The following is a 233,871-nucleotide window of genomic DNA, read 5'->3' on the forward strand; positions in this document are numbered from 1 at the left end:
AGAATTTATGTAACTGTAACCCATTACATTACTGGGAGAAAATGTGTAATTCATTTACAGTTGCTTGTTTGCTACTGTTTCAGTTAAAGTGATGTTGTTGGGATGTATTTTTTATTTGAGTCATATTATTCTAAAAGTAACATTACTCTTAATTGAGTAGAATTTGTGGCTACTCTACCCACCTCTGTGTAGAGCAAATACTTCATTTCTGTACTTAAATAGATTTCGTCACGTATCCGTACTTGTATTTTTTTTCTGATTACTTTTTTAATTTTACTCCCTATATTTAAAAGTTATCTGTACTTTCTGCGTTTCGTTTTTTTAAAGGTTTTCAACCAGTCTTAAACACAAATCTAAAAATAATACTCACAATAAAAAGAGAAGATATTGGCGTTCATTACAAAACTATTTGAGTTATTCATGATTTGGCATCGTACGTTCAAAGCCAGAATCTTCTTTTTGGTGCGATTTGTTTATTATTGCATGTGGTGAGGCGCAATTGTCTTTCATGTTTGTGATTGTCGTGTTTCATTTGCATGTGGTAAGTTATAAAAGACTGAAGGGCAAATGTATCTTCAGAACACCGAAACAAACTTCATAAACTACACATTTTCTTTCGAATGTATTTATTCCTAATAAAGTACAATTATTTTGCATAAATACTTTCTAACACCTAATGGTGACCATACACACCACAAAATAAAATGTACACATTTTTTGACTACAAATGTACTATTTACTTAACAAGTCTCATCTTTTCGGTAACAGTCTATTCTTGTCTACCAGTCTGAATAAAGCAATATTGGCTAATGGTTGATAAGAAATATAAGTTTAGCTGATCATTAAAAGCACATTTACATTTTTGCTGAACATTTTTTTGCTCAGATCTACGGCTGGTCAATAGAGGGCGCTTGGGTGCCGACCAACCACTGACGGTGGTCACCACGTTGCTTTCCTTGAAGACAAAAAAATAATAATAAATAAAATATAAATAGTACATCGGTAATGAAACGTAAAGTTGACTTCATTCATCTTTGTTGTCTGTTTTCGTAATGTACATTCGCTTTGGCCGTAAAACAAAATCTTTACCCATTGATAAAAATTCGGAGCAGTCGCTCCTCTTCAACACTTTCAAAGAGCTCTCTCGTTCCCTCTCTCACATGGAGGCCTCCACACCACCAGTCAGCACGGTGCCTAATATAAATGTCTGTATTCTGTTTATCGAACGTAAAATATTCCTGTGAGCAAAATATCTCCACCATCATAAGTGACTTTTAAGTCCGAACACAACCTGTAAGTATTATTTTCAGAGGACTTGTATCCCTTGTATAAAAGTCAGGATACGTTTTAGTCTTACCAGACAAATGTGGCCAAGTGGGAATGTTCTTGCGTATGTATAAAACAGTCTTTGTAAGAGATTCAGAGAATGAAACTGATCTTTCGGTAGTGTCCGCACGAACTCAAATCCTCTGCAGCCTTATTCACCGATTCCAGGATCCATATGATCGTGAAAACATTCTCTGAGAAGAAACGTCTCCGTCGACAAGCTTCCATTGTTCACTTTGAGGAACTCACATGTACATGCACATGTATGTGTCTGTGGCGGCGCGACTGCGGCCCAATGTTGTTCGGTCACAAGCAGAAGGTCTGTTCTGGTTTTTACTGTGCCGTGTGCCGTTGGCGAATAAGAACAATAATGAATCAGGCCATGGCATCAGGTGAAACACAACAGCCAATCAGCAAGTCAAGTTGCAGGTCATCCCTACTCTTAGTGGTTTGTGTTGTCTAACATTGCACAACTACAACAAAAATCTCTCTCTCTCACACACACACACACACACAAACCTCTCTCACAGGTCAAAAACGTTCATGTTATTTTTCGCCCATGCGGCACATGCTATAAAGCAAACATTCTGGTAACCACCACAACAGCGTGCTGCTTCCCTACTTCACGAGTGCCGATAAAAAGAGGAATTGTTGAATCTTCCATTTAGTAGACGCTGTTGATTCTAATAGTCATAAGTAAAGGTTTTACTGCTATTCAAAAGCACTGCTTTGACACGACGACATAAATACTTTCACATCAACCCCCCCCCCCCCCCCCTCCCCACTCTGACGTGCCGCAGCACGTACTGTAATTACTTAACGAGACCATTAAAAGAAAAAGATGTCAATTTTACACTGCTGCTTGATGGTATTCTTTCACCCTTTGTGCTTGATTGAGAAGACACCCACTGATCCATTTTTCTCACGCGCACTACTACTATGGAGTTCAATTTGCAGCTTAAACGCAGACATTTTAGTCACAAGATTTTTGTGTGTAAAGAGTGGAACAACTGCATAAAATCCTCAAAATGAGGTTAAAAATGTGTGGTTAATTGCCTACACTTGAAAAATGTACCATTTTATATCCGAATCTTGGATTGCATTAAACTCAATACATGCCTTGATGCTTTATGACATTTTAAAGTTGCAAGTGCATGAATTGAAGTACAAAGTGATTCAGTAATATAACCTCTTTCAGCTTGATGAGTTATTTTCTTTGGGATCGTTTCGTAACGTTAGCATATCGTTTCTGTTTATATTTAAGGCAGATGAGATACACGGTCAAGAGAAAAAGGAGACTTAACTTTTATGAAGTCATTTAACCAACAATGTTACAATTGCTGAATTCCACGAGATTTGCTGTCAAAACCAAACTTTTGAAACAAGGTCAGTATACTTTATTGTTAACTAATGTTTCTGCCACGATGGTATTAAAAAGCAAAAACAAAAACGATTACTTTTTGCTACTTCTGCATAAAAGGCCTCCAACATAAATTCAGTCCAATATCTCGAGCTGACGTCATTGTGGATGCAGAAACCTTTGGGACCACTAAGAGGCGCTGTAGTACACAATTTTTCGGAGCAGTGTCAGATCAACTGCGTGAAAAACTAAGCTGCTCCTTTGCACTCCAGAAATTGTTTGTTGAGTCAGTGGGACAATTAAATCCAGTTTCAACAAGTTTAATTAGATCAATCAGAATAATTGTTTTGAAAAAGCACTGCAGAGCCCGTCATCGTTGTAAATCCTGGATTAGCAGGCCTTCTTTTGATTTGCATACTCTTAACGCCTTTCTAATTTAGCAGGAAACCTTGGATCAGGTCTGCACGTTCATTTATTAGTCTACTTTTAATTAAAACATTTTTGTGCATAATAACGTGTGAATGCTCTTCCTGCTTATCCAATAATGAATAATATTTTTTTTTTAAAAACACATTACAATGAATGGAGATACACATTTGTTCCAAATTCAACTCATATTCTCATAGTTCATATATTGAGAACTTTTGCTATGTTTCATTATTCCACATTTGTCCTGACTACATTCGGAAATGAATGCAGACCTTTTACATATTGGCTTCCTCCTTCCACATACTTGAGTGATTACATCCATTCCAACTTTAAACTGTTCAGCGCATTCAGAAGATATATGCAACTATTCATCACATTTCCCAAATTCTTACATTTTCAATAATACAATTCCCAAAGTAAGAGATTTTTATTTTTATTTTTTATTTTTTTTTACCTCCGCCGTCCACATTTCTTAACCGATTCAAACCTTTTCAACTTCGAAATGTTCCGCTCATTCAGGACTATTTATCACATTCCAAAAATGATCATATATTCACAGCGGAATGCGCAATATTAGGAGACATTTTACAATCTTGTGTACACCTACTTCTTCCACATTTCTTGACCGATTCAAACCATCCCAACGTCAAAATGTTCAGTTATTCAGGACTTATCAACTTCCCCAAATTCCCACATAAAAACAAAATTGCCAAATGAAAGCATATTTTACATATTGATCTCCTTCCACATTCCCAATTCAAACCATTCCAACTTCAAACTGTTCAGCACATTAAGGAAATCCTAAAAATGAAGAGATATTTTACATACCGGTTCAAACCATTGTATTTCCAAAACTGCTGAGCTCATTCAGGGCATATATGGAGCTATTCATCACATTCCCAAAATTCCCATATTTCTGAAATGAATTTCCTAAATTCAGATATATTTTACATAATTACCTCCTCTTTCCACATTTCTCAACTGATTGAAACCATTTGTCAAAGACCCAAAATACCACACTTCAATAATTCAATTAATCCCACAGTAAAATCAAGAGATATCATAAGTAAAACCAACTTCTGAGTAAAACAAATTCACAATCCGCAGCTGTAACACATTTCAGTTGACAGGTCGGCCAATCTTTTTTTTTTCCTTTTTTTTTTTTTCTCGCACAGCTACACGCACGATAATGTGAAGGTCAACAGCATTCTCATCATACATGGTAAAATGTTGCACTTGAAAGCACCGCCGATCCATCATTATCAGCCTGGTGTATGCAGTAAAACGGTGATCACCCAAATCTAAATCTACTCAAGGCTAACAGAGCAAGAGGTGAAGGAGAATCGGAGAGCGAAAGGGATAAATATAGGAGGGCGACGCCGCAAATTAATTGCTGACCAAAAAAAAAAAAAGACGCGTGACCTAGACAAACGAGGAAGTACAAGGTCTATGGAGTAGGGGAGGAGGCTGCTCAGCCCAATTGCAGGGCTACAGGCCAGTACCATTCACCCTCTCCCTCCCCCTGCCTCCTTCAGACACATGATTGTGCACACTGCTGTGTGAACACAGACAACAAGCTTCCACCCCCCCCACCCATTCCCAGTGCCGCTGATAGGATGATAATGGAGCATTCCTCAGAACTGTTTCTCATCCATGCTAGCTGTGACAAGGGAGGAACATGCTTGTTTTTCCACTGAAGGCAGCTCAAAGTCTTCCAGGCCAGGCCGCCGCAGCTCATGCGCATGTAACCTGAGATGTGCACACAATATCCTCCTTTTGCTCCACTCCTTTTTTTTTTTTTTTATGTGCCTTGGATATGAGATGGATACTTACCGGGTATCTCTCTCTGAGGCATTGATCATTTATCACCAGTGGATGGGAAGGCATGCTTCATGGCATTCTATGTAGCTGCTGAATAATTGTGAATAGGGGATGCATTTTCGATATCCATCCTTCCATTGTCTGTACCGCTTATCCTCACCAGGGTCCGAATCAGAATGAGAACCATCATTATTGGCTAAGTATGGTAAAACAAATAAGGAATTTATCTCCGGTAGTTGCAAAAAAAAAAAAAAAAAAGACACTACAATGACCCTGCCACAAATAATGAAAATGTACAAGTAATTTACGTCCCCCTAAAAGGTTTATAAGTGCCTACTGATGCCAGAAGATGGAGTCAAAGGCCTACTTTTGTCTGAGTGAAGCTACTCAACTCACTTCAACATCGTTCTTCAACACAAAGATGCCACGAGATGCGGCAAAGCCCTACCTTTCTCGAAATGAAGCTCCTCACCTCTCATCAACATAGCTCCTTTGCGCCAAGATTTTACAAAATGGTGGATAATTACTACTTTTGCCTGAATGAAGCGCCTTAACTCTCTTCAACATAGTTCCTTGACACCAAGATGCCTCAAGATGGCGCCAAAGCAATATATTGATTCTACATTTATATATACATGTATTCGAACAAAGTACAGATAGTGATTAATCAGTGTAAGGTGTCAAGTTGTGTGGTAATACTGATCAACACCAAATTTTGCAAATAATGTAAAGCGACAGTGTTATTAGGATGAATACAGTAAAAATGCAAAGTTTCACTATGTAGATATGCATCAACTGTTTAAGAAGTTAATGGCAAGGTGATAGAAACCGTTGGAATGTCTGCTGATTTTGCTGTAAATAAGTAAATACGCAAAGCACACTCTTTTGAACTACTTGTGCAATTAAGAAAATGATAACAAAAAACATGCCCACAGTGTGGATTTTGCTCCAGCCTTAAGACGCAAAATAACTTGAAGAATGTCTGGATTTGTCCAGCAGTGTGTAATCACGAAGGAATGTCCTGAGACATTTCTGCTTTTCCTCTGCAAGACCTCTCTTTTCCCACGGCTTGTCCAGGTCTTGAGAATCTGTTTCCGCTCCCTCCCTCGCTTGCTCACTTTCCCTCTCCCACCATGTTAGCGGAGACTCACGGACACCACAAAGGCCGGTTCATAGGAGAGTGATAATACTAAGCTCGGTGTCTTCAAGAGCACAAAGAGCAAAGGCGCCTGCCATGCTCTGCGAGGAGAAAGCGCTCGGAAGCAACATGAGGGTAAAAGGTTCTGAGATATTTCGAGTGCAAATCCAAAGGAAGATTCAAGTAAGAACTCAAAACATGGCACAGTTGAATGGATTTAAAAAAACATATTTTACCAGAAAGAAAGTCGAAGACAGCGATCCCCCACATATTTGCGCTTCATCATTTGCAAATTCACTTTTTTTAAACCCATACTCCTTCGTTGCTCGCTAACAATCTCACTATTTGCTGTTTTTGTGCTCAAGCCAAAGCAATAAAAGTAGTGTTTTGCCACCATCTTGTGGCATCTTGATGCCAATGAACTACATTGGAGTGAGTAGAGGAGCTTAATTTTGGCAAATGTAGTGCATTGCTGCCATCTTGTGGCATCTTGATGCCATGGAACTATGTTGAAGAGAGTTGAGGAGCTTCACAAAGACAAAGTTACTGCTTTGACGCCATCTTGAGGCACCTTAGTGCCATGGAACTATGTTACAGTGAGCTGAGGAACTTCATTTAGGCAAAAGTAGTGCTTTGCTGCTATCTTGTGGCATCTTGGTCGCAAGAAACTATGTTGAAGTGAGTGGAAGAGCTTCACTTAGACAAAAGTAGCACTTTACTGCCATCTTATGGCATCTTGGTGCTCAGGAGCTATGTTGGAGTGAGTTGAGGAGCTTCATTTAGGCAAAAGTAGTGCTTTGCTGCCATTCTGCTACCAAGGACCGAAGTCGAAGTGAGTTGAGGAGCTCCATTTAGCAAAGCAAAGCGAAGCAAAGGAAAGCAAATTTATATATATAGCGCATTTCATACACAAGGTAACTCAATGGGCTTTACATGATTAAAAGCACAGAAAAACAAAGAAACAAAAAACAGCTTATAAACATTTAAAACATCCATCCATTTTCTTTACCACTTATCCTCACTAGGTTCGCGGGCTGCTGGAGCCTATCCCAGCTATCTAAAGAGAAAAAATAAAAGTACAATTAAAACAACGTACAGTGAAAGAAATATCATTTAAAAGTGGAAATGCTCTAAAAAGCATGGGGGGAAAAAAGAAGAATTTTTAACCTCGACTTAAAAACATGCCCACTTGGGGTTGACGTCACTTCTGTTGGCAACTTCTTCCATTTGTGTGCAGCATAATAGCTAAATGCTGCTTCACCATGTTTGCTGTGGACTCTTGTGCTCCACTATTTGACCTGAGACTGTCGATCTCAGAGCCCTACTGGGTTTATATTCCATTCGCATTCCTCTCCTGTATTCAGGACCAAAACCATTTAGTGATTTATAGACAAGTCGCAGAACTTTAAAATCTAATCTAAAGCTGACTGGAAGCCAGTGTAAAGACTTTAGAATTGGGGTAATATGCTCTGACCGCTTTGTTCTGGTCAGAACCCGAGCCACAGCATTCTGAATGAGCTGCAGCTGTTTAATGCTCTTTTGGGGGAGTCCAGTCAGAAGACCATTACAATAGTCAAGTCTACTTGAGATAAAAGCATGGATGAGCTTCTCCTGGTCTGCTTGGCACATGCAAGCCTTCACTCTGAATTGACACCTTTCCTGAGGCACTATTCAAAAAGTAGCAGTAGACAAAAGTAGTGCATTGTTTCTTACTGCCATCTTGTGACATTTTGGTGTCAAATAACTATGTTGAAGTGAGTTGAGGAGCTTCATTTTGACAAAGGTACTGCTTGGCTGCCATCTTGTGGTATCTTGGTGCCAGGGAGCTATGTTGGAGTGAGTTAAGCAGCTTGATTTAGACAAAAGTAGTGCTTTGGCACAGTCTTCTGGCATCTGTAGGCAATTGTAAACCTTTTTTGGGGGTTGTCAATTACTCGAAGATTTTCACTATCATTGTATATTGTGCTTTAAGAAACTCGCACCTGGAGATATTGTTCCTTTGTAGTGGTGTTGATGTTCTCAGCCATCTGTTAATGGAGAGGAAATGTTTTGAAGGTTTTTTTTTTTTCTTATTCGCTGATGGTTTTTGGTCCCTGTAGATATCATTTGCAATTGGAAACACATCAGGTAAATGAAAATGGTAACTATGCAAAGGCCACATGTGGCAACACTTTCACTCTCATGTCTAGGGCCGACATCTAACATGCTTGTAAGCTATTTAGGGACGTTGTTGACTCCAGTAAATATACATCCTGTTGATCTGACTGTTTTATTTAATTCGTGTTGTGGAGGGTAATGACAAAGTTAAATGTTGGAGCCGTTTATTTTCAATTAGGGAGGTTTTGGAAGCAGCGTCTACTCTAACTCAACGCAACCACTAAAAGGCTTCCCCCAAAACACTCAGCAAACATTTGTTGGTCTTAATGTTCCCCAGACACAAAGTGACATCTGCCTCCCTCCCTCCATGCCCACTGCTCTTTGTTTAGAGGAGCACTGAGGGGAGCCTCTGCACATTGAAGGCAAAGATGATGTCACCATTGTGATCATTTCTGTGCTGTGTGGTGCCCTATTTTTGACCAAGCGTCACTGAGGGAAGGCCACAATGTCTCCTCGCACACCGCCAGGAGCAACACAGGCCTGCCACTATTAATTAACACAAGGGCTGTTATTTTTTTTTTTTAATTTTTTGGGACCACCCCCGCAGACACACCAACATCTATCTACAAGTGATCCCTAGCAAATATTTTGAGCAACGTCAACATTCAGTGCAATTTAATGGAAAAGGTCTTTAAAGGTATTTGAATTTTTTCAATGGACCAATGATTGCAATGCTATTTAACATATTGTAAAGCGTAATCGAAGTCAGAACATTAATGATGTACTGATTTCTGCTGAGCATAATCATCAATCAGATCCACTTTACACACACAAAATAGTGCATATTTTGTCTACATACGTACATGTACAGGAGATGTTTTTCGACATCAATTAAATATACTCATTTGGTTGTTAAAGGTTGTCATTTTATGCAAATAAAGCAAATAATAAAGCTACCAACTGAATTAGGGATCATAATCAAGTTAATAGACCAGTGATTCTCAAAGTGTGGTACATGTACAACTAGTGGTACGAGGGCAGCCTCTTGCTGTATGTGAAAGAATCACTGAATTAAATGTTTGATCTGTACATAATGTTACAGTAGCATAAACATTATTATTATTTTTTTTTAATCCAGGACGGTACAGTTGTTAAGTATAGTTCATTTGTATTTAACTTTTCAGTGCAATACATTTGCATTTAATCTTTTAGAACTATTTGTTTTCAAACATTTGAAAAAAAATTTTTTTACGGTCTATACATTTCCATTGAATCCTCATTTAAGTGTAGTGTTTTATTTTACTATAGTAAAGCGCAGAGTTTTATGTTCAAACTGTGTGTAATGTTTCAGTCTTTTTATTGTTTCAGTATATATTATACTGTATTTCAAATTATGAAATGACAAACGGCATCATGTTTACAGGTTCAGTTTCTGACGACAGATATCTGACATTACTACTTTGGTATTCCAGGTCTTTCTCACTATTCATATGCATGACGTCTTGTCATAAAAAATAATGGAAATACCCGTAACTCCCACAAATTGTCAAAATGCCTTCTAGCACACAATTTCCAAACATGTCGTCTGTGAAGCTGAAGCCGATTGAGGCTCTCCAGAGCACTAGAGAGATGTGTCTCTTTAAAAAAAATAAAGTAAAATAAAAAAAATAATGCGTTATAGGTTCTTGATGAAACACTCTAAAAACTTCAATCAGGCTTTGGGCCAAATGTCAGCTCATGATGAAGACAAAGCAAGCTGTTACCCTGAGGGAGGAGATTGCACAGGAATTATCCAAAAGCTTCTTGCAATCGCCCTGAAAATTCATCGAAACTGTAGGAATTAAAAAAAAAAAAAAAAGAAGCTTATTTATTATGCCGTATGTCAATGAAACAGGATGACAACTGGATAAACTGCTAGACAGATACAATTCAATAACAAACATTTTCAATTTGGATTCTAAAAGTCACAAGCATTATTTAGAATTTAAACAAATGCAAAGAAAATATTTCCCAACTTACTACAGTGTTGCACATTTTTCTTGTACATATACCGTTTATTTTGTCAAAATAACTTTGTCTTAATTACTCATTGCCTTTGAAGCACCACTGCAACCAATATTTAACAACAACAACATGTTTGTGGACATAATGGCTTCTTCTTTATACATATAATAATAGCTCTTGTGGTTTATATTCGACAGTATGAGCATGAGTTTTTTGATGCTCTCAACAGACTTAAAATAGCTCATGTGATATGTATGGACATTTTTTTTTTATTACATTCAAATAACTTTGAAGTCTATAATTGGACCACACATGGAATTTGGGTACTGTTATTTATGTATGTCAAATTATGTTGTCTGCTTTTCATTTTATTAAATATGTGAAAAAAAAATACCAAAGAAAGACTAATGCATCCATATCATAAATATATGAACAAAATCATGTGTTATGCTATCAAAATAAAGACTCAAGCACTTTGTGTTGAATTACATGTGTGTTCAAATGTGGGGGAAAAAAATCTGTAATATTTTTAATAAGGTGCAGACACCATGTGGATGAATCAGAATGGTAAACTATGTGTATGCATTTGCTGCTCAAAACACGATATGTAAAACAGCTGTAGAATTGTTTTCACGTGCATGCACTCCACATAGAATGTCTTTGTGCAGTGGTGCCTTGAGATCCAATTCTAAAAACATAAAACAAAAATAAATAAAAGCTAAATAAACTGTTTTTTTTTAAAAAAAAGCATAATTATTGCACATTGGGACAAGCCAGAAGTCAAACCAAATCAAACTTGTATAGCACCCAAATGCAACAGAAAATGCTTCACAAAAAATACATCTCAGCAATAGAAAAGATGCGAAAAGAACCGCCTCGCCTACCCCCACACAAAGACCCTCCCCACCCATACACACGCACACATACATTCTAACTGTACATAGTGACATGGCTGAGCCCCAGGACAGCGTCCACACAGACGGACCATCCACATCTCCCAGTGTGGAGGTCCCCGAGAAAAAAAAAAACACAGGAGCTAAAAAGAAATGGTGCTAAAATAATACAAGAAATCAGTTAAAAGCCAAACTCAAAAGGTGAGTCTCAAGCCTCCTCTTGATAACATCGACAGTCTCTGCAGTCCTGATGTTCTCTGGCAGGCTGTTCCATAACTTAGGGCCATAATAGCTGAATTTAGCCTCCCCATGGGTTTTTTTTCTCGCTCTTGGAAGGATTAAAAGGCGGTTGCCAGAGGACCTCAGGATAACCAAGGGCTGATATGATAAAAGCAGGTCAGATAAATACTGTAAGATGGCCCAAGACCATTGGTACATTTAAAAACTAGCAAAAGAACCTTAAAGTCAATCCTGAAACGCACAGGAAAACCAATGCCGTGATTTTAAAACTGGTGCAACGTCCACCCGCCCTTTGGTCCTCGTCAGCAGACGTGCAGCAGAGTTTTGCAGTAACTGCAGATTAGCACTTGTCACAACAACAATTGCGCACCTGAGCTGTGTGCCTTTAAGGGGTTGTGTGTGTGTGTCCATGCCCTTTGTGAAAGTTCCCATTTTGACTGTTTATACTGTTCAATAAATGGCTGAAAGAGCATCTATGACTGTGGCTCTCCTTTTTGTTTGTTTGTTGTGTCATAAATAATCTTGAGCACACACATGATGTGGAGATCAGTTATATTTTAAATGTACCTAAAGAGCCTTTTCAATGCTCGGAAGGCAAATGCCAAAACAACCTTGTCACTGTTTGAAAAGAAGCAGAGAACATTTCTGATGACTGACTTTGGCAACAACAATTGCTGTCAATAGGAGCTGAGAGCCTCATGTGGATTTTCTTTGTGTGAAAGCCCATGAAAGGTTTGACTTTGCATTACAAGTCATTGCTGGGTGACTTAATAGAAAGTCAACCTGCGGAATCACAATATTGTGTCAAGTATTATTCAGGCAACGTGTGTTAATGTACTATTTTGGAAGGAAATTAACCGTAACCTAAATCAAAATAGAACAAGCCTTTGAGCAAACAGTATAGTCAATAACCTTGATATCCATCTTAAGGTCTCATATACTTTTGTCCTAATTTATAAAACAATTCGTCCCACTAGTATAAGAAATGTGTCTTATTAGTAATGTAAGTAAGACTCACATTTAGTTTCACATCAGCTTTGACAAATGAAATCCCCTCAGCTGCAGGTGTCACAAATGCAGAATGAGATCAACTGTTCAGGCAATAAATGAAAGATCATTTTGAGTAAGAATCTTTTTTCTTTCATGCAAGGGAAAACGCCATGTTGCTTTATTTTCCATTGATCTAATTGTAAAAAGAAAGTGCACAGCTCAGTGTATTCAACTGCTGTTTTTTTTTTTTGTTTGTTTTTCTTCCCTGGGATGATGTTCATGTGAAGGAAATACAGATTTGATTGCCTCAGCGAAAGCCCTGCACTTAGCTGCAAGATGCCAAAAATGGAAAATGTCTTTGGCGTGTGCATAAAATGACATGAGTATGAATGTCTTTTTATTGGATTAAGGTTATTCGGCCTGGCTATGGAGACATTTGTTTGTGAGCTCATGCTTTTGCGGAGAGATGCATCATTGAAGGGCCTCGGCCTTGCTTCTGCACTTTTCCTGGCAGAAGTGACTCCTCGTTCCCAGAAAATCAACACACTAATACATTCTCGCTCTGTCTTTCTCCCTCCCGCTCTATCGGTCACATACTGACACCATGTGCACGCATCTCATCACAGAATGACACTGTGAATACACCTCATCAACAAATGAGTCACTCCACTACTCTGCTATTATGATGATTTCTGCCTTCTGTGTATTACATCATGCAGAGGGGGCTCTGCGCAGTTATATTCATGATAAACACTGTTGAAAGTGCTCGTTTGGACTGTGTCCGGTTTATTAGTCAACCTGGCAGGAAAAAAAAATAAAATAAACACTTTATAGATCTCTGCCATTATTCTTTATCCAGAGGTGGGTGAAATACTCACATTATCATCCGTACTTAAGTAGAAGTACAGATACGTGTAAAAAAAGAAGGAAAGAAAAAGAAAAAAGACGTACGGACTTCTCTCTTTTACTTAAATAAAAGTGAACTGAAAACTGAAATGTACAGTAAGAACGAAAGTACAAATGAATTGTCACTGCCGATTAAATACAGCGATGCCTTGCGAAACGGGTGACCCGACTTACGGGTTTTTTGATATACGTGCTATATGTGTATATGTATGTATATGCGTGTATAAATACTGACTTACAAGCAACAATTTTAGATCTGAGCACTGTCTGTAGAGTGGCAGTGAACTCGTCTCCACAACAAGAAGCAGTTTGGCTGATGGTAAACAATTCTTCAACCACAAAACTTTGTATTAAAGTCCACCAACTTAATGTTAACGCATAAGGGGAAACGCCATAGATGGGCAAATGAATAACATCTACAGGTGCATCTCAATGAGTTAGAGAACTTCATGTATTTCTGAGGCGGCACGGTGGGCGACTGGTTAGCACATCTGCCTCACAGTTCTGAGGACCCGAGTTCAAACCAGGCCTCGCCTGTGTGGAGTTTGCATGTTCTCCCCGTGCCTGCGTGGGTTTTCTCCAGGTACTCCGGTTTCCTCCCACATCCCAAAAAACATGCATTAATTGAAGACTCTAAATTGCCCGTAGGTGTGAATGATTGTTTGTTTATGTGTCCTGCGATTGTCTGGCGACCAGTTCAGGGTGTACCCTGCCTCTGGGATAGGCTCCAGCACGCCCGCGACCCCAGTGAGGATAAGCGGCATGGAAAATGAATGAATGAATGTATTTCTGTAGTTCAATTCAAAAACTCAAATATTATATAGATTCACTCTAGAGGGTAAACTATTTTATGATTTCATTTGTTATTATTTTGATGATTTTAGCTAACAGCTAACGAAAACCCCATATTTTACCATCTCCAAGAAATTACAATGTTACGTATAAGAAACAGTCAACAAGATTTTAACATGGAAATGAGGTTGGAATTGGTCTTCTCAAAAGTAGTTTCTTGTGTTTGACTTTTGGAATTACAATGTTGAAATACAATGAACGCTCCTACAGTGTCATTATTATTATTGTTATTATTAATATTATTGAGAACCACTTGTATGTCGCAGTGTTATAACGTTTTAAGGAACAGCTACTTAAACACAAACAGTGCCACAACACAACAGTAGACAAACATCAAAAGTACTCAAGGCTCCTATCGAAACCTAATCCCTAAATGTAAAAAATAAATTGTAATAATTTTTTAAAAAGCAAAAAAATAATAATAATAAACATCACTTCTAGCTTATGTGCGCAATGTTACTATGTTGGTATATCTTGTTTATCTCGATGATGGTTGCTGGAACAAAGTAATTTTCATACTGCTTGGTTTTACACTTTGGGACTGTAAACTTTCGCCCTGAAGGAGGGAGCTGACATTCACTGTGCAAAGGGTGCGAGTCATCAAAAGTGCATGTTCCTATACCTTTGCTAAGATTGTCAACTGACTAACTAATTAAATAGAATTAAACAGTTTTTGTCACACTGCATCTATTGAATGGCCATTGTGCTGCTCTTTCTGCTGTGCCCGCCTTTGCCACCTGGGAGAAGTGTAAAACAGACATTTATTGCGACATCTCCACTCATCTCTCAGCTTATCAGTACAACACTTATATTAGTCATTATTTGCAGAGGATAAAAAATATGAGTACTGTTATATTGTCTTTCTAATTTTTGCTGCTCCGTCTCTGTTCGATCCATTGCTTAAAGGGTCACAGCACCGCAACATAGCTAATTAGCCTCAGTGACTTTATTTGTGTTTGTTTTTTATTTATTTGGAATGCATTTAGTGAAAATAACAATGTGGTTGCTTGCTATCACTGAGGGCTAACTTTAGAACAGTGTGCCGCAAATGTCAAAGTGCTTCCTTTCCACGTCCCTGGGGTTAAAGGTAAAGAATGATGGGCCCTTTTTCACACTCACAGTGATTTCAATACGGCATTTTAGGGAAAGATCTGCAATTGGCTCCGCACGCTCAAAGCCATTACATCAATGGCAAAACCTTCGTCATTGACAGATGGTTGCACTCTAATCAATAAGAGTGTTCATGTAGCATAACCGCAGAATTTCATGTCAGTGAGAGAGCGTGACTGTTACGTGAGGCACAGCAATATTACATACACCAGTTGCAAATTGGTCCTCCGTGCTTGAATCACACCGGCAGTTCAAATCATTGACTTTGCATAGCATCATATTGTGTACTGGTATATTGTGTTCAACGCCTGGATGTATTGAAATTATGCTGCAAAAAAAAGAACCTGATGTGGGGAGATTAATTGCAGTTCACTTGCGAGGTTCTTATGTTATTACAAAGCAAAATTAATCCAATTAAATTACTGTACTGATGTAAGATGTTAGCGCTTCAATGATGCTTAACACAGCAGAACATTGTCTTCATTTAATTTATTGGTTGTTTAATTGTTATTATGTACTTGTATGGTTCAACGGTAAGCAAGGTGTAATTCAGCCGCATAAAAGGATGCTTTCCTTAGGCCACTCGTGTGAGCATTATTTTAAGATCACTTTATGTCGTTCAAATTAAGCATCTCGGAGTTGCTGGAAGCTTGTCGTGTTAATGGCATCATCCCACATTGAGGATTGTGCGGTGCGGAGGGCAGATTCATCTGTATTCCCTGAATGTGTCTGTGCAAAAAAATCAATAAATGCAAGCGCAGCTCCTCGTTTCTGACGGTTGTCCCTGTCTTTGCGGGGTGGGTTGATAGAAAAATAATAATTAAATCCGAATCACCAGATTAATTTGTTTTCCATCAGTCTCAGGAGAGATTTCTTCTCCTTGTTTCTTTAGAGCTCATTATACTTTCTAATCAACACACACACACAAAACTCTTTTCGACAGACATGCGGTCTCCCCCCCCCCTTCTTCTCTTCCCTGTGGTGCTCTTTCTCGCGTTGCAGTCATTGTGCTGGCACTTATTATGTTACAAATGACTGAGGTACGGCAGCCATTCTCAGTGTGCATGCAAAGAGGGCCCACCCTTCTTTGCGGCTAGTGCCTTCTCCTAATGATGATGCTCAGAGTGCCCCCTCCCTCCCAAAATAAAAAGACACACACACACACACACGCTCAGACTCCTCATGCTGCCCACTCCTCTCATCCCTCTCGCCGCCCCCACGCGCTCTCCATAATGAAGATTCTCCAGTGCAATTAAAAAATCCTTTGCTTCTCACTGCTACTGTATGACAAACCCTGTCATTCCTCATGGCCTGTCAGCGCTGCGACGAGAGGAGATGGAGAAATACAGCAGGGGGGCCAGAGGCTACACAGGCAGATGGGGAAGATTTTGTTTGAAGAACAGCAGCCTCCCCCCCATCTCAACAGGTAATGGAAAAAGGAGCACGGAGAGAGAAATCAATGACCTCGGAACATGGAGAACATGCCTGTAAGGGTCATTCCAGAAATGGAGGACATTCAACTCGAACAATAAAATAAAATACAGAAAGGTCCACTGCACATGTGTAAATGAGTTGTCCTTTCACAAAATATCTAGTAAAGTGATTCTTAAATACAGTATTAGTTAAAATAGTGAATAGCTCTTGAGCACCCCTCAAAATGCCTTTTTTATCCTGACACTTTGCATGCTGTAACAACTCAGAAAAGGGCGGGCAAAATTCGGTTGAACACACCCAACTCCGGACACCATCTTTCCCAGTTTTTCTTCTGGTCTGCGCTATGGAATAATGCACACCAATACCGGCAGATATTCCAATAATCGATTTTCCCTTGACATGATCTCCTTAAACCAGTCCTTCTCAAACTTTTTACATCAAGTATAACCTCAGAAAAGACTTACCTCTGCAAGTACCATCATCAAGGAGACAGATGTTGTATTCCTAAAAATTATTTTTAATGTTAACCGACCAACATTAACCCAACACTATGTCTAAAAATAGTCAAATGAAAAACTGTACTTAAGAATTGATTTAATTATAATTCAGCCTTTTTCACATCAAAATGAATTAATAACTGTACCCAAAGGTTAGTTTAAATACATAGTTCATGAAGTTTATATGTATTGAAATTAAAAGTTAAATACAACTGAACTGCAATTAGGCGGTGATTATTTTGCAAACCACTAAAGCACACTGTGTTTAAAGAATTGACTCGTAATTTCACAGTGACACTTTTACCAATCCGCACATCTCTGCAGTGCATTTTTACTGTATTCATAGTTGTAGCTCGGTCACTCTGCATCATTTGCACAATTCAGTTTGATCAGTATTACTGCACTGTTGCACACTTTATATTCTTATTGACTCTGTGTATTTTGTACATATGCGTTTACGGCCTACATGTACAGTATCTAGTGGTGCCTTGACTTACAAGTGCCGCCATCTTACGATTTTTTCAAGTTACGGGCCGTCGCATGGTCGACTTTTTTGCTTTAGCTTGCGAGTTGTAAGTGAGCTTGAGATACGCTTCCGCTCGAGTGAAGTGAAAAGAAAAAAGCAGCGCTATAGTTGCAGATGCACTTTCGGGACAGTCAAACACACAAATACAAAATGAGCTACAGTACGCCAGAACTCACGTTCAGACGCTCACAGACTAACCTGCCATGTTCCTGATGGCACTCACCAGGCCACGCCCCCTTGGAGGCACACAGGTCAGACGCACGGCGAAGTCTAAGAAAAGGAAGGCAAGCTAAGTGACTATTTCCAAAATTGACCATAATATGTAAGACCGGGGTTCAAATCCCGGCCCCGCCTGTGTGGAGTTTGCATGTTCTCCCCGTGCCTGGGTGGGTTTTCTCCGGGCACTCCGGTTTCCTCCCACATCCCAAAAACATGCGTGGTAGGTTGATTGAAAACTTTGAATCGCCCTTAGGTGTGAATGTGAGCACAAATGGTTGTTTGTTTCTATGTGCCCTGCGATTGGCTGGCGACCAGTTCAGGGTGTACCCTGCCTCCTGCCCGATGATAGCTGGGATAGGCTCCAGCACGCCCGCGACCCTAGTGAGGAGAAGCGGCTTAGAAAATGGATGGATGGATGGACAGTACAGTTCTATTTTCTTCATTAAAACATTTTTTAAAAATGTGTTGTGGGGGAAGCAGGAATGGATTAATGACATTTCAATTTGTTTATTATTACGTTGATGTACCAGTAAAAAAACAACAACCTTTTAAGACAAAATACTATTATGTTTTGTTCCAGTACATTTTTATGACAGTACGAGAGTGATTCCAACTAGCGGAGACAAATTCCTTGAGTGCTTTTAACATACTTGACCAATGAAGATAATTCTGACTCATTCAAAGAGGAACATATTTATCTGGAATTAGCGTAAAAAAGATAGCAGAGAGGAGAAAAAGCATCTAACATTAACAGCCATTTTCCATGTTTATGAAGCGTTAACATGAATGCTTCTGTAAACCAACACTCTGTGGAGCTACTAACAATAACTAGAGTTGATTTATGGGGCATCTATAATGTAAGAGTGAGTAGTTTGTTAATTGAGTGTAATACTAGTTAAAAATAGATACAGCCCACTTGTGATGTGACATGGAAAGATGCACCAGTTGTTTCTGACCCATGCTCATCAGGATGGGGCATTTAGGAGCAGTTGCCCACTCCATCTGCATTGGGAGAGAAAAAAAAAAAACAAAAAAAAAAGAATCCCCCATTGCCCCACCCCCTTGTTGTTTTCCAGTTGAATGAAATAATCTTCCCCCGTCTGGAAACCCAGTCTGGGTCAGAGGGCCTGTGCTCAGCCTGTTGCTTATTGTGTGTTCAGAAGAGGAGGTAAAGCATACAATTAGGCACAGATGGCTGTCTTTGCCAGGCAATGTATTGATCCTACCCAGAGGAAGATCTATCCTGTTTCTGTTTTTTTGTTCTGACAAATGCCTTCTCATGTTGAGCCAGTGTGCAACTGATTTGTATTTGTTTGATCACGTATCACTGCCTCAAAGCTCATCAACTGGTCAGTTAGTGAGACGGTGTGCAAATTTCGCAGCGGAATGACTGTATGCATGAACAAGACCGCTAGAGTAAAAGATGCTGAGGTAGTTGCTGCACTCAAAAATATAATCTCATGCTTTTCAGAATGGGTACATGGCTGCATGTTGACAGATCCCGAGGGAGATGCACTTAATAATAAAATGGGTGGGAGGGGGTTTCATACTTTTCATCCCCCCCCAAAAAAAACGTACATGCATGAAACAAACAGCTGTTGTTTGTTGACTTAATAAAATACAAATGTCATCCTGAAATAAAAAGGACTGCATGCCTGAAACAAATGTCTTTGCAGTTAGTTCAGTGTTAGCGTAAGCTCCATGCTGCTTGCGAGTGTTTTCATTTTGTATTTATGTGCATTTCAATAAACGGCTAAAAGTGCATCTTTGACTTTTGTTCAACATCACTGTGGAGCAGTGGTGTTTACCTGAAGCTGGCTCCTAATATAAAGTTTGGCTCGCAACACAATGGAGATAAATAAATAAATGCCAACCCAGCGATGGCTCGTAACTCAAACACTCATAAATTGGGGCACTCTTAAGTATATATATATATAAAAAAAGTACCACTATACTTATGTTGTGTGAGTTTCCATATTTTTCACTGCACTTAGAAATATACAGTGGGTCATGCGTGAGAAAGGAACAGCGCTCGACCATAAACGAAAATCCGCAAATAATTGACACTCCCCTAAAAATGATGATAATTGCCTATATTAATAGTTTAAACCATAAATATACTGCAAACTATGATGACAAGACACTTGGGAAGATACTTGTGGCATTTCAAATGCTTGCAAACCTATTGTTGACAGTATTTTGCCACGCTAAAAAAATGGAACTTGGCAAGTTTTTCCGCGTATAACAGAGTATAGCCCCCCCCTAAACTTTTTAAAATAGAATATCATTTTTCAGCATCAGAATGGTTGCAAGCAATAATTCTATAGGGTCTGTCATTTAACATTAAAGAAAGCTGAATGTGAATGGTCAAAGTGCATGACTTTCAAACATATCCAATTTCCCTCACAGGATGAATAAAATCTATCTTATCCATCCATCCTTAAATCCTGACAATCTTGTCTTTTTGAAATCTCAACACTTTTCAACATGAGGAACTGGATGCATCTTAACAGTCACTTTTGTAATCACATGAAATATGGATTTCATACATCAAAATATGACTTCCATGGATTAAACTAACAGTTTTTGAGGCAGTTCACCGCACTTTGAAATTGTGTATATTCTCTCTTTTTTATGTTTGAAATGACTGGGTGCATGGCAATTTTGTGACGAGATCATCCTCTACACCGCACGCTTGAAAGCTTAGGATATCATCTTTCGGCATTAAAATTGATGCCATCAATATTTCCATAGGGTCTGTAACTTAACATTTGAAAAGCTCGATACGAAAAGCAGGGTTTGCCTGTGAATAGTCAAAATGCATGCATGTCAAGCTGACAATGTTTGTCCTTTTAATGGCTTGATTTTAAGCAGAGTTTATCGTCATAAAGGGAGTTGCACCTCTTTTGTTTTTATTTATTATTTAATTTTTTTTTTTTTTTTTTTTTTTTTTTAAAGGGACCGCGACGTATGTTGAACGTCTTTAATGTCATGTCGCATTTCAAAGTAACAACGGTCAGCGACTGCATTCTTGTTTGGTTGCCAAGGGGCCGCAGCACAAATAAGAACTTTTTTTTTTTTTTTCCTCTCTCTCTCTTTGTGTGGCAGCAGAGAGCCAACGACGTCAGGTCGATTCCTTGAAGTGGAGCCTGAATAAACCTTTGCGAAGAGACTCTCCTTCAATCTGCTTACACACACACACACACACACACACACAGCGAGACTCAATTACTGCCCGATTCCCCTTCTTTATCATTCGTCATCGACCTCTTTCATAACCAAAAGCGACCTAGAGAGGAGGAGGAGGGGGGGGAAAAAGAAGCAAGACCCACGAGCAAAGCGGAGTGTTAGCAGAGCATTTTAATCCACGTTGGAAATAAGTAAAGTGCAAAGTAAAACACGGTAAGTGGTGTTGTTTTATTTCACTGCTGATTGACTCTCGCCGTGTTTTCGCTCACATCACATTCAGCTGGCATCGCCACTTTGTTTCATTCGCTTTATTTTTTGTTTGTTTGTTTTTGTGGCTAACACTACTCTTGATCGGTAAATGAGTTATAATCGGCGAAGTTTTGTAGCTGTTAAATAGAAAAAGCAAGTGTTTTTCTGCACTCCTCGGCGTGGTGACCTGCTGGTGGGATAGATCGTCTTTTGTGTTCCCTTGCTTCTCTTCTCACGCATCGCCTCCACTCAACTCATTTGCTTTCCATTTGATCCGAACTTGTACATTTAAAGGAAAAATGATTCAACTTTACGGCGGCTTCGTGGTGCTTGTGCGTTTAGTCAAAAGTACGCCTATCGCCATGGTGGCTGTTGTAATGTTGTTTTAAAATGAAAGTGGACCTTTTAAACGACGACCAAACAAATGAACCACGAATATAACATGTCACCCCCGCCACCCCTCGGTTGGTTCCGGTGTAGTTCCCCAATATTTGCTTCTTTCCCTACCTCACCATCACGTTAAGTGTGGTCGGTGCCCCCCCCCGGGTTCCGTTTTTAGGCTGGTCAAGACACCAATGTGAGTGGGGGGGAGAAGAGCTCCCTTCGAGGTTGCTTCCGCAAACGGAGAAGCTGAAAAATATCCCTTTTTTTTGTATGTGTATATTCATAATATCGTCCATTCTTCTGCCCCCTTCCAAAAACAACAAGCCCTTCGCCATCTTGGCTATCTTTAATGTGCCCCCTCCCTCCCCTCCAACACACAAACAACACTACTCACCTTCACATGCATCCACGTTGTAAGTTTTATAACAAAAGTTTTCGACAAAAAAGAAAAGGGGGTGGTGGGTGTCGAGAGAGCACACGGGGGTAAATTGACTAGTTTGTCTATGACGTGTTTGGTCGCAAATGTAATGAGCGCTTCAGTTAGCCGTGAGTGGACAAGACGTCGGTGCTCATAAAAAAAAACCGTCATTTTCGATAGGCAGGTGGATATATATATATATATATATGTGTGTGTGTGTGTACAGTTTCTACTGGCATACAAACGTATGTCTTTTAACCTCTGTTCTTTCAAAATGTCATTTCAAGTTTAACCAGTAGGTAGTGTTTTGTTTATCTTTGAATGTAACAGAAGGGACCCGAGAGAGATGGGGTGGGGGTGTGTGTGTGTGTGGGGGGGGGGGGGGGGGGGGGGGGGGGGTCTTAATTACTAAGAATCTTATTAAAGGGAGACTCGTCAGTGTTAATTCTGCCAAAATGGCTCGAATTAATTTGAAATGAAATAATGAATGTAAGCTTGTTAACATAAAAGTGCATTGATTGGGAAGACAGTATCTCTCGTCTGTTGTAATCCACGCTGAGCTATACTTAAGATTCTATAGAGAGACTCCATTAATCATCATAGCATCCTCTTATTTTAGTTATTGTTGCGCACGTTGAGTCAGTGGAGCTAAACATGAGCTCACAGCTTATGTCCGAAGAGACAGGAATTACCTCTTATCTCTCATATTTGAGTTATTGTTGCACACATCGAGTCAGTGGAGCCAAACTTAAACCTACATCTTATGTACAAAGAAACAGGAATTGCCTCTTATGTATCTGTATAATATTTGAGTTATTTCATGTTGTTGCACACATCGAGTCAGTGGAGCTCTAGCTCAATGTCCAAAGGGGACAGGAAAGGAAACTCAAACCAAACAAGCAAATGCTTTGAAATGGAAAATGTGATCATTTCACCTCCCACCTCTTTTGTTTGGCCATTTATTGCTGCAAAGCCGAGTGCCGAGAAGCAGATGTTTAGGCAAACATGAAGACGCAGAACCCCCTGTCCTTATGGGGATACGGTGCTCCCTACTCACGCCGCTGATGCATCGACAGGACAGCTGCTTGATTTTATGGAGCTGCATAGAAGCCATTAGTGGTATCACTGGATTGAAACACGGCAGTGTATCGCAGCTTTTCAAGAATCTCAAGTCATTGTCACCTGTGTTCACAATGTGCTGCAGCTGAACATACAACTAGTCATGTAGAGTGTTTTTATTTATTTTTAAAAAGGGGCACGTGGAACCAACCCTCGAAACCACTTACAACGGGTCCGGCCCACTCCCGATCTCCCACGAATAGCGAAGGTCCATGTAAAACAAATCAATTCTCCCCATTGAAATGAATTGAAATAACATCATTCCGTTCCAGCCCCCCCCCCCCCCACCCCCCCAAAAAAAAAACAACACCACAATTTATGTTAAGGTTTATAATAAAGAGAAGTGGCACTCTATCATGTATTTATGTGTGTTTGAAAAATATAATAAGGGAATGTAAAGAAATAAACTGGTTTCATAAAATATAATTAAGCGAGGGTCACATCCGTAGTATTTGTCTATTGACGTGTGCTGTGAAGGGGCGCGTGACCGACCGAGTGAGTGAGTTCATCAGCAGCTCTGACTCCAGTTCAGTTTGGCTGTTCACCACAAGGTTTGTTAAGTGTGAGTGTCTGGCTCATTGCTCCTTGTGAGTGTTTTCATTTTGTGTTTTTATCTGTTTGACCCGTTCAGTAAACGGCTGAAAGTGCACTGGACCATTTATTTCAATTATTAAGCAGTTGCTCGCTGGTAATCCAAACTTTGGCCCGCAAAACAGAAAATCGACCCAGAAACTTGCTCGTAACTTGAAAAACACGTAAGTCGGGGCACTCGTAAGTCAATGTACCACTGTACTTGTTTTATTTTTAAGAATAGGCAGGAGCCAAAGTGAAAAAGGTTAACAAATCTGTCGGGGGGTGTTTGCTTTGTGGCCTTGAAATGAAAGGACACAGTGCTAAACTGAGGCACACACAAATCAGTTTTATACTCAACCTGCTTGGCATTCTCTTAATATTGGAACTGTTGTTTTTGAAGCGATAGAGGACTTCCGCACAACATGAACATTGAGGAATTAAGGATAGACATAGTTAAGCCCTATTTGCATGTCTACCAAAGTCACAGCAAATGGTTGCTATTGACTAAGCTGATTAGGTGAAATTAGGTTCACGAGCTCTGTGTCTTGGGGTGCTGAATCTGACAGAACTTGGACAGCTTTGGAGAATACAATCCCGTGTGTACACAAAGCTATACGCACTCTAATCCTTTATAACTAAATATCTTTTGGGACACATGAGACACAAACCTTTGCATTATTCAGTAGCTTTTTGTCTCGAAATCAAATTGGTTGGTCTGTTGAGTTACTGACTGTACGTGCAGCATGTTGAATGATTCCACTGTTGATGGCCAGCTTCATAGCACGCTGCCAGGATGTTCTAATCGGACAATTGTTCTGCCAATTTGCAGTGATGATTGTTGATGATGTTTATTTACTTTGTCTTTTTAAAGGCTGTTGAAAAAGTGAGCTTGAAATAAAGTGGATTTGGCTGAATGTAGAAACTCGGGTGTATAGTTTTGTGTCTCAAGTCAGTTTCAAACTGTCCTTAAAAGAATCATCTGACTGACGGATGCATTTGAATATCTGTGTTGTTACTGTATTGGTGTAAATACCTTCACCGTGTTTTGCCTTAACATTGTATCATATCCCAGCACCCACATACTGGTCAAAGGAGACTCGGCTAATAACAGTTAAGGGTTGAGTTGTGTTTTGTTGTGTGTACAATTTGTGTCTGTGTACAAGTTGTTGTACATGTCTTATTTATATTTGCTTTTATTTTGCCTTGTGCTCTGCTGTCTGCAGCCAGGTCGGCATTGCAAATGAGAATCTGTTGTCCATGGCCTTACCTGGATAAAAAAAGGTTAAATAAATTACACTGTACTGTGTTCTCTATAAGTGGTGACATGAAAACGGTACAAGTATAATTTGTTGTTAGACTGACATTTGGGTGGAGAAATATGGCCCAATCTTGAAACAATGTTGATTTTTGAACTGCCCTTCATACGTGACATCAGCATATCTACAGCATATCACACAAGTCATCAGTCCACCTTAGTACAGCTGGGTTGTGTATTCTGCTGTTGTCATTTGATGTGTGCTACACCTAAGGTGGCTACGGGTAGTATTCAGACCCCCTTCAATTTTTCACTCTTTGTTATATTGCAGCCATTTGCTAAAATATTTTTTTTAATTTTGTTTCCTCATTAATGTACACACAGCACCCCATATTGACAGAAAAAAAATGGAATTGTTGACATTTTTGCAGATATATTAAAAAAAAGAAAAACTGAACTATCACATGGGCCCTAAGTATTCAGACCCTTTGCTGTGACACTCATATTTAACTCTGGTGCTGTCCATTTCTTCTGATCATCCTTGAGATGGTTCTACACCTCCATTGGAGTCCAGCTGTGTTTGATTATACTGATTGGACTTGATTAGGAAAGTGGCTGAACTCCAGCGATGCAGTCGGGAGATGGCAGAAAGTTCTAGAAAGTCAACCATCACTGCAGATGGTGAAAAATAAGATTCTCTGGTCTGCTGTGACCCAAATTAAACTTTTTGGCCTTAATTCTAAGCGGTATGTGTGGAGAAAACCAGGGACTGCTCATCACCTGTCCAATACAGTCTCAACAGTGAAGCATGGCGGTGGCAGCATCATGCTGTGGGGGAGTTTTCAGCTACAGGGACAGGACGACTGATTGCAATCGACGGAAAGATGAATGCGGCCAAGTACAGGGATATCCTGGACGAAAACCTTCTCCAGAGCGCGCAGGACCTCAGACTGGGCCGAAGGTTCACCTTCCAACAAGACAATGCTCTAAGCACACAGTTAAAATAACAAAGGAGTGGCTTCAGAACAACTCCGTGACTGTTCTGGAATGGCCCAGCCAGCCAGAGCCCTGACTTAAACCCAATTGAGCATCTCTGGAGAGACCTGAAAATGGCTGTCCACCAAAGTTCACCATCCAACCTGACAGAACTGGAGAGGATCTGCAAGGAGGAACGGCAGAGGAGCCCCTAAATCCAGATGTGAAAAACTTGATGCATCACTCCCAAAAAGACTCGTGGCTATATTAGCTCAAATGCGTGCTTCTACTACATACTGAGCAAAGGGTCTGAATACTTAGCTGTGTGGTTTTTCTTTTTTAATAAATCTGCAAAAATGTCAACAATTCAATTTTCTCTGTCAATATGGGGTGTTGTGTGTACACAAGTGAACACTTCCTTTGGCCTTTTGCAACATTTTTCTGAAAGGAAGACCAACAGAAGACTATCCGCCAGTTACTTTACCATCGAGTTACCATGAAGTAACCAGACTCATATTCTGAGCAGAAAAGACAGGTGGTGTCCAAGTAACAGTGCACAATTGTTGAATGTACACTTGATCATCAGGAAGTGTCCAAAGTTAGGCACGCAGGCTATTTCTGGCATCAAATTTACTCGTGTATATAAAATGAGCGGTCACCATTGAAATGAATAGAAACGCCATTAATTAGTTTCAGCCCTTAAAACAAATTTATTTTTACGTTTAACTGATTGTACCATTCAGTAAATGGCTGAAAGTTCATTGGCATCCGTAACTCTTCTTTTTATTTAGACCCCCCCCCCACCCCCCCAAACTTGTGCGGCGGCATATCTGAAGCTCGCTTATAATTCAGACGTGCTCGCAACACAAAGCAACAAAATCAACCAAGCGACAGCTCGTCACTCTAAAAATTCGTAAGACCATGATATTGGTACTAATGATGTAATTAATTCAGTTCCGTTTAACAAAGGGTGACAAACATTTGTCATTTTTTTTCCCTTTTTGTGGCTGAATTTAACAACAATAAAATTAATTGTAAAGCTACATAATTCGTGCCATTTTTCTGCTCCTTGTCAAGGTTTGATTTATGAAACATATCGCACTAATGATCTTCAAGTAAACACTCTTTTAAAGATCAGTCATCTTGGTGCTGTTGGCTCTTGTTTTGGTTTTAAATACTGTGCCGGGCGGGGACAAAACTATTCTAGTGGTTTTCAGGGCCACTGGCTACGACACAATCCAGAAAAATCCTAAACTTTCTCTTATCACCGATGATAGAAAGCTTTGATGTTGGGAGTTACAAAAAAATAATAAACATATCATTGCGTCGCATAATCTTTGCATACGCTGATGGATTGGATATTGCATGTTTGATCAACAAATGGTGAAGAATGTCAAAGTTGCCCCTCCTGCAGCTTTCCATTTTTCTGTATTTGGTTAGTAGACAAAAGTTTTCATCCAAATAATAAATAAAACGAAATTAAATTGACTGAAACCATGCATGTAAATTCTTTAATCTGACAGTGTTGAGCTCTTTAAAAATTGGATCAAAACACACAAAATGTTAAATTGGAACCCAAATTCCTCTTGCTTGTATACAAAATAAATGCATTCTCCTATACATATTTTAATAATTGGGGGGAAAAAAAAAAAAGAAAAAGTAGTCTGTATTGTCTTAGTCCATGACAATAAAAGATACCGATAAACCAACAATTGTACAATAGACACTGACACGTTGCACTGATAATAAAGTTAATGATTTCTCTGTAACAAATTATTCCAAATATAATTGATCTAAACGGGACATTGTGTTTTGATAGTCCACCAAATTGATGTTTGATGAGTGCCACTGAACGGTTTGTGGGCAAATTTAGAGCCACCAGTGTAAGTGATTCGCAAAATCATACGGGGGTCCCTCGTGGTATGTGAAAGAATCACTGAATGAAATGTAAAAACTGCATGTTACTTGTACCTAGACATATTTAGTACATTTGTTAGGAACAGTTATATTTCACTTTTAAGTTCAATTTAACTAACTTGGAGAGCTTATTTTTTTTTACATGGTACTTGGTGTAAAAAGTTTAAGAACCACTGTTCCATGTGACAGTTTACCAGAGTTTACAATATGTCTTCTGTTACCCGCTAACCTAAATCTTTCCTATGTGTAGTAGCAGGATTTTTTTAACAATTAATTGGAGCCACAAACATTATCTATTGACGATAATGACCATCTGGGAGCCCTGTCAAATCTCTGCATGTGAGTGCTGACACACAACTGTGAATTCTAGAGAGGCTGCCGAGTTCTGCTCTGTGCTGTTGAGCAAACCTTTGTACAAGTCATAACGCTTGGTCATATTTTCCCTCGTCGTTCTTCTACATATGAATGTGCACACCCAGAAAACAATAATTGCTAATGAAAAATACCAAGCAATGGGAACCGTAACAGTTTAGTAGGAGACATTAATCCTGGAAGGGCTAATGGTCCTTTGAGAGGAAGATGCATTTTAGTGGAAAGCTCTGGGCATCTAATTGATAATGCCTCTTATTGTTACAAATCCAGTTGGGGATTCTCTGTGTTGGCCTCAAACTGATTTGAGCTGTTTTACAGGCAGCTTACTTATTGATACGCATTTACATGACCTCACCAGGTTAATGTCCTCTTAGTTGGAAAGTTGGTTTGGCTTTCATTCAGATGAGCCACCTAACCTCATGTCGCCTCGCTATTTTTGTCCAGGAGGTCCTGATAATCATCAGGCTGCACAAAATGACTCTTAAAAAGTGCCAAGTGACAACCACCTTTAAATGTGAGTCGCTACTTTAATAGGTAATGCATCTGCAGTTTAAGAAGTCTAATAAACCAATGGACCCGGGACATGTTTGCTTTTGTAGAGACAAGTGAACAAATTGAACTGTTCATTAGGAGTAAACAAATCAAGCCTCATGTTGGTTTTCCTAGTATAGCCTAATGTGCGATGCACATGGTGGCTTAATGACCAAACAATAGGCGGCATAACGTAGAAATGGGTCACCCCGTGTTGACTTTCAGGAGACAGAAGACAGAGCGGCCAAATTTGGGAGGGAATGGCGATAAGCTGCTTCTTTTCTCCCCCCTGGGAATTTATTTATCATTCAATGTGGAGAATTTCCTTGATGAAAGTCAAGGTTGTTTGTGCATGCTCTGCCTTGTTCGAATGCCTGTTTTCCACAAAGGAGGAAAAAAGGGTGATTTATTTTTTCTCCCCCCTCCTTCTTAAGCAGATGCCTTGTGAAATTCATGGGAAGTTTCTCTTTTAAATAGTCTCCAACGGTCTGGGGCATTTTTCTTTTCTACTTCAGGGCTGTTTTCCTTGTGTTTGTACATTAGTGAGGAAGTGAAAATATTGATGTACCACCTCCATTTTTTTTTTTTTTTTTTTTGCTTTACGTGAGCAAAAAGCATCAATTTGTCACTTTGTCTTTAAAAAGGGCATGTTAACCCTTTTGAAAGACAAAGTGACAGGAAAAACAGTGACATTGGGGAAGTTATTTGTTGTGTTGAAAAAGTCTCATAAGTGTTGCTTTGGTTAGATATTCCGAAAGTCTTTTTGTTTCAGGATGAACTTGATTATGAAAATGCCAACATGATTAGAAACTTTGTTTTCCTTTGACGTTTACAACACCGAAACACACTCCATCTGCAGCAGGGGGGGCTGGTATTTATAATTTTCACCAGAATTCCCCCCACACTGGCTGCGCTTTGATTGGGGCGGGGATTCTGGTAATGGGCAAAATCAGAGGAGGGCTTTAAGGGAATGGGAATGATAGTAGTTTCTCTGTTGGGGTCCCTCCTGGGTCAGATGATGATACTATAGAGAAGCTTGTTGTAGGCAGGGGAGGCTGCGGGTCTTGGTTGGTGCTAAGAAATATGCATGAACACACACACACAAGCGCTACTACAATACAGGCATCAGGGTTTAGGAATGGGACACAGACTCAGATACACAAATGCATGCGACAGCCTCCCGTTTATTGATCTTCTTTAGCATTTAAAATCTGGTCACTGCTGCCACAAAGGCTTTTATTTGAGCTGTGCTGGCAAAGCCTGCTCGAGGCTGAGCCAGAATGTTAAATATTTAACTCCCACACAATGCCATGAGAAATGACAAGGGTAGAGGGGAAAAAAAATAAAAATAAACAGGAAAGCAGTTTGGAGCTTTGCAATAGCGGCACACTTTATGTTAGCGGCACTTGAGCAATCATCAGCTGTACATATGCAGCAGCCGTCACATTTGAAATTCATGTGAAACTGTTATTTAACTCAAAAATAAAATGAAATAAACTGTCAGTCGGAATCCGACTTAACTCAATACTGACCTACACAGCCCTACCTTGTTAGCAACACAGGCTGAACTCCGAGTAGTGACTGGATTAGTCATTACTGGACCTGGGACAAGCTGCTGTTTTTAGCGTTTTAAGGTTACAAAAGGGGACTCATGTTAAGAGAAGTGACTCAACTATGTCTAATCCACAGAAGCCCCATTGCACGGAGTGATAAGCTGAGTACATCAGTCACTGCCATCTCCACGTTTGAGTACCATTTGTTTCTTTTAGCCCGCTCTGTGTGCAAAACCCCAGTGTAGAAATGAACTTCTCCTTTTTTAAATTTGTTATTTTTTATTTTTTTAAATCTCTTGTGAAATGTATTTGTGTGCACTGTCTCTCAGGTGATGATGAAGAAATGGCACCATTAGCACTGTTAACATTTCAACATAATATGACTGGAAAAGGTCAAAGCGAAATGTATTGTTAGTGACAGCCCAACATTGCGGAGAACATTACGACGCATTAAGATTATCATTAAAAAAAACACCACGAGGCAGCCAAACCACAAGCGTTTCCGCATCCAGCTGAACCTGCTACCGCCGTTGTTTTTCTAGAAAAGCCCAGCTCGCCTCAGCTTGCTTGTGGCATTGTCAACCCCCCCACACACACACACACACTATCTGTCCCTCGCTTGTGCTCTCGCCTTCTTGAACGATGACACTGAGAGACAGCTGTAACGTGAGACGCTTCTCGATCCTGGCAGGGGCTTGGAAAGCCGAGGTGGAAGAAGGGAGGGAGAGGCCTTTATCTGAGACTGGGGGCACTGACCTCCCTCATTCCCCTTCTCCTCCTTTCTCTCTTTGCGTCTGGTCACATATCCTATCCTCCCCCACCAACTGAAGCTAGGCCTAACCCTCTCAAAAGTGGAATGTGAGGAGGACACATGGCACTAAATGTGTCCTTGTTTTGTCTGTTTACTTAGACAATATAGAGCATTTCTCAGTATCTCCATTGTGTCATATAGATTCGTTCAACACGTGTTCAATTTGACGAGAGTTGGGGAATAGCTATATGTTTTTATGGTCTCTGATTTAGCGCAGCACGCAGATGGAAACGGTGACACATCCCCCCAAACTCTAGGCGACGGTTGCTAAATCCTCTGCGAGAGCTCCCGTGTGTAATCCAAACATTTAGAGCTAATTTAAGCAAGCAGGCAGCAGCAGCATCCTTTAGGAAACAACAGCTCTCACACTCTCGCTCTCTTCCTCCCTCCGTCCACCAAGTGTGTGCAAAGACTCGTGTTTATGGGCGAATGTCTCCTTGTAGCTGGAGGGAAATGAAAGCACTCAATCACTCACCTGTCAGAGTACTTCAGAATCCATCCCACGCGCACACACACACACACACACGTGCACAGTCACAGATGTGCACGCGCACTTAAAACCCTGAGGGTTTGACAGGTCTGGCCCTTTATTGACTCCCTTGATCAAGGAGACGGTAGATCCATTTAATAGAAACACGTGCGCAAACACTGAAATACTGAAATAAAAGTGGATCCACATCTGTTCTCTTCACACTGCGGCTGTAACCTTTATTCCTCACGCCACAGAGCTTGTTATTTAAAATCAATGGTTGTTGTATTAAATTTGGAAGGCGAGTACTCATAGCTGACGCCGTCAGCTTGCTTTTATTATTAAATTGGTTGACGGGCTCCTTGTATGCATTTTATTTCCACATCCTGGATGGTTCAACCTTGGTTTCATCAGACCGTAACAAAATCTCCCAAACACGTGGCAAAATGTGTTACAGGAAATATAAACACAATTGAACTTTTTGGCCATAATTCCAAAAGGTATGTTTGGCACGAACACAACACTACTTATTCACCAAAAGAATGCCATGTCTACAGTGAAGTGTAGTGGTGCCAGGATCATGCTTTGGGGTTCTTTTTCTTCGGCTGGCGACTGGGGCTTTAGTCAAAGTGGAGGGAATTGTGACCAATTCCAACTAGGCAGGCAGTGTTGATAGAAATCAGGGAAATCCTATGCGAACATTTGAACTTTATTTGTGATAAATTAGAGGAACTTTTAAGTAGTGGCAGGTGTGAACTGACTCCCATTTAACATAAGTCGGAATGTTGGTTGAATTGGTTATTTCTGAACACAATACAGGCCCAGTTATGAGGGTGTGCGCATTTGTGCCATTACATTATCTGTTGATTTTTATTTTTAATGAAGCTGTACAGGGTGGGGGTTAATAGGTCACATTAATGGTGGTAAAAGTTTTGAAATGACAACCTGGCATTTGGACAGCGGTGTGTGGACCTTTTGTATCCATTCATGTGCATTGACCCGTCACAAATAGCTGTATCAAATATTGAGCTCTTCCAATATAATATTTCTACAACTACAGTAATTTACATATTGTTAAATTACTGCCGCTCTATCAGTGTGAATGAAAACTGAACATTATTATCTTTGTAAAAGGCAGAATATTTTATATGGCTCTTGTGTTGGATCTTATTTTAATGTGCAGTTTATCAGTCGATGATGCGCTACTGTATCCCCAAATCCTTTTAAATCCTCCATATTGCATCAATGAAGAGGTATAGTTGTGCCTCCATCCTCTTTTGAGATTTATTCTGTCGACCCTGGACACTTTTAGGCCCTGGTAGGTCACGTTTCAGGCTGAGTGTTTTAGAAGAGCATTGAGCCAGGAGAGTGTTTGGGAGGGAGAGAGATGTGACAGCTGTGTCGGTCATGGCTACTCTGACCTTCACGCGTCGTGTTGATGGATCATGAAATTTGTAACGATACACTGAAGCTGTTGTGTTGGCCCACGCGGTTCCCGACGATCTGGCCGGATAACTGGTGCCACCGTTGGTCCAAACCAAACGGTGGACGGTCACCAAGTAGGACAGCTTGAGTGCATATGAATGACTTTTGTCTCGTACGGTGAAGCACATTTCTGCAATGGGCTCTGTGCCACAAAGCGAGAGGAGTGATGACGGCAGCACAAAAACAAGCGTGTGTACACAAGCCAACTACACACATACGCACACGCTTGGCATTTCTTATACATTCTATCTCCCACAAATGGATTGCAGGATTGTTCAGAGCTTTTTGCCTGTCCCAAAGCGCTTTGCTCTGCGCGTCAGCTCCCCGGAGATGGCACTTGCTCCATCTAGTCAAGGAAGAAACCATTTAGTGGAATGAAAAAAGGCACATATTGAAAGGCATACACAGGGAAGCTGCTGGGAGGATTTGACTAGCATGTAGACAAACCTTTCCCACACAGGTTCTTTATTGCTCCACCGGCTCCCTACTTTGCCCCAAACACACATACAAAATTACACACAGATTCCATTTTGTCAGCTTTCAGCCGCAGATCATGTCACGATAAAAGATGCTGCCCCACAGTTAAACACTGCCAGTAAATCACAGGGCAAAGAAAGCTAGGAGAAGCACTTATTTTTAAGAAGCATGAGAGACCACACTGGGGGGAAGGGGTTGAGACAGATAGGGCAAGACACGGAGAGAGCGAGGGAGGAAGAGAGAGCTTCTTTGTGCACTGTGTACTGACATTGTGTGTGTGATGAAGAGATGAATCACTGCTATTTAGGGATTGGTTTCCTGCAACTGATTGTGTGACGACTCTGTGGCGGACAAGACTGTCAAGACTTGCCTGTTTTGTTCTTGGGACATCAGGAAAATGTCTGCGGCCAAGTTTCGCTGGCTCGCTCCCACAGGGAGCAACAGGGGACAAACACCTCGCCAGTGTCTACTGCTCCTCTACTAACAAAGCATCAAATATTCAAAAGCCAGGGATTTTAGGCCAATCTCACTTATGTGTGTTTTAGGCTACACTTGTTTTGTTCACATGAATACTAAGAAAGTTGCAAAGAGGCCATTTTTTTTTTTTCTGTCGGCATTTTAATGAGCAAATTAGACTGCTCTGCCATGGATGCTACTAGAATAATGACATTTGGTTTGTGCAGACTATTTTTCACTAGAACAGTATTGTCTTACTTTCTGAAACATGATGACATTATTCACCTGAGTTAATCAAAAGGTGAACATCATTTGCGTCTGCGATAACATGGTGAATCAGAGCCAGTGTTCAATTATGCATCGTATAATTGTCCAATTATATCATGGTAAACACTGTTGTGGTTAGTTGAGATTTTAATATATTATTTACAAATGAAATGGTTAGTGCACTAATGAGCTAGAAATTACAATTGCCTCAGAAATTGTGTGTAAATGTTGCGATGCTTTCGACAGGAAAAAAATTTCCTTCCCTGCTAAAAAAAACAAAACAATACAATGATTTTCAAATCCTTTTCACTCAATTGAATACACCACAAAGACAAGATATTAAATGTTCAAACTGATAATAATGCAAACGTTCACTCATTGTGAATTTGATGCCTGCAGCACGTTCCAAAGGAGCCGCTACAGGGGCATGTTTACCACTGTTACCACCTTATAACAACACTCAATCGCGTTTGGGAACTGATGACACTAATAGTTGAAGCGTTGTCGGTGGAATTCTTTCCCATGCTTCCTTGATCTACAACTTCAGTTGCTCAACAGTCCGGGGTCTCCGTTGTCTATTTTGCGCGTCATAGTGCGCCACACATTTTCAATGGGAAACAGGTCTGGGCTGCTGGCAGGCAAGTCTAGTACTCACTCTTTTACTAGGAAGCCACAATGTTGTAACACGTGCAGAATGTGGCTTGGCATTGTCTTGCTGAAATAAGCAGGGACGTCTCTGACCAAAGATGCTGCTTGCATGGCAGCATAAGTTGCTCCAAAACCTGTATGTGCCTTCCAGCATTTGTGGTGCCTTCACAGACGTGCAAGTTAGCTATGACATGGGCACTAACACACTCCCATACCATCACAGATGCTGGCTTTTGAACTTTGCGCTGATAACTATCGGGATGGTGCTTTTGCTCTTAGGCCCAGAGGACACGACTAAACGATTTGAAATGTGGACTTCATTTCTCCGAATTCTATGAATATTTTGATGATATTTTGGCCCATAGATGATGAAATCCCTAAATACCTTGCAATTGCGCATTGAGAACGTTCTTAAACTGTTTGACTTTTTTGCTCACGTAGTTGTTGACAAAGTAATGAACTTTGCCCCATCCATGCTTGTGAACAACTTGGCTCCTTTTATACCCAATCATAACAATTAACCACTTCTAACCAGCAGCGCCTGGACGGCATGCAGAGCCCATGTGATCACAACAGCTTGCTAAGGTGCTAACATAGTAGCAGAGAGTAAGAGTGATGAATGTTGCTTGCTTAAAGTCGTTTATTGACACTCCAGTTTTAAGTTCACTGTAAAAGTAAACTCGCATAACAAAAGAATTACACCTATTAAATGTTCTCATCACATACTTAGTTTCTTCGGTTTTGTTCACAAAAATTCCTACTTCAAAGCTAACACAATGAATAAAAAAACATCATTGAAGAGCTAAGGAAAATTGCCATTGAACTCGTGGCACTTATAAATCTAAATAATGAATATTGGTACACAAACACTGTGTAACTACAAATAGGCAATATAACAATATTCTGGCATACATTCTTCAAACTCTGTGAGAAATGAGTTATCACAGCAATATTTGATCGTGACTTCTTCTTTCTTTATACTGCGTATATCTCATTGCGTGTATCACACTGCCCCTCAGAGGCCAAGAGGTGCACAGCAAAAACAGCGGTTGCTCATAAAGCCAATCCAAGTTGCATCAAGAAGTTCAAAAGTGTGTTGCTGCACGTGGAGAAAGAAAATGTTCGCACCCTATGGTGGGGGGGGAGGGGGGATTTTTTTTTTTTTTTTAAATGTAACTTTATTTTGTACTTTAAAAGTATATTTATCTATTGAGCTGTCACCTTATCGTGGTGGAGGGGTTTGTGTGTCCCAATGATCCTAGGAGCTAAGTTGTCTGTGGCGTTTTGCCCCTGGCAGGGTCACCCATGACAAACAGGTCCTAGGTGAGGGACCAGAGCTCCAACACAGAGCTACAAAAACCGGACCGGATCGGGACATGCTTACAATATTGGTTGGAAATGATTTGCAAATCATTGTATTCTGTTTTTTATCTACATTATACTCAACATCACAGCTTCATTGAAATTGGGGTTTTGTACAATGTTACTTAATACCTCACATCTTATCAGAATCATCAGATAACATTGCAAATATTTTACTGCTTGTGGCTGCTAGCAACACAGGGATGACATCATTTCATTCTGATTGAATGTGATGATTCTTTCACGACATCATTGCTGCGTCGCTTTTCTTTCACTGATTGTGGTCGTCACACAATCAACAGAACAAAATGATTGTTTTACTCTACTTCAGAAAATGGTGTAGTATAATCTTTAATTTATTATTCAGTTGAAGAAGGCTCCATATTTGAATCATTTCCAAATCTGGTATTGTAATACTGATGCAAACAGGTAACGATTGTACCGCAAAATGAGGTTAATAGATGAAGAGCCTGATTTTCACTGAGGAAAATGACTGCAGACAGCGACGTCTTCCCTATCCAGAGTGATTCACCTGGTAAATCGTTTTTCTGTGCTGAGCCCCGATGAGCAGAAATCCTTTAATCATCCACTAATAGGTCTTTATGAAAAGGCAGGAGATGAATTCAGTCTACCTGGTGCTCCTTTATCATTATGGCTGCGACGAGTTATCAAAGTGTGCTGTTGTTGGCACATGTTTGTGGGTCTTAGTTTGATTACTATCAACACCGGCAGTCTAGCTCATTCCTGTACAATATGACAGTCCTTCTGTCAGTTTCTCTCGTACTCTTTAGACAACCCAGAAATGCTACTTTACTTGGACTCATGTAAAACTATCTTCTCACAACAAATGCCATTGACAGTAATTCTGAAAACACCGCTTTAAGTTTCAGTGTGCTCAAGCTGCGTTTGGTAAACTGGAAGGCAGTGTATTTCATGATAGAACTGGACTAGATTTTGTGTGATGAAGGTTTCCGTTTGATCTGAAGCTGCTGACCAGATGGATGCGTTTGTTGTCAGCAAAACCTTGTTGGTTACTCACACGCTCACACGCTCCTGACACCGTCTGTGTCTGGTAACTTCACTGGTGTCGGGCCTAGAAGCCGAAAATGTTTTGCACCAGACTGTCTACATTTTTATTGTCAAAGAAAATTGAACATAAGCCATAAGATATAAAAGCAGGCACAGTCTGTGTATGTGTGTACTAGTGTCATATGCGCAGCAGAGCGAAATCTGTTGTGTTGAGCTGCTTAGTTTAGGCTCAGGCTGAGAGCACAGGAGGGCCTCAGAGACAATGCATGAGAGGTGGGCGTGAGAACACTGGGAGGGCTTGGTTCTCTACAAGAACTGTCTTGTGTTTGGGGAAAATATCCTCACACTCAAAGCACCAGTGTGTCGATTCAATTCTAACAAACTGGTTTTGCAAGAAATGGCTGAGGGAGGAAGAGCGAGAGCGAGAGTGTGTGTGTGTGTGTACTCATGATTTGTGTGCAGCCACAGTTGTGTTCAGATAACTTTTTCCCCCTTTTTGATGCCCATGTATACCATGAATACTAATAAAATACTGTGTAACTTTGCTGTGTAGGTACTTTTAGGGGCCTCATCCCCTCCTGAAATCCAATAGGGAAAGCATTCACCCGCGTGTACATTAAAACGTATCCCATTTCATTTGTGGCATAAATCAAAGCGATGCGTAAACATGTTTTATTCCTGTGACTCAGACTGTGTTTGACTCGGAACTTGAGCAGTGTTTTGTTTCTCTTCTCACCAGGTGTTGCAGCAGTTATGACAAAGAGCTGAAGACACCTCAAACAGTGAGTATGTTCTCCTTCTCACTCAGGAATTTATGACGGGGGGGATCTGTGACTTTTTGAAAGTCTGTACAGTGGTGCCTTGAGATACAAGTGTTCTGTGATAACACTCGAAACACAAAATCATCTCTCCTAATGGGAATGTATTAATCTGTTAAACGTTTTTTGTCACACTTTTTGGTTTTTCGCTTCAATTCAATGAAAATTGTGCTGCTCCTTCTGGTGTGCGCACTTTGGCCATCTGAGGACAGTGTAATACAGACGTACGGATATGTATAGATTCCTCAGTAAGCTGCACTAAATTTAGTGATTGGTTGTTCTTCGCAGTGGATAAAGCATATATGCTTATGAGCATTGTTATATTATCTTTCTACATGTTGCTTCACCGTTTGTGTTCAAATAGCCGTTGCTTAGAGGGTTAATAACACAGCCACGTCGATGCTATTAGTTAGCCCGCCTATGTCATTTCCCCATTATGTGTTAGCATTAAGTTAGCAGTGGCTATGTGTTTTTTTGTTTTTGTTTTAGTTTGACAGTAAACTTTAAATGAGACTAGCAATAAACAGCTTGAAGCTTCTTTTTTTGAAGACTTTTTTTTCACTAATTCTATCTGCCAAACTGCTGTTTGTTGCGCGAGTTCTTACCAGAGCACTCTTCTATCGAAAGTTTTTGCTCGCAGGACAAAGCAAACAATTGGCTGAACGATGGCTAGCATCTCGAAAAACTCATCAGGTCACTCGTATCTCATGGCACCCCACTGTACTTTATCACACAGTTAAATGTGTTTTTTTTTTTGTTTAGTTTTTTTTTTTTAAAGCACGCCATAACAACCATGCCGCTCTGCCAACTCCAGGCCTCATTTGACTTTAATTCATTCGGCAAACAGGACGTTTTTTTTTTTTTTTCTCAGAGCAAATTAAATTTGACAAGAGACCCTTGAAAAGACGTTGTTATGATTACATTACAAATTCGGGGTTCATTTAGTGAATCGAGCAATTAATTAGATTTCTCCCATTCAAATCCGAGTATTTGTATGAAACGTACACGGCTAATAGGCATCCTTAGTTTGCTATCTGCTCGGAGCCAGAGCAGAATGTAAATGGTTGTTAACTGTGGCCTACAGGGGCTTCCAGGGATGCAGGATTGCGTGCAGTTGTTTATGTGTGCTGCTACGTGCGGCGTTAATCTCCCCCTCGCCCTTCCTCTTCGCTCCCTTTCCCGTATGCGTCTCTCTCCTGTCTCTGTGTGAGTGCTATCTGTTGTCAGGGGCGCGGTTGCGTCCTCCAGGCTTCACTTCACACCAAGGTGGCAGTTTGTTGTTGCGCACACAGACAATGACTTGCACTTTCCTTTCCTACCTGACACGATGGCCTGCGAGTGTCTTTTATTAGGGTTGTTTTCTTCCCCCCTACTAAATGCATAGTGCATTGAAATACCTTTTTGTGTTCCTGGACCTGATTCTGTCAGGTTGCTGCACCATCTCTGGTTGTAAATGATGCATTATGTTGCCGCATGCTGCTTGTATCATTTGTGATGAGTATTGATGAGTCCTCACCCTCTGGGGGAATCATTTACTGGAATGGGGGAAGAGATGTGTAGCTGTTCCTTACTTGGTTTTCAAGGACCTTCTTATACGGGCCATATTACAAAAGGACTTAATCAGTCCAGCTGTCCGGTTTTCCTCAGCCGATTGCATATTCTGTAATCAACATTTGACTTCTATTTGGGTGTGACACCCCACTACAACTACTACTACTGTAACATTGCTTTTATAATAGACCCTTTCTAGTTTAAGGCAATTCTATTTATATAGCTCCAATCCACAACAATGTACCTAACACATTAAGCGACCTTAATGCTAACACACAATTGCAAAACAGCTACCACCTTCCCGGGCCTCAATCCCGCCAATAATAAGTAGATAGACGCACGTTGGTTTCTAGATTTTAAAAAGCACGAACTATTTACTACTAAAATAGTAACACATTTCTATTAAGCAAATAAATGATAACTTCTACAATATATTTAACAATAACGCCCCGACGACTAAAGATAATTCAGTGAGAATTGTGAATCGCAATAGTATGCTCCACTTTCTGTTCTGTGTCAAGGTCAGCTTAGTACAGATTGCTCTTGTTTGGGTTCTGATTGAGCAGATGTAATTCGCAATGAGCAGATGTAATTCGGCTGTTGCTCAGTACAGGGGCGGATCTATTCCAGTGGGTTACATGGCTGCTGGCCACCCCAAAAGCATGGAGGAAAAAAAAAAACCTCTTCCCTTTTTGCTTTATCACTTGTTTTGTTTTTTTTAGTAAATATATACAATATTAGAATATACTGTGTATATATAATCAATATATAATTCCTTCCTGAGCATATCTGTATTTGCTGTGAATGGTTGTTTTTGACTTTTATGTGCTCTGCGATTGGCTGGCGACCAGTCCAGGGTGTACTTCGCCTTTCCCCCAACGTCAGCAGGCATAGGCACCAGTGCACTAGCGACCCTAAGATGGTAGAGAAAATTGATGGCTGGTCAAAGTGGTCCTTACATCCTTGAATTTTTCTGTATTGCGGCCCTTGGAAGAAAACGTTTGGCACCCCTGGAGTAGATCGCTCATCCAAACAGCTGATTTGTTGACTTTTGTCAATGGGAATGGCAGAGAGCAGCTTTAGTCTAATACTTAAAAGAGAGTGCAAATGTTGGGAGACGGAGAGAAAATAGCAATGTTTTATCTTTTTGTATTGACTTGTTTGTGAGCATGAACTTTTTAGCCCATTTTAATTGAGACAAAGGCTTCATCAACAGTAGATTCCGAGTGCGTTTTTGACTTGCGCGGTTAAAGCGTCCCGGCCTTACAATCGCATGCAGCACCCATCCGCTTTAAGATTGCTATTTTTTCAGCCCCAGGAAGATTGTGTGCATACATTAAGTGCTTGCTGTAATCCATGTGTGGACTATTTGTACTTTCGCCAAGGTGGGAGCAGGAATGCTTGCATAGCCCCCATCTGCTTGATCTGAGCTTGAAATGCAGTGCCTTTTAATGACAAAACTGAGTGGCTGGGAGCTATGCAGAAAAGAAGGGTGTGCGCATGGGTTTGCATGTATGTATGTGTGCCGATGTGTGCGAGGGGTGAGGGTGGATGTGCGCCGCATGAGTTTGAATTAGACAGGAATAAAGGGAGAGGGAAAGAGAGAGAGAAAAACATCTCGAAGGTCAGGAACAGCAGGCGGCCGTAAGGGAGAGAGACATGTGAGGCAGAGATAGTCTTCGTCAACCTCACAACTTAGCTCTTTAAACGTGTGTGTGTGTGTTCGTGTGTGTGTGTGTCCTTTGGGGCCAACATTTCCATCCGCATCCTACTGTGCGTTACAATGGAACAGAATTGCAGCATTATAGCTAGATAGATAAAGACAGATGGACATTACGTACACATTTCGGAGCCAGTCAGTCACTGAGCTACAAATACTTTTTCTACATGGCCCTTGTGACAGTGGAAGGGGAAATTACACCTCGTAGCCTGAGGGGAAGAATTCGTGTGTCTCTCTGCCTGTCCCAAAACCCGAATAGGGTTTCATCAATCTGAGCAAGCGCTATCATTTTCAGCTCTTGTTCTTTGTTTGTCTTTTTTTTTTTTTCTTTTTCCCCCAGTGCACTTTAAACTGGTTCCCTGTTAGATTAAGGAAGTGTTGAAATAACACAGAAACATTTAGTACTTTGCACTTCGCCTCGGAGCTACGGTTGTGAAAAAGCTGCTGCGAGCTTGTCCTCGGGATACAGAGCAGTCTCGGGATAGAGGACGGCATAGATTCAACTGACACACTGAGCGTTCATAAAGGCTTACCCATCAATGTCGTCTTCAACTCTCTAGCACACACAGTGTTTTTTAACAAAGTAGAAATACTTGGTAACTGTAGTTAAGGACATTTTTCAGACCTTGACTTTACTCTTAAGGCCTACTTTCTACTCCTTACTTGGTCAAATACTTGTTAATTTTTATTTTTTTTTCAAGCTACTCAGATGACACGTAAAACAGACAAATAGAGAGAGTGAGCTTTTGATTGATTCATTGAGATCTTTGGGTCTTACAATGCAGAAAAAAACAAACAGCAAGGACATGGAGGAACGTTAACCAAGGGAGTGTTAATAACAATGCAACAGATTCGGAGAAGTATGATTTATTATTATTTTTTATTTATTTATTTATTCATTTATTTATTTTTCCATTTATTTTATCTTTTTTTCCCCATCCATGGATCCATGGTATTGAGAATTTTGTTTCATGCTTGTGGCCTAAAAAAACACTGAAAAAAGTATTGTAACAGTCATTTGCGGATTTAGCATTTGTTGTTACAGTGAACTCTCAATATTATATACCCGATTTGTTATCCTGACCGATTTCCCGGATCGGGCCAGACATATTTTGTTGGGAACGACAAAACAACTTGTAGTGTGACATAATTCACGATGAACGATTTAGCCGTATGACAGCCATACGATGCTAAAATGAAAAGTCTAGCTTTTTTTTTTTTTGGGGGGGGGGGGTGGGGGTGGTTGATATCTTCCGTGTAGTGTGACATATGAAGGATAACCCTCCGAGGGTCACGTAGCACCATGACGTCGACCAGTAGGATTGCGACTTGAAACAGCAAATCACCTCCTCTGCTCACCATTGCCAACACACAAACCAATGGTTGAGAATGTTGGCATATTTACATATAAACGTTAGTCCTAGCACTAGCTCACAACATAACATTGTTGCCTGCTTGCCAACGGTAATAAAAGTATTTGAACTTTACCTCAAGCTCTCCTTGAAGAATGCAGCCCAAAAACGTCCTCAGAAGGACGACACTGCACATTTTTTCCTCTTTTTTTTTCTTTTCCAACACAAAACATTGCAGCGATCATTTTTTTGCCGCTACGGTAAAGCTTGTATCCGGTAGCGTTGACACATTTTCCGCCCCCCCCCCCTGACAGTGCTTTAACTTGACATGATATCGCAATATATGTGTTGTGTAGTTTTGCCAGTGTCTGACCGACGCATGGCACAATTTTATGGCAGTAGTATGACATAGTGCCATGTGAGAGGGGGGGGGGGAAGTGTGTTGTAGTCTGATCCAGGCATGAGTTAGCATACTAACCTAAGTAACGCATTAGCACAAATGCGTACTAGCATTTCACACACATGGCAAGTCATTCAACTCGCGTGTTGGCATTTACACACACTAAATGTTACAGGCAAATTATAATTGCAAAGTTTAACCGTTACTTTGACCACTTATTATTATTATTATTATTATTTTTTTTTTACACAAGTATATGTAGTTCTACTTGAGTAGAGTGAGTGTACTTTAGACACACACAGACCCACATCTTGAGCTACACAGTCTCAATAGGGTTCAGTCCACCAGCCAGACTTTTGATTTACCCCCTCTGCCAAAAAAAAAAAGGCTTGTGCTCTCCCTGTCACCAGCACAGAGTGAGGCTGCTCTTTTCCAGGCCCTTGTGCCATGAATCACTGTTCGTGCCCAGGGAGCCTCAGTCCACTTGGGGGCTGCCCGCCTGGACGACAATGCGCGTGGTCATGAGGGGGCCACAATGAATTGGGGCCCTGACAACAAAACAAGAGCTAAGAACCCAAGCTGTCCCAGAGAGGGCAACAAGAGGTGTTCCATGTGTGTGTGTGTGTGTGCTTTTTGTAGTTCATGCTGGGACGTCGAGCACACAATGCAGAGTTTTGGGTGTTGTCATACAACACAATTTCACGACGGTCATTTGTGAAACATTAGGATTAGACTTTTAGACACGTCATACATCACAAACCTTTTAGTCTCTCGCAGATGATTGCAATCCGTGACCCTTGGACTGATCTTGAATGTGTTATTTCCTCTCTCGTCTTTATCAACCCCAAACAACCCCAATTATCGAAACCACTGGATTGCAAGTGGAAACTCTGTGTCAATTTCTAAACATTTCCCCCCCAATAAAGATTCATGGAAAAGAGAACGTTGTAAAATGTTAACGTTTGTGTTACATTGGGTTCATTCTGGTTTGTAGTTAACCGATTCATACTGACGTCAGTGGTAGTATTAGTGTTATATTCACCACCGGTGTATGGTTTTATAATTCTCAAAGAAAAGCTGCTGACTTCCAACTGTTGCAACTCAACGTTAGCTATGGCTGTTTATGTTGGCAGCACGACTCGCTTGTAATAATAGTGTTACTATAATGCAACATTTATCGGCGAGAAGTTTTATTTTTGAACGTACAATCAATTAAAAAAAGGAGGCGATAAGCGTCGTACCTGTTGAACAAAAATGGTGCTAATTCCTTCGTGAGGTCCCTTGGGCTTTTTTTTTTTACAAATTTTCCATAACTGGATGTTCCAAAATAGTTATTAACGCCGAAGCTAACGGCGTGCGGTGGTTAATAAAATCAATCAGTAAATAAATAAACAAAAGGTTCCGCCTTTAGGTGTAAAAACAAAAGGTAATCCTATTTTAAATGACAACTGATCTTTAGCCTACATAATGTGAATGGTTTATTTATGGACATTGCATATCTCACTTGGTAATACTTATTAGTTCATAATAAACTGATACAAGGTGACTTTTGGTATTTGAAAACATCATCTCATTTTGTGCAAAGTTGCAATTGTCAATTTAATTTCGGATTTACTGTCGCAACATTTATTTGGTTGAACATGTTCAAATGTGCTGCCATCAGGACCGTGGACGTCTGATAATTGATGATCATGCTGGCGTTTGTTTTTAATGGCCGAATCCATGTTGTTATAACATTTTAAAGCCGAAAACAAAGGTGTTTGGTATTTGGTGTGTGCATATGCTACATGTATATTTTGCTGTGTTTTGGCTGATCTTTAAGCAGACCACACACACAGTCATTCATTTGTACCTCACACAAACACACACACACGCGCACACATGGACCGCCAGCAGCTGTTGCTCTGCGAGTCTCTTGGTTTATTGAGTCTGTCTTCTGCATTTATGACCAAAACCGCATCTCCTCTACACTTTTATTCTTTGCTTGGTCTCCTCAGCACCCCTGTCGCTCAACATCATTCTCCAAATAATCGGTTTTAATATTTCAGAACCTGCCTTTCTGGCTCCATGCATGCTTGTCGCTGTCCCAACTCGGCCTTGCGCGTCCTCCGGCCTGTTGGCTCGGCCGGGTTGTAACCTGGATACAGCTGCAGTCCAGAGCAACTATTAGCAGTGCCAGGAGCCCCCCCCCCCCCCACCCCCCCAGCTCCCAGGGAGAGCTCATTACAGTATTTGTGCAGACACTTCTATGAAACACAGCAGCGCGCCCGGTGAGACTAGCCAGGACGCAGAGCCTCGGGGAAAGCATTACCGCCTCCATTTGGACTTAGGGGGACAAAATGAGGTTTCACCGAAAGACCAGAACGAATGCGAAGAATGATATTAATCATTAAAAACAGGCAGCTTTCTTCAGCTATTTGCTGGGTTTGATCTGCTTTCTGTTCTTTATGTGTGAGTGTGCATGCGACCGAGATTGGGAGCGTGTGACCGTGTGCTCTCGGAGGCCCATTTCAGCCGTCTGGTGTGGTGTGCAGATGGCTGGCTGGGGCCTGCTGAATGAGATATCCTCTTTCTCTCCTCTTTTCCATCCTTTCCTCCTCTCCTGAGTTACATTTCGGTCTGCGTCCTTTCTTTCATCGCCACATCTGCTGAGGGCCATCTTGGGCAGAGGAGACTTTTCCACACTGCTCGATTTTCCCCTCTCCGGGCTCTCTGTGTTGCAGCCATACACGTTGGCTTTGGAATGAAATGTCTCTTAACCGAGCCATGTGCCCCGGAGCTACGGTAATTGCAGGTGAAATTCAGCTTCCTCTTTAAAATGCCATCTCTCATTTCCAGTTACCAGCCCCCCACTGTATTGCCCCCCCCACCCCTGCACGCCTTGCACATCTCCCTCCCTCTCTTCCCCTCTGGCTGTCTTTTAGAGGCGTGTGAATCCCTCAGCCCCTGTCGCGTCTCACGGCCCCAGTAGACACTCCCACAATGCACAGCGCTGATGGTTACACAGTGATATCAACCATGCAGTGGCTTGGACACAATGTGTATGAGTGAGCAAGTGAAATATTATAATGTAATATTTACGAAAGAGGCATGTTCGTCACAGAGACGGTGAGCGCAGAGCACCGACCACAATATACTGCTTGTCATCAGCTCCGTATATGCTGCTTAGATCAAATTGTGCCTTATTAGCTCTAGCGTGGTCACTTTTGGCCAATTGATACGCATGAACACTACATTTTTCTAATTGCTTGTTATTTACTAGATTGAATCATACAATTGACCAACATGCCTGCAGGCACCAGGTAGCCCCCAAGGACACATGAGTAGCCCGAAGGCCTGTTCTAAAAATAGCTCACCAGTGATACAGTGTACATTGTCTATACCTAACCCTAGGAATGTTGTAGGATTGGTCATTTGAAAATCTTAACACTCATTAATCGAAATGTAGCGTCATATATTCTATATGTATCAAACACCTAGACAACTCTTTTTCGAAAAGGTTGGTGACCCCTGACTCAACTCCTTGGGAACTTTTTATTTTTTTCTGTTTTCTACCAGATGACATCATTTATTTTCGGACAAGGGAGCAATTTCATGTTTCCGAAAGCGGGCTTTATTGGTTGACTGCACTCCCAATGGAGCAAATTAATGGCAAATTTGTTTTTAATAGGTGGCGATACCTTTACTGACTCTTGACAATAATTACATTTTAATTTAAGAAGTGGACGATCCCTCGGCTGGCTGTAGGAAAAGAATTCTATTAGCGATATGAGGAGAAAAAAAAATGTTTTCCAACTTGCACACTTTGCAAACAAACTGGAATTTGAATTGTTTTCTACTGCTGATAAGCACTGATGTTAGCAAAAAAAACTTAACGCGATAAAAGAAGCAAAAACAAAAATCTTCCAAGGCCTGCGGGTTATGTGCAATCACAATAGTAAACATTGTTACGTAACGGTACTGTCAAAACCAAGCATTATCATCATTGGATGTAAAGCTAGAATGTGCATTGCCTTATTATCGTCACCTGATACTTCTGTCCAGCTACTGTCATTGTTCCTTGCAAGCAGGCGAGGGAAAATGGTAGCGGTGTGTGTCTTTGTGAAGAGTGTGTGCGGCATATACAGCGTCAGCAAGGCGTGATCTGTGTGGAGGTGACATGAAGGTGAACGCGGCGTGCGGAATCCTCTCCCGGCTCGGGAGGCAGAAAATGGCTCTGTGGCAGATGGAGTCAGTGAAGAAAAATGGCAGTTCGAGAGCATCACAGGGACCCTCATATACTCACCCTTCTTACACGCGTGTCCGCCCTACGTTGCATTCACTCTGTCACACGTGCAAGTATAGATGTACGCATTAAGCTCACACTCACATGGCCTACACAGACAAACACACATATTGACACAAATATATCTGCCCCTCCCGTCCTTTGTGAGCTGGGCCGGCGGGCGGTGACCTTCCCTGCTCGGAGGGTTCCCTGGCTGTTTGATCAATTATCCCTCTCCCATTGTTTACTGGGAAGCAGGAGTGCAGAGAGGAGAGGAGCGAAGGCTCAAAATGGCCACTGTCAGGTGGAGGGATCCATTTCCCTGCCAGTGTGGGGGTGGGGGTTATGGGAAAGAAAGGGAGAGATGAGACCAGAGCGTCTTCACAGGCAAAAGGGAGGAGCAGCTAGGATAAGATGACATTATAGACAAGGTGCAGTTTGGTTGGACCCGAGTTAACATTTACAATACTAATTTGCTCTAAAGAAGGTTCATAGATTTCAAAACTTTGACAAGTTCACACTCACTGGCCATTATCTTGTAAAGCCCAATACAGTGTGCAGTTGTAATTCCAGTTACGAATCATTGCTTTTTATTTTTTTTATTCTTTTTGCTTCGTGTCGCGCGTCAACATCTGAATTACGTGCACGCTCTAGATACTCACCGAATATTAAGCATACAACTATTGTTGAATTCATGTAAAGAAATGATAGGGTGAGGGAAAATGCCTGGAATCTGTAAAAAAATGTGAAAGGCAAAATGCTCAAGTGAAGTGAAGTAAATAAAAATGGAGCAGTTAAAGTACTGGAATGCCCTCGCGCGTGGGCAAGGAGAGCCACAGTGGCATTTTTAGCCTTTCAATGAACAAGACAGTCAAATACACAATTACAAAATGAAAACACTCACAAGGAGCATGGAGAAGATGCTCACACTGAACTCACTGTGTGGTAAAAAATGAGCTAGAGCTTCATTACTCTTTATGAAACCAGTTAATTTCTTTTCCTTTTTTTCCCCCATTTCACATTTTTTTTCCTTCATAAAACATTTTTTTGAGGAGTGGAACAGATTAATTCATGACAATGAGGAAGTTATTTGCTATAATAGTAAAAGGAGTTTCGTCACTGTGAACGTATTAAAGTCGAGGAATCACTCTTCAGTATTGCGTCAACTAAATAGGGTAAACAAAATATTAACGATAATGCAGTACAGTCATAGCCCTGTGGGTACACCTCCTATTGGTACACCTCCTATTTTAAGTAGTGAGGCGTGGGGAACGGTCGGTGGGGGTACGTACTCTAAAGGTCAGGTGGCATGGTGAGAGAAAAAAAAAAGAGTAGGAACAAATGATGCACTAAGCGAATGACACTCCGAGGTCCTGCTTTAATATGTATGTATCGCAGGTTGATGGCTGATTTCATTAGCGCCTCTCATTGTTATTCATAGATTGTCCTCCTGCAGCAAAATGAATATTGTATTCACACACTTGTGTGCGCGCACACACACACACACACACACGCTTTTCAATAAATACACAACAATGGCATTTTCCAGGGAATACTGTGTGTGGATCTTGCAGAAGGCTCGAAGAAAAGGCTGATGGTTACTGCAGGCTGTTATCTGTGTGGGCTATAATTAAAACAATTTACAGCGCTGTCATTTTAACACAGCTTTTTGGCGCGGCTGCGGACAATTCTTGTCAGGTTGAGAGGATTTAGCGCTCCTTGTTGATATTAGGGAGAATTATTTTCAAAGAAAGGTTACCTTTGTTTGAGTGACAGGAGCAGAATAAGGTATGTTGTGCGGAAGGGTTCAGATTACGTCACTTCAATTGACCTAAATCTGTGTGTGTGTGTGTGTGTGTGTGCGTGCGAGACGGAGGTCTTGAGTGCCTCGCCATTAGCCGGTGTTTGAGACTGGATGCACATAGAGCAGGGCTGTCCAAACTACAGCCCGCCGTCCATTTTTGCGCGGCCTGGCATATCCTCAAAATAACATTTGAACTGGCCAAAACATAAAAAGCACAGGGAAAGTGTGCGTGTCAAAAGTGGGGTGGTGGTGGTGCGATACTCACATCCCTCACGACTGCGACGCCCCCTAACTACTCCTAATAAAGTTTTATATAGAGTATTCTAAATACCAGGCGGAGATCCCATATGTCCAACTATTGTCCCTTTGTTTTTCCACTAAGCCATACTACTGGTCTTTAACCACATCATTTAGTTTTACACATTGTCAACCAATTTAAAGTGTTGAAAACAAATCTATTAACTCTTACGGGACACTCCGACTGTGTCGTAAAACTCCACCACTTCCTCCTTCCGCGGGAGTCTTATGATATTATGTCTCATCAAGATAGAAAGTCTGGGTTTTTTTTTTTAATTAGTTTCTAAGATGAAAGCAAGTGCAAATAATTCGATGAGATACATTTGAGTAGGAATCACGTCAGCCACAAAGGTAAGTTTGCATGCAGATTCATTTCCCCCTATTGCACTACGTAGTCATCTAATCATCTTCTTTTTTTATTGCATCACTCATCGCTCTTAGACCTTTTGAAAAACAAACGATAGTCATTTGCTTTTGTGAAGTATTAAAGCCCTTTTGTTTTGTAGGCACAAGCGCAAACCTTGACGCGCATGGTTCGTAGCAGCAACATGTTCGTACCGAATAGCATTTCTTTTTTCGTGAATTAAATTAGCAATTTAGGATTATTTTGGGTTTGTGTCGATGTTGGTGCTTAATGCTGTATGATGGCAATATAAAGTATCAACTTGAATGATTCAATGTTTAATAAATTAATCAAAATGGGATTTATTTTGGAGATGGGAGATGCGAGGATTCCTCCCAACAGCGACGAAATGCAAAGACGGAAAGTAATTAACTCGTCAAGTTTATTTGTTTAGCCTTTAATCACAAAAAAGTCAAAAGGGTTTCACAGGCCCACAGTTGAGAAAGCTCAACGACATCCCCTAATCTAACCCCCCACCCCAATCGGGCCAGGAAAAACTCCAAACCCCATTTGGGGAGAAAACAACAAATCTTGAGAAGTGATCACAGATGGGGAGGGATTACCCCAACAAGAAAAATAAAGAAAAGTTTCTTCATAACGGTGTAGACAGAAAACTCCGTTTCAGAAGCGAAAATTGGTTTCCTCCACTTCCTGCTCTGTGACACGGTCTGGTTTGTGAACATATATGTGATCCTCCAGTTAACTGCTCTAACTGCTCTTGTTTTGTGTCTTAATGTGATCTTTTCGGTACTTTTTTAAAAGTAACTCCTTGGTGGCCTAGTTTTAGCATGTTGAAGAATTTCAAGGTAGCCCTTGCGTTTTTCTGTATTCAGCCTTTTGGAAGACAAAGTTCCGAAAACCCTGACGTCAAAGAGTAAATATGCAAATGAATGCCTGACCGCCTCTCTGTACTCCTCCCAAGATGACTGTGTTTCAAGCAGGAATTCCAGTCCTTAGCGGGACATGAGCAAATGTTCTCAAGAGAGATATTAATAGCTATTGTGGGTGGAAGAGGGAAGAAATATGGGATTTTTTTTTTCCCCCCTTATGTTTTATATGGAAACAATCCAGGTGGATTATCTCTTGGGTTTGAGTTTTTGAAGCAGCTCAAATCCATGAGGCGTTGGCCTCGTTAGTAACATGCACTGGCTCACACTCGGCCTGTCTGAAGTACAACAACAGGCCATTACTGATTAACGTATCTGATCCCAGCCCGGTAAAAGGCACTTCTTAATTCCTCGTATGAAGAATGTTTGTTTGAAACATAACTCCGCATTCCTCGAACACACACAAGACATGTTTGTCGCCTGAGAAACAATGTCGGCTTGTCTTCTCACATTTCACACTGTGTGGTTTCGTCCCCTTTACTGCGAGTCACGGCTGTTGGATTCATAGACATCACAAGGGCTACCTACGTGTGCTTTGTTTTGTCATTTTGTCATCCATTTTTTTTTATTGAGCTTTTTATTTCAAACATACAGTACAGAAACAAACAAAAGAATGGAAAAATATCTAAATACTGTATCCCATACTGAAATACCATGTACTGATGGTTGAATAGTAGGAATTCAATTCATAAATATAATACAATTGAATTAGACTATAAAGAATTACACAGTTAGTGTAGTATTAAGACACAGACATTCCCAAATGGCTTTGTGCCTTGGAAAGACAAAGCAAAATAGTCATACACATACATGCGCACGCCCTCTTCCCCAAGTTGATGCCCACATTCATCTACACAAACACACACTATGTGGTGTAACAGGACGTCACATACTTGGAGTTTCACAGCAGGCTGGCATTCCAAGACAGCAAAGAGGGAGATAAAGTCAGTGAGCTGCTGGTTAACTCACTGCTTTATCCGGTTCCTGGGCCACAAAGCGTGAAGGGTTTTTAATAAACACACAGTAGACACTTGCATAACACACACACAGATGCGTGCGTGGCGTGCGCGTGCACACACACACACACACACACACACACACACACACAGCTTCTGCCAGCTTGTTGGTCGACAAAAGCTAAAAAACCGAATTGACAAAGGACACCCACCGACATGACAAAAGCTACACTCGTGTTTGCATGGATGTGACTTTTGTTTTTGGAAGCAGGAAGTGGGCCACACTGAGTGACAGGATGTAGAGTGATGTCACATGCTTGGATTATGCGCTTAGAGGTCACAGCACCAACATATATAATCTGTCCTCTGTGTTTAAATGTGCAACACTTCTGAAAAGGGCCTTTGTCTTTGTTCCTAAACTGGTCAGGACTATATTTAAATGAAGGAATCATGAAATTCACAGAGTCAGCAGCAGGGGGGAAAAAGCGCTTCCTCTTAAAAAAAACACCCACACTGCTTTTCCGCCTTGTTGCGACTTGTCTGTCGCTGGAGGATTTCGTCTTCCAGAACAATTCCTCTCAGAGCTCCTCATCTATGGAGGATTGAAGCCGGTTACATATGAAAAATACACAGAAAATATGAGTGGAGCTCTTCTGCCCGCACCGTAATGTGGACTTTCTTCTCATGTACGCATGTCAGGTGCGCTAGCGGTATTGTTGCTTCTTCCACGGGCGTGTGTTGTCATATGCAGCTGGGTTTCTGATTTATTCTCAACATCTGTCTTCGGCAGGTGTGTGGAACCACAGGCTCCTCTGTCTGAGCCTATGATGCGGTTATCCGTACAGCTAGGATGTGTGTTTGCAGCATGTGTGTTTGCATTTGAGCAAAACAACAGTGAGAGCGTGCACCCCGTACACCCCCAACCTCTTGAGGATGACTCATAGTTGAGCCGTGTGTAATCTAAGCCAATGTGTCTGAACAGACAGACCCTAAGCACTGGTCTTGGGTTCTGACTCCCTCTGGGACGCTGAGTGGGTGAGAGACGGCTTTCGTTTCAGTCTTAGCCACACACAAGTGCATACCCACATCGCGGTTACGCTTTACCCATTTGGACTCCTCCTTTTAAAAATGGAACAACAGGAGGGGACGGACTGTGCGATTGGATCATCCACAAGGAAGCAAGACAATCCTAAGAAAGGATGTTGTGTCACTGGAAAGACTGGAATATAGTGGCACCCGTTCCACTGTTGACCTTTTGTGTGTGCTTGTGTGATTCCACCTGTTGGAGTGTGATCGCAGTGCAGCAATGTCAAGACTGAGCTCCACTTAGCCAACAATAGAGGATCAAATATTACAACTTTGTGTAGATGTTTTCACCAAAAGACAGAGCTTCATCCAGTGGCACCACCAGTAAGCAAACCTTTACATATTTTGCCAAAGCAGGATGACGGGGGGGGGGGGGAGAAAAGCGTAATGACTAGAATGATGATGATTAGCCGTAGTGTGAATTTGTGAAGTGTCAAGTCGAAAAGAAGATACAAAGTTTTGTGAAGTAAGTTACCTCGAAGGGAAACGGAATGCCGGCCATAATTTGCATTTGATGAAAATATAGACGTGGTGGAAATTCAGATAGGGTTAACATGATTATTGAGGGACTGGCTAATTCAGTGACTTTCTGTTGCTTGCATGACTGGCACAGATGTGGTCTTTTGATGGTGAAATGAATAAAGAGCTTAGAAGAAGTAACTTTTCGACTTTTGCCTGTCAGGGGTCACCACAGCGTGGTTTGGTAAATAACTCCCAAAAGAACCGTTAACGGTTAGTTTCTCTTAACTTTTTGACATTTATACAACATTTTATGGAGAAAACTCATTCAAAAGAATAAAAGATAAATAAAAATGCAATTAAGCGCATGCAGTGGAAAAATACCATTCAGTATATCCCCTAATGCAAGGGTGTCAAACTCAAATTCACGGTGGGCGAAAATTTAAAATTGGGACAACATCGCAGGCCAAACTCAATATTTAATGAAAAATCACTGTGATGTGCATGTTTCCCTTCCCTGCAGAAATGTAGCGCATCATATTTATCATATGACAACAAACTTAAATTTTGCTTAAAACACTGAATCTGTAATAAACAAACTTTGATATTATAAACACGAGAAATCAAATTTGCGATAAAAGACATCAGTGGTATTTGTTGTTTTGTATTTAAATGGATAACATGAATTCTTCTGTCTCTCCATCTTCTATTTATCTCCAACTAACTTTCTTTTTGATGTAAATCTTTTTTCAAAGGTGAAACACAAAACAAGCCAAAAAATAAGAATGCCCTTCAATAAAAATCCAAACTATTAACAGTCAAGGGCATTAAAAACAACTATTAAATTATGTTATATTCTTTGTTAAAGCCATGTTGCTCCGCACATGACAAACAGGTCTGTCTTTTACTTTAGTGAACAGATAATCTGCCTCCCACCTGTCTTGGAAGTTAACGGTTTTCCATCTTGTGTTTAGCCATTTTTGGGAAAGAGAAGTGTAAATTTGCTCGAGGAGACTGGTAGCATAGTTGCTAACAACTGCAACAGAAAGGGAAGGGGCGCTCGCCGGTCTAGACTGATGGGCCAGCACACTAGCAAAGCATTCTGGGATTTGTAATATCAGTGGCGCATGTCAGCTCTAATACACATTTGATATGCTCTTGCGGGCCAAATATAATTACATCATGGGCCAAATTTGGCCCCCGGGCCTGAGTTTGACGTATATGCCCGAGTGCGACTTGTGTTGCATTAGGGCATATATGGGTAAAGTGTACGTTGTAATGTGTAATGTACAATGTTGTTTACCTCCACGTTCCTGTGCTGTTGGCACAACCCCAAACACAGCACATTTGTGTCATTTTTAGTTCAGGTCAACGCGAGTCAATCAATCACTTTTCTGCCACCCGGAAGTATCCTGCTGTGCACTGTTTACAAAGACTATGAAATGAGCTATCTGAAATTGCACGAGGGATGTGTGTGGCGACACAGGAAATGGAGACATGTCACTGGCACAAAAACAACAACAAAAAAACCCCATCTCTGTTTTGTGGATATTCAGCACAGCATTTCACCCACAGAGAAGCCGGTCGCTGCTGTGATAGAAAGTCTTTTAAAGGCACAGCTGGGCTTTGGAAAATGGCCTTCTACATTTGGACCCGGGGGGGGGGGCAGAATTACCCTGGATAGAGGAGCAGAGGTGAAACCACAGAATGGCAGAGTGCTGTTTCCAATGACATACATTTATTCGTTGAGTGTGATATTTTTTCAGCCATAACCTTACACAGACAACCATTGGTAACTGTAGTGAAGGAAGTGTCAAGATCATTTCCTAATGCGCAAGTGATGATGGCAAAATGGGCAGCCCAAAGTGTTAAAAATTGAGCAATTTCACACACAAAAATCACTTTTGAACACAATTCTCTTACTATTCCTTCACTGGTGCTCTAGCAGACAGCTAAATCCGCCCCTAAGCCTCAGATGAAGTATGTAATTCAATTTCTTTGCTATGCTAACAACAATTGCATACAAAACAACTATACATTGGGTGGTAAATCTAACCATTGAATGTCCCCAAGCAGGCTCTTCAGTGGAGTGTGTAATTATTCTGCGCTTTTGGGTAAATTCTTCCTTGCCACTGCCAAAAATTCTAAAAACACAACTTCTCTTGCTTCTTAATATGACACGGCATTGATAATGTTGAGCTGTGCTGGTTATCTTTCTTTTCATTCAGGAGCCATAAAGACTTATTCCTTAACATGGCTGTGAAGTTGGGGTATGCCCTAAAACCAGAGGGTAGTCGATTCATATCCCTGAGCGCATGTTGTCGTTGTGTCCCCGGGCAAGACACTTAACCCACATTTCCTATAAATGAATGTGGTTGCGTGTTTGGTATTGGTCGGAGGGGCCATAGGCGCAGAATGGCAGCCACGCTTCTGTCAGACTGCCCCAGGGCAGCTGTGGCTGCACAAGTGGTTAACCACCACTAGAGTGTGACTGGCGTGAATGAATAATGTGCGCAATTGTAAACCGTCTTTTGAGTCCCTTGAAAGCGCTATACCAATACCAATACATTAGAATAGTGTCAAAATCTTAAAATTTGGTTTCGGTCAATTCAAAAAGTGAAACTCAAGAGGTTCACTACACACACTCAGAGTTAAATATTTCAGGATTGTTTTTTTTAACTATGTATAATTTTGATGATTATAGATTGATGTATTTTTTTCTAGATACATTAAATATGTTTGAAGATAAGTGCTGAAAACATGCAAAGACTGAGAACAATATAATACTGAATTGTTGAGATGGTGTCAAACAGTTTTTCACCATCTCTGGGCTAAAAACTATTTGGGCTAGGATGGACTCAATGCTAGTCCGCCGGTCCATGAGCCCACTAGCGGCTAACTGCTAGCCGCTAGTAGCAGGCAACTTCGCAGTGGAGCCAATGGAATTGCCGGATGGAATTGCCACACGTGTGGATCACAACAGAGACACTAATACTCCATCCAGCTCTATGTAACGCACGCAGGTCCACACAACAGGGACACTTAAGGAAAAGTTAACTATTCATTACGTTCGCTAGCCCACAAGCTCATGAGCTGGTGAGAGCTAATGAGCTCGCTCGACTGCGTGGGCATCCAATTGGTGAGCGCCTCGCTCAGTGTTGTTGCGTGTGGGTCCTCACAAAACAAAGACACGGGAAAGTTAACTGTTAAGTAATTATATTGCAGCCATTTGTTAAAATCATTTAAGTTCATTTTTGTCATCATTAATGTACACACAGCACCCAATATTGACAGGGCAAAAAAAACCGAAATTGTATACATTTTTGCTGATTTATTAAAGAAAAACTTAAATTACACAGCCATAAGTATTCAGACCCTTTGCTGTGACACTCATATATTTAACTCGGGTGCTGTCCATTTCTTTTGCTCATGCTTAAGATGGTTCTACACCTTCATTGGAGTCCAGCTGTGCTTCATTATACTGATTGGACTTGGACTTAGGAAAGCCATACCCCTGTCTGTATAAGACCTTACAGCTCACAGTGCATGCCATAGCAAATGAGAATCATGAGGGCAAAGGAACTGCCTGAAGAGCTCAGAGACAGAATTGTGGCAAGGCACAGATCTGGTCAATATTACAAAAAAATTCTGCAGTACTTAAGGTTCCTAAGAGCACAGTGGCCTCCATAATGCTGAAATGGAAGACATTTGGGATGATCAGAATCCTTCCTAGAGCTGGGCGTCTGGCCAAACTGAGCAATTGGGGCAGAAGAGCCTTGGTGAGAGAGGTAAAGAAGAGCCCAATGATCACTGTGGCTGAGCTCCAGAGATACAGTTTGGAGATGGGAGAAAGTTCTAGAAAGTCAGCCCTCCACCAGTCGGGACTTTATGGTAGAGTGGCCCGGCGGAAGCCTCTCCTCAGTGCACACATGAAAGCCTGCATGGAGTTTGCTAAAAGAAAAACACCTGAAGGACTCCAAGATGGTGAGAAATAAGGTTCTCTGGTCTGACGGAGACCAAGATAGAAATTGTTGGCCTTAATTCCAAGTGCCATGTGTGGAGAAAACCAGGCACTGCTCATCACCTGTCCAATACAGTCCCAACAGTAAAGCATGGTGGTGGCAGCATCATGCTGTGAGGGTGGTTTTCAGCTGCAGGGACAGGGAGAAGAAAAGATGACTGCGGCCAAGTACAGGGATATCCTGGACGAAAACCTTCTCCAGAGTGCTCAGAACCTCAGACTCAGCCGAAGGTTCACCTTCAAGAAAGACAATGACCCGAAGCACACAGCTAAAATACCGAAGGAGTGGCTTCAGAACAACTCTGTGACTGTTTTTGAATGGCCCAGACAAAGCCCTGACTTAAACCCAATTGAGCATTTCTGGAAAGACCTGAAAATGGCTGCCCACCAACGTTCACCATCCAACCTGACAAAACTGGAGAGGATCTGCAAGGAGGAATGGCACATGATCCCCAAATCCAGGTGTGCAAAACTTGTTGCATCATTCCCAAAAAGATTACTTTAAGATTAGATTGTATTGACTCAAAAGGGTGCTTCTACTAAATACTGAGCAAAGGGTCTGAATACTTTTTTCTTTTTTAATAAATCTGCAAAAATTTCAACAATTCAGTTTTTTTTCTGTCAATATGGGGTGTTGTGTGTACAACCCCAATTCCAATGAAGTTGGGACGTTGTGTTAAACATAAATAAAAAGAGAATACAATGATTTGTTTAAATTCACACAACGTGCCAACTTCATTGGAATTGGGGTTGTACATTAATGTGAAAAAAAACTGAACTGATGTCACTCAATAGCTACACCCCTTAAAGGCACATGTCCACAGTCGGGAGATGTTGGCGTTTGTGTGACTTTCGGCTTAACTACATTTCATAAAACCAGTTTATTTCTTTATATTTTCTTTTATGTTTTAATACCTTATTTTTGGGGAATTGGAATGGATTGAAGGCATTTTCAATTACATTGGACCCCCCCACATACTATGCAGATTGCCCAGTAAAAAAAACTTTTTTTGTCATTTTTCATTTTTTTCTTTTTTTTTAGGGAACCAACCCCAAGAACATATTATGGCAGTTTCTCCCTGCGTATTCAATAAATTTGGGGTTTTAAAAAAAATACAATCTTTTTTTTTTTTTTTCAATTTCTTTTTTCTAACCTTTGGTTTTCAGAAAGTGCATACAACCTGAGCGAGATTTGTGTGAAGTTGACTTGGTGAAGTAGTGAGCGTCGTACTTAACGATATGTGCTATACTGAAGCAGGAGGAGTCTTGACTTTCTATTTTGTTAGGTTATTACTGTATGTTTTTATATAGTGCAATATTATGCAGTGCTATTTTTCGTATTGAAAAACACAACAAAAATGTGAGTTTTGGAGTGGGGGCTGGAAAGGATTAATATTTTCCATTTCAAAGGGAAAAGATTAGATTGAGATACGAGCATAGTCATGAAACAAAATAAACTTGTAAGCCATGGTACCACTTTACTGCATTTTTTTTTTCTAGGAAAGTAGGATGAAATTATAAAAAGATGTGAATTGACTGCATGGACTCTCTTTGGCTTGCTGAGAGCCATACGGTGGGAGTAGATGCTCAGCTTTTATTTGTCTGGAATTATCTACTCAGTCCACCTTGAAAGCTTGAAAATATTTCCTGTCACAGTGAGTTTGCACACACGAAAACTGTAATATTTTATTATCAAACGCAAGAAAACATAACAGTTTGGCTGCTTTGTGTAATTCTCGTGTAATGTGGATGTAAATAATTGCCTGATATTGCAGCTTGTGTGTGCGTGCCCACGCCCGCACGTGCAGTTTTTCTAATGGTACAAAGATGTCCCTAGGGTTTCTTTTCACCCCTTTTCTCATTACAAATGCAAATGTCACATTTAATGAAATCGGCTTAGTTTTAAGTTTATAGCGTAGCCTACACTGCGAGATTTGGCCTCGACACTTCCCACATATTTCAGGTTGAATCATATTTTTTCCTGCAGGCATACTATTCTGGGTTACTCCAAAGTGTGCTGGCCCAGAGTGAAACTTTTGGGGGGGGGGAAAGTTTGGGTGCCAGGCATTTTAGTCATTGTCGCCTACCGAGGCCACAGGCTGCCATCTGCCCAAAAGACGACAGTTAGCCTTTTTACAGCAGTAATGGCCTCAATGAGGGCTGGCTAATGTAAACATTGTGTTAATGTGGTTTGTAGAGTCACTAGCTGTTAATCATTGCTCAACACCGTCCGTGCTTGTCAGCCACAACAACATGCCAGGGAATTAATCACTGATGTTTTTTTTTGCAGATAACATTATTAAGCAGCTATATTTAGATGCCGTTGCATTTACACGTGTATAAATCGTTACCTTTAAATATCCACAAGTCAAATAAAACTTAACACTTTGTTTTATACACCATTTTAAAACACATTAACATGCCAGGAGCTTGAGCTTATTGTTAATTTATAATGCCGCATTTCCCGCTATCACGATTCATCCTTTGCATACTTTTTTTCGCAGATTTGTAGTACCATTTACAAACATTCACCTTCCATTTTGAACATTTGAAGCCTTAAATAATTGTTTTAATACTTCCGCAAGAAGAAGAGGCAGAGAAGCCCCCCTACTCATCTCTAGTAATAGTCGTTCCCGCAGAGTAAAGAGAAAAATGCCTGCGAGTTGTTTTATGCTGAGTTTGTATGGCTTGCTGCTCCATGTGTGTTAAAGGTATATAATTACTATAACATCTATGCTAATTTCCATTAACCTGTCTATGGCGTTTCACATTATAGGTTAGCGTTAAGCTATCAGACCTTGTTAGACAGAGTTGGGTTGAACTTTTTGGTGCTTAACTATTCAGTGTTCATTTATTTTTCGTTGTGTGTCACATTTACAGTAAACTTCCAACTGTGCGTCTTCAACTAACAGCTTGAAGCAAGCATGCACAGCCTCTTATTTCAAAAAGGGTTCCAGCAAGAGTTATTTTCGTTTCCTCATAGTGACGTTATACAATAGTCCCCCATTTCTTGACAGCGAGTGAGTGAGCGCTAAGGAATACTAATTGTGTTTTAATGAATTTTAATGCGTTTAGTGCGTGGGATGGGTAAAACTATATAAAATGTTTTTTATATGGTTTCTCTACAGTAAATCATGGATTTTCACATCACGGGTGGGTCTAGAAAGTATCCCTGCGACAAATGGGGGTTCACTGTACGAAGATTGACGCCAAGCATCCCTTCAATAAACTCACCTATTTCTTGACTGTATTATTGAGTCATTTTCAACAGTGAGTAAAGTAAAGTAAAAACACTAAAGCTCTAAAAGCTTCAACAAAAAAAATGATAAAAGATTGCTCCGTGCAATTAAAACCCAATTTGGTAAAACTGATTACGTTATGCTAATCACGAGATAATATCGTGAAAATCATCGCGGGAGAGGGAGAGATTTGTGTGTGTGTGTGTGTGTGTGTGTGTGAAGAGAGAAGGAGTGACAGTCCAGCCGCCATTACAAGCTGCTGATTTCTGCAGAGTGCTTCATAAAATGTCAGAGCGCCTCTCCCTGAGCAAGACACTGAAAAAATGGCAGCGCTGTGATGTGCCGCCACCTCACCTGCAGCACCATGTGTGTCATTCTCGCTCTTTCTCTCGCTATCGCTCGCTGCCTCTGTGTCTGTGGAGAAAGTGTGCATTTGTGCAAATGTGTACCTGCTTGTCTACGCACGTGTGTGTGTGTGTGTGTGTGTGTGTGTGTGTGTGCATGCTGGCCTCCCTCCCATGTTGCAGTGAAGCGGAACAGAGTGGCTGACTGCCCGCTGCTCTTCCGCCCTCCTCTCTTGTCAATACAACAGCATTCTCTTCCGACCAGTCGTCTTAACATGAAGTACTGTCCAGTATATGTTTTAGCAGACAATGGTTCCAATTGCAGTTCGTAACTTCTGGTAAAATACGCCATTTCCGGTACGTCGTTTTCGGTGTGCCAGTTAAGCGTGGAGCGAGCGGAGGAATGTCACCAGTCGGCACAAAAATATAAAAGATAAAATAGATTTGATAGGAGCTGATAGGCTTAATCGACATGGTGTCAGCTCCTCTAGTAATGGCTGGGGAGAACAAAAACAGGTTAAGCACCGCATGTATGATGTAGCCGAAACTAGCATCATTTGTAAATGAGCCCATTGTGACATTGAGTGACTCTTTTGGCGGCTGATGCTGTTGGAACGTACAATCTGTTCGACTATGATAAGCTGGTCGATTTCCCTTTTAACGAACTTGAGCTTGACTTTTCTGTTGTTTGGATTAACGGCACACACAAGCACGCTTTTGACGGCGAAATGGATGGCACGATGTAACCCAGCTAAACATTTTATGCATACACGTGACAAAATGTCTTCCACAAACCTGATGGTTTGTTTGCCAGTCTTGTCGATATCCGCTCTGTTTATCCTCCTCACCTTCAGGTTCCGCTGGATTTATTATTGATATATATATATATTTTTTTTTAAAAATAAAATTAAAACAAAGTAACCTTTTGGGGTGCATCTGGCGGCGTTTTGTCAGCGGCAATCTCTCACTTTCAAAGTATCCTTTCACGTCTGTGGGTTTTATTAATGTCAGTCTTAACAAAGGCATCAGACAGTATTAAAGTTAAAAACATTTAAAAAAAAAAAAAAAAAAAAAAAAAAAAGTGAGGAGGAGGAGAGCCTCAGATGGAGAAAGGTGTAAATGGGCTTTTTCATAATGAACACAGTGGAGATGTAAGCAGCCTTTTCACTTTGTATTGTTAATAATAAATGAGTGGTTTGAGTACCAGTGAACAAGAAGTCTTTAATCAACATTTTGTATGTACATATTGCAATGGTAAAAAAAAAAAAAAAAAAAAAAAAACTAATCCGGACATGTTGCACATCAATGTTATTTTACAGCATTTGCTTTGGTACACATTAAAGTAGTAGCTCTCACCTATTTAATTCTCATAATTAACTTTCATACATATAGTACTTTTATACATACAAAATTACAATTAAAGCTTATAGCAGCCCATCCTTGAAAGCTGTAAAGTATTCCATCTGGATTCCCGATAGACGAAATAAAGCGGACAAGCTGAAATTATGCCGACTTGAAAATATACTTAAATGATTTATCAACTTTCAAAATAGGAGAGGGTGTATTTTCTTTCAGTTGAACCGGCCAGCTGACTTAACTGTCTCATCGGCTAATGGTTTCTTGTAATATTTAACATAGTTCGCCTCGAGTGTGTTGTCTGCGTGTGTGTGTGTGTGTGTGTGTGTGTGTGTGTGTGTGTGTGTGAGGGGGATGTAATGGTGAATGAAAAATATTACCGTGTGTCATGTTTACACTGCGGGGCGGCTGTTGCTCAGTTGGTAGAGCGGGTCATCCAGTGACCGAAGGGTTCGAATCCCGGCTCTTGACTGTCGGCATGTGGTCCTTGGGCAAGACACTGAACCGTAATTTGCTCCCAGTGGGCCTGGCAGTGCCAGATGTATGTGTGTATGAATATGAAGCTTTGTAAAGCGCTTTTTGCACCGTGATGATGTACATAAAGTGTCATCTATATTAAGTGCAGTCCATTTACCAAAGGTTATGCTGCTAACCAAGTAAGATTTCTCTTGTCGGAATAGGGCACGACAAAGCTGTTCATAGGTTTTTGATCATTTCCAGAAAGTTTCCAGTACATTTCCATGAGAACTTTAGATGGTGAAGAGGTAGAACACAGCGGTATACTGAGTCAATTTTGTGTAGTCGACCTGAAAAAATATCGACCAAGCGATGGCTTAAAAAACTTGGATGTTGGGGGGCTCATAAATCAAGTTACCACTCTACTTGCATTGAATCTGGTTATTTTAATGAAGATTACAGTGGACCCCTGCTAAAAACCCCAGGGGATGGGGACCGGTTTGGAACGCGCATAGCAAAAATCGGCAGATTATTGACAGCCTCTATAATTGCATCGGGGAAAAAATGTAACCCCCCCCCCAAAAAAAAATTCATGAATATGAAGGGATAAATTGGCAATAAGTGTTTTTTTGTTGATTACCCCAAAAAGAAAAATTAAAAACTTTTTTTTTTTTTTTAATTGGAAAATAATTTTTCCAAAATTGGGAACGACCAATTTGTCAGCTGGGGGGGAAATCTGTGAATTTAATTTGAAGACGGCCTTCGATTTTGTAAATTCCTGCTTTATTCCCATAAATTCTCGTCTGCTCCCATGGAACGTTCCGATGACGAAAAGTCCTAAAAATATGCAACCCCAGGCAGGTACAATATAATTAACTACTTCATAGTCAGTAATTGAAAAGAGGAAAAATCTTACATGTTCCTGTACATGCAGTAAATGTACTGTTTACTGTAACAGGTTGGAGCTGAAACTAGGAAGTAACGGAATTGGTTGTGACACACTGTAACCTCCATCGCTGTAAATGTAATGGACCGATTGGTGCTGGACAGTTTGGCCAGCGAGGAAGAAATATAGCAGCAGAAAATGACTTTCTTTAGCAAGATGTGATTCAGGAGCAGTAAATGGTCACAGGAACTGGCAGTCATGAGTATGGTGCTGTATTTCTACTATCAAACACTTAGACTCACTGTTTGGTTCAAAGTTGTATTTTGAATGACTTAATTTGAAGGGCAAATACGCACCAGCGGCTGAAACAAATGCGCAAGGAATGGCTTGCCGCTCCTCTGGCTGCGCCATTGTTGTCATTTTCAGTTGGTTTTGCTGTTTGAAATGCATGTCATTTGCATTATGCATATGTGATGTACTGTGCTCATTTTCTTTCCTCAGTCGCTCTCACACTTGCTTATGCGCTCCCTCCCCCCCCTCATCCCTTGATAAGGCCTGATACCATTTTGTTTTTTGGGCATTGTTCCCTTTACGTTTGCGCTCTGCATAAGGGTTGATAATCTCTTCTTGAACTGCACAAGTTTACAATTTCGCTTTTTTTTTTTTTCATATGTAAAACATTGAGGGAAAAAATGAACCATTCAAGTCACAACCTTTTCTGCTGCACTGTTAAAATTTCTTGTTCAAATAAAGGGATCGTAACAAAGTTGTACAAGACAACAGAAGTGTTGCAGGTGTAAATCAGCACCTGCTTAGGTCCAAAACAGAAGTAGGGCAAGTTGGACAGTGAACATTGTTGATTGTAGCGTAAAACATCTGCGTATAATTTTGCAAGCAGCAATCAAGCAATGATATCATTGTCAGAGGTTATTACAGGTTGATAATGAAGACCTTGATAAATGCTTTCCAACAATTTGCACAGAGGAAAAATGTGCTATTAGAATTTGTATTTCCTGGATTTGATCTGTGAGGCCAATTGCATAATTTGTATCAAATGTTTAAAAATCAAGGGTACAATTACTATTGGACTGAGATTCATGCTGTGGGAACTGGGATAGAGTAGCTGGAATAGAGCAAGTGCGCAAATACGTGTTTAACGTACATGCATGATAATTAACAGTTGCACTTGAGTATCTTTTCTCTTCACTTCTGATACGTTCTTGCCACATAAAATGATCAGAAAATTCCTAATTCAAGTCATAGCTTTTGGGACCAATACATTGTCTCCTCGAACTTCAAACTCAATCCTCAAATGCGTTTCATGAATCCCAAATACGCATTCTACCACAAGGATCACAAGTGCGATGCCAAAATATGAGACACTGACTAATACATTTTTCTCAAGCTGCTTGTTCACAGCGTTAGAACCTGAGGAAAGCTTGTCATTTAAACTGCAGTTCTCAGAACACAAAGAGCCGCAGTTCTTTTTCACTGAATCAGCTAAAAACGTCTGTTTGTCCATTGCAGTGCGGCACAGTTAGGACTCAGTTACATATCAGGTCTTCTGACCCAATCTGAACATTGGAGACCTCTCAGGTACGCATTTTCTGGTCTATTGGGGGCTCCTAGAATTTAAAAGAAACATGGGGTCACTTTCAAGTTGTTTCTGTGCTGCTCAGATTAGGAGCACACTGCCAGAAGAGGTACACATTGAAACAATCCATTGGCAATCAATACATAAGGATTTTGTCTTCATTGTAGTCTATATAGTTGTTCCTATTGTAGTTTCTTTTTGCTTTATGTAAAGCATTTGGGTATGAAATAGGACACAATCTATACGATACTTGGGGCCTGATTTACTAAAATCCTCAATACCGGATTGCCATTGAATGTTTAATGCATGCATTTTTATTTATGCATGTTGCATTGCATGTTCACCTTTAACAGCTTGCACACGCTATTGTTGGGCATGCTGCGCGTGATCTACTAAGACTGCGGCACAATTGGCAACAGGTGTAAAAGCGGTGAAAAGAGTCGTCGCTTCAGGTAGCTCTCTGATGGCTGTCACCATGACAAATTTGAGCGAGCGTTGCACGCGTGTAATGAAGTTTTATGTGATGGAATTGGAAGTACAATGGGCAAACTAACTGAATATTTTGGCATGTTTATGAACACTTTAGAATCACACATTCAATGAATGTGTGTGCGACTGTGAACTAAACTCTTCCTGAGTGGGGAATTAGTTGCACATGAGTGCAGTCTAATGCAGAGTTGAAGGTTTTGTCAAAGGTGATTGATTATGCGTGACTAGGGCCAAGTCAGCCCTTAGATCATTCAGAAGCTCCCAAATTGTGTCGCTGAATAGATATGTTTCGATAATTTTTGTTTCTGGCATTTCAAAAATGTTCACACGGACGCAATGGATCAGTTCTTGCCGTTGAATCATATTTTGCCCAAGCCTCCTCGCCACAATAACAGCCACGATGTTTACCCCTGCCTTTTAGACGCAGTTTTTAAAGACGTGAAATCAGCCACCGCAATTTGTTTTGAGCTTGATAAATTGCATAACGAACTGCACAACAATTTTGTGTGTTTGGCAGAGGCCCGTAGACCAGCTTCCGTTTGCATGCGCAGTCAACTTTGTGCCAGTTTTTTGCTCGTGCAGACTTTTAGTAAATCAGGCCCTTGGTCTTGCCTTAAAAATCATGGTAGTCGTGCAATTTAAGTAATGTAGGACATAAGAAATTGAAGATAAATTACTGTATATTCCTGTAAGCCTGAGGGAAATGAAAGGAAGGTATTGTCATGGGTGTGTGTATAAATGTTCGTCACCAGGATGGTGTTGCTCTGCGCTTCAGTCGTTAGTTTAGGAGACAAATGTGGCGAGCTGATCGCGTTCATTCTGTAGAAGTGTAATGAGCGTCGAGGCTGTCAGATGAGCGAAGAGCAGATTCATCAGGGATGATTGTCTGCTGCACATTGCTGTTTTGTTGATGCGAACACCCTGCTCTGTTACCATGGGGAGAATAATTAGCTTTGGCTGGATGCAGATGTGCATGAGCGTAAGAGATGGGAATTTGTTATTGAGCTGACTTCATGATATTTAAAATGGTGCATTATGGGTGTGTTTGTGCGCAGAGATGCATACATACACACACACGCGCGCGCAATACAGTACACACTCACTTCTGGCTCATTCTCATCTATTTATGGACAGGAAATGGGAGTGGCGCTATATCTGTTGGAGCTTAGTAACACTATTCTGTCACACATAGGTTTTGACATCAAACGCAATGTGACAAGCCTATCTTATTCCTCTCCAGCGAGTCATCACCATGTCCCAAAATCACATTATTGTCACTGGGAACCGGGCAATGACGGATGGTTGTTGATTCCAGCTGTTGGCAAATGCAGTGCACTTGAAGAGCCAAATAAAGCCATTTGGCACGAGCCAATTTCTTGTTGGGAAAAAAAAACAAAAAAAAACACAAAGTGCAGCATGTTCCTGGTTTTTATAGTTTATTTAAAGCCCCTTACAAGGAAATGGATGAAAAGCCGTATTATGGGGGGGACCTTTAAACCCCACAACTGGGAACTTCCCTCACATATGCTTACACACTGCATCTGGATCATATCTTTACCTTTTTGCCCTGGCTGGGAAGTAAGCAGCGCTAGTGTGGTAAGCTCCACTGTTACATGGACGCAGACAGGCGGGCAGTGGTGTGACTGTAATAAGACCCGTGGCCAGCAGCACAGCCAAGGCGAGCCGAGGCGTGGTGAGCGATGGTGCCCATCCCCGACGTTGCCCCGCACTGCCATCTGTCACTGGGCAGGAGTAGGGCCTAGGGAGGGGCCTGAGTCACTGGCAGTTGACACCTATACAGGCCGCACTGGGGCACGCAGTCTCTTTGTACTCGCTGCCTGGCCTTTGCGCCTGTGCGTTGATGATAAAACATACTTTGCAATTCATTGTTGGATTTTGAATGTACAGTAAACCCCCTTTTAATCAATCGCAGGGGATACAGTGCAGACCCACCCGCGCTAGGTAAAAATCTGCCATATAGGGACCATGCAAACATTTGTATATGGTTTTACCCATCTTACATGATATAAAGACACATTTATTAAAACTTGATTAAAAAACACTTTAAAAGTATTCCTTAGTGCCTGTTCTCACTCTTTTGCTGTCATGTAACTGAACTTTTGAAGAAACAAAAAGTAGACTCGCTCACACAGTTCAAATAAGAGGCAAAGCATGCCTGCTTCAAGCTGTTTGTCACTCCCAATTGAAGTTTACTGTAAAACAGACACATACAGCCAAACACACTGAAACATAGTATATTTAAACTCCAAAACGTTTCCCCCAAACTAATTTTGTCTCACAAAAAGTCTCCCAGTTTAATGCTAACATAAATTGGTGGACCTTCTTTCTTCTTGCTGTTAATTAAGCTACATCTCTACCAGAGGACCTCGGTGCTGCCCGGCATGTTGCGGCACAACGTGGTGCTGCACTGAAGACACGCAACTCTTAAAATTTGAACTTGCCTGTGTATTGTAACGACCCATAAAAAAACGTTCGCTTAAAAATCTGCGATAAAGGATAAAGCGGCGGCACGAGTGATGAACCACGATCACCGTTTGCGCCCTCCTCACAGTCAGGGTTTGTTAAGGGATTTGTTTCTTCAAATTTGTTTTTAAAGTTCCACATACGTAGACACCACCGTGCTGCAAAAAATGCCTGCAAACTGTCATTTGAATGCTAGCAACACGTGCGGCGAGTTTGAGAATTTCAGTTATGGGAGTAATACGTCTGTGCTAGTCATAGTGAATGTGCACTTCACTGAAGAAGCGTTATCAAGCTCATTATGTTGGGCAGCGCATACACACACACACACACCAGGCTTTTATTCCCACCCTTCATGAACAAATGCGTGCATCCTCCGTTTTTGAACAGGTGCGTTTTTTTTTTTAGTTTTTTTTTTGTATGGACTTGAATGTGGACACTAGTAACGACATTGTTTTCAGAAACGTCCACTTTCAGACCTTTAAAAAAATAATAACTTAACCATGCTTGTCTCAAATTGTAAACGAGTGGTCAATACAACACCATTTAATCAGTTTGTATTAAAAAAAAAAAAAAAAAAAAAACTGGCCCGTTATTTAGCAATGGAAGTTAATCAAATGACAGTTAAAATCATGTAGCAAGAAGTAAAGCAGGATGTTGTACAATAGCGTACATACCCACACAAGCCAGTGATTGACTGTGGCTCGAGTGGTTTTCGTGCATGCTGGGGGGGGGGGGGGGGGGGGGAGAAAAGGGGGTCAGGCGAGCTTGCGCGTGCTCTCCGCTGCCATAAGCGAGATGATCTTTGTCAGATAGGGTGCATTGACAACTAGACTGTGCAGAGCAAATATCCATATGGACATAGGTGCTTGCTTCAAGCATTTGTCGCACCGAGTGGAATTTTACTGTAAAACTAACACTGAAAACGAAAGCAAAGCAAACATTAGTTACAAAACAAAATACTCAACCAGCCATGTAATTTTGTCAAACGAAAGTCTGCTAGCTTAGTGTTAACATATAATGCGAAAGACATAGACGAGCTAACAGAATTTAACATGGATGTTATGGTGGTATTATTGATACTCTTAAGTCATCTTCATTTGTCATTTTTGGCAAATGACTGGCCATAACTACACAGTTTGTGTGTTGACAGTTTCATCTTGTAAAGGCTGCTTATCTTTGAGGTGTACAAGGAGAGCGGTTGTGTAGCAGATGCAGTCATGATGCCATTTTGTCAGCTGCAGTAAAGTGCGGGAAGAAAGCGAGCTGGAAGCCACCACAGTGTGTCTTTGAATGGGGTCAGGGCATCACACGGAATAATGCATTTCCCTCCCGAGCCCTCCTTCCATTACGGCCGGAGAAGAGACATTGTGTCCACACTCTGATTACCACTGATCCATGCTGATGACTCTGTTGGCGGATTATCTCAGTTAGTATCAGCCATCTGTTACTCTGTGAGCATGTGTGTGGTTGTGTGTGTGGTTGTTGTAAGGGTAAGGAGGGAATGGGACAGGACACTTACGTCGGGGGTAGGGGAGGGTTTGCGTTTGGAACACATGCACACTTATATGAGCATGGTGTTTTTTTTTTTGTTTTTTTGCATGAAAGATAGCCATACAACTAGGATTGCATGGTGTATACCGATACTAGATTAAGTCCTGCGATACCTCACCATGGATACGATGTCATGTGTTTTCAGTACGGGCGCAGATAGTGAGCAGTTTTCCCCAAAAAGAGACAAACATGCTTGCTTCAAGCTTTTTATTTGTCGTTGCTGTAGAATTTGATGTGGAGAGAATGAACACTGGAAGAGCGTGATTCGGTAAACTAGCGTACTTTATTCGGCCTACAGGGCCCCACGCAGCAACAGTATGGCAAACACAGAAAGCACCTGAAGCGGTTATGGAAGCCATATATCAAAAACTCCCTGTTGAAGTTGAATGTAAAAGTGACACCTGAAGCAAAGAGAATCAAACAGTGTATATTTGAACACCAAAATGCTCAAGACCAAGTCTGTTAGCGTAATGCTAACATACAGTACGATACGAAACGCCGTAGATGGGCTAACAGGATGTGACAATATATATGTATATATTTTTCTTAATGTAATATCTGCACGGGCCAGTTACCAAGTCAGCTGTTTTTTTTTTTAAATATTTTATGTTTCAAAATGAATTAGTTTGCATTTAATTGAAAAGCTATTTGCCCCAACATTTCAAAATAATACATTTAAGAGCCGTAATTGCAATACTGAGAAATCGTATGCAACACTTGAAAACAAACGTGTGATGCGAGGCCACATTGGAAGCGGCACAGGGGAGTACACCACCACTCTCTCTTGTCCTTTATACACTTCATCCCCCACCTCACCTCTTTCAGATGAAGCTGACATGCAAAGGCTCCTTCCTACATGCAACCATAAAACCACGGTGCTGTTTATAGCAATACAATCTCCTAAAGGGCTGTTGCGCCCAGCGACTAATGGCCGCATGCATTGACAGCTGGGCGTTGTGTTGAACCGGTGGTGCACCGGAACACACCTTATAAATCATAGCTGGCCCATTAGCATAAATTCTCTCCCTTCTCCTTGCAACTGCAAGGCATGCTGTTTCTGCTCGCAGCGCTTCTTGTTGATTGGCTGCCGCTGTTCAAGTCAAATTGATTTAGCCGCTCACGGATATTGTAGCGTTTGCCACCGCGGCGTATGCTGTTAATTAACTATAAAATCAAGCTAATTCTGATGCTAAATCCATTTTAATTTCTCATAATTAAGTCAGGATTGGATCTTTAAATACCTTGGCACTGCATCAGTGTTGCAATCGTTGTTTGGCGATACACGGCCCAGCTCAATGGAATTATTGTTATTGGATTTAATTGCTGTGAGTGATCAGTTGGTGGCCGCTGGAGGAAGATGGACTGGCCTCTCATTCTTTTCTCCCCCTTGTTGTCCTTTCTCTCGCCATCTCTCATCCCCAGAAAAGAGGCCCTTTGAGAGATGAGAGCAGATGAGGGGGAGGGGAGCAGCACTGCTTTCCACCTCTGCAAAGGAGGGATGGCTTTTTTTTTTCTTCTCCTCTTGTTTGTTAGGGAGGGCAATCAATTCTATTTACATCATCACATTCTGACAAGGCGAAGCAGTCGGTGTAGATATTGAGAAAAGACAGGATTGGTTTGGTCTTATTCCTTCATCTGTCTTTTTTTCCCCCACCACAAAATCCCACTGCATTGTTTATCATTTTTCTCCTCCATCTTTATCATCTCCTTTTTCCTCTTTCCCCCCATTCCCCCGTCTGCAAAAGGTAGGGAATGATGCGCTTCACTTACCAGCTGACACCACATAAGCTTGCTCGTCCTCTGAGACACGAGCCTTTTGTTTTCATGTACATTATGATAATTATGAAGGGCCACAGTTCCCCCCTCCATCTTCATCACACTTGTAATGATACTTAGGGTTTTTTTCTTCTTCTTCACGAGCTGCCACAGGCATCACTCTTTTGAAAAGGAATGTGTTTTTTCTACCCGAGCCTCACTTTTTCGTGTGGAGTCTGACTCAATTCCACAGAATGTCAAGAGTGTCAGCAGTTTTCGTTGCACTAAGGCTAATGTAGCTGTCCCTCAGCTCAAGGAAGAGGCGATATGTTTTCAGATAGGTGCTTTACATTATTTGCAGATTGGTACCGTTAGACGCAGAGTCCAAATGAACGCGAGTTCCAAGATCAGGACTTAATGCAGTGAAGCATACATCTGTCTTTTTTTTTTAAGCGCATAGAAATTTACCTCGTTCTGCTTGCCAAAGGCACTAATCTAAGATTCAAGAACTCTGCTTGTTTCGTCTTCCTGGAGCAAACGTTCAAAGCGTAGATTGTTAACAACGGAATGATGAACATTAATACAATTACAGAACATATACAATACATTTGGTCTGTCATGGACATGGACTTTGGCTTTCCAGATCGTAAAGTCAACAACGGAACGATGATTACGGAACATTTACCTTCCGACTGTCATGGACGTTTGTTTTGAGATTCAGGACTTAAACTTGACGCCTGATAAAAACCAGTTTCTCCACGGGACCTCTTAGCCATGTGACATCGCTTAAAAAGAGATTTGCTAATAAAGCTTTGTGACATGGGGGGCGATTACCTTACCAAGTGCTTAACACTCCACCCAGATTTTACCGAACGTCATCGAGAGGTAAAATATTTACGTTTCACCGATGTACTCAAATCTACTCTTATCTAATATGGAGCATTCATTCATTTGTCATTCTGGCTCTTTAGCTCACATTGTGTCACCTTGCGCGAGATGCGAGATTTGCTGGACCTTTGACCTTGCTCATCATTAGACAACCACCATGTTTTTTTTTTTGGTTTTTTTTTTTCCACTGCCGCAATGGCAGTCCAAGACGGATGGCACAACAGCCTCCTCCCTGTGGACTGCAGCAGGTTTCCTTGTCATCTGCGCCTCTTTCTCACCCCCTCTCTCCTCTCGCTCCCTCTCTCTTGTCAGTGTTGCTCCTGGCGAAAGGCTGATACTTGATATTCAGAGGATAGCAGCTTTTGTCTCAGAGATTTAATCAGTGGCTCTGCAGAGGAGTGAGAGAGTGAGGGAGAGTGGCGGAAAAGGGGGAAGGCAAAAGAGATGGAGGAAGAGACTGTTTATATGTAATGACACAATAACAAAGCCTGCCTGTAAAACACAATCTGCAAACTGTGCTTTTGAGGGGGATTTCCACTGCTGGATTAGTGTCAGGCAGAGGGATGTGGCAAAAGAGAAGACAGGAAAAGAGTCAGGTTGACGTGAAAGACCGGGGAGGTGACTGTGTGTGTGTGTGTGTGTGTGTGTGTGCGCGTGTGCACAAATTCATGTTTGGATTCCGTTTTCATATTTGTTTGGCTGCGCACGCTGGCGACCGTGTGGGCACATTTGTTTTTTTAAGCAAAAGCAGATTAAAGTTGGCTAATGTAAGTCTGATGTTTGGCTGCAGAAATACTTCTTGCTAGAGTTGATGTTGTCGATTGGTCGATAATGGCTAGCGCGGTGGTTGTGTTTAATGGATCACTTTAAAGCCCTTCCATGATGATGTAGCCTAAAAAGGCCTCAGGAAGATCTCTTGTGGAGATTTCATAGTAGGACAGCATATCACAGTTAACACAAATTTGTCTAGACCTGACTACGAGTTTTTCCATGTTATGAGTTTTGCTTTGTGTTGTGAAACATTTACTTCCTGTGAAAGTGACTGCTGAGCAGAAGTCGATTATGTGTATGGAATTAAAGCATGGAAATCGTGCGGCGAAAAATGCAAACATTTGAGACGCAAACGTGAAGTGAAATCGTAGAAAAGTAGGAGCAAATGTGGCGAAAAAGGCAAATATTTGTGATGCAAATGTGAAGGGGAAAAAGAAGACAAGCTGTTTAATTCTTTCATTCGTAGTGTGTAGAGGGCCATTTCTCTCAATTAAAAAAAATGTTATAGATTTGTGTTTTTGATTTTGGGGCGGATGGAACACACTAATGTTCTTCTTCCATTGTGATCAATGGGGAAATTTGATTTAAGATAAGTGATTTATGAATCTGGTCACGGAATGAACTCAAGGCATCACTGTATTTTTCTCGAATAATAATACCTGCTGCTGTTTATTTTAGGGATGAGACCGCCTAAAAATGGTGAAAAGTAACCTTATGTCCTCTTTTCATGTCAACACACACACCCCCACAGCATGATGCTGCCACCACCATGCTTCGCTGTTGGGTCTGTATTGGACAGGTGATGAGCAGTGCCTGGTTTTCTCCACACATGCCGCTTAGAATTAAGGCCAACAATTTCTATCTTGATCTCATCAGACCAGAGAATCTTATTTCACACCATCGAGGAGTCCTTCAGGTGTTTTTTTTTTAGCAAGCTCCATGCAGGCTTTCACGTGTCTTGCACTGAGGAGAGGCTTCCGTCGGGCCACTCTGCCATAAAGCCCCGACTGGTGGAGGGTTGACTTTCTAGAACTTTCTCCCATCTCTGGAGCTCAGCCACAGTGATCTTTGGGTTCTTCTTTACCTCTCTCACCAAGGCTCTTCTCCCCCGATTGCTCAGCTTGGCCGGACGGCCAGCTCTAGGAAGGGTTCTGGTCATCCCAAATGTCTTCCATTTCAGCATTATGGAGGCCACTGTGCTCTTAGGAACCTTAAGTGCAGTAGAATTTCTTTTGTAACCTTAGTCAGATCTTTGCCTTGCCACAATCCTGTCTCTGAGCTCTTCAGGCAGTTCCTTTGACCTCATGATTCTCATTTACTCTGACATGCACTGTGAGCTGTAAGGTCTTTTATATAGACAGGGGTGTGGCTTTCCTAATCAAGTCCAATCAGTATAATCAAAATCAGCTGGAAATGAATTCAGGCGCAGCGCGATGGGGTGGCCAACCTGAACGATTCCATTTGCAAACAACCGTAAATATGATCTTAGTGGATTTTGGGTTGAGTATTTTTTGCCCCACACATCTCGATATCAACCTCCACCAGAGTGGAAGCCTGGGCTGCATTTGGGAGAGCTGCAGTTTTTGGTTTTTTTTGTATCCCAAAAGTCAAAATGTGCTTTGTAGTCAGACTGACGTGCTCCTCGCCACCTCATATAGAATCAATAGAAGCTGAGAGGCAGTGAGCATGGCTAAATAGAAATATTGTTCAGGGGAAGTGAGATGTGAAAGGAAAAGTGTCAGCGCGTGTGTGTGCGTGCGTGCTGGAGATGTTGTGCAGGTGTGGCCGTTTGCATGTGTGTGTGTGTATCTGCTTAGGTTTGTGTGTTTGCCAGTGTGTGTGTGTGTGTTTTTTTTTGCTATTGTAACCCCGCTGATTGGATTGTGTTTGACAGATATGGAGTCTGGAGAGCGGCTGGCCTCCCCTGCGCCCACCCTGTCTGCTGCGCGCACCTCCTCCCCTGCGGCCTCTTCCTCCTCATCCTCCTCTTCCTCGTCATCATCTCCCGCTCCCCACTCAAAGAGCAGCCTGGCCCCGAGCCCCTCGGTGCTGGGATCCACCCTTAGCACCTCTGGTAAGAAACACTTTTGGTTTTTTTTTTGTCTTGGGTCAACCTTTGGTCAATTTAATCGACAAAACAATACGACTCAAGAAAAATCCCACCTGCTTCTATTATGCTCATATTGGGGTTCTTAAACATTTTATACCAAAAATAATATTTAGCTCTCCAAATAACCAACATCAAAATACGTGTTCATCAAAAACAAGGCTGTTTTAGTCCTAAAAAGTCCTATATATTTAATATTACTGTAAGCCACTCAACATTATGCATGTTTCCTTGTCTTATAATACGGTGCTTAAATATAGGAAAATAAAAAAACTATACAAAAATACACTTCACTTTTAAAATTATACTTTAAATATAGGAAAATAAAAAAACTACACATAAACATTCCATTCAGTTTGTTAATTTTCACATAAAAGTAAAGTTGTACCTAAATCAGTAGTTCTTAACCTATTGGAGGTATTGAAGTTTCATATGTGCATATGTTCACCACAACTCTTCGTAATTGGAAAAATCAAATGTGAGTTTTAGAATTCAACTTAAAAGTAGGTACAAATCTGTGTTCAAAGAACAAAGCAAATAAAACATGAATTTGACTCAAAAATTACAAACGTAATATTATTGCAAATCAGTGTAACTTTTGCTGTTGCCTTAAGGCTGCAGCACACCCGACCGGGTTTGGCAACTGTTTTCATATCGGCCACTGGTTCAAAATTTGAATCGCCGGTGCGGTCCGTCGCAACATCGCAGATTACAATCAAAATTAACGTGAGCTTTCGCTCACGTAAGTATCAAATATTGTGTTTTACAACAATACTTAACTACGATTATAATGTTCATAGGGATGAAATAACAAAGCTTGTTTGCCACATGGTACCCAAGCGGTACATACCACGCTGCGTACATTGAAGTGAATGGGAGCGAGCAAACCACTTTTAAACTATCCAACTTTGTGTGCGGGGGCGAGTCGCCAACTGTAATTTTTTTTTTTTTTTTTTTTACGATGATCCGGTCCAATCGGATTTGCCGTGAGATCATTGAAGGAATGCTCGGCTTCCCCTTGGCAAGAGGCGCTCTTATCGTTTTCCGCAACAAAGTCTTTGTTTTGAATGTCTACCATCCTCAAAAAGGGTTGCTCGCAAAGGTGCTGCATGTTGTTTTCGACAATCTGGTGGCATCTGTGTTGTTCTGAAGAGTTGTCACACATCATACGAGTGGAGTGTATGGATTGGACACAACAACGCACACTCGGTGTGTGTCTCTTTGACCACCGCTGAGACTCACTCACTCGACCCCCTGGGGTTTGATCGAACCCAGGGTAAAAAAAAAAACACGGACCTAAGTAAATGTCAAGAACCAAACAATTCTTAAAGATTAAATGTGAATGTGTAATGTACTCAAATTGGGAATTTGCACTTCAAAACAAAATCCCTTTTTTTGTCGCATTTGTTTAAAGTCATTATGACTTGACAGTCCAGCGATGAATGCGATCTGCGAAAACGAGACGTTTCTGGCTTGTGCCTCTAATTTGATATAGAAGAAACCACCTCGCCTCGACTGTGCCAGCGATTGTGTGACAAATGATTGACACTTGTAAGTCATGGCTTATGTCTCTCGTTTTTTTTTTTTTTTTTTTTTTTTTTTCTCAGGTGCGGTGGTTTCTGGAAAAAAAAAAAAAATCTTGAAATGTACTGGATTAAAACAGGTTTAAACCACTGTAACATGATGCACATCATGAAATTTGTTTTTCAGTGCTTTTGAGAATCACTGTTGTAAACCATTTAAAGTGACAAATGCGGTCACCTTCATGTCGCGATAGCATTCAGAATCCTCCATTCTTTAGCATGAAAATGAGTTTCCTGCCGTATTAATTATACAGTTAGTATGTGAATACACTTCTTTCCCAACTATGAGGATTATTATTTATTATTTTTTTTTTTTTTCCTTCCACGCTGACAGCTTGGGTTGCAATTGAAAAGCTGCTGCATTAATGAATCCCAAACAATTAGGGGCTTCTTTTGTGTGAGAAACACACACATGCTTGGCCATGTCTCCTGACAACCTTCAACTCTCTGGCTCCAGCTGCCTCAGTCGAGCTCAGCATGACACTGTGTGTGTGTGTGTGTGTGTGTGTGTGTGTGTGTGTGTGTTATTTGCGCAAACTTGTATGGATGTGTATGTTTGTGTCTTAAGTGTGAGTGTTTGTGTGAGTGAGTGGGGGGGAGCAAGAGCGGGAGATCTTCTGCCTGCATGATTTAACATTTGTCATCCACTCAGAATCCTTCTATTTATTTGGTTAGCGCAAGGGTGGGCAAACGTCTGCTCAAGGGCCACATTTGTTGAACCGGACCGATGGGCCAGTTTATTTGGATAATGAAACAATAATAATTCATTCCCCTGTTTTAAATGTAACATTTGTAATTGATGTCAGGATAATCCATTCACCAATTATCAAAAAAAATAAACACAAAATATATGTCAAATTTTCTTTTTTTATTATCTGTAATAAACTATCCATCCATCCATCCATTTTCTGAGCCGCTTCTCCTCACTAGGGTCGCGGGCGTGCTGGAGCCTATCCCAGCTGTCATCGGGCAGGAGGCGGGGTACACCCTGAACTGGTTGCCAGCCAATCGCAGGGCACATAGAAACTAACAACCATTCGCACTCACAGTCATGCCTACGGGCAATTTAGAGTCTCCAATTAATGCATGTTTTTGGGATGTGGGAGGAAACCGGAGTGCCCGGAGAAAACCCACGCAGGCACGGGGAGAACATGCAAACTCCACACAGGCGGGGACGGGGATTGAACCCCGCACCTCAGAACTGTGAGGCTGACGCTCTAACCAGTCGGCCACCGTGCCGCTGTAATAAACTAATAAAATTTTATTATTTTACTAATTAAAATATTATATGAAAATCCTTTATGAAAATTTGTATATACAATAAGTAAACCAAATGTTTTATTTTTTATTTACAATTTATTTTTTATGATAAATACACTAACCAATAATTCAATACAATAAATAGAATATTTTGGGTATATGTAAAATGTTTTTTTTACCCAATACAAAAATGTTAAATTTTCTTTATTTTTCATTTGTTCTATTTACAATAAATAAACTATTTATTTTATAAAATAAATACATTATAAAAACATGTATGGAAAGTTGTTTATTTAGCTAATATATTAATGGTGTATTATTCAAATGAATGAAAAATTGTATGCAGTGTATGTAAAATGGTTTCTTTTGCGAATACAATAAATATTGTATGTAATATTGTCTATACTTCATTTTTTTCTCCTTATTTGCAATAAATTTGCTAATTATTTAATAAAATGAAAAAGAAATGTAAAATGCATATGGTTTATTTAGCTATTATTTTCTAATCAATAAATGAAACAATTATTTAATCAGATAAATTCATTTTAAACCAATTTTAAGGAAAAATAATAAATACAACAAATATTGTTTGTTTTAATAATAAAAGAAAAGATAATGCAAACTTTTGGCATGTTGGATTGCTAATATATCTAATTATATGTTAACCAATTATTTAATACAATTAAACATATAACCAATTATTTAATACAATTAAATGTTAAATGTAAAATTGTTTATTTTACTGAATTTCACATTTTTATTTTCCTTTTTACACTCTATATCAATTCCCCACTTCTTGCCCAAAGTCAGCTGGAATAGGCTCCAGTACACTAAAAACCCATAGTGAGGTTAAGCGCCATACAAGATGGATGGATGGATTGCAATTTGCCAATTTCAAGAAGAAAAAAAAAAAACCTCAAATAATGCAACAAACAGGACTGATGATAATGTAAATGCCAACTTGTTAAATCATTAGAGAACCTTTTCAAGATGAATATTTTGATGATCCCTTCATCACCTAATCTTTTGCTATTGACACGCAGCAAATCACAGATTCGCATGCATCCAGCTTTTCCTCAAACAGAACCCACATTTTTTTGTTACAAGATAAAGGAATGAAAGCATAAAATTAAGCGCCGTGTTTTTGCCTTTCCTTGTCCTCGGTGTTGCTCCGAAGAAGACGCCATTAAAACATTTGCTTCCTCATGCATTATACATCGTGCTGATCTCTCTCTCCCATTACGTGAGCTCAGATTTTCTAGATAAGCGATTTTGGACACAGCATCAAATGAAATGCGAGGTGAGCTCTGTGAACTTTCTGCAAGCAAACCACTTCTTTTGTACAAAGTTCCACTTTGTGCAACTGCTATACATTATCCTAGATGCTATCCATTTAGGCTGAAAAGATTTCTGCCAAGTCATCACTTTCCCACTACATCTGTGTTTAATTATAAGGAAGGGAGAATACAGTAGTACCTTGATTTATGAGTGCCCCAACGTCTGATTGTTTTTTTGTTTTGTTTTTGTTGCTTTGTGTTGTGATCTAAACATTCTTCATTCAAAAAGCAGAATCTGTTCAATTCTATACAGTCTGTTAATTTATGAGTGTGTGTTTTACTGTACAATAGAGGTGTAACGGTATTTGTGTTCGTCCTGAACCATTACGGTACGGACGTCACAGTTCCGTGCATGCAGTCATACGACGAATATCATTGCAGTATGTGCATGTGCTGTCTGTCATCTGAACTTTCCATGATAACCAATTTTTCTTCTTCTTGTGTTTTGTTAAATGGCGGTTGGCAAACAGTTTAAGGCGCATTACCGCAACCTGGTTTGGAGTGCAGATAACTGCATATTCGTCGTGTGACTGCATGCACCGATCCGTGACGTCCTTAACGTGACAATTTCGTTTTTGCTCACAAGTCAAAGCAAAAAATCAGCAGAGCGACGGCTTTTATCTTCGTAAATATGTAAGTTGGGTCACTCGTAAGTCAAGGTACCCCTGTACTGTATACCAGATAGACTTTACACCAATTTTATCGGGCTGATTGGTAACGGCCGTTTTTTGCGATCATTTGGCTTTATCTTGTCAACTCAAATGCGACCGGATGCACTCGTTACCGCGGCGACGACAACAAGAGTGGAGCGCGCCGACTGTATCATAAGGACAAAATGGGGGAAAACGTGTGTTGGTGGGCACCGGTGCTCAGGACAGGAGAGGACGTTCGTTTACGGCTTGCTTGAGGTATGTTCACGTACTTTCAATACGATGCGGCTCGCAAGCAGGCAATAAAATGTTATGTAGCCTAGCAAGCTAGCAAGTATCACAAACGGCGGTACGTAAACATGCCGCCGTTTTGTCGAATCATTCTCTAAAGTTTCGGTGTGAGTAAAGTAATTTAATGACAGTAACTTAGCACCCATTATTTCTGTCATGTTGTAATGTTGGTTTGAGCTGACTGATTAGAATACACGATCTGACGAAGAGCAGTGATTTCCAACCTTTATGGAGCCAAGGAACATATTTTACAATTGCAAAATCTCACGGAACACCAACAAACAAAAATGTCAGAAAAAGTGGATACATTAATTACTGTATTTACTTCCTGCCATCCAATAGAAGACCAATCATTTGTTCTGTCTGTCACTATGCCTCACTGGCAGAAATAAAGGAACAAAGATACATTATTTATTGTAAATAAAAATTTTTGGAGCAATGAAGTACACGAGTATATACAGTAAATGAACCGTTCATTTAAATAGGCACATTGCTCCATTTTGTGATCGGTTATCGTTTTTTTTTTAAACTCGCTTATCGGCCCCAAAAATCCTGATCGTGTAAAGCCTAATACCAGATGGTGCCCATTTAGGCTGACAGGCTTGCTGTCAAGCCATCTTTCTTCCTACATCTTAGAATTAAAAGGAAAAAAGGCTTTTCTGAGGAAGACTAACAAGAGCATGTCAAAAGTAATGCAGGTAACATCAGAGATACAGTATCGTGACAGTATGTGCAGGCCTTGATTCAAGGTTCAATGCGCCTCTTACGCTTCAGAAAAAGAACAGTAAAACAAATCATTGGCTGGTGTGCGTGTGCGGCGACGCACTTTTGTGTGCGGCGCGTGTGTCATTGATGAGGATATCACTTGGAGAATAAAAAGCTGATCTGCGCTCGTAGCACTCTCCTTCTGGGATCAACTCACGGATGCAATTAACTTAAATCTGTCTGTGGAAATTTGATTGACTGCAACAAACAACAAATTAATCCCCCTTCGGCAGCATCCAAACATGGGGGGGGGGGGAAGCAGGCGGTGCAGTTTCCCAGAGTGGAGGGTGGATTGAAACAGAATGAGGGCGACGGAGTGAGTGAGAGAGAGAGAGAGAGAGAGAGTAGGTAAATCCTAGCTATGTCGTTCCTTACTTGAAATTTTTTAGATTTAATTATTCGCCTTCCGGAAGCCTGCATTAATATTGAGGAGTCATTTGCAGATGTCACTTTGTGTTGCCTGGGAAGGGAAGCGCCGGGGGGTGGGGGGCTGGCGGGGGTGTTGATGCGGAGAGGTGGGCACCGCAAGCAGAAGCCAATGCTGGGTACGCTGCTGGCCTTTTCCGGGGCTCGCATTGCAGTCGTTTATCTTGACACACCGTAGCCCGGGCTGGCGAGGCTCGCTCTACATATTCAGCATCTTGTAATGACATTCACAAGGTAGGTTTTACTGTCTTTGAGCTAGAGAAGAGGCCTTGACGCAAACACAAAGGGTGACACGCTCATTTGTCAAGCCCAAAGTAGCCTGATGGTTGTTTAAGAATTACTATGGATAGCTGTTTGAGCATTTATTCATATCCTGGATATCCTGTTTAAGATCCATTTGCTGGTACGCTATTAGTCCTCACTAGTAAGACAATTCAGTGCATTAGTAGAATGACGGTCTTACAAATAACACATTTTTTTCACCTACTTACTTACTTACTTACTAGTAAACTACTGTGCTTCACTAGCGCCGCTACTACAAGGCCCAGTGGGAAGGGAGGACAGTCGCCTCTCGCCATACCGCACTTTTTGTGGCTTCACTGTGTCAAACTTTATATCGTACGCATCTAATTTCAGATCACATATTGTTCATTTTATCATGATTATTTTTCCACACTGACTGGTGCTGCAAAGCAATAAGCACAAGCCAGGTGGAGAGAGTGCGTAAAAGTAAGATCATTTCACACTTAATAAAAGAAGCTAAATTGCAATATGCCTATTGCAAAGCAAACTGCACGTCTATGGTAAAGTAAACATTGTTGGCTAATTTAATATGGCCTACCACCGCTAGTTTGAATCAACTGTATTCCCTCCACTAGCGGGCAAGATTAGCCGCAGCCGCTGTTGCCCTTAGAATTGCTTTACTGAACTAAAGTAAAAAAAAATAAACACGCGCGCACATTCACACACGACCTGCCGCTTGCCACAACTGACAAAGACTAACTCAACACAGAGTGGCTAACAGTTAAGCCAATTAACAGCCAGCCAACGCTACACTCTCGTTCACTGACGGGGACATCCCTCAACACCAGGGCCCTACCTTTTGAAGTCAAACACGTTCAGCACAGTCACAGATAGTTACCTCACATGGTTATGCGTAAAACTTTAAAATATATATAAATAATAAAATAAATACTTGGTCACATCTTCGCAGGTTTCGTTGATTGCAGGTGGTCTGAAACGTAATTCCCGGGATAAACGAGGGATTACTGTGGAAAAAAAACGTCACTAGTAAGACATTCATTCTACTAGTGTTCTTAGGGCACAATGTAGAATCCCCTATCAGTTTGCCTTAGCGTCTTTTGTACTCAGTAACATCATGCTTTATGTTGGCATACAAACTGTTAGCACCTGAGCTAATTTCCTTTAAATGTTTCCTTACCCCAAGGCAAAATGTAAAATCATTATCTATGTATCTCAGCGCTATGTCCACTGAGGTTGCTATTATGCTATTTATCATGCCAAAATTATTCTCTTTCAAAAATGTACCTTACCACAGCACAGAATGCAAAATCACTCTCGCTCTGCCTCAGCGCTTTTTGTTCACAGATGGCCATCTTGCTACAAGTTAACATAATAACTATTAGCATGTTAGCATTGCATCAGTTTTCTGATGAATTGTCTTACTAGTGAGAACAAAAACCGTAGTAGTAGTTGGGTCTCGAATAAATGTCCAAACTGCTTTCATAACTATATATCTCCAATATGCATTTGTGCAATGCTGTTTTTTTTTCTTTTTTTTTTTTACTTCAGCCCATGTTTGTTAAAAAATAGTCAAAATCATAACTAAGAGAAATACATATAATGTACAGTATATACCAGTGCATTAGTTAAAGTCCTTCACTGCCAGGCTTCCCAGTTAACATGGATATTTGACTTCTAAAGCCGTCAATGGCAGTGAATGTGTTAAAAAAAAAATCCAGCTATCCGAGTGCGTTTTACATTTCTTTGGTGTGTGCATGTGCATAGTAGTTTGACATATTCATCTGCCCTTTGCACAACACTCTCCTTTTCTTCAGTCATCACTTTCCGCGCGTGTGTATTACTTGCTTATGCAGAGGCATCATGCAGGCTTGCTCTCCTTTTCTTGAGCAGAAATTGAATTTGCATGAAATATGCTCACACCAAATTGCATCTGACTCCGGGAGGAGGTAATACGTGGCAGCCGCCCTTGTCGGAAATTATTGTGCTCAGGAAAACTCTCGGCGACGATGATGTTGATGAAGTATTCTTCTGTGGTGAAATTGAATACCAAAAAGATGGGAAATGGTTACACACGCACTTTTTTCCCCCCATCACCAAGACTATATGGTTGTATTCACATTTTCTGACATTTGGGAACCCAGAGCTCATACCAGTAAACAATAGTCAGTCAGGGATGATGACACATTTCCACCAGTATAGATTTTCATGCTGATGCAGTAGGTCAGTGCCCCAAATTCTCCAGCTTCCTTTTAGAATGAATTCAATTCATACACAGGTAGAAGATGATCTTTATTTTATACACTGTTTATCATGTTGCTATAGCTCAAAGTGTTTATTAAAAAAAAAAAAAAAAACATTCCACCATCACGACAAACAAGAAAATACCGTAGCGTAATAGGCCGGATGGGTTCATCAAAAATAAGGAAGAGGTTTTATTCCTAAAAAGAATTTTTGATATTATTGTAAGCCACTGTAACATTATGCACAGTTGGAACAACAGTGCGTTTAAATATAGGAAAATCAAAACTGTACTTAATGATTCAATTTAAATGTATTGGGTTTAAAAAATTGTACCTCAGTAAATGTTTGTGAGGGGGGGGGGGAAATAAATGAGAATAAAATGACCTGGATAAATAATAATACTCACATGCATATGTGTCAAATGGGTATGTGAAATAACTGTAGGTGTAATACTCATCACATGTATGAACTTTATGACCGGTTTAAAAACAAATAAAAATAAATGTCGCCAATGTCATGAATTTGGGAGGAAGTAAAATTATCTTTCAATGAGTTAGATAAGCATCCATTTTTTTGCGCATACTGCCTTAGCCAGAATGTTGCTCTACATAGGGTTCGAAAGGGATGGAAAACGTCGTGGGAATTAAAGCTTGGCAATTTTGGAGACATTCCAAATTTGAAGCATGATAATAAGCAGACATCCATCATGCAAAATAAACATCTCTCCTTGTCCACATTCGAGAGCATTACAGTACCTTAATTGCGCCTTCTTACCCCCCCCTTCCCCAGTTTATTTGAAAATATATTTTCACCAACTAAGTCCCCAATTAAGAGGAATTCCGGGTTTATTCCTGGTTCCCAAAAAACCTATGGCCACATTAGAAAGCTTTCACTTTGGTTGATTTTTCTCCCAGGCCGTCTGTTTGGAGCAGCAGGAGAACAGCCCTTCATTGGCTCCACATTGTCAAGTGCCTTTCCTCTGGTCAACCACCCAGCCTTCGGGGCCCTCTATACTACTGGAGTGGGCAGGCCGGAATTTGGAGGCCTTGGCTCCCTTGGTATGTCGGCTGCTCTGGCTGCGCACCCCCAACTAGGAGCCCTGTCTGGTAAGATGAGGGGCCAAAAAAACCCTGGAAGATTAAAAACGGATTTCTCTCCCTTGAATCTTATGATGTGGTGTTGTTTCCCCTCTTGACAGAGTGGTGGCGAGCTGCTGAAGCCCATGGACGAGGAGCTGCTGCCTTTCTTCCTTCTTTCATAGGTTTCCCTCCATTCTTCACCCCCCATATACAGCCAAACCACAGCGCCAGTCCTGTTCAGATTAGAATGCCCAGCAAGAATAGCCAAGACCCACCTAAAGGTATGCCACACAAGACACATTATTTAGGTAACACGTCACATTTTCCATTACACATGTAGTAAGTAAAAAAAAATAAAATAAATCTCTGGAAGAATGAATACAAATGTGTTCATCTATCTATGCCAGCCCCATATAGTGGCAAATTAAGCAATTATATGCTCGTCCACTTGAAATGACCCTGTGTATCCACCTGTTATCATGTATAAAACAGAATAATAATAATGACTTCCTGCGAGTATATCAGCTTTGCGTTCGTTACAGCTGGCCCAGATTTCATTAAGTCAATTTTGCGTACGGTAAATTGATAAAAGATCATAATTTCAGTATTCACACTTTTTCTTTGGCTGTGTGCCGGAGCATTGGTTCAGTAAAGGTTGGGAAATACTGCACTAGTATTGCGATATTTTCCACTACTAGTACCACTATAGGCCTACTAATGTGTCTTTAAGCTGAATATCAAGCACATTGAATAACTGCTCAAGCAGCTTCCCATAAAGTAAACGAGTATATATTGAAATGAGATTACTGCTTGCTGAGTGAGGTCTCACTACATTGGAAAAAGGGATGAAGTAATTCACCGTGACTGTAAAAACTGCTTTTGCACAACTTCAGAGGCGTATTTTTTGCCCCAAGTGTTAATCACAATAGTCTGACTGCAGGAGCATTTGACTTTCAGAGGTTCCACTGTAACCAACCAACTTTCCAACCAATTGTCGCTCCTCATGATCAGTTTCCCCTGCTTGAGAGCAATTGTTTTCTATCCTCGCACGAGTCTCTCCTTTATGATGTCAGCCCTTAGCATTGGCCTTGTATATTTTGCAGTCAGCATGTTTGATGATGCATGCTCAAATCCATATCTGCCTCACTCCATTCTGCTATTAGTTACAGATCTTTCATCATACTACTTCATCCTCATTCTCTGAAAAGCACATGAGTGAAACAGACATTCTTCTTTACGTTTGAAGGGGTGAACGGGGCAGTAAATGGCAGCGGCGTCTGTCTGCCCACAACACAGCCAGGGAGCTTTTCTGTAAGTCCGACCCCTGGCCGGGCATCGACCAATCTAACCAAAAAAGCAGAGCCCTCCAAGAGTCCCTGTCAGAATAGCCCAGCTAAGACGATGGAAAAACTTGCTCCTAAAACAAAGGAGAGGGTAAGTTGTGGGTACTTTTCCAATTAAACAACCTAATACTATATATTGATTCTTGAGGTCATGCATATAAATGTGATTTAAATGTGATTCTTTTTTGCCATTTTTTTTGTCACTCACCTCAGAGGCAGCAGCGTAAGAAGGCAGCAGAGACCTCTGGAGTGAATAACAGTGAAACGGGCACATCTTCAGACAGCTCGAGCGACGGGTCACTCAGCAGTGATTTGGAGGACCTCGCGGAGGATGATGACGAGGACGATGACGAAGACGAGGATGAGGAGGAAGACAAACACAGTGAATTGTCAGACTCTGAGAAACCGATCAAGAAGAAATCAAAGGTAAATATCAATGGTAAACATTGGTGGCGGGCAATCTATTTGGTAGCTGGGCCTTCAGTGGGGACTTAATAACCAATTTAATCTTCCACTATCGCATCACAATTATTAAAACCATGAATTTGTACACAAACACAAAATACGTGTGACAACATGCACCTGTGCTACCTACATCTGGAGCAGTTCAGAATCAATATAAATCCAATGAAATGACAGAAAACAGAAATGAAATAAAATGCATTTTAATCACCAGAGATGACGATATGGAGTGTGTTAATGTGGGGAGTTGGTTACAGATCAAACTTAGTTGTAACAGGTTTTGGTCTGACCAACCAACCAGACTCCAGAATTTGAATCTGATTGGTTGAAGAAAAGGTCCCATTGCTAATATAGTTTAGGTTACATGGGCAAACGCTACGGATTCCGAAGGCCCTGGGCAGATTAGATTGACGTGGCAACACATAGAGGCTGAATTCTGATTGGACCCAAAAAAAAAAAATCTAACGTCCACCTACGAATACTGGAACCAGTGCAGCCAAGAGAAATGTTGCAAAATGAGGAGAATAGACGGTTAGGAATAAATGAACACATTTTCATGGAACAAATACTAGAATTAAGGTTGTAAATGCTAAGTGAATGCTTCTGATAGTGTTTGACTGCCCACCGCTGGGTCATTTTCTAAAATAGAACATAAATCCTTAAATCCTTTCTTCCAGCTGGCTTTTTAAATGTTGTGCTTTCTCCCCCGTCCCAGGTTCTGCTACCAATCACTGGAAAGACAGACTGTAGGGTCCACACTGCAGAAGCCCAGGACAACCACATCCAGACAGTCCCCTCCCACCCCCCAACCCTCATTCCCATAGCCCGCGCTGTGTCCCCCCCTGTCCTGTCCCAAACCTCACCACTGGCTTTACGCTCTTCCCGATCCAGACCGGAGCAACACTTTAGTGTGATCCAGTCGACCGGTCTGGCTCTCAACTCAAAGTCCCTGGCGCTCCTCGGCCAGCCCCACAGAGACTCCTCGCCGTCTTCCTCCCCCATCGCCCTCACGTACTCTCCAAATGCGCTCTCCATCTCTGCCTCTCCCAAACGCCCCAAACTGCTGCCCTCGTCCTCCTCCTTGTCCCCTCAGCACCTTCCCCTCTCCCTCTCTTCCTCCCCCAAGCCTGTTTCGGTGCCCTCCCCCCCATGCTCGGCCTTCCCCCTGTCTACCTCCCCGAAAGATTTCACTTTGACCTCATCTGTAACGAGTCCCCACAAGTCCTCTCTGAAGCCACCTCAGTATGCGGGCAGTGCCAAAGTCAACAACAGAAGGAAACTGCTCGAAGACTCGCTCACGCAGATCAATGAGTTTAGACTGAAACAGGTAAGCCGACCGACTGATTTTAATTGAGCACGTCAAGCAGAGAAAGCCAAGCATTCACACTGGGAATTTTATTTTACAGTGAACCTCCGTTGATCGCAGGGGATATGGTCCAAACCTACTCTTAAAAAAATATATATACTACATAGAGATACGATATAAAAGATCATTTTTTTAAATAGATAAAGCTTTCCCACATGCAACAGATTTAAGCTAGTTAAAACATGCTTAGGCACACTTTTTAAAAATATTTCTGAGAGACTTATAACAGGACTTTAACAAAACCGTTCTGTACTTGCTTCAAGCTTTTGTTTGTCACTCCCAGAAGGCTACCTGTAAAACTGACACATGAAATATTGATGATGACCCAAACCCTATAATTTTGTAGCACGTCAATTCACTTGTGTAATGCTAATGTATCATGTCAAATGCCATAAACGTGCTAATGGAATTTAGCATCGATATTACAGTAATTACAAACTTTGAAACAACTGCTACTTTAACTCACAGGGCGAAGAACTACATGCAAACAATATAACAAAAGATGAGAATTTTGCATGTTGCATGCTTAAAAATCCACAAAATAGCGGGGCTGCCAAAGATGAAACGCGCTATGGGGAGGAGTTCTCTTGAGCTCTTAATCTTTCTCTAAACATTTACACTTCAGTCATGGACAGAAAAGTAATGATGAACATATGATGTCATTGCATTGCTGGACAATCATTTACAGTTATTTTTTTAGAGCATTTTCAATCAGTCCAGTCCAAATCAAGACTGGCAAAGTTTTAGGCTCAGGAACAGGGTTTTTACCATTCAAATCCAATTTCAAAGGGGATTCCAATCTGTTGTTTCTATAAATGGCACACCAATGTCTGAAATCTTTTTTTTTTTTTAAATCATCATGAGTGTATCCTTTCGACCATCAAGGGTTTCGGGTGAAGTTTCACACAAGAATGAAACTAAAATGAGGAAAGCACCCAAAACCATTTTTATTATGTTGCGACTGCATAAATGATTTTAACATGTTTTTTTTTGTTTTTTTTTTATGGTTTCATTTTTAGAGACTTAAACTGGTAAAATCATTCCATTTAGCCAAGTCATTGAATTTTGAACCGTTGTCCTTCCGCAGCAAGTAGTCTTGACCTGAAAATATATCGGTCATTATAACAAAATTGCTTATTTTAGTAATGGTACATGTAGTTGGCACTTTAATCTTATAGAATTTGTCTTTAAAAGATTTTCAGACATTTTTCAAAGCTGTTGTTGGTGCAAAAGTCACATTTTGTTTTTTTATAGACATTTGAATGACAATCGGCTAAGCCTAATGAGATCCTCTTTTTTGTGTCTAAATGATTTACCCATTTTTCTGTTCTACAAGCATAGAGGCTTACAGTGGCCTAAATTCCCCCTGTGGTTTTCAGCAATTTTGCTGTATTTCACGGTCTGTGAAATTGGTTAGTTTCACTTAATATCACATATAGTTGAAAGTGCAGTGCTAAAACCTAACCTGTATTTCTTAAAGACAGACTCAAGCAAGCTCGGTCTCAGTGTGTAAGAGCAAACATGATCAAAACGATCGTAGGACTTTTCAAAATAATTGCGAGTTTGTGAGCGCTGCTGAGTACCACGCCTGAGGTTATTTTTCCTGACGCACAGTTAACTGTCTCAGTGGTCTGCATTGTAGTTGGTCAGCTGCTCAAACAATCAACAGTGATACAAACTGACAACTGGAGCAACTGCACTTAGTTCCATTTCCCCCATTTTTCTTCTGACCTTTCATTGTGCCTCTCTCTTTTTTTGCCTTTCCCGCTCCCTCCCCCCGTCTTGACTCCCTGCCTCTTGTTGTTTTCTCTCCCCTCTCCTCCTCCTGTTCCCAGACTCTCATGTCCCAAGGGCAGACGTTCCCAGCTGAGCTGAGGAAGCAGGGGCCAAGCAAGTCTCCCAAGGGGAACTCCCCGTCTTCTTCACCGTTGCCACCCGCTCCGCCTCCTCCACCCCAGAACAATCACTCCAACCTCTTCCTCTCGAGCGCTCTGCTCGGGCTTCCTGAACCTAATCACCCCAACGGAGTCATCCAAAGCACCACTCAGGACGCACCTCTGGCCCTCATCACCAAACCTCGCAAAAACTCTGCCTCTCAAGGCAAGTCCCCTCAGTGCGACTCTGATGGTGGGTCAATGCCTGTCAATCTTAGCACAGGGGCGAGTAGGACCCAAACAAGCGCCCAGGTTGGGATTCCGTCGCAGCCGCCTACTACCTCACCTCATGCCGCGAGCTTTGGATCCAGAAAGAGCAAGACCCCAAAGGGGAAGGGGCAGACGTCAGGACTGGCACAAGGACCGGGACAAACGGGGCCTTTAGCGAACTGGAAAGGCTTCTCTCAGAACCATTTGGTACAGTCTTTAGTAGATTTGTTTCGGGGAGGAGAGTCCGGGATCGGGATCCCGGGAGTCGGCATTCCCGGTGTGGGGATCCCCGGGGTGGGGATCCCCGGTAATTGTAACCCTGCGGCCGGTCTCCCCGCCAATAAGGAATCCGATGACTCGGGCGATGATGATGACGAGGACGATGACCTTGAAGAAGAGGAGGAAGACGACGACGATGACTCTGATGACAGCTTGTCAGGTAGGTACTTTTTTGTACAGCAGCAAATAACACAAGCACTTACCTTAACCCTCTGGCCTTTTTTTACTTTATTACCCTTCTGCTTTTTTGTAGAAATTCTATTTCATCGTCTACTCTGTAATTTTTAAGATTTAAGATTTTTTTTTGCTTTTTACTACATCATAGTTTTGGTCTTTTGGAGGAAATAGCCAATACTTTTATTTCTTTGACCCTTCAAATTCAAATTTGTTTACACAACAGCTAGGTTCAAAACAGTCTCAAAAATGATATTTACCACAGTTTTTCTTTTCTTAAATTGCTTATCGTACAATCTTTCTACAGCTTTCCACTTCTTAAATATGTAATTATTGTCCATGGTCAGCAGAAGGTATAACCACTTCTTAAAATCAAAATTGTCATTCCTCTGCTACAATGGAGTGCTTTAAGCCATAAATGCCTCTTTTGAAAGAATATTACATGAAATTGCACACTTGCCCAAAAAAAAAGATGATCTGCTAATTCTTTTCATTTTAGCAGGAAAAAAAATGTACCAAAATTGCAATTTTACTTTCCTTTTTACAGATATTACAAGCATTTTTTCACTAAATCCCTCCTTAACATAGACTGAACAATGGTTACATACTTAAATATTAGGTTCTCACCGTTTTTTTTATATATACATATGAGGTGATTATATATTTATGATTTTAGAGTAACGGCCCTTTGAGGGTTGCCTGAGGAATCACCGTCTGTTTTGTTGTTGTTGTTGTTTTTGTGACTGCTCATGATCGTGCACAGCCAGTTGCTGCAAGGCGCTGTACACAATTCCGCGGAAGCTGTAAACATTACAGCCCTCGGATAGTCGACTTGTCACAAATCAAGCATGTTTGCACCTTAGGATTGAGATGTATGACAGCAATGCCAATTTCTGCCAAAGTCCGGTAACTTCAAGGAGCCGTTGAGGAGTAATGGATCAATATTCACTTGTCACCTCTATCCAAGAAGATAGTTGAGACAGTGTCTGTGTAACGCTTTGCGTTCTTTGAGCCTCCCTTAAAAACTATAAACAGTTGAACCCCTAATGGAGACAAAAAAAAAAAAAAAAGTTTTACAGTTTGACACCTCCCACACGCTTTAAACACATTTAAACCTATTAAAACATATTCACACTCATTAGAACACACCTTTTAAAGTATGCTTTAGTGTCTGTTTGTTGCGTGCAAAAAATGGGAGGTCATATAACATCACTTTGAGGAAACGAAAAGAAGACGCGCACAATCTCCAAATAAGAGGCAAAACACGAGCTGTTTGTCACTCCCAGTTGAAGTTTACTATAAAACTGACCAAAATGATCAACTAAACCAGTGGTTCGCTAACATTTTGCACAAAGTACCACCCTAATGACTAACTTGATGATACAGTAGTGTAGTAGGCTCATCTGTTAATCAAAAATGAGAGAGATTTTATTTGTAAAAAAAAAAAAAAAAAAAAAAGTACATGATTTTTAAGCCACTGTAACTTTATGCACAATGTAAACATTAATTCTGGGCTTAAATAGAGGAAAATATCTACTTAAACAGTTTAATGTAAATGCACTACACATAAAAGTTAAATTTAAAAAAATGGTACCTAAATAACTGAAAACAGTTCGAAAAGATTAATCGTAAAGGTATTGTACTCAAGTTAAATACAACTGAACTGTACTTAAAATAATTTAGTGTACTGGAGGTTTAAGAAACATATTCCATTAACATTATGCACAGTTTGAACATTTAATTCAGTGATTCTTTCGTGTACCAGTAGTGGTACTTGTACCACATTTTGAGAACCACGGAACTAAAACCATACAATTTTGTCTAATGACAGTCTGCTAACTTCTGGCTAACAAAAATTAGCATATAAGTTACCGTAATTATTCACCTTTAAACAAATGCTGCTTTAAAATGCTACGGAGCAGCAACACATAGAAACAGAGCTTCCAACAAAAGATAATAAAACGTTTCATTTTCAACCAAATAGTTTGTCTAACAAATGGTCTGGTATTGTAATACTAGAATATAATGTGGAATGTCATAGATGGGCTAATGGAAATGAGGGTCAATGTTATGCTAATTACTTTCCACCGAGCAGCAACCCATAACAAACAGCATACCCTAACCAACAATCAGACATCCATTCTTTCTGCTCTGTGGGAACAATGGCCATTACTGGCGCATGGTTGGGGACGTCTCTGCCTCTTCTTGCTCTTAATTATGCTGCATCTCTTCAAGTAGGCTTCAGTGCTGCCCGACATGCTGCGGCACTACACGGAAGGCGCAACTCTCAATTCTTGACTTACCTGCATGCTGTAAAAACCCATTCCCCCCCCCCCCCCCCCCCCCCCCCAAAAAAAAATAAAAATAAAAAACTTAAATGCTGCAAATCTGCAATATAGCGGCGTATCAGTGACATTGTGTTCTGTTTTACTCACGTCCAGAGTCAGACAGCAACTCCGACAGTGACATCTCTGGGAAGAAATTGAAAGTGTCCAAGTCGCTGTCATCTGACTCGTCAAAGAACGAGATGGCTCCCCGCAGGCTAACCAAAGGCCCAGAACTACTGACCACCTCAGCCAATCACACAGCCAGCAGCTGCTCCCCTCTCAATCTCCAGGTCATCAAGACACCCACTATTGTCACCAGCTCCAGTGCCTTGGCCTATCACAGCTCTCCTGGCTCCTCCTCCTACAGCCTGGCCTCTCCATTAGGTAATGTGTGAAATATCTGATGCAGACTCTGTGGAAAAAGAGGGATGAAGATTGGTTTTGTACCTCCTGCTGACTTGTTGCAGGCAGCAGATGTTCACTTTATCATCATTAAAGCCGTACGCGATACCACAAAGCAAAAGCTGCCGAATGCGACTCAAGCGTGGTCTGCGCTCCATAACACAATATGTTGAAGAGAAATCGTTCCCTTTAGAAAAGTAGAAAGAGCGCAGTAACCGGAGAGCCAAGGTCCTGTAGTGGCATGCCTGTGAGCCCTGACTACTCTTTTGGCACGCCGCTATCGGTGTATAGCAATTACTATAGAAAGTAGGACATATACTGTATTTGTAGCCACAGCAGTCATTGCTGTGCAGCCTTTGCGCGCCTGCTTTTCTTAAACTCTTCTTGTCCATTTACCAGTTTCATGTGATTAAATCAATTCTCGTTAACCCAACAGGTTTTGCGTACTACATTTGCCCCAAGTCTTCAGCATTCACATGCAATTTCTACAGAATTTACTTAATCTAGTTTGAATGTGGTATTTTAAAGTAATGCGTGGGAGTTTTTGTTTTGAAATACAACGGAACTGTTTCTCCACAGGTTTAGGGAAGAGGAAGCGGGTGGATGAGAAGGATTTGATGACGCCTCTGGAGTTAGGGTACGACTCACTTCAATCTGCGCAGTCTATGCATTTACCGTCCGCGGGCTTTTTCGTGTTTTGTTGTTTTCCTAATTTTTTTTTTGTCTTTGTTTTTTTTTTTTTTTTTTTTTTTGTATTGTTAAAAACCAAGGTGGCGGAGAGAAACAAGAATCAAAAACGTGTCAGGGCGACCTCAGGGAGAGGTAGCCTACTATGCGCCAAGTGGCAAGAAGCTGAGACAATACCCAGATGTGATGAAGGTATCTAGTGCGGCTATATTGCTCAAACAGATCAATGTGCATTAGTATTTGTTTGATATAATTTCCACATTTGCCTCAGCTATACTCCTCCCATTCTGCTTCCTGTACGCCTAATAGTGAGAGATGTTATTCTTAGTGTCGCTTCTTGTGCCATTTTCCTCACCTCTCCCTCCACAAAGCAATGAGAAATGGTTAGTGTTGGGATGCACAGCTTTGGCCTCATTTGTACAGTGCGCCGCAGTTCATGTTTATTTGCTTCAGCAGTGATTGTCAAAACTGCCTTTACTGCAGCGGTCCAAATAGAAAAATGGCTGCTCAGTAGAATCCACTCAATGCTCATCCATCAATCAGCAGGCAGTAAAAAAAAAAAAAAAAAAAGTCTGGCCACAGATAAGGAGGCTGAATTGTGCACCCCAAGGTCACAATAGTTTTTCTTTCCTTGAGAGCCTTTAAAGGCAATTTTTTTTTTTTTTTTTTTTTTTTTTTTTTTGTCCCCTGGCTTTTACTGTGATTAGTAAGACCTGCACAGATGCACTGTAATCGTAGACTCCCTCCAGTCTATAGTTAGCCTCCCAGCTGCTTTTCAATGTCGCTAATTTCGCCTTTTTCTGCCTGAACCAACGCCATTTATTATTTTCTCTTCTGTAGTATCTATCCAGAAATGGAATAAGCGGCATCACGCGTGATAATTTTAGCTTCAGTGCAAAGATCAGGGTTGGTGACTTCTATGAAGCCAGAGAAGGACCCCAGGTGACTGCCTTTCATCTCTCTCCCTCTCATTTGGAAAGCCGTTTGAGCATTTTATTAATTTTTTAATATCCTTGATATCCAGCGTAGGTCAATGAACTAGTACGCTCTTCGTCCTTACTGCTAAGACAATTCAGCGCACTAGTTGAACGACTGCCTTACTAGTAACGTTTATTCCACTACTCCCTGTATGACATTTCTGCACACTTGTAGGACAACTTTGGCATACTAGTAGGGCAGCTACATGTTACTAGTGAGGCAAAACTTTGCACTAGTTGACGTGCGTGCTGCTGCTACTACTACTAGTGAAGTAGCAGATGTTAACTGGTAGAATTTTATCTCACTCGTAGCGCACAGTTGTCAACTAGTGCACATTTTTCTCTCAGTAACATGTACTCCTACTATACCAAAGTTGTCCTACTATTGAGGACAAAAGAGTGTACTAGTACATTAACTGGAAACCAAGGATATCGAATAAATGTTTTATTGAAAGCTGTATTTATTCGATATCAGTTTTAAGTTCCATGTACTAGTATTACACGCTTTGTGCTCACTAGTGAAAAAAATTCAGCGCAGTTGTATGTTGACTATCTTAGTATTACTGTTTTCCCCACTGCTTTAGAACGTCTGCAAGCTAGTAAATATATAATTTTGGCGTACTAGTAGGACAACTAGTGAGGCAAAACTTGGCACTAGTTGACATATGCACTCTACTACTGTTGAAGTGCTAGATGTTAACTACTAGAATTCTATAATGTCACTAGTAGTTCAAGTAGCATGCAGTTGTGAACTACCAACACTTTTGCCTCACTAGCAACATGTAGTTGTCCTACTAGTGAGGTCAAAGAGCATACTAGTATATAGACGTTATGCTAGATATTTTTGACATCGAATAAATGCTCAAACGGCATTTTGCAAAACAGTTTGAGCATTTATTCGACATCCTTGATTTCCAGCTTATGTTCCATGTACTAGTGCGCTCTTTGTTGTCACTGGTTAGACAATGCAGCAGACTAGTAGAACAACAAAGTTCCACTACTGCCTGACACATTGGCAGTAGGAAAGCAAATCCATCACGCTTAGTATTGTGACTAGTGCGTCACAGTCGTTTGCTAGTAAGGGTTAATTGCATACTAGTAGTAGAAATTGAGAAAAATGTTACTCGTAGGACACAGTCATTTTACTTGTGCCCTGAATTATCTTATTAATGAGGATATTAAAAAAAAAATGTTTTAATTTGAGCTAGATATCCTTGATATGGAATAAATGCATAAACTTCTTTCCATGCTCTCCCCCCCCCCCCTCTCCTTGATCCCTGTTCAGGCTGAGCTTTTTGCAGCAGTCACTGTCAGGGCAGGGACAGGAATCATGAAGAACCCTAGTAAACACAGATGACATTACTTCCACAGGTGGCCTGTGTCGCCATGTTATTTGGTCTCTATAACTTCCTAAAACCTAAACAAGACCTAAGAATCTATACCTTCCTAACATCTAAACAAGACCACTTTATATAATTATTTATACAACCCCAATTCCAATTGTGTTAAACATATATAAAAACAATACAATGATTTGCAAATCATGCTCGACCTGTATTTAATTGAATACACGACAAAGACTAGATATTTAATGTTCAAACTGATCAACTTGATTGTTTTTAGCAAATAATCATTAGCTTGGAATTTTATGGCTGTAACACGTTCCCAAAAAGCTGAGACAGGTGGCAAAAAAGAGTGAGGAAGTTGAGGAATGCTCCTCAAACACCTGTTTGGAACATCCCACAGGTGAACAGGCTCATTGGGAACAGGTGGGTGCCATGATTGCTTCCCTGAATTGCTCAGTCATTCACAAACAAAGATGGGGCGAGGTTCACCTTTTTGTGAACAAATGCGTGAGAAAATAGTCGAACATGATGAAGCATAAAATACGACAACGCAGACCCCGGACCGCTGAACAGCGGAAGCTGTACATCAAGCAAGAATGGGAAAGAATCCCACCTACAAAGCTTCAACAATTAGTGTCCTCAGTTCCCAAACGTTTATTGAACGTTGTTAAAAATGTGTGGTAAACGTGACCCTGCCCCAGCTTTTTTGGTACGTGTTTCAGCCATAAAATTCTAAGTTAATGATGATTTGCGAAAAACAATCAAGTTTATCAGTTTGAACATTAAATATCTTGCCTTTGTAGTGTATTCAATTAAATATAGGTCGAACATGATTTGCAAATCATTGTATTCTGTTTATTTGTTTAACACAACGTCCCGACTTCATTGCAATTGTGGTTGTAATTACATAGAAAAGATTAATCCTGCTCCAGTGAAACAATAGTTGTATTTTTTGTTTTGTTTTGTTCCTAATTAAATCCTCCCTCAAGTGTTAAAAATGTTTCACCACTTCCCCTCCCAAACTCTCTCTGCATGTGTTTTCTGGCTCTCCAGGGTTTACAGTGGAACTTGTTGAAGGAAGAGGAAGTCATTCCTCACATTTTGGCAATGGAAGGCCGCAGGGGTCGTCCCCCCAATTCGGAACGTCAGTTAGCGAGCGACAGTGCCAAAGCTTACCGGCGGAGGAAAGGTCGACCCCCGAATGTGGGCGACCCCTTGGTGCCGGAAGGTCCCAGTCCCAGTGAGGTCAAACTACTGCGCAAATTAGAAGCTCAAGGTCAGTAGAGGATATCTACTGGGTCATATACATACAGAACTAGTCGTATTCCCAATTGCTTGTTTGATAATAATATTGCAGTCAATATTCATATCTCGAGTAAATGAAGTGTCACATGCGCCTTTGCTTTATCAGCATTGGCAAAAGTAGCCAAAATAAATGGGAAAAGCACAAGTGCTGATTGAGCTCCTTTACTTCAAGTAGCACATTGCAGACTCTTAAGCAAAAGAAAACAACAGAAATAAAAATGGATTAGAAATTACCTAACAACTAATTAGCTAAAAATAACAACTGATAAAATACACCTTACCTGTATGTTTGTTTTCAGATTAGACGCCAGCCGACAACAATAAAGAATTCGCTTAAATAAGGCCATGGTTGGGGAATATCTTGCTTGTCTGAATCTGTTGCATCATCGCCGTTAATGCTGTCTAGTTAATGTTCCTCCGTTGCTGCTTTTTTTTTTTTTTTTTTTTCTTTTAAGAGCTCAACCTCTCTATTTACGTCTTTTTTTTTATGTCATGTTGTCGTCTGTGGACGTTGAAAAAAGTGTCGGGCCTCTTTTGACAACATAAGGAATAGAAAGTAAGGATATCTGTTTTCAAATGTAGGCAGTAAAAATAAAAAGCAATCAGAAAAATAAGTGCTCAAATAAAGTACAGATACCTGAAAAATCTACTTAAGTAGAGTAACACAGTATTTGTACGTCCCACCACTGTCCTAGATTCCCTTTTTTTTTACTTAACTAAACACAACCCCCTCATCATTCATTCAGAAAAGGAAGGTCAGTCAAAGAAATGCCTCACTGACAATTTTTTTTTTTTCCTTTTGTGGTGTTCAGAAATAGCCCGACAGGCAGCCCAGATGAAACTGATGAGAAAACTGGAAAAGCAGGCACTGGCGCGTGCAGCGAAAGAGGCTCGGAAACAGCAAGGTAGGAACTTTATTTTTGTTATAAATTTGTATTTGTTTTGGTTCTGTTGACGTCTATACTGGACACTCAGCCATTGCGCTCCTGTATGACTTTTAACTGGTAATTGATATTGTGGCACTGTATGCAAAACTGTTTGACCATTTATTCAACATTCTTGATTTCTAGCTTAAGGAACTAGTACATGCTTGATCCTCACTAGTAAACTACTGTATGACATTTCTGCAGGACAACTCTGGCACACTGGTAGGACAACTACATGTTAATAATGAGGCAAAAAAAAGAAAGCAGTAGACACTACTAATAGATGATTGTTAACAAGTGGAATTTGATCATGTTAATATCCAGCATAAGGCTTCCCAATAGAAATGTTCCACAAGAGCCTCACAGTTTGTACCCTAATTCCAACAGAGAAGACTTAATTGAACCATTAAAACACATTTTCATGTTCAGAATTGCGAGCAAATTTGTATAATTTCATATTTTAATCAAGATATAATAATGTGCCTTTTTAAAAATGATTTTAAAACAATCAATGTGAACACTTGTGAAAAACAATGAGTTATATTCAAAGCATTAAAAATGCCATTTGGTTAAAGAACTTCTCCATAGTGGTTAATTAACCATTACAGAACCATAAAATGACAATTACCAATGGTAATTACCACTGCTCTTAATTTGGCGCAGCTGTGGCACACACCTAACATTGGGTAGTCTAGTAAATTTGTGAAGCACTAAACCAGTGAAAGCGAAGGTTGTGTGATTTCCCCATGCGGATGGCGTTAGCACATCAATGCATACAGTTAAACTCGCCTTTTGGCATTAACACACAACCATCATGTTGGCAAAGGAGACTGCAGCAGCTATTCTTCCCTGCATCAGGAGAGAAGTAAAACATACCGGTAGTTTGAGTTTCACTTTGACTGTGCATGAGGTGCATTCATAAATCAAATTGTTACCTGATCCTGCGTGTTTCTTTGATTGCAAATCCCTAATTTACATTCAGACACGGATTCAGTCTCACACAGCTTGTGGAAGCGGACGGCGTGACCAGGAGGGCCTACTAAATCTGTCACTGGATACATCTGAGAGTCCAGCTGTGTAGGTCAGTTTTGTGCTTCATCAAATAAAACCCCTCTTTGACTCTTGCAGCTATCGTGGCGGCAGAGGAGAGGAGGAAGCAAAAAGAGCAGATCAAGATTCTCAAGCAGCAGGTATGTGGACTCGATGTGTGTGCTGAACAATGCTTTCCTTTCCCCTTGAAATCCAATCCGCGCGTGTGCGTGTATAAGAAATGCTCAGCAGCTGGATTCGGATACGCTCGCGTCTCAGTTTACGGCCCGCGTTAAATATATTATTGTCTGTTTGGCCGAAATGAATCGGTAATGTGCCGTACCGTGAAGTGATTCTATCCGAAAAGGGTCACATTTGAAGCGTTGTGACATTTTCAGCAATAAATATACACTAAATGTCATTCTTTCACCCTGACGCTATTTGTTAAAAGTGATCCAAAATACACACAAATAAAATGTCATTCTTATGTACATGTGCTATAAAGTTTGGTCCATGTCTACTGAAATGGATTTTCGATTTAACCAGTGTGTGTTAAATTAAGCAAAGGTGGTGGGAATAATGTAACTATATGACATAATTATGTATTATTTATGAGACAGTTGGTAACGTTATTCGAGAGGGAAATTAAAAACAGTCCGAGAACTGTCTTTTCCACCACATTTGCGCCTATTCCTGCAAAAACATGCACCAGTTGGTCTTTGAGTGAAGGGTCATGGGGAATCTTGAAACAGTGGGAAAACAGCAGTAACGGAAAAACCCCAAAACAAGTGGTGTAAAATGTAAAAAAAAAAAAAAGACACTTTTAAGGATTAATCGTCCGTTCGGACGGGCCATTAATCAATTTTGAAAAGATCTGTCATCCATAAATGGATACAGACAATAATAATGACGATATTCTTGGTCAAAATTGACATTCTATGTCTCCATTGAAAATGAACAACATCTACAGGTTACAATTTTTATTTTATTTTTTCCCCCCAACAGGAAAAGATCAAGCGTATTCAGCAGATTCGGATGGAGAAAGAACTCAGGGCGCAGCAAATATTGGAGGTACAGAACCTGACCCAACAGCGCCTGATTAAGCAGAATGTTCCTGGATAGCTGCAGCCCCTCTATAGTGTTTTTAATCTTCCTAAAGCTCATTACTGAATAGTGGCATGCTTTGGAGGCGTTGCGTCTTCTTAGGCATAAATCCATATGGAACTAATGCTAAATTGGTCTTGGTTGACGGCTGTTGAATATTAAAATGGCAGTTGGTGCCTCTTCAGACCTTATTTAAATTGGACAGAAAAGTCTTTTTTTTCTTTTCTTCTTCGCCCCCCCCCCTCCCCATCAGACAACAGTAACAGTTCAGCGTAAGTGGGTCGAGTGGAGGGGGGGGTGGGGGAAAGGTGCTACACTAACACACCCGGATGCGTACACGTACACGGACGCACGTTGCCAGGCGCTTGCAATTATAATGCCGCAGCTTCAAAGTGTTTTAGGACAAAATCATTTTTGAGTCTATACGGTTGACTAGACGCTCTTTAACAGGAGGCCTCAACATTTTCACAATTACGTGTTAAAGAGATACATAATTCATTGGCAGTGTTATACAAATCTGACTGACATTCGGGGGGGGGGGAATGTTTGCTGAAACCGGAAAACCACAAACAATTGGGTTGAAGTTGGGGGGGAGCCGAGCTCATCCGAGACCGATTGACAGGCTGTTCTGTTCTTGACTTGAATCTGTATTTGCAGGCAAAGCGGAGAAAGAAGGAAGAAGCGGCCAATGCCAAAATATTGGAGGCTGAAAAGCGAATAAAGGTATGACTCACTAAAACTCTGGAAAGAATTTCAACGCTACTACATTTGCTGTGCATCGCGGGATGGGGTGGCCATTTTAGGCAAAAAGCAAAGATACCGAAGCGCGGCGCCAATGTTTGTGCAGCACGAACAAAAGTTCTGAGCCTTCTGCAGCCATGCCAAGACTGTTAGTAAACCAAAAATCAGAATCATCTTTATTTGCTAAGTATGCCCAAAAAAAAAACACAAGGAATTTGTCTGCGGTAGTTGGAGCCGCTCTAGTACGAGAACAGACAAGTCAATTGACAGAAAGACATTGAGAAAAACAGTCACTGAGCAGTAAAGGGTTGCTAGTTATCTGGTAATGCCGGTACAAATCTTTGCACAATTGAGAGTCTTCTAGCACTTAGAGCAGTTTGAATGACTAATATAGCAATAGTCCGGTGCAATGATCATTGTGCAAAGGGCGGCGAGACTTCAAGGAATGTATGCAGTTTAAAGTGACTAGTAGTGCGATAATCTGGGACAGTGTTGATTGTGCATATGGTGCAGACTAGTACATTGACTTTAATCCGGACATTAAGGATACTGAATGCTCAAATGTCTTTCCGTAAAGTCATTTGAGCATTTGTTCGATACATCTTTGATATCCATCTTTAGGCCAATGTACTAGTACGCTCTTTGTCCTCACTAGAAGGACAACTACATATTATTAGTGAGGCAGAACTTTGCACTTGTTGACAGTTGCATGCTACCAGTACAACTGGTGGCGTGATAAGATTCTACTAGTTAACATCTAGTGCTTAACCAGTAGTACAAGAGTGTAGAGAAGTCAACTAGTGCAGTTTTGGTCACTCGTAAGAACATAATTGTCCTCCTGCTATGCCAAAGTTTATATATAAAAGCCGGTTGAGATAATTGCAGGATACTATGTTATTGAGCATTTTTTTTTTTTATTTTATTTTATTTTTTTCTTACTTTGAAGCTCGCCAGCGTTCCTTATCAGTTGGCGTCGCTTCCTAAAAAAACCCAAAACCTAGATTGGCAGCGTTATCACAGTGTATTGATCTTCCCCTCTCATGTCTCTTTTTTTGCCCCGAAGGAGAAGGAACTGAGGAGGCAGCAGGCGGAGATCTTGAAGCACCAGGTACGCTCGCTACAACTTCACTTAAAACACTAGTTTCCGCTCAACAAAAGAAGCATTTGCCTCTGACTTCAATTGAATAATAAACTCGAGTGTGTGTTTTTAAGTAAATGTGTGAAATTGTGTATGTTAATCAGCAAACATCAACTTATGAAAGTGATGCGTAATTCTTTTATATGAAAATTCTTTTATATTTCTGGTTCTGGATATTACGTGTTTCATAATATTTTGCCAACTCTCTCTGCCAGGAGTTGGAGAGGCATAGACTAGATATGGTATGGGTATGTTTATTTTTGTACATCTAACACCTGCATCGTGTAACTGGTTGTGTTATGGTTGTCATAGCAATGCATTAAGTGTAGCACTGGCTGCTGTCATACTACATTCTTCTGCATGGCTTTCCAGCAAAACAAACAAAAGAGAAAAAAAAAAAAAGTCAGTATGCTGCCTCCATCTGCTCGTCCTGAGGGACAACTGACCCTGTCACATTGGCCAGGCAGCTTCTGTCCCCCTCCCCCATTGCCTCACACCCCCCGCCCCCTCTTCTACTCAGAATGCATTGCAAAGACTGCTCGCCAAACCACACTCACCGTGTCTCAAAGTGCACTCCAGGAGTTTCCATCCATCACATACATCGTCTTGTTGCATTGGAGTGGCGTATTGCTCATGAGTAGGGTTGCAAAATGACGGCAATTTTCAAATGTCGAGAACCTTCCACGGGAGTTAACGGGAATAAAGGAGAATAAACCAGGAATTTGCCAAATTGAAAGTTGGCTCGCAATAGGAAACTTGCATTTAGTCAGGCAAATTTATTTATTTTTTATTTATTTATTTATTTTTTTTGTACAGTTGTGCCTTGAGATACAAGTTTAATTCAATTCTGGACCATGTTAGTAGCGCAAAGACCACTTGTATCTCAAATCATCTTTCCTAATTGAAATGAATGGACATGCCATTGCCCCCACAAGAAAAATGGTAATATTATTACTTTATGAAACATAAAGTAACAACATAAATAAATAGAACGTGGGGAATTAAACACGTAGTGCACCATGATTAATTCATTGCAAATCCTTCTTGTGTGTTCCACTTGGCCACTGGGGTGCAGTATATGCAGTCATAAAGACAAACAACAAAGACTTTCCCAACTGCTTTAAGTGACCCAGTAAACTGCAGTAATATTAATCGTTTTTCGCCAAGGATACAGAAAATGTGCCTATGAGGATTCCATGTCGGGTCTGTTGTATCTCAAGGCACCACTGTATTTAAGCTTAAATATTATACCGATTAAAACGTACCCCCAATTCCCAGTTAATCGCCGTAGTTTTACATGGAACATTTCCAGTTTACGTTCTGTTAATTTGACAGAAATTTTCCACCCCTTTGCAACGCCACTCAATGAGTGTTTGACAATTTGGCCCGACGTGGAGTTTGTGTCTGTTGGTCCGTGCATCTGTTCTGCCGTCCGAGTGCTGGACCTCAAACCTGCGCCGGCCTCTTTATCGTTACTGGCCATCGTTTTGTCTTTGTGGTGGAGAGTGGAGGTACTTCAGCCGTTCAGTCGGAGTCGCTCATTTAACTGCAGAACCATTGTCGAAACGGCACGTAGATAAGGTCATCGCCGTGATCAATTCCAGCCTGGAGACAAATGGGTTCTGTATTTCGCCTGCTTGTAACCATTCTCACAAATGCGCAGCTGCAGCTGAATCTCAAAAAGGTCTGCCTATCCATCCCATTGGACCCACACAGAAACTAAACTTTTAGGGTACAAATTCCAATACCTAATATTGGTATTTGAAAGGTTGAATGGGCAATTGAAGTGGATTTTATAGCGTACAGTGAACCTCCGTTGTCGCTTGGATACGTTTCAGACCCACCCACGATGGGTAATGGAGAGATAGAGAGTCCATATAAAAAAAAGTTTTTATATCCTTGTATCCCGCGCCCACAATTCAAACACATTTAAACAGTCAAACTCCGTAAACTAATTCAACAAACTTTTTTTAAAAGTGTTCCTTGGCACCTGTGCTCAATCTCGCTGTCACGAAATGGCGAGACCATCGCGTCGCATGGCTTTGAAGAAGTAAAAAGAAAACTGTGGCTCGCACAGTTGCCCACGTAAGAGGCTGCGTGTGCTTTCTTCAAGCCGTTTGTTACTCCCAAAATAATTAGAAAACTGACACATAAAACACAAGATAAACACTGCATACTTAAACACCAAAATGTTCAACCAAACCATGTCACAAAAGTCAGTTAGCTTAACGCTAACATACAGTACAATGGTACCTTGACTTACGAGCTTAATTCCTTCAGCGACCAAGCTCGTAACTCAGTTTACTCATATCAGATACAATTTCCAAGGGAAATTAATTGAAATTGTTACGTGTTACTACATTATTGTAACACATAATAAAAGAGAATGGAAAGAAACATTTGTTATAAACAACTAGTGTTCATCTGTAAGCATCTTTTAAGAGGCGTGGCCTGGAGACTAGAGACGTCAACCACATCAGGAGATCTGAGTCCAGCCCTGGTTGGCCATTTACAATGCCGTTAGTCCTGTTTGAACGTCTTCTCCATGCTCCTCGTGAGAATGCTCATCTCCCCCCCCCCCAACTTCACTATCTGAAGCTCGCCTGATAATTAAAATTTTGGCTTGCAACGCAAAGCATGGAACTAAAAAAAACAGTAAGTTGGGGCACTCTTTAGTCAAGGTAACACTGAACTGTAAAAACCTATTTTCCCCCCAAAAAAAGTTTTTTTTTTTAAAAGTCGCTTATAGCTGGGAACGAGCGATATTGCTGAGGTTCACTGCATTATAAACCTAGAAAGCACTGTATTATGTTCCATTTCACACAAAAAATCAAACCTCCATGGGGACTGCTAGTTTTTTTTGTTGTTGTGCGCATCACAATCACAACCATTTGAGTCAGTGTGCTAGGAATGTTCTTGGCAGACTGAACTAGTGGTAATTGTGTCCTTTGGTGGCTCACAGTGGGAATGACAGTCCGTCGAGGGGGAAAACCTGAAGAGATCAAATAAAATGATAGTCAGTCACCTGTGATGCGTCTGGCCTTTTGCGGGAGTCTGTGTATCATGCACCAGAGAACAAAATGTCTCATCCTCCCCAGTCTCATACTGTGCTAATACTGAAGCTGCCAAATTCGCTGAAGTGTAACTGCTGTGTTTGTAGCTCCTCATTCCTTTTTTGTCGTCCCCGCCACAAAATATCCGTAAAGCGTCAAACAAACATCGCCGATGACTAATACCATATATTACCTTCTGGCAGCCAATATTTTGTCGCTTGTGTTCTATGCGCTCTAGCTTAGAGATGCAGACGCCGTCGCTGATTCCAGCTGCTTCTCTTTTTTTTTTTTTTTTTGAGCCTGTCATCACATCTACGTACCGCATCTATGTGTTGCTTTTTGGTTGTCATCGTACTACTGTACTCTTCACTTAATGCTTCCACCATACATGTGACAGTCTATACATGTGAAGCATCGTTTTGTGTTTGTTCCAAGTATGGTGCCTCTAATGAATTTAGAGCATTACTGTTGTTTTAATACATACTAAAATTGTACGGCCTTTGACTGGGCTATTTGCAGTATGTTCTTGTTACTGTAATATTCCTCTTGTTTTCTGCCACTATAGGAGAGAGAGAGGAGGAGGCAGCATGTAATGCTGATGAAAGCTGTTGAGGCTCGCAAGAAAGCAGAGGTAGTCCATAGGCTCCAAATTAAAAAGACAAACACACCACACGTCCACACCAGGGGTGTCCAAACATTTTTCCGGGCTAAAATCAATCAAGAAAATTAGATCGTTAATCTAATCGTTGCTGTCTGGCGGAATCCTTGCCTCTCCAAAATCACTACTTCACAGGACACGCCATCTTGATATTGCATCTCACTGTATATTGCTATCATATACGCACACTAGCATCGACACAACAATCGCTCAATTATTACATTACAAATTAAAACAAAAAAGGGAAGTTTATTAAGGGAAGTTTATTAAGCTATCATGGATTAAAGTGGCATGGACATGTCGCAAAGTCTGCTGACGCTGACCCAGAAAAGCCTTTAATACTTCACAAAAATAAACAACTGTGGTTATATCATCTTGTAAAACATTTTCAAAGGTCTTAAGCCATGAGTGATGTGATAAAACAACACGATGAGCGGACTAAGCAGTTTAATAGACGGAAATGAATGTGCACGCAAATTAGTTCCTTCTGCGCCAAAACATTACAGCTATCTTTTTTTTTTTTTTACTCAAATGCATCTAACCTGATTGGTGTCCCTCATTTTTTGTTAAAAAAAAACCCAAAACAAAAAACTACTTTCAGTCTTGAAGCAACGAGGCACAGGGTTTGGACACTTCTCAGACAAGTGAGTTAATGGCTTATTCTCAAACTATTTTCAAGACTATTGAGGACGCACCATTCGTATCGATTTGTGAACAAATTTGAACTTGACCATATTTGGTTTCCGCCCAATAGTGACGCTATGTTAAGCTGTTTTGAAAAAGTGCCATGTCACAGCTTTCTGTTAAAGATTCTCCAGATTCAAACAAGGGAAATCTGTAGAAAGCTGACAAGTAGAAAGTTGAGCATTTTTCAAGCAGTTACTTGAGGTTCATAACGTTATATGTTCATAAATCGGACATTGACACAAAGCAGAAAGCACTGTTGAACTGACATTTTCACACTATTTTAGTTCTAAACAGTGAATTTGCATTTTTTTGCCTGCCTTAAAAAAAGTTTCGTTTATTACTATTATGATTGCTATTAGTAGTAGTGGTGATCAGGAGCATTGCACCCACAAGGGGATGTGGGTGGGTGTTGCAACCCCCACACTTATTTGACTTTTGTTGCCGCGGGTACTAAAAATGGATGGCGGGTCGCAGTTTGGATATACCCCTACACCACACCATAAAAATTGGAAGTCATTATTCCCAAGTCGCCTTCCCACGTTCTCTTTTGTTCACTCTTTCCCTCCCGAGTCAAAAGATTCTGGCCCTCGAGCACTTTCCCTTTGAATGCATAGCTGCAATCTAACACTTGTCTGTTTTCACACACACACGCACAAATGTACACATGCTTTTCCTTCTAATGCTTCTGCAAACTCCGGACTCCCCAGGAGCGCGAGCGCTTGCGGCAGGAAAAAAGGGACGAGAAGCGTCTCAACAAAGAGCGCAAGCTGGAGCAACGCAGGCTGGAGTTGGAGATAGCCAGAGAGCTGAAGAAGCCAAATGAAGACATGTGCCTGTCTGATCAGAAGGTAGTTAAGATCTTGAGTAGTAGCTCTATTTATATACTCGTGTGTGGTTTAGTGTAGATGTAGTCCCAAATTAAGAAGGATGATCAAGTTCTCAAATATAGCCATTTGTTTTTTGTTATGTGTATGTTGAGTAAAATACAAAAAATGTTTTTATTTTACTCAACAATCGACAAACCTCATAAATTCCAAACGTTTAGTATTTGCAGAAAAGGAAAAATTGTCAAAACCCACCCCACAATCAATAGCAAATGTTATGAAGATATTCTGGAACATACTTATATGTGCCTAGAAAATCAACATCAGGTACCGTACTGGTATGTTGCTAAATATTTGTTTATCAGATGATAAGCAAGCAGTATTTTATTGATAGCCATAAGACCCCTGTAGTGGTGATTAGTTTTATTTATATGCCATCAAGTGGCTAATGGGAGTACTACATAATAATAAAGGAAGTCACCAAATGCCTTTGACACACCTTTATACCCACATCGTCTTCCTCAGGCTCTCCCTGAGTTCTCCAGAATTCCCGGCCTGATCCTCCCAGGACACGCAGTGTCTGACTGCTTGATGCTGATGCAGTTCTTGCGAGGCTTTGGAAAGGTTTTGGGCCTGGACTTGAACGTTGATGTCCCAACGCTGGGCATGCTACAGGAGGGCTTGCTGAATGTGGGCGACAGCATGGGTCAAGTCCAAGATCTCCTGGTCAAACTACTCTCTCTGGCAGTCTGTGATCCAGGTTTACCTCCTGGACACAAGGTAAGTCCAGATATAAAACTTCACTATCTCGTCTCGTGGGATTGTTTACAATACGTAGTATATTGATTCATGAGCCAACTAGTTAGCACATCCGCCTCAGACGTCGTTAGCTCAGGTCCGTCGCCTGGCGTTGTGTTGTTTGTATTTTCTCCCCGAGCCTGAGTGGCTTTTCTCGGTATACTCCAGTTTTCCTTCCGCATGCCAAAAACATGCATGGTAGGATAATTGAAGACTCTAAATTGTCCTTGGGTGTGAGTGGTGAATAGTTATGTGCCCGGCGGTTGGCTGCCATCCAGTTCAACGTATACCTCACCTCTCGCCCTAAGTCAGCGGGGGTGGGCTCCAGCATACACGCGACCCTATACTGAGGATTAGCAGCACAGTGATTGGATGGCTGGATGGATACTTCATTTGAGTTTCAATTTTCCAAAACACACACAGGTATACAGTAAATGTTCAGGTTACGCTTCATTCCACTTAGCGCATCTTATTGCAATTTTGGAGTATAAATAGGGTTGCCACAATATTTTCAAATTTCAATTTTCCAGAAGATACTGTAAACTGGTGAATTGGGGTAATATTTCAAGTTGAAAACTTACGCCATTGGAATTTATGGGAATTAATTGAGAATTAACGGGGAATTTAGGGTAATTGGTATGTTCAAGTAAGGTCCCACTGTACTCGTTTCAGTAAGGAATATGCTAAAATATATTTTCCCCCAACCATAAGTTCCCTATTAAGAGCCAACCTTCAATTAAGGAAATTCCTGGTTTATTTCAATAATTTTGAGTTATGGTAAAGTTTCCAACTTCCCAAAATTTGATAACCCCAAGTATAATTAAAAGCTACAAAAAATATTTTCACATCTTCTCCTTCTGTGCTAGACAAAGACCATGCTGGGGGACCATCTGACCAACGTTGGCATCAACAGGGATAATGTGTCTGAGGTGCTGCAGATGTACATGGGGGCCCATTGTGCCAATACCGATCTGGCCCCTCTGGCCCTCAGTCTGAAGACCAAGGCTTTCCAGGCCCACACGCCTTCCCAGAAGGCCTCCATCCTGGGATTCCTCGCTAACGAGCTGGCTTGCAGTAAACTCGTTATCAGGTACGACACAAACGCAAAGTTGGAGATGGTGAACAATTCGGGTGAAATTTCAGGATGAACCTCAAATGCACTTCATAGGTGAACTTAATTTGACCTTCTTTAAACCCTGTCCAGCTGTTGAATGTTTCAGTACTTTTTGCTCGACTTCTAGGCCTTTCTGCGACTCTTCCGGTCGCTACCGCGGTTGCAAACTGCTGATGACGCTACAAGTTCAGCGGCCACTCACAATGGCAAGGCTTCGTGCGTGATGTTCTCAAATGAAACTGGCCACTAACCTTTGGGAGTGTCGAAAGTCATCAGCGGGTAGCAACTGAGATGGAGAGACTGGAGGAGTCACAGAAAGGCATGGAAGTGGATGTCCTCAGAAATTAGAAGTTGTGCATTTTGCCATTTATCTCATTGTTGGAGAACAGCTACTTACAGAAAGATGTTTGAGCATTGATTACATATCCTTTTACCCATTTTAAGGTACATGTACTAGTATGCTCTTTTTCCTCACTAGTACGACAACTTGGCGCAGTCGTAGAACAACTGTCTCTTACTATTTACATTTTTGTGTCTATTTAATTTTTTTCCTCTACTGCCTTCCACTACTGTATGACATTTTTGCATACTAGTATGACAACTACATGTTACTACTAGGTAGGCAGAAATGTGCACTACTTGACAAATGCATGCATCCAGTATGTCCATCCATTTTCTATTCCGCTTGTCTGACTTTGGGCGAGAGGTGCGGTATACTTTGGACTGGTCGCCAGCCAATTGAAAGCTACTAGTACTACAGTGATATTAGAAAAGTTAAACGAGTAGAATTTTAAATAACACCTGTTGGGAATTTTGCTGTTGAGCTCCTTGTTAGAGAACAGCAAGAAAAGCATTCAAACATTGGACACGTGCTTTCAGAAATTTAGAGAAGGTCAAATTAAGTTCACCTAGTAAAGGTTATAGTGCATTTTAGGTTCCTACTGAAATTCCATCCGAAAGCCCAATAACGCAAATTTTTGTGAGTAGTGTAGGTACAAAATAAGTACCGTATGTATGAAACCAGCAAACTGATCTCGCAGTATTGCACCCCTACTTTCAGTGAGATTGATAAGAACCTGGATCAGATGGCAAACATGAGGAAAGATAAGATTATCATGGAGGGGAAACTTAAGAAGTAAGTTTTATATATTATTTGTGGTGTTACAGAATGACTTATAACGACAGACATTACAGCGCTCAAACTCTTATTTGCGAATCCAGATTGCGAACCATTTATGCCAAACGCACTGGAAAGAGGGAAGCCAGTGTGGGGGTGGAAGAGAACCAGTCTCTCGGTACTCCGTCCTCTGCGATCAAACGGAAGAGAAAACTCGGCGGCGACAGTGACGACGACGACGAAGACGACGACGACAGCGATGATCCTGCCGACGATGATGAAGACGAGGACGAAGATGACCTTAAAAAGGTTAAAAAAGTGGAGACGTATGATGAGGTGAAAGCAAACGAATGTTAAATTGCTTTAATAACTTTGGCCTTGGTGAATATTTTTTTTTTTTCCGTCTTGTGCCAGGATGAAGTTGACCAAGCCACTACCGTGGAGGAGCTAGAAAAGCAGATAGAGAAGTTAGCCAAGGTATTGTTTGTTTTATTCTTATTTTAGTTCCTGCCTTCATAGATAATTGGAAATGTACAACCCCAATTCCAATGAAGTTGGGACATAGTGTTAAACATAAATAAAAACAGAATACAATGATGAGAAATTCTCATCAAACACAGGTGAACAGGCTCATTGGGAACAGGTGGGTGCCATGATTGGGTAGAAAAGGAGCTTCCCTCAATTGCTCAGTCATTCACAAGCAAAGATGGGGCGAGGTTCACCAATTTGTCAACAAGTGCGTGAAAAATAGTCGAACAGTTTACGGACAATGTTCCTCAACGTACAATTGCAAGGAATTTAGGGATTTCATCATCTTCGGTCCATAATATCATCAAAAGTTTCAGAGAATCTGGAGAAATCACCGCATGTAAGCGGCAAGGCCGAAAACCAACATTGAATGCCCGTGACCTTCGATCCCTCAGGCGGCACAGCATCAAAAACCGACATCAATGTGTAAGGGATATCAGCACATGGGCTCAAGAACACTTCAGAAAACCAATGTCAGCAAATTCAGTTCGGCGCTACATCCGTAAGTGCAACTTGAAACTCTACTATGCAAAGCAAAAGCCATTTATCAACAACACCCAGAAACGCCGCCGGCTTCTCTGAGCCCGAGCTCATCTAAGATGGACTGATGCAAAGTGGAAAAGTGTTCTGTGGTCCGACGAGTCCACATTTCAAATTGTTTTTGGAAATTGTGGACGTCGTGGCCTCCGGGCCAAAGAGGAAAAGAACCATCCGGACTGCCATGGACGTAAAGTTCAAAAGCCAGCATCTGTCAGGGTCTGGGGCTGTATTAGTGCCAACGGCATGGGTAAATTAAACATCTGTGAAGGCACCATTAATGCTGAAAGATACATACAGGTTTTGGAGAAACATATGCTACCATCCAAGCAACGTCTCTTTCACGGACGCCCCTGCTTATTTCGGCAATACAATGCCAAACCACATTTTGCACGTGTTACAACAGCGTGGCTTCGTAGTAAAAGAGTGCGGGTTCTAGACTGGCCTGCCTGCAGTCCAGACCTGTCTCCCATTGAAAATGTGTGGCGCATTATGAACCGTAAAATACGACAACAGAGACCCCGGACTGTTGAACAGCTGAAGCTGAACATCAAGCGAGAATGGGAAAGAATTCCACCTACAAAGCTTCAACAATTAGTGTCCTCAGGTCCCAAACGTTTATTGAATGTTGTTCAAAGGAAAGGTGATGTAACACAGTAGGTCGAACATGATTTGCAAATCATTGTATTCTGTTTTTATTTGTTCAATACCACGTCCCAACTTCATTGGAATTGGGGTTGTATGTTGCTAAATGAAATGTGAAATTAAGTCACGCAACATACAACCAGGTCAACTATTCCTCATAACAATCAAGTATAATGTGCTCAGTGAAGGTACGACAGAGACACCATTTTGTAAAATATTTGTGAAATTGTTGTACCCCTCCCACGTGCTTTATTAAAACCTATCAAGACACAAATTTGGAGTATCCCTTAGCACCTTTTCTCTCACTCGCTCACACAGTTCTCTAAATAAGTGAAGGTGAAGCATGCTAAACTTCAAACTGTTTCTCTCTCAGTTGAAGTAAAACTGACACAAAACAAAAGAGGATTAAACAATGTAGCACTAAAATGTTCAAACAAATTACATAATGACAAAAGTCCACGATCTTAATGCTAACATAACGCTAAATCCTGGAGATTGGCTCACAGAAATTAGCATAAATGTTAACGGTAATTCTAAGCCCGCAATATAGAAATACATAGTGGGTGCGCCAACACAGAGCTGCGATATAGCAGCGGTTCACTGTATTGTGTATTTTATCTATCTTTTCACCAAATAAGAATTTATTTAATTGGTTTGGCCTTAACTTGACATTTTAACTTGGATCCTTTTTCCTTACTCTGGTCATTTACCAAAGAATACTGTTGAGTGTATGACAAAATGAAACGCTGTATAATCTTGTCCAACTGCAGCAACATCACCAGACCAGAAGAAAGTTGTTTGAAATATCCCATTCCCTGCGCTCCATGATGTACGGCCAAGATCGTTACCGCCGTCGATACTGGGTACTTCCCCACTGTGGAGGGGTCTTCATTGAAGCCATGGAGAGCGGAGAAGGTACTGAACAGTGCATAAGAGACGGTGTTGGTCTCATGACATTTCTTGCACAGTCTTGTTGGATTTCGCTACCCTTTGTGCTTGTTTTTGCTCCTTTTACTGCATAAAGTTTTCATGTCTTGTCATTAGTGTAAATTGTCTAACTTTATCTTTTAAAGCCTTTAAATTCCTTTTGGCGCACATTGGGAAAACGACCTAAAACATTAGGTTTTTCTCAGTTCAGTACCACTTTTTTTTTTTTTTCTCTCTCTAAAATTGCATTTCTAATAGTCTTTCTGCTATGGAACCTTGTTTCCACCTGTTAAAAAAAAAAAAAAAAAAAAAAAAAAAAAAAAAAACTAAAATGTTTTGGCAGAAATGGGACAATTCCCATTATTTTATCACCTTTTGTTACATACAATTCCACAATACCTTAATAAAATCACACTTTTAGATTCCTGTGGAGCTCAGCAACATCTACACATAGTCCCGAGTTTTATTATTGGTGGGTGACCTAAGTCATTATGAGATACTATTTAATGAGATAATATCTCACTATGACTTACTATCTCATCATGATATACTTTTTTACTTTTCCCAGTGTTTTGTTTTGAATGTTTTTACTGGCGGAAACACAGAAGCCAGTAATAATGTGTATTGTCACGTTTCTGGAAGAAAAAAAAAGGAAAAGTTGTTGTTCCATATTGTACGACAGAGGAAGTTTCTACTGCTTACCATTCAAAGACTCTTTTGGAAACTAAAAATATAATCTGAAATTGCTCTGTTGTCCAAAAACAGATAAATGAGGTAATCTGGTAGGAAACGTAAAAAAATACATTTTAAGTGTTGACTCTAGAATGAAAACCATTTTACCCGAACTTAATTAATGATTGATCCTGTAAATAAGAAATACAAAAAAAAAAAAGGTTTTCATCGGTTTCATTGCCAAAAGTGGCCACAATAGAGCTAAAATGTACAATTAGATTTTTGAAAAATTGAAAGAGCTGAAGTTTAAAATGACATCTGACAAAAATCCCCACCCTTGGGAACTTTCATTACATCTGCATTAAAACGGATAAAATGGTTCAAAAATGGAGAGTGTTTGACATAAAGGCCAGCATAGAGCCCCGAGAGTTAAATTCCAAGATGGATGATATTGTCTTATTTGCATGCAGCTCCAGAAGAACTTGAGGAGGAGCGACAGAGGAGGAGAAGAGCAACAGAGGAAGTCAAGGTCAAAGAGGAACCTCAGGAGATTGAACTGGAGAAGGACAAACCCGTCTCACTTTCTGGCCTCCCACATGGCTTGGAACAACAGAAGGAAGAGGAGAATGAGCACCACCAGAGGAAAGACTCTCCAACCCATTTCTACCAACAACAAGGCTACGGGTCTCAACTTTGTCCAGACGCTTCAAGAGAAATTGTGAAGGCAGAGGATCAGGGGAGCCCTCACGCTGGACAGAATGGCAACCGTAGGTATTCTCCTCTTGCCACGAGCACCGTGACGTCGTACTCCCCCTCTCGCAATTCCTCCGAGCCGACAGTAGGAAAAACCGCCGTGATTATCAGTCAAGACGCTTCAAATGTCGCTGGCCCGATCTCGACCTCTCTCTCCGCTCGGTGCCTACCGGCCCTGCGTGAAAGCCCGGGTAACACTCCTCCAGCCTCTTCCCCCACACCGTCCCAGCAACTCTCCCTCCAGCCCAACGACCAGCTGCTTCGGGTTCTGACCGAGAGAAGCGGACACTGGTTCAGCCTCCTTCCTCGCAACCCCTGCGACCTCTCGTCACTCACCGCGACCCCTGCGGGGGCGCTTGATGCCACCCCCCAGGCGTCCTCAACACCCAGCAAGCCCAGATCTCCTCCGGCGTCACCCGCTCTTCCTCTCACTCCTTCTGCGGCATCTGCCTCCATCAGCCCGCACCACCCGGCCGGCCTCCTCACCTACCCTCTCTCAGCACTGCAGGTGAGGCTGCTAGCTGCAGGCACATACAAACACGACTGTGGAAAGACTAATTGCTGTAGTAGTTTGCCCTGGGATTTATCGGAATTAACTGGACTAAACCATTAATTTACTAAATTGAAGTTTGGGTTTAAATAGGGAACTTGCAAGTCCCTGTAAAGGGAAAATAAAATGGCTTTTAAATTTGACACCACAGAGAAGAGTGGTAACAACCATGCCAAATTTGATTGATTGAAAAATTAAGAAGTATATAAAAGGTATGCACTGAAACCAGCCCCCTATCGACTGTCAATTAGGGCTGTCACCATCAAATTTTTTTATTTACATTTTTTTTTTTTTTTACTGCTAACATGCATTTCTCATTTATGAGGGCTGTAATTCTATCGTTAAAAACGGCATATGTTGGTACTGAGTGTATGGTTTAAACAGTATTTGAGACAACAAAATCAGCTTTTGCTAAACAGTTAGCATTCGTGATTAGCTTTGGCCATTTTGGGTTAAAAAAAAAACTAAATAAATAAATAACTACCATTCAGCTCGCTCATACATCATGTTATATGTACATTACACATCTAATAGTGTCTTAAAAGTCACAGATGCTCCTCTTGTCGTTTTTGGCAATGGCAACAAATGTCCATGCGGTAAACATGGGCAGTGGCCAAATGGTTCCGGGCAGCGCAAATTGGTTTTGGGTGGCGCAAATATGCTTTTATTATTACTACTTATTGCCTCCAGGCAGAAATTTAATGAAATACGACTTCAAAAAGCTTTGTCTAGCATCTTTCTTGTGTAAACACATAACTATGTTTGAGCAGTGAAAATATATCCGCTTAAAGCCTCAGCTGGCTGGAATCTATCCCATCAGGTCGTCACAGGGCTTTTAGATGCCGCAACGACGAGGCGCTCTAAAGCAGTCCATATGTTGGCTGGCGAGTCAGAATCCCCCCTCCCCCTTCTGGCTCTTCTGCCTTAGCTACACCAATGGACTAGCCAAAGGGAAGATCCATTGTCAGGGTGGAGGCATAGCTAGCTAATCACACGCCACAATTGCACCAGATACGAATGAAGGCACTCAATTTCTTTATCATGCCAGACTCCACAAAGTGCGTCACGAGGTTTTAGGCAAACCGAAATGGTGAAAAACAGTTTAATAGCCACAGCTCAGAACGACATAGTTCTCAGTCTTAGCACGTTTCCAGCGCTTAATCTTCAAACATATAATGTAGTTAAAAATGAATCTTTTTTTTAATTGACTTACTGTCTTCAAACTGTAATTGCGGATAATATCCATCCATACGTTGTCAATACCGCTTCGGGGTCGCGGGGTGCTGACTTCAGGCGAAAAGCAGACTACACCCTGAACTGGTCGCCAGTCAGTCGCAGGGCACATATAGACACGGACAACCGTTCTCACCAACAGTGACACAGTTGTGCTTAATATATTTCAGCATAATCTTGACTAAAACAAGATTTCATGCAAGTATAGCAAATCTCTGTTTATTCACCCATCATGGGTGGGTCTGGAACATTTCCCCCGCTACAAAAGTGAAATTCTGCAATAGAGACCATATTAAAAGTATTTTCAAATATTTTTGCCCTTCCCACACACATTCCCAAACACACTTTTAAACATGCTGTTAATATATTTGAACACACAAAAAATATATTTTCAAGCATAAAATGTGGAAAACACAAAATACTGTACCGTACTGTACTGACTTGCTATGACGACCCTTGATGAGACAAACCAAAAGGTGCAACTGGATAAAAGTGTTGTGCACTGTGAATACCCTTAGGTGGCAGTATTCCATAAGAGTCCATGGTCATTAACAGGAACATAAATAATATTTTAGCATAATTGTAACTAAAACAACCAGGAGAGTCACCTGAACTGTTTGGCTCTAATCCACAATCAATCCTCCCTTTTGTTTTCTTCTCAGGCAAAGTCGGGCGTTTCATTACTAGGAGTATCTTTGGGGAGCTGGTCAAGTGGCATGATAAGTCCCAGCTTGCCTCTGTGCAGCAGCCCCAGTCCCATGCTGGGCCACTCTGTGGAGGGCAACACGGCGGCAAGTGTGTCCAGTAAGAGTGAATCACCTCTACCTCGCATTGAGAAAAGTTCCTCAATGCCCTCGCCTCCTGCAATGGAAATCCCGAAATCTCTAGACCATCACGCACCTCGGCCTATCCCAGAGGGTAAGAATCTGTCTATATCTGGAAAAAAAAAAAAAAAAAAAAAAACATTAACAAGAGTGCCTGTGGCATGCAAAATCTGATTAGCAACATGTAGGATATTATGACCAATTACGGGGGGAAAAAAATCATTAGCATAATTTCCTTTATTACACAATCAGTGTGTGGATTCTGTGTTTGGAAAAACTGTAGACAGGAAATTGCACACAAACGCATGCCCATGAAAACAGACTGAGGTGATCATCCGGATTTGGTGAAAATCTTCTGTACACTATATGGCGTTGAATGAAAATGGGACGCACGGTGCGCATGTTCTTACTCGGACGCCCACTTGTGTTCGCGTTCTCAGACATGTTGACCGGTTGGTGGCGTATATCTGACATCGAGGAGCTGCGAGCGCTGGTCGTTGCGCTCCACAGCCGGGGTATCAGGGAGAAAGGCCTGCAGAGGCAGGTGCAGAAATATATCGAGATCATCCCCCAAGTCTGCATTAAACACAAGGACGGTAAGTGCTGCATGTATAACGGGACAGTAAACGCATCATGAGGCGATGCGTTCCAGATCACCCACGATAAAGAGCGGGTTTAAACACAGTTGAAAACACACTTTTTAAACGATTGCTTAGTGCCTCTTCTCTTACACTCTTGCTGGTGAAAAATGGGAGACTTTTTTATAACATCATCACTTTAAGGAAATATGATCTCACTCGGACAAGTTCTCCAATTAAGAAGCGAAGCGTGCTTTCTTCAAGCTATATTTGTCACTCATTTGTGACTGTAAAAACCTGTTAAAATGGCTTTAAAGGGCAGGAAAACTGCGATATAGCGGTGGCTCAAAGTTTAATAATGATTATGCCGTTTATGTGGCAAGAATGTAAGATGATAAAAACCAACTGGATAGACAAGATACAAGTGCTGGTTTCTATCGTGGAGTTCCATGTTGTTGATTGACATCTGCTTTGGACATCATCCATCTAGTGGCCATGATCGAACTGCGTGAGCTTGAGGAGAGCCAGGTCAGTGTGGAGTCGGTGCGGGGCTGGTGTGTGGAGGAGCAGGCCATGGAGATGGACATTGCTGTGCTCCAGCAGGTGGAGGAACTCGAGAGGAAGGTTACTGCTGCCAGCCTGCAGGTCAAGGTATGGAACACTGCGTAACTCAATTTTGTTTTTAAAAAAAAATTTAAATAAAAAAAGTCATTTTCACCCGAGGTAATGACACAATGCAGATTAAGTTTACCAGCCCCTCTATCATCTTGTTATATATCTTGTATTTTTCAGTCTTCGACTTTTTGTATTTAGTGTCTACTGTAGACATTCCCGCACCGGCTCAATTGGTGGCGCACCGAACATGACGTAGCGGAAATAACATACATAGTAAAATTACACGTTTTACAGAGCAGCCGGTAAACATTTTGTGTTTTTGTAGCAGAAGATAATCAATACGATAAATAAAATGTTGCTGCAGTCCAACACGTCATTCCGAGGAAGTCAGTGTTTGTTTTTTATATCGAATGTGTTCAATAAGGATTTATTTTTAAAATATCTTTCGGCGGACCCCTCAGCTACCCACGAGGTGCCTGAGGGGAAAATACACGCACCGAACAATGCATACACAAAACGCAGCCGTAGTAGGGAATGACTCACTCTGTCTGCATTGTACTGCCTGGGATATTTCTGTCTGATATGCTTAAGCACAAACCTAGACTGGCTTCGATGATTAAACATTAACTGCCGCCTACCGTGAACTCCACACATCTTCTCAAGCACCCCTAAGCTGCCCAACGAAGTGCCTGACATAAAATAAAAGCAGTTCATGCCGCCCGAGCAATGCATGCACAAAATGCAGTAATCATAGCAAAACAATTGCCTCTTCTGCACAATCCGCCGTCTTTTTTCCCCAACTGTCGGCCCTTCAAAACAGAATACAAATGTTGTAGAATCATCATATACAAGGGGCCACCTACGTCATACAGAAGCGATGGTTTGTTGCTCAAATACTGAATTCCAGCTTTGGGTAGGTTTAAACATACACGACAATTTTGCCAAATAACCCCAACTTTGTGTATGTGCTGTGACCAGGTGTAAACTCGGTATTGACAGGCTTGATTTCCTCCCCCAGGGCTGGACACATCCTGATCCTCAGTCCGAGAGGGAAGATCTGGTGTATTATGAGCACAAGCCCCCCACCAGATCGGGCCCCGCGTCCTCATCGTCAAACGGGGGAGACAAGGACGGCAAGGATCATCCCGAGGAGCGGGGGGAGAAGGGCGGGGTGATGCGTCACCCAGACAACCCTCTGGACATAGCAGTGACCCGTCTGGCTAATCTGGAGCGCAACATCGAGAGAAGGTACCTGAGGAGCCCCCTAGGTACCACCATTCAGATCAGGCTGGATAATGTGGGTACGGTCACTGTCCCTGCCCCCGCACCATCCACTAGTGCTGACAGGGAAGGGTAGGTCATCTCTCCAACCGAAAGCTCCCCCGCTCTCACGTTAAGACCCTCTCCTCTGTTTGTGTGTGTTTTTCCGTTTGAGTCGAAAGTCAGGGTCTTGGATGAGGGGCCGTCATGCAGGATTACCTCTCACACACGCTACTGAAACGCTCTCGCTGAACATTTTTTCGCTCGCACACACTTTTGAATCTGACTGTTGCCACATGCGATACTCAAATGCTCTCTCAACAGTTTTTTTTTTTTTTCCCCCCCCCCACACACTACTGAATTCCTCTCACACACTGAACAACGCTCATAATGTACCGAAATGGGCCTTTCGGTAGTGTGTGTGAGCGAGGTAATCCTGAATCATGCCCCTGATGGTCCCTCACAGTCTTGGATGCTTTCACAGCAGACTTTTTATGGTGGCTTGTCACTTTTTTATTTTTTTTCTTCCTTCATTAATTTTGTGCATTTTATTCCGAGGGGGAGTGCTCATTTCCTGTGAAGGCATTGTGTGTTTCCCTACAGTCATCTGCATGGTGTTGTGCATCAGTAACTTTGGCTTTGGTCTACTACTCTCCCGCATAAACTTATACAGGTTTTCCCCGTTCACTCTTTTCTGCATGAATGTCCGTTTAAGTGACAAAAGTCAGTGTACCCTCTTCCCAGTGTCGCACATTCTCAAAATGCTAATGCCTGTCCAGCTGGAGCTTTGCTGTCTTGTTGGTGCTTGGTTCAGCTGATATTTTGCCATGTCCACACCCATATTAATCTCGTAAAGTATTTGTGTACTGTTGTGTGTGGCGTTTCTCATTGTCACCATTCCTTCCCCTTTTTTTTTTTTCTTGACAGTGGTGAAGAGGAGGTGGCCCATGGCATGAAGGTGTGGAGGAAGGCCCTGACCGAAGTGCGCAGTGCCGCCCAGCTGGCCATGTGTATCCAGCAGCTGCAGAAGTCCATCGCTTGGGAGCGCTCCATCATGAAAGTGGTAAGCAAATGTGCTCACATTCTGTACTTAAGTAGAAGTACAGGTACTTGTTAAAAATAATCATACAAAATGGACTCCGGTAACACCAAAAGTACTGAGTCAACGACAGTACAGTAAACAAATACAGACTCTGGAATGTACTTCAAGTAAAAATGAATTTGTACTGTCAGTTTGTTTCCTTGTATTAATTTGCGCAGTGCTTGTACGGAGAAGAAAACGTTGCTAACGTTGTGAACCGGCAAACAAACAAAAAAATGCTAAATTAGCTAAAGATACGTGAAAAAGAATTCACTTTTAAAAAAAATGTATTTATTTATTATTTATTTATTTTAAATGAGCGATTTTTAGTCTGGCACAAGACCCAAAGCATTTGCCACAAATTGTTCTTGGAGCAGACAGGGAGTCTGTATTTGCTTTTAACCGACGCACTTGTTGTCAGTACTGTCAGATGTGCAGGAAGGGGGACAACGAGGACCTCCTGCTACTATGTGACGGCTGTGACAAAGGCTGCCACACTTACTGCCACAAACCCAAAATCACCAGCATCCCAGAGGGAGACTGGTACTGCCCGGCTTGCATAACCAAGGTACCATCAACCCTCCGTAATGCAGTCCTAGTCGAAGAATCGATAGAATAGCTTTTAAGCTGTGTGCTACAACTACTACGAGTCACATTATAAAATTGGACTAGTTAACATCGAGTACTTCACTAATAGTTTATCGCACTACTAGCCACTTTAAACTGCATACATTCCTTGACGTCTCTGCGCCCTCATTGCACCGGACTATTGCTATATTAGTCATTCAAACTGTTCAAAGTGCGCAAAATAAAATTGTACCGGCTTCACCAGATAACCCTTTATTGCTCAGTGACTGTTTTTGTAAATGTCTTAATGTCTGAAAAAGTGTTCTGTCAGTTGACTGTTGTCGTACTAGAGCGGCTCCAACTACCGGAGACAAATTCCTTGTGTGTTTTTTTTGGACATACTTGGCAAATAAATATGATTCTGATTCTGATGTTATACAGTAGTGGATGGCTGTACTGTTGTGATGGCGCCGACTTTGAAGAAAGTTATTGCTTTTTACCCTGTTCAGGCCAGTGGTCCCACTCCCAAAAGCAAGAAACCTCCAAGCAAACTAGTAGCATCCAGCGTGGGAGCTGGCAAGAAAGGTGGCGAGGCCAAGAAGAACGGGAAGCACGCCGGGAACGGCGACGTGTCTGAGGACGACCCAGCTAGCGCCGGCGGCACGCCCAAGAAAAGCTCAAAAGACAACAGTCGCAATAGGAAAAGCGAGGAGGGCTCGACTGCTCTGCTGGGATCAAATCAGGAGAATCCCGTGTGTGTCAAAAGAGCAAAGACTGCTCGAGACAACAATAGGGACTTGGGTTTATGCAGGTATGGACTTTATTACTGCTTCTTAATTCTTTATTCATCCCCCCTTTTAATTAACACCAAAGCCTTGTTTGATTTTACTACATTTCCTGCTTGGTTGTGGCCAAAAATTACTATTTTTTTTATTTATTTTTTTATTGTTTTTATTCCTTTTGTTACTGCATAAAGTTTTTAACTAACGTCAGTTTTTGTCTTTGGTGTGTTACGTTTATTGCTTCTGTTACTGCATAAAGTTTTTAACTAACATCAGTTCTTGTCTTTGGTCTAAAATACAGCTTATTTTGTATTTATTTTTTACCCCTTAAAATTCCAGGACAACCACCTCAAAAATGACAATTTTATATTATCTCACTACAATGGTGCCTTGAGATACAAGTGACCCGACGTATGGTATTTTCAAGATACAAGCCGTCATATCAATTTTTTTTTGCTTTGATTTGTGAGCAAAAATTTGTTAAGGTGGCAATGAACTCACCTTACTTCAAAACAAGCAGCAGTTTGGCAGATAGTGAACAATTCTTCCAAAAAGAGAGGGTTTGCCTTCAAGTCCATTTAGCTTAATGCGAACGAACAATGCAAAATGCCATAGACGGGCTAACAAATAGCATCAGTGTCGTGGGGTTTTAACCCTTTGAGCAACGGATGTTTGAACACAAACAGTTCAAGGTGTACACACTAGAAAGAAATGTTTTTAAAAATGTGTTAAAAACATGTATCCTTTACATTTTGATAATGTAATTACTGTGTTTTTAGCACAAGCCCGCAGGCGACTCATGATCTACCTCCCTGTCTTAAATTATTATTATGTATAATAATGTATTATTACAGCACATTGAATTTGCATTAACACAGCTTAAGTGTTTTTGTTTTTTGTTAAATAATAAAAAGAAGCTAGGTGGATACAATTGGCCAGCGTGGAGCCCAGAAGGGGAAATAAAGCTACGATAGATGGCATTGAAATGTCCGTTGATGATAGTAATGAAGTGTGTGCTCACCAGGGTTCTTCTTGCTGAGCTGGAGCGGCATCAGGACGCCTGGCCTTTCCTCACGCCCGTCAACCTCAAATCAGTCCCTGGCTATAAGAAGGTCATCAAAAAGCCCATGGATTTCTCCACCATACGTGAGAAGCTCGTGAGCAGCCAGTGAGTTTCCCCGCCGTCTCTTAGCGAAGGCCTCACGCTTGTCGAATGCTTCAAATACAACAAAAAGAGCATTCACATATGGGTTATTCTGCAAGTCTTTTATGATAGAGCATTTTTCTCGGGGGTATTTGGGCATGTATTTTTCAAACTCTTCACCCATTTCCTAAGAATCCACCATTTTCAATAAGAAAAAAACAAATAATAATAATATCCAAGTGAATGAGACATGCCCATTCCAACTTCCAACTGTCCTGCCTGTTCTGAATATTTTTCCCCTCAAAATTCCCAAGGCTTTAGTTATTCCACATTTTCCATGTCAACATTCCCAAACGAATGCAGACATTTTAAATGCCCAAATTCCTATATTTTCACAATCAAATTCCCAAATTATAAGCTAATTTACGTATTACTTCCTCCCGCCACATTTCTTGAGTTGAGTCCCAGTCTACAAATTACATTAGTTTGTTCAATAGTTTTGCCCCTTGCCTCATATACTCTTCTGTGTTTATCCCATTTTAGGTATCAAAACCTGGAGACTTTCATCATTGACGTCAACTTGGTGTTCGACAACTGCGAAAAGTTCAACGAGGACAATTCCGACATCGGTCGAGCCGGTCATAACATGAGGAGGTTCTTCGAGAAGCGCTGGACTGAGCTTCTGAAACAAACAAACTAAATTCAAGGTTCAAAAAAAGAAAACCTTCTGTTCATCCTCACGAACCCATTCCACTTTTCATATCGGGGCACCAGGTTTTAATTTCATTCTTTGGGGTAGAATGTGTCTTTGCAAGCAGGAGAGATAGATGCCACCATGAAATCAGAGTTGTTACATGAAGTGCGCTGGATTTATTACAACAGGGATCCTAAACCCCAAAGACTCCCAGAGAAATGGGGTACCGTAGTGCAATATCACTCCCTGTGTTGGAACACTGCACTGAATGAATTCTCACTGATGTGTCTGCGCTAGAATACTTTCCACTACCTGTAAATATTTGTTTTTTGTTATTTAATCGTATTATAGTGAATGTATTTAATTTTTTAATAATTATTTATGAATCAAGGTCCACTTCATTTTCTATGAAAAGGAAGACTCGGCGTAACCGCTTTGAATCGAAAAAGGAATGTGTCTGTGTTCTAATTTTTTTTTTCACCCAAATATCAAAACTAAAGCCAAGAAAAGAAAAGAAAAGCTGTTTACACTGTTCAGTGCTTTGGGCATCAGAGGACTGTATTTGTTTGTTTGAACTGCATTTATTCACAGGAACAGCGGAGGGACAGTTAGACAAGGGTGATTTATGTGTATATACTGTTTATTAATGTCAATATTTTGTCTTGTTTGAAACTATGTGTACAAATGGTTTAAGAATATTAAGATATTGTTTATGCCTTAGAATGATTGTAGCATTCTATTTTAGTGAACGTGATGAAAACATGATAAATATTGTTTGTACAGTATATACATATCCTCTGCAAACACTGTGGTATCCTTAATCTTGGTAGTGCCTACCCTTCCAACAGGGGCATGTAGGGGATGTTATGTTTTTGTTTGTTTGTTTTTGACATTATTTTTTTTTTAAATGATTTCAATCCAACAAGGCCTCCAAAGTTGGACAATGACACAGACGACATTCCTCACCGTCGAACAGAAAAAAAAAAAAAAAAAAAAAAAAAAAGGATCAAGCATTGAGCGATGCTTTGGTGACGCATTTCCTCACCATCTGCCAGAGGACCTAAAGGCCATTTGTAACCACTGTGTTGAACCTTGCTGTGTGTTGTGGCCTGATGGAGGCAGCTAGATTTTTTTGTACCAAGTCAAAAGTACTTGAAGTTACTTTATTTAAAATAATGTGGAATAAAAGTATCATTCTTTTGTAGGAGCTTTATTTTTCACTAGTGTGTGGCACGGACCTATTAAAAGGATGTTTTTCAACGTAAAACTCTTGAACTGGTTTTCTTCGAGTACGAGTTTCCCTCGCACATCACTATGTAGCCGCTAATTGTGCGAACGTGGAAGAGTATTCACGTGTTCTGCACCAATTCACACATTTTACCTCCAGATACAGCAGGTAAGATGTAATCTTTCAATAAGCAATAATTTAGCTTTTTTGTTGTTTAACCAAAGATATAGGAATGTTTTTTTTGGTTTTGACACGAGTGTCAATTTTTCTTTGGACAAGCACTAGTCAGTTAAGTCATTCATCCATGTCTGTTAAGCAGGCTTCAATTTCTGCAACATCCCACAAGTAAGCCTTGTCGCATGAACGGGTGAAGCCTGCTCGGACGAGAGGCGAAACCTCTTCCAAGACGACCAGAACAGTCCACTTGTGATTGATTCAATGCCCTGAGAAAACTTGGGTGAAGGTGAATTTTTGTGTGTGACATGTTCAAATAAATGGATGAGTGTACTGTTTTGCGTATTTATTTATTTGTTTTAACTTTACACTGAATCAGCACATTGCCACCCGTGTTCGTCCAGGAAATGTAAATACAGTCCCAAATCCCAAGAAAAGGATCACTTGACGCGTCATCACGTGACGTCACGGCGATCTGAAAAACGGGAAGTAAACTGCGTTGAGCGAAAAGCACGAAGGAAAAAAACGGTAAAGTCAAATGATATATATATATTTTTTAATTATGGGTGTTTATAAAGGTTTTACGTCTTTTTGTTAGCTGTGTTACATCGTCTTGACGTACTGGAGGCGAACATTTGTTGACGTGAATTTACACGAAGACTTCCGTATAGCGTTGGCTTTTGTTATCTTGGCTGTAATGATAATCTATGCAGTCTTTCTTGATTTAATTTTCGAAACTATTGCGGTTGTTGAAATATTGGTCCACGTTATTAAAGGCAAATACAGATATGTATAGCCTCCACTTGTTCTGGGTAAGGTACATGCTACTCTTGCTTCGTAGCCATTAAATAGTAAATCAAGAAGAAGAACGACTGTGTCTTACTAGTACTGTTTTTTTGTAGCCCCCCCCCCACTGCATGGCACACATTGCTGCACCCTACCAGGTCAACGTTGGCATCCTAGCAGGACAACTTCATGTTACTAGTGAGGCAAAACTACTAGTGGGCATTTTGGTGCTACTAGTGCCTGACACATGACTGAGTTTCTAAAGTATCTTCTGTTGAATTTTCATACTTGTAGGCTAGAAGTGACACTAGTCGTGGGGGGGGGGGGGGGGGGCGTTACTGGTAAAAGACAGTGGTTCTACTAGTGCACTTACGAGTGAGGACAAAGAGCATACTACTGGAACATGAATATGAAAAATAATTTATGTGATATCCAGCCTAGGACAATATTGGTATACTAGCAGCATGTTGCTCGTGTGGCAAAACTGCTACTTGCACTATTAGTGATTAGTAAATCTGACTACTTAGCATTTAAGAATACGGTGACGATTCCAGTGCCAGTCAGTAGAATGACCAGGGTGGTGCACTAGTAGAACCACTGTCTTACTGGTGTGTTTTTTCACTACTGTATGACAAGTACTACTAGTATGCCAAAGTTGTCTAACTAGTGAGAACAGAGCATACTAGTACATGGACCTTGAGCTTGATCTGAAGTATATCGAATAAATGCTTGCCATCAAACGAACCACACTTGAGAAGCACCGATTTCGATGTTCTTCATGTGTTCGTTATTTGACGCAATGTAGGCCCATCCCTCCAAATGGTGTCCCTGATTTGCACTTTACAAGACCACCGCGATGACGTCAACTGGTGCGCCTTCTCCGCACAACTGTTAGCCACATGTTCTGGAGACAAGACCGTGCGGGTGTACCACACCCGGGACTTCTCCGAACTGGCCTTCTCGCCGCTGGAAGGACACGGGTACAGCGTCCACTGCTGCTGCTTCAGCCCCTGCGGACAGTTCCTCGCCTCGTGTTCCACAGATGCCACCACGCTGGTGTGGTCCATGGCCACCGGGGAGATCGAGGCCGTCCTGGAGCATCCTGGTCGCAGCCCCGTCAGGATCTGCGTGCTCTCCCCGGACTCGGTCCATCTGGTCTCTGGTGCATCTGATGGTTCTTTGGCTGTCTGGGATTTCCCATCCAAGCAGCTCCGCAGGTTTGTCAGAACAGGAAATCCTGTTTTATTTCTTTTTCTAAAGTTGTTCTCTTCCTACACATTTTGAACAGATTTAAACTCATTAAAACGCGCTTCTTAAAGTATTCCTTGGCGACTGTTCTCACTCGCTGGCTGTCCCAAAAAAATGGGATACTATCATATAACATCACCATGAGGAGAAAAAGATGACTTGTGGAGTTCTCCAAATAAGAAGCAAATTGTGCTTGCTTCAAGTACTTTTGTCACTCCCAGGATAAGTTTACTGTGGAACTGACATAAAACAAAAGAGAATGAAAAATTGTGTATTCAAACACCAATCTTGTAGTGTTTTTTTATGGCAAAAATAAGTAGTTTGAACATTTTGTGTTTATCCAATCTTAAATTGTCCTTTGTTTTACAGTAATCTTCAACTGGTGGGGGTGACAAATAGCTTGAAGCTTTTCCTCAAAGTAATGTTATATGATTGTCTCCCATTTCTTGACTGAGAGAGAACAGTGAAGGAATACTTTAAAGGTGTGTTTTGTATTTTAACGAGTTTGAATGTCTTTAAAGCGTGTGGGAGGGGTAAAGCTACGTAAATAATGTTTTTATATGACCTCTCAATACTGTAGATTTTCCCCTTTGGTGGGGCTGGAATGTATCCTGCGTGATAAACACGGGTTGACTGTATATGATCAATACTGTGGAAGGAGTTTTGAGAATATCTCGTGTTTGTGAAGGACCGGCTGCGTGAGTGACACAACAATGGTGGCGTGCTCGTTCAGCCCGTGCGGCCAGACGTTTGTCACCGGCTCCACTTACGGTGACCTCCGTGTGTGGGACCTGGATATGAACCAGCTCCATGCGGAGAAGAACGCCCACGACCTCGGAGTCACCTGCTGCACCTTCGCTCCGAACATCCTCAGTGGTCAGAGACAAATGATTTACTTATTTTATGTTGTTTATACAGTATACGTTGTTATCAGCAAGTCGTGACAGAGATGCAGGGAGCGTGAGCCTATACCATAAAAATCATTCGGGTGAGCCACTACACAATCAATGACCCTCCAATTCTGGAACTCTTTGATAATTTGTCTCGCAGACAGTCAAGTTGTGCAGTTCCACTTGGCGTCATGTGGACAGGACAGTCACGTGAAGATCTGGGCCATGACCAAGCTGAGTTCTGGAGGTGAACCACAAAAGAGGAATTCACAAAACACGCAAGATCTCGACTGTCTTCACTTGCCAATTAGGACTTTTTCATTATTATTTTTTTTGCCTCCTTCGTAGCCTTTAGGATGCAACTCCTGCACACGTTGACGGGCCAGTCGGCTCCAGTCCTCTCATGCGCGTACTCCCCAGATGGACAAATGCTCGTCTCAGGGTAAGAAGTGAGGAGTGGGGAGCAGTTTTACTCGGGCCCAACCGATAGGAATTTTGTGAGGGCGATGCCGCTTTCTGATATTTGGCAGAAAAAAAAAATTCCAATAACCGAGCAATTGGGCGATTAATTTAAAAAATATAGAATGAATAAAATAACGTTTTCTTTTATCCCTTACGCTTACAACAACAAAGATATGAAATACAGGCATAACATTTGACTGTTTGGCAATACTTTGTCCCTTTGTATTTGTTTAATTTTACAACAGAGAGGAATTTTCAAGTACAAAAACATGCAGACAAAAAAAAAAGCATAAACCGATGAATTTATCTTTAGATTTAGGCCATAAATGTATGCACTACATAAGCAACATCGAGTGAAGTTACTAGCAAAACGTCATGCCCTCTGTCGTTAAATCACATTTCTTCTACTCCATTATTTTCTTCGCCATGAAGTGATAACTTCCAAATTAAACCAGACGCCTTTCTCAAGTGTCCAAACGTGTCATCTTTGACGGATGCATTTTAAATACATTTATAGAGAGAGAGAGTTAAACTGAAACGGGAGCTTGTGCATTTGTTATGCTCATTGTTTATTGTTTTGTGCATTGTGGCTTTTTTTTTTTTTTTTTTTTTAACTCTTTATTTCCTGTATTGTTGTGTGCTTGGATATCACTAATTTACCTCAGTTGATGAATCATCCGCCTATTGAGAAGCAATAGAATGGCACTGCAGAGTATGACCACTAGAGGGAGACATTCATCAGTGCATTTCTCAACGTCTGAAACTCAACATTGTTTTTAACATTACCTGCAGCTCTGTGGACAAAACTGTGACGGTCTATGACGCGGTGAGTTCCTCCTGCATTTATCCCCATGTTCAAATTCATTGTTATGAAGTGCCGTATAGGTCAAAATAACATTTACCTCTCAATCACACTAAACCCCTCAAACGCACTCAAAAAAATGCTCACACTCACCAAAAATCTCTCACTTACACCCAAAACAAAAACCTCTCACACACCCCCAAAAAACACACATATACCATATCTCACACACACCCTAAAACTCTCACGCACACTGGGAAAACCTCTGACGCACACCTGAAAAACACATACCACACTTAAAAACCTCTTTCTCACGCAACAACAACAAAATCCTGTCTCAAAGTTCTTTTTTTAACCCAAAAAAATTTACAGAGAGGAAAAAAAAGCAATCTCCCCTTTTTTAAATTTTATTTATTTATTTATTTATTTATTTTTTAAATCTGACTGGCTGTCCCTCCCTCTGCCTGTTACCAGTGTTACGGTTCAACTGGCTCCCAGATTAACTGGTGTACAAGTGAGCGTTTTATAGAGTGTAAGAGGTGAATGTTATTTTTGGCCTATACAGCACCTCGTAGATTACGGTGCCTCTCATAACATTTATTAATACACTTCCCCCCCCCCCCCCCCCCAAAAAAAAAAAAACCTTTGCAGAAAAATGCTGAGTTGCTCTACATGTTGAATCAACATGAACGGTATGTCCTCCAAGAAGCAAAGCTTATACAGTAGACTTAGTGATGTATCATTGTACAATTTGTATTCCAATTGTATATATTATTTGTCTTATTTTGGGCCAACCACGACCGACCTTTAGTTACGATATCTCGTCTATCTTTCAAGCCTACCAGCTCACGTGTTATTGAGGCACAAGATAAGGGAACTTGGTAACAAAGCTAAAAATGAAAAAGGTAGGGGGAAAAAAAAACACATAATAACCAACAATGCTGTATTTGTAAAAAATAAATAAATAATTCCCAAGACACCAAAATCTTTTTTAGAGGAAACAATTGTCTGTGTATTCTATTCTGCAGTGAATAGAATACACAGAATAGAATTCCAAGTTGTGTGTACATATATTTAATGTACTTGCTGCTTGGTTAGAAGCGATGTTCCAATGACGACCATCCTTTGCCGCAGGTACGTGACTGCGTGTTCCTTCTCTCCGACTTCACCACTAATTGCCACAGGATCCATGGATAAGACGGTGAACATCTGGAGGGTGGAAGATGGATGCAGTGGCCACGGTGAGAGCAACACCAGCTCGTCATTATGGAATTTTGATTTTTTTTTTCAAAATTGTTTGTCGTTTCTCTCTTTTTCTTCTACCTGCTTTGCTGCATCCCAGTTGGAAAGTCATTGCCAGGTAAGCTTTACACCCTTCAAGTAAAATGTTATATGCATAGAATGCAGTGGCTGCTGCTGTCCTACCTTTACAACCAACATTTTAGTATTTGTTCCATGAAACCATACACATTTTTTCCCAAACAGTATATTCTCTATACTGTTATTAATAAATTGCCTTAAACCTTCTCTCTCTTCCAGAGGAGTCCGCTGTGACGTCATGTCAAGGTAGGGTGTTAACGTTTGTTACAATAGTGACAACAAACACAAGATAAAAGAAAATAAGCTTCTACCTTTGCGCTCTCCTCTCATCTGAAAAATTAAAAATAAGACAATAAGAAATCTCCATTCGTGTTGTCTGTAATGTAATAACAACTTATAACTAATAACTTAAAATTCTGTAGGCAATTTCTAATGCCTAGTTAAAGTTCACCCTCACACCCTGTTTGTTTGTGTTGCTGCTAAGTGTGTGTTAAAGTAGCAGTTTGAAGGGTTACCGTAACACCTGGCGCTAATTTCTGTTAGCCCGTCTATTGTGTTTCGCATCATATGTTAGCATTAAGCTAGCGGACCTTTGTTAGACGAAATAATATGGTTTGGTTGACCATTTTGGCGTTGAAATAGACAATGTTTAATTCTGTTTAATGTTTGTATGTGTCAGTTTTACAGTAAAATTCAACTGGGAGTGACAAACGAACAGCTGGAAGCGAGCACATTTTGCCTCTTATTTGGAGAACTTTACGAGCGACGTTATTTTCGGTCCCTCAGAGTGACATTATATTATTTTCTTGACGGCAACCGAGTGAGGACAGGCACGAAATATACTTTAAAAAAAGTGTGTTTTAATAAGTTTAAGTGTGTCTTAATGTGTTTAAAGCGCGTGGAAAGCGTAAAACCATAAAAACAAACAAGAAAGATGTATGGTCTCCATACATTGTGGCTTTTCCCGGGTGGGTCTGGAACGTTTCCCCCCATGATAAACGTGGCTTCACCAATTTGAAAAAATACATTTTGTAAAGGCTCTTTTCTGTCCCAGTGTACAAAGACAGGTCTTTAAAGGTGCCAGCTCCAGACTTCGGCCGAATGCTTTTTTTTCTATATGCAGTGTATGAGGTAGTGCATGGCAGCTTTTGATCTGTCTGCACATGTGCACTCTCCACCTTTATACTTTTGTCCTTTGTCCATGAGCATGTCGATGAAACCTCTCAGGATGAATCCATAAAGTGTCCCAGCTACTTAAGCCGCACCTCTTGAAATCAATAGTCGGCAGGACTCTGAGATAACATTTGGCCTTTTTAAATAAATGGTGGGGGGGGGGGGGGGACTCAGCTGTCACTCCGTTTTGTCCCCTCAGCGTCGACGTCAGCAGGTCGTTCCAAGCTGCTGGTCAGTGATTGGTCGGAGGAGGACGTGTCGGTGTGGCTGTCGGAGGAGGGGCTCGGGGGACTGGTGGACACATTCAGGACCAACAACATTGATGGGATCGAGCTGCTTGGTCTCACCAAGGAGTCGCTGCTGTCAGAATTGCACATAGGTGGGGGAACACTCGGTGCTTGCCTAAGTTCACCTGCCTCACAAAGTTTGGGATATTTGGCTTTTGGTTTTTTGTTTTGTTTAGTCCATTGGAAACAATAGGGATTATCAATGTAGACCAGGAGTCTCAAATCGAGGCCCACGTGACGATATATTGCAGTCCCCAACTTGACATCAAAGTTTAGCGATAGTGCGGCCCGCTGGTTTTTTGTCGAGTTGTTGTCATGGCCTTTTTATATTTATCTCTTTTTAAATCACTCATAAGCTGCCATTGCTCAGGCTGATGACAGCTTTCTGTTGTGTTTGTTGACAATTGAGCCAAAGTCAGTTAGCAATTAAAACGCAATTCTAAAGTGACACCAAGTGGAAGAAAAATATATCCTGCCAGCCAGTCCCAGTCATGTCTTGCCGTGAAAAGAAAGGTTGGTGACGGGCACAGCCCATTTCTGGAAAATTCCGAGAGGGAATGTTTTTTTTTTTGTTGAGCACAGGGGAACGCTAACTTGTCTTATATACACAGAGAAAGTTGCGATGCTGAAGAAATGCAGCATCAGACGTCAATATTACTTAACTAGCACAGCAAAATACCAGCGAGATGAGAGAGAGGGCGGAGTTACCAGTCTTGTTCTGACCTGTTAAAAATAGACATTGACAAGATTGGGTTAGATTTATTTTTTATAAATGTGTTTTGAATACTTGATGCGGCTCGACTCTTATCTCCAGCAGCCCCCAGGTAAGTTGAGTTTGAGACCCCTGATGTAAACAGTATGAACACCTGATATTAATTTAGAAAATGTAATCACAACATCATTGTCACATGCAGGATGATGTATCAAAATATCAAAAACAGTGGCATTCGAGCAAATAAAGCCGTAGCAATGAAAATATGACCTCCTTTGTAGAGGTTTTAAAAAATGGATTACACTGACTTAAGTGTGTGTCTGGGCGAGGACATGTCAAGGTAATTACACAGCAAGTTGAAAACAAGTTAAAAGGAAGGTTAATGTGGGTTTTTACTCTGTGGCACGTCGAGGCAGCGACGAAAAAGCATTAAAGCTTTGCTGACTACAGCACTTCTGACTAATCTGAAGCACTCTATTTATAACTCAATCGCAAAAAGTGCTTTTTATCAGGAGCTCTCATCATTCGTCCCTCTCGGTCCGAAGCCATGCTTTTCAGAGACGACAGCTTATCACATTTTGGACTTCGTTGACAACAATTGTTTGTTGTACTGCCATTGTTGTCATCCCGCAGTCCCTGGCAGGAGCTCATCATGGCGTTTACGCAGCCTCCGAGCCGCTTCTCTGTTTTCACAAACGGAGCATGCAGTAACATCTGAGAAAATTGTCTTTTAGCCAGTGCAGTAAATGAAAAACTATATCGAGACTATTGAATAAATGCGGCGCTATGTTGGACGACTGGTTAGCACATCTGCCTCACAGTTCTGAGGACTGGGGTTCAAATCCCGGCCCCGCCTGTGTGGAGTTTGCATGTTCCCCCCGTGCCTGCGTAGGTTTTCTCCGGGCGCTCCGGTTTCCTCCCACATCCCAAAAACATGCATGCTAGGTTAATTGGAGACTCTAAATTGCCCGTAGGTGTGAATGTGAGTGTGAATGGTTGTTTGTTTCTATGTGTGCCCTGCGATTGGCTGGCAACCGGTTCAGGGTGTACCCCGCCTCTCGCCCAAAGATGGGCTCCAGCACGCCCGCGACCCTTGTGAGGAGAAAGCGGTACAGAAAATGGATGGATGGATGAATAAATGCTCAAACGTTTTCCCTCTTACTGGAAGAGAGCAGACTAAAATGTAACCAATGTACCAGCAAGATTATTGTGGGTCTGTAAAAAATAAATATATATTTTTTTCCTTGCCCTGTTTGGCAGGGCATTTTCATGAAGCACACGTAAAAGTGTCCGCTTGGTATTTCAGTGTGATTTGGAGAGACAGTCATCAGTTGCGCTGCCTTCCATGTTGACGCTCACCCACGCTCATGTTGGCCACACAAGACTGACTGTGCTCCAAATGTTCCAAATCTTGATTCCGAAATCAGTGTTCTTGTACGTTTGTCACTCCATGGTGTTCCACTTCACATTCCCATTTAATGAGAGAACCAAATTACTAGTGTGACTGTGCTGTGTGTGTGTGTGTGTGTGCAGAATCAGTGGGCCAGCGCAGCAAAATCCTGAGGAAGGTGGACGAGCTGAAGAATGCGTCGGTGTGTTTGGGTGTTCCTGACGAGTTCCTGTGTCCCATCACCAGGGAGCTGATGAGAGAACCAGTCCTCGCTGCCGGTGAGACACGGCTCCGCCACGTGACTAGGGTTGAAAAGAAGGGGTGACAAAAATACTGGAAAGTTTCTGAAGTTGTTGAAGTTTCCGGAAATTATCCAATTTCACTTAACGGAGAAAGTTACGAGGTGCTCATGAAGTCCTGTCCACCCTGGAAGCAAGCTCACACACGCATGTACGTCGCCTCCTTGCAGTTAATTTAAAAACAAGTATGTGAGATTGATCAATATGGATTTCTGACAGCATAACATCTACTTAAATACAATGAATATGATGTTTAGTGGAAAATCTCAGATTTTGGGGGGGTTTCAATGGGGAAATCTGCCAAGACACGTCAAGGTAATATCGACTACTGCGCATGTGCCCGTAGATGGCTACTCGTATGAAAAGGAGGCCATCGCGATGTGGATCAGCACCAAGAACCGCTCCAGCCCCATGACCAACCTCCCTTTACTGACAACTCTGCTCACCCCTAATCACACGCTGAAGATGGCCATCGCTCGGTGGAGGACCAGCCACTAAGCAGCCTGCGCCGCCACTGCCACCGAATCATTTCAGGTACACAAGCAGAAGTGCACGTGATGTTTCTCAGCCTTCGTCGGCAACTTAATTTCATAGGTGTCGAGTTGTTCTTGCGTGGGCAGATTTAAATACGCTGTTATAGTTATTCGCTTGAGGTCCGCAAGTTGCAGAACCAGCTGAAGAGTACAACACAACACAAGATGACACCTCACACTCTTAATCATCACGCTTGCCTCTTAGTGAATTTCAAAATGTCATAGCTGTCGTAATACACGCATACTGGGTCTTAACTAGAGGTGGCTCGAGTAGTCCAAATTGTCGCGTTACTTTAGAATAATATGACTCAAAGTAGTCCCCAAATAATTAGCCTACTTGACGAGTAGTATTTAGTGCAAAAACTACTCTTGTACTGAAAAACTGGTGAGCTCGCTACAATATCAGATTTATTAAATTCAATTCTACTTTGGAAATAATAATTAACTTCAGGTAGTTTTGATTACCTAATTTAAATGCATGAAATGTACAAAATATGACAAACAGCTTTCTTTATTGCAATGCACTTCTTTCTACACCACTGTAAATTAAAACCACAATAATAAATATCTTGTTTAATGTTTTTCTTGTTTTTATTCTTCTCCTAAATATATTAATAACAATCGAATCTGTTCTCCTTCCACATTGCATGAGGACAATACATTGATCCAGCATTTGTATCTGGACGAACGAATGCTTGTGAACCTTACAAAATTTGTGCTCTAGCCGCCAAGAGGAAATTCTCCTTTATGCCCATACATTTGAATGTTTATTTTTCCTCCATCTCCATACCCAGGAAACATACACTTTACTGTGAAAGCAGCATAAATGATGAACCAGAGTCATCCTTATTATTTTATTGTACCACATTGTTGGTGGCCACATTCTGTAATCCATAGCATGAAAGGTGTATATGAATAACGATGGACATCATTCTAATAAGTCTATTATGTATGTTTACATTCTTGACTGCTTGTGTTCAATAAAACCAATAAATAACTCACAAGTTGTCTGCTATGCAAAAATAATTGCAATATACAGTTAATATTGAAGCAACCGACATTGACAAGAAGGTTTTTATATTGTCATGTATTAGGGGGGGGGGGGGGGGAATCTGGTGGACAGTAAGTATTTTTTAGAAGGCTGTAATGTTGACAGAAAACCACTTACAAGGAAATATATCATCTGCAAATATAGTGTATATTATACAAATATAAATGTTTTTTAAAAGACACTTGACAATCAAAATGGTCTTAACCTGCAACTAGCATGAGCTTTATTATTATTATGATTCGTGCACAAAGCTCCCTCGGACTTGAATGTTTGATATAGAGCGATTCACCACGACTTGACACATTCTTCCGGGTGGCGAAAGCCGAAGCTTTCCCCGATGGCGCCGCTCGAGAAGCAAACCCTTCTATGTCATTTGACCAAGGCAAAGTGGTTGAGAAACCAAGGTACGGTGGAGTCTTGAGATACGACTTGAATTCATTCCGTAACTACGCACGTTAAAAAAAAAAAAAAAAAATTATTTTAATGAAGAAAAATGGCACTCCGTAATATTGTACGTTATAAGGATGTAATGTTATGACATAATTAAATAAAATTAAAGATGCATCAATTGAATGGCCATTGTGGTACTCCTCCTGGTGTGGTACTCCTCCTTGGCCACGTGGGGGCAGTATAAGAAAGACATGCTGTTCATTGAGACGTCTCAGCTCCTCTCCCGACTCATTCATGCAGCACTCATATGTGTTTCACTGCAACATAGATGCTATTTAGCGTTAACATGAAGCTAGCGGACAGCTTTGTGGTTGTTTTGAATTACACAAAGCGTAATTCTCTTCGTTTCGTGTTTAGTTTATACAGTCAATTTTAACTGGGAGTGGCAATAAACAGCTTTAAGCCTATTTTTCAAAAAATTGCTTATAATTTTATCTGCCACACTGCTACTTGTGAAGTGAGTTGAGTCAGTACCTCCATGCAGCGCTTGTATGTCAAGTCTGCGCTTGCAAGTAAAAGCGAAAAAACGAATTGAAAAACTGAGGCACCACTGTAAATGGCTTGAAGGAATGATTTTTCTTGCGCTTTGCGGGAAAGTCTTATCTACTGCCATAAGGAAGATGTTATGCGAGATAAACTGCTTGAGAACAAACACCTTCCGGTCCAGTCAAAAGGTAAATTTCAATAGGTAAGTAGATTCAGAAAATAAACATGGTGGAAACTCAGATTGAACTTTATTATTGAGGGACGAAAGGAAAAGAAGATTGAGGGACTGGCTCATTAAGATATCAATAAATGAAATGCCTCAACCTTGGTCACGGTAGATTTAGCCTAAAGGCTCGCATACTACGGTACCTTAATTTGTAAATGAGCCTGTTTTCTACATACCTGTGAGAAAACGTCTGATGATGGAGCTTTGATTCTCAGTCGGTCCCCTTTCGGAGTGGCTACTCCGCCACCAGGCAGTCTTGCTATCTATCTTCTTTGTACAACTATTTACGACATCCACTCGCCTTATCCTCCTCACCTAAAGGTTCTAGTGTATTAATATTTTTTTTTTTTTGACGTAATTCAAAAATGACCTAAACGTTTTGGTGTGTATCGGCCAGCGTAACCCCAAAATCAACAAGTTTTTGTCATCGTTTGAGTTCAGGTCTCTCGCGTTGTGCCACCCGGAAGTATCCTGGTGCATATTGTTTACAAACATCCTGAATTGGTCTATAAGGACTACCATTTAGATAATGTACTACTTGTTTGAAAATCCTACTTAAGGTATATATCTTTAATACACTGGTGCGCTAGCTGTAAACATGTAAGCAGAAGCAGAGCACTGGTTGGCTCTAGTTTGCAAATCCGACGCTGCAGCACAAGGCGACACACAGGCTTGCACACTCGCTACCTTGTGTGGGACCTTCTTCTTCTTGCGCTTTGACAAACGATTCAGACATTGGACTCGATAAAGGAGCGTTTGGGCTTGATGGGCGCCATATGCAGCGTTGGGTTGTCTCTGGTCAGACTCGCCTGCCTGCGTCTCCCATCGGGAAAACGTAGATGGGACGACACGGCGGCTCTTGCCTCTCGCTGGTGGAGCCGCTCTCTGAAGTCCTGACTCTGCTGGCTGCTGGCTTGACTCCCAGTGAGCGGTTCCTGGAAGGAAGAACGCTTGTAGTCATTGTTCAAGCCCTGGAACTCCACGACGGACATGCTGAAACTTTCCCCGCCCCCTCCTCCTTGCCCCTGTCGGCCAAAACCGGAGGTCTGCTGGCTCTGGACTCGCACCGCTTTGTCCATGACCCCCATGAAGGGCCGCGGCTTCATCTCGCCTTTGGACTTGAAGCTTCCGCTGCTTTTGAGGGGGCACGGTGGGTCTAGCACCTGTTGCTTGCCGCTGTCTGACTGGTTCCCACTGGAGGCCTGACTGGAACTGGAACCCCTCGATCCAGCTGTTCCTGCCCCGCCAGCCTCCCTCCTGACCTCCACGACAGAGCCCAGAGCAAGTGCCAGGCCATCCAGAGCCACTGAGTGGGCCAAAAGTCTGTCAGATCCCCTGGAGAAGCTGGACGAGCGGGGCTGGTACATTTGAACGGGACCCGGAGGGGAGGAGCTGCTCGGCGACATGGGATGGTAGTGTTCTGTGGGGCTGAGCCCGGAATGTTCCGCGTCGAGGACCAGCACGGGTGCGGGCCTCAGGGAGGTGGAGATGTGTCTACCCGGCAGAGGACTGGAGGGTCCGCAGAGAGAGAGAGGCCTGCCGCCCACCCTGGCCCCGGACTGCAGGGAGTGGCAGTGGAGATGAGTCCTGCCGCTCTGGTTTTGACTTTGCTTGTGGACAGTAACAAGCGGGTCAGGCAGGTCCATAAAGAGCGGGTTCTGAACGTACTCCTCTTGAGGAAAACACGGCGTCTGATCAGCTAACCCAAAAGCCGCACCTCCAGGCAGAGTCCTGTTTGGACCGTACGGATTCAGAGGCCAAAATTCGGAGCCTTTTCCACATTGCAGGCTCAGCTCTTCCCCTTCTTCCTCATCATCGTCTCGCTGTGCATCAGACTGCTCCTCTGGGATCGGCCTCTCCAGGCTTCCCTGTGAACACACGTCTGCCTCGTCCTCAGGGGTGTGGTGATAGTGGTGGCCGTGAGGGTCCCTGTCGTAACTCTGTGACGTGTTGCTGCCGCTGGATATCCTCTGATGATGCGTGCACTCCTCTTCCACTCGTACCAGCAGGCGGCGGATCTCCCGGTTGGATGGGCAGACTCGTGCTGCTTCATGGAGGTCCGCCAGCGCCTCAGCAAATTGCCTGGGGAGGACATTTGAATATTCAGTCAACCCGCGCTATAACGCGGTTCATCGTTCGCGCCCACTCGATATCGCAGCTTTTTAAGCGGGGTTAAAAGTATACAGGCAATCAGAACTTAGAGTTGCCCGCCACACACAGAGCAGAGAGAATATATGCCTGTGAGTACTGTGGCATGCTCTTTTTCCAGTGTGTTTGGGTTAAAGTAGCAGTTGTTTGAAGGTTGATAGCTACTGTAACATCTATGCTGATATTTGCACGGCGTTGCACATTATACGTTAGCATCAAAGTAGCGGATTTTCATTGGTTTGGTTCAACATTTGTATTGATTTTCACCTACCACAGGCGGGTCTGGAATGTATCCCGTGCGATAAACGGGATCACCGCACATTACATTTGCATCACATATTCTTCTCTGTACTTGATCTGTTGTATATCTTTGTACCTGCTACTCCTCTTGGCACGTGCTCTTGCATAATAGGCCTCGTAGGACATGGGCTTCAGGTCCAGAGCTTTTGTTGCAAAGTCCTCCGCGATGCCAAAGTCCTGCGTTTTCACAACAACAACAACAAAATCAGTTGAGCAGAATGGAAATGAGCGGGATCGAACACCGGTTGTGAATTTGCCGTTTGAGAACAACAAGTTGTGCAAAAAGTGCTGAAACATTGAACAGTGCATTCAAACATTTAAGGAGGCTCAAACTAAGTTCACCAGAGTTTGGGATTTTGGGCTTTCGGGCATCCATTTCAGGTTCATCCTGACATTTTGCCCGAAAGCCCAATTTTCTACTTGACTTCACATTTTTCTTTCACCTTGACAGACACTTTGCCGTCCGTCGCTTCCTACAGCTATTAAACCTGAGTGTACATGACGCAACCTTACATTGGTTTTCCTTCGACAGCGGGATAGGTTGAGATAGAGAGACACCCGCAGGTCTTTGAGCCCTTTTAGCTCTTCCCCTTGGCCCTCCCGAGGCAGTTTCCTCAGAGCGTACTGGTAACGCTGGCTGGCCTCCTTCATACGTCCCTTCTGCTTGGCGCACAAGAAGCGAGAGAAATGGATGGAAAACTGAATGGCCTTTTTCTTCTTTTCCTACACAAACATCATCTGAATTGACCGTTTCAAGACGTTTGTAAACATTAGGTGCCAAGGATATTTCGGGGTGGTAGAAAAGCGATTGACTACCGCTGAACTTAAACCGTGACAAAAACTTTTTGGGGGTTCCGCTGGCAGTTATACACCAAAACGTTTGGACATTTTTCGATTTCCTTAATCCAGCAGTACAGGGAAGATTCTTCAAACCTCCATCGTTGGCTTTGTGGAAGACATTGTCTCACACTGTATAAAACGTTTGGTGGGGTTACCATCAAAAGAGCATGTCTGTGCCATTAATATGAGCAACAGAAAAATCAATTCACTAGCCAGTCCCATGTTAACCATGTCTGAATTTCCACCACGCCTGTTTTTGTATCAACTTCAACGTGGTGAAACGTAAATTACGGCCAGCGTTGCCTGACGTAACATCGTCTTTTCGCCTGACACTTCACTCATTCAAACTACGGCGGTAGAGATGTAAGCTAAAATAAATCTATCTTGGACCCCAAAAATTAAATAAATAAATATCAATGTTGATACATCAAAAGTAAGCTGGAGACATAACCTTCTTTGTGGAGGTAACCGCTGAGCTGCAAGTACCTTGTAAAGCATGTTCCCTTCCTCCATGAGCTTCTGCAGCAGGATGAGGAGGATGTCTGGTTTGGTGGAAGCCATGGCCCATGTGGCGTGACCTGCTAAGAAGGTCACTAATATTTCTCATGGGTCTCAAGTTGTCTGCATGACTTGCAGAAATGGCCTACCTGATCGATCGTGCGGTGCCGTTCTGTAGCCTTGTGCTTGATGAAGAATGGAGAAAGGTGAAAAGTGAGAATGGGGAAGAGGATGTCTGTATGTTTGCAACCTTGTCCCTGTGGAGCAAAAACTACATTCATGTAGGATTCAATTGGAAAGCTGATATACGTACCCATCCTGGAGCCTTTTTTGAGTAGCGAGGCCACCAGGGCCGGATTCTGGCAGCCAACAGTCCGCTCTGCAGCTATGCTTCCGTTGTTTTCCATCCTCCTTAGCGCCGCACCGTGTTCAAGCAGAAAGTGCACCTAGCCGCGCAGAGAAACATCCTCACGCAAGTGACTCTCTGTTCACTTTAGCCAAACCTTTCATTGTATCCTCATCAACAATGAAAAATAACATTACAGTTAATTCACCAGCTCGCTGGCTTGCTTCATTCAATTCAAATTCTCACAACATTGTTGGATTATTGATTACTGCTGCAAATTGATACATCACTCACTACATAGCAGAATGTTAAGCGATGTTTTTTTTTTTCAATATGGTGTACGAATGTAGTTGTTTACCTTGAGTGTCGTACAATGTTGGAAGAAATGCAGCCTAATTAAGAGCAATATGAGGCAGAGAAGTTCCCCAACAAAGCTGTATGCCGTTTGTGTGTGTTGCTGCTCCATATGCGTGTTCACGTAGCAGTTTTTTGAAGGTTTTATAATTACCATAAAATCCATGCAAATTTCCGTTAGCCTATCTATGATGTTTCTCATTGTTAGCACAATGCGAGTGGACTTTCGTTCACATACTTTTTTGCACCCTCACTGTGATGTGTACTTTGTTTTCATTAAAACCATAGAAACATACTTGTTTGTGCTATTAATTCATGCAGAGAGTGTCTATTGTTGTGACTTAAATGAAGATCAGAACACATTTTATGAGCAATTTTTGCTGAAGTCCACGTAATTCCACATACCTTTTCTTGCAACTGGATATTCTTCTAACAACTATTATTTTTAGTACAAAATGCTACCATCTTCTCATGAGAACAGGCTGAACAATTGACCAATTCCACTAGTAGGAGGAGCATCTCCACACTTTCGTCCTATTGTGTATTAACATTCAAGTTTGGTGGACCGCATTGTTCAAATTCCAAAGAAAACTTGTTATCCGGTGTTGTTAAAGGTGCAATATGATCAATTCAGCACGACACCCACTGTATCAGCATCTCCGTTCAGGGCGGCGAGGTCGAGAGGAGTGCGTCCCTGCCTGTCTGCTTGGTTCAGGTCCGCGCCAGCGTCCACCAGAGGCTGCAGGACACTTTTGTGGCCCCTCATGCAGGCCCAGCTCGCTGCAGTCAGACCCTCCTGGTCCGCAGCAGACACGCAGGCGCCTAATTGCAGTACGTGAGACAGAGCAGTAGTCTTTTACTGAGAGACTGGAAGACTCACAGAAACCCATAGAAGTGGACGTCCTTCAATTTGAACGGATAGTATGTGCAGCAGTTCTGGAACATATTTGATCCTTTATTGCGGAAATCAACGCTATAGCACAGAAAGCGTAAATACTGTTCGTTGTGAAGAGATGAAAATTTTGGCTCGCAACACGAAGCAAAAAGATTGACCAAGCGATGGCTCATAACTTAAAAAAAAAAAAAAAAAAAAGATTGTAAATTTTGGGCACTTGTAAGTAAAGGTGCATGCGCAGCTTAATTGTACCTTCGGCCATCGAGTGGAAGATCATTTAATCGTTGTGCCTGTCCCTCTAGGTCACTGACACGGATCGATGAACAAAGATACATCATTTATCGTAACTAAATCATTTTGGGACCAATGAAGATGCTCACCCTCGGAGAGCAGCATCTCCACGGTGCTGCCGTGGCCCTCGGAGGCAGCCAGCATGAGCGGCGTACGGCCCTGCTTGTCGCACACACTGACGTCCGCGTCGTGTTTCAGCAGCAACTCTGCCACCTGACGCGAGAAGAAAAATGTACGTTGAATTTACTTTAATAATATCCAGCGGACGAGGGTAAGCTTTATATTTGATATGACTGTTCTTTCAAGAAGGAACGACAACCATAGAGCAAAAGCAATGTACGCAGTGGTTATTCAAAGAATACTTCTCAAGCGTCTCTATTATACATTTGGGAGTGACTAAACATTGACTGTGCTCTTATCTCCGGGGTGTCGTACGACGCGTTTCCCTCAGAAGGCTGCCATGACTGGGAAAACCAGTGGAAAACCAGTGGCTGAGACCAGCCACAAATAGCGAAAATCTGGGATGCCCACCAAAAGGTCATTGCCCATAGATGCCACAAGATGGTGACTACGCACTTCTTTTGTCGAAATGAAAATCCTCAACTCACTTCAGCATACTTGCTAGGCACCACGATGGCAGCAAAGCACTACTTTTGTCTGAACAAAACTACATACAGTAGCCCCTTCGCACAGATGCCAAAAGATAGTGGCAAATCTCTACTTTATTCTAAATGAAGCTTCTCAATTCACTTCAACGTAGTTCCTTGGCACCAAGATGCCACAAAGTTGCAACAATGCACTACTTTTGTCTAAATGAAGCTAATCAACCCACTTCAACATAGTTTCTTGGCACCAAGATGGCAGCAAAGCACTTTTTTTTTTTTAAATTGAAATGAAGCGCTTTAATTCACTTCAACATAGTTCCTCAGCACCAAGATAGCACAAGATGGCGGCAAACCACTACTTGTATCTAGATGAAGCTCCTCAACCCACTTCGACATAGTTCCTGGGCACCAAGTTGGAACCAAAATAATAGTTTTACTGTAGCAGAAAATCAATGCAGAGGAATACTGTGTGCGTCTTGTCACCTGTGCGTGTCCGTGTTTGGCCGCGCTGAGGAGGGGGACCATCCCTCTGCGGTTGGGCACTTCTAGCCCGGCCCCTCGGTCCAAAAGGAGCACGCACGCCTCCATCCTCCCCCTGCCTGCCGCTGCACTCAGCACTGAAAAGAGAAAGTGCCGTGATGACGTGACGCGGAGAACAATTCATCATGGGGGGAGAAGGAGAAGCTGAAGGGAGCAGCAGTTTATCATAATTAGCGCTGCAAGGAAAAGCTTGGGCAGTGTTACGTGACATGTTCTCATCCAGTACGCACGCTGAAGAAGCAGCGACGACATCACCTTTTCGCTGTAAATAAGTATGCTTTATTTTTTGGTGAATTCTTAAGCGCATACAACGTTATTTTGCATAATATTTGTATTATTAGTCAGCCCACTTTGTTGACATTCTTCTGCTTCCGTGTATTACAGCCGATTCAGACCATTCAAACTTGAAACGATTCAAATTCTTCACGTGAGGAATTACATTACAAAAATACCATTTCACATTTTCTGCACACACAAAAAAAAAAACCCGTCCAAGCGAATTAGATGGAAAAACAAGACCCATTTTTGTATTAAGCTCATTGAGTCATCTTGGGGACTTGTTTACACATTACTATTTGTTCCACACTACACGGTAAAATGACCAAATTAAGAGCTACATATTTAACTCCTTCCACATTTCTTGACTGACAATTACAACTTCAATTCTTACAATCCACATTTCTATTCAATTAATTAAACATTTCAATGTAGTTTTAGCTCTTCAAGGCAAGGCAAATTTATTATAGCACATTTCGTACACAAAGTAACTAACTCAATGTGCTTTACATGATTAAAAACATTCAAAACAAACCGAAAGACATTTAAAAAGAGAAGAAAAATAAAAGGCAGCTTACAAGAATTATTCAAAAAAATAATAATTCAAAACAAACCATACATTCACACTTGGAGCTGACTTATTTCATTTGTGTGCTACTGTACATGCTGCTTCATTCACCATGTGTGCTTTCGACTCTGAATGCTCCACTAGCGTTCAGCATTCACACGCCAGAAATTGCCTTCTCTATTTTATATAATGGAGCAATTCTCAAAAGAGAGGCCTCGCAAAGTATGTGGTTACATTTACAAATATTCCAGAATCACAAATATACTGTTATTACAGGAAAAGAAAAATCATAACAACCACGTCTTACTGGAACGCCTGGCTACAAAAATGTGTTTTTAACTGCCTTTCCATTTTTTCCCAATACCATTCCTAATTTAAGAAAGATTTGCTGCCTCCTTCCACATCTCTTGAACGATTCCAACCTAAAAATGTTCCCTGACGAGAAAGCTCTTAGCTCTGAGTAATCCTCAATTGCACAGTCGGCAATTTGGGAGCAGCGGCCCACAAGGCTCTATCACCTTTTACTTTTTCATCTTGTGTGACGGCCAGTAACTTAAAGGCAGTCAGCAGACCGCAGTGACCTAACAGGACAATAAAATGCCACCAAATTATGAATAAGTCTGAGCATGGGGGCTCTGGAAGTGACTGTCCAAAATTGGCTGAAGCTGAATGTGTGCGCATCTATAATAGCACTGCCAATATTTCTCAAGCCCAAGGAAGATTAATGGTCATGAAAATGAGAACATTTGAGTTTTTTTTTGCTTCATGCAAACAAGCTTTCTATCTCATCACTGTGGCGCTGGAGAGTACAGTGTAATAGAATTACTCTCTAATGGAGCTGCGAGCATAGATGGCGCAGACCTCCTCTCCAATGCGTTCAGGAAATGGACCTAAACTTCGATTTTTTTGCTGAATTCTGGCTACGACTAATTGTTTTCAACCATTTCAGTCAAATAACTTTGCCTTTCATGCACATCCAGTGAGGGAGGATTTTTATATAGCCCACAATTCTATGTCAGGTGGGTCAAATGGAAGAAAGTGACTCACAGACAGAAGAGAGAATGCTAAATAGATGTGAGCGATAGAAGAAAACGCACCCGTTTCTCCCCAGAGGGAGTCGTGAGTGTCCATCTGCACTGCCAGCTGTTCATCTTCCAAGTCCAGCAATCTTTTCACCACCTGCAGAACAAAACAAAAAAAAACAACACAATTTAGTCTCCTCCTAGTTTCGTTGTGCACGGAGAAAAACAACATCATAACGATAACAAGGACAGACACTATGTTCTCCATCAGTGATTCCCAAACACTTCTCCAAGAAATGATCCAATTTCACTTAACTAGTCAGACAATTGCCATTTATTTACTACAATTAACGTATCATTTTTTTGTCTTTCTATGGCAGCGACGTATAGTGACAGGCAAACAATCGTATGCTCTTCCACTCAATGGCAGAAGGTCCAATTCACCTGTGTATCCACGTGTTGCCATCAATGTACACTGTCCCGTAATTGCTTGTACATGCCACAAGATGCTCGCAAATGCTTTTTTTTTTTTTTTTTTGTCGAAATGAAGCTCTTCAACTCGCTTCAACATAGTGGCTTGGCCCCAAGATAAAACCAGATGGTGCCAAAGCTGCTATTGCTTTGGCTTGAGCGCAAAAATAGTAAATAGGTGAGTTTTTCAATTAAAAAAAATTAAAATAAATCTGTGAATTTTCAAATGGCAAAACCCGAATATGCAGGGCTTCGCTGTACACTGGTGTGTTGAGATACAAATTAAATTTGTTCTGTGACGAGACTTGTAATTGAAAACATTTGTATCTCAAATCATCTTCCACCATTGAAATGAATGGAAATGCCATTAATCCGGTACATCCTTCCCCAAAAAACTAACAAAAAAATGTTTCTCATGTGTTTGTCAATAAGAAAAATAGCACTCTATTATATAGTACTTTATAAAAACATACAGCAATAACGATTAAATACAATGTAATAAAATAAACAGTTGTTGCCACATTTGTTGCTCCAATTCAATGGACACTGTGCTGCTAAGCCTCTTTGTTGAAGAATCGCTGCCTGTTGTGAAGTTAGTTGAGGCACCACTCGATATATATATATATATATATATATATATATATATATATATACACTTTTTGAGATTTTTTTTTTCTGTATGTGCCTTGGCTTACTAAAGGTTGGGAAACTGCGGTACACAAAAGATGACTTTGCCAATGGTGTTGTGTACCTGTGTGTGTCCTACGCTTGCTGCGGCCGTGACCGCCTGCTGCACGGCCTGATGTTTCCCAGTTATCGTCTGCTGCTGCTGTGTATCGGCGGGGTTTTCGGGGCCCCAATCCTGGCCCAGCAGGATGATGATGATCTCCGTGTGGCCCTTCAGTGCGCCGTGGACCAGCGCGCACTGGCCATTCTTATCAGCTTGGCCCACCTGGCAGTAGAGGAGCACACAGAGGGATTTATGCCGGTCCTGGCCATCGCTTCCAACACGCCGGCCTAAAGGAGGCCTGCTGTTGTCATCTGGTTCCCACAATAGACGCTGCAACAGGGCAGGCAGGCCAGGCAATTGCCGAGGGCCCCCGAACAGATGGGCATGGAAAGCCGTTAGAGCATTTAGTCCGTATTCTGGATATCCAGCTTCAGACTCATGGACTGGTACACCATTTGTCCTCACTAGTAAGACAATTCAGCACGCTAGTCTTACTAATAGCATTTCTTTCCCACTACTTTATGACATGTCTGCACACTGGAGGAAAAGTTAAGCACACGACCAGGACAACTACATGTTACTAATGAGGCAAAACTGCACTAGTTGACATCTGCGCACTACTAGTTAAGCAATGGATTTTAACGAGTAGAATTTTACAGTATATGTCACTAGTAGTACTTGTTGCGTGCAGTTTTCATATTGTGCAGTTCTGAATCACTAGTAACGTAGTTGTTTTACTACCCAATCAAGGTATCCTTGATTGTTTGTTATCGCTATCCAGCTTAAAGTCCATGTACTAGTACTCTAAAAATAAGACAATTCAGGGCAGTAGTAGAACAACTAGGGTGCACTAGTAGAATGTCTTACTAGTAAAAAAAAAATTGCCTGCTACTAGTGCCACTTTTGTTCAAAGAGCACACAATTACAGTAGACCTTGTTAGTAAACTACTGTACTCCAATAGTAACACTACGAGGCCCACTTATTCAATATCAAGTAAATCCATCTTAAGGTCGTACTAGTAGACCAAAAGTGGCATTAGTAGTGGAAAAAGCACGACTAGTAAGACAGAGTTGGTCTCCTAGTGTGCTGCATTGTCTTACTAGTGAGGACAAAGAGCGGACCAGTACATGAACCTTTAGCTGTTTATCGCGGATATGGACTCAATGCTGAAACGGCTGCGATGGTACGGACCTTGGCCCCTTTCTTGCAGAGCAGGCCGATGACGCCGGCGTGTCCTGCAGCCGCCGCCAAGCACAGAGGCGTCATGCCGCTGTCTGTGCTCACGTCGAGGGCCGCGCCCATTTCCGTCAACAGGCCCACCATCTCCACGTGCCCCAAGTGGGCGTGGACGCCCAGGATGGGGGCGTGTCCCACCACCTCCGTGCACCAGCTCACATTAGCGCCGCCCAGCATCAGCAGACGACTGACCTACAGGAGGAAGACGAGAACATTTACAGTGCGTTCACGTTATGTTATAGACTTAGGTGTCAAACTCAAAGCACTGTTTGTGTCTTCTTCATGTTCCTTGAATTAGTTCTCGTTTTGTTTTCTAAACATTCCAAATTGGAAACTTTCAATGGGAATTCATTGGAAATTGAGGGTCATTTATGAAAAGAACGTTATCATATTCAAGCATATATCAAAGATTTGTTTTGCCACCCACGTGAAATAGGTCTCCTTGCCCACATGCGAGGGCATTACTGTATCTCAATTGGTTTTGTTTTCACTTCACTTGAGCGGCATTGAATACCTAAAGCTCACTCATAACAACCATTTTGGCACACAACATGAAGATTTTGGTTTTAATCAACCGAGTACCCCGAAAACTCCTAAATTGGGGCACTTGTAAATTAAGGTACCTTTACTTCTAATGTAATTTTTTTATGCTAAAATATATCCCAATTCCCTATTAATAGGCAACATTCAATTGAGCAAATTCCTGCTTTTTTCATGTTTATTCCCATGAATTCTCGTCAGTTCCCAACTTGGAAAATCTCTGCTATTCCGCAGTCCAAAGCGTGTCAAGCGTCACCTTGATGTTAGGTGTGTAGAGGTTCCTCAGGGATCCGAGTGCAGCAGAGAGGCTGTCCGTGCTGCAGTTCACCCACATGGCCTGCAGGACAGTGGAGGACACCCCGGTTTTCTTACTTAGACCCTGTGAATGCAAGCGTCGTATGAGAGAATTTCAGCCGTTTAGCATTTTAGTGGCATATATGCGCGGAAATAAAATGCGGAATTGCGTAAGAAAGCATTTCGACGGGCAGAACAATTCAATGCTTTTCCACTCGATGGCAGAAACCTGGGTATCTAGCTCTTAGAATTCCTACAACAGAATAGTGTGCGTTCAACTCAACAGGTCCAGATTTCACACTAAGTCGATTTGTGAGTAAATTGAGGCGAGATCGTCATTATTTCAGTATCAAGACCTTTCGTGACATTTTTTGGTTAGTGGTGTGCCGTGAGAATTTTCTATTTTGAAATATGCGTCTCCGCTCAATAAAGGACCGCAAACACTGACCTGCAGTATACGTGTTTGACCCTGGCAGACGTTAAAGAGGGACTGAGTCCACAGACTTGCTCACCTTGAATATGTGAGCCTTGAGGATGTGGTGTCCCAGTTCCATGGTCTGCTGACGGTTCAACTTGCCCTCTTGTCTGGAGAACATGAACGCCAGGAGAGCATGGCCGCTCCTGCAGACACGCGTGCAATTTCATCAGTGCTTTGTCGCCAGGATACACAAACACATGTTGTGACGCATCGCACCACAATATGAGACTACAGCGAACCGCCACTATATCATGGTTTATTGTTCACGCCCCCTGCTATATCGCAAAACAGAGCAGAGATAATACATGTGAGTTCTATGTTCTATGCTCGGTTTGTATGTGTTGCTGCTCCATGTGTGTTAAAGTAGCAGTTGTTTGAAGGTTTCTAATTACTTTTATGCTCATTTTCGTGAGCTCCTCTGTGGCGCTTAACATTGTATGTTAACATTAAGCTAGCAGACTTTCATTAGAGGAAATTCAGTGGTTTGGTGAAACATTTTGCTGTTTAAATATGGAATATTATATTCTCTTTTGTTGTCAGTTTTACCGTGCGAGCGAGTCTTCTTTTTGTTTCCTTAAAGTGATGTTATACGATGCGATATACCCATTTTTTTGACAGCAACAGAGTGAGAACAGGTGCTAAGGATATTTCAAAAGTGCGTTTTAATAAGTTCAAATGTATTTAAAGTGTACGGGAGGAGTAAGACAATTCTTAAAAACTTTCTATGATGCAGATTCTGACCTCACTGGAACGGAATCCCCTGTGATAAACAAGTATTCTGTTGTTCAGCTGACCTTGGGTCACAGAGGAAGTCGGCGCTTTCGCCATCTGCCCTCCAAACCAGCCACTCTCTGAAGGAGGGATGGCACAGCATGCGTGTGCCATCTCTGCGTCTCACCTGCCGGCAACAGCAAGACACATTAGTGGACTTCCCAAACGGCAGACGTCCCCTGAACTGCCCTTCCTTGTACATGTAAGTAACAGGAGCGTGGTGCTTACCTATACCAAATATCATAAACATATAAGGGGTAACCATTTATAATGGTCAGATTGATTTTTTTTAAAAATTATTATCCCTCAATATAGCTACATTATTTTATTTCTCATGGCACTTTACTGTTGTTCTTCCGTTTCAACAATCAATGTTAACGGAAGAAATCGATTTTGCTCACCATGAATCCAGCCAGGCTGTCTAATCTCTGGTGAAAGTCCTTCCACTCCAGCTCCCCCCTAACGCTGCCCGCATTGAGCGTCCGGAACATTTGCTCATCCGTCAGCGGGTGCAGCGACGCCAGGGCAACATTCAGCACCGGAAGCACTCGCTCGAAGACGTCTTTGTCCGGGAAGCTCACGCGGCACATCAGCATGTACACCTAACCCAGGTTCACAGGTCAAAAAAAAATTTCACTGACGACACATGCTGTAGTTAAACATCCTAACAATAACAAGATATGGACACAAATCAAATTGGGGGGTTTAGATGAGGGGATGTTGCTGAAGCCTTTGGGACTCTTTTTGTTACCAAGGGTTAATTGTCTGTGAATGCTGAAGAGCTGCGACTGCACTGAAATGTTGTGAAATTCATCACATCATTGAAATATAGAACGCGAGACTTGGAGTTGGAATGGTTCGCGTCGGCCGAGAAATGTGGGAGAAGGCGGTAAATAAGAAATTGGGGGATTTGGGGAGAATAAGTTCTTCAGCACTTACACAATTCTGATAAAAATACAAATTCATCGCATTTAGCACGGCAAGCATGCAAACATGTTATCCAGTCAAGAAGTTGTCAGTTTTCAGGCCTTGCTCATCAGCTTCGGTCTTTCATACTATTTCATGACGCAACATCAAAACGCGTCAGTCATTCGCTGGGAGCTATTTTCGTGCCCTTTCGAAATCTTTCATCCTTGATCAGAGATTTGTCAGGTTTGTGTATGTGTTCTATTTTGTGTGAAACATTTTGGAACAATGGCAGTCCCCTGTGTTGCTCGGCGGTTGTTTTCTTTTGTTTTTTGGTGAACATTGGGCCTCGTTCATCAACAAATTTCTGAAATCCTCTGGCGTTTTCTTCTTAGAGATTTGTTGTTTTCCTGCGCACACTCAACATCACGCTCTGAACACATTTGGGATCATAACTTGGTTGAACAAAACAAATGACTTTTACTTAAACCATTAAATAAAAGTAAATGAAATGTATTGTACAACCCCAATTCCAATGAAGTTGGGACATTGTGTTAAACATAAATAAAAACAGAATACAATGATTTGCAAATCATGTTCGACCTATATTTAATTGAATTTAATGTTCAAACTGATAAAACTTTATTGTTTTTAGCAAATAATCATTAACTTAGAATTTTATGGCTGCAACACGTTCCAAAAAAGCTGGGACAGGGTCATGTTCACCACTGTGTTACATCACCTTTTCTTTGAACAACATCCAATAAACGTTTGGGAACTGAGGACACCAATTGTTGAAGCTTTGTAGGTGGAATTCTTTCCCATTCTTGCTCGATGTACAGCTTCAGCTGTTCAACAGTCCGGGGTCTCCGTTGTCGTATTTTACGCTTGATAAAGGCGCCGCACATTTTCAATGGGAGACAGGTCTGGACCGCGGGCAGGCCAGTCTCGTACCCGCACTCTTTTACTACGAAGCCACGCTGTTGTAACACGTGCTGAATGTGGTTTGGCATTGTCTTGCTGAAATAAGCAGGGGTGTCCATGAAAAAGATGTCGCTTGGATGGCAGCATATGTTTCTCCAAAACCTGTATGTACCTTTCAGCATTAATGGTGCCTTCACAGATGTGTAAGTTACCCATGCCATTGGCACTAACACAGTCCCGTACCATCACAGATGTTTTGCGTCCATAACGGTCCGGATGGTTCTTTTTTCCTCTTTGGCCCGGAGGACACGACGTCCACAATTTCCAAAAACAATTTGAAATGTGGACTCGTCGGACCACAGAAGACTTATTCACTTTTCATCAGTCCATCTTAGATGAGCTCGGGCCCAGAGAACCCGGCGGTGTTTCTGGGTGTTGATAAATGGCTTTTGCTTTGCATAGTAGAGTTTCAAGTTGCACTTACGGATGTAGCGCCGAACTGTAGTTACTGACATTGGTTTTCTGAAGTGTTCCTGAGCCCATGTGGTGATATCCTTTACACATTGTTGTCGGTTTTTGATGCAGTGCCGCCTGACGGATCGAAGGTCACGGGCATGGATGTAGTGCCGAACTGTATTTACTGACATTGTTTTTCTGAAGTGTTCCTCAACTTTCTCAGTCTTTTTTGCCACCTGTCCCAGCTTTTTGGAACATCTTGCAGCCATAAAATTCTAAGTTAATGATTATTTGCTAAAAACAATCAAGTTTATCAGTTTGAACATTAAATATATTGCCTTTGTAGTGTATTCAATTAAATATAGGTTGAACATGATTATGGCTCCGAGATCGACAGACTCAGGTCAAATAGTGGAGCGCAGAGTCCAAAGCAAAGATGGTGAAGCAGCATTTAGCTATAATGCTGCACACAAATGGAAGAAGTTGCCAACAGAAGTGACGTCACCCCCAAGTGTGCATGTTTTAAAGTGTAGGTTAAAAACTCTTCTTTTTCCCCATGCTTTTTAGAGCATTTCCACTTTTAAATGATATTTCTTGCACTGTACGCTGTTTTAATTGTATTTTTTTCCCCCCTCTTTGTTTTAAATGTTCATGAGCTGGGTTTTTTTTCTTTGTCTTTAAATGCTTTTAATCATGTAAAGCACATTGGGTTACCTTGTGTATGAAATGCGCCATATGAATACATTTGCTTTGGTTTGCTTCGCTAAAATACACACAAAGGAAACTTCCACATGCACAAAAAAAAAACCTCTCACGCAAAAATTCACACACCAAAAAACCTTTCACACACTCCAATGATTTTCACACCCGACAAATAACATCATAACAACAAACAAATCTCTGTCTCTCACACACACACACACATAAAATCTTTCACACTCACCAAAGCACCTCTTATACACGCCCAAAAACCTCTGACTTGACTCATACCCCCCCCAAAAAAAATCACTCTCACTTCAAGTAAAAGTTTGGACACACTGTTTTAAGAGCACCCACACTGAGAACTAATAACTGTCTGACCTCTGACAGGGACACGGGCACAACCAGGTAGTTTCCCCCTTTCAGCACCAAATGCCCTTTGTGGAACAGATCCAGGGTCAGCTGAAGGTAGAGGATGGAGCCGTTGCTGCGTGTGGTCAGGTGACTGCTGAACTTGCTGAGGAGCAGCGGGTCAGGTGCGGAGCCTGTGGGCGTGGTGACGTTGGCGGCGATCTGGGCGCTGCCGCTCACCCGGTGATGGATGTAGTCGCTCAGGTCGGCTCCCAAGTCGCTGCTGTCGGGCAGGATGTCCAATGAGATGCCGGAGAACGGGAGCGGGGTGGTTATTTCCTGAAAGAGAGAAACAAAATGCAATTATAGCATACTGATGCCAAAACATCCGATGTCCAAATTTGTCACTTTCATATTCTTTCACAAGTCAATACTATTGGTCAGTGCCCACGTGGGTATGTTATGTTGTCAAATTATTGACCAATAGAGAGTGTTGAAAATGTTTTTGGGTTTTTTTTTCAAATCATTATTATTCTACTCATTATCTGCTCATCATTTAGAGGTCAAAAGATTCAGAAAATTCCAATTCCACCTTTCATAAAATTCCCAAATTAAGAGATATGTTACATATTTACATTTTACATACCGTGGCATCTTAAATTACGAGTTTCATTTGTTCCGTGACCAAGTAACATATCTAAATCATAAATCATATCTAAAATCATCTTGCTTCTTCTGTTGTGTGCATCTTGGCCTCTAAGAGGCAGTATAACACAGACGTGCATCGTACACAAAGACATTTCACAAGGGTTGAATTAAGCTACTGCAAAATCCATGCTAGTTTTGTTAGCGTGCTTATGGTGTTTTGTATTGTGTGCTAGCATTAAGCTAGCGAACGTTCGTATAATGCAAAGACATGCGGTTGTTTAAAATACACAACGAGTAATTCTCTTTGTTTTATGTTTAGTTTTCCAGAAGGGGAAAAAAAAATATCAACGGGGAGTAGCAATAAGTCATTTTGGACGAATTGTTCACTATCGACCCAAGTGCTACTTGTTGCGAAGCGAGTAGCGATTGCTGAGTTGAGTCGGTCGGGTTAGCCGAGGTAGCACCGTATTTCCATTTCTTCTCCATTCCAACTTCAAGCCTCACACTCAACATTTATACATTTTCCAGTTGTGATTATTTTCTCGTTGAGGCGGGGGCGTCACACGGGGACTCGGCCTTAAATGAATTGTAGGCCGGGTCCTTTGCGCCTTAACTAAAGGCACTTAAATCGGGAGTCATTGCTCAGATGTCTCTGAGTCACGCAGAGCCCACGGGATACAGCACAGTGAATCGTGTGACAATGACTCAAGCGGCAGCAGCGCGGCTCACAGGCTCCTCTGAGATACGCGCATTTTCATCCCCTCTCTTGCCACCCGCAAGCCGTTCGAGGCAGCGAGGCAATTGAATTGTGGATTTCACAGTTTCAAAGCCGTTGACTTAAATGTACAACCAAAATTCGAATATTTGTTCCATGAAATTGTATAAATGTGTTCCCAACATACATGTATGTGGATGCCCATGCTTTCACAATCAGTAGCGCTGGCCTACGTAACTTCAACTAATTTATGGAAATCTTTCTTTAGCCAATTGGATTTCAAATTTGTCCTCACAGGACCAGAATGCCTTCCCTCAACGATGTCAGCATTTTTCCATCCTCTGATTGGTTGGTCAGAGCAATTAAGACATGTTTTTTTTTTTCGTTGTTGATGCTAGGGTTCAGTTCCCCTCCCCCGTGACCAATTTTTGTCATGCTATTAAATAAATATTGATCGTGAGCTGCTCCAGATGATGTACATGGCACGGTTGTGCACTGTTCTATTGTGCTTTTGTGTAGTATTGATGCTTTCTATAATTGCGACGTGATAGTGGTGGGATTAAGTTAGGCCCTGATAGGAACTGAACCACCTGCCACTGTTCAAAACAATGAGCAACGTTTTCTATTGATAAATAGATCAAACTCCAACAAGGTCTCAGAATGACTGTGGAAAGTGAGAATTTAGTAGCAGTGTCTTTTGTCTTCATCCTTCAGTATGTAATGCCTGCTGACTTGTAATGCGTCATAGCGAACGTGCGTTCAGAGCATTCCAAATCACTAATTCAATTATATAACCGACTGGCTGCTTGACAAGCTGCAGACTCGCAACCGACTCCCCGTAGCATTGACATCCATTCACGCTGTAATCCATACAGCATTTGGAGTTTTTGGCTTCGGCTTTTGACAGATGCAGCCTCTGTTTGCCGGGATTTGCGAGCGGATTGGGCAAAGGCGCCATGGACCAAAAGCCGCAATGGCTATACCATGGCAGTAATACTGTATGTCAAACATCTAACCGTAGAGTCTGAAGGGAGATAATGGCATGTAGCATGCAATGGAAACGCTTCCCTCAGTTTGATTTCGAGTGGCAAATCATGCAAACCATCCATCCATTTTCTGTGCCGCTCATCCTCACGAGGGTGGCGGGCGTGCTGGAGCCTATCCCAGCTATCTTCGGGCGAGAGGCGGGGTACACCCTGAACTGGTCGCCAGCCAATCGCAGGGGACAAACAATCTAACCCGAAAGTCCAAAATCCCCCAATTTTTTGTGAGTAGCCTTTGTCGTCTATGGGCTGATTGTTTACATTACAGGGTTTTTTTCCTCTGTGAATGGCACTCACCAGGAGCCCCGTCCTCACTGTGACCACCAGCTTGAGCCAGAGGGGGAATTTGGAGGCGATCTTGGTGATGAAGGTGGCAATGGTGTCCCCATAGTCAGGTTTATGAAATTCCGCCTCGTTGAGACTGTCAACAAGGATGACGTAGTCTTCTTCAGGCAGCTTTCGCTCTGAACACACATATGGAAAGGCCATAAAGAGCTGATGAGGAAACAAAACAAAGATGTTACATACCTGTATGTGGGTCATGCAGAAAATACAGGAAAACATGGACTTGTTGTGTAAAGTATAGTTGTCCTGAGACAAAATGGAACTAGCTGTAGTAAAAGTGATTCTGAAAGTACCAAATAACTATTGAGTACCCCCCTAAAATTGTTTTTTGTTTTTGTTTTTTTTTAAATCTCTCTCTGACCATGCGTAGACCTAAGGTAAATCCCCGCTTCAGTTTTTCAATATTTATCAATATTTCCAGCCGTATGGGAGTGTCACTTAAAACATTGCAACCCTGTTACTCATATTATCATGAAAAGACATTAATATTACTTTTTTTTATTATATAGCCAGGTTTGTTCTTGACCACTTAGCACAGCAACTAACACAGCTAGCATGCACGCTTGAGCCAAAACTCCGAACATTTGCATTGATTTACAACCCTGTTACTTATTCCTGCAATTAGAGTAATACTAGAATTAAATTACTATTCAAATAAAATGGAACTTTCTTTATCTAATTGTCTCCAATTAGATTACTTTGGACTTATTCAGCAATATTTTTGAAATACATGTTTATCAGGCCTTGAGGTGGGGGGCCGGGTCTGCGCCCATGGGACCCACCCGGGCACAGCCCGGAGAGACGATGTGGGTCCCCCATCCCATGGCCTTACCACCTGTGGGAGGGGCCAATGGGGTCGGGTGCACAGAGAGCTGGGTGGCAGCCCAAGGTGGGGACCTTGGTGGTCCGATCCAAAGCTAGCTCTAGAACGTGGAACGTCATCCAGGGAAAGAGCCTGAGTTGGTGTGCGAGGCCGAGAAATTCCGATTAGATGTCGTCAGGTTCGCCTCAACACACAGCTTGGGCTGTGTTACCAGTCTTCTTGAGAGGGGATGGACTCTCTTCCATCCTGGATTTGCCCACGGTGAGAGGCCCCAAGACGGTGTAGGCATACTTACCACGGCTCGATGCCTGCAGTTTGGGGTTCACCCCAGCGGACGAGAGGGTAGCCTCACTCCGACCTTTGGGTGGGAGGAAGGGTCCTGACTGTTGCTTGTCCCCATGCACCAAACAGCAACTCACCCTTTTTGGAGTCCTTGGAGGGGTGCTCGAGAGCGACACGACGTCCACAATTTCCAGAAACAATTTGAAATGTGGACTCGTCTGACCGCAGATCACTTTTCCACTTTGCATCAGTCCATCTTAGATGAGCTCGGGCCCAGAGAAGCCGGCGGCGTTTCTGGGTGTTGTTGATAAATGGCTTTTGCTTTGCATAGTACAGTTTCAAATTGCACTTACGGATGTAGCGCCGAACTTTATTTACTGACATTGGTTTTCGGAAGTGTTCCTGAGCCCATGCGGTGATATCCTTTACACATTGATGTCGGTTTTTGATGCAGTGCCGCCTGACGGATCGAAGGTCACGGGCATTCAATGTTGGTTTTTGGCCTCGCCGCTTACAAGCTGTGATTTCTCCAGATTCTCTGAACCTTTTGATGATATTATGGGCCGTAGATGTTGAAATCCCTAAATTCCTTGCAATTGTACGTTGAGGAACATTGCCCTTAAACTGTTTGACTATTTTCTCACGCACTTGTTCCCAAAGAGGTGAACCTCGCCCCAGCTTTGCTTGTGAATGACTGAGCAACTCAGGGAAGCTCCTTTTCTACCCAATCATGGCACCCACCTGTTCCCAATTAGCCTGTTCACCTGTGGGATGTTCTAAACAGCTGTTTGATGGGCATTCCTCAACTTTTTTGCCACCTGTCCCAGCTTTTTCGAACATGTTACAGACATAAAATTCTAAAAACAATCAAGTTTATCAGTTTGAACATGAAATATCTTGTCTTTGCAGTGTATTCAATTCAATCTAGGTTGAACATGATTTGCAAATCATTGTATTCTGTTTTTATTTATGCTTAACACAACGTCCCAACTTCATTGGAATTGGGGTTGTACTTTATTATAGCCATGTACTGTTAAAATAAGCACATCTTAGTTTTCCAGCAAGTATATATTGTTAAAATGGTGCTATTGATTACATCCTGCTGAAAAGAGCTGGATGGCATCGTTGTTTATTATCACCAAACAGGACTTATCCATCATGTTTTGTATGTCAATACAGCCCTACAAGCGGATGAGGACTCACGTGTTCTTAAGAGGCACAAGGGCTCTTCATTTTTTTCCCCCTAACCTGCTTAATAGAGATGGAGGAGACACAACACTCCTTTGTTTAGACTCTGTAGGGCTTGACCATCATAAAAACATCAATCTATCTTGACTGGCTGCATCATAAGAAACTGAGCTGGCTAATATGGCCTAAGCATTCCACCGCCTCTGCCTCAGCGTATTGAGCGACCTTGAAATCCGGTGGGACGCTGATGAGATACCAGGGCAAAAATAACACTCGTTCCTTCCGCATGCAAATGACCTAGCATTGCTTCCACACTTTCCTGGGACCCAAATCAGTGACTTCATGTATCAGCGTATTATAGGGTCAGTGAATCCATTTGCACCACCACTATAACGCAGATTTCTTAAGCAATCGTTTTTCTTTTATGGGATTTTACAGTATACAGGCAAGTCCGAATTCAGAATTACCGACTTGAGTGTTAGTTCCACGTTGGGCCACAATGCCGGCCGGCAATGAGGTCTACTGTGAGATGCACGCAGTATAATTAAGTTTAGGAAGAGGCAGAGAAGGCCCCCAACTAGACTCTAGTAATAGTCATTCCCACGGCGCAGAGAGAATATATGCCTGTAAGTATTGGTGTATGCTCTTTTTGCACGTGTTGATGTTCTGTGTGTGTTAAAGAAGCGGGTGTTTGAAGGATTATAATTTCCATAGTATTTTCTGTTTGCACGTCGACTGTGCTTCACGTTATATGTTAGCATGAGGCTAGCGGACTTTCGTTAGACAAAGCAATATGGTTTGGTTGAACATTTTGGTGTTTAAATGTTTAATTCTCTTGTCAGTTTTACTGTAAACGTCAACCGGGAAGGACAAATAAAGGTTCGAAGGTTTACTGGAAGAAATGCAGCATATTTAAGAAGAAGAGGCAGAGAAGATTCCCAACTAAACTCCAGTCATTGCCACACAAGGGAGAAAAAATCTAAGTCTGTGAGCACTGCTGTATGTTTTTGTGTTGCTGTTCCAACTGTGTTAAATAAGGTTTATAATTGTCATAACATCTATGCTCATTTCCATTAGCCCGTCTATGGTGTTTCACATTATGTTACCGATAAGCTAGCAGACTTTTGTTGAAATAAAACTGTATGGTATAGGTTGAACATTCTGGTGTTTAAATATACAATGTTTATTTCCCTTTTATTGTTTGTGTCAGTTTTTGGGAGTGACATATTAACAGGTGGAAGCAAGCACGCGTTAACTGTTATTCGGAGGACCTTGTGAGTGGAGAATTTTCTTTTTGTTTCCTCAAAGGGATGTTATACGATAGTCTCCCATTTCTTGACAGTGAGAGAGTGAGAACAGGCGCTAAGGACTACTTTAAAAAGTGTGTCGAATAAGTTTAAGTGGGTTTTATTAAGTTTAAATGTATTCAAAAAGCGTATGAGAGTGGTAAAACTATTTCTTTCGAGTTTTTTAATATGGTCTTTCTTTATATTACAGATTTGCACCTATCGCGGTGCAGTCTGGAAAATGTGATACCCCGCGATCACCCTGTGATAAAGGCAGGTTCACTTTGTAGCATAGCAGCGGCCTCCCAAATTGCAGAGTAATGGAATTTTCCGCTCAAGAAATATACTATTTTAAACTTTAAATGATCTTTACACTCAAATAGCACATATAATAATTTGTTTTTCATGTGTGGGCATGGATGTGAAGACTTACCCTTGCGCAGGTTGGCCATGGGCTCCAGGACACCCTTTCGGAAGGCAGCTATGGGGTCTTGGACACAGGAGCGCAGACTGAGCATATTCTGCAAGTGAGGTTCCTGGATCAGCAGCTCCCTGAACGGGGTGAGCTGTGGCGATCTGGCCAGCAGGGCGGCGACACTGTGAACAAACTCCGGGACCAGGCAGGTGTATGTGTTGTCGGCCTGGCAGAAATGGTAAGCGACCACCTGTCAAAACGCAGGAGTTAAAGATGTGGATGATTTCAACTTGACGAATAGAGTGAATTCCATATGATAACATATGCTGTTTTTCATTTTATGGCTACTGTATGTAATAATCTTAACCTTAAAATGACAGTTTTCCCCACCAGAAGTAATTTGAATGGCACATCGATAGACTCGCTTGTAATAATGACAATCTATTTGCAGAACGTCAAGTTCTTCATCTGTATGCTGCGCTAATGAACATAACTCTGGTTTGATGACCTGATGGTTTTTTTCTTTATGGCTGCAGTCTTCGGACAAAAGTTAAAGACATGTATATCATTTGCTTATACAAATACGAAGGAAGCCTAAACATCGGATATTGTCATTTTTTGATCGTAGGCAGATCCTGGTGGATATTCCCAAATAGTTTCAGCAAAGCTCCCGAAGCTCAAGCGAACATTGGAAAATGACCAAGTTCCATCGACCTAAGGAATCAATAGCTAGCTTAGCCGACTATTCGCGTGATTCTGTCAGCACAAGTGGCTCATTACTGTACTCGAAACATTCTGTCCTGTGTATTATGTGAAATCCATACGGTGGTGATGTAAGGTCGGAGAAAGAGACTGGCTGGGGATTTAGTTCTCTCACAAGTGTGAGAATGCAAGCGCTGGTGCGGTGCTGACCGGTACCTTGTTGGCAAGGCATGCGGCGAGCTCTTTGCTCTGCGCTGCGCTATCAGACGCTCCTGTAACAGCACTCGGGTTGACTTGGGAATCGGCAGTTTGTTTGGCGGAAGATTTCCGCTGCTTTTCCCCACCTGAATAGAGCACAAAGCAGCAAAGACACAAGTGCCGTTTATACTCGGAAGGTGTCTCAAGTGGACGCGCAGGTGTGTTGGGAGGAAATGGTAAACAATTCAATTGCCATATGGAAAGCTCTGTGAGCATTTAATTGCTTTCTACAGTAGCTTAAGGGTCCATGTAGTAGTACGCTCTTTTTCCTCATTAGTAATACTATTCAGAGCACTAGTAGAATGACTGTCTTACTAGTAATGTTTCTTCCACTACAATATGACATTTCTGCACACTAGTAGGACGACTTTGGCATGCTAGTAAGAACCCGATATGTTACTAGTGAGGCAAAACTGTGTACTAGTTGATATCTAGGTGCTACTAGAACGACCTGTGAGGTGCTATATGCTAACCGGTAGAATTTTCTAGTCACAGTCACTAGTACTACTAATAGCACACAGTTGTCAACGAGTGCACAGTTTTCCTCAATTAGTAACACGTAATTATAAAAGTCAACTAGTGGAATGTTATAATGTCAGTAGTGGTACTAGTAGCATGCAGTTGCCTACTAGTGTATAGTTTATCGGACAAAAAGTTTTGTCCACTACTAGTGCTGCTTTTGTCCTACTAGTACGCAAACACAGTCATTTAACCAGTCACTACTGAGTTGTCTTACTAATGAGGACAAAGAGAGCACTACTACCTAGACCTTAAGCTGGATATCAAAGATATTGAATAAATGCTCAGTTTTCCACTACTAATACCACTAGTAGTCGTACGCAGTCGTTACCAGTATGACACAGTCAGTCTACTGCTGCACCCTAGTTGTTCTACAAGTGTGCTGAATTGTCTTACTAGCTCGGACAAAGTGCATACTAGTACATGGACCTTAAGATGGAAATGAGGGAAATCCAATCATAAAATTCGATATCAAGGATATCCATCTTAGGTTCACATACTAGTACACTCTTTGTCCTCACTAGGAGGGCAACTATATGTTGCTAGTAAGACGAAACTGTGCACTAGGTGACAACTGTGTGCTACTAGTACTACACACGAGTGACAAAATTACACTTGGTAACATCCAACGTAGTAGTTTTAGTAGTATGCAGATGTCAAGTGGTTACAGTTGTGCCTCACTAGTAACATGTAGTTGCCCTACTAGTATGCAGAAATGTAATACACTAGTAGATGGCTGCAATAGTGGAAAAAAAATTGATTAGTGAGACATTCTTTCCACTAGTGCACGGAATTGTCTGAATAGTGAGGACAAAGAGTTTACTAGTACCTGCACCTCACACTGGATATCAAGGATCTCAAATAAACGCTCAAACGGCTTTCCGCACTACTGCAATTAATTAGCAAGTGTGGGAAATGTGCAGTCCAACCCCATAATACAACACAAAGTGATAGTTGCGCCCCTCTACACGATACAGCGACTAGAGCCACATTGAATATAAATCAAAATGGCAACATATAGTGCAGGTGTCCATGAATAATGCAGTGATACTGAAAAATGAACACAGCTGTACTTGTTATGCATTTGCACCACGTATCATCCAAACAGCGCTGTGTATCTTTTTGTGCCAACGGGAAACCAGACGCGAGGTGATGTTTTTAAAAAGGCTACGGCTGTCACATTTGGTTTAAAACACTAAAATCACCACCACAGCAAAGTACAGGCCACAAGATTAGGTTACTAGTGCACACGCTAATTCAATCCAATGTGGTGAGAGCTTTATGATACTCCTTTTTGTCTGACATTATTTTAAGCAGTTTGTTTTTTGGGGTTTTTTTTTGGGGGGGGGGGGCGTCTATAGAACTGCTATGCGTCATAGTAACATTGTTATTTTTTGGTTCCCTTACTCAACTTACAGACAAGATGTCATGCAGTTCTACACCACTGCAAACCAATACCTCTGAAAATTTTGCATTATTAAACTCATATCAGGGGGAAATAAGGGGAATGCGTTTTAGATCCGACTGTGGTAGAGAAAGATTTAATAGTTTTACCCTTCCCGCATGCTTTAAACACATTTAAACAAAATACAGTTAAACAGTCGCAAATTCAGGATTCAAATCTCAGCGTTTACTGTCCTATAAACAATTGGGAAACCTTTCCACTGTGCAATGAAATTCTTACTTTGCCATCCACATGGACATAAGCAGAGACAAAAACAAAAATATGATGTTAATAATAATAATTATTGATTTGTTGGTGGAAAAAAAATGAAATATTGAAAAACTCTATGAACCTGTTCACTGTTTTTGTGGTAGGACCAAATCAATAAAGCATTACTCAAGGAATCCCAAGGAACTAGTTAGATATGATACGACAAGCGTCATTTAGACTAACCTACTGCTTTGCCGCCATCTTCTGGTATATCGGTGCCAAGGAAATATGTTGAAGTGTGCTGAGGAGCTTCATTTCGACAAAAGTAGTGCTTTTCCGCCATTTTGTGGCATATACCGGCAATTATTAACCTTCTCTTTTAGGGGGGTCTCCATATAATTCACTGTCCCTTCCACACCTCAACTGTACTATGTCCGTAGTATGTGCATTCTCTTCGATTCATATTTTGATTAGAAGTGACGAGAACCTTACATTTGGGAGAGGAGCTCGGGCTGTGAGGGATGCTGGGCCCACCATGTTGCGTGTGTTTGCCATGACAGCTGAGCGCCACCAGCCGCCACATGATAGCAGTTTTGCCCGAGCCCGCGTTTCCCACGATGACGGCCCCTCTCCCCTCGCAGTTGCTGGTTTTCCTCAAGACCTCATCCAGACGCACGAAGAGCCAATCCCGGCCCACGAAAGGTGTTTCCGCGGTGGCGCCGGGAACTTCGAACAGCAGCGGTTTCAGCATGATGTCGCCTTGTTTGAAATGGGCCAGTCTCCCTGGAGAAAGTGCAAGGTGAGCAGAGGTGGCAAAAGTACCCACATGCTGTACTTACAGGAAGTAGACATAAAAAAAATTAAAAGTGCAGACTGAAATGTACTTAAGTACAAAAGTATTAGCACTGCGCTTATAGCCCGAGGGTAAAAAATGAAATACCTTTCGAGTCCTCATTCGTGCGTCCAGTTGTGTTGAGTTTGCGGGCGGAGCCCCTGTGCCCGCCAACCTGTTGGTGTTCCAGATAACTCAGATCCTCGAGTCGAGTGGAGCACGTTGCTGTCAAGAGAGCCATAACGAGACGGTCAAGGGGTGGCACAAACTGTACAAAAGCAAAACCGCCAGCGTGTCAATTTCATGACTTGAGTTCATTATTGTTTCCATAGAAACGCCAGGAAGAATCTGTTTTTGGCACTCCATTATAAATACTCAGTGACCTTGCCAAGTGAGGAGCGAGGACGAGAAAAGAAACTCGATTATGTCTCGTTATCTTGATTTGACACAAGTTCTGGCCAAATGTTCCTTTTACTGTCGAATGACGAGACGTACAGTATCTCGCAAAAAGGAGCACACAACTCACATTGTTGTAAATATTTGATTATATCTTATCACGGAAATCTTGTAGCCTGGTTCATCTCTTTGTTGAGCTTTTTCTTTGCCATGAGGTGCCATATTCAACTTCCAGTCACCAGTATGAGAGCGGATGAGGGTGCTAACGACACATTTCACACACTGCTCCCCCTTCACACCTGAGACCCAATAACATTAACATGTCGCATAACACTGCGGAAGGAAAATGGCTTATTGGGCCCAATTTGGACATTTTCACTTGGGGGGTGTACTCACTTTTGTTGCCTGCTGTTTAGCCGTCTTTGGCTGTGTGTTGAGTTCTTCCAAGAGGACAGTGTCATACAAGCTGTACATTGGCAACTTTACATTGTCACAAAGTGCAATTTCTTTTTGGGTAAATAGCAGATTGATAGTAGTAGTAGATTGAATAACATAAAAATAAAAGAAATCTAATAAAGAACATGTCGTGCAGAAGAGGAGCAGGGAGTTGTTTACTCCCACACCCGCCTTTGCCATCCACCCACTCATACAACCGAGTTTACAGGTCAACCATGATTTATCTCCACAGTATTTAAAACATTCTTCGCAGCCTTCTGCTAAATTATACTGTCAGCGTCTGTAGTTCTATTGAATCTACAATATCTATAGCAACAGTCTTTCGATCTATCTATCTGCAGTGTGTGCAATGCAAGGCAATATTTTGAGTAAATCATCCACAGTTCTTTCTAAGTGGGGTAAAAAAAAAAAAAAAAAAAAATGTAAAAAGCAGCTTGGGTTTTACCACACTTGCATAGATTAATACGGCTAGACCAATCAAACAGGCAGAGTATGAAAGAAGCGCAGCCACTGGACAGAGGATGACCTGGCCTGACTATAATCATGGACTTTACGCGTTTGACGCAGTCTCTTTTAATCTCTGAGGATCCGAGGAAGCTGTAGCACATCTCTGAGCTCTTATAGGCTTAAAGCCTTTAGCAATTTTGGTTTTAGGCTGAGGAATTCCAGCCAGCAATGTCAGTAAATCAACAATATCCCATACCCTTTTTCATGACAGATCATCAAATTGGTCCAATGTCAGGATGACTAGGCAATACAGTGGACCCCATCTATATCGCGGTTCGTCCTTTGAGCCCCTGCTAGATTCAGATTTTGAAGTGATTGTTTTTCATGTCCTCTCCTTGAGCCGTCACCTTATCGTGGTGGAGGGGCTTGTGTGTCCCAATGATCATAGGAGCTAAGTTGTCTGGGGCTTCACGCCCCTGCTAGGGTCACCCATGGCAAACAGGCCCTCGGTGAGGGACCAGACAAAGCACGGCTCCAAAAACCCCTATGACGAACAAAATATATGGATATAGGTTTCCCTTGCCCGGACGCGGGACACCGGGGCCCCCCTCTGGAGCCAGGCCTGGAGGTGGGGTTCGAAGGCGAGCGCCGGGCCTGCCCCCATGGGGCTCGGCCGGGCACAGCCCGAAAGGGCAACGTGAGACCTTGGCGATCCGATCCCAAGCTACAGAAGCTGGCTCGAGGGACGTGGAATGTCACCTCTCTGGCAGGGAAGGAGCCCGAGCTGGTGTGTGAGGTCGAGAAATTCCGACTAGATATAGTCAGGCTCGCCTCCACACACAGCTCGGGCTCTGGTACCAGTCCTCTTGAGAGAGCTTGGACTCTCTTCCACTCTGGAGTTGTCCACGGTGAGAGGCGCCGAGCAGGTGTGGGTATACTTATTGCCCCCCGACTCGGCGCCTGCACGTTGGGGTGCACCCCGGTGGACGAGAGGGTAGCCTCCCTCCGCCTTCAGGTGGGGGGGTGGGTCCTGACTGTTATTTGTCCCTACGCACCAAACAGCACCCACGCTTTTTGGGTTCCTTGGAGGGGACTCCATCGTTCTGCTGGGGGACTTCAATGCTCACGTGGGCAATGACAGTGAGACCTGAAGGGCGTGATTGGGAGGAACGGCCCCCCCGATCACAACCCGAGCGGTGTTCTGTTATTGGACTTCTGTGCTCATCGCGGATTGTCCATAACGAACACCATGTTCAAGCATAAGGGTGTCCACACGTGCACTTGGCACCAGGGTCTTTTTCACGAGTGAGGGAAGAATGGAACGGGAGATCGACAGGCGGATCGCTGCGGCGTCTGCAGTCATGCAAACTTTGTATCGGTCCGTTGTCCAATTTACCGGTCAATCTACGTTCCTACACTCACCTATGGTCACGCGCTGTTGGTCGAGAACAAGATCCCGGATTCAAGCGGCCGAAATGAGTTTCCTCCGCAGGGTGTCCGGGCTCTCCCCTAGAGATAGGGTGAGAAGCTCGGTCATTCGGGAGGGGCTCAGAGTCGAGCCGCTGCTCCTCCGCATTGAGAGGAGCCAGATGAGGTGGCTCGGGCATCAAGAGCTAGAGGAAGTGGCTGGGGAGAGGGAAGTCTGGGCTTCCCTGCTGAGGCTGCTGGCGCCGCGACCCGACCTACGATAAGCGGAAGACAATGGATGGATGTTTTTCATGGGTTTTTCTACAGGCAAGTCCGTATTTAGAGTTGCGTGCCTTCTGTGCAGAAGCACGTTGTGCCACAATATGCCGGGCAGCACTGAAGTCGACTGAAAGACATGCTGTGTAACAGAGGAAGAGAAGTAAGAAAAAGGAAAACAAAATGAAAATTCCAGTAAGAGTCATTGTTTCCGGAGGGCAGAGAGAATATAAGTAATGTTGTATGCTCTGTTTGTATGTGTTGCTGCTCCGTGTGGTACTGTTTGAAGGTGTATAATTACAGTAACAGCTACGCTAATTTCCGTTACCCCATCTATGGCATTTTGCATTATATGTTAGCCGTAAGAAAGCGGACTTCCATTAGCCCAAATGATATGGTTTGGTTGAACATTTTGGTGACTGTATACTATAGTGTTAGTGTTAAGTGTTATTTCTCTTTTTTGATATGTCGGTTTTCACGTAAACTTCACAAACGTGACAAATAAACAGCTTGAAGCGCTGTGCCTCTTACTTGGAGAACCGTGCGAACGAGTGTTCTTTTCATTTCCTCAAAGCGATGTTACATGATAGTCTCCCATTTCTTGACAGCAAGAGAGTGAGAACAGGCGCTAGGGAAGTGTTTTGTTTTATAAATGTAGGTTCGTTTGAATCACTTTGAATGTGTATAACCTTGTTTTTTGCATGATTTCTCGATATCGTGTATTTCCACCGACCGTGGGTACGTCTGGAGCGTATCCCGCACGATCAACGGGGGTTCACTGAATTACTTATGCTGCATTTATTTGGTTTGATTATCTGTGTCCTTGCTGCGCCTTGCCTTTTACACTTGTTCGTACAGCATAAGGAGGGACTCACTAAACTTTTGCAAATACTGAAGACACTTAACGTGTACTTCATGATCATTTATCAACAACGACTGTAAAAGAATAGGAATGCAGAGGATCACATTTCCAAGAGGAGACTGGAGGATGGAGAGAACATCTTGGGTACGAGGTGTGAACAGGAGAAACAGTGTGAAGGAGGTGTGGCGTGGGATGAGAAAGATTGCTGGCTCAAGACCGCCTGGCCAAATTGCTGAGTGGACCACGAATGATCATGAGAGAGAGAGGAAGAAAATCCTGTTTTCATCCAGTTTGACAACCGCCCTGGTCACCCACAACAAGGCTGCCTACCTTTTCATCCACTGCTGATGACTGTGACTGATTACACGCCACCTCTCGTTGATCCTTCCCCACATTCAAAGGTCAACTCAGCCCCTGCACCCATCAAACCTCATAACACAAGCTCGTCACAACACAATGTGGCGCCGAGTCGCTCCGCAGTTACAATTTGATGCTGCTGCCTCAAAAGGTAGAGCATCTGCTGTACTCCCTAAGCTCAACACAACTGACCTACAACACAATAACAAAGTTTTTCGGGGAAACGAGACTATGGAAAGACTACCAAATCCAATCACTAATCAGCCTGCATTTAGACAGCACCTTTTGAAGCCATTTTACAATGTTCCTCATTCACCGCAATGAAGGATGCCAATGGAAAGCTGTTGAAGCATTTAGTCAATATTCTTGACACTCTTTGTCCAGGAAAGCAATTTAGTGCACTAGTAGAACGACTGTTTCTTACAAGTAAAGTTTTTTTTTCCACTACAGCCTTCCACTACTGTAAGACTGTAAGTATTTTTTTTTTTATTCAGTAGAATTTTGTGCCACTAGAACTTGTGCACAGTTTTGCCTCACTAGTTGTTCTAGTACTAATTTGTGGCACATGCCTGCTAGTTGGGCCTAGTAGTGTTACTGGTGCAGCACAGTAGTTTACCTCTGAGTGGCATTAGTAGTGCAAAAATATTACTAGGAAGACATCTGTTCTACTAGTGTGCCCTAGTGGTTCTACTAGTGCACTGAATTGCTGGCTTGTGTTACGCACTAGTAGCCTCCTGGACCCTACTAGAAGCACCATAATGCCTACTAGTGGTTTTGCCTCACTGGTGACATGTAGTTGTCCTACTAGTGTGCCAAAGTTGTTTGATAATGTGCAGAAATGTCATACAATAGTGGCAGGGAGTAATGTAAAAAAAATAATAATAATAAGTTTGTTCAACTTGTGCGCTGTATGTTCCCGACTAGTGTGGACAAAGAACAAACTTCTACGTGGACTGTCAGGAGCAAGAGGAGCAATGTAGACTCGATGGAGAAGAAAACCTTCTTTATTAGTTCATGTTTTCACTGTTAACACCAACGCTTCATTGGGCACACATAGGCCAGGAATATTGCAGGAATTGTACAATTAAGAATAAAGTACAATAAAGAACCAGTGGCCCTAATAGTTGGGTAGGTTATGTCCCTTGTTGCGGGGTACGGCTAATGTTGGCCTCCATGTACCGGTCCATGTACCGGTGCAGAGCTACGCGCACAGGAGAATATGACCCAAAGAACACACTAGTACACGGACCTTAAGCTGGACATCAAGAATAGTGAACAAATGCTCAAACGACTTGATAAGTGTCCATCCTAAATTTTCCTGGTTTATTATGTCAAAATGACTGCTGTGAAGTAAGGTTATGAAGACAGAAATCAATTAAGATTTCAGCACAGCACTCATCATCATTGCTACAGTATTTTCCTTCTCCCAATGTACTGTACATTATATCAGGCTATATAAAGTATGCACGCTTGTTTGTATACTGTAGCCGAATTTCTGTGTTGCAGCTTGACATGATCATGCCAACGTTTTCCACATGGGAAAAATTAAAGCTTTGTTTTAAATTGAGAGCAAATACACAAAGTTCTGAACTTTCATGTGGAGTAAATATTAGCAGGCCCAGCCAGTACTGTGCAGCCCACTTTGCCTTTATCCTCAATTTCATTTCGACTGTCTAAATGAAAGCACCAGCTGACAGAAGAAACTGGCAGGCTTTACTGTGAATCCACTCCTTAGGGAATCTCTTTTATGCCCGCACCACAAAGCACGAATGAACAGACATCTAAGGTTATGTGAGGAAGAGGAAGAGGAAGAAGAGCCTTGTGCACCAGCACAGATTGTAACAGGAGAGGTAAGAGATCATTTCATGACAGCCTCCCAGGGTACTTCAATTCCACTGCTCACTGGTAGTTTGGTGCCACACCTCACTTAACTATCGATAGTTCCGCAATTGATATATTTCCCGCTCTGTCATTGCCATGGCAACACCAGGTGACGCTCTTTCGAAAGTGTTTCTCAACCTTGATTGAGCCAAGGCACATATTTGACTTTAGAAAAATGTCACGGCACACCACTAAACACAAATGTCACAAAAGGTATCAATAATTATGTCATGAACATCTTGTCTCAATTTACTCCCAAATGTAGTTACTCAGGGTACAATCTGGGCCTGTTTAGTTGAACACAAAGCTATTATTCTGTTTTATGAAGGGCAACACGTACAACACATGGTACTACGACCTCCCTTCCTTCAAGTGGAAGAGCGTTTCATTGTTCTACCTGTTAAGATGTGTCGCTGGCATAGAACAAAGATACATTATTTGTAGTAAATGAACTATTTTGTGGACCGATTTAGCAAAATCGGATCATTTCCTGCGACACACCTGATGATCCCTCATGGCACAGAGTGGTTGTGAATCACTGTTCTATTAGATAGAGATAGTGTGAGATAGAGATGGCGTGAGATCGAGAGATAGTGTGATATCGTGAGCGTGAGACAAAGAGTGTGAGCTAGAGATAGCGTGAGATACAGATAGCATGAGATACAGATAGCGATAGCGTAAGATAGCGATAGCAATAGTGTGAGATAGAGATAGTGTGAGATAGAGATGGCGTGAGATGGAAATAGAGATAGCGTGAGATCGAGAGATAGTGTGATATTGTGAGCGTGAGACAAAGAGTGTGAGCTAGAGATAGCGTGAGATACAGATAGCATGAGATACAGATAGCGATAGCGTAAGATAGCGATAGCAATAGTGTGAGATAGAGATAGCGTGAGATTGAGATAGCATGAGATACAGATAGCGATAGCGTGAGATAGCGATAGCAATAGTGTGTGATAGAGATAGCGTGAGATTGAGATAGAGAGCAGGACATAGATAATAGTGATAGCGTGAGATAGAAATAGAGATAGCGTGAGATACAGAGATAGTGTGAGATAGTGAGCGTGAGATAGAGATAGTGTGAGATATGGCTAGCATGAGATACAGGTAGAGATAGATAATAGAGATAGCGTGAGATCGATATCGAGATAGAGTAAGATAAATATAGAGACAGCGGGAGATAGAGTTCGAGATAGAGATAGCATGAGATAGAAATAGCGTGAGATAGTGTGAGATAGAGATAGGGTTAGATAGAGCTAGAGATACTGTAGCGCAAGAGATACTGTAGAGCTATAGGTAGGTAGGTAGGTAGGTAGGTACAGACAGACAGACAGACAGATAGATAGACAGACCCAGGACAAGGACACCCTCATAACAGGTGTCCATATGAAATTATGAACTACAGATCTTTTCAAAATGTATGAATAGCCTGTAGCTTATTTGCTACATTGCAGGTATTTGTTTTTAAATGTGCAGATCTCGAGCCTGTGTCACGACACCCGCTGACTTCTATATGACTTTTGATTGTTATATTTATTTCGTATATATGAGCATTCTTGCGCTGGTTTACTCTTTGGCTGTTTCAGGATTCCCCCGTGACCAACGTGTGCATGTTTCTACAGGAACCTGTGCAGCTGTGGCACAACAAAGGCAATTCTTGGGACTGTTTTAAGCTTCCTCCTGAACAATACTGTTTCACAGTTTCAAGATTTCCATCATAACCACTATTCTCCTTGATTACAACACACACTGGTAAAACTAAAACCTGTTTTTGTAGACACGGGTCAAATTTGACCTGGAATAGCTTCAGTGTACACAGAGTATGGAGCACCTGTTCAAAAGAATGCTTTGGTTTTTTTTGTTTGTTTGTTTTTTTGTGTATATTTTAAATCACTTTAGGAAAAGTCATCAAATTTCAGGGTGAAAGAATGATATTTCGAGTATTTTTATTGTTGTCAAATTAGGTCAAATTTGACCCGAGCAGTACGGAAGGGTTAAGATAGTCGTCTCGGTCTGCAGTAAACCAATCAGCACATTAAATTAATGACGTTTTCCATGATGATCAAGACTAGAAGAACAATGAATAACATGTACCTGCCACAGAATTTGGACGGGGCATCATGAAAGAGGAAGCAGTGTGTATGTGGTGCTGTGGGAGGGGTCTCTTAGGCGGTGGGGGTGTCCTGGGCTCCTTGATATCAGCTCTCACTGATGACTCCTCAGGTTGGATGGTGGGATTACTCCGAGGAGGCCCAAGATGGTTGTCCTCGCCTGTGTGGCCCATGACGACGACGCTGCCTCCCGGGGCTTCGTCCGCAGTCAGATCGGAACTCGAGACACTTCGCTCCTCATTCTCAGAAGAACTAGTGATGGTTGCTACGCACAAGAGGGATATTGGTGAGGTAAGCCAGGCATATGAACAAAAGTCGAACACAGTGGCGCCTTGACTCATAAATTGAATTCGTTTCATAACCAAACTCGCAATTTCATTTGCTCCTATTTTAAATCAGTATCCCTTATTGGAATGAATTTCAATGTCAAATGTGTTCGACTGTTCGCAGCATAGGTGTGGACTGGAGTCATGAATATGATGACTTTTGACTCGACTTGACAATATGTTAAAAGACTTGCAACTCAACTTGGACTTGAACAGCAGTGACTCGTGACTTCACTTGGATTTGAAACAATTGACTTGAAAACAATTGGCTGCTTTGACCAAATATGTTGACAACATGCTGTAGATCGGAGTGACTAAATAATAAGTCAATGTGCCCCATTTCTTTTGTATTTATTATTATCTTTATTCGGTTGACACTCCACTGGGCACACTGTGCCAGAGGAATCGACCAAGAAGTCCTTATTTCACACAATTTAAAAAAGAACAAAAACAAAGAAAAGAAAAAAAAACACTACAACATAAATCAACAATAAATGTTACAGCTAAATAAATGTATACTTTCGAAGAAACACATAGACAGAAAGGACAATGACATTTAATGTAACAATAAGGCCGAAAGAAAAATCCACATTGCATTGTGGGAATTACTCGGACCGACGTGGTGGTGTCAAAGCCCTGGCTATTGGTGTCAAGGAAGCACAGTTAAAGTGATGCAGTTTGACTGAGAAACTTAAAAACAAGTTTAGCCTGGGTTGTTAGTGGGCGTGATGGAGTATGTGCTTTTACGCGCGCACTTCCAGCACATTTTTTTTCAAAATCAAATAATAAGTACGCCATTTATTTTCTTAGGGTAGAGTTGTAACATGAGTTTGAAAAGATAAACTGTTTTGGACACATCCATCCATCCACCCATCCATTTTCTGAGGCGCTTCTCCTCACTAGGGTCGCGGGCGTGCTGGAGCCTATCCCAGCTGTCATCGGGCAGGAGGCGGGGTACACCCTGAACTGGTTGCCAGCCAATCGCAGGTTTTGGACACATAGTCTGTGGCAATTATAAAAAAAAAAAAAATTCAACTGCTCACATTTTTTCTTTTCCCTGTTTACTGCATAAAACGGTTTTAAATTCTATCTGCACAAACCAACACACACATACTCAAACTTTTTCTCTTAAAATACTCATCAATCGAAGGCTTTTATCATTCTCGATCCAGCCGTTGCCCTTTAGTATTTAACTATAAATACAGAGTCTATTTAGAGAAAAGTGTCCTATTTTAGAAGCATCAGACCCATAAGCAAGAAAGACAGCAGTGTCCCAGTTTTGACAGCAGGGAGTTGAAGCCTTGAGGCTGAAGTGGCACAGGCGACACACAGAAAGTGCGGGATAGGACTGCACATTTCACAAGGACTTGGAGCTAAGTGATGGCTCATCTAACTTCCTATCTGCATCACCTATAAAGTCTGGCACAAGTCAGCTGGGCTGATATTCAATTAGAAGTTCGGCGAAATTAGCAGACGGTATGGTTATCATAATCCTCTAAACGACTGCTACTTTGACACACGTGAAGCAGCAACACATACAAAGGGAGCATACAACATTATACATAGGCATACTATCTCTCTGCTATGTCGGAACAATGACAATTTCTTAAATTTGGTTGGGGACTTTCTCGGCGTCTTCGTCTGGCTGTTATGCATCTCTTCCAGTCAACCGTCCATACCACCCGGCATGTTGTGGCACAACGTGATACAACACTGAAGGCTAACAACTCTAAATTTGAACATGCCTGTACACTGTAAAATCTTGTAAAAAAAATAAAAATAATCTGCAATATGCAATATTTCACTGTACGTCTTATCTTGTCAACATAAAGGTTGATAAGCGCTCACCTATTATTCCGCTGTCTTTGCTCTCCAGGGTGGAGGTGGGACTTTGTGGCGGTGGGCCGAGGCTGCTCCCAGCGACGAGTGCGGCCGGAGAACATTGAGCGGGGCCTCGTACGGGGCTGGAGAGCGTCCCGCTGGGACTGAGGCTGGAGCCTCCGTGTGGTGAAGGCAGGGGCAAAGGGTGGCATACGTTACTGCTGCTTAAGGTGGAGGAGGGGCTCCCAGAGCAAGGAGAGGCAGTGCCGCAGGTCAACGTGGAGCTCGGACTCCCTCCCTGAGCGGGAGTGTCGCCCTGAAAAAGAAAGAGGCACTAAATACGTATACTCCGGATGAGAAAAAATATCAGCAGTCTCCATTTTCTCTGCAACAGTGAGCATTTATTCAGTAACCTTGATCTCCAGCTTAAGGTCCATGTGCAGCATTCTTCTTGCCCTCACTAGTAAGACAATTTAGCACACTTGTAGCATGACTAGGATGCACTGGTAGAACGACTTGTCATGTTTTTTTTTTTCACTGCTAGTGCCACTTTTGGCCTACTAGAGTGCAAACGTTACTAGTCAGACACTGTCGTTTTACTACTGCGCACTGTCGAAAGCATTTTGAGCATTTATTCTTTATTTATTCTGCTTTATATCGTTTTCAGGTCCATGTACTAGTACGCGCTTTGTCCTCACTAGTAGGACAACTTCAGTGTACTCGTAGGGAAAGTGCATGTTATTTGGGAGGCAAAACTGTGCAATAACTGACAGCTGTGTGCTTCTTGTACTCCAAGTGACATACTGTAAAATGGAACTTTTCCACTTTAACTATCTTTTTTTCCGCAGTTTTTCAGAAGGACAGCTGGTTAGATTCTCAAATGAATCCCGCGCTGTTGACAGTCACCGTTTGGAGACAAACTCACTCGACACACACTGCTGTTCAAGATGGAAGATAACCTCAATAAGACGGATATGGATATTCGTCACAGATGAAAGGATACATTTAGGCACAGAAAATCCAATGAATACATCATGTTAATATGTGGATGACAGCTGTAATGTGTGCAAAGGTAAAAAAATAAAAAAAAGAGGATGAAGAATGAGGTAGCACTGCATGTGTGTATGTATGTATGTGTGTCTTATTTTTTCTTTCATCTATCAACAATGGGAACAATGGTCGGTGATGGTGAACTCAATAGATTGCAACAGGTGAACATAGTGATCAGGGCTCTGGGCCAGAGGTTCCAAAACGTTTACTAAGCCAACGCACATATTTTACATTACAAAAATACATTAAGTCATTCACTGTCGTGGGCGTTTATATTCAACTGAAATCCAACCGTTTACTGCCACCGACGTATATATGCGTCAAGTAGATTTTTCAATAGGCAGGCGTGGAAGAGGGTCTCACCCAACTTGTCTGTGAAAGTTGTAAACCACCGTAATGACCAACAGATCCCTGTAGATGGCGCCACTGTATTGCTTTGGATATGAGATCAGCACAGCTTTTGAGTAGAAGATTAAGATTATGGGGGGAATCTCGGCTTGTCACATCGATTATGAGGGAGACCGATGCCAACGTGTTTGAAGCCAGAAAAGTTCAGGCAGTTCACACTCGAACAGTATTTGTGGTAAGTAGTAGAAAATGTGTGTCGCGATTGTGAGAAGAGATGACCAAGTTCATGGAGTGAACGTGGAACGCCATGTAAAGAAGACACTGACATTCAACTAGAGCCATGTGGTGAGTCGGCGCCATTCATGGCACGTTTCTTAGTTGTATATCTGTAAATAAATTCTTATTTTGCCATCAAAAGCCCTTTTCAGTCTTGCTTTTTTTAATATAGTTTAAGGTGTCACAAAAGCAAAAAAACTAGTAAAATATCGTCAAAGTCACTGTTGTCTTGACATTTTTCTTTTCACAAAACGCTTGTTTTCTCTGCATTTTTGTCAGAAACCAAGATTTTTGGTGAAACCTATTTCGGACCGATTAAGTCAAATTGTATCGTTACTAGTGAATCAATGGAATCATTGCTACAGAGAGGTCAGTTTCATATGCAAGTGTTTCTATTCCATATTCCATTGCATGATTTCCCTGCGCGGCGATACTAAAGAGTATCAAATAAATGTATAGAAATAAAAACCTGAAACATTAGGGCCAAGCTCAAAACTTTCATTGTGGCTCTATCACAGACATTAGATGTATTGAAGGCTGGACAAGTAAAGAAAATGACAAATTTACACACATGTGAAATTGCAATAGTCAACAAATAAAAATATACTGCAGGTATCCGTTCACTGTTACAACTGGCCTTTTTTTTGTGTGCTCCTTACATCATTACATACAGTATAGTTATTGTGGGACCGTTCCTATAAAAGAACACGCTTGGAAAGGTTTGTTAGCACATTTTGTCCACTGTGAAAAAAATAACAGGCTTTCTCATAGGATTTTTTTTTATCTTGGTAGTTTGATCAAAAGCAGTTCGGGCCTCTTGGTCACTGATGCAATGTTTATGCAATGCGGGGGGGGGGGGGGGGGGGGGGTCAACAGCAACAACAAGGTGGGAGAATGGAGGCAGCTCACCGATGTTCCTTTTATAGCGGGGGCCCTAATCTATCTCAGCCAGGCCAGGACAAGCCCCATCCCTCATATGATCCCTGCCTGCGTTCACGGCGAAAGCGACTGTATCTGGAGCTCAGCTGGTGAAATGAGGCTGGCTAAATGGGCCGAGGCACGGAGACGGCGCCGCAAGCACGTTCGATAATCATACAGCGAGTAGGACACTGACGGGAGTCACATGAGCCGCGCATATGGGAAACTGCTTGAGCATTTATTCACTCTTCTTAGTATGCATCTAAAGGTTCGCGTGCCATAATTCAGCACACTAGTAAAATAACTAGGGCGCGTGAGTACCACGACTGTCTTACTAGTAAAACAAAGAAAAATTTTAAAAATCCCACCAGGCAACTGCGTCACGTCTGCAAATGAGTAAGACACTTACATGTTACTAGTGAGGCAAAATTGTGACTTAGTTGATATCAGTGCGCGGTTAGTGAGGCGCAAGATGTTAACTAGTAGAATTTTATAATGTCACTAGTAGTACACAGTTGTCAACTAGTGCACAGATTTAAATCACTATAATCTCTCGCTTCAGGTCCATGTACTAGTATGCTCTTTATCCTCACTAATAAGACAGTTTGGCGCTTATTAAAAATACAGTATTAGGGAGTACAAGTAGAACAAATGTCTTACTAGTATCTTGTTTTATGTATGACATTTCTTTACATTAGTAGGAAAACTGTGGTATACTAGCAGGACAACTACATATTATTTGTGAGGCAAAACTGGGCACTATTTGACTAGTTTTTTACTAATGTTACTAGTGTAGCACAGTTACCACAGTTTACTAGTACGGCTCAATTACAAGTGGCAATAGTAGTGGAAAAAATCACTAGTAAGACACACCAGTTCTAATAGTGCGCGCCTTCGTCCCACTAGTGTGCTAAATTGTCCTACTAGTGAGGGCAGAGGCCATACTAGTACATGGACCATAAACAGGAGATCAAGTGTGATGGATTGTCTGCTACTTTAGGGCCTACTAGTTAGGCTTAGTAGTGTTATTAGTGCAGGACAGTAATTTACTAGTAATTGTGTACTAGTAGGCACTAGTAGACAAGGTAAGGGAGCTTCTTTTATATCGAGAATTTCATACAAAAGGTTACGCGGTGTGCTTTAGGTGATTAAAAGTACAACATTTAAAAGCATTTAAAAACAAACCCCAAAAGATATTTCAAAATAAAGTACAGAAACAAAAGACAGCTTACTAAAATGATTAAAAGAACGTACAGTGCAATGAAAAGATTTTTTTTAGGACTTTAACATGCTTTAAAAGAGCTCAATTGTAAGCATGACCAAAAAAAAAGGATTGGCAGTAGTGGGAAAACTAGTATTACTAGTAATACATGCGCTGAATTGTATCACTAGTGAGGACAAAGAGTATACTAGTGCATGGGCCTTAAGATGGATATCAAAGATATGGAGTCAATGCGCAAGCAACATGAACAAGGACTGCAGCATAATTCATATTGCAGCGATGTATAAATCATTTCTAATTTGATGATAATTAGTATGCGTCCAAGTGGGTACTCATCACATCATGAATTGTTTCTTCATGAAATAAATCAGCCAGAAATTGAAATGTTATAAAAATTCAAGCATTGTTTATTTTTACCGCCGGGGGGGGGGGGGGGGGCGGTAAAAAAAAAAAAGGAAAAGTAAATAAAGATGCTGCTTTACCTTCTTTTCCCTCCTGTCCTCCATAGGAGAGCTAGCTATGCCGGGCGTTGCTTCTCCCAATAACAAGCATAGTCTGGTCATCAGTTCCTGGGTAGAAAGCGAGGAGCCCAGCTGGAGCTCCACGTGGAGGTCTGGAACACACACGCACACACACACGAACAGGCAAATGGAAGCATGATAGGTGGGCCTCTCGGTGATGCGTCCTGCGTGGCAGCATTGCAAGCGGATCATGTGAAATGTACGCTATGCATTCACAGGTCAGCAAACCCAGAAAGGGAAAAAAAAAACACCCCAAAAAATGAAAACAAAGCACACCCAGCTCCTCTGATTAGAGCAGCAGCTTTACAGTCCCTTGTCAAGGTTGCTATGGAAGCAGTTTGAGCATTTATTGTATATCCTTCGTATCCAGTTTAAGGTCCATGCCACGCTATTTTTCCTCACTATTAAGACAATCAAGTGCACGGGTAAAAGAAATAGAGTGCACTAGTAGAATGACTGGCTTACTAAAGTATTGTTTTCCACTACGACGCAGCAAAAAAACACAAAATCTCAACTGTTGAATTTATCTTATTTCTCGTAAAAACATTACTGTACTTATTTTAAGACAGTTTTGACTTTTGTCTAAATTTTAATTTAAAAAAAAGATCTTATTGCAAGAATCTTATCAAGTTAATTCATTCTGGTTCCATTGGAATATATATATATATATATATATATATATATATATTTATTTATTTTTTCACCTATTTTAAGGACAAAATGTATTGTTCTACTTTTTTTTTTTTTTTTTTTTTTTTTTTACTTGTTTTGAGAAGTTCATTTTTTTTTCCAGTGTACGGCCACTTTTTGCCCAACTACTACACGATTAAACCTTACTAGTTGTCTACTGTGCTGCACTAGTAACACTACTAGGCCCAACTACAAAGTAGTAGGCATGTGTCACACACTAGTAGCCTCCTGGATCCCATAGTAGCACCAAAATTCCGACTAGTGGTTTTGCCTCACTAGGACCATGGAGAGCAGTGATTCTCAACTGCCGGGTCGGGACCCAAAAGTTAGTCACAGACGGCTAATAAAAACTTCCAAGTATTCGTATTCAGGACAGGAAATGTGACTTCCTTGCGCTCTAGCGCCATAAACAAACACAGTGTAGCGGACGTCATGGCTAGCAATATGCTTTTAGCGGTAGGGCATACTCATTTGAAACACGTTTAAAAAAAATCTTATATTGTACATGCGTTTTTTTAGAGGCTATTTTTAAACAAAGACCATCTTTATTGTTCTGAACTTCTGTAAAAGTGGGTCGCAACAATGAAACAATCGGAAAATGCGGGTCTAATCTAACTTAAGGCCGATGTACTAATACGCTCTTTGTTTTCAAAAATGCTTGCAATATCTCAATGTTATTATTTCCTCCATATGACAGTTAAAACTTTTGGACAGACAGATTTTAGCAAGAATCATTGAAGTTGACATGGCATGATTTGCTATCGCGGGCCACATAAAATAATGCGGTGGGCCGGATAAGGCCCCCGGGCCTGAAGTTTGACACCAGTGGCATATACTGTAGTAGTGAAAGGCAATAGCGGTTAACACGTGACTAGTGAGACACAATGGTGCTACTAGTGCACCCTAGTCTTTCCACTAGTGCGCTGAATTGTCTTACGAGTGAGGACAAAGAGCGTACGAGTGAATAAACGCTCGAACAGCTTCCCATAGGTCGCGCCGTCACAAGGTTGCGCGAGGCGGAGAGTTTGCCAGGTGCTCGTGGCTGAAAGACAGCTTGCGAATTTGAACCAGCGTGGTGACGAGAGAGACGCGGAGCCTCGGCGTTGGCTTCCTGAGAGATCGGCTGACGCGGGACATATGCTGAATTCATTCATCACCGGTTTAAGGCTCCGTGATTCTTTGACCTCCAACCCCACGTCAGTCACACGCGTGCTCACAGTGCAAAGACACTACTTTCCACAATTGGAACATCTCCCTGCTTTGTGCCTTTAACCATCTGAGCCGTTCACGTCTCTTGTTCTTGCACCTCATGTTCGGGGCTGAGTAACACGCATATTGAGTAGGCTTATAAACAGGATGACAGAACATCTCAGATAACAAGAACAGCTCACGCCGCCTCGCACACATCTTTGCGTCTACGCACCACGTTTGTTTTGCACTCCTTCCACTCATTCTTTTTTTTCAACATTTCACTCTGTACCTTTTTACCTTTGAATCCCCCCTCACATTCAACCCAAGCGCGAGCCTTGAGAGGATGAAGGTCAATTTTAATAGGCAGGCCTAGGCATTTTGTTTCACAAGGCTCGCCAATTAGAGCCTTTCTCTATGCACTTCTCACTTCACAGCTTGGGAGAGAACGAGGGAAATGGGGGCGGGCGACGGGTGGTGGTGGGGCGGGCGGGCGGGCGGGGTTGTATTTCAGAGGGAGAGAGACAAGAAAACTTTGCATTTCGCCAGGAGAGGCCGAAGACTCAATCTGGAGTAGCACGAGAACACCGTGAATGTCCAGCGCTATTCATCAAACCATCTAGCAGTTGCCATTGGAAACGGGAAGCTGAAAAGTGCCTGGCAACCGGGGTTGGAAATGCCTTATAATAAAAAAAAAAAAAAAATACAATTGAATCTGTTCATCCTTGGAGTATAGCTCTCTGGACATAAGAAAACCTGTCTGCATTATTGATATTCATACCCCCCCAAAAAAATGTCATTTAAGTTAGAGGCGTGTAATTGACTTTACACATCGTGACACCATTTGTCTTATTCACCTGAAAGGAAGAATTTCATTCGGATTCACACACACACTCATTTCACATCCCTCACCTTTATCCCATTCATTCTCCTACAACCGTATTGCATTCCCCCATCAATAAGTACACAACGGCCACGATGCCGAACACACTCACGCCCATCCTCTCACCTCTGCGCTCTGTCTCGCCACAGCACGAGGCGAAGACGAGAGGTCCCCTCGAGTCGCGCGAGCCGTCCACATACTCCAGCTTCCTTACCCGTCCTTCGGCCTCAGCAGAGGGGAGAAGGAGAATGGGAAGGGAACGGGAGGGGTGGGAGGGGAGGGGAGTGAAGGCGAGAAGGGAGGGGACGTGGGGGGTGGTTGAGAGTGGAGCCAGGGAGGAATATGAAAGAAAGTGTGTATGAGAGAGAGAGAGAGATGAAGCCCCTCCAGATAAGATCTGCGGTGAATTTAAATCATGTCCCAGGAGTATAAATCAATATAAACATATGATGAGCCATGTACATAGTTTCATACTGACTGTAAGGTGGGCATTTGTCTATAATATAGTAATAGCGTGTGTGTGTGTGTGTCAGGGACAGTGCTCACTCATTGATGTGTGGGTGTGTCTCAATTTATGCAACAATAATCGAAGCTCCTCTGAAGCACAGATTCTTCGGCAGTGACTTTAAATCCTTCCTAATGGAAACCCTGAGCTGGGATGAATTCCCCCCCCCCCGCCCGGTGTTTCAGTCGTGTGTGGTCAATCTCCTGGTATCTAGTCTCACCCTAACCCTAGTAGGACAATTCACTGCAATAGTAGAACGATTATGGCGCACTAGTAGCGTAATGTTCTACCCACAGCTAATGCTTACAGTGGAAGGCATTATAAACCCCTTCAAGCATTTATTTGATATTTGTGTTCTATTACAATCGTGCTCAACACAAGTCAGATAACTTTGGGATACTAGCAGAGTTACTAGTAAGGCAAACCTGTGGACTAGTGGACAAATGCTACTGCTACTACTCTTGACGTAAAATTCTAAACATATAGCGCTTAACCAGTGCTCAGTTTTGCCTCACTGGTGGTAACATGTAGTTGTCCTACTAGTACGCCAAGGTTTTCCTACTAGTGTGCAGAAATGTCATACACACAGTGGACAAAACATTATAAGTAAGACACAGTCATTGTACTAGTGCGCTAAATTATTTGTACTAGTGGGGACAAAGAGTGTACTAGTACAGGGACCATCCATCCATTTTCCATCCGAGGTCAGGTCGCGGGGGCAGTAGCTTTAGCAGGGACGCCCAGACTTCCCTCTCCCCAGCCACTTCATCCAGCTCTTCCGAGGTCACCCACAGCTCGTGACCGTAGGTGAGGGTAGCAACGTAGATCGACCGGTAAATCGAGAGCTTTGCCTCGCGGCTTAGCTCCTTCTTCACCACAACGGACCGATACAAAGTCCGCATCACTGCAGACACCGCAGCGATGCGCCTGTCGATCTCCCGTTCCATTCTTCCCTCACTCGTGAACAAGACCCCGAGATACTTGAACGCCTCCACTTGGGGCAGGATCTCATCCCCGACCCGGAGAGGACACGCCAGCCCTTTCCCGACTGAGGACCACGGTCTCAGATTTGGAGGTGCCGATTCTCATCCCAGCCGCTTCACACTCGGCTGCGAACCGCTTCAGTGAGAGTTGGAGGTCACGGCTTGATGAAGCCAACAGAACCACATCATCTGCAGAAAGCAGAGATGCAATACTGAGGCCACTAAACCGGACCCCCTCTACGCCTCGGCTGCGCCTTGAAATTCTGTCCGTACAGGGACCGAACAGCCCGTATTAGGGGGGTTCGGTACCCCATACTCCCGAAGCACCCCCAACGAACGCCTTCTCCAAGTCCACAAAACACATGTAGACTGGTTGGGTGACAGTTTTAGAGGAAAAAAATAAACATTACTAGTAAGACCAGTATGTCCTTTTTACTAGTGCATGGAATTGTCTCACTAGTGATGACAAAGAGCGTACTAGTACATGGACCTTAAACTGTATTCCAAGGATATGGAATAAATACTCAAATAGCTTTCCATTGAAAGAAGGCATTGATGCATGCAAATGACGTCAAAAGCTCGTTTTCCCACAATGGCTGTACTTGTTATAGGACACTGCCCCCTAGTGGGCACTTTGAATGCATGCATGTTGGGTAAACATCTATAAGGATCAGATGTGCTACTGTATTTCAACATTTCGTTGCGACTACATTGGGACTCTCTTTTTTTTTTTTTTTTAAATACTTCATCATCGAATTCATTTATTAGAAAAGCGCGTGTACACAAACATTTATATATTTGCAATAAATGACTTATATGTATCGGAGTATTCTGAATTATAGTATGCCACGGGGTGGGGGGAGGTTGGGGGGGCTGTACTTAAATGATGATTTCAGCAAAATGAATTGCACATAAGTGAAATCAAATTTTTAATGAATGTTTAAAAACAAACAGGCAAATGTATTACACTTAAAAGTTAAATACAACTGAATTTTTTTCGAGGTTGCCACCACGTTAAGCTTCCTGTGCTTTTACTATGGCGAGCACTGAACGGTGACCTTTGACTGTTTCAATTCGTGATGTTTTCGGAAACACATACTACACAGTGTAGCCAGGACTCTTCTTCTTCTCTCACGCACCAAATCAAACCAAATTTGATGTGGTTCCGGTCTTATTTCCTTATGCCTACCTAATTGGGGTTCCTTGCCCGAAGTCATCATGTTCAATCATTTACTGCGACAGTCTGTCACATGATTGCGGCCCCGGGGGCCTCCGTCTGTATGCACGCACGTGCGTTTGCCGTCACGTGTATGGAGCAGCTGAACGCACAGATGCTCGCTAACCAGGGAGAAGCTACGGAAGCGAGCGTTCTGCTTCGCGTGCGGCTCGGGTAACCGTAACCGACGCGAGGCCGCCCGCCTGGGAACTTGGTGCGCCGGTGGGATGGAACTACGTTGTCTTGGCGAGGGAGGAAAGGAGAGGACGGTAAAGAGACGGACATCCCCTTGAAATATTAACGAGGACGACTGAGCTCGAGTTATGTTTGTCCATCATCACAGCGGCCCTCTGATATTGTAACGGTTCTGTAACGGATATTGCAGCCCGTTGTTCCCAATGGGTTGTACTAACCAGGTCATGATGTTTTCTTCTGACACACTTGAAATGAGGCTAACCGAACGGGCTCTGCTTGAATCACCCCAGAGAACTTGGCACAACTGTGAGCAGATTCTAATAATTTCACCTTCTCATTATTAGTCGGGTAAGCACATTGGACTTCGATGACGAGGACCAAAAACTAGCGCACGTTGCGTGTTTGTTTATTTGTGCTTACCAGGGTGCTTCTGCCTCCTTGTTTCAGCTGATTTTCCTCCTTTGTGCTTCTTTTGTCCAAACGCTGCCTTGGACATACTGCTCAGCCTGTGGAAGATTGGAGAATACGCTAGAGTGTTCCATTGGTGCCACAAAAGCAGATTTTCATTGGATAGTGTTGCGGCCCAAAAGAAAACATGTTTGTTTGATTCTAGATTCTCAGAAACGTTCAGTTTTACCTGTTATCGGCCTCCCCAATGAGGTCTCGGTATTAATCCACACTTCGCCGACAGACTCCCTGCAACCGTTTCTGTCGACCCAAGCACTGAGGAAGAGTCGACTAGCTGCATGCGTATCAGTTTTATGTCCCAATTGTGGGCGATTAATCTTTGATCATTCGCCCTCATAAAGAAAGAATGCGAGTTTTTCCCACCTAAATTATTTCATTAACAGTCCACGCTAACATCGTACAACCCCAATTCCAATGAAGTTGGGACGTTGTGTTTAACATAAATAAGAACAGAATACAATGATTTGCAAATCATATTCTGCTTTTATTTATGTTTAACACAATATTTATTGAGCCATACAAAATAACATGACAGGCCGAATCTGACCCCCGGGCCTTGAGTTTGACACCTGTGCCTTAATTGAGGTGTTTCACAACCAAAAGAGCCAAAAAAAGATTTTCCTTTAATTAGGAGAAAGTGGAGTTCTCAACTAGTGAGGCTTCATTCTTTCCCTCAACCACAACCCGTGTTGTAATGTTAATTACTCGTACCTGACGAATTCACAACTATTTACAGTAAAAGCGCTGGTATGTATGGCAAGTGTATTTAACGTTTAAACTCTGATTTTGACTTTACGGCATTGTTGTAGAACGATATCAACAACGTCATGGCATTTTTAATAGTACAGTTATATCTGTAACTTAATTGTGACAATTCGAAACTGAATTACGGATATTTGCAGCACATGTCCAGTCGAGAGCGGGTTAAAACGGTTCCATTTCCCATAAACAAACCACTTCCTGGATCCAGCGCGACGTTTTACGTAATCCGTGGCGTCAATCCTCCGTAACCAATCAGGCCTCGTTACTTCCTTGAATGAAGAAACGACTCTCTGGATTTGTGTCGGCGGGAAGAGTGAAGACGACGATGAAGAATCCAGCCAGATTGGGGGGAGAGCAGAGGGGCTGAATCTCCAATATGACATATCACACTGACCACAAACAATGGAAATGCTCTCAAAGCACAAAAGTGTTTGGCTACGTCAAATGTGAAAACACACGAGAATGCGCGAAGGGGAGAAACCCCTTTCCTGCTCACTCTGCGATAAGAGATGCCATACCCCGTAAGAGAAACCATACCCATGCTCGATCTAACAACAAAAGCACACAAGAACACACACTGGTGACAAAGTGGACAGTTGCAGTGTGTGTCGTCACAGGTTCTCTTATTGGCGTTTGGTGAAGCAACACCAGCAGCAGTCAAACTGGGTAAACGTTATTTATTATATTCTATATTTGATTGTTTATGACGCCGCGACCTTAGTGAGGATAAGCATATCTGAAGTTCACTCGTAACTCCAATTTGTGATGGCAATACAAAGCAGAAAATTCACAAAATGACGGGTCGTGACTCGAAAAAAGCCCTCAGTTGGGGCACTCGTATGTCAAGGTACAACAAGTGAACCTCCATTTAATGCGGGGGATAAAACTTTGTCATGATTATATAATGATTAAATCATTTTCATTTGACTTGTTCCCTGACTGCTTTTTGTTCAGTGTGGTCGAAGGTCGTAAGATAGCACTCAACTTCTTTGGGACTCTTCTACCACACAATGAAATCACTGTAAATACATATGGCACTCAACTTCTGTTTTTTTATTGGTGAATTTATTATGATTTTATTTATGAATAATTTATGCTTAATTAATGATACTCTGGTTGAAATGCATAAAGTGAAAAACACACAGACACACACAAAAGCACTGAATTTAATACGAGCAAAATATAAATATTATTAGACGCGTATTCTATTTTTTGAAGGCAACAGGACTGGATAAAGGAATTTGAAAATCAAAGCTCTGTAAACTGTAGCAGCAGTTACCCATCCAAATCCATAGGTGGCGGCAATGCAGTAACACAGTCTGCAACCGCCGTTAAACTGCGAAGAAGAAGAACAAGACGAAGAAGAAGAAGAAGAAGAAGAAGAGAAGTTAGCAAGATGCTGTGATGCTCTACGTTATTTCCGTCGTTGCCACATTGACTATTCTTTCATGTGAACATTAGTCTTTCGTGTAACAAAGTAAACCTCTGGATAAACTCGTCTCGGCGCACTTGGAAGCGTTCCAACCAAGCGTTTAGCGTCCAAGCGGCGAGCAAAGGGAGGCGGAAGTTAGCCGGCAGAGCCTCAGCGTGAGAGAAAAGTTGTGTTGATTATCGTGTGAAAATGTGTAAAGTGGACATGCTGAGAACGTTGCTGAATCAGCGACTGAGTGCAGCCATTGAGGAAATTTTAGTGGTGTTTGAAAGAACGATAGCAGATTACGAGGAGGAACTTTGTCGGACCAAAGAGGAGAACGAGCGACAACGTCAACTACTGGACGCTGTGTTCAAGCCTCAAGCTGCCTTACACATCGCAGGTTTGTCTCTTCCTCTCATTTGTTGAGTGACTTTTAATGTTAATGTTGTTCATGTCAAATAGTTACATACGGTATATACAGTAAATATCTCATTTTTTGTTTGCATTTTACATTCCTCTTTATTGTCCAAAAAGACACAAGGAATTTGTCTCCGGTCGTTGGAGCCATTCTAGTACTACAGTGAACAAGACGCTTTAACAAAATATTCATCTAGGACACAAACACGTAGCCCACAATGCAACACGGCTTGCCATTGCACTATGGGAAAGCCCCATTGCTTTGTAGGATGTGCTGCATGGAGGTTCCGCTGAATGTTGCAGTGAGACAACCTGGAGAGTTATTGCTGCATATGCAATGTGGCATGCACAGAGGCATGCATTTTTTTCTAAACCAAATCATCTGTAAGCCATTTATTTTTAAGGGTAATGTTGTAAAATGAGTTTGAAATTAGATTTGAAGTGTTTTGAGATCATAGTTTAAACTATTAATATGGGCAATTCTAAACATTTATGAGCTGGGGTGAAAAATGGAAAGGTTCCCTATTTGCTCGGTCCCTATCCTCTTACTGTATACCCACAAGTTAATTTTACTTTGTGCCATCTTGGATTTATTTGTTCTACCTGTCACTATATGCCGCTGGTTTATATCGATGAACAGAGATTATTTGTAGCAAAGAAATCATTTTGGACCACTGACGTGAAATTGGATCTTTCCAGCGACACACCTGATGAGCTCTCACAACGCATTGGTTGGGAGTCACTGAGCTAGACAATGAAACGATGTTTGTTGAGATTCGCTAACCTGCCTGTGGTTTTCTTCTTGTGTCCAGCAGACGTGAATCAAGATCTTAATGGTGAGCAGCAGGAGTGGAGCTCCGGGGTGGAGCAAGAGGAGCCAAAGGCGTCTTACATAAAAGAGGAAGAGGAGAGTCGCAGAATCGCTCCGGAGCCAGAGCAGCTTCAGAGGGTGAAATTCCCAGTGATTTGTGTCCCTGTGAAGAGCGAAGATGATGATGACGACAGCCAAAGTGATGAGAACAAAGGGGCGGAGCCTCCGAGCCGCAGCTCAAACCGAAACACGACAACCGAAAGAGATCAGGATCATTGTGGAGGATCGCAAGCAGACAGATCTTTAGCTCCACTATCTGATCATGGAGACACAACATCTGACACTGGCGATGAAACCTCGAAAAGTGATATGACATGTCACACTGATGACACACATTTGACATGTCCTCAGTGTGGCAAAACTTTCGTCCGCAAGAGCAATCTGAAAGAACACATGATGATCCACACAGGAGAGAAACCATTCGTATGCTCATTTTGCGGCAAAGGATTCTCCCAAAAGGTAAACATGATTACACACACAAGAAGACACACTGGAGAAAAACCGTACACCTGCTCACTGTGTAGCAAAGGTTTTTACGATTGTTCAGGTTTGGTTCAACACATGAGAACACACACTGGGGAAAAACCTTTTTCCTGCTTGGTGTGCGGTAAAAGATTCCGCGGAAAGTCAATTTTGACGCGACACATAAGGACACACACCGGTGAGAAAGTGTTCAGTTGCAGTGTGTGCGGCCGTAGCTTCTCTTATAAGTATCAACTTGATAAACACACGTGCGCTGGCGAGAGCAACAGCAGAACATGAAGCTGCATGACTTTAAATAAAGTGAAGACTTTCTAACATTACCACCACTGGGACATCCTTGAGCCTAACCGCGGCCAAACTTTTGAGTTGCGAGGCAGCTTCCAGATATGCTGCCGCTCGAGTCTGTAATGCCCTCGCATACGGGCAAGGAGAGCCACAGTCGCCGAGGCACTTTTAGCCGTTTATTGAACGGGACAAACAGTCAAACACACAAATAGAAAATGAGAACACTTGTAAGGAGCTGTCGTAGACCACAAGTGGAGAGACACGTCCGGCTCCTGATGTTGTCGCTCATTAGGCCACGCCCCTAAAGGCACACCTCCGACACACATATATTACAGTATGTACAGTCATACACTTTAGATAACTTTTTATTTATTTTTTTATTTTTTTATACATTCTCTTATGTTTTTGTTCAATAAAGTGCTATTTTTCTTTAATCAAAACATACAAATTGTTTGTTTGTGGTGCTGGAATGGGTTAATGGCGTTGAAATTCACTTCACTGGGGAGAATTGTTTAGACCGCTGATTAAATTCAGTTACAAGAATTACAAATTAAACTCAAATCAATGTTCGACTGTATTTATTTATTAAAAATAATGTATCTTTGTTCCTCTATCTATACCAGTGACATATAGTGACAGGCAGTGGAATAAATGGGTGTCCACTAAATAGCAGAAGGTAAATTATCAACCTGTACTAAACAGCAGAAGGTACAGTCACCTTTTATGACATTATTTTCTGAGGTGGTGTGGCATTAGATTTTTCCAATGTAAAATATGGGCCTTGGCTCAATAAAGGTTGGGAAACACTAAAGTTTGTGGTGTATTGATCGTGTAGTTATTTGTTCTACAACCCCAATTCCAGTGAAGTTGGGACGTTGTGTTAAACAGAATACAATGATTTGCAAATCATGTTCAACCAATATTTAAATGAATACACTACAAAGACAAGATATTTCAGGTTCAAACTGATCAACTTGTTTTTAGCAAATAATCATTAACTTAGAATTTTACGGCTGCAACACGTTCCAAAGAAGCTGGGACAGGTGGCAAAAAAGACTGAGAAAGTTGAGGGATTTCCCTGAAAGTGAGGCAACGTGGAGCGTAATGACACCTCCACACCGAAGGAGGCAGTAACGCATTAGAATTTAGGCACTGTCGCGTCTAACAGGAAGTAAACTCAAAGGGGGAAAGAAAGCTGTCAGCGCGACCTTTTGTCTGTAATTATTACATTTTTCATGAATTATTCGCGAAGTCGTCTCGGTGCTCGTTGAAGCTCATCGAGTGTAGCTTAGCCTGCTAGCTGATAGCAAACAGGCGGAAGTGTCATGATTATCGTGCGAAAATGTGTAAAGTGCAAATGCTGAAAGCGCTGCTGCATCAGCGGCTAAGTGCGGCCGTCGAAGAAGTGTTTGTGGCGTTCCAAAGAACCCTCGCAGAGTACGAGGAGGAACTCAGTCGCACAAGGAAGGAGAACGAGAGGCAACGTCAACTACTGCGCGCTGTTTTCAAGAAGCCTCATGAGAAATCAGATCGAGCAGGTTTGTTCATCCTTGCCCTCCATAGCATATCACGGCAAGTATACAGACGCACCATGAGAAGCATGCGAAAATGTACACGGGGGTGTAAAAGTAAATATACAGGGTTTTATTATGAACAACAATTGCTGCATAACGTACAAATGGTCATTGTTACAATCACATAGCTCCAATTGTTTACCAACACCCTAAAAGGAAAAAAAGGACTTCGGACTGCCTTGACTGAGTGTCAAGGAAGGTCTATTGAGTAATCTCAGAGCATCTTTACTGACTACATGAATTTTCTGTAGGCTAATTTTGTTATACTTGGATCACAAGTATGCTGTACATTTGTATATATGACCTGTTTTCTTTCGAGTTTAAAAAAATGTATGCAATGTATTCCTGTTTTTAAATCTTATTATTAGTAATACAGCTTTGGCTTTTGTTGTTTTTGTTGTGGAGATTACTGGCCCGTGAATTTCCCTTGTGGATGAATAAATTACCTACTAGGGCTCGGACTCACTCTCGATTCGTTATTCGCAAATGACTTAATCAGAATGGAATCATTACCCCTTGTACTAGTCTGACAATAAGACGTCATAGTCTTAACAAATGAAAAATCCAATTTAATTATTTGAAATCTATCTATTGAACCAGAAAGAAAGTATGCTGGCACATTTTGGCTAGCACTTATCCCTTTGGAAAATGTGTTATTTTTAGTTTAAAATGGCTTGCTTTAACCGGGATCCCTCGCCGTGCCGTGGTCAAAGGTAGAACCCGGGTTGGTTTTTTGCGCCCGTCTCCTTTTTAGCGAGCTAGCTGGCTGGCTAGGCGACTTAGCAAAGTGTGCCTTTCCATGTGTGTTTGTCTTCTTGCGTCCTGCAGACATCAGTGAAGAGCCTCATACTGAGCAACAGGAGTGGTGTTCCAGGGTGGAGCAGCAGCAGGAGCCAGAGCTCCACCACATCCAAGAGGATCAGGAGCCAAAACTCGCACACATTAAAGAAGTGGTGCGGGAGGAGGCTGATATCACCGAGTCACGATTCTCTTGTGTCATTGTGAAGATTGAAGAGGAAGAAGTGGGCAATGGAGACCACTGTGGAAGATCGCAAGCAGACAGTATGTTAGAGCCACTATTAGAGAGTGACAACATAACGTCGCGCTCTTCTGACCCTAATGGTGATGAACACTCTAAAGATGATACGACATGTCGTCAGTGTGACAAAACATTTGGTACAAAGTCCGCGTTGAGGGTGCACATGAGAAAGCACACTGGAGAGAAACCATTTCCTTGCTTAGTTTGTGGCAAAAGATTCTCTGTGAAGGGAATTTTAAAAACACATGCAAGAACACACACTGGCGAGAAACCCTTTTCCTGCTTAGTGTGTGGACATAAACTAACTCAAAAGTCCAACTTAACAAGCCACATGAAAACGCACACAGGCGAAAAACCTTTTGCTTGCTCAGTGTGCGGTAAAAGCTTCTCTTTCAGGACAAGTTTAATAAACCACAGAAGAATACACACTGGGGAGAAACCATTTACCTGTTTAGTTTGTGGTAAAAGCTTCTCTACAAAGGTACATTTAAAAATACACCTACGAACGCACACTGGAGAGAAACCTTTTACCTGCTCAGCGTGTGGGAAAACATTTGTTCAGAAGGCACAATTAAACAGACACACCAAAACACACAGAGAACCCCGTTGACAGCTCAGTCTGCACCTTTAAATTCAATGAACATTCAGAATTGGTTAAACACATGAGAACAAACACCGGTTAGAAAGTGTACATTGTCAGTGGGTATGATGTATTATTCTCTTATAAGTACTAGTTTGACAAACACACGTGTGCTGGTTAATAATAGGGTTAAGTATCCAATGTGTAAGCATTCTTACACATATTTTTTTTGGGTCTAAATTTGAGTATCAGCCGATATGGTGTCTCGATCCGATAACTTGGCAATGCATGTAAAAAAAAAAAAAAAAAAGAGTGCATCCAAATTCTCACAGCTGCCTTAATTTTTTTATATATTCAAATAAAGGAAACACAACATGATATCATTTTATGTGGCTATAATCTAGTGCAGCAGTGGTTCAAACACAGTCAACGAATGAAATCTATTTATTGCTTTGGAGTGGCGTAGCACCAAATAATGATACTGACAAATGATCAAATTAGAACATGCAATAGTGTAGCGTCTGAAATGTAGGGGGTGTAAAGTCATTCTTGCCACAAACAGACTCAGAAGCTCATTCTATCTTGGAGCATACGTGGAAAATAAATAATAATTAACGGACTATTAGGGGCGAGAGGTCGTCCGTTAAAGCAGATTGTCAGTTAAATTGAAGCACTATTTTTGTGGCCGAAAAACACCATCAAGGTACAAAGTGATTGTTTTGTACTTTTTTTCGTGAGCTAAATACGCAAAATTATTGGAAATAAATACAAAAAAAGCTTTCAAATTTGGATCCAAGTTTATGTGCAGGAAAGGGGTGATTTTGAGTTCCAACTGGACACTTTTCTGTCCGTTAAATCCAAAGTCAGTTAAATCGGGGTCCGTTAAATCAAGGTGGCACTGCAGTTGGATTGATTGGTCATGCCTGGAGTGTGAGGCACAACGATGATTACATTAGTGTAGCAATAGAGCTAATACAATACCCTACACATCAAAATAACGATATAAACGATAAATGGTTGTATCATACAGTAGATGTTTTCTCCCGTCAGTCAGCTCTATCGATCGATCAAGTGTTGTAGTGGAAATGAACTATAGTATATAAACAGATACTACTACTTAATCTTCATGTGACCAAATACACGGAAAATACCATCAAGAGAGTGTAATGGATTTTTCTTTTGACATGAGCAGTTGGCCCGCGACTAAAACTATTCTGGTATTCTGTGCTCCCTCTAATTGTAAACTTTTCCACCGGTAGCAGTGGTGAGACCAACTTTCTCAGTTGGTGGCACCAGCACATGATTTGGTCACACCCTTTATGGAGGGTACGGCATGACCAAGCATGATATACCACAGCTTCGTATGAAATAAAGATGGACAGTGACTCGACTTATATCTGCAAAATATATTACTGAATATGAAGTTTGTCTGCAATAAGAAGTGGCTGACAAGACAATCATAACTTTTTTTTTGTTTTCATTTTAAAAGAAGACATAACAAAAACATAGACCAGGATGTTCTCCATTTCCTGAAAGTGAGACAACGACTGTATACCTGAAGAGATTGATATTGAACTCATTGTTCAAATGGCACTGCCTAATGATCAAATTTAAATGTCATTATTTTAATCTCTATAATTTCAAGTTTCAACATGCAGCAGAACTGTTATTCATATAAACAAATAATCGTATCATATTGTATACTACTGTCAATAATATTATACAAACCCAATTCCCATGAAGTTGGGACGTTAAACATAAAAACAGAATACATTGATTTGTAAATCATGTTCAACTTATATTTAATTGAATACACTACAAAGACGAGATATTTAATGTTCAAACTGATAAACTTGGTTGTTTTTAGCAAATAATCATTAACTTGGAATTTTATCCAAAAAAGGGTCATGTTTACCACTGTGTTACATCACCTTTTCTTTGAACAACATTCAATAAACGTTTGGGAACTGAGGACACTAATTGTTGAAGCTTTGTAGGTGGAATTCTTTCCCATTCTTGCTTGATGTTCAGCTTCAGCTGTTCAACAGTCCGGTGTCTCCGTTGTCCTATTTTACGCTTCATAATGCGCCACACATTTTCAATGGGAGACAGGTCTGAACTTCAGGTAGGCCAGTCTAGTACCCGCACTCTTTTACTACGAAGCCACGCTGTTGTAACACGTGCAGAATGTGGTTTGGCATTGTATTGCCGAAATAAGCAGGGGCGTCCATGAAAGAGACGTTGCTTGGATGGCAGCATATGTTTCTTCAAAACCTGTATGTACCTTTCTGCATTAATGGTGCTTTCACTGATGTGTAAGTTACCCATACCATTGGCACTAACACAGTCCCATACCATCACAGATGGCTTTTGAACTTTGCGTCCATAACAGTCCGGATGGTTCTTTTCCTCTTTGGCCCGGAGGACACGACAGCCACAATTTCCAAAAGCAACTCGTCGGACCACAGAACACTTTTCCACTTTGCATCAGTCCATCTTAGATGAGCTCGGGCCCAGAGAAGCCGGCAGCGTTTCTGGGTGTTGTTGATAAATGGCTTTTGCTTTGCATAGTCGATTTTCAAATTGCACTTACGGATGTAGCGCCGAACTGTATTTACTGACATTGGTTTTCTGAAGTGTTCCTGAGCCCATGTGGTGATAACCTTTACACATTGATGTCGTTTTTTCCTGCAGTGCCGCCTGAGGGATCGAAGGTCACGGGCATTCAATGTTGGTTTTCGGCCTTGCCGCTTACATGCAGCGATTTCTCCAGATTCTCTGAACCTTTTGATGATATGATGGACCGTAGATGATGAAATCCCGAAATTCCTTGCAATTGTACGTTGAGGAACATTGTCCTTAAACTGTTTTGACTATTTTCTCACACACTTGTTCACAAAGAGGTGAACCTCGCCCCATCTTTGCTTGTGAATGAATAAGCAATTCAGGGAAGCTCCTTTTCTACGCAATCATGGCACCCACCTGTTCCCAATGAGCCTGTTCACCTGTGGGATGTTCCAAACAGGTGTTTGATGAGCATTCCTCAACTTTCGCAGTCTTTTTTGCCACCTGTCCCATCTTTTTTGGAACGTGTTGCAGCCATAAAATTCCAAGTTAATGATTATTTGTTAGAAACAATAAAGTTTATCAGTTTGAACATTAAATATCTTTTCTTTGTAGTGTAGCATTTATTGAGGGACATCAAATTGTGCGTAATTTAGAAGAAAACGATGAGTTGGAAGCGGCGCCTGCGTCACTTCCGGGTTATCATAATTTTAAATTACAGCGTTATAAATCAAGATATTTGATAGATATAATCAGTCTCTTATCGGAAGTTGGCCACATTTTAGGAACTTTGAGTTCTAGACTTTCTAGAGGATTCGTTCCGATCCCAAACACACATATAATCAATGCAAGTGGTGAATTTTATGGAAAATGTAATAATAAACAGTGGTTTCTACAGGATAAAACACAGACAAACACAAAACAAACAACATTTCCGAGTTCTCAGGCAGGACATCTCTCGGGGGACGTTCGGAGCCGGCGCGCTGCGTCCGCCTCCGTTCCCTCAGACTGAGTTCGGGCCCCCAAGCAGGGTGGCTCGGAGCGCTTGCAGGAAGCTGCAGCCGGGGGTCGTCCGACGTGTCCTCGCAACCTCGGGTGAGGTGGGCGTCCTGCCTGGCGCGGTCGTTGGCGAGTTGGTCGGAGTGACCAAAAAGGCTTCTGCACCAAGACTCCAAAAACTTCTCAACTTCTCCCAACTTTTATGGCCAAAGCGCACACCGAGGGCCTTATTTTCCCATTCTAGGATTATTTTGTGGTTTAAAACCAGTGGAATCAAATATTAATTATTGGGTGTACGATAACGAGACCATTTTCCTCACCCCGCATTGGTCCACCCTCGTCCTCTTTCATATCTGTAATGAATGTTTCAAATGTTGTGTGGTGTGGAGAACATTACTATTTTCATGTGACATTTGTGGTGTGGGGTGGAACATTTCATCTGGTTCAGTTAACAACATATTCGCCGTTTCGACATTCAGGTTTGCAGCAATACCGTCACAATACTCTTAACATATTGGTCGCCAGCCAATCGCAGTGCTTCTATCTGTCTATTTGTCTGTCCGTCCGTCTATTTATTGTGTAATGACACCACCACACCAAAGGAGGCAGTAACGCACAAGAATGTCGTAATTGTATCTTGCCTACCGGAAGTCAAAGCAAAGGAACGGCAGTGTTTTGTCCGTCTTGTTTTTAACATTCACAACTGTGTTTATTCCTTATTCCGTACGTATTTCTGTCATACCACCGACATTTATTTTTTATTTTTTTGCAACACGATAATCATGCGTCCACTCCTCTCTGCGCATTTGTGAAGCTTCTTCGCTGGCCGCCGTCAACAGACGTCACCTACCGGCACTTCGCCAAGTGTCGCGTTGCCGTGCCTATCGTGTGCAAATGTGTCAAATCGAAATGCTGAGAGCGCTGCTGAATCAGCGGCTGAGCGCGGCCGCCGAGGAAATATTTGTCGCGTTTGAAAAAACCATCGCGGAGTACGAGGAGGAACTCAGCAGGACTAAAAAGGAAAACGAGCGACAGCGTCGACAACTGGACCATTTCAAGCCTCAAGATGTGTTACGCAGAGCAGGTTTGTTCAATTAGTACTCTCACTTGTTTAGTTATTACTTCTATTTGGGGGGGGGGAAACAATAACACAATATTCTTAGGTTCATTTTCTTTATGGGATCCCCATTGATTCGTTTTACATGAGAGCTGCTTCTGATGGCACTACTCGTAAATAACCTTTGATCAAGGCAGAGCAACTGAGAAAACGAGGTGTAAATGGCTGAGAAGTTGTTACGTTAAGTAAATAGCTTCGAGAGAGGTGGGCGTAATTGAATTGAGTTCATAATGAAACGCTGGAAATTCAAACGTAGTTAATATGATCATTGAGGGCAGTGTTGGAGAAATGTAGCAAGCCAAGCTGCAATTAAATGGCAAAATTGTAATTGTGCTATTGCAGTATACAAGAACACTTCATTCTAAAATCTTTGAATAATCATGCTTCTTACTTCAACTGCAATATTCACACAGTATATTGAACTAATGCATTGACGGCACTGTGTTATTATTGACATAACTGAATAGACTTTTCCAAATGACGTGCGTTTGTCTCGTTATGTCCTGCAGACCCCCGTGAACAATATCTTCCCCCTAAGCAGCAGGAATGGAGTTGCAGTGTCGAGCAGGAGGTGGCAGAGCCCCCGCTCATTAAAGAAGAGGAGCAGCTTCAAGAGCTGGACGTCCCTGTGTTTTGTGTCATTGTGAAGAGTGAAGATGATGAGGGCAAAGGTCAGATGGAACAGAACAGAGGGGAGGAGCCTCCAGGCAGCAGCTCAAGTCAGCACGTGACAACAGAAGGTGATCAATGTGGAGGATCACAAGCAGACAGCCTCCTTGCTCCACTATCAGATAGTGATGACATCATGTCACACTCTCCAGACTCTGGTGATGATGAACACTCTAAAGGGGACACGACATGTCACAATGACAATGAACACTGGCAATGTTCTCAATGTGACAAAACGTTTGGCCTCAAGATCAATCTGAAAAGACACATGATAATTCACACGGGAGAAAAACCTTTCAGCTGCTCAGTCTGTGGCAAAAGATTCACCCAGAAAGTCCACTTGACGTCACACGTGAAAATACACACAGGAGAGAAACCTTTCAGTTGTTCGCATTGTGGTAAAAGATTTAATCGCAAGACACACTTGACATCACACACCAGGACACACACTGGAGAAAAGCCATTTTCTTGCCCGGCCTGTAACAAAGGTTTTATTGATTACTCAGCAATGATTAAACATTCAAGAATACACACAGGAGAGAAACCCTATTCCTGCTCCTTCTGTAGCAAAAGTTTTGGTGCGAGCTCAACATTAGTGACACACCTGAGAACCCACACAGGCGTGAAACCTTTTTCTTGCTCACTCTGTGACAAAAGCTTCTATGATTGTTCCGGTTTGGCTCACCACATGAAAACGCACACTGGAGAAAAACCTTATTCCTGCTCGCTGTGCAGTAAAAGCTTCCGCGAAAATTCTCTTTTGACCAGACACATGAAAACACACACTAGTGAGAACGGGTTCAGTTGCAGTGTGTGTGATCTAAAGTTCTCTTATAAGTATCAGCTTGACAAACACACGTGTGCTGGTGAGAAGAGCAGCACAACATGAAGCTGCGGGACTTCAAGTAAACCTTGCAGATATGACGTAGTGTTCTCCCGCTACAGCGGGTACGGAAAGTATTCAGACCCCCTTCAATTTTTCACTCTTTGTTATATTGCAGCGATTTGCTAAAATCATTGAAGTTCATTTTTTCCCTCATTAATTAATTTTAGTGCTCTTACGGTAACACCCTAAAATGTCACAAGGTGTCGCCAAAGCCTTGACTACTAGTACAGTAACAATTGGTGTCAAGGAAGTACGTTTAAGTGATACACCTCAACTGTTGTAAGATTTTTGTATGTCGTGGAGGAGCTAAGTTTGGCCACATGTGCAGTTGTACTTGCGGTGCATTTTTTTCTAAATCAAATAATCTATTTATTTTGAAGGTTAATGTAAGATGAGTTTGACAGTGTCATTGTTGGATCATTGTTTGTGGTGTATTTACATTTATATTATTAATGTAGGCAATTATAAACATTCTAATGGGGGTATAAATTACTTCCGTGTTTTTTTTTTGGCATTCCCTATGGATAATGGATAATGAAATGTAACGAGTAGAGTAGTCAGTATTAGAAAGTAATACAATTCCCATTCCACTCTTTATCTTTATATTGAATGACTTCCATGGACATAAACATCACACATGTAAAGTCATGCATCTTTGTGCTTTGTTTTTTTTTGTGTGTGTATTCATTTAACTTTTTAAGTTTATTGTTTGCTGTATCTGTAAAATCAACTGGTCATTGAAAAACATATTGCCATATATCTGATTGGATGAATAAACATATTTTGGGTGCGTGAGAGAGTGTACCAAAATCTTGACTGGTTAAAACTCAGCCATAAATGTTTCCTTCATAAAAGCACAAAATGGGACTTTTGTTGCCTTCTCATATGGACAAGGTTAAGACAGGAACAGTTGAGTGTATTACTGCTTGTAGAAAAACATCAAGATGGAAAATGTGAAGACTGTGGAGTCCTGGAGACAGTAAAGCAATAACACACACTGCAGTGCGTGTTACTGAGGTGAAAAAAAAGAAGGAATTATTAGAGGAAATAATGTGCACATATTTTTACAGACCGTTTTGCTTGTCGAAGTTGGCTCTAATAAGTTGTGCTCTGATGAACCAATCAGAGGATGGACAAATGCTGATGTCATTGAGGGCCAGCACTCTGTCCCTGTGAGGATGAATTTGAAATCTGATCGGTTAAAGAATCAGTCCCATTGCTGATATCGTTGAAGTTACATGGGCCAGCACTACTGATTCTGAAGGCCCTGGGCAGATTAGATTGTCATGGCAACGTTTAGGGGCTGAAATTGTCCACAGATTTTTTTTTTTAGAGAAACAAAAACTCCACATGCTCTTCTTGGTTTTGTTAGTTTGCTTAAAAAGATTTTTCCACCCTATAAGCAATTAAATAAGTACATTATCGCAAAGCCACAACATATTCTCCAAAATCATAAAAGCAATAAGACGTTATCCACACACATATTTTGAGTGCAATGAATTCTAGTCATTAATTGGTATCAGCACCCACCCCAAAAAAAAAAAAAACACCACCACAATTTGTTACATGACTCACAGTCAAAAGAGGCACAACAAACCTGAGATCACATCCAATCCATTTCAATGTATTTTTTTTTTCTTTACTTCATTCATCTAAACTAAAAACAGTGGGTGCCATTTCATGAATCTACATCTCTGGATACATTGTTTAGCAACAATAATCAGGGTATTACACATAACTTCCCGCTATTTATTTTGTATTATTATTATTATTACATATTTAATGTCTTCGTAGCATGTTTATGGCACTACTTGAAGCAGTGGGTGGGGCGAGACGTCGAACTTCATCAGTGACGTTAAAAGACCAAACTATTCAAACCTCGATCGGTGGTTCACCAAATACGTTTTCCTGGATTACTATATCCTAAACGAATTGATGCCTCGACACAATGCGTCCTATTACGACTTAATTGCACTGAACATCATTCGTCTCGGTGCACGTTGGAGGTGTTTCTCAATTTCCTGCACGTGTTTGATTTAGCATAAATCGGCTAGTCACGCCTGGAGAGAGTCGCAAGGGTGACGCAATAAAGAAGGGACAGGGCGGCCGCGTTAACAAAGCGACGCGTTTGCTAGCGACGCATCGCTAAGCAGTGCTAAACTGTTGAGTTTGGTGTTTTGATTATCGTGTGAAAATGTGTAAGGTAGAAATGCTGAGAGCGTTCCTGAACCAACGACTAAGTGCGGCCATCGACGAAATAGTTGTAGTGTTTCAAAGAACGATAGCAGAGTACGAGGAGGAACTTTGTCGCACGAAAGAGGAAAACGAGAGACAACGTCAACTGCTGGACGCTTTTTTCATGCCTCAAGTTGCGGTACAGAGAGCAGGTTTGTTCACCTTATTCTCACTTTTTTTTGAGGAAGTAGCTTAATAATAATACAGTCAGTCCAATCAGGGGTAGTAGCCATCATTTCAGAAGTGGGGACGAGGGGACAAATTGTTCAGCCTAGTGGCGGGCCGTGCATTTGCCACCTAACCGGGCCTTCGGTGGGGACTCAACCGACTTAATCCCCCTCTTAATGCCACCACTGCCACGTCGCAATTATAAAAAAAAAACATCATGCAATACAAAAACGCAATACAATAGCACGCGAGTGGAGCAGTTCACAGTCAATATTTATCTAATGAGATGACAAAAACACAAAGCATTTAAATAAGCTACATCCATATAGACACACACACGCGCGCGTAGGTAAAGGTAATAATAATGTAATGGCCGGGCACAGAGAATCCAGTTGAGGAACCACGTTCTCAGGGAGCCGTCTGCACCAAGAGCAGACAGCATGCAACGACACCAGCAGGGATCCCCAAATGTAGTCTGATTCTGATATGGCGACTGAGGACCCCATGAGACAGGACCACAGCCTCGGTCCATCCCATCTCCCTGTGCAGAGAGGGGATCCATGTAAGGAAACACTGAAAGATACTAAAATAATCTTAAATTTACACAAAAACATGTATATAAAAGCCAATGTTCAACGACAACTGAAATGAACAGACCTAAAACTTAAAAATAAATAGCATAAAGATAAAATACAATAAATAATACTAAAACAACAGTTTAAATGTAAGTTAAAAGGTCAATTAAATATGAATTAAAGGCTAAATTAAAAGGTGGGTCTTGAGCCTGTACTCAAAAACACGAACATGCAGGCTGTTACGCAGACGGGGGCCGTGAAACTGGAACGATGCCTCACAGATGGCACTTGCTAGTTGCCACCACCGGCTGGTAGAAGATCTCCAACAACTAGCTGCACACATTGAAGGAACTGAGCTTCCTCAGGAACTACAGTCTGTTCATTCCCGTCTTGAACACAGAGGCGGCGTTCGCCTCCCTCGACGTTCCAGAGGAATCCCCACTGGCGCTTCACACACATGGAGTGAAGAAAACTTGTAAACTATTCCCTAATGATCAAGTGAAAAGCTTCGCATGGGATAGTGTCCAGAAAGCATCTATGTATACTTAAAAAAATATATCCCAAACATAATTGTGCTGCAAGAAAAAAAAAAAAGGCTGTGTTTTATTTTTTGCATGTGTTACAATAAATAACACAATAATTGTTTGGCACCCTGGATGAAAAGTATCAATAATACACAACTTCAACGCCACGACTGTGACTTGACTTGGCAAAGCTTGACTTTACCAAACTGTATGTGTTTGTCGTTCTTGTGTCCTTCAGATGTCATTGAAGAAAACCTTCATCCTGAGCCGCAGCAGTGGAGCTCCAGGGTTGAGCTTCAGGAGCCAGAGCCCCCCTACATCAAGCAGGAAGAGCAAGAGGACGATATCACCAATTTGCCATTGACGAGCGTCCCTGTGAAGAGTGAAGGTGATGAAGACAAAGGTCAGAGTGAGACGAACAGATGGGCTGAGCCTCCATGCAGCAGCTCAAGTCAACACATGACAACAGAAGGTGATGGAGACCACTGTGGAGGATCACAAGAAGAAAAGCTCTTAGCTCCACTATCACATTATGATGACATAACGCCACACTCGCCTGACACCGATGATGATGAACACTCCAAAGGTGATATGGCATATCGCACAGGCAACAAACACTGGAAATGTTCTCAATGTGATAAAACTTTTGGCGTCAGAATAAATCTGAAAAGACACATGGTAATTCACACAGGGGAGAAACCTTTTGCCTGCTCGGTTTGTGGTAAACGATTCACCCAGAAGGCACACTTGACATCACACTTCAGAATACACACCGGAGAAAAACCTTTTGCCTGTTCATTTTGTGGTAAAAGATTTGCTCGAAGTGAATGTTTGATAACACACACAAGAACGCACACTGGTGAGAAACCGTTCCGTTGCAACGTGTGTGATCAAAGATTCTCTTATAAGTATAAGATTAAAAAACACAAGTGTGCTGGTGAGAGGAGCAACTGTACATAAATGTGGAAAACTGACTTTCTGACAAGGCAACTATGTTTAAGTGGTTTTAGTCAACTGGAAAAATGTATGTGCGATCCCAAAATGCCCAAAAGTGCTACGCGGGCCCCTCATAACTACACATTTTGTATTAGTTTCCATTTAACCATCACTCCAATTAATCTGAAATAAAGTAATCCAGATGTGATTGAAGTGACTTTCTGCTTTTTTCAAAAAGACTGGGACTATTGATAAGATACATAAAATGTCTGCCGTTTCAAGCACATCCCACTCACCTACGTACCATACTGCATTTAACTGTCATGGAGTACCAAACTACAGATTTCTCATTTAAATGCAAATGCAAATCCAGATTTGGTGGATTTATTTAAAGAATGCCTGTTCGATAAGTGAATGGATGGATGGATGTTCGATAAGTGGATTTTCTCAGTCGTCATGTCACAGTCGAAAATGGACATCATATACATTGAATCGGTGTTTCCCAACCTTTATTGAGCAGAAGCATATATTTTGGATTAGAATAATCTCATGGCACACCACCATGCAAAAATGTAGAAAAACAAACAAAGAAAAACAGTCATTAAACATTTAATTGTACCTTACCTAGTGGTAGAGAACTTGTTCTGTCTGTCACTCTATGTCATTGGCCTAGATAGATAAACAAAGATAGATTATTTTTGGACCATCCATCCATCCATTTTCTGAGCCGCTTCTCCTCACTTGGGTCGTGGGCGTGCTGGAGCCTATCCCAGCTATAATCGGGCAGGAGGCGGGGTACACCCTGAACTGGTTGCCAGCCAATCGCAGGGCACATACAGACAAACAACCATTCGCACTCACATTCACACCATCGGGCAATTTAGAGTTGTCAATCAACCCACCATGCATGTTTTTGTGATGTGGGAGGAAACCGGAGTACCCAGAGAAAACCCACACAGGCACGGGGAGAACATGCAAACTCCACACAGGCGGGGCCGGGGATTGAACCCGGGTCCTCAGAACTGTGAGGCAGACACTCTTCACCGCCATGCTGACTTGAATGAATTTAAAATACAGTGCCTTGAAAAAGTATTCATACCCCTTGAGCTTTTTCACATTTTGGGACCTTACAATCACCAACTTATTGATTTTATTTGTTGAGATTGTGTGTTAGAGACCAGCACAAAGTGTCAGATATTGTCAAGTGGAACGAAAATGATACACGGTTTTCAAAATTTTAAGAGAATATCAATCTGAAAAGTGTGCCGTGCATTTGTTTTCAGCCCCATGTACTGATAATGAATAACAGCATCATGAAGACCAAGGAAGTCACCAGACAGGTCAGTTGTGGAGACGTTTGAACACATTCACTGCCATTGACAGCTTTAGAAGTCAAATATCCATGTTAACTGGGAAGGGTGGCAGTGAATTTAATAGGGGTATGTTATAAAAATTATCCTAGCCTTTAAACAGCTCATGAGCACAATTCAATCCATCATCCAAAAGTGGAAAAAAATATGAAAATTTACACACAGAACATTCACATTATCAACAATCCTGCAAGTTAGTTTGCTTGAATTTAGCCTTTTCCTTCTAAAATTTGTTGATTAAAAATGATCTCATTTTTATGTATTTTAGATTTCATTTATCCTATTGAATATTTGTTAAGTGACTTATGGTCAATGTTCAAATAAAAATAAGGGTAAAATGGGGAATTCTACATACTGTACATTTAATTCTAAAATTATACCATACAATAATTTATGAATGCGATAAGATGAAGGTAAATATCAAAATTATTTCAATCACCAGTAAACTTCAAAGATCATATACACAATAAATTAATGCTACTCAAGAAATAAAGCAAATACACAACCCCAAACCACTGTCTTAAATTTGTGTCATAAGGTCAGTCCTGTAATGACACTTCCGTGCCTGAGGGTGGCAGTAATGCAATAATAACCCACTCAGACTTTATTTGCCGGAAGTAAAATACCCGAAAGCAAACGTGTCGCTTGACGCAGTTAGTGTTAATTGTTTTAATAAGAACACGGTTTGTTCTTTATTCTATACATAATTTGTTTTGTAGCGTGAACATCAGTATTTGTTGGTGTCCGCATGCATAAAGTGGCCTCATTGCACTTTAAAGCTTCTCAAGTTGGATTTATCTTGCTAGCTGCTAACAAATACGTGTTTTTTGTTTAAATTATTATTATTATTTTTTTAGCAACACAAGATTGAGAGTAAAGTATTGTTGCTTATCGAGTGAAAATGTGTAAGGTAGACATGCTGAGGGCCTTGCTGAATCAGCGACTAGGTGCGGCCGTCGAAGAAATCGTTGTAGTGTTGGAAAGGACGATAGCAGAGTACGAGGAGGAACTTTGTCGTCAACGTCAACTTCTGGATGCTGTTTTCAAGAACCCGCAAATCGCGCTGCAAAGAGCAAGTTTGTACATTCTTACTTTCACTTGTGTGCTTTCTTATTTGCACTTGTTTAGTGACGGCTATTTCATCAAAACATTGTAATTGGCTGTGTTGGTCGTCGCTTAGCCCACTTTAATGTGGATGGATGGAGTGGGAGGAAAGGGTATGTTACTAAAGTTTCAAGCCGCCTATCATTGGAAAGAGATCTGAAACACGAATACAACGAATCCCAGTTTGTAAGAATCTGATAAAGATGAAGGATTTTATGCCACTTTTTATGTGGCAAATTGAACTGTTCAGAAATCAGTGTAAATCGATGGGAAGTTTGGGACCGTAACCTTCCCTCTTTGGTAGACAAATGCCCGTATGTTAGTCTCGTTGAAAATGTGATGTAAACAGGCCATTTTCAGATTTTTTTCAAAGGCGGCTTCTGCTCGAGCCATCTCATTGCGGCCCACACCAATTGTCAGATTTACATCAAACCTCACAGAAAACAACAATAATAGTAATTCATCACGTTGATATACCTTTCACTTGTGTCGAAATTCTATAAACGTGATTTTGACACCGAAATCGAGGAACATTTTCATCTTTGACAAAACTGCAACTGAATTGAAATTTTCATAAGCATGGCGGCAAAGGGATTTCCCAACAGTGTCACCAGCCCAAAAAATGGAGAGAGAGAAAAAAAAGGCAATTTTGGTGGACCTCTGCTAAATCCAAGTTTGGGAAATCCTACTCAGGGAAATGGAAAGAAAATGGTGGTCGGTGATCTGGATTTAGTAGCATGGATAGTTTAGGTGAACGAGTGGTGTGCAGCAAAGGGGGAGGGGGGTGTCATCCAAACATCTCCCCCCAACGATCGACTTTAAGGGGCATCCACGCCTCAAAACGCATCCACTACGTGCGTTAGGGTACATCCGAGTTGGCTGGACAGCGATTGCCCTCTGCCCCCCCCCTCCACATTCACTTACATCAACACCATCCCTTACAGCAGTTTCACCAAGTAGTCTATTGCTGGTCAATTAAAATTATTGAAATGGAGCACAACTCTGCAATTGGCTGGCGACCAGTTCAAGGGTGTACCCCGGCCGGCTCTTGCCCGAAGATAGCTGGCATACGCTCCAGCATGCCCGCGACCCGAGTGGGGATAAGCAGTACAGAAAATGGATGGATGGAGGCACAAATATGATTTGAAATTGAGCGGATTTTTTTTTTTCCTCAAACATGCAGCAAAGACTCGCCAAAACTTGTGGTGATAAACCAGGCTAATTAGCTCCTCTCTCCACGCACAGATCTTAAAACAGTTGGGATGCATTAATTCAACCCACAGACCCTTTAAATTATGTAAAAATCAGAATCAGAATCATCTTTATTTGCCAAGTATGTCCAAAACACACAAGGAATTTGTCTCCGGTAGTTGGAGCAATAAACAAATAAATACTTGGAATTGTTGAAATTGTGGGCTCTGAATCTATAATCTATGAAAGTTTCACTTTTTGAAAGGAATTATGGAAATAAATAGTTTTCCATGCTATTCAGTTTTCTTTTGGAAAGGGTCTGTACTCCCTGAGATAGATTCACTGTGTGTGTTTGTCTTCTTGTATCCTGCAGACATCAGTGAAGAAGATCGTTATCCTGAGCAGCAGGAGTGGCGCTCCGTGGTGGAGCAGCACGTGAAGGAGGGGGAACTTGAGCCGCCACCCATGAGCAAGGAAGAGGAGCCACAGCCCCCCAACATTAAAGAAGAGGTGGAGGAGGAAGAGCCCACCTGTATTAATGAGGACGATAACACCAGGTTGCCATTGGCTGGTGTCCCTGTGAAGAATGAAGCTGAAGGCCTAAGTGGGAAAGAGGATCAGATTTTAGCATCGCCGTCACGTCGCGATGACATAACGTCACACTCTACGAACACTGATGATGATGAACACTCAAAAGGTGTTGTGGCACACACACGTTGTCAATGTTCTCAGTGTGACGACACATTTGTCAGCGGGTCGGCTTTGAAAGCGCACGTGGTGATCCACACGGGACAGGAACTGCACGTCCTCTCAGCACGTGGACAAAAGTTCCCCAAAAATGCAAAGATTATGACACACGCGAGTACACACACTGGAGCGAAGCCGTACGTGTGCTCCGTTTGTGAGAAAGGCTTCGCAAGAAAGGATTTTTTAATAGCGCACAAAAGAACACACACTGGAGAGAAGCCGTATTCCTGCCCAATCTGCAACGCATGTTTTGGTCATCGCTCAGGATTGTTTTATCACAAGAGAAGCCACACGGGAGAAAAACCTTATACATGCTCGGTGTGCAATAGAGCGTTCATTCAAAAGAGCTCGTTGACGTCGCACATGAGAAACCACGGTCAGGAGAAGCCATTTTACTGCTGCAACACAGCTTTTTGCGACCAGTCGTCATTATCCGTACACGTGACAACACACAGTTTGGACAAATCTTCCGTACTCAAGAGAACACACGCTTCGAATTCGAGGAAACTCATAAATGCACACCCGGGGCCAAAGGGGTTTTCTTGCTCCTTGTGTGAAAAAACATTTTCCCGGCACGAAGCTTTGCTGGCGCACACCAGATTGCACACCGGGGTCAAACCCTTTTCGTGCGCCGTCTGCAACACCAGCTTCAGTTGTCAGTCGTCGCTAATTAACCACATTAAGACGCATGCGAAGGCTGAAGGAAGTGCTGGAGAGTGTACGTGATTACTGTTGTGTACAGAGGTCTCCCGCCTACTTACGAATTAGTTTGTAAACCAGGGGTGGGCTACATATACTCAGTTTTTTCATCCTGCCACTGAACATTTACATGATCAAGAGTCCTGGAAGTTTGCTTTAATTTAGGCTTTTCCCTCTAAAATGTGTTCATTAAACAAAATATTGACTCATTTTTAATTATTTTTTGGTATTCATTCATCTCGATTAATTTGTTAGTCGATTTATTGAGAATATGCATACATCCATTTTACGAACCGCTTATCCTCGTGGGCAATTTTACATATCGCTGGCGTGGGGCGGAATCCTTGAATATCCCACCTATCGATAGCATTGAAGAGGAGCTACTGTGCATGTCAAACTTTTAACGAGAGTCAATGGGTAACGATTTTTGCGCCCCAGAGCGAATGTTTCGTCACAGAAAAAACACAAACTAGATGAATGAAACAACTTAACTCCTCATTACCTATATACTATTTTTATGCTCATCTAAAAAATAGATGCAAATGTATTTAGAAATATGGTAATTTTATTAGAAATGTGTATATATGTTTTTTGTCCTCAAAGAAAGTAATATGGTGACTTCAGTGGTGGGGCCTCTATTGACCAGCCACCGCTGGCGGCTTGCATATTTTTGTGCTTGTTCTGTAATGCTACAAGATGGTGCCAAAGTAAAGTCTAGTAAAAAGATTAAAGAAAGAAAAATGTTTGTAAAAATGAATACAGAGATTGATTTTATTTCCATTGTCTTTTTTGTTTGTTTCGGAGATAATTGCTGAAAACACGTGCAATGACTGTGAACTATGTTGCAGCTCCTGATGTACTGAAGTGTGGTACCTCCTAGTACCTTCTCCACAACGTATTCACTTAGCATAAGTTAGTGATTCTCAAAAGTGTGGTACAAAGTAATGCGTTACTTTGGGCTAAAAACTGCCATTTTGAGTAACGAGCAAAGTAACGCGTTACTTTCCCTGGGGAAGTAATTAGACTACAGTTACTTCGTCAAACCAACATTTACTTTTGCATCATCGATGTCTCTCACTAGATACTAATTCGTAGCTGGTGATTCTCACAAAGAGCAGTCCAGCAGGGCAAAACCATTAAATCGGAGAAAGCCATTGGGAAGTGGTTGTTTATTACACAATGCACAGTGACTGTGCAGTACCATAAAAGTGCAAAGAAATGTACAATTTCACAGACCACAATCGGCAGTGTATTGAGAATGCTGTGCTTGTTGGCGTGTCAAGTCTGCATTAAGTTGCTGATTTAATGTGGCTTCAACTACAATAATATTTAAGTTATTGGTTCATGTTGTAGATATCATTCTGCAACTTGTGTGGGCGTACATTACCAAGTAATGGGTACAGTTAAGCTAATGCTTCCTTCGTAAGTGATATTACTGCCACTTGGCAGCTGCTGATAGTAAATAAAAAGTTACTTTTTTTTTCTAACTTAGTTACTTTGAAATCAAGTAATCAGTAAAGTTACTTTTAAGCTCAAGTAATCAGTAAAGGAAATAAGTTACTTTTTCAAGGTAACTGTGTACAGTGTCATAGAGGTACACGAACAATGAATACTCTAATCCAGTACAGTACATTGGTCAAATGCAGGTCAGTTGTGTGTAACTTCTAAGTCCAACAAATGTGAATTTAATCACTGAGTAATGTTTGTTATCAACCATGTATTTGGGACATGTTATTATTTAACTTTATGCGCAATACATTTACTCGCTCTTGTAGTTTGTCCAGTGGGAGTTTCCGTAGTTAGCTGTGCACACTGCACACGTCGGAGTCCCACAAACAAGGCGATGTGACTGCTCAATCCGTGTTCGTGTTTTTATCTTAAATTAGTGTCTTTTTTTTTGTTTTGCTCTTCTTTAGTTGCTACACTGTTCTGTCTCATGACATAACAAATATTAACTCCTCGCTGCGCTTGTAAGCTTCTCACTGAAGGCTGCTTTATTAGCTTGCTAGCTGCGAACAAAGACGCGTTTGTTAGCAGCGCATGCTAGCAAGGCTAACATGTCGACAAGAGAATGAATGCTGAGAGCGTTCCGAGAACGTCAATGAACTGCGACTGGTGAAGAAGCAAACGGGAAGAATGATAGCCGAGTACGAGGAGGACCTTTTTGCAGCCAGAGAGGAGAACGCGCGACGGCGCCGCTGCGTGTTGCACACAGCAGGTTTGTATCTTCTCGAGAAGCGCTTCTTTTATGATCGAATTCCGAGGTGGTGGTAAGAAGTCACATGTGGCTAATCATCAGTAAGTCTCAAGTTCTAACCTTCAAGTTTCAAGCAAGTCACAAATCGCTGTGAGAAAATCCAATAAGTCGAGTCTTAAATCATGCAATTGTGGTCAGTCACTTGGGAAAAAAAAAGCTCATTTCAGGTGAAATTCCAGGATGAAGATAAAATTCACTATAACCTTTCTAGATGAACTGAATTTGACCTCTAAACATTTAAACGCGCATGTCCAACTGTTCAATGTTTACATATTTTTTTTTTGCAATTTCTGTTCTTTAACAAGACGCTGAACGGTTAAAATTCAGGTGTTTGATCCATGGAAATATTAAAGATCAACTGCCTGTTGTCCATTTTGCCTTTCAGCGAACTGTTCGAAAATTACTGAAACATTGAACAGTTCAACGTGCATTCAAAAATGGAGAACAGGTCAAGTTAAATTCACCTGTAAAGATTATAGTATAGTTTGGTAGGTATGGATACCTTTAACATTTGAACTGGTATGGTACCAATTCCCAGTACACACCACTACCAATTTTCAGTACTTTTGTAAGTGGTAAATAAATGGTCAATTTATATCTAGCATCTTATGCTGACCGGCTTTAATGTCATAATTCGCCGATCCGATCAATGGCTCCGCAAAAGACATTTACTCCGCGTCGCCGCGTACACATTATGTTGGAATCCAAAAGCTAGTTTATTTTGAGCCTTGTCACGTGTCTTTTGACGTAGCAGTGTAAATATCTGACGGCCAATGAAGTTATTTGAAAAAATAGAAAAAAAAAAACAGCGGTGTGCCCGGATCAAACTACAAGACAAATTGGCTCTTTCACGATTGCACTATTGAGACTACTGCAATAAAATCTTATATTCCGATACCACCGCATCCCGTTTTTTACGATCATTGGATTTTATCTTGTCAACACAAATGCGACCGGATACACTCGTACACCAGTTTGCTTGTTTCCCCGACACACCAACCGGCCAGCTAGCTTGTTGCTAATACCAAAGCGCTGTACAGCTGGTTTCCCCTTCTCGAGCGACGCTACAATCGGTACACGGCATACCTCAGCCTCCGCCATGGTTTAACGTCGCTGCCGATATCCCGTCATGTGGATTATTAAACTGCTCCTATGGGTTGCTCTGTGTCTGGCTGTCGCGCATGCAACTCCGTTACTTCTTCGGTGGCTGAGATGTCAGTTATGTGTCCAGACCTTTTCAAGCAGGACCCCCCCCCACTTTTCCCATCATTCTTTTGAGCACTTTTGAGCCAACTCTTCCACTTCCAATAAATAGACGGACAGACAGACAAATAGAGAGATAGAAGCACTGCGATTGGCTGGCGACCGGTTCAGGGTGTACCCCGCCTCCCGCCCGAAGATAGCTGGGATAGGCTCCAGCAGCCCGTGACCTTAGTGAGGAGAAGCGATGAAGAAAATGGATTGATGTTTAAACTGTCTGTATGAACTGACAGTAGACTATTATTAAAAGGATCTTTTGAAAAAAAAAATCCCCCTGCTCTGGGCCCATCTAATGCCTCTTAATTTGTTTAATATTTATTATTTTACAACTGGGCACGGCAGGACAATAGCAGCCAATCAGTGAGTGTAGTGAGACGAGGAATAACCGAATAGTCCGTCTCTCTTTTGCAGGCACACGCGGCGACTGTGATACGCTAAACATGCTGTCTACACCCAGCACCCTCTGGGAGGCTTTTTACCTTTAAGTCTGACTCGAGTCCAGTCATGTGACTCGATTCCCCCACCTCTGTTAACCACTGGGAATACAAGCATCTACATTCGGGCAGTGTTTCCCAACCTTTATAGTTTTTAATAACCTTGGAAAAATGTTGCGGCACTCCATGCAAAAAAAAAAAAAAAAAAAAGTCACACAAAGTAGTGTGCTTAAATTAATGATAACCACGTCTCCATTGACTTACTCAGTGTGAAAGCAGGGCACGTTTAGTTGAACACAAATCTACAGTGTTATTCTGCTGTATGAATGACAATAGACGGTTACACAGGTTAAAGGACCTCTGTAATATGTGAACATTGGGAATTATTCCATAGTTCTGGACTTAAAAATGATGTCTGCAGTGAGCTATTCTCCTCAAAAGGCTTGTTTTCTGATGACAGAAGCCAGATTTTAGCCCGAGTTTAAAGGTCAGATGACAAAGATGTTATGGGGTCAGTTAAAATTCACATTTGCATTGTTTATATGCTATGCAATACATGCACGTAACTTCCAGCAAGTTTTCAACCATAGTTTAGCTAGAAATGAGGTTTTTATGGCGCATATTGCTACCAGAAGTGACGTTGCAATTGCCAAAGACAGCGCGCTACACTTTATACGCAATGGCGCGCAACGTGTTGGAATATGTGGTGGAGGAGGATTTCGACGTACAGGAGCACCCAATTGAACTAGGGATCGTCAAAGCGCACGTTTGAGCCGATCAGACAGTGGCGACGACGAGCAGCTGGCGGTGGAGGTCCCGACGGCCGTAGGACAAATAGTTGGCACCGCAGCTGGTTTCAGCCTCTCCCCTTCTCAAAACACGCCGGTTCGAAGTGATCGGCACAGAGTTTGGAATGCTTGCTAGGGTTAGGGTTAGGGTTAGCTGAGCACGTTTCTTCCCCCGTCGAGTGACTTTCAGTAAGGTCACTTCTTGGATTGACTACATTCCGTTTCACATCACAGTTCACGGCGTCATGACTCTGACAACCCTGCAAAACATAAAATAGTCTGGCGTTAGATTTGCTTGGTTGGGAAGGGGCCAAATCGGGACAAAAACAACCCGATTGTCTTCATGTATGTACCGGCCTTAACAATCAATGGGGCAGCGACAACATGTAAAGTATGAGTAAATATTGCTACTTTATAGTGTAGTCCATTCCTTTGTCCACCATGCAGCAAATTTGACTTCCAGCTCTGTCGCTGACGTCACACTTCGACATGGTGGCGTATCGATTTTGGCGATGAAAAAGGGGCCTTCCCAGGGACAATTTGTTATTTACCAATTGATCCAAAACAGATTGGTATTCTTGGAAATGACTGCCAGTTTCATTTTCTTGAGCACAAAATGCATAAGAGAACTTGTAAGTGAAATAGAGGTCATCTGGACGCTATAAGTCCTTTAACTTCCACTTCTGCCAGCAGCATTCCGGTTCTTTCACCGCATCACCTTAAGTTTTATCATCCTGCTTTCTCCACTGGAGCGTAACCTGCTTGTCGGACTGCTACTGCTGTTCACTGCCGAGCCAGTGGCCAACAGTAGCTACGCCTCTGCTAACATGGCGCTTTAGAAAGAGTAGTGTGTTAGGGCGCCATCTTAGAGCATTACAGAAAGCACGAATAGTTCAATTTTTCCGTAAAACGTTATTTGTTTGGGTCGACAGAAAAAAATTGTGACACTGGGTGTCCGTCTGCAATCAATGTCCGTGTGAAATATGGGTTCTGGTGGTGCAATCATGGTTTCCCCTGTACTTGTTTAAAAACACAAACTAAAAAGGTTTTATTGCTTGTGACAGTAAAATAAATAAATAACCTATAATTAAATATACAAGAAGAACTAACTTTACATTGCTGTTTGGTATGCGGATGTCCAGAGTACGCACACCCCCAACCCCCAACAGTTGTTGTTTTTTTAAATGCCGAGGCATAGGGAGATTATTTTTCAAAATTATTTTACTGGATTTACTTGTAACAATCTAATAATTAGAGGGCACAAGGCAAGATATGGTGCATTCGTAAAATATTCACTCTGCTTCACTTTTTAATCCACATTTTATGTTACAGCTTTGTTCTGAACAGAAATAAATTAGTTCAGTTTTGTTTTTATGCGACACCCCATAATGACAACAAAAAATTTTTTGGGAGAGTTTTCCAACTTCATCAATGTATTAATGAATTATTAGTACATTGAAAGCGCCAGGAATACGTTGCGGATGACCATGCAGCTGTTAATACATTCCTCGTGTTTTTATCTTCACCATGATGTGAGTCTTGGATTTCTGCCCTACAGGTCTCCGTGAAGAAGGCGTTTCTCCTAAGGAACAGCGGGAGTGGACCTCCAGGGTGGAGCAGCGGGAGCCAGAGCCCCCCCACATTAAAGAGGAAGAAGATGAACACAGCATCGATGAGGAGGGAGAGCAGCATGACAGGCTGGACTTCCCGGTGATTCATGTCATTGTGAAGAGTGAAGACGACGAAGACGAGCCTCACTCCTCCCAGCTTCGTCGCGGTGACGGTGAGGAGAGATCACAAGCAGACAGCCTCATAGCTCCACTGTCAGAGAGTGAGGACACGCAGTCACACTCTCCTGTCACTGATGATGACGAACACTCTAAAGGTTATAGGACATGTCATACGGACAACAAACACTTGACGTGTTCCGTTTGTGGGAGAAGCCTTTATGACAAGAAAACGTTGAAAGTCCACATGAGGACGCACACGGGAGAGAAACCTTTCGTCTGCTCAGTTTGCGGTAAAACGTTCGCTCAGAGGGGTAATTTGATCAAACACACTAGAACGCACACCGGAGAGAAACCCTTCACCTGTCCGTACTGCGGCACGAGTTTCAGCGACAGTTCGACATTAGTGAAGCACATGAGGAGACACACTGGCGAGAAACCTTTTAGCTGCTTGGTGTGCGGTGAAAGATTCACCCGGAAGTCCAATTTGACGACGCACACAAGGACACACACCGGAGAGAAACCTTTTGCATGCTCAGTGTGCAGCATTATGTTCAGCGACCGTTCGTCGCTGAATAAACACATGAGAACGCACACGGGAGAGAAACCTTTCAGCTGCTCAGTGTGCGGTCAGAGATTCACTCAGAAGGGACACATGACGACACACACGAGAAGACACACCGGAGAAAAACCTTTTGTCTGCTCGGTCTGCCACACCAGTTTCAGCGACCGCTCAACTTTTGTCCGGCACATGAGAAGACACACTGGACAGACACGTTTGCCTGCCACTGAGGAAACGCGAAATTGAAATGTCACATTTGTCAACACACACCTGGTGAGGCAGTGTTGAGTTGCAGTGTGTGTATTCAACGATTGTCTTGTACACTACTCACAAAACGTTTTGCATATTGGGCTTCATGGTGAAATTTCCAGGATGAACCTAAAATGCCTTATACAGTGATACCTTGATTTACAAGTGTCCCAGCTTTCGGGTTTTTTTTAGTTACGAGATGTCGATTTTTATTTATTTTTTGCTTTGTGTTGCAAGCCAAAATTTGAGTTACAAACGAATTTCAAATACTACATCACACACGGCATTACCAGATAACTAGCAACCCTTTATTGCTCAGTAACTGTTTTTCTCAATGTCTTTATGTCTCCAAAGTGTTCTCTGTCAGTTGACTGTCTGTTGTCGTAGTAGAGCGGCTCCAACTACCGCAGACAAAATCCTTGTGTGTTTTTTGGACATACTTGGCAAATAAAGATGATTCTGATTCTGATGTAATGCTTTCGCATGTGGGTAAGGAACTCCACGATCACCGATGCACTTTCAGCCGTCTATTGATGAGGGACAAACATTCAAACACAAATACGCAAAGAGGATGCGAGCAAGCAGCTGCTGTAGGCCACATCTCACCCCCGGGCACTTACGTGCAACTGTTACATCCACCCCAAAATACTACAGTGCGCACAGTACTTTTTTTCCATGGGACAATTTTTTTTTGTTACCTTTTTTTTGCAGCGTCCAGTAGTTGATGTTGGTGCTACTTCTCCTCTTTTGTTGCAGGACGTTCGTCCACATACTCTGTCGTTCTCGCGCACATTTTCACACAATACTCGCAACACTTTACACTCGCACTTGAATTTTGCGTTGCAATTTCAGTATTGATCAATAAATGTGTTTGCTGACGGCTAGCGGGCTAAGCTATCTTGAGAAGCTTCAACGTGTACCGAGACAATCCTATCCTGACACAAAAACTTTTTACCCTAGTAAAGCAATGATGGATGTACTGTGATGAAGGTTCAGTACGTTGAGTACTAGTTCAGGAAGAATTTTTTTTTTTTTTTTAGTGAAGCGTATGTGCAATAAAAATTGCACTGCAATTATCCATGGATTTTAGCGGTCCACTGTACACTGAAAAAAGTCGCTTGAATTTATTTTATCCTAACATGTACATCACTTGCACATGGTTCAAATGTGTTAAACTAACATATATTATTCCAATATTTGAGGAGCAAATGTCAGTTTACCATATTTTAATCATGTGCAAATGATAGTGTGCTACTGTTCAACTCTGCGTCAGAGAACAGCAAGTTATGCAAAAAGTACTGAAACATTGAAAAGTTGAACATTTGCATTCAAACGTTTAGAGACACCAAATTAAGTTCACCTCTAAAGGTTACAGTGCATTTTTGGTTCATCCTGAAATTTCCCCCCCCCGAAGCCCAATATCCCTAACTTTTGGTGACTCTTGTTGGCATCAAGAAACCGTCTGTAAGTGTCGCTTGTGGAAAAACGGCAGCTGTCAGTCAAGTGGCAGCACAGACGGTTGCTTTGGTCATGTGATTAGACGAGTGTGTACAGTCTGTGACGATGTCAAATATGAAATGATGTTAGTGTTAAATTTCATAGCCAAATTCTTGTGCTCGCGCATATTTCCTCAAACAGGGTCTGCTAGGACTACTGGGGATATTGTATTTCCCAGTAACCAAGTGGTTAGTACATCTGCCTCGAAGTTCTGTGGTTCAGGGTTCGAATCTGAGCTGCGACCTTTGTGTTTTTTTTCCCCATGCTTCCATGGGTTTTATCCAGGTACTCCGACTTCCTCCCACATTCCAAAAAAAATGCTTGGTGGTTTCTTTAAATTCTCTAAATTGTCCATAGGTGCGAATGGTTGTTTTTTTTAATGTGCCCTGCGATTGGCTGGCGACCAGTCCGGGGTGTACCCCATCTCATGGGAGAGGTTGCAGCTCAGTTGTGACCCTGATGAGGCCATGCGCCATTTTGGTTTATTAGGGTTATTTAAAAAACGGAATGTGGCGACTAATAATTGAGTAACTGGCAGAAGGCTTTACAGATACCACATGCAGTGGGGCAAAAAAGTATTTAGTCAGCCACCAATGGTGCAAGTTCTCCCACTTAAAAAGATGAGGGAGGCCTGTAATGTTATATATATATAGGTATACCTCACCTATGAGAAACAAAATGAGAAAAAAAAATCCAGAAAAGCACATTGTCTAATTTTTAAAGAATTTATTAGCAAATTATGGTGGAAAATAAGTATTTGGTCACCTACAAACAAGCAAGATTTCTGGCTCTCACAGGCCTGTAACCTCTTCTTTAAGAGGCTCCTCTGTCCTTCACTCGTTACCTGTATTAATGGCACCGGTTGGATTTTGTTATCAGTATAAAAGACACTTGTCCACAACCTCAAACAGTCCCACTCCAAAGTCCATTATGGCCAAGACCAAAGAGCTGTCAAAGGACACCAGTAACAACATTGTAGACCCGCACCAGGCTGGGAAGACTGAATCTGCAATAAGTAAGCAGCTTGGTGTGAAGAAATCAACTGTGGGAGCAATTGTTTGAGAATGGAAGACATGCAAGACCACTCATAATCTCCCTCGATCTGGGGCTCCACGCAAGATCTCACCCCGTGGGGTCAAAATTATCACAAGAACGGTGAGCAAAAATCCCAGAACCACACAGGGGGGACCTAGTGAATGACTTGCAATCTGTAACGGACTACGCCGCCAGGGACTCAAATCCTGCAGTGCCAGACGTGTCCCCCTGCTTAAGCCAGTACATGTCCAGGCCCGTCTGAAGTTTGCCAGAGAGCATTTGGATGATCCAGAAGAGGATTGGGACAATGTCATAAGGTCAGGTGAAACCAAAATAGAACTTTTAGAAAATCTTTGGAGGGAGTGGAAAGTCTGTGTTGCCCAGCGACAGCCCCAAAACATCACCGCTCTCGAGGAGATCTGCATGGAGGAATGGGCCACAATACCAGCAACAGTGTGTGAAAACCTTGTGAAGACTTACAGAAAACGTTTGACCTCTGTCATTGCCAACAAAGGGTGTAGAACAAAGTATTGAGATGAACTTTTGTGATTGACCAAATACTTAATTTCCACCATCATTTGCTAATAAATTCTTTAAAAATTAGACTGATTTTCTGTTATTTTTTTCTTCTTCTCAAGTGAGGCCTATGATTCCAGGCCTCTCTCATCTTTTAAGTGGGAGAACCTGCACAATTGGTGGCTGACTAAATACTTTGTTGCCCCACTGTAAGCACGGCCATTGCTGTGTGTTAAGGTAATTATGTATTGTTGTTGTTATCAGATGTCATTTTAAAGATAATGAAATCCACCTCGTGGCACCACTGACTTGAGATATACTGAATTGTGTTTGTAATGGTTAGTTTTTTGCCTGTGGACGTAGACCCAGACATGATGAAATTGTGTCTTCAATATAGATATAATGTGCTCACGAAATACTAACGTGGGGTAAATATCATTCCCGTGGACAACTTGGACGTCGGGGTAAGCAAATGGAGTGCACCTTCGCTAGACACTGCAATACCGTTCCTGTTTAAATCTATATTCTGGCTAAAATGTAACATTTTTTGCTCCATGTCATGTCTGGGCCTTTGTACTTGTGTAATATATTTTAATTGCAATAGAGGAGCTACGATTACGTATATTTTTATTAAAAGATTGGCAGACTTTTACATAAGCACAACTTAGTTATGTGATAAACAATAATGACTTTAAAGTTCTTAATAAATGTCAATGCTCTGTGATAGTTACAATGTGAAGTATACAGAATGTTGTCAATGTTGTGCCTAAAAGGAATAATAAATGCAATTGCTTGACTGGCTTAACATTTGTCATCTCTTGGTCCAAAAAACGTGAAAGCCAAAAATAACATTTTGCCTCTCACAGGCAGCAAAAGACCTCGCGCTCCAAAAACTTCTCTCACGCACACCTCAAAATCTTGCAAACAAAAACTCACATCCACAAACAAATCCTCTCGCACATACAAAAAAAATCACACACCTAAAAACTTACAAAAAAAGTCTCACAAAAAATCTTCACATACCAAAAAACTCTCATACAAAAAAATTAATTACACGCCAAAAAAAAACACACACAAACTCTCACTCACAAAAAAGTCATACGACTGCAAAAATCTTTCTCACACACAGCATAAAATCTCGCATACACAAAAAAAAAACACGCAAAAACTCCAAAACGTTTCTCACAAAAATCCTCTCACACCCAACAAAAAACATCTCAATCACACCTCCAAAAATCAAGAAAAACACAAAAAAACTCACCACGCCAAAATATTCACACCAAAGATAACTCGCTCACGCAACAAAAAATATCACACACATAAAACTCAAATCCTCCACAAAAAAACTGTCAAGCTAAAAAAACTTACACTACCAAAGAACTCCCACACAAAAAAAACATCCAAAAACCTTTCACATTCCAAAAAAAAAAACTCAAACAAAAAAAGCCCTCATTCATGCACAAACTCCCACGAAACTCATACAAAAAACCTCTAACACACACACCAAAGAACTCGCACACTACAAAAAAAAACACTCACACACACACAATATAAAATACACATGAAACACAGGCAAAACCCACACCTCCAAAAATCTCAGGCCCCAGAAACTCACACATCAAAAAAACTGTCACACACACACAAAAGTTTTCCTGTTCACCCAAAACCCGTTTACTGAAACAGAAACCTTCCTACAAAGAAAAAAAAAAAACCTCATCTTTTTTGTCTTAAGTGAGACCTTTTTTGTTTAACATAAACATTTGGAACATCTCGATCATGTAAGTACACTCGTGGTGCTTCAGTTGACATTTGAACACGCAGACGAATCCGTGTTCTGAGGTTGTGCTCGGAGAGTCGTTCACTCAGCAAATTGCTACCAGTGCTGTGGGTTTTCTCGCTAAAGTGAGCAACACGCCATGTTTGGAAACTTCCTCTTTCTTATCTTGACTCAACACGGCAGGTTGTCTGGATGTTTGTAAAATCAACGTTTGTATGGTTTTTTTTCTCGGTAGATGGATGGGAGACCGACCGATGGGGTCAAGTCAAGCAGGCGTTCCTAAATGTTTGGGTGAACTTTGTTCTAAAGTCAAAGCTCAAGTGGCAAGGTGCCATGTTGTAATCACCACGTACACATGACATTTCCTGCAGAGTTGATTTAAAAAAAAATGTAAATAAAAAAAAAAACCTTGTGTATGCATCACTTCCTTTCCACCCACATTCGCCACCAGTTTATCTTCTCGTGATGTGATGTGATGTGACACTGCTGACAGCCGCCACACCAGGCAGGACGTGTCGGCGTCAAATTGGGGTCCCGTGATGCAAGCGGTCGTCCTTCTCTTCTGGCTCGTGTGCTGTTGCGCCGCTGAGGGTGAGTTTTTGTCCGAATCCTCCCGAGTGCTCGGCGCTTTCTTCACACTGAGGGGTGGGCACACTTTTGTATGCTTTTAATTTTAAAAATAGATAGATGGCCCATCTCATTCAATGAAGTAAAAAAAATATATATATTTATGTCAACTATTTAATTTTAAGTTTATTTTAATAATATGGAATGGATTGTAATTTAAAAACGTTATTCATAATTATTTTAGCCAATTATTTAATAAAATATAAAATTATAACTATAAATTTAATATTTGTATTTAATGCACTATTTTTACAATAGATCACAGCAAAAGTTAGTTTAGTGCTAAAATAATTCTCATTATTTTATTAATTATAAATAATTTAATAGAATTCAAAATTAAATGTATACAATTTTTTACTTCATATTTTTAGATCATTTACAATTGTTCAATGTAAGTTTTTTACATTTACATAAAAACCATTAAAAAAGTATATTAATAAAATCTCATTTTGAATTCTATTTATAATTTAATTATTATTATAGCAAATTATTAAATGTGTACATTTTCTTCCATATTTTCCATTATTAAAAATACATTTTAATAAAATAGGTCACATTTTTAAAATAAAAATTACAAATTAAAAGGAATTTACTTACAGTTACATAATTGTTTTGGGAAATAGATGATTAAATGGGTATATAAGTGTTTCTTTCATTTACAAGAAATCAATGTTAGTTTATTTTAATTAAATAATTTTCATTTAACTATCATTCACTCATACAATTTCATTATAATTAAACAATCATATATTAAAAGTGAAAAACACATTTTATTTCACATTTTTATTTTATCCTTTACAGTAAATAATTGTAAAGGTTCATTTTAACAAATAACGATCTTTTCGTTACTAATAATGTAATTATAATGAGACAGTTATTTCATAAAATAAATAAAAACCGTGTATATCAAGTGTGTTTTTGATTGTATTGTTTACCATGAATGTATCAACCCACTATTGAGCTAAACCAATATTCCAAATGTGAATGTATACATTTAAACATTTAAACGTACGGCCCGTACTTGAACCACCCCCTGTTCTAACCATTTTCTTGGGTCTTGGTGTTCAGACTGCCAAGATGTCCTCTCTGTCTGCCAAGCGGAAAATTCCTGGACCAGGTAACGTTCTCAAACTACGTTCGCAATTCATTCAATGCTACGGATGTGCACGGCATCCCTGAAAATGTGATGGATGGATGGATGGATACGTCGATAGATAAATAGCATAGATAATCCCTAAATCTAACATGCCGAAGGGGAATTCAACAAGGTTGCTATATTTTCTTTGAGTGTATCCACCGACAATAATTTGGTTGCGTGTGTGAGAAGATGGGATTTAAAAAAAAAAAAATCATTCATTAAAATGGCTATTTAGTGAAACTGAAGAATGTGGAGACAAAAGTGAAGTTTAAAAAAAAAAAGTTTTACAATGAGATGAAATGGAAGTAGTGACTCACTTTTTGACGTGGGCTGTCGGTGTAGCAAATACGGAAGTGGTACAACAGACGTCTCGCATCGCACTTTTTGCACTTTTGCCTGTCATACAAGTGTACAAAAAATAAAATAAGTTGATGACAGTATGGTTAAATAAAAAAATCGAACAACTTCCCCTCCATTTTTGAAGGCATACTGTTTTAACACAACATTTATATGCACGAGCCTAAATGGCATTGACATGTATGAATCCATAAATTATTTGATGAAATGTGCTGTAAAAAACAATGCAGTGTAACATGTAATATGAACTGTTGTGTTTTTAGGTGTTATAAGGAGCGGATTGTAACCTGCACACTAAAAAGGCGAATCGGGAGCGTCTTCATTTTAGGGACTGTTGACCCTTCCAAAGAGGTGAGATAATTTCTTATGTCCTTTTATTTGATTCATGCTCACGAAGTCATCAAAGACGTTTGTTGTCGAATGATTATCAGTGGGAGGAGAGTCCGAGTCCGGAACATAGCGTTCACATCCCATCGTCAGCCCTCCAGAGATCCAGAGGACCCGAGTCCGGGGACGGGGTGTCGATGGCGGTCACCGTGCTCAACAGTGAACATTTCAAGGTCAGTAGCAAGCGCACAGAATCGTTTAGCTATTTCAGAGGAGGGGAGGGCGAAGTGAAGATCCACTTTTTAACACGTTCGCGTCACTAGCGTAAAAGTAGCTTCCTGTCGTATTTCAGCAACGCTGTTGAGGTTTTTAAGGAATTCAAGTCAATAAATAAAACATCTGGGACAAAGCAATATCCTCAGGAGAACTAGGAATTTAGTTTTGAAATTGATCTTGGGTTACAGTGAAGACCCACCCGTCGCAGGTGATTAAATATCTTTAAAAATAAGCAAAAGTAAATTTGCATTATTTGAATGCCCGCAGACCAACAATCAGGCTCAGATCAATATTGATTTAGAAAGAGTATATGAAAATAATTTTTGGGGCATTGTTATTGATCATAAACTATGCTGGAAGCCGCATAGTGGCCTTTTTGGGTGCCATTTTTGCTCAGTCTCTTGGTTATTGCTGAGTCATGCGCACTGACCTTAACTGAAGCATGTGAGGCCTGCGCTTCTTTAAATAATAATAATATAATACAATCACCATTTCAAAACAGCAGTTTTGTTTTGACATTTGTTTGATGATGTTAAACATTCAAGTGGGGAAACTATGCAAATGTATAAGAATTTGAGAAGGCGGCCAATACTTTTTCACAGCACTATATGTCAGGGATTCTCAAAACTGCGGTACGCGGGTTCCCTCAAGTGGTACACGAAACAATCACTTGCCTGTGTGCAGTTCACTTGTATCTAGTCCGTGAGTCCAAAACATTTGTATCTAATATTAAAAAATTGTTTTTAAAAATGGATGTAGTTACTATTTAAATTTTTTTTTTTTAATTGTTTTTTAAAAATGGATGTAGTTACTATTTTATTTTTTCAATAACATTTTTATTTAGTCATTGTTTAAATACAGTTTTGTATTTTCCTATGTTTAAGCACAGCGCTAATGTTCAAACCAGATATACAGCAGTAATGTTATGGTGGCTTACAATAGTATTAAATATACTCTAATTAATCTACACTACTACACTACTGTATTTTAACACTGGTCATTATGGCGGTACTTGGAGAACTAAATCATTTTGAAGTGTTTCTCGGTGTAAAAACTTGGAGAACCACAGGGTTGTGGCGATCATTAATTTTGGTGAATAATTACATGGGCCTAAATAAGATGAACATTTTCACGTGACGTCGCCAAACGCTTTAATTCAAGCTACTTTGAAGTGCATTAGGTCTGAAAGAAGACTTTGGACTGCATTTATTGTATTCCACAGCTCGCAAGTCGAAAACATGGGAGAAGAATCCTTCCGGGACCACCTGGCCCGACAGGCATCGTGTTAGGGGGGAACGTCCTGGTGGTGCAGGCAGGTCTACGCCCACTCCAGAACCTCCCAGAACCCATCACTTTAACCTTCAAATACAACAAGAAGGTAAAAAAAAAAAATCATGGGTGCTTATTGCTAGGCAACTGAATCCTCATCTGCTGTCCTCTGACGTTGTGAACAAACATTTCAGGTTGCCAGCGGGACTTGTGTTTTCTGGGAGGAGTTAAATAAGGAAGATGGAACTGGTGGGTGACGTGATCTAATTTGTTTGATTCTTCATTTCCAAGCACCACCACCACCACTGTAATGTACTGATTGCTCGGTTTTTAGGTCACTGGAGCGCGTACGGCTGTAACACCAGCAACACTGAAAGGGAATTTGTTTGTCGCTGCAACCACTTGAGCTTCTTTGCCGTACTTGTGGTAAAAAAACAAAACAAAAAACACACGTATACAATTTTTCACATTTTCTTAAATGTTTTTGAAGCAAATATATGACCCAGAAACTGTGCTACAAAGTACGAGGTCCTTAGAGTCTTCTTGTTATCACTCGTACAGGTCAAGGAAATAACATTCAAACCTCCGCCTTGGCAATATGTCCTTTTGTAAGCATCAAAGTCTTTATTTTGTAATTTTTTTGGGGACAATTGTGCAAAAGATGTAGAGTCCTCTAGCACTTAGAGCAGTTCGAATGACTAATATAGCAATAGTCCGGTGCAATGACCATTGTGCAAAGGGCGCCGAGACTTCAAGGAGTGTATGCGGTTTAAAGTGACGAGTAGTGGGATAGTCTGGGACAATGTCGATTGTGCAAATGTTGCAGATATTCCTCAGTCAGTGTGCAAGTGGAGCAGATGCTACTCTGGCATGAGTGGCCAGTATTGGTCAACAACAGATATGCAAATAGTGCAGCGTGGCGAGACTACTACAGTGAGTGCACAAGTAATATATAATTGGCCCCACAGAAATGTGACGACGAACTCAAGTAAAAAAAAAAAAAATGTTTTAAATTGCCAGCATGTTGCAATAGAGTTGTAGGTTAGGTGTTTAAGAAGTTGATCGCAAGAGGGAAGAAGCTGTTGGAATGTCTGCTAGTTCTAGTTTGCATTGATCGGTAGCGCCTACCTGAGGGAAGGAGCCGGTGACCGGGATGTGGAGGGTCCGAGAGGATTTTGCACGCTCTTGTCTTAGTTCTGGCGGCGTCCAAGTCCTCAAGGGTGGGTAAGGGGGGTACCGACAGTCCTTTCAGCAGTTTTGATTGTCCGTTGCAGTCGGAGTTTGTCCTTTTTTGTAGCAGCACCAAACCAGACTGTGATGAAAGAACACAGGACTGATTCGATGGCCGCTGTGTAGAACTGTCTCAGCAGCTCCGGTGGCAGGCCGTGCTTTCTCAGAAGCCGCAGGAAGTACATCCTCTGTTGGGCCTTTTTGAGGACGGAGTTGATGTTGGTCGCCCACTTCAGGCCCACTGAGAGACTGTAATTCCCAGGAAGTTGAAGGTCTCGACGGTTGACACAAGGCAGCTGGACAACGTGCTGTGGCGAAGTCCTCCACGATCGTCTCTACAGTCTTGAGCGTGTTGATGAGGTGGCCTCCCCTAGCCTCACCTGCTGTGTCCTGCCCGTCAGGGAGCTGTAAAACCACTGGCAGATGGCAGGCGAGACGCTGAGCTGGAGAAGCTTGGAGGAAGGAGCTGAAGTCCACGATCAGGATCCTCACGTAGGTCCCAGCACTGTCGAGGTGTTCTAGGATGAAGTGCATTCCCATGTTGACTACATCATCCGCAGACCTGTTCCCTCGGTAGGCAAACTGCAGGGGGTACAGCAGGGGACCTATGACGGTCTTGAGGTGGTCCAGCACGAGACGTTCAAAGGACTTCATGACCACAGATGTCAAGGCGACAGGCCTGTAGTCATTTAGACCCGAGATTGCAGGTTTCTTGGGGACTGGAATGATGGTGGAGCGTTTGAAACAGGATGGAACTTCGCACAGTTCCAGAGATCTATTGAAGATCTGAGTGAAGACTGGCGCGAGCTGGTCCGCACAGACTTTGAGGCAGGACGGGGACACATGGTCTGGGCCTGCCGCTTTGTTAATCTTTCGTTGTTTGAAGATGTGTCTCACATCCTGTTCATGGATGGTTAACGCAGAAGTGAGAGGTGTGATTGTGGTCGGGGATGCGGCCGGGTGGGTGTGGGGTGTGAAAGTGTCCTTTTCAAATCTGCAGTAGAAGGTATTCAAATCGTTGGCTAGTGTGCTATGGGGGGATCAGCTGGGGGGGATTGTCGCTTGTAATTAGTCAGCGATTGGAATGCATGCCAGACTGATTTGGAGTCGTTAGCGCTAAACTGTAAACATTTAAGACAACCTAACATACCCTGCATGTTTTTGTAAACATCCAAAGTAATTGCAGTCTTCCACAAACCTAACGTACGTGCTTTTGTAATGGTCAAAGACAATGTAACGTACCCTGAACTTTTCCTTGAACAGAATCCTGACATCTCGCTGAGTGAAGAGGACGCGTTCAACCTGAGTGTGATCACATACGTCGGATCAGCGCTTTCGGTCGTCTTCTCCATCATCAGCTTGATCGTCTACTCGTGTCTCAAGTCAGTTCTTCCAACTCTTCCTTTTCTACGTTTTACATCACACTGAAGAAGAAGAAGAACTCCAATAGCAAATTGATTCTCAAGTAATATATTACAGAGGTTATGAATGTGTTGGTTCAATGGACCTCTTACACCGTTGAGATTTTTCCAAGGACTCCTGCGTAATCCTAACCCCAATTAAACATAACCATGTGTAACCCCTATATGCCAAAAGAATTGGGAAATTGAATATTTTTGAGAAAAGAAAATGTTACTCATCAAATTCCCTTTTTTTTTTTTAAATGAAAAAAAAACAAACAAAAAGGTTTATTCTAAAGAAAAAAAGGTTGTAATCGTTACCAGAACAAAGATATAGTTTGTTGTGATATAAGGTAATAATCTTACAAGTATAAAGTTATATTTTTCCTTGGGATATTATATTACATTTAAGATTTAACAAGGGAAGAAGGTCATTTAACATACAAAACTTTATTCTTGTTATTATGCCTTTTATTCTCGGGGGGGGGGGGGGGGGGGGAAATTCCTTCCCAGTGAACCCCCACTGCAGTGCTGCTGCGTTCAAACATTTGTGCAAGCAAGAGTGGGCCAAAATATCTCTGGAGAGATGTGAAAACTCATTCCAATGACGTGTGTCTCCCTCAGCAAACGGCAGCCCGAAAGAGCCATCGGCTTGCACATGCACCTGACGGGGGCGCTGCTGTGCCTGCACCTCTTCTTCCTGCTCTCCTGCTTGTGGGCCCGGAGGCTCGCCGAAGAGCCGGCCGACTGGGCGTGCGGGGCTCTGGGCCACCTTCTGCACTGGTCTTTGCTGGCCACCGTCTGCTGGTCGGCCCTGGAGGGCTTCCACCTGTACCTCCTGCTGGTGCGCGTCTTCAACATCTACATCAGGAGATACCTGCTCAAACTGAGCGCGGTGGGCTGGGGTGAGAGCACGCAGACACAAGCACACACTTGATTCAAGTTCCATAGCCAGTTTTTTTGTCGTTGTTGTTGTTGAGACAGTGTTGTCAGTACAACGGCCCAAAGCTCGTTGCTCATGTTGTTGACATTGTTCAAGCTTGTTGAACGATAACATTTGATTGTTAGCCTGCATTCTTTCCCTTCAGGTGTGCCCACATTGATTGCTCTGGCTGGTGGAGCGTCTGGTGTTTACGGCAAGTACACACTGGAACTTCGGGACTCCGACAACAATTCAACAATGCAGCTGTAAGTAAACCTCATTGCTGGTGGTCCAAACGCGGCCATTTTTTTTTTTTTTAATTGATAGATTACATTCAAAATAATCCCCAAAGCATTAGAAACTGCTATTATTCCCGCTGAAAATAATGAAATAGAAATGAAATTTAATGTTTTTCTTCAAAGTCTTAAGGTGTTATAACTTTTAATTGCGATTGTGTCATTGGTTATGAGTAATTTTAGCTTCAAATTAGAAACATAATTTGATGGGTGTAGGTAGTATAGACTAGTTTCGGACATCGGCGTGGGTTTTCAGGCTAGCTACGTTTACTTGTTTTAAGACATTTTGCCAAGTCAAATGTTCCGATTCTCTTGACGGCTAATTTTGCTGAGATGAAGTAATATAATCCTCACTTCATTCATATTTTAAATATAAAATACGTCAAAAAACCAACAGGTGCTGGATAAGCAGCAAGTTCCGTCACAGACGAGCGGTTACCTTCGCTACCACAGTGGCCTTCCCCTGCCTGGTGGTCCTGTTCAACTCCTGCATGTTGGGCCTGGTGATCTTCAAGCTGTGGCGGTTGCGAGGAGGCGGCGGAACGAAGGGCGGCCGGGAGAAGGCGAGCAGGTTGTGGAAGGACTGCGTGACCGTGCTGGGCCTCAGCTGCGTGCTGGGTTTACCTTTTGGCCTGTTGAGCATCACCTACGTCTCCCTGACCGGCATCTACATCTTCACCACGCTCAACTTGCTGCAAGGTCAGTCAATTAAGTCAATTAAGCCAATTAAACACAACTGGTACTGACGTGTGTACAACTAAATGCAATAGGACTTCAAAAGTTGCCTAATTTTTGGGAAAAGCATGCATAATGTTACCATGAATGTAATTGTTGTAAAAAAAAAAAATGTTGTAATTTTCCTAGTTAGTCATAATAATATGATTTTAGAGGTTAACGACGGAAGCAGTCATATTTTAATAAGTGAATTGCAGAAACACCGCTTTATTCTTGTAATATTACCATATTTTTTTTCCTGGCAAAGACACATTTATTCTCTTAAAAAAAAAAAAAATAGGACGACAGTATATTCTCGATGTTCATTCTTTGAAGAACATAAAACTATTCATGTAATAATTCACCTTTTATTATAAAAAAAGACTTCATGCAGCTGCGTCACATTTATGAAGAAATTTGTTTATTATCTCTCTCTCTCTCTCTTTCTTTCTCGCTAAGGCGTCTTTGTGTTCCTGTGGTCTTTGGCGGTGACGTGCAAGTCTCAGTTGGATGGGGCCTCAACCTCAAATGACACTTCCTCTCAGAGAATGATGACCACCAGCTTCAACAACTGACGCACCGCAAACATGTTCTGTTGCCTATATTAGGTCGTGTGTGCTTGCGTGACGATGTTTAACGATACAGTCACTTCACCCTTTTCACTTTTGTGTGATCCATAATGTTCAGTTTTGCATTGACAAAAACAAAAAGCATCCGCATACAGATGGAAAATGCAGTCCTCCACCATGTCCTTATCTTGAGTCTGGGGATTTCACTTCATTGTGCAATCGTGTATTACTGTTGCTATGATAAACTACATTTGTGGATCATTTCTAGTGTTGCTGTTTGTCTATATTGTCCAATGTGGTTGTGAACGTGATGAATTGGCGAGAAGCACATTGATCATAGTTTCTTTGAGGACACCAATGTCCAAGTGTGTCACTGACTTTTTTTTTAAATATTATTATTTTAATTCTTTTAATTATTTCTAGTTGTGCTGTTAATTTGCCATGTGAAAGGTGGTGGTTGTCATGAATAATTGACCGGAGAAGCGATTGCATTAATCCTGACACTTGATTCATGATTTTGTTAAATATATAATATATAATTTTGATGATTATGGCCTACAGCAAACAAGAAACCCAACTTCACCATATCTACAACTATAAAATTACGTAATAATCAAGAAACAGTGGAATGATTTAATGTAGAAATTAGGTAGGACTTTGCAGGAGCTTGCGCAAGGAAAAAATAGACTTTTCTTCCTAAATTTATTGCGATGTACCTGTCTCTTTAATGGCATGGCGCCCATGGCGCCTTGTAGTTTGTCCAAGTGGTGTTGCCGTACAACTTCCCCGTCGATCTACTTCCGTGTACGTTTGGCGCTAACCAAACGCGCTTCACGAATAATTCCGAATAATAATTAATAATTCTGTCGACATTGTGCGTTCCATCATTACTTTACCGGCGTAAAAAATAATTACTTCATTCAAAATAAATTCGTCTCGGTTTAAGTCGAACCTTCCCCTGCTAAACTAGCTTAGCTAGCTGCGAACCAAGAAACCTTTTTTTGTGGGGTTTTGTTTTTTGTGAACAAAGAAACTACTTCGTTGCCAGCAACGCGCATTCTAAGCAGAGATCGAGTGTGGGTGTAAAGCGTTGTGATAATCGTATAAAATGTGTGCGAAAAGTGTGAAACTAGAGTACGAGGACACACTTGGTTGGAGTGAAGAGGAAGACGATCCCCAACGTCACATGTTGGACGCTGTTCTCCAAAAGCCTCAAGATGGAGCACACACAGCAGGTTTGTTCATTTCTTCACGCCAACTTGTTTAGTATCTACTTTCTATAATTCAATACACTATTTTGCCAAAAGTATTCGCTCACCTGCCTTGACTCACATCTAATTTTCAGTAATATCCCATTCTAAATCCATATAGTTTACTGTGATGCATCTGTAACAGCTTCAACTCTTGTGGGAAGGCTTTCAACGTGGTTTGGGAATGATTTTATGGGAATTTTTGCCCATTCTTCCAGGAGCACACTGCTGTTGGACGAGAAGGCCTGGCTCACTGCTCACTTGAAATCAACCCAAATATCTTCTATCAGGTTGAGGGCAGGACTCTGTGCAGGCCAGTCAAGTTCATCCATCCCAAATCCTCTAGTCTTTATGGACCTTGTTTTGTGCACTGGTGCACAGACATGTTGGAACAGGAAGGGGTAATCCCCCAAACAGTTTGACTGTCCAAAATCTCTCGGTATGCTGAAGCATTCAGAGTTCCTTTCGCTGGGACTCGGGGACAAACATTTTTGACATTTCCAACTTTGTTGGAACAGTTTGCAGATTGCCCCTCCCTGTTCCAACATGACTGTGCATCAGAGCACAAATCAAGGTTCATAAAGACATGGATGAGAGCGTTTGATGTGGATGAACTTGACTGGCCTGCACAATCCTGACCTCAACCCTATAGAACACTTTGAGATGTATTAGTGCGGAGAGTGCGAGCCAGGCTAAGTCTGCACGCCCTTGTTGAATGTTGTGTTAAATATGACCATGAGTATGATGTTCTATTCTGTATAATAATACGAAAACGGAGATGTGTTGGGGATTTAAGGTTCAAACTGGAGTCGTACAGGAAACAATGTTGCACTCAATTCCCAATTTTCTTTTCAATAACAATAACGTGGGCCAGTGGTTCTAAAAAGACATAAAATAAGATTTGAACATAAATCTACTAGCTTTTCTCTTATAATAGATTCAGCACCTGCTATTTGAATCTTAGTCAAAGATCACAATCTTAGTAAATCACGTGCAACAGCACCAACAGTGCACGCAATCTGTTTGAGCGAACATGCAATTTGCCAATTAAACACAACTAGTACTTTACCGTGATATCCCGCTATTTGTGGATAGTGAACTGCGAATTTGCAGGTTATTACTGTACTCCGCTAAGGCTTCCTTAAGGTCCGCACTATTGAAGGGACATGCCTACGCTGTTTTAGAGAGGAAAACCTACACGACTTTGCAAGTACATCAACTATTTGTCGTCCTGAAAATTCCTGATTTTGTATTTTAAATTTATAAACTGCTAAAGACCCTTTGAAATGAGCATAAATGTCATTGTCAAACCTCATTATGATACATGTTCCTGATCAACAATGTCAAAGGCATCGCTAAACAATAATGCACAACATGAGAGACACAACATGAGTTTTGACTTTACCAAACTATGTGTGTTGGTCATCTTGTGTCTTCCAGACGTCAGTGAAAAATATGTTGGTCCTGAGCAGCGGGAGCAAGAGGCACCTCACGTTAAAGAGGAGCACGAGGAGGCTGCTATCACCGAGTTTCCATTGAATGTCATTGTGAAGAGTGAAGAAGATGACGAAGAAGAGGGTGATGGAGACCACTGTGAAGGATCACAAGCAAATACCCTCTTGCCTCCACTATCAGACAGCATAGCATCACACTCTTCTGACACTGACGATGATGAACACTCTGAAGCTGATACGACGTGTCACAATGACAACAAGCGCTGGAAATGTTCTCAATGTGGGAAAACATTTTCTTCAAACTCAGGTTTGAAAGAACACGTAAGAATACACACTGGGGAGAAACCTTTTGCCTGCTCAGTTTGCGGTAAAACATTTACCCAGAAGGGACATTTGGGAACACACGCAAGAACACACACTGGGGAAAAACCTTTTTCCTGCTCAGTGTGTGGTGTTATATATGCTCGAAAGATTCTTTTGACAAATCACATGAGAACACACACTGGTGAGAAACCTTTTGTTTGCTCAGTTTGTGGTAAAAGATTCTCTGGAAA

General features: G+C 41.7%; 9 protein-coding genes across 53 annotated transcripts; 8 read left to right on the top strand and 1 right to left on the bottom strand.

Annotated features, from left to right (window-relative positions):
• The first annotated feature begins 20,970 nt into the window (after positions 1 to 20,970).
• baz2ba (bromodomain adjacent to zinc finger domain, 2Ba) lies at positions 20,971 to 125,873 on the top strand. Of its 13 annotated transcripts, none has more exons than XM_061753245.1 (38): positions 20,971 to 21,244; positions 38,121 to 38,167; positions 75,107 to 75,286; positions 85,051 to 85,242; positions 85,335 to 85,496; positions 86,462 to 86,649; positions 86,772 to 86,984; positions 87,736 to 88,347; positions 90,222 to 90,969; positions 93,425 to 93,694; positions 94,292 to 94,349; positions 94,483 to 94,591; positions 95,240 to 95,341; positions 97,776 to 97,998; positions 98,840 to 98,932; positions 100,082 to 100,143; positions 100,988 to 101,053; positions 101,744 to 101,809; positions 102,891 to 102,935; positions 103,181 to 103,207; positions 106,584 to 106,649; positions 108,071 to 108,211; positions 108,713 to 108,967; positions 109,852 to 110,075; positions 111,160 to 111,234; positions 111,321 to 111,552; positions 111,631 to 111,693; positions 113,697 to 113,841; positions 114,996 to 115,786; positions 117,724 to 117,979; positions 118,326 to 118,481; positions 118,954 to 119,114; positions 120,097 to 120,431; positions 121,266 to 121,401; positions 121,841 to 121,987; positions 122,496 to 122,797; positions 123,793 to 123,936; positions 124,456 to 125,873. In XM_061753245.1, the coding sequence occupies exons 3-38, from the start codon at positions 75,109 to 75,111 to the stop codon at positions 124,610 to 124,612; spliced, it is 7,200 nt and encodes a 2,399-aa protein (XP_061609229.1). In that variant the 5' UTR covers positions 20,971 to 21,244; positions 38,121 to 38,167; positions 75,107 to 75,108; the 3' UTR covers positions 124,613 to 125,873. The 13 variants fall into 13 exon arrangements, with proteins under 13 accessions (XP_061609229.1, XP_061609218.1, XP_061609263.1 ...); XM_061753234.1 differs by having other exon boundaries at positions 38,121 to 38,163; XM_061753279.1 differs by lacking the exons at positions 20,971 to 21,244; positions 38,121 to 38,167 and adding an exon at positions 53,111 to 53,243 and having other exon boundaries at positions 120,097 to 120,326.
• A 580-nt stretch (positions 125,874 to 126,453) lies between these two features.
• wdsub1 (WD repeat, sterile alpha motif and U-box domain containing 1) lies at positions 126,454 to 176,828 on the top strand. Of its 26 annotated transcripts, none has more exons than XR_009785392.1 (24): positions 126,454 to 126,536; positions 127,600 to 128,011; positions 128,731 to 128,918; positions 129,093 to 129,179; positions 129,281 to 129,374; positions 130,187 to 130,220; positions 130,848 to 130,888; positions 131,331 to 131,437; positions 131,539 to 131,556; positions 131,736 to 131,762; positions 132,889 to 133,068; positions 135,222 to 135,356; positions 135,724 to 135,911; positions 143,807 to 144,027; positions 148,091 to 148,474; positions 149,219 to 149,464; positions 151,346 to 151,529; positions 151,740 to 151,946; positions 161,205 to 161,310; positions 161,421 to 161,646; positions 165,183 to 165,340; positions 173,679 to 173,857; positions 175,769 to 176,106; positions 176,562 to 176,828. XR_009785392.1 is itself a non-coding variant. In XM_061753371.1 (13 exons), the coding sequence occupies exons 2-13, from the start codon at positions 127,614 to 127,616 to the stop codon at positions 135,873 to 135,875; spliced, it is 1,461 nt and encodes a 486-aa protein (XP_061609355.1). In that variant the 5' UTR covers positions 126,454 to 126,536; positions 127,600 to 127,613; the 3' UTR covers positions 135,876 to 136,914. The 26 variants fall into 26 exon arrangements, 1 of the variants encoding a protein (XP_061609355.1); XR_009785371.1 differs by lacking the exon at positions 151,740 to 151,946 and adding an exon at positions 154,703 to 154,848; XR_009785377.1 differs by lacking the exons at positions 151,740 to 151,946; positions 161,205 to 161,310 and adding an exon at positions 144,247 to 144,359.
• Positions 136,751 to 183,064, bottom strand: tanc1a (tetratricopeptide repeat, ankyrin repeat and coiled-coil containing 1a). Of its 5 annotated transcripts, none has more exons than XM_061753342.1 (26): positions 182,936 to 183,064; positions 180,010 to 180,140; positions 175,741 to 176,029; positions 173,550 to 173,831; positions 165,482 to 165,598; positions 165,034 to 165,324; positions 162,327 to 162,454; positions 161,427 to 161,658; positions 157,367 to 157,533; positions 154,694 to 155,002; positions 151,729 to 151,929; positions 151,351 to 151,454; positions 150,591 to 150,699; positions 150,041 to 150,163; positions 149,200 to 149,436; positions 148,029 to 148,229; positions 146,882 to 146,963; positions 144,884 to 145,017; positions 143,885 to 144,008; positions 143,256 to 143,431; positions 142,223 to 142,355; positions 142,059 to 142,094; positions 141,898 to 141,989; positions 141,085 to 141,231; positions 140,648 to 140,748; positions 136,751 to 140,205 (listed from the first exon to the last, which is right to left on the bottom strand). In XM_061753342.1, the coding sequence occupies exons 2-26, from the start codon at positions 180,088 to 180,090 to the stop codon at positions 138,852 to 138,854; spliced, it is 5,250 nt and encodes a 1,749-aa protein (XP_061609326.1). In that variant the 5' UTR covers positions 180,091 to 180,140; positions 182,936 to 183,064; the 3' UTR covers positions 136,751 to 138,851. The 5 variants fall into 5 exon arrangements, 4 of the variants coding, with proteins under 4 accessions (XP_061609326.1, XP_061609319.1, XP_061609309.1 ...); XM_061753335.1 differs by having other exon boundaries at positions 141,085 to 141,234; XM_061753325.1 differs by having other exon boundaries at positions 141,898 to 141,992.
• A 5,219-nt stretch (positions 183,065 to 188,283) lies between these two features.
• Positions 188,284 to 194,995, top strand: LOC133468102 (zinc finger protein 892-like). Of its 4 annotated transcripts, none has more exons than XM_061753576.1 (3): positions 188,284 to 188,752; positions 189,582 to 191,946; positions 192,811 to 194,995. In XM_061753576.1, exons 2-3 carry the CDS (start codon positions 191,751 to 191,753, stop codon positions 193,629 to 193,631), a joined length of 1,017 nt encoding a protein of 338 aa, XP_061609560.1. In that variant the 5' UTR covers positions 188,284 to 188,752; positions 189,582 to 191,750; the 3' UTR covers positions 193,632 to 194,995. The 4 variants fall into 4 exon arrangements, with proteins under 4 accessions (XP_061609560.1, XP_061609551.1, XP_061609569.1 ...); XM_061753567.1 differs by having other exon boundaries at positions 189,585 to 191,946; XM_061753585.1 differs by lacking the exon at positions 192,811 to 194,995 and having other exon boundaries at positions 189,582 to 190,977.
• A 706-nt stretch (positions 194,996 to 195,701) lies between these two features.
• On the top strand, positions 195,702 to 200,632 carry LOC133468093 (zinc finger protein 501-like). Its single transcript, XM_061753541.1, has 2 exons — positions 195,702 to 198,249; positions 198,792 to 200,632. Exons 1-2 carry the CDS (start codon positions 198,060 to 198,062, stop codon positions 199,838 to 199,840), a joined length of 1,239 nt encoding a protein of 412 aa, XP_061609525.1. The 5' UTR covers positions 195,702 to 198,059; the 3' UTR covers positions 199,841 to 200,632.
• A 1,293-nt stretch (positions 200,633 to 201,925) lies between these two features.
• On the top strand, positions 201,926 to 204,483 carry LOC133468119 (zinc finger protein 3 homolog). The gene is made up of 2 exons (XM_061753607.1): positions 201,926 to 202,224; positions 203,578 to 204,483. The coding sequence occupies exons 1-2, from the start codon at positions 202,032 to 202,034 to the stop codon at positions 204,297 to 204,299; spliced, it is 915 nt and encodes a 304-aa protein (XP_061609591.1). The 5' UTR covers positions 201,926 to 202,031; the 3' UTR covers positions 204,300 to 204,483.
• Positions 204,484 to 206,231: 1,748 nt separating this feature from the next.
• LOC133468086 (zinc finger protein 501-like) lies at positions 206,232 to 210,143 on the top strand. Its single transcript, XM_061753528.1, has 2 exons — positions 206,232 to 206,721; positions 208,314 to 210,143. Exons 1-2 carry the CDS (start codon positions 206,547 to 206,549, stop codon positions 209,411 to 209,413), a joined length of 1,275 nt encoding a protein of 424 aa, XP_061609512.1. The 5' UTR covers positions 206,232 to 206,546; the 3' UTR covers positions 209,414 to 210,143.
• A 1,061-nt stretch (positions 210,144 to 211,204) lies between these two features.
• LOC133468099 (gastrula zinc finger protein XlCGF17.1-like) lies at positions 211,205 to 220,507 on the top strand. The gene is made up of 2 exons (XM_061753555.1): positions 211,205 to 211,604; positions 215,684 to 220,507. Exons 1-2 carry the CDS (start codon positions 211,523 to 211,525, stop codon positions 216,658 to 216,660), a joined length of 1,059 nt encoding a protein of 352 aa, XP_061609539.1. The 5' UTR covers positions 211,205 to 211,522; the 3' UTR covers positions 216,661 to 220,507.
• Positions 220,508 to 221,927: 1,420 nt separating this feature from the next.
• LOC133468077 (adhesion G protein-coupled receptor G3-like) lies at positions 221,928 to 230,876 on the top strand. The gene is made up of 12 exons (XM_061753515.1): positions 221,928 to 222,079; positions 223,184 to 223,232; positions 223,874 to 223,961; positions 224,042 to 224,170; positions 225,436 to 225,591; positions 225,677 to 225,731; positions 225,817 to 225,908; positions 227,976 to 228,094; positions 228,737 to 229,017; positions 229,201 to 229,300; positions 229,728 to 230,029; positions 230,504 to 230,876. The coding sequence occupies exons 1-12, from the start codon at positions 222,028 to 222,030 to the stop codon at positions 230,617 to 230,619; spliced, it is 1,539 nt and encodes a 512-aa protein (XP_061609499.1). The 5' UTR covers positions 221,928 to 222,027; the 3' UTR covers positions 230,620 to 230,876.
• The last annotated feature ends 2,995 nt before the right edge of the window (positions 230,877 to 233,871 follow it).

This window comes from Phyllopteryx taeniolatus, chromosome 2, assembly GCF_024500385.1.
Source record: "Phyllopteryx taeniolatus isolate TA_2022b chromosome 2, UOR_Ptae_1.2, whole genome shotgun sequence".
Classification (NCBI taxonomy): Eukaryota; Metazoa; Chordata; class Actinopteri; order Syngnathiformes; family Syngnathidae; genus Phyllopteryx; species Phyllopteryx taeniolatus.

What these genes read in the sequence shown, in the direction of transcription:
- LOC133468077 (XM_061753515.1), top strand. Translation starts at nt 222,028, where the DNA reads ATGCAAGCGGTCGTCCTTCTCTTCTGGCTCGTGTGCTGTTGCGCCGCT. An exon ending in GTGCTGTTGCGCCGCTGAGG is followed by an intron (nt 222,080 to 223,183) that starts GTGAGTTTTTGT and finishes CTTGGTGTTCAG; the next exon opens with ACTGCCAAGATGTCCTCTCT. An exon ending in CCTTCAAATACAACAAGAAG is followed by an intron (nt 225,592 to 225,676) that starts GTAAAAAAAAAA and finishes CAAACATTTCAG; the next exon opens with GTTGCCAGCGGGACTTGTGT.
- wdsub1 (XM_061753371.1), top strand. Translation starts at nt 127,614, where the DNA reads ATGGTGTCCCTGATTTGCACTTTACAAGACCACCGCGATGACGTCAAC. An exon ending in CGCTGTGACGTCATGTCAAG is followed by an intron (nt 131,763 to 132,888) that starts GTAGGGTGTTAA and finishes TTGTCCCCTCAG; the next exon opens with CGTCGACGTCAGCAGGTCGT. An exon ending in AGAACCAGTCCTCGCTGCCG is followed by an intron (nt 135,357 to 135,723) that starts GTGAGACACGGC and finishes ATGTGCCCGTAG; the next exon opens with ATGGCTACTCGTATGAAAAG.
- LOC133468102 (XM_061753576.1), top strand. Translation starts at nt 191,751, where the DNA reads ATGTGTAAAGTGCAAATGCTGAAAGCGCTGCTGCATCAGCGGCTAAGT. An exon ending in TGAGAAATCAGATCGAGCAG is followed by an intron (nt 191,947 to 192,810) that starts GTTTGTTCATCC and finishes TGCGTCCTGCAG; the next exon opens with ACATCAGTGAAGAGCCTCAT.
- LOC133468086 (XM_061753528.1), top strand. Translation starts at nt 206,547, where the DNA reads ATGTGTAAGGTAGACATGCTGAGGGCCTTGCTGAATCAGCGACTAGGT. An exon ending in AATCGCGCTGCAAAGAGCAA is followed by an intron (nt 206,722 to 208,313) that starts GTTTGTACATTC and finishes TGTATCCTGCAG; the next exon opens with ACATCAGTGAAGAAGATCGT.
- baz2ba (XM_061753207.1), top strand. Translation starts at nt 53,201, where the DNA reads ATGTTTTCACCAAAAGACAGAGCTTCATCCAGTGGCACCACCA. An exon ending in AGGCTGAAAAGCGAATAAAG is followed by an intron (nt 101,810 to 102,890) that starts GTATGACTCACT and finishes TTTGCCCCGAAG; the next exon opens with GAGAAGGAACTGAGGAGGCA. An exon ending in AAGTGGAGACGTATGATGAG is followed by an intron (nt 111,553 to 111,630) that starts GTGAAAGCAAAC and finishes GTCTTGTGCCAG; the next exon opens with GATGAAGTTGACCAAGCCAC.
- LOC133468093 (XM_061753541.1), top strand. Translation starts at nt 198,060, where the DNA reads ATGTGTCAAATCGAAATGCTGAGAGCGCTGCTGAATCAGCGGCTGAGC. An exon ending in AGATGTGTTACGCAGAGCAG is followed by an intron (nt 198,250 to 198,791) that starts GTTTGTTCAATT and finishes TATGTCCTGCAG; the next exon opens with ACCCCCGTGAACAATATCTT.
- LOC133468099 (XM_061753555.1), top strand. Translation starts at nt 211,523, where the DNA reads ATGATAGCCGAGTACGAGGAGGACCTTTTTGCAGCCAGAGAGGAGAAC. An exon ending in CTGCGTGTTGCACACAGCAG is followed by an intron (nt 211,605 to 215,683) that starts GTTTGTATCTTC and finishes TCTGCCCTACAG; the next exon opens with GTCTCCGTGAAGAAGGCGTT.
- tanc1a (XM_061753335.1), bottom strand. Translation starts at nt 180,090, where the DNA reads ATGACCAGACTATGCTTGTTATTGGGAGAAGCAACGCCCGGCATAGCT. An exon ending in CAGTGAGGACGGGGCTCCTG is followed by an intron (nt 155,003 to 157,366) that starts GTGAGTGCCATT and finishes TCTCTCTTTCAG; the next exon opens with GAAATAACCACCCCGCTCCC. An exon ending in TCTACACACCTAACATCAAG is followed by an intron (nt 149,437 to 150,040) that starts GTGACGCTTGAC and finishes TTCCTCCTGTAG; the next exon opens with GTCAGTCGTCTGCTGATGCT.
- LOC133468119 (XM_061753607.1), top strand. Translation starts at nt 202,032, where the DNA reads ATGTGTAAGGTAGAAATGCTGAGAGCGTTCCTGAACCAACGACTAAGT. An exon ending in AGTTGCGGTACAGAGAGCAG is followed by an intron (nt 202,225 to 203,577) that starts GTTTGTTCACCT and finishes TGTGTCCTTCAG; the next exon opens with ATGTCATTGAAGAAAACCTT.